This window comes from Symphodus melops (genome assembly GCF_947650265.1).
Source record: "Symphodus melops genome assembly, chromosome: 16".
In the NCBI taxonomy this organism is placed as follows: domain Eukaryota; kingdom Metazoa; phylum Chordata; class Actinopteri; order Labriformes; family Labridae; genus Symphodus; species Symphodus melops.
The window spans coordinates 9,208,516-9,452,930 of record NC_136706.1 but is presented as its reverse complement, the minus strand read 5'-3'; the positions used below and the strand labels follow the sequence as shown (position 1 = coordinate 9,452,930).

The 244,415-nt window shown below is 41.5% G+C and overlaps 15 protein-coding genes across 24 annotated transcripts; 8 read left to right on the top strand and 7 right to left on the bottom strand.

Annotated features, from left to right (window-relative positions):
- Positions 1 to 8,739: 8,739 nt before the first annotated feature.
- On the bottom strand, positions 8,740 to 16,780 carry ddx54 (DEAD (Asp-Glu-Ala-Asp) box polypeptide 54; the record flags this gene model as incomplete). Its single annotated transcript, XM_079364449.1, has 20 exons — positions 16,480 to 16,780; positions 15,089 to 15,215; positions 14,888 to 14,958; positions 14,618 to 14,806; positions 14,425 to 14,474; positions 14,274 to 14,315; positions 14,083 to 14,178; positions 13,872 to 13,993; positions 13,689 to 13,750; positions 12,876 to 13,007; positions 12,559 to 12,769; positions 12,300 to 12,428; positions 11,991 to 12,212; positions 11,168 to 11,241; positions 10,871 to 11,080; positions 10,225 to 10,373; positions 9,988 to 10,101; positions 9,779 to 9,889; positions 9,583 to 9,671; positions 8,740 to 9,041 (listed from the first exon to the last, which is right to left on the bottom strand). The coding sequence occupies exons 1-20, from the start codon at positions 16,579 to 16,581 to the stop codon at positions 8,740 to 8,742; spliced, it is 2,604 nt and encodes an 867-aa protein (XP_079220575.1). The 5' UTR covers positions 16,582 to 16,780.
- A 9,271-nt stretch (positions 16,781 to 26,051) lies between these two features.
- LOC306836666 (uncharacterized protein) lies at positions 26,052 to 32,787 on the top strand. The gene is made up of 3 exons (XM_079363862.1): positions 26,052 to 26,370; positions 30,254 to 30,394; positions 31,985 to 32,787. Exons 1-3 carry the CDS (start codon positions 26,301 to 26,303, stop codon positions 32,170 to 32,172), a joined length of 399 nt encoding a protein of 132 aa, XP_079219988.1. The 5' UTR covers positions 26,052 to 26,300; the 3' UTR covers positions 32,173 to 32,787.
- Positions 32,788 to 33,744: 957 nt separating this feature from the next.
- rab14l (RAB14, member RAS oncogene family, like) lies at positions 33,745 to 45,264 on the top strand. The gene is made up of 8 exons (XM_079363861.1): positions 33,745 to 33,920; positions 38,865 to 38,923; positions 40,023 to 40,076; positions 41,245 to 41,422; positions 41,631 to 41,697; positions 42,421 to 42,508; positions 42,671 to 42,701; positions 42,820 to 45,264. Exons 2-8 carry the CDS (start codon positions 38,872 to 38,874, stop codon positions 42,995 to 42,997), a joined length of 648 nt encoding a protein of 215 aa, XP_079219987.1. The 5' UTR covers positions 33,745 to 33,920; positions 38,865 to 38,871; the 3' UTR covers positions 42,998 to 45,264.
- A 919-nt stretch (positions 45,265 to 46,183) lies between these two features.
- Positions 46,184 to 74,552, bottom strand: abl1 (c-abl oncogene 1, non-receptor tyrosine kinase). 5 transcript variants are annotated; one of them, XM_079363852.1, is made up of 12 exons: positions 73,949 to 74,552; positions 72,824 to 73,213; positions 54,131 to 54,295; positions 53,096 to 53,391; positions 51,563 to 51,853; positions 51,291 to 51,375; positions 51,000 to 51,177; positions 50,306 to 50,490; positions 49,961 to 50,113; positions 49,777 to 49,866; positions 49,538 to 49,666; positions 46,184 to 48,641 (listed from the first exon to the last, which is right to left on the bottom strand). In XM_079363852.1, exons 2-12 carry the CDS (start codon positions 72,948 to 72,950, stop codon positions 46,957 to 46,959), a joined length of 3,384 nt encoding a protein of 1,127 aa, XP_079219978.1. In that variant the 5' UTR covers positions 72,951 to 73,213; positions 73,949 to 74,552; the 3' UTR covers positions 46,184 to 46,956. The 5 variants fall into 5 exon arrangements, with proteins under 5 accessions (XP_079219978.1, XP_079219979.1, XP_079219980.1 ...); XM_079363853.1 differs by having other exon boundaries at positions 74,077 to 74,552; XM_079363854.1 differs by having other exon boundaries at positions 51,563 to 51,835; positions 73,949 to 74,551.
- A 521-nt stretch (positions 74,553 to 75,073) lies between these two features.
- exosc2 (exosome component 2) lies at positions 75,074 to 78,304 on the bottom strand. The gene is made up of 9 exons (XM_079363857.1): positions 78,132 to 78,304; positions 77,696 to 77,797; positions 77,557 to 77,602; positions 77,362 to 77,451; positions 77,177 to 77,242; positions 77,022 to 77,090; positions 76,248 to 76,424; positions 75,903 to 76,031; positions 75,074 to 75,476 (listed from the first exon to the last, which is right to left on the bottom strand). Exons 1-9 carry the CDS (start codon positions 78,251 to 78,253, stop codon positions 75,396 to 75,398), a joined length of 882 nt encoding a protein of 293 aa, XP_079219983.1. The 5' UTR covers positions 78,254 to 78,304; the 3' UTR covers positions 75,074 to 75,395.
- Positions 78,305 to 79,495: 1,191 nt separating this feature from the next.
- On the top strand, positions 79,496 to 108,236 carry ric1 (RIC1 homolog, RAB6A GEF complex partner 1). Its single transcript, XM_079363992.1, has 27 exons — positions 79,496 to 80,167; positions 85,322 to 85,429; positions 94,107 to 94,186; positions 95,032 to 95,139; positions 97,169 to 97,314; positions 97,671 to 97,807; positions 98,466 to 98,557; positions 98,893 to 98,981; positions 100,064 to 100,208; positions 100,366 to 100,414; positions 100,940 to 101,113; positions 101,208 to 101,420; positions 101,909 to 101,947; positions 102,460 to 102,570; positions 102,671 to 102,760; positions 102,860 to 103,020; positions 103,571 to 103,709; positions 103,814 to 103,930; positions 104,096 to 104,503; positions 104,598 to 104,909; positions 105,023 to 105,181; positions 105,592 to 105,728; positions 105,855 to 106,135; positions 106,263 to 106,475; positions 106,610 to 106,787; positions 106,899 to 107,087; positions 107,481 to 108,236. Exons 1-27 carry the CDS (start codon positions 80,027 to 80,029, stop codon positions 107,797 to 107,799), a joined length of 4,335 nt encoding a protein of 1,444 aa, XP_079220118.1. The 5' UTR covers positions 79,496 to 80,026; the 3' UTR covers positions 107,800 to 108,236.
- Positions 108,237 to 110,647: 2,411 nt separating this feature from the next.
- Positions 110,648 to 130,768, bottom strand: ermp1 (endoplasmic reticulum metallopeptidase 1). The gene is made up of 15 exons (XM_079363850.1): positions 130,383 to 130,768; positions 127,766 to 128,070; positions 125,187 to 125,314; positions 124,943 to 125,048; positions 124,351 to 124,497; positions 124,105 to 124,197; positions 122,032 to 122,244; positions 121,286 to 121,506; positions 118,745 to 118,919; positions 118,120 to 118,310; positions 117,730 to 117,882; positions 117,362 to 117,564; positions 117,138 to 117,253; positions 116,790 to 116,953; positions 110,648 to 115,876 (listed from the first exon to the last, which is right to left on the bottom strand). Exons 1-15 carry the CDS (start codon positions 130,658 to 130,660, stop codon positions 115,700 to 115,702), a joined length of 2,670 nt encoding a protein of 889 aa, XP_079219976.1. The 5' UTR covers positions 130,661 to 130,768; the 3' UTR covers positions 110,648 to 115,699.
- A 2,865-nt stretch (positions 130,769 to 133,633) lies between these two features.
- oaz1b (ornithine decarboxylase antizyme 1b) lies at positions 133,634 to 137,682 on the top strand. The gene is given in 6 exon segments (XM_079363851.1): positions 133,634 to 133,867; positions 135,513 to 135,564; positions 135,566 to 135,652; positions 135,936 to 136,108; positions 136,468 to 136,553; positions 136,645 to 137,682. Coding segments are annotated over 6 exon segments (654 nt in total). The 5' UTR covers positions 133,634 to 133,742; the 3' UTR covers positions 136,776 to 137,682.
- A 1,508-nt stretch (positions 137,683 to 139,190) lies between these two features.
- On the bottom strand, positions 139,191 to 167,624 carry uhrf2 (ubiquitin like with PHD and ring finger domains 2). Its single transcript, XM_079364302.1, has 16 exons — positions 167,270 to 167,624; positions 159,672 to 160,064; positions 157,398 to 157,711; positions 148,122 to 148,340; positions 147,781 to 147,890; positions 147,443 to 147,629; positions 146,829 to 146,952; positions 145,892 to 145,999; positions 145,624 to 145,728; positions 145,364 to 145,470; positions 144,696 to 144,858; positions 144,133 to 144,270; positions 143,758 to 143,998; positions 143,360 to 143,508; positions 142,999 to 143,097; positions 139,191 to 142,900 (listed from the first exon to the last, which is right to left on the bottom strand). Exons 1-16 carry the CDS (start codon positions 167,420 to 167,422, stop codon positions 142,754 to 142,756), a joined length of 2,757 nt encoding a protein of 918 aa, XP_079220428.1. The 5' UTR covers positions 167,423 to 167,624; the 3' UTR covers positions 139,191 to 142,753.
- A 1,717-nt stretch (positions 167,625 to 169,341) lies between these two features.
- brd10 (bromodomain containing 10) lies at positions 169,342 to 180,183 on the top strand. 2 transcript variants are annotated; one of them, XM_079364364.1, is made up of 11 exons: positions 169,342 to 169,856; positions 170,309 to 170,960; positions 171,964 to 172,164; positions 172,296 to 173,893; positions 174,043 to 174,104; positions 174,286 to 174,375; positions 174,527 to 174,642; positions 174,856 to 175,064; positions 175,306 to 177,342; positions 177,500 to 178,239; positions 178,458 to 178,564. In XM_079364364.1, the coding sequence occupies exons 2-11, from the start codon at positions 170,368 to 170,370 to the stop codon at positions 178,479 to 178,481; spliced, it is 5,670 nt and encodes a 1,889-aa protein (XP_079220490.1). In that variant the 5' UTR covers positions 169,342 to 169,856; positions 170,309 to 170,367; the 3' UTR covers positions 178,482 to 178,564. The 2 variants fall into 2 exon arrangements, with proteins under 2 accessions (XP_079220490.1, XP_079220489.1); XM_079364363.1 differs by having other exon boundaries at positions 177,500 to 180,183.
- mlana (melan-A) lies at positions 180,058 to 186,382 on the bottom strand. 4 transcript variants are annotated; one of them, XM_079364368.1, is made up of 6 exons: positions 185,527 to 186,382; positions 185,204 to 185,378; positions 181,826 to 181,921; positions 181,563 to 181,659; positions 181,152 to 181,259; positions 180,058 to 180,521 (listed from the first exon to the last, which is right to left on the bottom strand). In XM_079364368.1, exons 3-6 carry the CDS (start codon positions 181,915 to 181,917, stop codon positions 180,453 to 180,455), a joined length of 366 nt encoding a protein of 121 aa, XP_079220494.1. In that variant the 5' UTR covers positions 181,918 to 181,921; positions 185,204 to 185,378; positions 185,527 to 186,382; the 3' UTR covers positions 180,058 to 180,452. The 4 variants fall into 4 exon arrangements, with proteins under 4 accessions (XP_079220494.1, XP_079220493.1, XP_079220496.1 ...); XM_079364367.1 differs by having other exon boundaries at positions 185,204 to 186,382; XM_079364370.1 differs by lacking the exons at positions 185,204 to 185,378; positions 185,527 to 186,382 and adding an exon at positions 184,642 to 184,729.
- On the top strand, positions 184,704 to 205,983 carry LOC306836957 (nipped-B-like protein B). Its single transcript, XM_079364362.1, has 47 exons — positions 184,704 to 185,151; positions 186,435 to 186,583; positions 187,281 to 187,446; positions 187,711 to 187,811; positions 188,653 to 188,761; positions 188,854 to 188,999; positions 189,521 to 189,651; positions 189,737 to 189,827; positions 189,955 to 190,452; positions 190,556 to 191,905; positions 192,080 to 192,193; positions 192,299 to 192,469; positions 193,705 to 193,773; positions 193,868 to 193,957; positions 194,054 to 194,154; positions 194,263 to 194,349; positions 194,456 to 194,687; positions 195,280 to 195,431; positions 195,525 to 195,605; positions 195,707 to 195,807; positions 195,900 to 196,026; positions 196,123 to 196,205; positions 196,818 to 196,950; positions 197,064 to 197,207; positions 197,301 to 197,387; positions 197,537 to 197,751; positions 197,852 to 197,954; positions 198,045 to 198,143; positions 198,753 to 198,899; positions 199,413 to 199,547; positions 199,626 to 199,724; positions 199,824 to 199,877; positions 199,983 to 200,091; positions 200,168 to 200,304; positions 200,545 to 200,685; positions 200,816 to 200,909; positions 201,090 to 201,244; positions 201,346 to 201,436; positions 201,578 to 201,751; positions 201,847 to 202,037; positions 202,137 to 202,244; positions 202,996 to 203,196; positions 203,305 to 203,451; positions 203,562 to 203,968; positions 204,059 to 204,233; positions 204,439 to 204,627; positions 204,987 to 205,983. Exons 2-47 carry the CDS (start codon positions 186,520 to 186,522, stop codon positions 205,344 to 205,346), a joined length of 7,959 nt encoding a protein of 2,652 aa, XP_079220488.1. The 5' UTR covers positions 184,704 to 185,151; positions 186,435 to 186,519; the 3' UTR covers positions 205,347 to 205,983.
- Positions 205,984 to 206,410: 427 nt separating this feature from the next.
- On the top strand, positions 206,411 to 218,689 carry nup155 (nucleoporin 155). Its single transcript, XM_079364371.1, has 34 exons — positions 206,411 to 206,585; positions 206,839 to 207,006; positions 207,608 to 207,745; positions 207,874 to 207,970; positions 208,062 to 208,132; positions 208,225 to 208,317; positions 208,836 to 209,099; positions 209,195 to 209,268; positions 209,373 to 209,464; positions 209,555 to 209,652; positions 209,754 to 209,921; positions 210,080 to 210,180; positions 210,303 to 210,473; positions 210,584 to 210,694; positions 210,784 to 210,878; positions 210,974 to 211,059; positions 211,193 to 211,334; positions 211,490 to 211,556; positions 211,644 to 211,759; positions 212,518 to 212,621; positions 212,806 to 212,939; positions 213,067 to 213,258; positions 213,454 to 213,592; positions 213,679 to 213,814; positions 213,911 to 214,064; positions 214,155 to 214,259; positions 214,635 to 214,789; positions 214,886 to 215,015; positions 215,114 to 215,227; positions 215,329 to 215,449; positions 215,637 to 215,747; positions 216,038 to 216,174; positions 216,294 to 216,400; positions 217,397 to 218,689. Exons 2-34 carry the CDS (start codon positions 206,865 to 206,867, stop codon positions 217,533 to 217,535), a joined length of 4,104 nt encoding a protein of 1,367 aa, XP_079220497.1. The 5' UTR covers positions 206,411 to 206,585; positions 206,839 to 206,864; the 3' UTR covers positions 217,536 to 218,689.
- An 863-nt stretch (positions 218,690 to 219,552) lies between these two features.
- On the bottom strand, positions 219,553 to 220,712 carry ora5 (olfactory receptor class A related 5; the record flags this gene model as incomplete). Its single annotated transcript, XM_079364715.1, has 1 exon — positions 219,553 to 220,712. The coding sequence occupies one exon, from the start codon at positions 220,710 to 220,712 to the stop codon at positions 219,594 to 219,596; it is 1,119 nt and encodes a 372-aa protein (XP_079220841.1). The 3' UTR covers positions 219,553 to 219,593.
- Positions 220,713 to 223,287: 2,575 nt separating this feature from the next.
- Positions 223,288 to 238,911, top strand: zdhhc8a (zDHHC palmitoyltransferase 8a). 2 transcript variants are annotated; one of them, XM_079364611.1, is made up of 10 exons: positions 223,290 to 223,684; positions 231,698 to 231,819; positions 232,056 to 232,213; positions 232,547 to 232,719; positions 232,825 to 232,927; positions 233,483 to 233,574; positions 233,651 to 233,780; positions 233,909 to 234,023; positions 236,965 to 237,077; positions 237,187 to 238,911. In XM_079364611.1, exons 1-10 carry the CDS (start codon positions 223,581 to 223,583, stop codon positions 238,471 to 238,473), a joined length of 2,397 nt encoding a protein of 798 aa, XP_079220737.1. In that variant the 5' UTR covers positions 223,290 to 223,580; the 3' UTR covers positions 238,474 to 238,911. The 2 variants fall into 2 exon arrangements, with proteins under 2 accessions (XP_079220736.1, XP_079220737.1); XM_079364610.1 differs by having other exon boundaries at positions 223,288 to 223,684; positions 232,547 to 232,927.
- The last annotated feature ends 5,504 nt before the right edge of the window (positions 238,912 to 244,415 follow it).

The following is a 244,415-nucleotide window of genomic DNA, read 5'->3' as shown; positions in this document are numbered from 1 at the left end:
GCCTCTCCAGCTCTCCCGTTTCTGATTTTCCTGCCCTCACGGATGCAAAAAAAAAGTCATCTTCATCAGACTGGCTGCTGTTTGTTTGGGCATCATCATCATTCAACTCCAAGTCAGTGTCCAGATGATTTCTGATGTAGTCAACGCCTGTGTAAAGATACATTGTTTGCCCTTAGTGCTTGTAATTCTTGCCAGCCTATAGTTTGACACAATAAAAACCTAAATGACAATAACATTACATAGGTTCATATACACTCACTGGCCACTTCATTAGGGATACCTGTTCAGTATAATGCAATACACTACAAAAAGTCTGACATGAATGCTACTTTAACAAAGCTCACAATTGTCCTGTTTTTGTTGACACTGCCAGAAAGGTAACAATTCTACTTTATGTTTATTATTGAAGTGGTAGTGGGTGGTGCTGTTGTACTAGAGTACTGTATATTGACTGGGGTTTCTAATATTCCGGCCCTCTCGGGTGGCCAAAATATTAGAAACATCTCAAATCAATACAGTCTGTTTCAACACTACTGTGCAACCTCAACAATAAACATGGTCAAATCAATCCTTCTCTGACAGTGTCAATCAAAAATGTACTTTTTTATTTTTGTAAAGATAGAAATCATGGCAGAGTTTTTGTAATGGATCAAATTAGATTGTACAAGTGGACCAAATGAAGTGGCAGGTAAGTGTATGTCAAGGTCTACAGATTCACATTTAAATTGATACATAAGTAAATTTACCAGCTTTTAAGACACACTCTTCAGAGATCCAGGATGTCCTGAATTTGGTACGAGTATAGCTGCAGCAATCAGTTCAGGTTCTTTCATGATGTCTCCAAAACATTTCTGGATCCCATCCTGCAGGGCGTCAATGAGAGGTCCACACACTTTGCAAGCCGACTCCAGCTTCTTCAACTTGTCCTGCAACTGGTGAAGTGTTGGCAGCAGGAAGCCCATATGCACAGATGATTCCTCTTGGAGGATGTTAAGGGCCATGGCAACAGGCTTCATTACTGCAGTGTACTCAGCCAAAAATCCCATTTCAGCTGGATTGAGCCTATAAAAGAAGTAAAGAGGAAAATTAGCTACTTATAGTACAAATATTTATTGCACATTATCTATGTTAAATAAACAAACTAAGTTAATAAACAATTTCATCCAAATCAACAACAATTATCGCACAACCATGTAAAGAAAACTAAATCATACTGCAATATATTAAACTTAAGACAGGTGGATTCACCCACCTTAATCAGCATTTCTGACATCTGTTTCATTACTCTTTAACAAACAATGTGAGTTCAGCCAACTTACATCTTTATCTTCAATGCTGTGCATACATTGTGGATTGCTTTTTCTCCTTGCTCCTTCTGAATGCACACAACCCTTTCTACAGCGAGGAACAGGGAGCTCCAACGGGTCTGATTGGGTCGCAGGAACTGCAATTTGCATTCACGTTCCACTGTTTCAAATGCTGTGCTTGACCTGCTTGTTTTATTCCACAGAGCATTGCATTTTGCAAAAGCTGAGCCTCTTGTATGTTTCACTGCCAGCTTCTGCAGCAGTGGTGTCAACTGTTGATACGAGATTGAGGAGATGGCATGCACACTTTTGGTGCTTGGGACGTTGGTACTCCAGGCCTGTGTTGTCATCCAAAATAGCAGACACCTTGATACTCCACCTCTAACTCACTTTCATCTTCTGACACATCATCATGAATGGAGTCTCTCTCCTCCTGTCCATCAGCGACTTCGTCCTCTCTCCTCCACATCATATATTCGAAAGGCCTTCAGGAAATTTGAGCCACTGTCTGTTGTTGTCCTGGTCACTATCTCCCTGATGTGGTATTCAGAATGGACTTCTTATGCTGCAGCAAGGACAAACATGTGCGAGCCGATGACACGTCTACAAGCCAACGTGGCGGCCATCTTGGGTCAGGCAGCTGGTCCCGCTCTGTACATTGATGTCAATGGTACATGTTCTATTTAAATAACCCAAACTTGCTCAATTTTCAAACGGATTGATTTGTTATAAACGTCAGACACATAGGTGTTCAATATCCCGTTTTGGCTGGGAAACACCCGTTCCTTAATATCCAAAACGTGACCGGTATGGCCAGAGATGCGTATTTCTGCATACTCAATGCATCATTTTAACCGTGATCTTTCATAAATATAAACAGATAGCTAAAGCAAATATTGTGATGCACTTAAAATCCGATTCCTTTCGATTAATTAATTAGAAAGCCCTGAGTTAAATAGTTACATTTTTTTAATCAAGTCCCACCTTTAATATTTTTCATATCAACTTTTTTTATGACAGTAATCTGTGCATTTTCTTTTGTCTTGCAGTTTTCACTCCTTATTCAATCTGGTGAATAAATCAAAGAACAACTAAATACCTGAATCACTATTGAATGGATTTTGGCTGAATGTCAAACTATGTATATTAAGCACGTAGGGAGGACTGTTACAATAGGCTTCACTTAATGACATTAGTTATATAAATTTATAATAATTCATCGCTCCAAGCTTAGGAAGTCTTTATCTCTTTAAGTCTTAATGTTTATACTGTAACTATTTAAGAATATTGTTAAAGCACAGACAGACAGACAGTCCTCTCACCATTTGGCTGTGTTCTTTTTAATCTAAATACAACTAAAACTGCCCAGAAGTAATATTTTTACACAATGTAAATCTAAGCCTCACTCATAAATTACTTGTTAAAATCAATACCCAGACAAGCTAAGGATACTGAGGATCTGTCTGAATCAAACATCCTGAAATAAGATATCAATAAGACTCTAATTTGTAGTTTTCAAATCCGATGCATGTTGATGAAGCAGGTCTTGTTGGTGTGTAGCACATGTCCTCCATATTGTGTTTCCTTCTCTGAAAACTGCAATTCAAATGATCTTCCAAAGATTCTCCATTCAGAAGTTGATGGCTTTTGGTATTTTAATAAAGAAAACTGAGAAAAATATGCAGTAGCATATTTTTAGAAACAAAAAACAAACAACCCGACATATCACTCTAGTGATCACGCTCCAAGTTCTCAAAGCAACACCCTATAAAATAAATACTGTAGTGTCCTGCAACCAAATGAAATTGTTGAGTTAAATTATTCGCACTTTCTTTGTCTTGTGACCAATTTTTTTAAAAATTCTCTTAATTTAGAATTACATAAACATAAAATCAACCAAAATAATACTATCTAGATACTATCTTAAACATTTTTGTTTGAAAGTTACCTCAATAATTGCCACAAAATCAATGACGCATTTATATTGAATACATTTGATCAGATATATTAAGTTAAATGTACATGACTACAGAATCATTTATTAGTGTACCGGGTCATATTGCTGTTGGTTATGTTTACCGTGATGTTTGAGTGCTGCATGAATACAGTATAGGATTATTAAAATATGCGTACTGGCTGATAATAACAATAATAATTGTGCCCCCCCCCCCCCCATGCATTTCATATGCCCCCCTAAGACTATGGTCTGGTCCTCCAGTTAATATGACCTAGCATTTAAATCCTCTGTTATAGAAGCAGCAGCGTTGCTCAGGCTCTTCAGCATATCTCAAGTGGATGCTGTGTCCGTCCTGGGAACTCTAAACAAAGATAAAGCTGCCGTTCCTAATGACTAGAGAGCTGCCGGGGCACTGAAGAGCACTGGGACAGGGAAAGGGACAATCAGAGAGAAGAGGAGGGGGTGAAAAGGTAAAGGCAGGCTGTAGCTCAGTATCTCTTCATGAGGATTAACTGATATCAATGTAACCTCCTTTACTCCAGTTTGTTCTGCTCCCATATATTTGCAGGACAGACCGTACGGACGTCCTATCTGGAAGCAATTCCCAGAAAATAACTTTTTCTAGCTGATTTAGGTATTCTTTTTGTGTGTGTCACCAGTTTCTTGATATAGAAGCCTTACAAACCCACAGATGCATAGAGCTGCAGATTATCCCTCTTCCTGCTGGAACAGTGGACATTAATGTTTTGATACACTTAAATGTTTTATTTACTTGTATGCTTGTTTTTTGTTTTGGCTTTTACAAGCTTCTTAGTCTATATATGGGGTGCTGATGGCTTAGAAGCCAGCTTTACGGCTCCATCGACTGTCCTGTCTCTTAAATAAAGGGGTAAAAAATGACAAAAGAAATGTGGACAAGGTGCCAAATTCAATATCTAGGCCACATGAATCTCTTTCAACCTTACAAAAAGTGGGATAATCATTCCCAAAAGAAATATAAATCAGCCTTATTTTAAGGTCAAGATGATAGATAGATAGATAGATAGATAGATAGATACTTTATTGATCCCGAGGGAAATTCAAGATGCCAAATGATCAATACTTTTAACACACCAACATTTAACCCATACATCTAATATATATAATATAGAATATTTTCTCTCCCAAAATAAATGTAAACAGTAAACAAACGTATAAACAGTCAGCTCATTTAAGCAAATAACACATCTAATACTAAACTATTTGAAACTATTTAAAACTATCTAAAAACAATTGTACTTCACTGTAAGCACTCACATGTCCTTCCAGTGTACTTGTGTATTTTTTAGGTTGGTTTATAGAATCATATTATTTAAAACACAGTTTTCATCATAATTTAAATTTTTCTTTTTCTCTATTTAACATTTTAATTATAATTCGTAATTAGTAGCAAACAGTTTTGCAAATATGACTTACACGTCAAAAAAAATCATAACTATAGATCAGATTTATTTTTTAGTTATTTAAATTAATATTTATTGATTAAAGTGATTTGTAATAACCTTCACAGCAAACTGAGACTGTACTTTATCCCTCAGACAGTGCTGTTTTAAAATGATGCTATTTGCCCATATCGACAAGAGTGCTCTGGTCTGTTTCCAGAGACTATCTCCATGGTGACTCCTCTTGTGTTTATACCAAATACAAACCCATGTACCACCTATATTTTCCTCCATCCTGAGCAGCGTTGACGCAGACAACTGAAAAGCACAAATCCTCACAGAGGAGCTTAAGTCCGCTTGTGACTCCAGGCACGAATAAACTACAATAACATGTGCATATATCATCAACAAACAGCTCACAGTGTAACTACATCCAGATGGACTGTCTCCCTTGCTTCCATTGGTGCATTGCTGCTCTCTCCTCCCGGGCTGCTGTGCATGTGGTCATGTTTTGCACCTTTCCAGCAGCTGAAGAAATGAGGGAGAGCTCTCTCACCAGATGATTGACTGTAGTATCTTCTGCAGGAAATAAATTACATGATCATTTGACATGTGGCCAGGAAAAAACAGTTGGAAGTGATACTCCTCAGATGTGAGGCGACCAGTCCACTACCAGTTTGGCTCCACCTGGTGGACAAAGTGTTACCTCTTATGTGTGCTGATAATGCCATGCACGACTAACCATTGTTTTATCACAAATAATCTTGCTCTTGTGTCTTCTAACAATGGAATGTGATTTTTACTGTAAATCTCTGCAACTGAAAATTAATTTTAAAAAGTCAGTTTCAGCATCATGCTGTAACTCATCAGCTGTTGACCTCATGTGACACTTTTTAACTGACAGCTGTCAAATCATCACATGAACTCAAGAAATAACTTTAACTAACTCCTTTCATTTATCTTCAAGTGATCACCAAAGTGGTGTTGGATAAACTGTGGAGTTGACATTTTGGAAACAAATCTGTTAGACTTGTAGTGCTAGTTCTCAACCAAAAGAATGCAGCCTTGCACCTTATGTATATGCTTTACTGTTCTAAACTAATATACACTCAACAAAAATATAAACGCAACACTTTTGTTTTTGCTCCCATTTGTCATGAGATGGACTCAAAGATCTAAAATTCATTCCAGATACACAATATTACCATTTCTCTCAAACATTGTTCATAAATCTGTCTAAATGTGTGATAGTGAGCACTTTTGCTTTGCTGAGACAATCCATCCCACCTCACAGGTGTGCCACATCAAGATGCTCATCAGACACCATGATTAGTGCACAGGTGTACCTTATACTGCCCACAATAAAAGGCCACTCTGAAATGTGCAGTTTTGTCTCACAGCAAAATGCCACAGATGGCGCAAGCATTGAGGGAGCGTGCAATTGGCATGCTGACAGCAGGAATGTCAACCAGATCTGTTGCTCGGGCATTGAATGTTCATTTCTCCACCATAAGCCGTCTCCAAAGGCGTTTCAGAGAATATGGCAGTACATCCAACCGGCCTCACAACCGCAGACCACGTGTAACCACACCAGCCCAGGACCTCCACATCCAGCAGGTTCACCTCCAAGATCGTCTGAGACCAGCTACTCAGACAGCTGCTGAAACAATTGGTTTGCATAACCAAAGAATTTCTGCACAAACTGTCAGAAACCGTCTCAGGGAAGCTCAACTGCATGCTCGTCGTCCTCATCGGGGTCTTAACCTGACTCCAGATCGTCGCCGTAACAGACTTGAGTGGGCAAATGCTCACATTCGATGGCGTCTGGCACGTTGGAGAGGTGTTCTCTTCACGGATGAATCTCGGTTTACATTGTTCAGGGCAGATGGCAGACAGCGTGTGTGGCGTCGTGTGGGTGAGCGCTTTGCTGATGTCAATGTTGTGGATCGAGTGGCCCATGGTGGTGGTGGGGTTATGGTATGGGCAGGCATCTGTTATGGACGAAGAACACAGGTGCATTTTATTGATGGCATTTTGAATGCACAGAGATACCGTGATGAGATCCTGAGGCCCATTGTTGTGCCATACATCCATGAACATCACCTCATGTTTCAGCAAGATAATGCATGGCCCCATGTTGCAAGGATCTGTACACAATTCTTGGAAGCTGAAAATGTCCCAGTTCTTGCATGGCCAGCATACTCACCGGACATGTCACCCATTGAGCATGTTTGGGATGTGCTTGACCGGCGTATACGACAGCGCGTACCAGTTCCCACTAATATCCAGCAACTTCGCACAGCCATTGAAGAGGAGTGGACCAACATTCCACAGGCCACAATTGACAATCTGATAAACTCTATGCGAAGAAGATGTGTTGCACTGCATGAGGCAAATGGTGGTCACACCAGATACTGACTGGTTCTGAGTCCCCAGACCCTCAATAAAGCAAAAACTGCACATTTCAGGGTGGCCTTTTATTGTGGACAGTCTAAGGTACACCTGTGCACTAATCATGGTGTCTGATGAGCATCTTGATGTGGCACACCTGTGAGGTGGGATGGATTATCTCAGCAAAGCAAAAGTGCTCACTATCACACATTTAGACAGATTTATGAACAATGTTTGGGAGAAATGGTAATATTGTGTATCTGGAATGAATTTTAGATCTTTGAGTCCATCTCATGACAAATGGGAGCAAAAACAAAAGTGTTGCGTTTATATTTTTGTTGAGTATAAGAAGAAAATGACAAACCTCACACAAACCATTTTATGTTTCACCTCACACATTGAAAACTGGGAATAATCTTGATTCTGCACTAGCAATACATATCAAGAGATCAGATATAAAACAAAACTGTTGCATCCAAACACTGCTGTCTGAAAGCTATACCACAACATGAAACTTAAATGCTGAAAAGAAAAAAATCCAGTTTATTGAGCAGTGGTCTGGTCATGTTCTAGGATTAAGACTCACATTTCTATCAAAACACCTGCATTACAAGGTGAGGAAGCCTAATGCATGCAAGTGTTTATTAGGAAGAGAAAACACTTTCGTTGAGTGGTGTCTTGTGGGGAAATGTAGGATATGCATTTTGATAGCTTGATCCATTATGGAAACTAAAATTAAGAAATGTCCTTTTCAAAAGCATCTTTAAATTTAAAACTATTTATATTCTTAATTTCATTGCTGCAGCGTCTATTGGAAGAGGGAGAAGACATGGATGTAGCATTGCAGTTCTCCTCACTTGTGTGATACATTCATTGAATCATTTGTGCCAAATACATATACATACCTTTTTTTTTTTTTTCTTTCTTCTTTTTATTAAATATGGAGATGCAAAAAGATTTCTCTGGCAATTTGACTCATCGTCAGCACTTCATGACTCCTCAGTGTGGGGCTTATGACATCATTATGAGGGTAACATGGATGGAAGTTGATTGTCCAAAGATGAAGTTGACAGTGGAATTAAAGACAGCCGGATGAAGAAACAAGAAACAACAATGACGAAACTGGAAACAATTTGCAGTGAATCGATGCATCAAACAAACCAGGTTAATCAGACATCATGTCGTCTCACTTTAAAATTCTTTATCACTGTCTGTATTATACATGTAAAATATCAAAAAATCCCTATCCCATCTTGGGCCACATACTGTATCTTGTGTTGAACTCTGAGCTATCCTGCGATTCCCACTCCTACTATTCCTGTTTAATTTGGTTTTAAACTGAAGTTGAAATGTACACGAGGTAACCAGCGCAAGAAATGTGTCAAATTTGTTGTTTTAAAATAATGAGAACACACAGCCGTGTTTAACTTTTCTCTGTATTTTGAAATAAGTTCAACATTTAACAGTCAGCACTTAAAGAAAGCAAAGATAAGTATACATCTCTTATCCAATGTAAGAGTCCCGTAGGTATTGATGCTCGAGGGGGAAAGTTCATCTTCAAAGCCTCTTTATGAAATCACCGTCTCTCGTCATCCACAATCATAAAAACTTAAGTTTATGTATTGGAGGAGTTTGAGGAAGCTCAGAACAGTCTTTATCCTCCTCAGAGCTTCTTCCTCATCTTACCCTTTTTTTGACCGCCCCGTCCAAACCCTGACTTCTTCACTTCTCCGAGCCATTGTCTGTTCTTGTTCCGGATATTCTTTAGTCCTCCGCTCTGCAGGAACTTGTGCTTCTGCTCTTTTTTGCGCTGCTTCAGGATCTGCTCGCGTGTCTTCAGCTCTGAGCGCACTCTGCGTCCTCCTGGCGTCTGCTGAGGCCCCGCAGCTCTCTGGAAGTTAGGATTCTGGGAGTATGAGCCCGGCCGACCACGACCACGACCCCGACCTCCACCTCGACCTCGACCTGGGAGATGGATATCACGTAGAATTACTTGTTTGACATTCGGAATAACAGACATGGTGCCTTATGGGAAATGTAGGCTATGCATTTTAAGAGCTTGACCCATCCGGTAAAAATGAAATTAGGAAATGTATTTTTCACAAGTCGATATTTTCAATATATTACTGCATGTGAAAAGCATAGAGATGTTTTCACTCATTGGTTTCAATAAAGACTGTGTTAGTAATGGTGCATTCATTTCACAGTTAATCTCTTCACCACAAAATATTTACTTAAATGTTAAACACTTTCTCAAAAAAAAAAAAAAAAAAAAAGCTCCTCTCTGCCCAAACTTTGTTTATTTCATCTGCCTGTATTAAACTGATTTACAAAAAGAGACTCTTATTGACAATTATGTGGTTATATCACTACTATATCAGACTATGTGGTAGTCTTCATTGCAGCAGTCGTGTGTTTGAATCTGACCTCGGCCCTTAGCCGCAACATTTCCTGTCTCTCGTCCGCTGTCCTATCTAAGAGGAAGAAGAAGAAGACGCTCTTTTACCTCCTCCTCGCCCCCTTCCTCCTCCTGTCTCTCCGTCTGAGCCCGATCCTCCGTCGTCCACCCTGTATCTTTTCTTCCACTCCTCATAGCTGAGACGTGAGTTAAGTGAGACAACAAGTGAATAGCACAATTTCACATCCGCGAGAACTGTTTGACTTAAAAAGTATAAAGAGATTTTTTTTTCCTGGAAGGATACAAGTTCTTTCTGTTCTTCTTGTTATAGATGACCTGACCACCATCTGTTCTGATCTTCTTCTTCTGGTCCGCTTTTCCTGTTTCTGTAACAAAGCGCTTCTTCTTACGGTCCCTTAAAACAGAAAAACAACAAAAGATTGCTTTATAGCAGCAGAATCAGAAACTTTATGTGTCAGATATCAGCCTTTTGAGTGGATGTCAATTATTCACCATTTCATTATTTTCTTGTGCTGGTTCATCTTCGATGCTTCGTCTCCCATGAGGTCCAGGACAGCAGAGGAGGCCTGCTGTTCGAACGCCGTCCCCTCCCCACCGAGACTCAACCTATCATCACACATGGAGCACGAGACAGAGGTGAGAAAAACGAGAAGATTACACACGTTTTTAAACTCTGATGTCGTTCTTCCTTTTCTACATTAGAAAACGAAGTCATGCTTCATGCCTCACCCTCTTTCGGAGTTGAAGTCTTTGGGTCTGTATGGGATGTAATACTCCTCGTCTTTGCCTGCCTGTTTGCTTCTCTTGTTCCTTGGACGCTCTTCGCCGTCTTCCTGCGGGCCTCTTTTTTTCCGACCTACAACTTCAGAGAACACCCCCTGGTGGAGACATGAAGAACTGCACGTCAAAAATCACTTCTATAGTACGATGGTGTGAAACCTGTTGTGTACAGAAGAAGGATGGCAGCCATATTTAAGATACTACACAAACAAGCATGTGCATTTGATTACATTATTTTATCTGATTAACAGAAAAATCAGTTTAACCGTTTGGATAAATGTTTCATTCTCCCCCAAATTCAAACCTTTGAATAAATTGAGTTTTTGAGAGCATTATCAGATGCAATAGTAATGTTGTAATGTCTTTTCACATAACGAATTATTAGATTCTCTTTGTGTTAAATTCAAGTTTTTGACAACACTTTTTCCCCTCAACAATTAACAGCTTTAAAGCCCTCTTGGTGGTTTAAAAAAAAAAAGCCTCTGTATCTGGTATGTTATTCTCCAGACTCTACATAGAAATCTCTGAGGGTAAAAACATGCATCTGATATTTAGTTTCCAATCATAAAACCACAGAAGCCTGGGAGTGTCTTGCCTGGAGAACGTCCTCTTCTTCGTCTGTTAACTGTGCGACATCATCATCGTCTGCGCTGGCCGGGTTGACTGGTCCCTTCAGTCTGCTTTCTTCTGCCTGCTCGTCTCTCCGTTTGCCGTATTTGACCACCAGCCGTGTGTCCCTGGAGCGTTTGGCTCGCATCACCTCACTAGCTTGCGTCTTACTGCTTGAGTTGATCTCAAAAATTGTCTACAAGATGACGAAAGAAAAGCGTTGTAGACACAAGAAACCACAACTCTTTCAAATACATACACTTTGTCATTTAGTTTTACTCACTGATTTGGATTTGTAGCCTTTGATGGCGTCAACTATTTGAAGGCGTTCCAGTTCCATCTTCTCCAAACCCAACCCTAAAACATAAATATTCAAACACTGTTAGCAAATACTAGGCCTGCAATTTACAGTTGCAGAATGCTGCATCATTTAAATAACAGTAATTGTTAACCCCAACAAAAGACATCTGCAGGGGAAAAACAAAACATCACTGTTAAAGGAAAAAAATAATAATAATAAAGTCTGCTGTAATCTGCAGATGTTTTTTTTCCTCTTGGTTTATTTGACAGGGACAGATGCAGTGCGCATGAAGAACTGAACATGCACTGCCACACAGCATTTATAGCTAATGCTAATTCTTTCATGCCTGTCCATGAAGTTGAACGTTTTGATCTCTTTGAGCAATTTGACAATGTCCAATAGCAAATAAACATCATTCATCATACTTTCTTTTTTCTTTTGGACTGAATGCAGAGCTGTTAGGCTAAGTCTACAGAGAAAAGCAGGCTGTGTGACAACGTTACTAACATGAAGCTATTGATTGCGTTCACACAGCTTGGATGATAAAAGCAGGCGCAGTGAGAAGGGAAAAGTCGAAGCACCGTTTGATACGAAACAATCATACACCCTGAATATCAACACTTTACGACCCCTACACTTCCGACACCCTGCACATGGACTTAGCTGCAGTACACTCAGTGTCCATCCTGTCAGATCACATGTGGTTCAAAGTGTCGGATGGATTCAAGCGAATTACGGCTCAACTCTTCTCTGTTGCACGATCAGATCCCTTTTCTCTTCATAGTTCGTCCTCCTTCAAACTGACCTAGTAATGGATGCACTGCCATGGTGGACAGATCTGTGGTTTTGACACGCCTGATGGACTCTGCTGAAGGGTTAGGACGAGACTTGAGGTACTGCTTGTAGGCGTTCTCAGACACCCGGTACAGGTTCTGCAAGTCCAGCGAGTTCTCGTGAGCCGTGATCAGATGGGAGCTTTCATCGTCCAGGATACTCTGAGGGACCCGACCAAACACGCCATCTGCATCTGGAGAAGAGGAGTGAAAAAAAACTATGACGACGAGCGAGGTCCAGGAGCGCAGATGTGTATACGCAGGGAAAGTGCAGAGCCTACCTTGTTGCCCAGGTGTGGCGAACTGCACAGGCCTTCCGAGGAAGAGGTGAAGGTCGTAGACTAAAGGCATCTCATCTTGACTTATCAAACTGAAGGTTGTTCCACTGCGCCCAGCACGTCCCACACGGCCTGATGGGAAAATACAGGGGAGGATCAACCACCAATAATTCTCATCATCACCACTTCTCCGGATTTAAACTTTTATCGGGGGCCAAACTGAGATTATTATAGATTATGATTCAGCCTTCAAGCCACTTACCGACTCTGTGCAAGAACAGCTTGGGTTTGGAGGGGAAGTTGTAGTTGATGACGTTGTCCAGCATGGGGATGTCGATACCACGAGCAGCGACGTCAGTCACAATCAGCACCATGGCTTTCCGATGTACGAACTTCCCGATGTTGATCTTCCTGGCGGTCTGATCGAGGGCGCTGTAGATGTAGGCGCACTCCAAGCCTTCTAAAGTCAGCAGCTGAAAAGTAAAAGAAAAGAAATAACATTTAAAAAAAACAAAAAAAACAAACATTAAACACAGCTACTGTGTTTAATCAAAAAAATGTATTACTCTGCCATCTCACCTCTTTGAGGTACTCCACGTGATGTTTTGTGGCTACAAAAACCACGGTTTGCTCCTGAGGTTTCACCACGTTCCTCAGCAGATGAAGCAGCAGAGCAGGTTTGTCATCAACACGCAAATGGAACAACGAGAGCTGAGGGAAGGCACCAGACAAATATATATTTTTTTAGCATTTCAACAGAAGAGATATAAGTGTTCAACTCAAGGACAAATGCAACACCCCTCTTTAATGACTTCTTTTTTTTTGGTGGGGGGGGAGGGTGATAGCTTGGGTGATATAACATCCCCTACAGGTATTTTGTGTTGGGGTGCTCTCACACTAGGCAGTGCGTCCTGTGCATAAGCAAATTGTACGCAAAAGTCCAGATTGCTTGACTAGTGAGAATGACTTGACGGTGTGAATGCAGGCGAGCGGGAGGACCCTGTGTGACCTAAAACAAAAAAAACGGGGAACGTCTCCATCCCTCTCTGGCAAGTTTCAAAAATAGTGAAGTCCAAATCCATAAACTTCAACTGTTTCTAGCACATTACTCAACCGCGTAGTCGTTTCAAAAACAAGTTTGTATGCATCTAGAATCAACAACATAGAAATGTCGACAGTCGTAGACTTTTTGTCAAATCTGTCCCTGAGACAACAAGTCAACAACCCTTCTTAATGGACTCTGGCTCGGCCAGATTTGATTAACACCACCTTTATGATCTTCACACAGAGTGTCTAAAGGTTCATGTGCTCTTCTTTAGAAACCTTGTTTCTTGGACCTTGACAGTATTAAAAACGTATTGTTGTGTTGAATAACATGTTTCATCTCTTCACCTTAATTTGGTCGCTGAGCTTCGAGTCCACATCCAAACGGATCAACACTGGTTCAGTCAACCCTGGACACACACAAAACTTAAGTAGTTAGGTAAAGTCTGAATCCACGGTGTATTATTATGCATATTGTTGAGATTAGTCATCCTGTATGGATGTAAAAATAGAAGTGATTATTCATCTTACCTGCTCTGGCAAACTCCACCAGCAGTTTGGGCAGAGTGGCAGAGAACAGAAGAGTCTGTCTGGTGTCCGGGAGCCTCCGGATGATCTCCTGAAGCTGCTCAGCGAACCCCATCTCAAACAACCTGAGAGGGAGGAGACGGCAGATACGTTCACACGTCCACTCGTCCGAGGGAATCAGAGCTGTGAAATGAAAATAGGACACCTCTCTCACCTGTCAGCCTCGTCAAACACCACGTACTCCACGCCGTGCAGCTTCAGGTTCATCTCTTGGATGACGTGCATGAGGCGACCGGGGGTACCGATGATTCTGAGGGAGAGGAGGAGGAGGAGGAGAGGAATCAAGGTTAGGACATGGTGAAAAGGAATGGAAAGACCAGTTTATACTAACACAGAAACACTTACATGTCTGGGTTTTCATGAAGCGCAGCAAACTGATCGTCCATTCTGGAAACAGCAGACACGTGACGTGACTTAAAGCATTAAAAGAACAAGTGGATGGACCACAGAGTACACGAGAACACAAACTAAATAGAAATAATATAAAGCCACACACCTGTCTCCACCGAGGATCAAGGCGGTCTTGAGGCCGGTGAATTTCCCCAACTATAAAGAGCGCAGTGAAAGCATTTTAATAATCACTTAAAGACTTTGAGTGGTGATAAACTTCATAATGAAGGAAAGTACAGAAACATTATTTCAGCTAACTGGAATGCCAAAACAACAGTAAAGACTTTGTCCATCTAAACCTCTTTCGTGAACTTCATGGTCTGCAGCGCCAGCTCCCTGGTGGGGGTCAGGATGAGGGCCCTTGCTCCTGATTGGGCTTGCGGGGCCTTCAGCTTCTCGAACATCGGCACCAGGAAGGCAGCCGTCTTACCACTGCCGGTCCTCGCCATGGCTACGATGTCTTTTCCATCCAGAATGACAGGGATGGTCTAAACGGGCGGAGAGAAAAGGTTTGAAAACAATCTGCTGTCATAGATGGAAAAAGGGCAGATTCAAGGCTTCCAACCTACCTTTCTTTGGATCGGGGTTGGGACTTTATATCCTTTCTTCATGACTCCTTTATAAACAGGGTAACTGAGACCTGAATGCAAACAAATTATATTTCAACAACATAGCCTCTAAGGATAATTGAAATTAAAGATAGTTTCTTCAGCTCAATCTACGAAGGAACAAACATTCAATCCCTGTGGATGCTACACATTAGATCTTACCCATGGACTGAAAGCCTCCAGACTTCTTCTTCTTCTTGTTTTGAGCCCTGACCAGCTGCCTGGTGTCCGGCTCCACATCTGACAGGCAGTCTGCAGAGGCCGGGAACCTGGGCAGCTTCCTCCCTGGCTGTGAGTCAAATTAGAAAACACAACAACAAGGTTGTTTAATACAGAACGAAAAAGAGAAATGATCCTCTAATCAATGCACAACAGTTAAACTTCTAATCTAATCTGATTAGATGATGTGTCAAAAGAAGTTGAGCAGTGCACCTTTTCCTCCTGATTATTGTAGCAGGCCGACAACATTTGAGCAAGTCGCTCGGAACAGCGACGAGTTTGCTCGCAGTGTACGTATGTATCAAAATGTTAAAGTCTCGCACTTCCTAGAAAAGATCTCCAAGCCTTCAACGTTTCAAACTGTAGAGATTAGAGAAGCACCTACTGTACAGTGCAGCTCAAACACCCAATGGAAGCCATCACAAGAAAAACACATGCTCCAGTTGAGAGGTGATGGGGTAGATGAAATTTATGAATTTGCAATATTTTGAGTCATTTTCAGACCGTCTACTTTTAAAACACAGGCAGTTTCAGCTCTAAAATATCCCAAGAGAGGAAAAAACTAGCTTCCCTAATTTCAACACAAATTTGATAAACGCACAGCAAAAGAAGATGACTTCAGATCCACTGTGCTTGTTCGCAGGCGAGACATCGTGTTTTGATTTATTTATTTTTTAAATGCAGTGGAAAGAGGCATGACAATCCAAAAACAGGAGAGGGTGTACATGGACATAAGTTATTTCAGCTTTCCAAATTTGATGAATAACTTTCATGTGTGTCAGAAGACAATACAATTGATCAAATGTTTTGGTTTACAGTTCAACATGTAGATTTGCTATGCTTTTATATTGTCTTTTTCAGGCTACCGCTTAGTGTACAAATGTCTTGTTTGGATACATATGTCTTTATTGTGAAATAAATAAGACACTTCTGGTCGAATGAGTACACAGTAACTTGACAACGGAGGGAAATAGTCAAAAATAATGATTATCATAACGACATGACAGGGGGTTTAACAACACATCAGAACGAGCAGGGTTTACGACTGTGTGACAACACGATGAGAGACAACAGTTGTCATTATAAAACTCATGACTTTCAGGAGTAAATATATTAGGGGGCATCCGGATTTGAACCGGAGACCTCTTGATCTGCAGTCAAATGCTCTACCACTGAGCTATACCCCCACATGCCCGCAAATAACCCAGAAAACCTGTAGTATAAGACCGCTGGTAAGACTACTTCCAGTAGAAGTGTTAACACTTTTTTTGTCAATAATTAATGTTTGAGGGTTGTTGTATTTTTTTTTTTTTTTTTAACACACTGTTACTTACAGAATCATCGTCTTTCACTTCAGCAGCCAGCTCAAAGTCTCCACCGTCAGAGCCAGCTGTGTATCTCTTCTTCTTCATCATTTTTTTCTTCCATTGTGCCATCCTGAAGCTTTTAGTCTGCGCACGGTGAACTTCACCGAACAGGTTTCCAAACAAAGCAGATGAAAACTAAAGCGTCTAAAACAGAAGATACTGCTTCAAAGTATAACAACACGGGAGGCAGACATGTCGGACACACGTGTGATCGTCTTCTTCTTCTTGGTTTTCATCTACTTCCTGTTCCGTTCATTGCTGGTGCTGTGTCATTTTAGCTCAATATCGCCACCTCCTGCCTGTAAAAATAATCCAGTCAATGTACGTCTGATATTTCACACTTTACTCTTCCTCCGCCTCCTTCATAGTTAATACTTTAAGTGATGATTTCTATTATCTTTAACGCCTTTCCACAAAGTTTCTGATGTAACAGTTTCTCATTTACTTACAAAGGATTTGACTAACTGCACTTCAAAGCCCATATTTCAGCCATTAAATCTAACCATTCAACATCATGTTCCGCTCATGCAGCCCCCACATAGCCCAAAATGCAAATATTAATTTAGCAGAGATGACTGATAATTGACTTGAAATCTATAAGCCAAGTAGAAAGAAGAGAACAGGCTCTTTAGTGGCATATCTGCACAAGAGATAGCCTGTAATAATTTGTTTTCTCAGCTCTGATAATAGTTTCCATTTTTACAGACGTGTGACGACATTCCTTTTTGTTATTCATAATTATGTTTTATAATAGAACAGAGGAAAAAGCAGAGACTGTACATCTTTCAAAACCTTTGTGTACGTGTGGATGTATGTCGATGTATAGTCCATTAAATCCCATTGAGTGCTTTATCTCTTTTCAAAACCCGTCTTATACACAATGGTTAGCTGATATTGTATAACTGAAGAAACAGGGAGTACAAGTCAAATGATCAAGAACAAAATGTTTTCAGTTGTTTGTCTAGTAAGTTAAAAAAAATTGAATGAAGTCATTAGTTTGACTTGGATAGTTTTCTTTATGAAACCCATTTATGCACATTTATTCATAATTTTATCTAAACGTGTAGCTTTTATGTCTGTCTTTGTGCATGATGTGACAAGCAGAGCTGGTATTATTGTTTGCCTTTCAGGTCAAATGCTGACACAGCCTTGCAAACACATTTTAAGGTCATTAGGTCATGCATTATGCTGAACAAATCTGTAATCTGTTTAAGCTTGACCTAAAGTCAGATATATCTTAGTCTCTGGAAACCTTCAAAACATATTTTAGGCATTTATGTCTAAAAATGAAAAGTATTAGTATTGTCCTCTAATGCCGTCATTATGATGAATATATTTATATAACTCTTAATTCACAGGCCAAAAGACGAGATAAGAGCTTTTCTTTTCATTGCATAACTTTTCATGAAGTGACTGCAAAGGACAGTTTGGCAGGCAAAGCTTACCCATCCATGCACAAACTGTCACACTATGGAAGCCTGGAATATGCTACCAGATTTCTCTTAAAACAGATTTCACGTCACTGCACACACAGAGGCTTACGAAAAGCTACATTTCATCAAGCACAGTGAAGATGTAAGTCTTGGGTCCATGAAAGCAATTTTTATTACAAATGTGCTAAAACATGGTGCTGGTGATGTAACAAAACAGTGACCCAACCACACACACACACACACACACACACACACACCTCTATTCATACATGTTGCCCTGTAAAAGCCCGCAATATCCCTATCTAGCATTTAAATTAATCTTACAAAACCAGTCGACTGTCTAAAAGATTAAAAAACGTTGTAGTATTTCAGTCTAGACTGTATTAATCAACGCTACAGCTTTAAAATTTTTAAATCTAAATGTCACTGACATCTTTAAGATGCGATGTTATGTCAGTGTGAGCCCAGATGCTGCCAAAGACAACAGAAGCTGAATACATGAAAACTGCTGTTGAAGTGCTTTTTCTTATTCATAAAGAACAAACATTATGAAAACGTACAATTATCTTGTTTTTTAAAAAAGCCTTTATTTTAAAATAAAAAAATATGTACTTGTTTTTATTGAGCGTAACGTGGGCGAAAACTGCTTTAATTTTTTTTGTGAAGAACAAATATTACATATTTTCCTATTGTCCGGTGGGACTCCAGCCTCCATGACTTTTTCCCCAATTGCCCCAAACTTTTTTGTTGTTCATAAACTGCCACAGTTTAATTTTTTTAATCACCCAGTGGAAATGTGTCCTTTGGATGATAACGCTGACATTAATATGGCAGCCAAAATTTGCTCGGCACTGTTTGAAGTCAGTGGGCTGATGTACAGTAAATAAGTCAACACCATGGCAACAGCCCCCCGAGCTATAATGCCATTCATATTCCCTCACAGAGCTGGGGCTGCTGCGGCGGCGGCCTGGAGCCAAATCAGGGAGCTCAGAAGGGATGCAAGGTTGACACGCATAGAAATAAAAGGTGCATCGAGCCACCTATAGGATTTTCTTCTTAAGGTGATTTAAGTGATAAACCCTACGGGGGATTACAATAATAAAACACAAAAAAACAGGGGATGCAAGGTTGTGCTGGTTTGGAGCTGGCAGTCAAATAAAGCAGCTGTTTGGCGTTATTTTGCTATCAGGTCAGCCTCTTAACTCCCTCTGCTTTGTGGAGCCCCAGTGTTGAAAACATGCCCCTGAATTACTGCTTCATTCACACATGATGTGCTTCATGTCTGCGTTGCTTATTATTCATACGGCAGGGCTTTTTATGCTTCTCTTGATGTGTATCATGAGAAATGACTGAAAATATCACAGCAGGCTTTCATTTTCCTATTGGGAGTCTATGGCGAGATTATGCTCTATCTCTTACAAATCCCCAAAGAGCCCCGTCGTTGATTTTACAAGATCTATAAATGTCAAACATACATAGATTTATGAGGACTTAATGTTGGACAGGGGACTTATAGCAAAGTATGTGATCATTTAGATATCTGTGGTATAAATAGAGTCAGTGATAACACCGTTTAGATACACAAATCTGCTGGTTGACGAAGCAGTCATCGACTTAATGGGCGCTGAATTAAAGTTATTAGTAAAACAGATGTCAACATGTCTCAGGTTGGATTTTTGTAAAGATCTTTTCCAGCAGACTGTGTGTGTGTGTTTGTGTGTGTGTGTGTGTGTGTGTGTGTGTGTGTGTGTGTGTGTTTAGCAGATGCTGCTTTATCTAAGCCTTGGAGATTGAGGAGAATGTTTAAATTAAGAGATTATTGAGCTGGTGGTTAGTAAAGCTAAGCCTTTAAATGGGGGTAGCAGTTAAATATTCTTCCACTCTATCTGTGTCGATTTAATTATTTATCAACTACTCTCTAAAAAAGGGCTGTCCATGGGTTCAGTGGACCTTTTAAAAATAGTCCAAACATCCAATTAGTATTGCGAGTCATGTGCCGCAGCAACATCGGGGCAGTCGTGTCCCTCCAAGCGAGCCTTCAGATGCTGGTTTGATTTTCCATGCCAGACGCTGTACATCCAAGGGGCAAATTAATCTCTGAGATCTGATAACAGCCCTTCTAAAAGTTTGAAACGGAACCATGAGAGGAAAAACTGCTTTGGAGTTGCAGCCCATATTCTCAAAAGCCAAAGAGATTTTGTCATACATTTCTCACAGTTCCCTGGCTGCTTTGCTTTTTTTGTTTCAGATCTTAATTGTGAAAGGCGAGATGTACGGGGAATTTTAAAAAATGCAACACAACATCCCAAAATATGCAAAACAATTTCTATATTTCCCCCCTTTTCCAATATTTTCCCTTCTTCATTTGGAGCGTCTTTCCCAGTCTTAAAATCGTGTTACTTAACAGCAACAGTGTGTGTGTGTGTGTGTGCGCGTGACAGATTTGGAGATTGGCATCACCTTGATTTAAGATAGTATAAGAAATGTAATATACTGTATTCTTACATGCTGTGTGTTGGTATAGTATGAATTACATCATATAAATTGAAATAAATAAAGAAGCCACCACAAAATGTATAAACAGAAGCTTCAGGACTGTGGGTCCTTGTTGTATCCTGACAAAATCTGTCAATCCTCCAGCTTCATATCCACTTCAAAACTTGTGTTTCTCAGAAACTAAAACCCACTTAAACACAGGGTGTCTATTTTCACTATTCCAACATTTATATAGAAACACACAACCGAGTAGTTACTGATCCACATGTATGGAGGCTGCTGCTTCAAGCGGTTGTCTCGGGTTCGAATCTGACCAGTCTCCTTTCCTGCACGTCATCCCCCTCTCATCTCTCTCTCTCTATCCACTATCCTATTTTTATGAGTCTTGAATACCTTACTTGAAGTTGAATGAATGCAATTCCAAAATACACTTTGTTCAGGATGCAGGAAACACGTAGACATGATTTGGCTGCATTGAGCCACAATGTCTCAAACAGGTTATAGAATTAAATTCCTGTAATTTTCCTGGTCGGTATAGTCTTTAAGTATCACATTTTATTTTGAAGGAGCATGTTCTCAATCAGCTTGAGGTGTGTCAATCGGAGAGGCATGGACTGCACTTGACGTGATTGACCACATCAGTAGCCACTTCAAAATATTAAGCTATTATTATCTATCAGCCCATTCAGCGCTAACCAGCTCATTGGAATTTGCTGCAACAGGCTGTGAGAGGCTTTGGTGGCATTTCAGTGACTCATTTTTAACAAGATCATTTTTGCTCAAGATAGAGTTAGGAACGTTTTCCTATAAAGTAAAGACTCATACAAAAGAAATGCAACTCGGTTTTAACTTAAAGAACGACGTACACGTGTTGTGATAACTGTCTGCAGAGATTTCATGTTTTATGGTTGGCAGCAGGTGTGTTTAACCCAGCCAATGACAGCGTTAAGGTGAGATAAGGAGTGGAAACAATTCAGTGATCGGACGCAATTCAAACCAGCATTATTTTTGAACATATGTATTTGTGCATGCATATCTCCGGGCACCCCTTCATAAGTCAATGCCCTGGTTTGGCCACCCTAGTCAAAAAAAAAAATCTCTCCACATCCCTGCAACCATGTACACATAATGAAGCTGTGAATAACCTGCAGAGGATGACAATCCGTCTCAGGTCAGCTGAAGAGAGGAGAGCCTGGTCTTGGCCTGAATGAGTTTGCATGGCACTGTGAACTTGATAGTGCCACCCCTAGTGACAGCACCAGATGGTGAGAAGGGCCACGGGCTTTACTCTGAGGGCCCCTGGGCAGGAACACAGAGCAGCCATGCTGAAAATACAAGGCCACTGATTGGACCGTGCCTCTTGAGATGCCACAGGCTAATAAGACGCTGTGAGGGGCAGCGCTTACATGCTTGAGAAGACGTATAATTCTGTTAACCCGGTAGTTTCTCTGGGCCCCTCCGCTCGCTCATCATGGCAGACATTGTGGCTTAATAGGTCAGTAAATGTGAGGGCTCATCAGGGCATTTGAAGGGATTGAAATCTTTAAAAAGAAATTGTGATGGGAAAAAATGAAATTATTTTTTATTCTGACAGAATATAATTCTCAAACAGAAAATGTGATTTGTGTTTTTTTTTTCTTTTGCAGTATTCTGGTAAATGAACTACAGGGCAATAAAGCAAAAAAAAAAAATCCAAAGTGCTTACATTTCCACTACTGGTGCTAAGCCTTTTACTGAGAAGTCTCCTTTGCTGCATAAGGAGAATCAGGCTTTGCCCTCCCTTTAGTGTAAAACTGCAGAGGCACATACATCCGGTCAAACTTTCAATTACTAATATTCTGAGTGCTAAAAGGCAGTTTCCTTCTAAGGCTTCAGCAGTTAATCTTACAGCTAGTGCCAGCATTAAGGCGATAATCATGGGACATGTGACAAAAGCACACAAAAAAAAACTTCCCGGAAAGGACAGCAAAACAGACCTCAGAGGATTTTAACAAGAAGCCAAATTGTCCCCATAAAGAGAAGTCATAACCTTGCAATCTAGTTTCGAGATTTTTGTTTTGATTCAGCTCCATACAGCCTGCAGGAGTCAATCCATGGTGTACAGTATTGTGGTCAAACACTGCTGGATTACTGCTCATTAACTGCAGAAAAAACCCGCTGGGCTGTGGTTAATACACGAGACTTAATGGCCATTTCCAGTTTCATCTCCTCTGAATTTTTACAGGAGGGTTATGTGTGATGACAGATGCCCAGAATTAAAGCCTACAGAGCAGAATTAACTTTTCATGCATTTCCTCCTCACATCCTTGTTGTTACTTTTTGGTCGTTGCTTGCACGGCCTCAGGCTCGCTTCTTCTTCTGGTGTCTTAATTGCAATTTCATCAAGAATTTAAAGCCTGTGAAGCCCTCCCTATTCTTGTCACTGTCGCTCCACAACTATAGCCACCGCAGGGTACTTCAAGGGTATTTAAAGCAGCTATTGTGTGTCAAAAGATAAGTCAGGAGCAGCTTGGGAAGACTCACTTTCATCACTGTAGGACTGCCGGACCTCCTTCTCCCTCTCCGAATCCATCCGTCTCTTACTGTCTCTTTCATGGCTTTATCACTCAAAGGCTCAGCAGCTCAGCAGAATATAAATGAATAAAAGCTGTAGGATGGGGGAACAGGGAAGAGGGCGAGACAAAAATTGCATGCACACATCAGCAAGGGCTTGGTTTTATATGCTTTGAACCACTCTGTTTGGTTGTTGTAGATGCAATATGAACATTTCACATTACAGATTCATCACATGTCCATGTCGAATGGGAAACTTGGAATGTTTGTGCATGTGTGAGTGAGTGAGTGAGTGAGTGAGTGAGTGGGCGTGTGTATTTGAGAGTGTGCATGCCGAATGTAATTTTACTTTTATAATCAGTATATCACTTTAGATAAGCGCTGTTTCATCGAGATTGGATGTAAATTCAAAAGTGTTGCATCAAGTAAAGGACGATTATTTTTCACTTACTGGCAGAAAGTCAGATGAGTATAGATTGCTGGCACTCCAATGTCTGTACAGGAAATATCACACACTGTTTAAATATTGGATGTAACTGGTTCAAGAAGCATTGTTTTTGCCATTAAGGTCGTCTGTGTGTTGGTTTTTTTGAGCCAGAAGTTATTCAACAGGAGGCTGGGTTTTGAGAAAAGCAAGCATTTAATTATTTTGAGTTCTCAAAGTCATACTAGTGTATGCTTACTGCTAAATCTTTTGCTGGTAAATTAAAAAGTTAACAACAGAGTTTTGAACAAAATGACACTGTACTTGACGTGGTAGCGGGCCGAGGTTATTTATACTTATCCAGGCAGGCAAACTTTCTAGCTTACGTCATAGGTGAGAGAGCAGGTTGATGGTAAAAAATGAAAGCGCCTGTTCATACCGCAGTGGAGAAAAGCAAACAACAACCTGACATCCATGAGCTGTTTGTCACCCAAAAATAAATGCATGTGAAACACTGAACAACCTAGATACCAGGGCAGACACAGATACATACTCATTAGCTCTAGAATAAACATAATAAAAAAACTAGCTTATGAATCACAGAAGGAATACACCCCAAGGAATACATCCCATATACTATAATACTAATAAGTCCATTATTAGCATGTAAATACTCAAAAAATGTACCAACAACAAACAGCAAGTGACTATTAGTAAAAGTGACACCTAGCGGATAACTAGCAGTAGATACGACACAAAGCAGTTAAACATTATTCATATCTTAAATCATGATATGAGTTAAAGCTGAGTATATAATATGATGCAATACCATTTTTGTACCAGGCTGTTAAAAAGGTTTAACTGCACTGTAAAGTTAAGCATTATAGCATTGAGCTAAATGGGGAATGTCCCACTTTTGGAGCAAGCTTCAAACAGCCACTTAAGGACCTACAGTTTTTCTTGGCTTTCTCACCCCCAGACATGAGATAAAATATCAGGCTATGGGCAGCAGCTGTTAGTGTTGGCGATGCACAACGACTGGAAACAACCAGGGCTAGCCCAGCTCTCTCCAAAGGCAACAATAATCCACATCTACCTGGCCCTTTTCCGTGCATTAACATGTTTCATTTAATTAGATTTTGAGGGGAAAAAAGTGAAAGCAATAATTACAGCTCACTTTAGTGTTACATGTTGAATTGCTTCTGTGCTCTTCATTTTTAGTTATTGACAGTTTGTGTTTGAACTTTCAGTATAATTCTTCCCCAACCCATTGTTTTTTAAAGAAACACTCAAATATGCTGAATCATACGTGGTGTCACATCACACACACACACAGACAAAATACCATGAATATTGATGAAAGCAAAAAAAAATAAAAAATTATTTTCCTCCCTCATATTTGTGCTCACACACACACACACACACACACACACACACACACACACACACACACACACACACACACACACACACACACACACACACACACACACACACACACACACACACACACACACAGATGCCCAATGATATACACGAACACATGTTCCTTTCTACAAAACATATGCTTCACTCAGACAGCACACATTCTTGGTATATCTCCCCTCTCATCCTGTTTTTCTTTAACACACTCACAAACACACAAACAATGACTCATGAATAAAACCTCTGAGTGGAGACAACTCGCACACAGCTGCACACACTTACAAATCCAAAGAGGCACGTGTGTGTGGCAGAATCAGAACAAAAAAGGGAAACTCTAGCTCATGATTAGGAATTGTTTGTTTTGTAAATGAATGCTAATGAAAGGATAGCTTTTCTGCTTTCCATTGTAACCAAAACATATGTGAAAAAATCTGTGCATGCCGCTGTAGATATGTGTTCATATGAATGACAGTGATCATTGGCAGCCATCTATCAGGCTGTACCATATGTTGCTTTGGGTGGGGAGGGAATGAGGGCTTACCGCAAAGCCTGCCTTATCCTCTGGCATTACAGTCTCTAAGAAAGGATTTATTCTTTAATTCTTGATTAGATAGAATTTGCTCCCCAGTGTGGGAGCACAGTGATACACTGAGCAGAGATAACCTGCCCCATTGGTCGAGAAAAGTGTGTGTGTCTGTTTTTGTTTGTTTGCTCCTTCCTCTTAACCCTCCCATGCACACATGAACACACTCTCGTACACAACAATCAACTGTCTTCCCCCCTGGTGTGCCATCCCATTTAGTGCCTGGGCTTTTAACACATTGTGATAGGGCTATTATTAGAAGCGATGGATTATCAATCAGGAATTAATCCTGATTGATGTGTTTGGCTCAACAAGAAAAGAACCATCCTCACTGCTTCAATGTTTGTCTTCATCTTTGTGATGACAAAAATGAGTTCTTTCATTTTCTTTCTCTCTCTCTCTCTACATGAAAGGACATGAAAGAAAAGAGGATTTTAAGCCCTCCTTTTTGTGATCAAACCACTAGATCCACCAGCTTCTTCTACCCATAAGGAGGTGAGGAGACCACTGAGGGAGACATTCATTTATTTAGTTCCTTCCACTCATTTATCTTCCTCCCCCTTGTCTCTATTTGCCTGACTGGCTGCTGAGCTGACTGCCTCAGCAGCCTGCCTGCCTGCCTGCCTGCCTGGATGGTTGGCTCCCTCTCTCTCACTGGACTCTCTCTGGCACTTCACTCACACACTGCGTGAGCTTCGCTGAGGCTGGAGTGGAGAGAGACAGTCAGGCTGCTCAGGCTTTTGGAAGTGGGAATCTCTGCCGGATTTGTCTCTCTGTCTTTTTTGTTTAATGGACTATTACATGAAAGCAGAGGAAATTTCCCACTCTCTCTCCTCCAGCACTGACCACTGACCATCACTACTGTGCTGCATCCATGACTTTACATACCTGGCTTGTGTACGGGCTTGGATTTATCTTGGTTTGGGCACTTTGCTTAACACAGGGTGAGTAGTTATATGGTCTATGCTCATGTACAAATTCATGGGAAATTTGCAGTCTATTGAGACAGATTAAAAAATGCGTGCGTGTGTATATAGTTTGGGTGTTGGGTGTGCGTGTATGTGCATGTGTCAGAGAAGACAAAGTGTGCTTGGGCATTAATGATACCACAGGTGTAATCTTGACTGAAACAGACTTTTAAAAGGAACGTTATGAGACATAATGTACCATACACTCATGATATATATATATATGATATTCAATGATATTGTTTTGCAATTCGCTGTGTTAAAACAATATGTTAAAGCAGTACAGTTTTTGTAAAACAAAGCTAAAAATGTGCAAAATGTTTTAAAAATGCATCAGTACAGAGTTTTCAAAAATAATCTGGTAAACGTTGCAGACAAAAACCCAACAGGCGAGAGTACGACCACATTAAGGAAGAATCCAATACACATGCTTTTGTTCTGCTTGTAATTGACAAAGGAGTTCAAAGTTCAGCTTTCCAACAATAGGTATTATCCATATGTGGCACACTAAATTTCCCCACAGAGCAATAACCATTGACCTGGCACGGCTCGGCTGCAACCTTTTTTTTTTTGTTGTGTTCACAAGAGACCAAACAAGGAGAAACGGGGGGTGACGCTGTGCACAGAGATGTTGCTTCCCTTGATTCATTTCTCTGTGTTTGGTCTGAGTCAGATCACCTCTGATCCTGGCTCCAGACCAGAGTGTGAAGTGAGCTCTTGGAACGATTAATGATGTGGTGTTCATAAATAGGGCAACGTCCATAAGAGGCGGCGGCTGACACAACAGAAAGCTGGACATGGATATTTATTACAACGTATTCAAAACAGAATCTTATTTCAGAATTGATACTTTTTATGCTTAGAATCCAACAGACATTCAATGAAGGTGACCGTAATTCAGATTTTATAATGATTATTGAACCAGATAACCGTAATATAGCACAAAATTAAGATGCTATTACAGAGTAGCCAGTAGATATTACATAACAATATATATAAGAACAGTCTTAATGAAATCATACTAATCATATAATTAGGATGCATTTAAGGTGATTTTATAATGAGGGGTTCACTTTATTAGGTTAAGAAAAGACTAATTCCTTCTTACTTCCTGTCTTAAAGCGTTCTATGTTCTTTTTATCTGCCAAGGCTTCTTTATTTATTTCAAATTGTTCTTCTCTTCATATGTTTTTTAAATAAAACATTTTTGTGCTTGTAATGGTTTCCCTGAAAATGAGTGTCTCATCGCTAAAATGCGAACTCGCTGTTCTAAACCGAGGTCACAGGACATTTTTAAATATTCAAAAGATAATTAACATTTTCTATGCAATCTGTGAGAGGATCTGGTTATAATAAACAGTACTGTGCCATGAAAAGCAGAATGTGTTTTTCAGTATGTCCTCGTTAAATGCACAAATGCTCAATGCCGGGCTGTGTTTTAATTTTTTATGAATGTGGGGTGCAATGAATTGATAAACCAGGTAGTTATAGCCAAATGTAAATGACCACTGCACTGCTTTTTATTTCCGCCACCATTACCCAGCTCTAATGAAATGCTCTAATATTAATGAGAGCACTCGTTGCACGGTGTATCACCAGCGGGGGGGAATATGACACATCCCCTGAAGGTTGGCATGTGTTCACTGTCCCATGTGGGGCTTTACATTGATTCCAGCAGATTTCTAAAGTGATTTTTGTAAGAGCATTTGCCTGGGATTAGTTTGCTCCTGAAAGCTCCATCAGAGCTTTTGGTGGGCTATTTAACCAAGCAGACGCGGCGAGAGGCTCATGTCCGCTCTCTGCCCTCATACAGTCCCAATGTTTGCACAGATAAAGAGGCAGGATTGGTTTCAAAGCCAAAGCTGATCTTCTATCTTGTGTGTGTGTGTGTGTGTGTGTGTGTGTATGTGTGTGTGTGTGTGTGTGGGTTGGTTGAGGGTTTTGAGGTCGGGCACAGGTGTGTGTGAGTGGTCCTTGTTCGTGGACAATCCATTTAAGCTCCAGCAGATTTGTTCTGTTCAGGTTTAGCCTTACTTTCTTGAGAGAGTTAGAAAGTGAGAAGTACAGATCAAAGAGGCCTTTAGTGCATCTCATTTCTGGAAAGATATGCTATACAATTCATATGACTGAGTGTGTAAAAGCTCCTCTTCCAGCAGCACAGCAGCCAAACCTTTTATTCCAAATGATTATGATAATGTAGTCTATCAATTCCAGGGGTCGGCTATAAGGAGAAAGGTAAAGAGCCTAAACAAGCTGCATGTTGATTTAGCCCCTCTACATTCCTCCCTGTGTGCTGTAGCTTGCAATACTTACATTGCTCGAGCTTTGAGATCACAGGCTGGGGGTAGGCAGGCAGACAGCTCAGGATGGTGTAGCTATACTCCAGAGGGTGAGTCACCCTTAAGCACAAGCTGTGGAAGAGAAGAGAAGAGAAGAGAAGAGAAGAGAAGAGAAGAGATCAATATGGAATAAATATCAAAATCTAAAGTAATGCTGCATGCTGGGACACACTCTTGGTATGCAAGAAAGTGCCTTCAGTTAAATGGAGGAGGATTGCTTTTAAATTAGCCAATTTGCACTGTTTATGTGATGCATAGCTTAAGGAAGAAGGACTTTGATGCAGCAACTTAAGTAAACGATTCTAGTTGTAATACAGGTCATTCCAATTTGAATTAGAGTCAATGCACGCGCTTGCGACGTCGATATATAGAGTCTATGTCAAGTGGCAGTTTGGGGACAACTTGGACAACATCAGCCACCAACATTGCTAAAGAGGTGGCTCTTTGTTAGCCAGATGTGTACCTTCATGAACAGACAAGGACACTAAAAGAATCTGGGCGACTCTCACCTTTTATATCAGTTTTCTAAGCTAAATAGCACAGTGTTGGACCAGAACAGCAAACTAGGCCAAACTATGTCATGCTAAATATGCCGATGCACAAACCAAGAAAAAGTGGGCCACGAGGAACTAATCAATTAAGTGTGCCATCAGGAAAATTCAAGTGAAATAGACTTGTAAATTATTGACACCAAATATAGTGATATGGACTGTGAAGAATGTGTAATAAACACAGACAGAGCAGGAGCAGCAGTCACTAATTGAATATGGGATATGATGACACAGATGATGCAAACTACATTATGGAAGCCTTAAGTGAGCATGCATTCATATATTCTATTTACTCCTTTTCCTGTAGTAACAAGTAATAACAAAGCTGGTTTTCCCACGGTGTAAGAGTCATATATCTCATTATGTTGAGATAACAAAGCCTCTTTTCTTATGATACTGGGTCATTTTCTGCCCATTTAGACAACAAAAAAAACAATGTGCTTGTCACTGTGACAGTCCAGACCATGGTATGTCATGTTGCCAATGCCCACAATGAATGATGTATGATAAGCCCATTTTCTATTTCAGGGTTAAGAGATAAGTAAATTAAGATCTTGAGGAGAAGGAAATTCACTAGAAAATTCTGTTATCCATATTTTCCTTTGTGTAATGTGAAAATATAATCATAATGTGTATCAATAAATAAATAACCCATTCCAACTATGGATATTATATAGAGCCAAATCATACAAATAGTAATCTTTGCCTGAAACTGTACTCTTCGTTATCAAAAGAGACCCAATATGAATCTACCAAGAGCAAGCACATGGCATCATTTGGAAACAGTGGCTTCAATCTGCAGAAACTTCGAGCAGAGCCAGACTAAGAACAGCCACCGGTCACTATCAGGAGAAAAGAGAAAAGGACCAAGTTTGTGGTTTAACACAAACAAGCTGGTCGATCATTTGAAGTTGCATCGTTCAAAGTTGTCATTATTATTACAGTATTGTTTTGTGTTTCTCCTTGTAGTCAAAGGGCTGCAGTGCTATGGCTGCAACATCATCCAGGGCCAGAGGTACGTGGACGTGGGCTGCTCCAACCCAGAGGTCATCACCTGCACCCACTCACACAAAGGCTTCAAACACCGCTTCTGCATCAAGACAGAAAGCAGTGAGTAAATCAAATTTCACCAACAATTTTGAAACACCAATAAATTAAAATATTCTTCATTATTCTACAATTTATTTCCCCTCTCAGCTGTGTATCTGTGTATGATTTCTATTTGTAGACTATTTAATGCTGCAGCAGGAGATTTTAAATTCACTGTGGCGTACCACTGGACATCGGCATAATCACTTTTAATCATACTTTCATGTTAATGTTCTTTGTCCACTGATGTGAATATCTTATTTCTCCTTGCACTGAGGGTAGTTACATAAGCCCACTTTGGTGTGCTTTGCTGAGTATATTACAAGTCACTCATTGTTTGATGTTGAGTCAAATGGAAGTTGTGGACGTGGCCATGACGGGGAGAGTGACGTTCAGATGAGTGGTTCTGCTGATATCCATGCAAGCATGGACAATCCAGCTGTTCCTTTGCTCGATGTCTAACTCAGTTCAGTCATGCTGAAAGGGCTGATGAGGCACCTTTTTACCTTTGCTCAAAGAAATGACATGCTAAGACAAGGACTGACACAAGCCCACCAGATACAGTATAATTGTCAGGATCTTGTGCCAGTGTCTTGGTTTAAATTGAGGCCGGTCAGACTATTAATCTGCAGGTGTCCCCGCCAAACTGAAATCTAACTGATACTAAAGAAGTTCAAACAGTTTTAGAGTTCTAGTAGCCTTTGTACTTTTTCAAACATCTGTCTTTTACTTTTTCAGTCAGTGCCCTCTACCTAATGTCCTGTCACTTATCTGCATCAGTTATCCAATAACTCTGATTAAAACATAAAAGGTGTAGATAAACTAGGTTAATAATCCTCATTAAATCTGTAGTGAAGTCAGGCTGACATTGTTAAGTTGGCCTCGCTCTACCTGATGTTTTTTCATTTCAGCTCCATGTGCTCACTGTGTCTAGAGAACTTCAACCCTGACTTTATTATTATCCTGAAAGACAAGTGACCTGCAGCATCAGGCGTCAAGACAACACCAGAAAGATAAAAAAGAGAAACAATCAGAAAATGTTCTTATCCAGAAACACATTAAAGACAACAAGTAACTAAGCCAGGTTTCTTTTTGTCTTTGGTAATAATTATAATCGAGACATTTCTTGATGCTCATCAAGTTCAAGGAAGGGATCAGTAATTAACAATGGAAAACAATTGTTTAAGTAAGAACTTAAAAAATGGTTCAAACTCCTGTTTTATATGCAACCATGCCAAATATTGCTGCTCCAAGATGTAAATAATGCACTTTTTTGTCACTGTGACTAAGTTTTACTGGCAGTGTTATACACAAACTGTTCTACATTATGGACTGATTTGCAGCCAAGACTTTATTAAATAATCCGAATCATCCAAATTTGATGTATCTTTAAGTTTGTACTGCAGAGTACAAAATGTACCATTGGTCAGAGGTATAGGTTTCCTGTGTGGGGAGGACATAGTCTGTGGTGTGTTCCTTTAAGATCTCTAAACGACTTCCTCATTACACACTTGCACTATCTGCTGCTTACTTGTGCTTTTTTCTTTGCTGAGCCAAACACCAGCTTGTCACTCTTCCTCTGACTGATTGTCTCCTCTTCTGTCCATCTAGCGGCCCTGGGTATTGTCCTGACCAGCGGTTGTGCCACATCCAGACACTGCCAGCAGCAGGAGCTGCCAGGGGTGCGCATCCACTGCTGTGACTCAGATCTATGCAATAGCGCCCCCACGTGGCATTCATGCACATTGCAATGCATAGGTGCACTGCTCAGCCTCCTGTTGCTGAGGATGTGGCTGTGATATGGAGGAAAAGTAACACAAATGGACAACGGAGAAAAAATAAGTTTTATATTAGTAACTCTCATCTCTCTTCTTAGATGATCACGTTTAGGGCTAAATGAGAGTTTTACTAAGGTGTTACTGGAAAGCACCTGGAAACCATAGCTTTTGTTTCATTGTAAGCTTGGACTTAAAATAGCCTTGTTTCATCAAAACAGAGATGAAGATGCAGAAGTCTTTTGTGATTTTATTGTGCACACATTAAATGAAGATTATATATGGTGTTTTGGGAATCTATGAAAGAAAGATCATAATATTATAATGTCACTCCATAAAATATACAGTTTAACTCAGAGTTTATAGAGGCTCATATTTACTTGCAACTTCCACATCAACCCATTGTCTCTGTAAAGAACAGCATATCTTTCTATAGATCACATCTTCATGAGCAGTATGTTTTTTTTAAGTCACAAGCTACTTACTTTGCCATATTAAAGATATTTTTTTAGTTGGCCATCTGGCTCCTTGGCTAAGCTTGGGACTGCACATTGCATGTTGTGTAGGATTGTACAGTGAAAGCATGTCATGTTGTGAATTACTGTATTAAAATGTTTCATATTTTTCAAAGGAAAAAAGTCTGGAACCTTTTTTTTTTCTCCACACAAACAACATGGATGTTACAGGCAATACATAATCAAAGAAATCAGAAAAAATATTAACTTACTTCATTAAAAAAAATGCCAGATTGTTTAAACGCTAATTGGAAAAAAGCATGCTGAAGTCATGGTCATAAGGCATATGGTACCATAGATAGATACTTTATTGACCCCGAGGGAAATTCAAACCATAGGCACATATACAATAACATTACTGCTGCCATGATCATACAGCGTTATTTGTCATGCAACAGTAGTGTAGGCCTACTGCATATCAACAATTTGTATTTAACTAAACTAGTTTGAAAAATCTGGATAAAACTGGGAGTCACAGAAAAGCCTTGCTTAAACAAAAGTTCTGTCTCATTTGAAACAGTATGGCTTTGCAAATCCAATTGCTTCTGCATTTTTTTTCAGATCTGCTATACCTCATGATAAATGTTTAACATGTGACAAATGCGATAGTGGACACTACATAAATCCATGAGAGATTTCCCCCCAACAAACATTCAATTAACATTCAGCAGATTCTGTGTCAAGGGAAAGTGGGTGAAACAAGTATGGCCAGAGAAGCTTTTTTATATATTAACCTGTTTTACAACTAAAATATTCAATGCATACTGAATATATAGCTGAATACATATTATATAGTGTCTTTAAAAAAAAAAAGACACTATATGCCTTGAGGCCTCAGGAAAAGTCGTTGTTAAAGGGAATCAACTAAATAAGGAATTAGCTTTTGAACATACATGTGTCTCACATATTTATACTCACGTATTTTCGTCAACATTACCCTGAAGTGCCTGAATTCACGTCAGGCCCGACTTCATCTCAAAACACAATTTAAAATCTGTTCAAATTATTGGTCAGGATTTCATAGTCTGATAAAGCACTTGAGAAGTACTGAGTGAAGTCACACCTGTACAGGTGCATTTGCTCTCGGTGAACACACGGCGTACACGCCGCATAAGATGCTCTTTGTCCCAGAAGCCCATTGTACACAGAGGAGGAAACCCTGTGCAGTGAGCAGCCATCTTGGATAGACAGATCATACTTGAGCCAGGATAACCTGCATTCCTCCTCTGATCTCAAAGCTCAAAGGTTTATCATCTGGTAAGGGAATAAAACGACAGCATGCGTGGACACACTCATACAAATGTGTATAATGTCTGGCAGGGCAAAAGAGCAGATATTTATATTAAAAAAGACAGTTGGAACAGTTAGGTTAGGGTTAGCCGAGAGTAAGCTAATTGCCAAGCTAACCCACTATAGCTAATAGATGTCTAATGCTAGGTAGGTGTTTATTTATCAGCATTCAAGAAGAGGAGAAGTTACCTTGTGACTGGTTAGAGAATACACATGTCAGCGATTAAAAGACTTCCTCGCCGATTAATAGATGTGTCTTGACAAGCTAAGTAAGCTTCGTATTCTGCTAACATAATCCAGCTAGCTGACAAACTAGCACGCTAAGGCTACCTTTAGCTGTCGTTAGTTTGTTGTGTGGTTGTTTTTCTGAAACAAAGAAGAGGAACAATAGCATTTTCTAGCCTCGACATGTTAATTACACAACATTTTTTTATTGTTCATGTGCTTGAAGAAGCAACCGACATACTGTACGTGGGTATGTGTGTTTTGTTTCCAAGATGCATCCATTGATGTCAGTAAGCAGGTAGCCAGCTAGCAGCTGTCCAAACAAGCTAATTATGCGCCGTGTTTGTTATCAAGCCGCTAAAAGAGCTACTTCACTTTCTCTGTTTTCTTCTTCTGCTCTGTAACGTTGCTTGTTTTGTTTGTTGCAAACGCAAGATGATTAAACAAACAGATGCTGCCACTGTGCCGGTTGTCAAGCTAAGCTAACCAGCTCATCGATCAAACATTACAACATGAGAGTATTAATGTAAAAAAAACCCCACCAACAACACTATTACGATTAGTAAGCAGCCAAGCTACTTTTAATAATGTGATACAGAGGACATCTGTATTGGTGACATTTAATAAGGAACCACAAATTCCTTAACCAACACTGTGTTAGCTCAATCTTAAGCTTTAGTTTCTCATACAACACTTGAGTTGAATTATAAAGTAAAACTTAGCTGGCAACAAAGGAAAACTATTCATACCTTCAGGTGTTGCAATTTTTTTTGATCGAGCTGCCTTAATCTAACCAAAAATCCGTCACTTGTACCAATACATCATCTGTTCAAACAATCTTATTATGAAACTCTTAAAGCTCTCTGAAAGCTTTTTTTCTTCTTCTATTGATTATATTTAATCATACGAACATTATGAATTGGGTGTCTGCTCTGTCTCTGCCTGTAAAACAGTATTGATGATCTCATGTTTCAGAGCTGATAAGGAGTCACATGATTTGAATCGTTGGCCTGAACATCATAAAGACACCACGACTACGATATATGCGTCATAATTTCCCGATTTTTAGCTTCCATAAGCATCCTCTTGTACGGGGAGTTGGTGGTTAAGAAGTGATAGACAGTCTGACAGTGTTTCATCAGAGAGAGGTTCTGCGTATACTGAGAGTGACTGAGAAGTGCTGAGGCTGCAGTCTGGTCACATGGTCTTCTTGACCGGCCTTCCCCTTGACGGATACCTCGAAGCTTATTTCTATGTAATGAGCAGATAAGCTGAAGGAGGTTGGTTATCACAACTGAATCATTTTTTATTTTTTTTTGGTCTGACTGGTAAATCTTCACTTACAGCCTTACCTTCCAGGGCACTGTAAACTACAGGGATTCAGGTGACAGTAGAGAGCTTGGAAAAGTCAATCAAATGTTACTGTGTGGTAAAGGTTTGCATTAATTTAATCAGCAATAAGTTCAAGATTTGAATTGATTTAGAAGTATATATTAAGGCTACAGTCCTCATACGGGTGGCCCGGCTTTACGTCTGGCCTGTGGCTCCTTTCCCACATGCTGTTCCCCACTCCCTGATTTCCGCCTCTGTCCACTGTCCTTCCTCTCTAATAAAGGCAAAAATGCCAAAAATAAATATCTTAAAAAAAAAAAAAAAAAGCTGTGCTCATTTTCAAAGCCAAATCGATTTTTACAAAGCAGCATGTTAGGTAGTTATCAGTCTCAGATGGTGTCTGATGATGATCACAGATCATGCTGACAGTTTTCCCATCTGTTAGTTAGTTTGTGTTATCAAATGTCAGGTCAAGTTGCAGAGTTTGAGGGAGTCTGGGAGTGAGCCAAGTCTTTTCCGATGCGCCCAACAAAAACAGTCGCAGTCTGCTCGTTTCTCTGAGTTTCTAACGGAGTGATGTGCAGATCATTCAGCACTTTCTAACCTCATTAAAAAAAGAAATGTTTCTGACAAGTAGATATCCGAGACTGAAAAATACTTGAAGTGTTTGTTTGCCATCAATACTGTTTACAGGCAAGACTGAGCAGATTACAGACGAGCATTGCACACACCCAATTTAAAATGCTTTCATATTGTGTATGTGATTGAATACAATCAATAGAAAAACGCTTTTAGGGCGACACATAATTGTCCATTTGTTTTCATGTTTTTGGATTAAGATTGTATTGCCCTCTCCTCATAGGAGTCAGTATATGTGATTATGTGTCAGTGTGAGGATACCCGTGACCCACAGAGGCAAATGTATGTGTAATGTCCTGACCTGAATTAACCTGAACATAGCCTTACATGCCCCCCGAATTTCCCCAACTTAAGCCGTATCTGAAGTCCTCTATGTTTCAGCCCCTTGTCTCATTCTCCCCTCGTTCATAAAGTCTGCTTCTTTACTCGCCTCTCGTCAGTTTCTAAAGTCTAGTAACGCTACTTCTCTGTTGTATTCTTGTTTCACATCCACATTTCTTTGTGGTTGTGTCAGCATTAATCTGACCCGTCAAACATCAGCACTGACCTGCAGAAGGAGAAGCGTGGTACCAGAACTGGCTTCTGGTGCAGCACAGTTCGGGACCGAACTGTTGGTCGGAGAAAAGCACGAGAAAAACACGGACACATCGGGCGGTTAAATGACTCGGCTCGTGATTGTTCAGCTTGAATAATAAGCTGCTGAACAGCAGCACCTAGTTACAGAATGATGAAGCAGCGCTCCTACTGACCATCTTGAAGTGAGGAGATTACATTGCATTGGCAAAATACATTTTACAGTGAAGGTGTTAATGGGCCAAAAATGAACAAATGTGCTGTTTAAAAAGAGCTCCTCTTGGTTTTTCAACCAGTGTAAACGTTTCTCTTAATGGAGTCGTTTTTGCTGATGTAAAGCATCTGGGTGTAGAAAGGCACTTTATAGATAAAGTTTGATGGAGTTGTTTTTAGAAGTATCGGGGATAAACATTGTAAATCTGAAGGATTCTCTCTGCATGTATTGTCTGTGAGTGGAGTGGGATCAATGCAGCATCTCTTGATATCGGTTCAGTGTCACAGCTATTTTTAGCCACGCTCTGAGCCCGTGATGCAGACGGCAGTTTTCTTGTGAACCTGTGAAGTGTCACTTTGTTTACAGTTCGTGTCCACTGAGTGCTAACCAAATGAGCCAGTGTCAGTGTGTTGCTCTGTCATTATGGGAGGAAACCAGTCCGTAGACTTCATAGAAATACTGAAGATCTCCTTCAGCTCGCTAAAGTTATCTCTCCCCGACCTGCCTGCTGAAGGTCACTGTTGCCATGAATACTACTTCTGTGTGAGTCTTTTAATTTATGTCATGTCTGCAAAATATATTTGGTCTTTTCAAATGTAATTTGCACACTAACATAAGTGATTTTTTATTTTTTTTAAACTTTAAAAAAAGTGTGATCGTCATCGACAGGAGGCCCAAAATAAAGTTTGAAATGTGAACGAGCTGTAAAAAAAAATATAATTGATTTTGAGAAACGATGCAGTATCCCATCACAATCATAATCCTGAGATACTCTTTTTGTACCTCGTTTTCTCCTCCACACCGAAGCTGTACGTTTACAGGCGCTACTGATTGGGTTCATGTAAAGTCTCGGGGGCGAGACCTTAAGGCAGCAGAGGGGTTCAAATCCACTCATGTACATCCTCGCTCTCCCTTTCCTCTCTCTTCCTAATTTGGCCGTTTCTACTTCAATGAATGCAACTTCAACTCTTCCTCAAATCCATTTGGAACGCGTGGATTTTGACTCCACGAGTTCATTATCACTCAAGTTAAAACAGTAGCATGAATGGAAGCATCCAGAGTGTTATGTAAGGTTAGGAGTCATTGTTCACCGTTTTCCTTCAATGATCAGTTTCTAGATTTTGCATGAACAGTTAAACGTGTATGTTTGCTGATAAGAGGTGAAACTGTGTGAGGATGAATTTCCGTTTCCTAGACCTCAACTCAAACAGTTTGTCACAGTCAGCAGACTGTAAGGTAAGCAGGCTGCAGTTGTTGTTGTTTTTTTGCCTACATTGGATGAAGTATGAAATACTGCGTGTTTAGTGTGTTCGCACCTCCTCGTTGACCATCCGCGTTTAGTTTCAGTTTTATTATTTCATCATACAGATGCAGCACGTTTGTTGGTCTCATACATTACTTGCTCACACTTAGTGGTTTTGATGGGCTCCAGACAAAGGTAACTTAAGAAGGGTAACATGACATGTGATTGTTGATCAAACGCTGTGACCGGACTGTTTACACCACGCGTCGCCTCTCATGTGTTGATTCACGTTCCCTCAGAACTATAATGTTATGACTGCACTGGTGTGCACTGATGAAGGATTTGGCCTTCATTGTGGACCTGTTGGTCTGATAGGATTATGGCTTTGTAGACTAACACTGGACTGTAGGTGAACAGTTGAAGTTTGAACAGTACTTCATTTGTTTTCCCCCGATCACTAACACACAAAAATATCTTTAACACAGCTATACTAACGGACTGTTTTTCTGAAACCTCCCCCCATAACTTTTTTTTTTTTTTTTTTTTAATGGAAGAGGGAAATACTGAAACGTATAAATACTCTTGAGTTGTTTCTTTTTCATGCATGACTCGAGGATGTGTGAGGAGAAGGGTCCTGATAGACAGTTTGGGTGCTTTTAACGTCTTCTCTGTTCTTCTTTTTCAGAGCCACAATGGCCACTGCACCGTACAACTACTCCTACATTTTCAAATACATCATTATCGGTAAGTGAGCGATGTTGAAGGAGATTCTGCAAGTCGTGTGAATGACCTTCACGCGTCTTTGAATGAAACTGCACAGACTCACTAGTTCCTGTTTTAATTTGTTTTTTAAAAGTCTGTCCTAAAAGTCAGATTTTTAAGAGACTTTGCATTTAACTGATGAACGACATCATTATTGGACAAAGAATTTGACATATGTTTATTAATATTAAGTTTTTCCTTTATTACAAATGATGTTCCAGTGCTGCTGATGTGTTTTTAACGTGTGAGCTCTCGGAGAACGGATCTTTGCTTTTACATACATAAACACACAGCCCCAAAGCTCAGGGCTATTTATCCTCCTCCTCTGTGGAACCTGAAACGCCTCGCCTCAAAGCCAACACTACGTCTGGATATTAAAGGGGGGGGGGGGGGGGAGCTCGCAGCTTGCAGCTTGCTGCTTAACGTTTTCTCTTTCTAAATTTTCTGTCAAGGAAAAAGTTTGTTTTTAAGAAGTGAAAATTCAAAGATGTTGTAATCTCACTCGTTGGGAGTTCCATACGGTTTCCAAAGCTGCGTCTTAGTGTTGTAGCGGACCGAATTTAGCAATGCTAATTTCAACCTGGGCAGTTGCTTGTTGAATCCATATTACAGATTTGTCCTGAAAGCAGCAGATTTCTCTCGTTCTCATTCACCCCAAACACATCTTGTATTTGGACTTCTGCTCGCCTGCAAACTGGGTTTCACTTATTCAGATGAGGCAAATAAGGGACTCTGGAGTCACCGATGATTACACAAACGACATCAAGCTGCAAAAGTAAATGTGCTATTAGTGTCAGAACGAATACAAAAAAAAACAAAAACAAGGGTTGTCAAACTCTGTAGGACGTTGAACTTTCTATTCTCCGAGTCTCTCTTACCACTCCACAGGAAAATGTGAGTATCATCTCTGACAGTCCCTGAGGCGCTGCTACATCATGCACGGGGGCAACACTGCAGGCTTGAATAGAGAATAGTTGTTTGTCTGTTTTTTTTCCCTTGGTTGACCTGAGTCTCTCTCTCTGTTTCTCTCTCTCTCTCCCTCTCCCTCTGTCTCTCTCTCTCTCTCTCTCTCTCTCCACAGGGGACATGGGGGTAGGGAAGTCATGTTTGCTTCACCAGTTCACAGAAAAGAAATGTAAGTGCCTGCTCCGATCTCTGCCTCCTTTTCATGGGAGCACGTGTCGCAGTGTATGAAAGGTTGCCAGGTTAGATTGGAGGGCCTTAATCTGTTCGAGATGTCTTTATACTCCGGCGGAAGTCAGCGGCACAGAAACGCTAAAGAGCTGCTCCGTGAGAGACTCTTCTTCTGTGTGCCAGTCAGCTGCAGCCCCCCGTCACCATTCAGCTCGCTCTTGTTTGGTGCTACTATTAACAAGCCAGATGCTGTGTTTGTCATTCACACGCCATAGTCGCATCCTGCACACACACACGCGCGCGCACGCACACACACGCACGCCTTATCCAGTGTGATTTTTAGAAAAAGGGTTTCAGTGTCAGTTGAAACAAATTTGCCGCCCTCTGCGTGTTGATACTCGTCGTCTTTATCCTTCATGCACCTGCTGATGACTTTCAATAAAGTGTGGGAATCCAACGTGTTTTTAAATATACAGCAACAGATGCAGCTTTAATTGACCAGAAGAATAAAGAAAATCTTCAAACGCTAACTGCAGGAACGCCTCTCACTAAAACAAAGCCACAGTCGGGCTGATGCTCAGCATACAAGATTAATCTACCTTCAAAGCATTTTCTAATAAGCTTCTTGACGTGGTCAAACTGGGATCAAATACTGGAGGTGGTTTAGAAAAATGGAGATTGTTTACAGCACGTTTACACGGATGAGGCGCCATTTAGTCGAGGACACACGGAGAAAAAGATGAAAGAACATCCTCACTGCTTATTTGGACGTCAAGTCAGCGTCCTCTAAGATCCCGGTCATTCTTTGTCAGCTTTCATGCTGATGCTCAAGGGCAAACATCTCCTGGGTCGATTAGTCGTACATTCTTCCTTTTTAAGAAGGCTGAAGTGTGTATGCGTGTGTGTGCGCATTCGAAGGACCATCATATATTTACCCTCACTGTTCCCTCCAATCACATCTACTGAAAACATGAAAGTAGGCCAATTAGAATGTCTGATGGTTTGAAGTTTATCGAGTTCATCCCTCCCTCACATCGTCACATAAACCTGGGGGAAGCATTGTTTATGTGATGATGAAGATGAAGAATTGACGTTTAACTTTCACATCAATAATAAAACTTCTACATGCCTAACTCGGCCTCACTCTCTCTCTCCCTCCCTCCCTCCAGTCATGGCCGACTGCCCCCATACGATCGGCGTCGAGTTCGGTACAAGGATAATTGAGGTGAGCGGCCAGAAGATCAAGCTGCAGATCTGGGACACCGCGGGACAAGAACGCTTCAGGGCCGTCACCCGCTCCTACTACCGTGGAGCAGCAGGGGCGCTCATGGTCTATGACATCACCAGGTACAGGGTGCTTAACGTGGCTCTGAGTGTGTGTGTGTGGGAGATGCAGTTCCTACACACACACTCAGCCCGACGCTTGTATGTGCATTTGACAAAAGATGATGCCGAGTGGTGATGATGTGGGAGAAACGGATGCAGACTCTTCTCTGACGCATCGTTAGCCTGTTGTCATAGTAACCCCCCTGTCCCTTCTTCTAATTTCATGAAGGAGAAGCACATACAACCACCTCAGCAGCTGGTTGACTGACGCCAGAAACCTCACCAATCCCAACACTGTGAGTACTCCTGTTTACATCCTCCCACTCGGCGAGCTCCTGTTTCCTGTTTTACTGTGTTCATCGGCCCTCTCCCTTCAGCCTGTCTGAGAGCACAGAGACCTTTCCATTTCTTCAATTGAATTTCTTGGTAAACTTGATCAGCTCTAAATCATCGTTTGTCCAGAGAAGTGTGTTTCTGCAGTATCTCTGAAACTGACACTTTTATTTAGCATCTGTAAGATGACAAAGAGCTTTGGAAACTTACCTTTACCAGGCATGAACTTCAAATAATGAACATTTAGACCCAACTCTGCTTTAATGTGAGGCTAGATCTTTTTTTTATTTTTATTATTATTTTTTTTTTCAAGCTTATGATGTTGACCTTTATTTGTACCAGCAAAAAGTTTAAAGCTCTCTGGCCCAGTCCGGTGACGTTTGTTGTAAAAATGAAATAAAACCCTGAGAAGAACGTTCATGCTGCAGTGCAGCACTGCTATGAGGAAGCACAGAGCAATACTGTCCTTCATTCATGGTAACAGTTACATCACAGTTGCAAGAGGCAAGCATCTCTTGTGCTAAAGCTGGGGGTGTGACTTCCTCTCTGTCTCTAAATCGATCTCTTGGACAACTCAGCGGTGCATCACCTCGCCTCAGAAATCTTCTTCCCGCTCTGCCTTCACTCTTCTGAGGTTTAGAAAGTCCACTTCTCACTGTCTCTCCTCCTGTCTCTGTGTCCCCCAGGTGATCATTCTCATAGGAAACAAAGCCGACCTGGAGGCCCAGAGGGACGTCACGTACGAGGAGGCAAAGCAGTTTGCTGAGGAGAACGGTGAGCAAGGCACAGAGCAGTGCATGCTGGGAGGAGGCCTGTTAGTTGCTCCCTTACAATGTTGTTTATATTTCTTCTTTAAAGACACAAACTGATCCCCCAAAGCTGTTTGTTCCTTCATTATTTGTAACAGTGTTTGACTGACTGCCATTATGTCTTCAGGTCTGTTGTTTCTGGAAGCGAGTGCAAAAACGTAAGTCTTCCTAACTTCTTTGACTCCTCACCGCGTGTCCTACGATCTCCCTCTGCTTACATCCCACGACTCCAACTCCAGTCTTTTCTCACTTTTGTCACAACCCTTCCTTCTTCAGGGGTGAAAACGTTGAGGATGCCTTCCTGGAAGCAGCAAAGAAGATCTACCAGAACATCCAAGATGGCAGCCTGGACCTGAACGCAGCCGAGTCAGGGGTCCAACACAAGCCCTCGGCCCCCCAGGGCGGCCGGCTAACCAGCGAACCACAGCCCCAGAGGGAAGGCTGCGGCTGCTAATGACCAAGCAAAACACCCCCCCCCCCCACCCCCTTCATCGTCCCCTATCCTCTCGCTCACTCTCTCTCTCGCCGTCTGTTCTGACCCGCCCTCCTTCAAACATCCAACCCTCCACCTCCATCCACACTCGTCCTTCACTGCACCAGGAGGCCATGGAGGGGAAGGGGTGGGGGGGCAGACATGGGCCAGACTGAGCTGGGCTGTGTGGACTACATCTCTCCCCTCCTCCTCTCTGCCCCTCTCACTCCTCCTCCTCCTTTAATCTGTTTTATCGCCCCATAACTTTCTCCCTCCCCCCCCTCCACTCTTACACCAGTCTGTGTATTCCCCTCTGTTAAACTATCATAAAGGCCACCACTCATCACATCGGGCTACTGACACTTGACATAGATGTAATGTTCATATGATAATGATAAACTGAGACTGTTTTTTTTTTTTTTTTTTTTTTTCACGTTTGGTTTTCTAGCTCTGTGTAAACTCTGCATTAATTCACCCACCTGTCATCTGTTTGTATCGGATCAGAACTATAATCTCAAACTCCTGAAGCCTAACCTGCAAGGTTTACCCATCCAGCATTTATTGAGATACGCGGCGGCTGTCCCATCTCACTCCGTGTTAATTTCTCGCGGGATAAGGCGGCGAAAGCCACTGCGTAGAGTATCATGGGGGCCACAAAGGTAGAGGCTCTAGTGAGTCACATGATGTTTTTTTCTGCAGGATTCGAACCTGCTTGTGGCTTTTTTTTTTTTTTAATTCATTTTCTGAAACGCTTGCCACAGTGGAGAGGGCGGGGGAGGGAGTACTTAGAGGAATTTACCTAAAATTCCTTGATCTCTCCAAAGAGATATCAGAGGAAGGAATATTGGGTGTTTTCCTGCTCGTGTGTGTGTATGTGTGAGTGTGTGATTTTGAGAGTTTGTGTGTGAAGAAGTTGGATGGAAGTCCTTTTGACTGATTTAAAACGGCACGTTCACGTTAAAACATTGCTTTGTCCTTTTTTCGGGGCGGACAGAGTCACTCACTCGGTCTCTTTGCGCCCGTTCTCCCTCTTTTCACACATCTGAACCCCAAAAACTCTCCACCAGGTCTTATCAACAGATTCTGTCTTTTTACCAGCATTTTCTTTGTCATTGTTTGTTGCCTTATTATACTTAATGTAATTACTCTTTATCTCTTCGCTGCACTTGCTCGTCACACTGCTGTTGGACTCAACCTGATTCAACAAATCAAGTATTTTAGAGTAATTATAGCAAATACAAGCGGCGGCTGTTAAAAATAAATCAATAAAAATAAAAAAATAAAAAACTTCAGCTGCATGGTTTCAAATCCACATTGTAACTTTTCAGATGTGAAAAAAAAAAAGTCAACACTCCCTTATCTGAAATGTTGCACTGAAGAACAGATCTGTGGTTGATTTGGGCGGTTGTTCCTCTGCTTTGTACATTCGAACACCAAGCAGCATGCCCCCAACCCTGAAACAGTGAAACTGTCAAAAACCAGTTATGCGTTTTTCCCCCCTTTTCAAGTACAAATTTTCTGTACCATAGAGTGATTCCCTGATTGGACAGCTGTAAATATTGCTTCTTAACTATTGGTGATGACCTTGCTACTTGGGATTTAGAAATGTATTTGCTGGCTCTGCCAAGATCTGTACAGTTGATGTGCTAGTGGGTTGCCTGTAATTCATGCTTGGGAAATTCTGTAACATAGTTTCTATTAATAAATGTATGTAAAGGACAGACACCTAGAACCCCCCCCCCCCCCCCCCCCCCCCCCCTCCCTCCCTTAAACCATCCCGTCTGCACACTACTGAACCTGTCAATTGGTTGAGGGGAGAGGAAGTGGATCGATGATGTGCTAGCTAGTATTTATGTCTGCAAACTCTCCTTCCTCTTATCAAGTTGAGAATGGGGCACTTTTATGTTAATCTGTTTTGTTTTTTTCCCCACCTCATTAACGCTTCTCCAAGTGGGAGGGGCTTGCATCACTGTCTTAACTTTTTGGAGAGTGGGGATTGGTTTGTTATTGTGGAAAGTCAGCGGGCTGGGGTCTTCCTTTTTCCTGTGTCCCACCTCTTGCAGTTTGAGTGACCACTTCCTGCTTTTGTCTGTCCACGAGTACAAAAAAAAAAGTACATATGTATAAATTTTTAAGGAGCTGTGCTAACATTTAAATGCGTTGAGTGTATATGATTTTAAAATGTTGACATTTTGATTTTAATGACAAAATACTCTAGACAGAAAAAAATAAATTATACATAACCTGTTGCTCCGTGTCTTTTCTGGCTTTGTTGCTGCTTATAAAAAAAAAAATCTTAATGAAGAGTGAGGCTTCGAAATGGGCCGGTGCAAAGATTTGCTCAAGTGCTTTTTTTTTTGAGTAAAATACCTCCAGTGGGGGGAAAAAAGCACAAGGGTCAGTTATGTATTTCAAGTAGCAGAACTGCTTCGTATTTTATTGCAACAAAAAATTGCACCAAGGCTAGAGGGAGAAACAAATATGTAAATCATATTTACAAGGAAGGCATAGTTTTACAAAATTGGTGAGGAGGCTAAGACACAAAAGTAGAGTAGTGGTATGGTTGTAAAAAGAGAAGGATTTTTTATATATATATAAAAAAAACGAAGCCAACACTGACAGTACCATGCTCGAGTCAAGCCAGCTTGTGGTTGACCTGTGTCCTCCGGCATCGCAGTCAGACGGGGCATTGGGGTGAAAGGACTACAGCACAAAGACTGAAAATGTCCATTTAGACGAGCATAAAGAAACTTCTGGCGTTACAGTGGAATATCATGGGTGTTCTGTTTAAAATTGTCAGCTTCTCATTCATACATTTTTCTGTAGTGACATCCACAAAACATTTCAGTCCAGTGTTTCCCCCAGGATATATTAATTTTTTTTCTGGGGTGGAAATACTTTTAAAACAGCATTTTAACCACAGGACAAATCCCCTTGAGTCAGAGTGGATTCTCTCAGGCCAGAAGGCAGTACTGTGGTCGGAGAAACGCTGTTTCTTTTTGTGATCCCACTTTACTGACAGCCTGCTACTGTTGGCTGGCTGGCTGCTACTGATGGCTTTTCTGACTGGCATGTAGAAAAAGTAGAAATAAAAACTTGTATTAATAAAAAAAAAAAAAAAAAAAAGTCCAGTCTTAGGACGACAAAAGAAGAGTCAGTCAGATCCACTGAGTTGCAGACCTCGCACCCTGGTCCCTCTCCAGTATAGGCTGGAGACATGTTTTTATTTTTTTGGTATGGCAATCCAACACAACTATTACTAACCACCTGGAATAATTCAGCCAATAGCGTTAAGGCACTACTAGTTACCGAAGTGTGCAGTGAAGCAAACAGGTAAAGGCTCATTCTGCCTCATTTGTTTGCTCCCATTATTACTTTATGGCACATGGTTGCAAATACTGCAAAAAGGCATTCATACAGACCAAACACTGTTTTCATCACTTTGCGTACAACCAATAGTATTGACGAAAGGATTGAGAAGTGATGGAAAATGTTGGCACGTGTTCTAAAGAGGCATCAGAACACTGAAATGAAATTTGTTGTGTTTTCAAGGCATCCTAGAACAAGATGAGGTTTAGTGTTATGTGTATGTCCATTGTCATTGGCATTAATGAAAGCTAATACAATAACAATACTGGAAACAAATGTAACAGGGCGTTCTTTTACTAGTGACGGGGATAAAGGAGAAAAACTAGAGTACAAAAAAAAAAAAAAAACACGACATTTTCAAAAATTGATTGGTGAAAAGTCATGTTGAAAAAGGATTGGCCCCGAGCCTCTCATTAAGGCTAAAAGACACCGTTCATTCATGGTTAAGGCTTTTTTTTTATATTGCAAACTGTCTCACAACGTCCACAGAGAGAAGTCTTTGATTCCATCCACAATAACCACAGGCTTAAATCTCCAATCATAATGTCTTGGTAATCGGAGTTTTTATTGCGCTACCTCTGAACAATGTCACTGATTTCTTTGACAGAGGACAGCAGCTTGCTGAAGTCCTGCTGTGCGTTGGCGCCCCCTGTGGCGGTGGGACAGATCTGCAGCTCCCGCAGGCTCGTCTCCAGCTTGTTGATGGCCTCGCGGAACGCAAACTTGTTCCTCATCTGCTGTATGGAGTCGACGTAGCTGATGCAGTACTTGGACAGGTTCTTCCCGGCCTCCAGCACGGCGCTGTGGCTACCCGTCTGCTCCGAGTTACGAGAAATTGCTGCGCGGAGCAGCTCGGTGCCTTCCAGCACCATCTCCCGCGTCACGGCCGAGTTTGGGGTGCGCTCCGCACCTTGGCGTGGCGCCGTCTTGCGGAGGGAGTGTCGGGTGTTGACGAGGCGGATGAAAGCGTTGGGTGAGCTCTGATCGCTGGGGGAGGTAAGGGAGGAAGAGAAGCTTCCGAGGCTCTGGCTGGAGAGGGAGGTGGTCACTGATGGAGAGGAGTTGGAGGTCTTTAACGGTTGAAGTTTAGACGAGCAGCCCAGGGGAAGCTTCTTGGAGCCTTCACTGAGGGGGGAGCGGGCTTGGTCATTCGCAGTGGTTGTGGGATGGGGCTCCGAGACAGAGGTGAGGCCCTTTGCTTTGATGTCTGAGGTGGCGGATGAGGAAGGGGAAGGTGGATCCACAGTGGGACTGCGCGAAATCTTGCCTGTTTTGGCATTAGTGGGTGGTGGAGGAGGAGCTGGTTTGGGTTTCTGAAGTTTCCCTCTTTCCCTGATGGATGAGGAGTCGCCAGAGTGCTTGTTTCTGCGGGCCCGGCACTCGTCCCCTGCCGCGCCTAAAGCAGGGAACACATTGGGCTTGAGGAGCTCAGCGTGGAGAGCACTGGTCTTGGAGTTCTCCAGCCCGGGCAGCCCTGGTCTTCTTACAACCTTGGGTGTCAACGCCTGGGGACTTGAACCTGGACTGGGATCAGAGTCTTTGCCCAAGAAAGCAGCGGACACATCTGATGAGGTGTTCAGACGTGGCGGTGGAGTCAAGGTGCCTGTTCGAGGTGCGTTCTCCCCTTTTTGCTCGCTTGTTCTCTTGCGTGGTAGAGCTGGTTTGCCCCCGAAGGTGCCTGAGTCAAAGTGTCTCTGGCCGAGGTCTCGCGGCAGAGTAACAGACTTCCATTCAGTGCCATCTGAGCCTGTGGGCATGCTGGAGGACCAGAGGAAGCGCTTCGAGTTAGACATCGATTCCTCCTCGCTGGGTGGTGTCGTCGCTGCTTTCCCTCCAGGACCAGGCATTGCAGGGGCTCCCTTCTTCCTGGGAAACAAGGGTCCAGGGTAGGTAGGAGCTCCGTTGGGGATTCCCCCTGCCCCATTATTGTTGATACTCAGGAACTTGGCACAGTCGAGGCCATGTGTGACATCATTAATGGCTGCGCCGTTGTTGAAGCTCTCACTGTCTCGAGGATCCGGAGTCATGCCCCTCCTGTCGGGATGGATGTCCATCTCTCTGAAGGAGGAGCTGCGTTTGGGCGGGGCCGGAGCATTCTTCTTCTTTTTCTTAATGAGGCTCAAAAAGCCACTGCCTCGTGTCTTGTCCTTGTCTTTGGGTAGAAGGCGGTCGTCCTCGTTCAGGTTGCTGTCAAGGAGGGGGCGCTCTTTTCTGGGGAGCATGGGCGACGAAACCGCTACTTCGAGATCCACAAGGTCTGAGGAAAAGCCAAAAGAAGCAGAGAATCATAAGTGATAGAAAATAATGACTTACTGATAATCAATCTTAAATTGCACAATTATATTTACATACTGAAAAATGAAATAAAAAAACTATGAAAAACAGAATTCAAGTGAAGGGATTGGTCCTAGATGTTGCCTAGGACACAGGGGCGTCTCATCTACCTAACCAGTCTGGACAAATGTGTGGCTGATGTAGTCTCTGATCAGCACGAAATCAGTCCTAGGCAAGGTATAAAACAAGGCCTTATCGCACACTCACACTAGGCAATCCATTCTTTATCATGCCGAAGCACATTTGAGCCTCTAGTGGTAGTGCTCTCTCCCGTGAGCGTGCTACACTTGTCACTAGCACAGTTCAAAGAGGTGTGTGCTTCTGCATGCTGACACGGTTGCTCATGCACGAGCACGAGCATGGGAGGGCAATGTGGTAATGGAGGTGTGATCAATCCCTGCCTTCCATAATCCAGGGGAATAACTGACCAAAAAAACAAAACACAATTGTGCTTCATGGTACGGGACAACTGGCCTTAGCATGAGTGCGTCCTTAGACCTCACTTGGTCTTAAAGCCTGTTAAATACAATATAAATATGCCTTCTTTCAAAGTGAAATGAACAAAAAAATTAGTTGTCAAACGGCAACTTTTGTGATGCGCCCCAGTGTCAATTAAATAAAAATTAAAAAAAATCTAAATTAATTCTCCAGATTTCTAATCAAATGCACCAATTGATTGTTTTTATTTTGTTTTAGTTATGTTGTTTCTCCAAAAATGCACTGCTTTCTGTTAGATGTTCCTGTGGTGTCATAGCAGCTGTAAAGGACTATTCTACAAGTTGAGGCATCAAAGGCAGGACAGGTTGTGCGGACTGTCACCTGGACTGTCTCCATCTCGGTTGTCCATGTTTTTGCGGAGTGTTCTGGTCTTGGTTGGCAGCTCTGGAGCCTGCTGGATGGGGCCTAAGGTCGCCTTCTTCCCTTTCTTTCCCAGTTCCTTTTCCACTTCTACAAACACAAGCAGACAAGATTTAAGATGATACAAATAAATAAATCTTAACGACAGCATTGTGTTCTATACAACAGGATATCTATGGATGAACAAAGGAGGCCCTGACCGTCAGAGATGCTGGACTCTTGGAACATGGTCTCGAAAGCTTGGTGTGTTTCAGCAAAAGATGGACGTTCTGAGGGGTTCCATCTCCAACCTGTGACAAAAAAAAAAAAAAGGAACAAATGAGTGTTTCACATAGAATTGGATGCCTTTATTCATATTTGGGATGAACAAGTTTTGCAACTCACAGGCCCTCATGAGCTCATAGACCTTCTCGGGGCAGCCCTCAGGCCGGTCCATGCGGTAGTCTTTCTCCAGCAGCTCGTACACCTGGGACAGGTCGATGCCGGGGTAGGGGGACATCCCGTAGGTGGCGATCTCCCACAGCAGCACGCCAAAAGCTAAAAAAGGAACGCGTGGGATTATTATCTTGACAAAACACGCAAACCCATAAATGTCAAGAACTCAATTACTGGGATGTTTAGTGATAGTGGGAAATTCTGTATTCTAACAGGTTAACATGTTTCCCAGTGTTAAACAGTGACTGAAGGAATACATGTTAATATCATCTGTTCATCTTGGATCAAACTTACCCCAAACATCAGACTTAATAGAAAATTTGTTGTAGGCCAGACTCTCTGGAGCGGTCCACTTTATGGGGAATTTAGCACCAGCATGAGCTGTGTAGGTGTCTCCAGTCATTAACCTGCTCAGGCCGAAATCTGCAACCTTCACCAGGTGATTCTCCCCGACCAGACAGTTTCGAGCAGCTAAGTCCCTGCAGGAGAGAGAAAGAGAGCGAGCGAGCGAATGATAACAGGTTGAGTTTAGATGTTTGTGAACAGAGATTGATCATAGCTGAGCTTAATGTTGATGATACAAAAAAAAAAAAAAAATCTCGTTACGACATCTAATAATGATGTGTTGGATTTCCACACGCGTTTTGCATAAAGCAGAGTCACAAGCTGGGTCTCGTCAGGTTTGGAAATTAAAATGCACTTTGGCATATACGAAAGACATAAATCATCTTATCTCTCCTCTAAAATACCGCGTTGAACGTGCCAGGACAAACACGCTGTGTTAGAACACAGACTTATCTGTGATAGGACGAGTGAGTGAGAGGAGAGCAGCTCGGGGGGGATGGGGGAGAAACGGGGGGAAACTACAAAACGTTATTTTTCACTCTGCCCCATTCTTCCAGTTCGGATTGTGACGTTGCACGTCGTTGCGCTGCATGATAAAAACCCGTAATGGCGGCAACTGAGGCGCGGAAATCTGTGCACCAACCTGTGGATGAAGTTTTTTTTCTCCAGGTACTCCATAGCAGAGGAGATCTGCGTGGCCATGTGGAGCAGCACCACTGCGTTGACCTCCTCTCTGTTGCACTCCCTCAGGTAGTCGAGGAGATTGCCGTGGGTCATAAACTCCGTGATTATGTAGAACGGAGGCTCCCGTGTGCACACGCCTGACGAGAGCAAAAAAGGCATCGGCCGTCACTGTTTGTAGCTCGCTTCTTTTATCAACTCTTTGTCCTGTTCAAGATGACAAATCAAGGGCTGGTCCGGATGGTGTGCTTACCTAACAGTTGGACTAGGTTGGGATGTTTGATCTCTTTCATGACAGCAGCTTCCTTGAGGAACTCCTCCACCTCCATGGTGTCCTCCTAAACCAAGCGACGACACAGGAGTGAGAAAAGCAAAGGTTGCAGTTGCCTTTAAGTAACAGCAGATGGTAGCATTTTTCAGGTAAAACAAAGACTTCATGTTAGCGGTGTTACATTTGAGATAGGAGTAGGTATCTAATGTTTGCCCTGAAGTACTAAGTCATCGTTGAACATCGCCTCTTTTCACCTTGAGTGTCTTGACAGCCACGGTGAGGTTGTACTTCTTCCACACTCCCTCGTACACCTCCCCGTACTGACCCCCTCCCAGCTTGTGCTTCATGGTGATGTCGGTGCGCTCCATCTCCCACTTGTCGTAGTTGGGAGAAACTCCGTAGATGGTGGGCTTGTTGCGTTTGGGTGCCGGGTAGTGCAGCGTGGTGATGAGGCCGTCGGCCACCGTGGAATGGTGGTGCACCAGTTCTGCCAGTGTGTTGAAGCGGCTTTCTGACGAGACGTACAACTGCAGGAGAAAGAGATTCTACATTTGAGTAGATGTGTATATGAGAGGTCAGTTGGTCTGAGGATAATCGACAGAATCTTAACAACTGAGAAAAACAATCGTTACTTTCTACAGCCTAAGTCTAATGAAATACTGAAATCAAGTTCTTGAATCCAAAACGCATACATGTGATAAAAAAAGAAATAAAATGATGGATGATGGTTAAGACATCATGACTAAAACATGTAAGCATCATTAGAGAAACAACTGCCAGTTAAAAATCATATAAATCTTCACATAAGACGCCTAAGCGTTATCTTTTTAAAGAGCGGCCCAAGCCCGTTGAAAACTTACAAAGCACTAGTCAGGAAACTGGCAGATGGAAGGATATTGGTCAGGGCTCAGTGGACACAGTCTTTTCCATTGTCCAAGTCTTACATAACCCAGAAATGATTTGCTCTACAATGTGTTCTGTGCATTTCATTACTCGTGAAATGACTCTTTGAGCCAGCAGAGGGCACGTGGAGGAAAAAAAAAAAAAAAAAAAAGAAAGAAACAACCTCGACTGCAGTGAAACCTAAAGAGGATTTAATGGTCACTTGGCCGCTCTCTTGATTTAAACCTTGACCATCTACTAAATCTTGGTGGGGGGGGAACAGTTTTAGAAGAGAAAAAAAGTAGTTGTCCAGAGTAGTGTTAATCACAGAGGTCAGATTTGCAGCTTCGAGTGCTGAGGTAATCGAAAATGATCGGAGGAGTCTATCATACCAAACTCTCGAGTTTTAGCTCAGTGGGGGCATGGAAAACAAAACAAGATGGGGAAGTGTGTGTGTGTGTGTGTGCATACTTGGCTGCATCTGTCTTTCCTAATGCATGTCTTAGTATGGGCGTCAGTGTCTGGCCGGCCGTCTGCTGGCCATTATGAGCAGCACAGCGGTGGTTAGAAGCATTCCTGTCATAACTGGAGTTCCTCATGCTCGCTCACCTCGCTGCATCACGATAGCAGGGTGACAGAGCCAAAATGGCAGGGGCTTCTCGACTGACATGTGTGTGGGGAATCCCACAGAAGGAAGTCAGCTGTGTGTGCATATGGTGAAATATTGTAGAGATGTATTTACGACTGACTGTGGGGATATAAGGATTCCTCATACATGATCTGGAGTGCACTCCCTTCTTTTACATTTTAGAATCTTTTTAACCACATCATGCAAAACCTCATAGCCGTTTAGAGAAACTATGTTTTCACTGGAAATCTCTGAATGTTAAAAATCGGATGCCCACCTTGCCGTCGGACGCAGTGTTAATCCTGTAATGGTAGACTCTCCCTTCGTACCGCAGAGAGATGGACCTCTGGCCGGGGCTGCTCTCGCTCTCGCGCACCAGAAAACTTCCGTTGATGCCCGAGCTGAGCAGGTACTCGGCGGCGTTGCGCGACACGGGCCCATGGTACCAGCTGTGCTTCTCGAGGCTGTTGACGGGGGTGATGTAGTTGGACGGCACCCAACCCTGGCCATTCTTGGTCTGAGCCTCGCACCATTCGCCGTTGTGGTTGTAACCCAGCACACGCAGCTTCTCCCCTTGAAAACAAACAAACAGCAAAAAAAAACGTTTCAACATAATACCACGCAAGCATCTCATCGGCTGCCCTTTGTTGATATCATCATGCAGCTCATTCATGAGCCTTAGTAAAGAAGGTTGTACTGTTGTCAATCAGCATGTTGTAAGACATTTCCTCACATCATCAATCTGTCGGGGACTCTCCAAAAAAAAAAAAAAAAAAAAAAATGCACGTCTCTTCTTTATTGGAAGGTATACAAAAAAAGAAAACTACAAACTACAAACTCCACATCAAAATCTTTACCAAATCTCAAACCAAATGTAGTACGGCTGTACAGAACCAAAGTGAAAATCGACTCCTTTTCTTTCTGCACCATGCCGCATATAAAGCCCTGGAAAGTCATGTCACACAGGACATGTTCTTGTTTATTCCGGTGCATATGTTCTTTTCTTCCTTCCTCTGTTTGTGTGATCCATCTGTGGTATTGTTTTACAGGTCGGTGCGTGGGACCGATGTCAGGAAGTGAGAGTCAGACATAAGGGGGGGGGGGCAAATATGCACCTTTCTGTGAGAGTGCATTAATGTGTTGATCGTCAGCTTAGCTACACACATGTGCCTTTGCATGTCAACTTTTCTTTTTTTTTTAATCCAAAAAACGTGAACTCTTATCATCACTAGTGCCGTGTTCACAGAAGCATACTGCACTTTTGAACCTGCTCTTTATAAAAAGGGACGGGTGTCGTCGCTCTCCTTCTTACCTTTAGTGATGCTCAGTGTGTTGTCACCGCTTGCGACAAAGTCATAGAGTGCGACGAACAGGTTGGGGTCATTCTCACTGGGTCCAGCCAACAGGTTCTCTTTGGAGTTCCAGCGAGCCGCTTCTGTCAGACCCTGAGTCTCAAAGTCTGGTCTCTGGAGAGCTTCTGAAGAGAACGAACGAAAAAAAAAAAAAAAAAAAAAAAAAAAAAGACAATCACATCATCAGAAAAAAAACATGCTCTTTACATCAATATGATATTTCAAACAACACATTTCTGAGAGGAAACCTGTGGAAATTATTTTTCCCCCCATACAGACATGCACACTAAGGATGATTCTGCAGCAGCGTCAACTCCTTCCTCTCTTGTTTGTCTTTCAAATTCTCCTTCATCTCTTTAAGGCAGCAGCCTCGCCCCAACAAGCAGGTCATCACAGCTGTGATTCCAAACGTGGGATTAGAGCCCTAAAACCTGATCATGTGACCTGCTGTCTGTAAGGCTTTTCATTTCCTGGATTATCTCTTCATATTTCTTGAATACCGAGACGACTGCCACCGTGAGAATTTGTCTCGGCACGAATCTTCACTGTGAAATGGATGGATGGATGGATGGATGGATGGATGCGCCTGCTCTCACAGGTAAAGAGAGTTCACAGTGTTTTAATGTGAAGTCATGCTAATAACAGAAAGCTTGGAAACACTAAAAAAAACTGTTCAGGGTTCCTACAGCCCTGAACGCCCCCAACACACCCTGAATCTGAGGCTTTAAATATCCATCTACCCCTGGGGACTGGATTGGGTTTTATTTAAGTTTGTTGTATTTTTTTTTAAAGATTTTATGTCTTTTTTTTAATTATATTTTTAACTTTTTTTCTGAAAAAATAAATAAATCTGATATTATTTGCACATATACATATTTTTCTCTCATAGATATATGTGCACATATATTTGACTACCTCCTTGCACTGTTTCCTTTTTTTTTTATCCGAGATGCTATTTTTAATTTTGTTGTGCTTCTGAAAAAGGAACAATGACAATAAAAGAATTCTGAAAGAATATGGGAAAATCATGATAATAATAGGATGATGAAAATCAGAAACAAGCAAAGTGAGACTTCAGGCCTGAACATGAGTCGGACTGTGTGGCTCGCTCAGCTGTTGTCACATATGTTTTAGAGACATCCCCCCCCATCCTTCCAACAGAGGCAGCAGACTGAGGCTGGAGTCAGCTCTCACTTTTCAGGGATCGTTTGACAAACAGCAGGGGAGATACGAGGATTCAATATTCTCAAACAACTCGTCTGCTTAATAACATCGGATGACTTCAACTAAAACAGGCCAAACTGCAGTGCTGCATGGAAACATGCCGATAGCCCACAATATTCCTCTCACTTCTTTGTTTGGACCAATTACACTTATTTGTGTGTTTAGATTTTAGGAAATAAGGCACAATTTAATGTAGTTTTAAGTCAGTTTGATGAAGCCAAGCAGACGGAGAAATAAGACGCAGAGACATCTGGTGACCACAGAGTCTGACGATTTGGCAACACAGGCAAGAAATATTGACTTTTAATACCATGCTTTAGTAATTTAACAATTATGCTCTTGTACAACTATAAAACTACCCAAAAGACATAAAAAAAAGCTAAAACGCAGTTCCCAAACTATAAATGTGCTTCATGCCAGAACTGTGTCATGCAAACAAAATATGACTTTTTCCATATTTTTCTAGACTTCCCTTTGGAAACCCTCACGGGGTGATACATTTTTGGCACCATCAAGGCTGTTTTATATGAAAGACAATATTTTTGCATTTGTTTGCTAAAGAAAGAAAGAAATAAAAAGTGGAGCAACACCAAGTCCCCACTGCTGCACAGCGTAGCAAATCCCAAATGACTCCCCACGTTCGTTGCATAATTGGATGTTAGCTGGAAAAGATTCCACAGATCTAAAGTGAGTTTCTGCAGAGGATAAGCAGTGAGCTCATCGAATCTTTCGCAGACATTAAGCCTGATGACAGACTGCGAAAGTCTGTCTGTTCTGGAGGAGACCGAGGTGGAAAAAAAAGAAGAAAAAAAACTGCAGCCAAGAATCCTGCAGAACCTTTTTTTTTTGTATTTAGTCACAATATAAGAAAAAGTGGCTTGACCTTGGGGAAAGAACCAAGTGAATGTAGCACATCAAGGCAGACTGTCGTCCATATTGAGCTGCAGTAACTTTTAAGATTTTTCACAATAAAAAAGGAAGCGCGTTAACATCAAGAATATCTAAAGTGCTTTTAACATAACACGGAAAATAAACGATGTAGGAAGTTGAAGTTATTAATAAACAAATCCAGACTCACTTAAACAAAATCAGAAATATTATATTCATCTAGGGGACTGTTACAGTTCAACACAGTATAGAAGTAGGACATATAGAAATAGAATATGAATGTGAAGAAAAACTAAAATGTGTAGCTGAGGGAACTTATGACCAGTATTTATATATTGAGCAGTGTAGAGGTTGCATGAAGTACTGCACATAAAACGCCGCTGCTAACAGTTGGATGTTGGTTGGTTGCATGTGGAGTTTACTGAAGGCTGAGTGGTTCTTAACGGTGCAGCAGATTAGACTCGTGTGTGTGTGTGTGTGTGTGTGTGTGTGTGTGTGTGTGTGTGTGTGTGTGTGTGTGTGTGTTAGGCCTGAACCAATCAGAGCCTCATAAACTAACTGCAGTCTTTTGAAATCCGTTCTGGGACAGACATGAACGCCGCACGTTCTACTCTGAGATCGTCTGTGGCCTTCAACTTCAGAAGGTGACCACTACCTTTATAACTCATCCATTGAGTCCAGATGTATTCATTTCAGTTTGATCTTTGATTAACTGGAGACAGTTTGGGCCCAACCAATCATTGAACTGCTGCAATGACTTGGGCTTAGATGACTGCTGTATAAATCTGTTTGTTGTCTGCTTCGGGGTTTTTTTCTTTCCGTTCTTTGAAAACGATCTTGGAGAGGAAACTCTGCCTAGAATTTCTTAGTTCGAACCCAACATGCTAAATCTCTGTATAAAAATGTCATGCGTACATTTAACTTTGAAGACACACATTACACTTTATGAGCGTCTGTGGTGGCACATTTACTGAAGTGGAGGCAATGACATCAATATGTCTGAGAAAATAAAGTGAATGGTACTCCACATTATTTCCAGATACGCCGTCGCTTCACTCATTACACTGAAGTCCGAGGGATCGACGTATTGGGAGTTATTATAGCACGTTTCAAATCATATAACATCAAGATTGTGCTGGAATGAAATGGATAAACCGTGACCATGTGGAAGGGTTTTGTTTGCAACATGATTGGCGATAGTGGGAATTAACGAAGACATCGACACCAAAGTGAAGAAGTAAAAAGTGCATTATCTAACTTTATTACTCAAAACAGACCGGGAGAGACGCCCGCTTTACACAAATGTTTTTGTGTTTAGTTTCCATGAAAGAGGAAGCAGCTTCGTAGTCATGGCTGGAAAAGATATTACTCGCTTGATCCTTGATGCAACAAGTAAACAAACAATATATAGCATGAATAAACAAGGAAGGTGGGGCCACCAGCCAATCACGTGACATTGTCGACATGTTAAATGCATCCGTGTATTGAGAGGCTGCTGAGAGACTTCCGCACAGCTTCTTCTGCCGAAGTTGGCTCATGAGCTCGGAGCTCATCGAGACAATCGAAGCCAAATGTGCTGCTAACAAACCTGCCACTAAAGATAAGATAAGAAAGAACTTGATCCCCAAATGGACAAATTCGGGCATTGCAGCAGCAATACAGAAAAAAAAAACAAAAAAAGTCAAAACCTGAACAAAATAGTAACATAAATACAGTTTGAAAAACAGTAGAAGAGGATATATAGAGAGGACTATACAGAATAGGGTGAATTGAACCTGACAATGAAGAAATGATGATCAGTGAATGGCAGGTTAAAGTGACCAGTGAGAAGAGAGGTGGCCAGAGAGGACGTTCAGCTGGTTCATCCAGAATAAGTGGTTCCCATCCTCAAAAGTGTTTTTCAAAGCAACAGGTTGGGGGGGGGAAGTATCTTTCTATAAGCATGCAGTGATGACTCAGTGAACTTGGTTCAGATGCATATGAACAATGTTTAAAAAGGTCTTGTGTCATCATGTTGATCTCTTTTAGCAGATTTATTTATATTGAAAAAACCCCATCAGGGATTAGAGTGTATGTTGTTTTTTTAATCAAAACAAAAATGTAAAACAATACTGAGATTCTCCTTTATTCCTGTGTGTGATATATATAAGCCGTTACAGATAACACTATCATTTAATCAATCCTGCAAATAGTGTTTGAGGCTGAAGTTGTGTGATTCAGAGCTCAGGAGTCTGACCTGGTCATAAAGTATGTGGGGCAGCACATCTGAGCAGCCCGTGCCACACATGTCCACTTTACGGGGCCACAAATACCACAGCTCTCTGTGAGAGGGTGACGGCACACTGACACATGGAGGGTGACAGCACCAGAGAGAGGGAGAGAGAGAGAGAGGGGGAGAGAGAGAGAGAGAGAGAGAGGGAGAGAGAGAGAGATGGAAATAAAAGATGTGATAAAAGGAAACTGAGAGGAGCGAGTGAAAGAAAGTAAGAAACAGAAAGAGTGAGAATTGGCTGCATGTCTGAGGTGACACTTCATCTAATGACTTTTAAAGCATTAAGCTGGTGGTTGAGTTTCATTTCTCACAGATTGGCTGGTTTAGAGTTTCAGTCATTGTTAATGAGCTCATCTCCAGACTCGGGTAAAAGTCTATTAACTGTGTGGTCCACAGCCATGATGTTGGCTCGGGTCCCCATACTTCTGAGGCACAGAAGAAGACATATTTGTCTTGCGTCGGCTGTCATCACTTGAGTAGGAAGTGAGACGGATGGTACGTTTGATACGTTTCCCCTGCTGTAAGACATGGAGGGAAGTCTCAGGATTCAAAGGGAGAGAGGAGGAAAAGTCAGACGATGAAACCACAACATGGAGTTTCTAATCTTTATATCAACGACACGGTATTCAAACCGCCTCCTCCTGTTTCTGACTTCCTTTTTGGGAGAAATGTACATCAGCCTAACAAAGCGTTCAGGTAGAAAGGAACATTTTCTTTGTCCGTTTGCTCTGCCTGAAATTAGAGACACTTTATCACCGTCATCCACTTCAGTGGGGAGCGTACCAGGACTATTAACTCTATTAAATCATTTGGTTATGTAATCTTTGGCGCACATAATCCTTCACTGACTCTTCCATCACAAATCAATTACTAATGTTGATCATGAGCAGCCTGGATTTCTTTGAATTCCCCATCACACAGCAAGGGTAAATAGATTAGATAGATTCAGAGTGATGAGCTCGATTATTGGAGAAGTAAACCATAGTCTACTTTAAAAAATTAAAAAAAAAAATTAAATGCATGGATCTTAATCTTGTAAGTTAATGAGTGAAGCACACAAACACTCAAAGTACGAGAACACGGCAGAGAAGTGAAAAGGAAAGCGCAAACGGACTGAGATTAGATCCCCTCTCCTAATAAACAAAAGTTAAGTGGGACACGACCAGGAGTCAGATTTCCTTGTATTCTCCTCTCAGTCTCTTTTTCCACTTCTTTCCTCTTCAGCTAGCCAGTGTGTCTGGCCTCCCTCGCCCTCCCCTGTGCTTACTCTCTCTCTGCTTTCCCCTCCCCATTCTTCTGTTTCCACAGAGTAGAAATCATTGTTTAGCCTTCACACGGCTATCCTGGGGTTTTTTTGTTTTTTTTTTAACCAAAACTCAACTTTCTGTCCTTCCTGACATCTCTTTTGGATTGGTTTGATTTCTTCTTCTTCTTAAAAAAAACCCAAAACACCATCCAAGCTTACGAGACAACACTTTGAGCAATCCCAACGTTTTCTTACCTTCCAAGTAACAGCTGGAGGAGGACGAGAGGCCTTTCTTAGATTTACAACCCACCAATTTCAGGCATATCTCCAACATTTTCATTTGCTTTCCTTTTGCGTCTTGCTGGAAAATGTTGTTTCTGGTTCAAATCAAAACGCCCGTTGAAACGCTCCCCCTCTACATGTGTCCAACAGTAGAAAAGTTCAATCATCGGATCAAAACCGACAAAAGAAGAAACACCGGGCCAAGGTGTTAAAATACACAGGAGATCTTCTCCTCTTTACTTTCAGTTACAGTAAATCCTTTTTTTTTGGTTGTTTTTTTTTTTTTATCCCAACTTCTTTCCGAAACAGAGAGAGCGGCGTCTGCTGTCCGGCAAAGTCTATCAATTTTCTCTTCTGAGCGGCTCCATGTTTTTTTCCCCCTCTTTTGCTCTTGGGCTTTTTTCTTCTCTCCAGTTTTGTAAAAAACAAAAACAAAAAAAAACAATCCAAAAGAGCTGGTTCTGTCCGAAGGCTTGCTAAAGCTGTAGATGTGTCAGTTGAGTGGGCAGCAGGGCCGTCTGGACGGTGCCATTCACATGTCCTGTCTCCCTGTGTGAGTGTATCTGAGGCACAGGGACTACTCGTGCTACAGCTGCCAACAAAGGGCCTCTTTCAGGCTCAGCCTGCTGCACTCAATGACATCAGCTGAGCCCTCCCACCTCCAGCAGCAAACACACAATGAGAGGGAGAGCGCCACCACACACACACGAGCACCCACCAAGAAAAATACAAACAACTGCAGACCATCACCCCAAAACTCCTGCCAAATATGGAAGATGAAAACTGCAGACGACTCCTTTAAAACACTCTGAGAAAAAGGTTTTTAACTATTCTACTTTCCTTCTGGTGAAGTTATGCGAGCTTTACAAGAAGCTCCTCCCCCAACTTTTACCCTCCGTCCCCCCTATTACTGTCCTCTGTCTCATCTTCTCTACTTTTCCCTCTCTGTATTCCCAGATGTTTACAGGTTGCGGAGTCAGTTCTGGACTGTTTAACTAAAAAAAAAAAAACGTGAGCTCTTAATAACAGGGAGGAAACAATGACCTTCGCACAGCACTCCGACTCGGCTCATTCGCCCCGGGACATTTTGACTGGGGATAAAGTAAGCTGTCTATTTGAAATATATCCACATGAGAGAGAATTATCTTTGGATCTTCAGGGGGAAACATGTCTTGCCGTGTGAGTTCAGACAGCACGAGTGGATTGGCCATGTAAGGAAGGAATATTCATTGGCAGCAGCTCAGCTGTCTTGCAACACACTTTAAAAAAAAAAAAAAAAAAAATCTTCCCAAACATTGTGATACAACAGTCCTTCAGAGATCTGTTGATATTCTTGAACTGAATGTGATGAAAGCAGACGGTGATTGTTCTCATGACTTTATTACGAGGAGTGTGAAAGATGCGATTAAGCCCAATAAATGGTTGCGCTTCCTTTTCTTTTCGTACAGGTTAACAGGATCGATTTGACTGTTGTTGTCCATCTACTGAGGACAGAGAATCTCTTTTCACACGTATACAAGCCAGATGAAACCCCTCAGACTATCTAGGAGGCTCGTCGGCGGTCATTTTTCACTTCAGATTCAAACCGCAGAGCAGAGGACACGACAGCAGCTGTAAAATCGTCTGACTGCGTCAGGCAAATACTTTTTTTTTTCCATTTTAAAAGACAAACATGGCCGCAGAGATAAGAGGTCCGGTGATTACACACTACTGGGAAACCGGCTTGATGACACCACAGCACAAAGCAGGAATGCCAAAGCAGTTGACTGGCTGAACGGGTCACTGGAATTCCCGACTTTCCAAGAAAAAAAAAAAAAAAAAAAAAAACACAATATAATTACAGTGTTTGTTTGAGGAAGGCGAGGACCTCGCTCAAAGAAATATAAGACATTAACATGAACGTGGGCTTTGGTACCTCCCCTGTACTGATGAAACGCTGATCTTTCTGTGTGCTCATCATGTCTGAGAACAAGAATACCAAGACACAGGGACAGTATCTTCCCGAGTGTCGGTACGTCCGATGGCTGCAGGAAAGCGCAAAGCTTCGCAAACCTATTCACAGCTGATAACACAAGATGTGATGGAGCGCAGGGGGGAAAAATAGGTTGACTGGTAGGAGGAGAGTGGAGACGGGAACAATAACCAGATGTTTCTAACAGGCAAAAAAACTGATTGATGTAAGAAATCTGAGAAGAGAAGAGGAGAATAGAAAATCCAAAGATAAGGTCATGGACGCCTGAGAGAAAGGCGAGACACTGTGCAGTGCAGTTTAATACGTTCACGGCGTGGCATGTTGATTTTAACAAAAGCTTCACCTCCTGTGTGCTTTAATGAAGGGTTCAGAAAGGGTTTAATAATTAAAAAAAAAACAACAGTCATTTTCTTGCATCGAAGCCTGCTATCGAATGATGTGCAAAGGTGACCTGAAACGTCTTCCTTTGTCACACAGCTGCTCCACTTCTGGATGACCTCACGGCTTGCAGGGCTCCTTGTACTTCCTGTATTTATTGCAGTTGCTTGTGTTGCTCGTCTCTTTCGCACGGCTCGTGACGCTCTCGTTAGAAATCTACTGGTGTTTCTTTCACCCGGCTCAGTCTCGGGTGGCTTTTTTTTTTTTTTTTGAAGTTATGCATCGTCTGAACATGAAGTCACATGGCAACTGAAACCTACATCATCGCTGCTGCAGCGCTGGTATGGCAAACATTTGCGCTCTTCTCTTGCACCACCCCAAAAAAACAATTAAGAAGAAATGCAGGCTTCCTCCAGCGCTAAGAAAGGCCCATTAACTCACCGCAGTCACAAAGTGTTGGAGGGATGAGAGAGGTCGAAGGGAAGAGGAGAGAGGCTATAAAAAAATTTTAAAAAAAAGGAAGGAGGAAAGAGGAAAAAAGGTTGCAGATGGAGAAACATGAAGCACATTGTTTGGAAGTGAGCTCATAGGAGAATCGCTCGCTTCGAGTTTTATAATCCGAGCCGTGTATGTTAACAGTTAGCTGACGTAAATCCGCCCACGGGATGGTTTTTGGCCCTTTTCCTCTCATGTACACCCCCCCCCCCTGTCCTGCTTCGCTCCTTCAAAGCTTTAACCTACATAGTCATACAAAAGTGTGCTACAATTCAAACCACACTCCTGTTTGAGCATTTGCATAACGTTGACAAGAATCCATGACCCCAATTCTGATATAGGCAAAAAACGTTCTTACTAAAAGTCTTAAAAGTCTTACTAAACTCTCATGATATTTAAAGACCGTGTGACTTTATCCCTGCCTATGCCATGGACATGGGAACACACACACACACACACACTGACACGTTTATTCACATAGTCAAGCAGCACTAGAAATGTGAGCTAGCCAACACTTGGCATAATTCCTGTTCTTTCTAAGTCATGGAACAAGAGTTATTATACTTTAAAACGGAGCGAGCTCTGTAATGAGAGAGGAAGACGAGGATGGGAGAGACGTGTGGGTCTGTTCGAGTAATTCTGTGCGGTTCATCACTTTATTATCGAACCCAAATTCCATACAGCCAAGTGTAGGTCAATAGAAAGAGCTAAGTTCAATGTATGTGTTTTATGTGTGTGTGTGTGTGTGTGTGTGTGTGTGTGTGTGTGTGTGTGTGTGTGTGTGTGTGTGTGTGTGTGTGTGTGTGTGTGTGTGTGTTGTTTACTCAGGGCTCTCTTGAGAATGCAGCCAGAGTGTCTGGGGGCGTGAAGACTAGTCGATGAGGTTGAGCGGTTTCGAGTTGCACATAATTCTGCACCAAGGATTGGTGACGGACGCTTAAGAACAAAACAGTAGCTGCTCTGGGTCAAGGTTAAGGGAGCGAGCAGCAGCCAGTACTGGTAATAAGTTACCAGTTTGATGCAACATTGTTCAGAGTTGCATTGTGAGCAAATACCAAGGGAACATTTTGCAGAGAGCTCGAGGCCGAAAAGGTTTGTATACCGTGATTCTCTCGGGGCTTCTGAGTGAAATGAAAAGCAGAGGTTATTCAACACGTTTGAAATAAAACACACTCTGCGTTTAAGGTGACCCACTCGCAATCCTGTCTGCTCAGCTGTACAAATGAGGCCGACATGATGTGAGTATACAAAGCTTTAACAGAGGGAGTTAATAGCATCGATTCAACATGAAAAGTTAATTTAACTTGCTGTTTTGAAAATTGGGAAGTGCCTTTTAACTTCAGCTTATGTTAAAAGAAGGTGGGATCTCCACTGGTTTCAAAGAACTCAGATTTTATAAAACCAGAGGACAATGACCCTCCGTGTCACTTGATATATATTACAGTTGTATCAATGGTTCTCATAGTTTAACTGCCTGAGCTGCACGTTTCCAGTCTTAATGCAGCATGATGTTCATTTAGCATATGATGGTACAGTATATATTCCAGAAGGATGAGAGGTCACTAATCACAGCTGCTAGTCTGTCAGGATAGAGAGGTAGCCATACGTATCCACCCTCTAGTCCAAATATATTATCACTTCTGGTTGAAAAAAAAACCCCAGCAGTACATAAACAAAACTTCAGTTACAATCCACTTCTTACAAACAGTCATTTGTTTAAACTGTTGTGAAAATAATTGTGATGAATCAATAAATTCAGTAGTTAGACTTGATTAGTTGGTTTTCTTTAATTGCTAGTTTGACATGCCATTATTTCGCACAGAAAAAAAAAACGTGTTAGGCTTTTATTTTGAATTTGTGTACTGTCATCTTAGAATACTTCCGACTAGAATTCAACCATGCTTTTATTTTGAAATAAAGTCAAGACCTTGTGGTAGGTCGAAGTTACGACATTCACTTAAGCACGGAAAATGTTTAAGTGCATGGTACACCTAAGTAACTTAGATTCATTAATTCATGAATCAATCAGGATTAAACCTTTTAACCATGACCAGTCGACTGACTTCAACTAAAACCCAAATGACTGAGCACAACCTCTGCTTATTTCTCCACGTGATAGGCTGTTGTGGAAGCAGGACAAAAATATGCAGCGCAAACCTTCCAAGAATTGAAAAGTATGCATTCGAGTCAACAGTTAAAGCATCAAACCCTGAGCGCACAGAGAGCCAAGGTCAAACACCATCACTTTACGGTATGAATGCGTTTTGTGTGTCCAAAAGGTGTGTTGAAATTAATAGGACGCAAAGGGGACGGGATAAATAAGCTCTACAAAGAAAGAGAGGGTGCAAGTCCAGTGCTTTTAACTGCTCGATCTGACCCAGAGCATGCGTGCAGAGTAGGAGAGTGTATAAAAAAAGCATAACAAAGGGGCATGTGAAATAGAAAGTAGAAGCTGCTATTACATTGGGACACAAAGAATCTTTGACAGGAACAAAAAGACACCCTGTATAAGGCAGAAAGTCAGTCGATGCTTTGACAGCCTTAAATGTGTTTGAGATGTTATCTGGATGTTTTTGGGGAAAGACCCCCCCCCCCCCCCATTTGTCCGCATGCCCATTGGGGCAAAAACAAAAAACAAGATACACAGAAGAGTGAGTGTGGCTGCGAGGCTCGCAGGCTGCAGCAGTGGAGCTGCTTGGGCTCTTCTTTGTGTCTAAGTGGATCCAGATGCAGCGAGCATAGCAGGCCCCCTCTTTTAGAGCGGTGAAGACGAGCTAAACACAACACAAAGGGACGGGACAGCAGAGCCGTATGGTGAGGGAGGAAAATAAACTAAGCAGACAAAGAAAATTAACCACACGATACCTAAGTAGAAAAGGATTTTGTTCGAATGTTTGATGGAATTCAAAGAAACTAAAAAAAAAATATGAGCAAAACAGTGACTTCAGGAGGATCTACCGTGTCTAAAGAAATCTAACTCCATTCCATCAAATCATGCTTACATGGACCTTTATCCAATAATCTACATGAGAACACATGCTCTCTGACCAGGAGGCCTCACAAAAACACAGAGCTGGCATCCAAGGTAGCAGGTTGTCTGCAGAGAAAACAACAGCTGCGTCTAGAGCGGCCTGCTCAGGCATGGAACAGGGGGTTGTTCTTTTTGTGTGTGTGTTGTGTGTGTGTGTGTTGTGTGTTGTGTGTGTGTGTGTGTGTGTGTGTGTGTGTGTGTGTGTGTGTGTGTGTGTGGTCGGCGACAAGCTCCCACGCTGCATTCCGAACACAACTTAAGAGGTTGCCTGTGTGCGTATGAGTGCTGTATGTACTGTGTGTTTATGCGTGTGCACAACAGAGGGATAACAAGCAAAGAAATGAAGACGAGTCGGACCTCATTGTTCTCAGAGGAGTTTAAGATTAAGATGCGAGAACACAAGTTGTATTCTGTGACTTGAAAGAACGTGAGCACGCATTATTGACGCTTCAAAGCGAGAGCGATTTCAAGCCATATACAGAACGAACTCGAAGAAAAGTGGGAAATTAAAAAGTTTGGATGAGTGAAGGTCATCTAATGACTAAATGTCAAAAGGAGGAAAACTGTGGTCTAACTTTTAGTTTGTATCTTTTTGATTTTACCCCACACTGCTGTCATTTAGGATTTGAGGGCTTCGAATGATCTCTGTTACAAAAGGAGAATATTTTTAATAACTTAGCACTCACATTTTTGTTTTTCCAGAGTGTAATTTATTGACTCCCATTTTAAAAGAGTCAACATTTTGCAGTTAAAGAGCAAAATACATTAAAAGCAGCATGATACTAGAGCTTAAAGAAACAGTGGCAGATAACCGCAAGTAAATGAAATCACCACATTAGCTCTGTTTGCTGTTGCATCATGGGTTTGTTTGCGGGCTGCATTATTGGTAGTTTCATTACTTTGGGCCTGTGCTTCCTATTATCTTTCGTGTCACACGTGTACTGAAATATTCTGTTGAAAAGGGGAAAAAAACGAATCAATCAAAGCTGAGAATGAGACAAAGACAGTGAAAGAATGACAGAAAGCAGGGAAAGACAAGAGGAGGAAAGAAAGGAGAGAGGGGGATTGCACCAGTTATTTGAGAGAGGAATGCACAAGAGGTCACATTCTTCGCTCCTCTGCTGTGGATTGCCCCGTGTTTCTCTCTCTCTCTCTAAAATAGAGGCAATATTACTCAACACTCCTCTGCCTCAATAGATCACATATACACACAAACATGCATGGTTGACTGGAACACAGAGTGGAGTGGATCAAGAGGCAGATGTTGGAGAGGTCCGAGGCCAGGAAGCTATTAATTAAACAGTCATACTGATCAGATGTTCATTATATAACAGTTACACAATAGGGGCTTTTTTTTTTTCTTTTTTCTTTTTAATAGATGACATTTTAACACGTCACAGAAGGAAAAGTGCAGGTGTAAAAATGAAAAATCAACAATGCCTTAGTTCTTTAAGAAACATCTGTTTTAAAGGAGGGGAGAGAGTCATTTTCCCGTAAAATACAGCAAGTACAAAAATCCCCGTGTTTGATTCTTGTTATTTGTGTTTAATCGCTATTTCACAACCGAATCCTGCCTCGGACAGCTGCACAAAAGGTTTCACAAAAATAACAAACTAAAGGCCAAAACCGACACTTTTTTTTTTTTTACATAAATCAATTCAATTGAAATGTTGTGATCGTGCTCAAATGTCGCCTGATTCTACCATCGACAATCCAGCACTCAGGTCTGAGGTGAGCCTGGAGCACAGAGCAACATTTAAAGCTCAAAGGCAGCAAGCAAGAGTAAAAAAAACATGATGTGTCCATGGGTTACCAAGTTTTAGGAGTCATCATTGAAGTTCATTTATCATGGCCTCATAAAGAAAGACGTTCCGATACGTCCAAACCAACAACGAATCGAAATTGTAGACCGAGTCCACATATTCAGGGTGGATGAGGTAGCATGCCTATAAAAGACTTTCCATGTCAATGACTGCTTGGGGATTTGGGCTGCGAGAGTAACAAGGAGACTTGTTAAGTGTGGACTTCCTTGACTACTTTGATTTATACACACAGCTGTTCTGACTTTTCACAATAAGGTGTAATAGTAGTAATAAGGTGGACTTTTTTCCAGGTGGTCAAGAGTTGATGAGAGGGGAAAACACTCGCTAACCAGTAATGCATCTTCTAGCAAGGGACAAATGTGCGTCTCACACACACACTCACACGCACAAACGCGCACACACAAAGTTCTGAGACAAGTCCAGCCAGTGCGAGGGGACACCCCACCAGGGACCGAACAGCTGGCGTGCGTGAGCATTGCTATGAGGCGCCTGCTGCATGGGTACATAAAAAGGGTATTCACACGCACCTCCCATCTCCAGGACTCACAGGGATCATGGAGGGAGATTTGGTGTGTAGACTGTAAAGATTCCTCGAGCTAAGAAACGGACAGCAAGAGGCTGCAGGAGAAACTGATACTCTTACAGCATAAACACAGAACTCAGCTGTTGTAAGAGACGCACAGACAGACACGCACACAAATCAAACTGTGTAAAAAAAAAGAAAAGAAAAAAAGTTTTGGGGAGGGGTCAGTCACAATCACTGAAAAAGTCACACTTGTAGATATGCACTAAGAATAATTAACAGGAATGAAGGAATGAGCAGCTTCAGAATAAAAGTCTTTCATTGTTTTACTGATGAAAACAGAAACGTGTAAGTTCAACTGAATTGAATCAGGTTTCAAATATCATGAGTATGTTGAATAAGATTCTAGGTAAATATTCTTAATAATTTGGCTATACTGAAAGAAAAAAAGAAAAGAAAAAAGAAAAGAAAAAGTCAACAGCTGTAATGTACCCAAATAACAGTAGCTGTGTTAATAAAAATAACCACCAGGGGGCAAATGTCCCTCTTTCTCTGAACTGTGGGAACAGCAAATAATGAGATACCTCCAAATCAGACAACACTGCTGTGCTCCTCTGAACCCTCCATCCTCTAAATCCTGCTCTCCTGCTTTTCCTCTTTCCTGTTTGCCCGTTTCAGAGAAAAGCAGGAAGATAAATGAAAGGCAGATCTTTGCTTCTTTGAATCATTATTCACAGCAATGCCTCTTCCTGCTGTCGTTTGGAAAACAATTTGACAGGGGCACGACTATGCACAGTCAAGACTTTTGATTCCTGTACTTGTTAAAAAAGGATTCGAAATAAATACATTTAAAAAAAAATGTCTGTGGAAATTGTACAGATAATATTCAAAAGAATGAGTTACATATTTATATCACATCCACACAGCATTGTTGCTCATCAGTGCCGGAGAAGAAATGGCTTCGAGGCTAAAGTGTGTTGTTTAATTGTTTAATTTGTCAAACCCATGAATGAGAAACTGAGTTATTGCTTTATACTTCACTGTACTTTAGGTATAAAGTGACAATTTAGCTTTGCAATAAGTAAGCACATAACCAGCTTTAATTAGTGGCCATTCTTCTATTTATTCAACTTCACGGTGCAAGCAATAGGATTACACTGGGGTTTCATATTTGTAACAACACGTGTGTACATCATTATGTCCCTAACAAAACTCCATTCTATTTGACGGGTCATTCTGTAGCTGAAGAGGGAACATCTTTTCATTTCTTTAAATAAAACGGTTCCACTCTGAGCCTTGTCCTTAGTGAACAGTGCCAGAGGCTCAGTCTGAGCTTTTACCAACAACAGAGCACGCACCGCTATGTGACACTTGTGATGTGTCCTACCTACGCATTTTGTTCTGCGATTCATAAAACCTACACAAAAAAAAAACCTTCTAAATATTACATTGATATGAGATAATTCATTTGACAGGCGCTTCAAAATCTAAAGCGGAGCTGACAAGATTAAGAGCTTCTGCAAGAAAAGCAGCAGCGCTGCACAAGTGTCCTTTGTTAATAAATATAATGGTGTAAACAGGTTGTGTGAAATAAACGTATTAGCTTGATTGGTTGGACATGAGTGATGACCACAGCCCGTCGATGTTATACGTTTAGAATCTACAAGTGTGTCTTTTTTACAGAAGACGACGGGAAAGAACTGCTTAAAAATGCTCTTGTGCTCTGCTCAGACTTGTTTCTATACAGGTCTGGTAACCTACTGTAGCTTGTAATCTCATCCAGGATCCACTGAGGTCTCCAGTCAGATTGAAAGGATTCTCGGATATCTTAACCACACACGCTGAGAAAAGCAGCTGGAAACGCAGTGTGTGAGCTACAGTTCCCAAATATTCACAGCCCTGCGCAATCTTTATAATCGTACTTGCTATGCAGTGAGATCATACCTCCCCACTTGTACAGTGTACAAAGATGCCAAGAGGAGAGGCAGGTCTTTGCTTGCCCTTGACTGCCTCCGTCTCTCTCCCAGGCAGCTGCATGCAGAGGTCTGAACGTGCCTGCTGAGAAGCAGCACGGGGCTGGCGAGCTGAGGGTTTACTAGATGGGGCTCACCAGGAAGAGAGAAAACAGGAGACGTTAAAACCGTGTGTTGTTATTGCCCTCCTCTTGCACTGTGACTCACATCCCCTTTCAGAGTCTGACCTGCTCATCTCAGGAGAAAAAAAAAAGGGGGCAGAAAGGGAAAAACAAGCGCAACCTATGCCGCTGACCCGTTGCCGAATTCGATCCATTTACCGGCATTTCTGTTTTTCTGGCCTTCCCTGCCCTGTCCCCCCTCTGTGTTATGCAAGACTCCGACTCTGTGGAAAGTATTCCTGCCAAGTCAATCACAGCCCGACGGACACATTTGGTAAACTTATCAGTTTAGTTCGATGCATGGTATGCATCCTGTTCAATGAAAAGGGGATTATTTTGAAGAGCTGCAAGAAAGCAAAGCACTTACATTTCAACTGAAGCAATGCTTTTTTTTTTTTTTTTTTTAAGATGGTAGAATTTTTGTTTCATTATTTTTTGTTTTATTACTTAAACATATATTTTAACTCACAAAAATGTCCCAGTGTGAACTGAATAAAGAAGTGATATGATCTACTACTAGTTTTTGGATGTTTATTGGTGTTATCATTAATTCAAATGATCTTCAGAAGAACAGTTTAAGTAACTGATTTCAACCCAAATGCGTTCTTTATGGTTATGATGACAGACTGCTTTTGGTGCCCTGTCATTTTCAAAAAAAGAGAAAACTGACTGGGGATTTAAAAAAAAAAAAATTCATCTAACTTAAAGTAGTAACCAGGAAACAGACGGATTGCGCCGTCTGTTAAACAAACAGAAACATCCCCAGGTAAGAAGACACATCTCTTGGGTGATAGCTTTGCACAGCAGTGTGACTCTCTGTTCCAGCAGCTGGAAAGCCTCCTCATGAGCAGTCCTGTGAAAATGCTTGGAACATGCATTAGAGTGATTCGCTTATTCAGAGCCGTGTTTTTAAGATATCTGTTGCTTCAATGACTGCCTTAACTTGATCTATTGTTCTATCGGGCAGTTATCCAAAATGCCTGGCCTCCATATTTGCAAACTGCATGACGGTGATAAGCTCTAGTTCAATTCAATTTGGATCAATTGTGAGGTAGAGTTATGAATACTGTTTGATGCTAAATCTGCATTTAAGAAATTCGTTATTCAAAATCATTTTTTTTTAAAAGGAGTAAAACCTTTCCTGTGTGCAGCTTCCTGTGTGATATAATTTGCTCCTCTTCAGTTTTAAACATGATAGTAAACAGGATATTTCTCCTTTCAGACAGCTGAGTAACTAAAATCAAAAAGTAAAAAACCTGAATATGGAAGCTTCTGGGCGCTTGCAATGCTTGAGCAGTTTTCTCTGTTGTCTTATATTTTATAGACAAGAGGATCAATCACTGTAATCAGAAATAATCTGTTGATTTAAGGACACGGCAAATCATCATCTATCTTTAAAACTGACCTGTGTAGCACCACACATAATCCTGTACTAACACAGGAGGAGGCACTGTTCAGCTCAACTGCACTACGGGCTGCAAGGATGGAGGTGGATACGATTTCCTGTTGAGCTTTTTCAGTGAGGAGAAACTACAGGAGCAAGTGTTCTGGATTTTCAGTGAGTTCAAAGCATTCAAACAAAATCACAGTCTATGCAAAAATATAGACCCCCCCGCCCCCAATACAAGTCAGTATTAACCTCACGCCTTCACCTCATTGAGATTAACTCACTTGTTTAAGTTCATTCCATATTCTCCATGCTCGGTAAGATGGTTAGAGCGGTTTTAAGTGTCTTACAGCATGCTTTAAAGTAATCAACACTTTCTCTTATTCTGGCAGTGCAAGCAAAATCTGTTAATCAGCTTGCTTGCAGCAATCTCGAAGATGCAACCACAACGGTGCTTAAGCTATCTATACACTCTAATGATTTCCATTCATGCGTCAACACACATTCATAATGAGTGCGGCCCATGTGCGGCGGCTGTGGTCCTCTGGGCGGGCGGCCTTGGATTGGAATCCGACCTGAGGCCCCTTTCCCTCATGTCGTTACCCAATCTCTATCCTGACTCTAGCCACCATCCTACTCCTATCCAGGAATCAAAGGCATAAAAAGCCAAACGAAATAAACCTTCAAAATAAAACATTTATAACATAGGCAGCATCCTGTATTCTTTAAAACCATCCATTTTTTTGTGTGCGCAATGGTATGTCCAGACTACTGATTTTGATTATAGAGTTTGCTTTTAAAAAAAGTAAACTGATGGCTCACTATTTTATCCTTGGTCAGTGGAAGTCCATGCTGAGTATGAGGTTGAAAAGATAATCCCTGATGCAGTTAACAAAAAACCTATAGAACTAAGCCCACTGATGACAGCGTCACAATCATATCTGCGGTCTTGCTAAATGCTAAAAAACAGGGGTCCTACCAGTAATATTTGCTCTTACCATGCACGGCAAAAACGTTACAGGGCTGGGTCCCATGGCGTGACGACTCTCTCTTTCCACCCTTGATGAAGGCTGGTAGACTGGGTCTCCTCTGGTCCCCTACAAACTTCCCCGGCTGCTGCCCCATAAGGGCAGGGTGCCAGGCCGCAGCCGGGACTCTCCAAGCTGGACCCAGTCACTCACAGTTCAACAAATGTCCAGCAGGTCAGGTAAGGGGTCAGGAGAAGACAGGTACCCGTTTCCCCCAGCTCCGTCCGCCCTCTCCTGGAGTGTGGGTAATGCCCTTCACCTATGCAGACTTTTTTTTTTATACTCCAGTATGACTGTTGTTATCATGCATTAATTGAGATTGAACGCCTCACAGGTCAAAGTTCGGCATTGCAAAGTAATCTGGAAAAACAAACAACAAAAAAACAATCAATGTTGATTTCATTAAGTGCCATAAGCTGCTTTTAACATGTATAATAAGCATACAAAACGTAAAAACCATATTCACACACTGGAAATGTATTTTATATGAATGATCCATGCTTAAAACCTCACAATGACAGAGGTGAATCAAGCATGCACATCATCAAACGGATTGAATAAATAGCACCTCCAATGCAAGAATGGTTGTCTGAAAGGATTGTGCCACAACATGTCAACAAATATTACATTTACTCAAAACATACTGTTTGTAAACTACCTTACTTTGCCTTCATTTTAAAGACACACAAATCGAATAAGACTGCTTGTGTACAACCCAATTCCCTCTTTTCAAATGTTTGTTGATCCTGTAAAATGACAGTTTTAAATGTTAGTCAAGTTCATTAAATACGAAGCTAATGTTGCTGAACAACAGTCAACTACAACGACTGACCGTTCAGAACAAAAACAAAGTGAACGATACGTTCATAATTTAACATTGGGCAAACAAAATTGCATAACATAAAGCTATCTAAAGTCTTCCAAGACATGTTGTGTTATTTTCCCTAACTCTATTGTGTCTTGGCAATCTTTTTTAAATACCAAAGCTATGTCACAAACATCAAATCACCCACAATAAGCACTGAAGAACAAATACCAAACTTGCACTGTTGTTACAAATGACTGCAGTTAAAACAAGAGTAAAAGTTCACTTACATAGAAACATTTACATTCTTGGTTAGCAGGAGACCTCAGGCTAATATTTAAGTTAGCCATGGATGCTAACCAACGTTAGCTGGTGGTGTGCAGCGCGAGACCCCTGCACATCGAGCTCGAGCTCTTACCGAGTCGCGGTTCACACGCTGGAAATAATCGTCGGACAAGTGCACGGAAGTGTCTCCAAAATAAGTTTGCGGTTGCCACAATGTAGTCATGTGTCAGTAGTCTTTGCAAAGCAGAAGTTTTCGGTCTGTTTTCAAACTTCCGTGTCCGAGCGTCCCGTCCTGCAGAGTTTCTTCCCCTGTGGTACCCGGACTAAAGGCACTTCAATCAAGGAGGTGAAGACCGGCCACAGACCGACGACTCTTTCTGCAAGCCCTTTCCTCTGTTTACAGCCGCAGAGCTCTTCCTTGCCGACCCCTCTGTTCGCGTACTTATTCATTGTTTTCAAGTGAAAACCTGTTCAATAAACTTTGGCCGAGTACTAGTTGTGTCGCTCGTGCCGCCATACTTCCATGCGCAAGGTGGTTTACAGAAGTATGTGGGTGGGGCGACGTGTGACGTTGCATGCGTGCGTGGGCTAGTACATGGTACCAGAGCAAAACTGTTATTAGACCTGCTCAACTGAGAAGCACATTTCATGAGATGAGGATAGGAAACCTACCTAAATCTTATCCCTATCCTCTACATTTATTATATAAAGCCCTCTGCATATAGAGACCCACCATATATGTTTAAAGGTATGAAGATGTGTTGATGAAACAAACGCTTCATATTAACATTTGCTCCAATACTTCTAATTAAGCACTTTGTAAACAACCTGCTTTTTTTTTTTCCAAAACAAAAAAGGATGCATATGTGATACTGTTAGGCTAATTTTCCCTTCAAAAGGTAATCCAAGTGTAAAAAAAACAAAGTGTTCTAAGTTACCTTATTACACTCACTAGGGGCCATAATCAGTATGCACACTCTTGTTTCTCAAAAGCAAACATTTTGAAAGGATTCATGTATTGCAGTTAATTCTTTTGCAAAATAAACAATTCTAACCTTCAAACCTTTTTAAAATTCATTTTCTAACATGATTATGTTCTTTTATTACTGAAAAACAACAACAGTAAGAAGTCTAGATATTATAGGACATTTATTGTATAAAACAGTTTTCTTTTCTAGAACGTCACACATCATCCAAAGTGTTCCACTTAACCTCTGTAAAATGTAAGTTTAGCTGCTCTAGTGATTTTTAAATCATGTAGAGTTTTAAAGCCCCTATCAAACAGAATCACCAGTCTAATAACATATAATTCAACGTTTAATTACACAACTGACTGACACAATAGTGACGGTCATTGACGAGGCAAGTTCAGTCCTTGCATTGGTGGTCCCTTTGAAGCTATTTGATGAAATCTTGGTTTTATTACAAGGTCACAGTTAGGATGTATGCTCTTTAACCTTCCTGCTCCAACAGCTTTTGTTGAGTCAACATTACAATCTCCTCCATCACTTCTGGCTTCAAGATGTCTTTGACCTACAGAGTTGGAACAAAGCATGTAATTACAGAAATGTTACACTTGGGTTAAATATTAACAAACAAGCAAAGTCAAGCAAGATGTGCATTTATTTTGTCATTTGTGAAAGCAGCAAATATATAAAGGACTGAAGCATAAACATATTAATGCTTTTATATTCAGAAAAATACTATTAACATAGTTTCATAAGTTATTAAGTAATCTGTTCTCAACCCAAAGTATGGATTCATCCATGTAGACTTAAGTTTTACACAAGCAGGGTCAAAGTTGAGGAATGTTGTTGTTGTTGCTGTAGTTTTCCAATTTCACCACCAGATGGCATTAAAAATCTCCCCAAATGAAACTTCATTTTCATCTTCAACAGTTTTTTTTCATTGCCATTGCTTCAAATTTGTAACAAAGAGAGTTGTGATGCTTCTTTTTACCTGGTGTTGAACTGAAGATTCATAGCAATAGAGAACACTGGTGTCATACAAAAGGACCTTGTGTGCAGCCAGAGCCAGTAGGCAGTTCCTTAACCGTGAAATCACTTCTCGATCTGATAGGTTGACAGGCTAAAAGGACAGAAACAAAAAGCACAAAAATGCAGAAATATTATGGGAAAGCAGATTCTGTTCAGAGTATGGATATACTGATGCATTAAGTTTGATATCTCAAAGTTATGGATATCTTTAATTAACACTGATTTATTGGGTTAAATCCAAGTGTTTAAATCAATATACTGGCTAATGACACTCTGGAAAACTGCCCTTTCTTGCGAGCCTTTATACCTCTAAGTTGGTGTAAAAGCCTCCAGCTTCCTCCTCCTGAAGCTCTGGAGTGGGATACAACCACACAAAGCCATTATTCCCCAGGATGATGGATGCACCGCACGGCAGGTTGTGGAAATGTGTTTTCTGTCTCTTGATCAGAGAGGGAGAAAGCTGTAACAGCACTCCTTGGCCCAACTTGTTGACAGTAAGTAGAAACAGAAAACATTGTTAAATTAGGGCAGAAAATAATGTTGTTCTCACTTATTTTTCACTAACAAAAAATAAAATTACTTTCTATGATGCCAGGATGTAATAGTAAATATAAAAGAGCTGAATCCCTTTTTTGAATACTCTGCGGTTGACTGTATTGGATTGGGCAATTTTACTTCTATAGGCCATTTTTTAATGTAGAGGTCCTAATGTTTCTAATATTCCCTTGATTCATCTGTTCTGCCATAATTATTTAGCGATTGCATTTATCCACAAACTATGAAGCCATTTCTTACCATTTTAGAGTGCAACTAACTCTTGAGTTAATCTATAACTGTTTTAGTACTTTGATTTTTTTTTTTATTATTATTTTTTTTTTACAAGTTTTCATTTTTGTATAAGCTCCTAAATGAATGGCATTCTGAAAAAAAGACAGATACACTGTCTTGACTTCATCCAAAACTTTTTTTTGTATATATATATATATATATATATATATATATAAGTAATTCTAGTCAAGTATATCATTTTCATTTCATGCTTTAGTCAGCAGTTGTCATTGTATACACCAGCATAACACACCTTTCCATACTTTAAACTACGGGTGTGAAGTGATAGGGCTCCATCTGAGTATACAGACTGCACCTCAGCCTAGAAAAAGAGAAACACAAAGATTAGAGTTGGCAATAACAAGATGACACAGCCAATGAAAGATTGTACCAAAAAAAGTGAGTTACACTGATAAGATCGCCCTCTTGAAGGTATTCCCTCATGGTGAGCTCATCTTCTGCTGATCGTCTCCTCTATAAGATAAAATGAAAAAACAAACTTCATATTACAAGTCTATTAATATATTAACACGCAGATAACAGTGTAATGCACCCAATTTTTTTCAAGTGAATCAAATAGTTTAGCTTCTCACCAGCTCTCCTCCTGGCAGATTGACAGAAGACAACAAGAGGACGGAGTCCAACCTGGAGTTGGTCTCCAACTTCCATCTTTTTTGTTGTACCTACATAAAAAAACACACTTATTGCTAAATAGGTTCGAAGACTACTTTTTTTTAAAAAGATGTAAGACATCACATACAGGGGGAGATGGGGGTAAAGTGCCTTACCTCTGTGATTCTGCCAATCACCACATCTCCAACCTCTCCATTAAACCTGCAAACAAACCATGCAACAAAATGATTCTTCTGCTATAGTTTGCCTTTTTCCCCCACATAAGATGTTAAGAGCATTAATGTACTCTCTTACCTGGTCTTAAGTGGTCTTACACAGATCAGCTTATCCACTCTCTGCACCTCTCCAGCAACTGATGCTGTCAGCTTGTCGTCATCTACATAGGTACCATGACCTCTGAGGAGAAAGATTTCATATCAGCACTTCTGAGTAATATCGCCAGAATTGTATTCCATCCCAAAAATGTATAACTATAATATTTAACAACAAACCACACAGGTTAGCACGAAAACCAAATCAAAATAAAAAAAGCTAAACAAAAGTTTTTGGACGAAGATAACTACTAACATGCATGCATGACTGTCAGTCATTAAAACTGGGCACAATTTTAAAGCGGGAATGAAATACAGATCATTAGTTATGTTATATGAACATGTTTTTCTTGGTGACAACATGTTGAGGAAGCACAGCATGCAGCCGATCAAAACATGAAGAATCAACCTTTACCTACCTCATGAAACCTGTGTCTGAAGTGATAACATCACCGGGGACCACAAGATCTTTTCTTTCAAAAGCAGAATCTAATAAAGATACCGCTTTTCGAATAGTTGGTAATCTCATGTCAACAGCCATGCTTCTACTTTTTGCTTCGTTTTCTTCTTCTTCTTTCCCCTCTGGTAGCTAACAAACAACTATCCGTGTTATAGCGCCACCTATCGAAGTGTGAGTCTGGACGTTTTTGTCTTAGAGATAAATGTTGCTGATGGTTCCAAGTGCAGAGGTCAAGAAACGTTTAAGGTTTGAGAAGTAAAGATAGCTGATGCCTCACCGCTGGTTTGCAAAAAAAAGTCGTCTTTATCTGATTCTTGTTTTCCTTTATTTGTTTCGTCCTCTACCACCATAGGAGGCTCATTACCATAGATATATAAAAACACTATGTTCTATATCTGTGCTCATTACTGCCTGCTGCTGAACGCTTACATCTTGTGTAATAACTCCTTATACCTAGGTATATGTATCGTACATATTATTGAATAGAGTGGATGATAGCATAATAAACATAGTGTTCATTTTCAATTACTTTGTGTATAAGGAACCCTAGATTACACAACGAGTTACACTGCATGTCAGGATGAGGTCCCCTTATTGGGAGAAATTGTGGCCAAGACTGTTGTGTAAGAAAAATGTAATGCCTTACTTGCCATATATATCTAATTCAAAATGGATCAGAAACCATGCCAGAACCTGCAGAATACAGAACAAAATCAGCTTTATTGGTCAGGCATGTGTAACAGACAAGGAATTTAACTTTGGTAGACTGTGCTCTCTCTGTAGAATGTAAACATTAAATATGATCAACGTGATCAATTAACTAAACATTTAAACAAGTAATTACAGACTAATGTTAATTAGTCACATTAACATTAATGTGTACAAGACTAAATAAGATGATAGTGCAGTGGTGAGTAGTGCAAAAGGAAACATGAGGTAGTTATCTTTTTCAGTATTTACATAATAGAGTGTGCGTAGGTGATCATTTAAATTAAATCATATATGTACATCTTTTTTATCATTTAGAGTATAAATGACAAAGACACACTAAAGATGAGAAAGAATGGGTCAACTATAAAAACTCCATGAGACAAAACTGTTATTTTACAGATAGTTCTGCCACTTTATGAAACCCACATAGTATAAGTACAGTTAACTATAATGTGACAACAAAACAGACGTCCGACATGCTGCTCGTATTCTGTGTTTTTTTTTTAATCTTACCACCAGATGTCAGCGTCGAGCCGCGTAGAGTTTAACGCATGCTCATTTCACACGAGTTTCACATAACGGAGAGATGACGTCAGATGTCAACACGCGCAAAAAACGTCTCTGCTTCACCCAATCAGCTTCGAGTCAGCGACACTCTTGTAAAGATGGCGACCGTGAGGAGGAACAGAAGAGTGAAAACTGGACGCTTTACCACTATTAAACATCGTAGGTCCAGACATCGTAAACACTGACGCTGGAGCGAAAGTTAGTCGACCCATTTGTTCGCCACAGTCCACTGTTCGATGCTGTATTGTGTCGTCGGACCTGGCTCTAGTTCTTTTTACTGTCGATGCATTGGATCGCTCGTTAGCTTCAAGTTGGAAAGCCAACGCTAGCCGAGAGCTAGCTGTGTAGCTCCATCGGCTGCTGAGATCTCACTGTACGGCATTCATGGATCACTTGTGCCAGTGTTAACGCTGAGCTCCATGAACCTATTTCCAGTTCTATCAAGAATATAAGCGACCTAATGACTCACTTGGAGTAAAATACTTTTTTTTTTTTTCTTGAGGAGTAAAAGGGGCACCCTCGACCCTTGGCACTGCGACACTGTTTTGAGTGTCAGGTCGGAGTGAGTTTACCGTCATGTATTTTCTAACCGGCTGGCCCCGGAGGCTGCTCTGTCCGCTGCGGAGTGAAGAGGAACCCTTCCACATCCAGCCGACTTCACACAGGTTTTACTTCGCCGTGCTTTCAGAGACACAGATCAGCATCTGGTTTAGCCGGGTAAGTAAAGTCCACATTAGTCTTTAGTCACTTGTTTATATATATATATTTTTAGCCAATTGTTATTGATTGTTTATTTTTGTTCAAAGAGAGAGCACACTCCACAGAAGTTAAATGCCCTGTGTGTTAAATATACCTCCCCGATAAAGCTGATTCTGATGTTGTTGTACTCAGCCGGACAAAAACAAAGCTTCATTAAAGCCACCATGAGCACATTATTATCGCTGCATCGCCCAATAAAAGCTACTATCATCTTTGAAAAATCCAAATCTGCATTTATTTATCATCATAACAACTTGGCGACTTAACGTACTTGAAAGTTAAAGTAAACAGTGAGTGCGTTTACATGGACTCGAGTATCCCGTTTCTAATTTGGGTTTTAAGCATCATTTTTTGTATTTGTGCATGTAAACATCATACCCCGAATATGATCAAAATCGGGGTACGGCTCGTATCCGGGTTACTCAGGTCCCATGCAAACGCACTCAGGGATGAGCACCTGAGATGTTAGGGTGCTGACGTCACGCCTGTTACAGAGATGACAGGTGAGACGCTCATCTTCCAAAGTTGATATCCGTATACGTGTGCGTCTTACGGAGGCTTTATGGTACAACATGTCAGTCAGTTGCACAGCGTGGTTCCTCCCATTCACCGCCTCGACTGCAAAGGCTTGGTTGCTTTTCATCATCACAGCCAAATGGATTTAAGTCCAGCTGATTAGTACTTCACAGCAGTGGTTGTCGAAGTGGGGTCCGCGGAATAATTTACAAAAAAATTGTAACAGTGTGCTGTATCTTTGAAAAAGCATATTTAAAAACTGAGACGTCCTGCACCAATATAATCATCTATTTTTTCCATTGGAAAAAAAGCATTGTATTGTAAGTATTGATACTCCCACACACTTTAGTTTTGGGCCAATAGATCAACTCTGATATGATTTTAATGTCTGTAACTTCATAGTCACAAAGAAATAAAAACCACTTCGGAGCCAACTTTTTCTCAATGTTTATGAAATGAATTACTTGTAAAGTATAGCTGGAGCCTAATTCTGTCTAGAAAAGTACTCCATAGTAAATGAATACATTGTACTGATATATCACCATAATGAGGGGGTCTCACCTGAAAGGGGTCCATGATCATGAAGCCCTGCTTTACAGTATATCAGACAGAGGAAAGTTTACACTAGTTGAACTTCTTGGAGCAACAGAACTCTTGGTCCTGCGTTCTGTTAAATTCCCCCTGAAACGGCTCAATTATTGAAGTCATTTCCAGTGTGAGGCTTCAAATGATTTTCATTACAAACTGTCACTGACCACATGTTGATGACGTAAGGTCTGTCAGGCAGAGGCTCAGTGTTATCTCTTTGAGCGGTCAGAGTGAAATTAAGGATGTAAACAGCCATGTCAGCATATTATTGGACATGTCCACTTTGATTTTTCATGGTGACTATAAAATGATGTCTCTTTATGTTGCCTCTAACTTTGTGTATTTAAAAGGGTTTCTTGCTTTTAATGTAGTTAGTTTAATGTTGTAGTTCAGTCATTATAAGAGTCTTCTCATCAAGAGGACCACCACAAATAACACTTTTTGTACTTAATAATGACGCATTGAAGCGCTTTTTGTGTCCAAAGCAGTCTGTAAACCTGTTGATACGCGCTGCCCAGAATCAGTCAGAAATCTCAAATCCTGTTAATCAGAGGTTTTTCAAAGAGGTGAAGGTTTTACAGAGAATGAATAATAATCATATTTATTCCATTAAAAGCAGTATTTGGTGGGAGTAGATTTTAATAATAGTCTTTTTAAAAATGTCCTACATTTGTGCTGAATATTCAAGTACAGTACGTAACATTACTTTGATGGCTTTTTAGTGCTCGGCTATAGACTGTAAACCGAACCTGGGTGCTGAAGTGATTTGCAAGACCTCGGCAGCTTCCTTTTTTTTTTGTCTATATTAATTGTGTGCCCACCATTTATTTCCCCCGATACAGAAAATCTGTTGTGAATAATGTTTGCAGAATGGCTTGTGAAATGTTGCAAGCACCGTTTCCACTGCCAGCTCCAGCAGCTGTAGTAGAAAAGCCCTATGCAATTCCAATGTAGCCCTGCGCTTTGAGAATTGTGTACTGCTGCATACCGTTGTCCTCATTTGTTTGCATACTTCAGATTTAGCCACCCTGATAAGGAGAGAAGCCACTTGAGTTGCTGTCCAGCGGTCGAGGAGATTTGTTTATGGCGGTCGGTGTTACACATAGTTTTGTATATTATTGAGCTGCAACAACAATGGATCAGAGTCACTGCTGATTTCCTGAGGCCCCAACAGGATGTGGCGGTGTTTCCCTTCCCTTCCTTTAAGAACTTTGCCCGTCTGGAAGTATCAATGAGGGGCGGTTCAGGAAGAACATGGTGTCAGGAATGTTGATCAGAGCAGCTTCTTGACATGCACCTTCAACATCTGTCGACTCCATCATGTAATTCTCCTCACTATCTACCCAAATTGTACAGAGTGTTTAGTTTACACACTTTTCAGAAGTACTGTTTATAGATGCATTAGAGTGTGTTTCCTAAAGCAGACAGACTGCAGACTGTTTCATCACCAGTTAAAAATCCTCATATTTGCTTTCATGTAATGTGCCTTCAAACATGCACAAAACTGCTGAAACCCTGAGACCCCCCCAATCTGCTGCTGTGTGTTTCTCTTCCTGAACAGTTCAGCCTGCATCTTTAATAAATAACAGTGACGGTGTATCTGTCAATTCCCCCTCTCAGTTTTCTTTCCTTTTTTTTTTTTTTTTTGTTCTCAGACAGCATGATGCCACCAAGTCTATTCCCTTTTTAATCCCATCACTCCTCGACCTCAGCCCGTACAGCCTGAGCGTAACCAGTTTGTCCCAGGTGCTATCACCTAATCCCGTGTCTCACCGCAGTTTACAGCCGTGTCGTCTTTCTGTTCTGTCGCCTTGCCACAGCTGCACGGGGGCATGTTGTGGGCTCTGATCAAGGAGTCCAGGAATTGAGGGACGGAAATTTGTTCTTGTGGCTCGTGGAGTTATCACGGAGCTGTAGTTATCTCTTTGGGTGACTCAGACAACTAGCTGTGTTTGTATGTGAACGTGTGGTTGCCTGTATCTGTCTGTAATCCTTTACATCCCCTGGGATTCCTTTTAGCTACCGAGCACATGAGCATGACTCTGCTGTTTCAGTTTCTGCTCTTATGTCAATGTTTGTATGCAGACTCAGGTCTTTTAGAGTCATCTTTTTCAGTTTGCCTAAACTGCACCATGTTATACATGCATTGTGTAGTGTAATGACTCCTCTTCACCTGGATTACATCCTATAAAGGTTAAAGTTCTTGATCAGTGATTGACAGAATCCACATTATTAAGTCCACATATTTATTTCGCTCTATAGAGATTAAGTGTGACGTATTTGTGGCTGATTCCAACGTGTGGGAAATGTGTTTGTGTGAGTGTTTCTTATCAACGACTGAGACAAACTTTGTTTCAGGAAACTGAGGCTGCAGCCACACAGAAACGAATGGACGCTCTTATAGTCCTCAAAAAAACGACATTTCAAAACGAGCTTTGACCTGAGAACCTGTTTGAGAATATTTACAAGATTTGACTTGATCGGCTTTATTACTTTTTTGTTTTCAAACCTTAAGACAGCGCCCGATGTTCAATTATACTGTCTTTTTTTTTTTTTTTTTTTTCATGTTACTGGTTTTTGTTTTTTTCTGAATTTTATAACACAAACACACTTATATTAGCCATCGTAATGTGATCAAACAAGTAGAAACCAGATGAACAGACCCACACAGGAGGTTACATCAGGCTGTCGGATGTTTCAGATAGGTCTTAGGTTGCTTTTCAGACTCGGGAGACTCCCAAGTGTCAGTTCAATAAGAAAGCTAGCTCTCTCTCTCAATTCCCAGGTTGAGTAAAACAGGCTATTTCTGTTGATGTTATTATTCTTCACTGAACATAGAGAGACTTCAAAGTGTTACTCCACACTCTGATCTGATGTTATTAAAACTCTGAGCCTTATGAAAGCTTTCGTTTTCATTTTCACGCCGAGCATTGAATGCTCTGCTGACGTAGGCAGGCTCAGCCGGAAAAAAGAGTTTTTGTTTTTTTTTAAACCTCAATGGGACTTTTCCTGGCTAAATAAAGGTTAAATAAATAAATAAATTTTCATTGCCTTTTATTAAGATTTGATGCTGAGAAAGAGACGCAGACAAGCGGAACTGCGTCTCTCGTTACTGTGACTGAGAACAAAGTCTGATGTTGCACAGATGGAATTACAGGCCACATGTTCTCCGCTCTTTAATACCTGCCGATCCCCTGTCAGGTTTTCTTCCACTGCAAAGATAGTCAATGAGATAGTCTTTACTTTAATCGACACTGAGCCGTTGTGTGTCTTTTAAGGAGGATGAAGTAAAGCAGTAAGAAGCTTCATTTAAGCCCATCATATCGCTCCGATGAGCCGTCTGCCGTTTGACGCAGTATCAAATATTCGTCTGTTTATCACTGTGATCAAGTTTTCATGAAGCAGCTTTAGGACGTGAATGACACGGATTGTGTGGAGGGGCTTTCCTGTTGCTGTTGAAAGAAATAGGTTTTGCCAGGTGTTGTGGTTTTCTTCCTGCGTTACCTCTGCTCCTCTCCGACAGCTGTTTGACCACCTGCTAACATCGCTCAACCACTCTCATTTCACCGTACATCAACCTGTATAATGGAGTGTAATGAAGAGGTGGTGATGATTGCTCTGTGATCAGGACATATATCTCCCTTGTGATTTAGGCGTGGAGGGAAATTGTCTGTCTGTCTGCACTGTGTGGTGTAAACATTCGACTGAACATACTTTTGATTCCTGCGCTGAAAGACGTTTATTTTTTTTCAGATTCGACGAGCCCCAGAGAGTGGGTAAAAAATAAAAAACAAATACAGCAGTTCTGCAAATGTGAAGTATTACAGCGATCCCTATGTTTCTCATTAGAGTTGTATCTGTACTGTGTCATTACTGAATGAATGTTTGTTTTTTTCAGATACATACATTTTATGTGTGTTTTGCTTCATGTAGCCCTCAGATGTCTGTAACTATGACGATGTTGAAAGAGCTCATTTTCTCTCCCGTATCCCTTCTCTGTGCCCACAGCCCAGTGTTTTGATTGTCAGCTATATCGAGTCTGCAAAGGCGGCAGCCCAGTTTGGCTTCTACCAGAAGGCGGAATGGAAACCAGACGACTCCATGATCGCTGTGGCAGTAAGTTCATCGCTCCTTCATCTGATTTCAGTTTAAAAAAAAACCACACATGGCAACAAGAGAAGAGACAAAAAAATACTTGGTGTTACTGATACAGTCACTGATGTGTGACCCTCTCCCGGTTACTTTGGTATTTTTATCAGACGTGCAAATTATTACGGAGTAAACGTTTGATTCGGCTTTCTTTCTTCTGGATTTAACATGAACTCCTCCTCGTATTTAATCATTATCGATTTGAAATGATTGCATGTAGAGATTCCTTTTAAAGGTGTGAAAATGTTTCAGGCCCCCCCTGACTGGGGGGATTTTTTTTTTTATCTGGATTTTCTTGTTAAGAGAAAAGCTTCCTCTGCACCGTGGAGCCTCACAGTAAAGCGAGCGCGACAAATGTTAGGAGGAGACAAATGAAAGTGTCGCTGCGTTTTCTCTGAACAGCACAATTTGTCCTCTCTGAGCTGCTGCTGTGCAGAGCTCAGGGTACGAGGCAATGAGAGCGGAACTAAAATACACTCCCCGAGCTCTCTGCATCATGGTACAACATCACTTTAAATCTCACACACACACACACACACACACACATCACACAGAGATCAAAGGTGTAGTCAAGTGTTGAAGTTTTTAGGTTTTTTTGCTGTGTGTATTGCTCATCCCACATGGTTGTTTTGACCTGCTGCACGTTGCAGAGGAGTAAGAAAAAAGCAAAAAAAAAAAGAAGCTACCTAAGGCTACAAACTCTCCACCTCGGACGGTCACCTCTTCATGGTTTTGGTCTCATGGAAAGGTGCATGTAGCTGCAGGTTTTAACGCCGCTGGAATGCGTCGCATGTGTTGCTTTAGGCAAACACTGCATGATCCGAAGGTGTAATTCTGTTGAAGAAAAACACCAACAATGAGCTCCTGAAGGCATCGGAAAACTAGCAGCTCTAAAAAAAAAAAAAAAGACCCGGCAGTGAACTTCTTCCAAACAATACACATGCTTATAAATACCCACTGGACTTCTGGGAGGCTGCCAACGACAGGAAGTGATGAAAGGCGTTCTTATCTCATTGAGTTCCACAGAAGACAAAGAGAAAAGGATTACGGTATATAAAAAGGGTTTTCTTGAATACTTGAAATGTAAACTTGCACTTTGATCTCAATCTAAAGTGTTGTCTTGTGTTCTTATGTGCTGATCACTGCTCTTTCACACTGCGAGATCATTAACAGATGTTACCTTTTAACGGTTGTAGCAAATGAAGCCCGAGAATTTGTTTTGGGTTACAAATTGGTTAACATACTTGAATCACGTTCGCCCCTTGATTTCTCTCAGTTCAGGATTGCTGATGAACTCGACACTTGGAGGAGATTGTTTAGGGGGTAGGAATCTCTCTGATTGGCTGTCCAGCTAAGCGAAACAGGAGAGCCAGTTCATGAGAAGAAAAGCAGAAACGCCTCTTCTTCCGTTCTTCGTCCACTAATAAAAGACCAGGAGCTGACAACGCCAGTGCCATTTTCAACTTTTTTGTAATAAATATTTTTAAGATTTATTTCTGGCCTTTCGCCTTTATTATGATAGAGAGAGGAAGGTGGATAGATGCGGAAATCAGGGAGAGACATGCGGGAAAGGAGCCACAGGCCGCCCGCGAACCCGTGCCGCCCGAGCGAGGACCGTAGCCTCGCTACATGGGACGCTGCGCCACCAGCACCCCCGTTTTCAACTTTTTTATCTGCCATTATTTTTCGTTTATATTGTTTCTGTCGAGAGTCAGCTGTGCAACACTTGTCTTCTTGTATCCTAAGGGATCCAGGTTTCACCTTTTTTTTTTTTTTTTTGGAATGACGATTTACAGACTGACGCCACCTGCTGGCATTGAGAGTTATTGCGTCTCCCGCATGCGCAGAACGTACGCGTTGGTTGGTAGTCTTTGCTGCATGTTCTCGTGCAACTTTTTGGGAGACAAAAAGGCGACGCCACAGGCGGCCATTGTTCTTTGCCATCTTTTTGCTGCGTCAGTTCCTTTTAGAGGATGTGAAAAGGCGAGTTTTTGTGTCTTGTTGCAAATCAGTACAGATTAAACGCACAATCATGATGGTGATGTGGGGAAGGTACACAGCCAAACATCTTCTGTTTAAATAATCACAAACTTCTGTGTTTTGCCCCCTTAGGACCTTCCTTGCTGTCTTTTGGTTAATTCTCGAGAACAACCCACCAAGCAAAGAATTATGCAAATGATCGGCCCACAGAGCTTAAAAAGACTTGGTTTTTAAAATCCTGCTCATTACCATGAGGATGTGAAACCAGCATTTTCTTAAAAAAGCCCACACAGGCTGAGTGATTATAAAATGTAGGCAGTCATGTTGTCCCTTCTCTTTTTAATTCAGGCTCCACTAAACTTAAGTATAATTTCCTATCATATAGAACAAACAGGAACCTTGTCAGGAGGCTTTAAAAAAAACAAGAGGAGCAATTTTGTTTCAGCAGCACAATGTGTCACGTCTGAGTTTATTGACTTCTTCTTTATGTTGAGGATGTAAATCTCCGGTGTAATCCGCAGTGATGAGCATCGCTGTAGTGAATCAGTGTCTTCATACATACTGTGTATGTATCTTTGGGAAAGGATCAGACAGACGCTGCATCTGCTGTGTGTCCAAGTCGTGGAAAAATAAAGAAGCCTGAGCCGTAGGAGTTGAATCACACTGTTAAATTCATGTAAATAGAAACGGGATGAGAGCGTGATGGAGGTTTTAGATTGAGCTGGGCCGTGATGCTTCCAATCTGACTCCTTTTGTTTAAATGATTTAGGTAAGGCCCATCGACGTGTTAAAGTGGACAGAGGAATCTTAGAGACAGCACTTTATAAAATGAGAGCTGATGAGAAGCACAATAATCCACCTTTTCATCTTTGATTGTTGTCGCTTGTTGGCGGTTAGCTGGCCTCCTCATGTTTGATCTGACGTTTCAAAGGAAGCGTCTGATTTTGAGTAATCTCGCACGAGGCGAGTGCCCGAGTCAGCAGATGACTCAATCGACCTCCAAAAGTTATGTGACCAGCAACACGTGGGACGACCGCCAAGACCACGAGCGAGAGCAGGCAGCATCAAAACAAACCACACGCGTGCATGCGCGCGCGCACACAGATTTGACAAATTAGAACCATTAGCTCCCACTGTGCTCTATAAGCCTTGTGTTTGTGTGTGTGCTAACTCAGAAAAATTAGAGGAAATACCTTGGAACCCTGTGTTAGAAATAGCCTCAAAAATGTAACAAACAAAAAAAATAGTCAATGAAAATACAGTTTTAATTGTCAGTTTGTGCAATTCAATATAGAGAAACCCGTGGCATAACTTGTTATCAAATTAAAGGACAATAAATCCTCAGCTCCTTGCGTTCAGCCTTTGCCCTTTCGCTCTGAGTATTCCCCCGTCGTCCCTGCCTCGCAGTGCAGCCAAAGTACACATGAATGAATGCCGTGAATGTGTCTGGGAAAACAGTTAAGTCGGGCTCTTTCCCCAGCCGGACCCACCCAGCCAAACACAACAGGGAGCAGGTGGAGGAGTTTAAAAATACCAGGGCGCGCACACACACTCGCTCTCTCAGCTTCCTCTCTCAGCTCCACACAGATCCTGAGGTGTGGCTCGCGAGTTTGCAATGAAATTGAATGTGTGGCTTTACCCCTGTGTGTGTGAGTGAGTGAAATGTGTTCTTTTTTTTCTTTTTCTTTTTTATGTGGCAAAGATGGGATTTACTGTAGCGAGCACAACTGGAAGTCATTTGCAACACAAATCCCTCTTAAAAACCTTTTCTGCTTTTTTGCTCTCATGCTCACTTAGTCTGTGGCGATTACCTCCACTCATTGTTTCAGGAAAAACTGAAAAGCCCTCTACCGGGAAGTTTTAGTTTCATGTATTTACACGCTTTTTCTTTTTCTTCAGCTTTCTTCTTTTTACCGTTTGCACTTCACGTCCATTAGGGAACGCTATGATTAATCTCCTCTTTAGATGTTTAGATGTTTTTACGCTAACGTGTGTGAATGGGATGTTTTATTCATCTATATTAGGTTAATTGTGATGTGTTAACGGACTGAGCAATCGGGGACAATAAGACAGTCAAAGCCACATTGCCCAAGCATGCTTGAACGACCAGCTGTTTCCCAGATGTTTGGCTGCTCACACGATCGGCAGACCTTGAGGCTAATGTAATCACCCTCCAAAACCATGGCTAGGACTATCTTTAGCCGAGTGTGTGTGTGTGTGTAAGAGGCAGAGAGTGTGTTAGCCTCAGCTCAAGCTAACGACCAAGCAGAAGGCTTGTATATGTCTGTGTGGCACTTTTGTATGTGTGGCAGTAGTCGAGAGAGAATGAAGTTCCAGAAACAGGAAAAAACGTTTTAGTTTTTGTGTGTGTGTGTGTGTGTGTGTGTGCGCGTGTGCTTTGGGATCCGTCCGAGGCCAAACTGTTCCCTCTCTCTGTTTCTGGCTCTCACGAGCAGAGCTCAGGAAAGTGTTTCCACCGAAGACATTTTTCGGTGACAAAACTATTCGGAGCAGCTTTTTCTACAAAAACAGACAAAATAGATGCGTACAAGTGGACGTGATTGACGTATGAAAGGAGAGTCACAGGAAGTGCTCCACACTTGGTTTAATTGTGTTTTAAAAATAAGAAGCACACACGCCAATAAACTGCACAGTCAGCAGACTCTGTTTCTTAAATCTTATCTCGGATACGCACACTTTCAGGATGTGTACATCCACTCAGTGTTGAATAAGCTCATCGTGAAGGTGTTTACATTCACCTTCGACTCTGTTCTGTCCACACTGGATTAGGTGTTCCTTTGACTGGGTGCATTTGATAAAGTAGATCGAGTTAATCTGGGACAATAAGGTTTTACGTGACATGGTTACGGAGCTTTACCAAAGCATTTATTGGTCTCATATCTGCAGTTATTAGGGATGTAAAGATTAAACACGAGGCAGTTAAATATGAATTCAAAGGTGTCATGGTTAACATCGGGAGCCTCAGAAGCTGTTTAACCGAGGTGGTTGGTTGGAACAAGCAGGCGTCACCATGGCAGCTGCGGAGGCCAAACCGAACTACCAAGCGGGTTAGCAATCCCGCTCGCTCCAACGAGAGCAAGAGCCAAAGACGAGTTTTCACGAAACAAATTAAAGGAATCGTTTTTTTAAGCCGTCTCATTATTTTTTCTTTCGTCTCATTTTGTAAAGTAAATCGTGAGAGAATCGTAGCGTGAGTTGAGTGAATCCTTACTTCTCTAGCAGCTGCACACGGTCGTATCCTTGTCTGTGATTCATGTTGATAACTTCTTTTCCAGAGTAGAGCGCATCAGTCCAATGCTCAGTTTCAGCTCTTTAACAGATTGTTTCATGTATGTGTATGATGTTAGTGGTGATGGGGTTTTTTTTCTTTCAGGGAAGCACTGCAGACACTCACAAGTTCCTGTTTGAACAAACCTACGCAGCGTGTTTAGACGTGCAGCCGAGAGGCCTCAGTGCACTATAACATGCTGCACAGATTTCTGCTGACTCGTCACTTTCTTTGCAACAAAAAAAAAAACGCAGTCTTTGAATCTAAAGGCAAGCCTGGACTAGTTTAGTTCCCAGTCAGCATTTTTTTTTTTTTTTTTGAACTTTCATGTTTTTAGAGAAGGACAAAGGCAGCGACGTTCCCTTTTCTTAATGCAGCATGAAGCTGGAAGCTGTTTGTGCAAACAGTGTTCAAGTGTGAACCGAAGAGAGGAAGTGTTAAAAGCCCTGTACGGATTCCTACCATTCAATTACAGTCAAACCTTTACTGTGCCTCCTGTGTCTGTAGATATTTAGAGAAATAGGTTAAGGCAAAACATTCTAAAACCACATTCTCATCTTTTCTAAAACATTATTATACCTCCTTTTTTTTTTCTTTTTTTTTTGCATTGCTCTTCTGACCTGGTCCTGCCTCACTCAGTTGTGGATGCGGTCATTTTTCCAGGGTCATGGAAGTCTGTTGAGAATAACTCTTGCACACACAAAATCAGTATTTCTTTTTTGCTCAGAGGGGAAGAGGGGAAAAAAGGTTTTAAAGTTCCCCCACACTGAGCCACGAGTGCATTTTTTCATGGTGTGGAGGAGGGGGGGGGGTTGTATTTAGATGACAATGGCCATCGTCCTGACTCTTCTTGTATCATTATGTCTGCATGTGTGAATGTCCCCGGAGCACCAAGAACCCTGGAGACGTCTCCATTGTCTCCCTTTTAACCACAGCTTTTTCACGCTTCTGACAAGATGAGTAGAGGGGGGAAAAAACGTGCCTGACGTCCAGTGTAAGGATGAACGACTGTGTGAAAGCCTTCAAGTATCTGCTGTGATCAAACAGCTCCTCCGACCCTCCCCCGTCTCTCTTTTTTTTTTCTTCTTTTTTTTTTTTTTTTTTTGATACCTCGCTGAGATTCCCTGCCTCTTGTAAGTGATGAGCTTTTGAAGTACAGTAGCTGCTCGTCACACTCGCGCTCCTTTGTTCGCCCACATGGAATCCCTCTCGGAAGGAAGTCTGAGTTGCTGAATAATTGGGATCATTTAGAGGCTCTTTTAGATTTTTTTATCACATGATTAGGAATTCGCCAAGTACACTATTTTCTTCTCGAAATGTGACGTGTAAGGGAAGTTTTAAGGCCTCTCTTTAGAATCCGAGAAAACACACGAGATTAAACCAGCTGATTGCCGACTCACCTCCGATTGTGGGGTTGGAAACCTTTGAGTTATAAACACTTCCCTCATGTAAAATGTCATAAAAAAACATAAAAAATGTACAAAGGGGTGTATGAAAGAGAATAGATTTTAACACAAGTGGGAGTTAATGTAACGCATAAAAGAGTTTCAGCCTTCACATTACTGTGATGTTTTCTGACTGTGGGGCTGATGAGAGTCTGCGTTATGTTGCACGCCTCAGGGTCCTGGAGGTGTACGGGTCGTTGGAGAGATGGTAGATTGCAGCAGTTCACCTTCTCTGCAGAGCGAATGACACGCTGCAGCCTGCACTTGTCCTTTGCTGTACCTGACTGCGATGGAGGAGGAGAGGACGGACTCCATGATGGCAGTGTGGAAGTGCACCATCATGGTCTTTGGCAGGTTGAACTTCTTCAGCTGCCGCAGGAAGTACATCCTCCGCTGTCCTCTCTTGATGAGGGAGGCGACGTTCAGCTCCCACTTGAGGTCCTGCTTGACGCCGGAAAGACTCCACAGTAGACACTGGATGGGGATGGTGATGGGGCTCGGGGGAAGCTGCGAAGTCCACAACCATCTCCACTGTCTAAAGAGCGTTAAGCTTGCTGTCGCAGCACCAGGTCACTAGATAGTCAGCCTCCTGCCTGTAAGGCACAATGACAGGTTTCCCATCTTTGAAAAATGTGCACATTTTGAGACAGCGCTGTGGTTTAAAGTTTGTCTGTTGTTGGGGCCCCCATACTGGCCTGGGGCCCCCAAGCGGTTGCCTGCCTCTCTGTTGACAAGCAGCGCCTCTGTGCATGCAGCGAGCTAACCCAGCAGCACCCCCCCAAGCTTTTGAATTATTGATAAGATTCAGCATAACCGTGTGGTGGTGCTGTGAAGCAGTTTGAGTCTTTGTAGTCTTGTCTGCAGCTTTGCTGGAGCTCTGTGGAGACTGTTGATGGGTTTAACGGGCCCCGCTGAATCTGGCTCTTCCTCGAGACTCCAGCTTCACGTTGCAGCTGGCTTCAACCTGTCTCTGCCCCTTCACCATAACTCTCCACAGTGGAAAAAGTCAATACACTGCCATCAAACTGTGTGCACACCGTCCCCAATGCAGCTTCACAAAGTAATGGTTTGACAAGTAGAAGCGCGGTTTGCGAGGGTTCTGCGGCGTCACAGAGTTTTTGCGTGCGTTGGCCGTCACGCTACGGCAGATGTCAGGTCGGGTTTTGGGTCATGTTTCAGGTTACAGGCTCAGTTTGTGTGTGTGTGTGTGTGTGTGTGTGTGTGTGTGTGTGTGTGTGTGTGTGTGTGTGTGTGTGTGTGTGTGTGTGTGTGTGTGTGTGTGTGTGTGTGTGTGTGTGTGTGTGTGTGTGTGTGTGTGTGTGTGTGTGTGTGTGTGTGTGTGTGTGTGTGTGTGTGTGTGTGTGTGTGTGTGTGTGTGTGTGTGTGTGTGTGTGTGTGTGTGTGTGTGTGTGTGTGTGTGTGTGTGTGTGTGTGTGTGTGTGTGTGTGTGTGTGTGTGTGTGTGTGTGTCACAGCATGGCACCTGGACTGTTTCATAAAGTGTCAATATCAGGACCAGCAGAAGTTCAGACCTGCATACATTCTGACTGTGCTGATGCCAGCACACAGTAACAGACTGAACTGACTTATGTAAATTCTGTTATTTGAGCTCATTTATATTCAGTTTTCAAAATGATCGACCCTGCAGCTCAGTCTGTTCAGGGAAAACGACAAGCCTTGTGCCAACCAAACTAACAGCATCAATATATTAAACCATCAATTACAGCACACATGAATCAGGCCACTTTGACTAAACATACTTTAAAGAAGATATAAAGGTAAACCTCGTCTCCCCTTGACTTCCGTCTTTAAAGGAATCGAGTGACTTTGAATGTTTACCACGCTTATCCACGTCTCCTCTCTCTCTCTGTCCGTCTCAGTGTGATAACAGAGAAAGTTTTAACCACATTTTCCCGTCCCTCTGTTTTCAGACAGCCAACGGCTACATCCTCTTGTTCGACGTGTTGGGCGCCGGCGATGACAAGTATCTCTATGAGCCCGTGTATCCAAAGTGAGTGCATCACACAAACACTCAGACGCACAAAAGTCATTCAACCGTCCTCGTTATTGTGCTCTTCAGTCTCATTCCCTGGATCTGCCCTTCAGGTCACCACGTCTCGAGTTCAGCGCTGTTTATACAGAACACAGCAACGCTGTTTATGTGCACCTAAAACGGTGGTTAGCTTAGCTCGCTCGCTTTTGTTATGACTAAAAATCCATACGACTTTTGTTGTTATTACAAGCTCATGCATGCATTTATTTAATCATGTTACATTCACTGATTAAAAAAAAATAAAAAAAATCTATATATATATATATATATTTAAACGTTTTATCATGTGCTGCTAGCTTAATCCTGTTAGCGATTAGCAATGCGTCTGTCAGAGAGAGTGGCATACAACGCTAACAGGAACACAACAGCATTACAGCTAAATCCTGTTACGTAATCTCATGTTGGCTCATGACCTCATGTGTATTTGCTGTGGTGATATTGTTGACACAAGCAGGTAGTGAAATGCAGCCAGCAAACGCTGTTATAAGAAAGCTCTGTTAAAAAAAAAGTATGCACATGGTGGCGCCTGCATGCTCTTCTCTCTTCATGTATCCTCCCATCCCATCTCTGAGATGGAAGGATTGTAAAAGAAGTGCTCTTGTGTCTTTGTGTGTACAGTGAATGTGGATGTGTGTGTGGTTCACATTCCTCAGCAGCATGCCGACAGAGGTCGGACAAGTCGGAGCGTATTCCACGTCTGTTCAGCTCCTTCCACCCTCTCAACACTTTCTCTCCTCCATCAGTCGTCGCAGCCAATGTTTGTATTTGTGTTAATAAGTGAATGTGTTTTTCTGTTCACCCAGAGGAAGTCCTCGCGTGAAGGTGACCCCGGGTTATAAGGAGGAGCAATGTGCGCCCGCTCTGTCTTTAGAGATGAAGAAGCCCGTGGATCTGGAAGCCCCCATCACCAGGTAGAGCGAAGGCTCTGAGCTCCTGTGATGTCATTCTCTCCCTCTCTGCGTTTTCTTCTGTGTGGTGTCTGCCTCTCCCCCGTCATACAGAGCCGTGCTCTACATCGCACATGCAAAAACCTTTGCTCCAACTGTTTTCAGTCATCGTACAAAACATAGACTTACTGTAACTGAATAAACAACATTTTTTCAGGTTTTGTAAATGAAGCATAATCCAGAATGTTGTAGTTGAAATTTAATTGTACATTCTTCGTGCGAACACACACACACACACACACACACACACAGACGTAGCTGTGTTCATATCTCACATCCTACAGTGACATAATTATATACCGTTTCTGCTTGGTTGGTTCACCGCAACATTTTTAAAGGAATTCCACAGATTTATTTGCTGCACTTCACTTACTCTTTTTCCATCTATAAATGCCATTTGGCTCAGAGTATAGAGTCTCTTCTTCCCCAAGTTGAAAGTCAGCAGTGATGGTGAGGGAGGGTCGACTCACTCAGCTTTAAGCACAGAGACCTGCCGAGAGAAATAGTTCCTTCTACAGAGATATCCTACTATGGTCATTGCAGCTGTTTTGTACTTGTGAGCGTGATGTATGGGGGGATATTTTTTTAATCATCTTTAAATTTGCTTGAACTGATCAGATTGGTACTGGTGGTATTTTCAGTGTAAAGGGATAAAGGTTAGTGGGATCCTCAGGCTGTTCTATTCTTAAAGAACATTCATTCTGAAGGAAAGGTGTGAAGGATATACTACATGTGGTTTCAGTGAAATAGTCAGAGTCAGACAGAACAACACCATCTGCTTTTGACAAGTTAGCTACACAGTTTTTTTTTTTTTTTGCAATTCTTCTCATGCACCTGTTTATTCTGCTGACCTAAGAAACGTCTGCTGAGAATCACATTATGCAGAGAAACAGCACGACGAAGGTGGGTGTGTGCTCTCGAATATTACAGTTAAGAGGAGAACCTTCGTCTGCTGTCGTCCCGTTCTTTAGGATCATGTATGCAGGGGATTGCATGCTCATTACGCGAGAAGTGAATCTTCAAATTTCCTACACAGCCTTTAAAAAAAAAAAAACAGATTCTGGGAAAAAAAAAAAAAAAAAAAAAAAGATCCCTTTTGTGCATTATAATCGTCTGAGCTTGTTGTGGTTTGACTGAGGATTTTTTTTTCAACCACATCATCAGATTACATAAAAATGTTTGATGATTAACACAAAAAAAAAAGCAAAGCAGCGCTGTCTGTTTGAAGAGCCAGCGTCCTCCTTGCTCACTCCTTTGTGCTATGCTTTCCACTTTTCGTTCTTCCTTCCACTTTCACCCCCCCTCCTCTTATTTTTCAGCCTCACATCCACCAGGTTGACGTCTTATTACGTCTTCTGAGCGATAAGAGCCGTCACTCCGCTCCAGCTCTCTACTCGGCTTTTCTTCATCGTGCGCTAGTTTTCCTTATCTCGCTTTTGCCTCTTTTGTTTGTTTCGGCTGTCACGTGTCCTCCACATCTCCTCTGCACTTGACAGAGATTATAGGGTAGTCATCTTGAATGAGAGCACTCTGCTGGCATTTCACAGGCACAGATTGATAGTGCAGCAGATGAGTGGGTGTCTCCTGCTGGGGAAACTAAGCTCAAAGCTGTTGGCCTCCTCCTCAGAGAGAGTCCAGTCTCCTCCTGCTTTCTTTCCTCCAGGTCGTCCCTCGGTGCTCTCTTCAGTTTTCGAACCTGTTGTACATTTTAGAAGACAATGACTGTTTCACGCAGACACACAAACACTCTGTTGTTTGTTCCTTTTGTGTGTACGAAGACACTGGGACTTTACATTGGCGGCAATGTGGCCTCACCACAGCTGGATGATGACTATTCCACTGTTTTCTAACACTCTGCAGTTTGTTATCTTGTTGTGACTATTCCCTTACGCTCTTTTTTCCCTCGTACTCACCCCTCCACAGTTTGACCCGTCCTTTAAATCCTGATGCTAATTTGTTTTCCCCCCCGTGTTTCGCTCTTCTCTCCCACCAGCCTGCAGTCCCTACAGGAGGACTTGCTGGTGTGCACGGCAGACGGATACCTCCACGTGCTGCACTGGGACGGGATGGGCAGCAACGGACGTAAGGCTATCTGCCTCACCACGATCCCCTTCTCGCTAGACCTGCAGTCTGCTCGAGGTTAGAGAAGAAGAAGACCCCCACTCACAGACAAAACACAGCCGAAGACAGGGGGACATGATTCCACATGACAGAATAAACAAACGATCACTTCAATGTTTTTAGAATTCAGTGTACTGAAGTGTGTGTGTGTGTGTGTGTGTGTGTGTGTGTGTGTGTGTGTGTGTGTGTGTGTGTGTGTGTGTGTGTGTGTGTGTGTGTGTGTGTGTGTGTGTGTGTGTGTGTGTGTGTGTGTGTGTGTGTGTGTGTGTGTGTGTGTGTGTGTGTGTGTGTGTGTGTGTGTGTGTGTGTGTGTGTGTGTGTGTGTGTGTGTGTGTGTGTGTGTGTGTGTGTGTGTGTGTGTGTGTGTGTTTAAGGTGGTCCCTCTCTGGACCTGGAGGGAGCATACATCCATTGTATGGAGTATTGTGTGACCCTGGACGGCTTCGCTGTGGTACTGAGTGACGGTCGCCTGGGCTTTATTACACCGCTCGGCAACACCATCACAGCAGATGTAAGAGCACACACACACAGATGCACACTGCTGATGTGTAAACTCTTTACTTGAGGGGATCGTGCAGATAGCTGGCAGCTCAACAAGATATGACATCATCTGAGCAAATAACAAGGGATCCATCACAGACTCGTTCAAACCAGGAAATAACGACATTATAAACTGAAGTAAAGTAACAGACATAAAGGCTCATGGTATATGTAGGCGATCAATAGAGGCAAAGTGCAAAAGCTTTGTCCTATTTGAGTGTTTACCAAGTTTGAGATAAGTTTCAAAGCTTCTTTTTTTTTGTAAACAAAGGACATGAGCAGCAGTAATCTAAGTTTTCTTAGAAGAGCAGAAAGACACGAGTCGTTACTGAGAACAGGAGTTCCAGATAGATGATGCAACACGGCCGGTCAGGTCAACACATTTGTCTGATTAAAAAAGGGCTGCACAATAGTGTTTAACAGAGAGCATGGAAGTGATGTTCTTAAAAATCATCTGCTCAAGTTTGGGATTGAAGATAGAAATAAGTCCAGATAGAAATGGTGAATTTAATTCATGACCATATTTGGTCATTTTCTTGAGTAGAGTTTTCATCATAAACAATTCATGCAAGTCATTTCTAAACGTTCCACATGGAGTCCCTTCTTACATTTGTTGTGTGTGCGTGCAGCAGCTGCAGGGTGTCTGGGCTGCAGACGTCACTGATGGCACCTGTGTGGCTGTCAACAACAAGTACAGACTGATGGCCTTTGGCTGCGCCAGGTACGTGTCTCCGTCTGCATCTTTACGGTACAGTGTCGGAAAGGATCCTCGGCCGCGTGTTTGTTTGCATCCAGGCGTTACAGAGATTGATTGTTGTCGGTGCGGTGTGTGTCCAGGGTGAGAATCTGTCAGTTTGTGTTTGCAGAGGTCGACCTTGTGTGTGCTTGTCTAACCTGCCAGGTTTGCTGGAATTTCCTTTCCACTTTGCATCACACTTTCCGTCCTCATCGTATTTTTTTTTTTCTTACAACTTTTTACTCTGTGTAGCAGCCTTCTCTAGTAACCAAAAGAATGAAATAGATAGATAAAACGATGATTGTCTGCTTTCTTTACAGCGGCTCAGTGCTGGTTTACATGATTGACACCACCACAGGGTCCATGCAGCTCTCCCACAAACTGGAGCTCACTCCCAAACACTACCCAGGTACCTCTACAAGGCTCCCCATATCTCCTCTCTCTTCTCGTTTCTCTCTCTTTGTCAAGCTGCTACACACATTCCTCTTTCAGATAACTTGCATTCCTACAGTTGTCCCTCTCTTGGGTTCCACATGTCTGTGCTTCCCTTTAGTTCTCATCTGTTTCAATCAGACTCCTGTGATGACATAGCTCCCTCTAGTGGTAGAACTGACACATTGGCTCATCATTCTTTTTTTTAACAATCGTTCCTTCTGTTTCCAAAGTATCTTCAAGTCCTAAAAAGTCTCAAAAAGCAACCAAAAATGTGACTGCAACTTATTGGAGGATGGTTTGAACAGGTTGTGAGCCTGCAAAGTTGTTCAGCAAGAAAAGAAACTCAAAAGAAATGGTTTAGAAATTGAGTTTGAATGGATATTCCATTGATCGATTTCTGCAGTAAACTTGGTCAAGGTTGCTATGAAATAATTTAACATGAATTATTGTAGCACCGAAAGATTATATGTCATTGTAAAGTAATTGTGAGCTCTACCATCACTGCAACCTACCATCAAGTTCACAACTTCACTATCATGCTCTGGCCAGGAAGTTTGTGGTTATTTGTTGAATTCTGTTTGGTATTTAGCAACTCTGCCATCTTCACCCTTAACACGTTGACACCCACCGCAGTCTTTCTTCACATAATGTTTATCTTCAGTTTGCAGTGTCTGTGGGGTATTCCAAATGAGATCATCTCAATCAATGATGTAGTCATTCCTTATCTCAAAAACAAAAACCAGTTTGAATGAAGCTGCGATAGAGAGAGAGAGAGAGAGAGAGAGAGAGAGAGAGAGTTAATCATGTAGTTAGGATCAGATTTTGCTCTTCATTAAATAAAAATTAAAGTAAAAAAATCTCCTCGTCGCTAGCTGAGTTTAGTGGAAGAAAATGCGCCTTCACTATTTTTTCAGGCTTTCTTGTGATGAAGATGATTATAGCGCGTACTGATTTACAGCAACAGTGTGAGAACATGCATAAATACACATGTAGTGGTAAAAACACAACCATAAACTCTGAGCCCTCCTCACCTCTCTGCATACTTTACCTGTTCAGACATCTACAACAAAACAGGCCCCGTCAAGCTCATCCGCTGGTCACCTGACTTCAGCGTTGCCATGGTTACATGGGAGTGTGGCGGCCTATCGCTGTGGAGCGTCTTCGGAGCTCACCTCATCTGCACTCTGGGCGAGGACTTTGCGTAAGCAAGCGCACACACACACACACACACACACACACACACACACACCACACACACACCACACACACACCACACACACCACACACACACACACACACACACACACACAAAATCCAGATTTGGGTTGTAACCATTTTTTGTGCATCCTCCCCTCAAGGTATCGTTCTGATGGTACCAAGAAGGATCCAATTAAAATCAGCTCTATGGTGAGTGACTGTTATTATTATAACTGCTCATCAGAGCATGAAAAACTGAATTTTGCAAGACTTGATTTGTGGAAAAAGATTTTTACGTGTAAGGTTACAGAATGAAACAGGCCCAACAAAAACAATGGAAACTGTTGGTCACTGTGAGCAAAGCATGGCAAAATAATGTGAGAGGACTTCCAAGCTCCAGTATGAGTATGTGTAAGTGTAAGGCTGAAAACGAATCTACTCCAGATGTTTCATATTGCATTATAACTTTTACTCTCTTTCAGAGTGCTTTGGTCGTTCTTTCAGTTTGTTGTCAAACACTGAACTTTTTTCAGCCAATTCTAAAAATGTTGGAATTTGTTGGCAAAGATTGGAACTGACGGTTTAATTTATGTCTATGTGTGATCAGGGTGCAGGACAGGGGGCGGGGCTTGATCATGGTGGACGTCACTGACATTAGTTCCATATCTTAGACTACAGAGGGCAGTCGATGGTATTTATTATCATTCTGTTTACTGACTACATTTTTCTTCCCAGAGCTGGGGAGCAGAGGGTTACCACCTGTGGGTGCTCCCTCACATCCATGAAAGGAAAAGGCAGACTGAGGAGGAGAAGGAGGAGGAGATGGACTCACCTCCTCAGCCCTCTCATCAGGCAGGCATCCTTCAGTTTCACTTCATCAAGTCTGCCCTCACGGTGAACCCCTGCACGGTGAGAGGAAGCACATCATCAGCTCAGTGAATTACACGCATCTTAAACGACCCAAAAGAAGTGAAACACCCCCTGCTTTTCTTTTGCTGTGCAGAGTAACCAGGAGCAGGTGTTGCTCCATGGCGAAGACCGCCTCTACCTGACCTGCGGTGACCCCACACAGGTCAACAGCACCTCTGACACTCACCCGCACACACATCTGCACCCACGCGAGGGCAGCCCCATGCACCACCCGCCCAACCCGGACTCCTCTCTCTCTCAGGGACTCAGCACTTTACTAGGACACAAGCATTGGCACGTGGTCCAGGTAAGTTCAGCTGAGATGTCGTCAGCAGATTCAGAAATCTTTGTTTGTCCGAGTCAAACATGCACTTTCACCCTTGTACATGAAGCAACGGAGGCTTTTAGGCCTGCAAATAAGACTTTGTCTTCATCACTGGTTAATGTACTACAGCATACAGGGACATTAAAAAATTCCAAATTACAGTCCAAAGCCTAAAAAAAAATCAACCTTGTACCAAATCATCAAAGGCTTAAAATTACATATTATATGAATCATTGACAGATGTCACAGTGTCTTTTTGCATTGCATCACTCTAGATTGAAACGACATCACTTTGGAGAAGAGAGACTCCCTCATGTTCTTTGTGCTATTTTCTGCATCATTAAAGACTATAATAAATACAGAGTGAATCACAGTGATGCCCATAGCTGTCATGTGCTTCGTTCTGGCCTGTATCTGTAGAGTGTTACGGATATCAAGCGTACTTCACTGTCTTTGTATTTCTCTTTTAGATCCACAGCACATACCTAGAGAGCAACTGGCCTATACGGGTAAGTGTGGGGAATGTGGGAAACGTCTCCCTTCGCCAACATATCTCAATGTCTCTCACAGAAACCTGACTTGAACATCTTTTCAAGATCTCACGTAGCGGACTGTCTTGTCATGTGCGGGACATTCAGCTGGCACCTGTTCCTTGAACGCGTCATAACAGACGTTATCATCTCAAGGCGCCATGTCGTGTTTGCTCAGACTCAGGCCGAGATATCGCCGAGTTAAAGAGCGACGGTGTTTACAAAGCAAACGGATTATGCTGCGTTCACAAGTGTGTGTAAACCAGCAGAAATATTGACCTAGGCGGTAGAACTCAGAGAAATAAAACGACACCGCATTAATAATCTATAATTAAAGCCCATCTGTCGCCTTAAAATGGCACAACAGACGCACTTGTTGATTGATTTGCTTGACCGATAGTCGATGTAAATGTCTGTAAAGCTGTGTTTTTCTTTCTATTTACTGTAAATACTTGATGTCTTGTCTCATGCATGTGTGTGTTTGTGTGCAGTTTGCAGCTATAGACTCAGCAGGCCAGTGCATGGCTGTAGCAGGGAGGCGGGGCTTGGCACACTACTCCTTATTCACAAGGAAATGGAAGCTGTTTGGAAATATTACACAGGTATGTAAGATTGAAAACAGTTTGGCTCATGATAGTTATCTACACTCACACCTACTAATGTTTCTCCCTCTCTTTAAACTCTCTCTCTTTCTCGCTGTAGGAGCAGAACATGACCGTCACTGGAGGCCTGGCTTGGTGGAAAGACTTTGTGGTGGTGGCTTGTTACAATTTCACAGACCAGCAAGAGCAGGTGACCCTAAAGCAACGCTCACTCTGAGCCCGAGCATGTTTCTGCTACACGTCTGCTTATCCTTAAAATGTCCCCCTGTCCTTTCTCTGTTGACACCAGCTGAGGCTCTATCAACGCTCAACCAACCTGGACAACGCCTTCGCATCCGTCACAAAGCTGCACTCAGACACTCTGCTGCTCAACGTCTTCAGAGACATGGTCATCCTGTTCCGAGCCGACTGCTCCATCTGCCTGTACAGCCTCGAGAGGAGGAACGACAGGTATCCAAGCCTTAACATCAGAACAGCTGACAGTAATCCCTTCCAAAGGATAATCTCCCTGTTTTTATTTACTAGATACATCTTCACTTGCATGTTTTTTTATTTCATGCTTTTCCAATCTAAATCTTAATCCAAGTTCGGATTCCAAACATCACAAATCCAAATTCGGAGAGCTCCTAATAAATTCTTTAAGTCAGAGATTAGTGCAAGTCTAGATTGGACTCAGTTCTTCAGGGTCAGCACTTTTTTTTTTTTTTTTTTTCACACACTCTTGTAGGAGGGAATTCCTTGGTCCCAGTAGTCATAATCGTTTTAGATCATATTGTTAGTGAGCCACTTTTCTCTGGGGAAAGAGGCTTTAAAAACCTGTCACATGATGACTCGAGGCCTCAGCTTTACTTCTGGCTGCATGCCAGCATTTTCTCAAGGAATGACAGGACTGCCTTTAAATCCCCAAACTAGTTCAGATTGGAAACATTTTTAATTTGATTTTTTTTTTTTTTTTTTTTTGTATGCACCGAATTTCAACTTTTTCCCTTTGATGTTTCAGTCCCCATCCAACGGCCAGCGTGGAGTTGTTGCAGGAGGTCTCAATGTCTCGCTACATCCCTCACCCCGGCCTTGTGGTGTCCGTCACTCTCACCTCTGTACGCACAGAGACGGGGATCACATTGAAAGCACCGCAGCAGGTAACAAAGAAGCACCCGAACCGACACACTTTGAACTGTTCTCTCTCTCTCTTTGGGAGCATTCACATTCATCTTTTATGTTACTCTCTGTGTCCTCCGCTCAGGCCTGCATGGCAGAGAGCATCATGTTGAACCTGGCTGGCCAGTTGATCATGCTGCAGAGGGATCGTTCAGGACCGCAGGTACGAGACAAGGAGACGCCCGCCAACAACAAGAAGCTGGTGAGCCCAAACAAAATCCTCAGATTTGAAGTAATTACATTTTTAAACTGCTGACGCTTGTGTAACGAATGTGTCGGGCAGCTGTAATGTTCCAAGTAAACTCACACTTTGACAACTGTGCAGGAATGTGATGCTCACCTATCACACTGTTCCTTTCTTCCTCAGCTACCCTTCAGTCCTCCTGTAGTACTTGCCCAGTGTGTGGAGAATGTGTGGACCACCTGCCGCTCCAACAGGAAGAAGCGCCACCTGCTGGAGGCCCTTTGGTTGTCATGCGGCGAGGCAGGCATGAAAGTCTGGCTGCCGCTTTTTCCCAGAGACCATCGCAAGCCTCACACCTTCCTCTCGCGGCGCATCATGCTGCCTTTCCACATCAACATCTACCCTCTGGCCGTGCTGTTCGAGGACGCCCTGGTTCTCGGGGCGACTAATGAGACTGTGCTCTATGACGGGCTGCAGGGATCCTCCGAGCCACTGGAGGCGCTGTTCCCTTTCTGCACTGTAGAGAGGACCTCTCAGATCTACCTCCATCACATCCTGAGGCAGCTACTGGTTCGCAACCTCGGTGAACAGGTACGTGGAGCCCCCGCAGTCCTTTTTATAAGCTTCAATCGAGAAGTGCTGGTGGTACTGGAGGAGAAAACGAGAGATGTACTCTTTCCTGCAGGCTTTGATGCTGGCTCAGTCGTGTGCCTCCCTCCCCTACTTCCCCCATGTCATGGAGCTCATGGTTCACGTCGTGCTGGAAGAAGAGGCGACATCACGGGAGCCCATCCCTGACCCTCTGCTGCCCACCGTGGCGAAGTTCATCACAGAATTCCCCCTCTTCCTCCGGACCATCGTCCACTGTGCCAGGAAGACGGAGTACGCCCTGTGGAACTATCTGTTCGCTGCTGTGGGGAACCCTAAAGATCTGTTTGAGGAGTGTCTCATGGCTCAAGACCTTGACACAGCCGCCTCCTATCTCATCATACTGCAGGTAGCCTCTTCGGTTAGCAATCTAAGGAAAACAAACGCGCAGAGAAGTTCTCAGAAAAACTCTGTGGCTTTATTTTTATTCCAATCTTGTCTCTTCCCTTCGTCCCCGTGAAGAACATGGAGGTTCCAGCAGTGAGCAGACAGCACGCCACTCTGCTCTTCAACACGGCGCTCGAGCAGGGCAAGTGGGACCTCTGCCGACACATGATCCGATTCCTCAAAGCCATTGGCTCCGGGGAGATGGAGACTCCGCCCCCAACACCCACCACTCAGGTAAAAGACGTGAAATAATCTCTTTAGTTCGACTCCATCTAAGGACATCAGCCAATGAAATTCTGTTATGTCACCCGTGTGGCTGTTCTGATAATGAATGATGCAGTTTGAGTCATTTTCTTCTTTATTCATCCACGCTTGAATGCAATAACTGCTGCTTACGATCAGTAAGCTTTAACATGAAAATTCCTGCTCTATGACACTTCCATGTCTATTCATTCAAAATGTGAACATCATATTATTGCTTTGAAGCACAACAGGATCATTTCTAGAGGATGTTTAGAGGTTGCCGTCTTCTCCGTGTTAGCTGTTGTTGTTCATGCTAATCTGAGGCGCCATCTTTTCTCTAACATCAACATTATTTTAATTCTTAAAAAGTTAAAGGTGTGTTTTGGTTTTTTTATCTGCAGGAACCAAGTTCAACCGGAGGATTTGAGTTCTTCAGAAATCGCAGCATCAGTTTGTCACAGTCGGCAGACTCTATCACGACCGGCAAGTTCAACCTGCAGAAGACTTTCAGTATGCCGTCTGGACCCTCTGTTAAAGGGTATGTGTACATCGACTCGACCTTACACACTCGCACATACATAACAGCGAGTTTCCAGATTATAAAATACTCCCTCACTCCCCTGCTCCCCCCCCTCTCCTTCTATACCTCTTATTTTCTTTTCAGTCGGGATGTGGAGTGTGCAGAGAACATGTACATCGACATGATGCTCTGGCGTCATGCCCGCCACCTCCTCGAGCAGGTGCGCCTTCGCGACCTGGGATGCTTCTCCGCGCAGCTCGGTTTCGAACTCATCGGCTGGCTGTGTCGGGAACGGAACCGCGTGGCCCGCGTCGACGACTTTGTTTCTGCATTGAAGAGACTCCATAAAGACTTCCTCTGGCCCTTCCCTGTCATCCCGGTGGGAAGCCTCAGCTCGCCCCTGAAGAACGGACGTTGTCGCACAGGTGAGTGGATCAAGATTAAGACTACCGGTACACAGAAGCAGTTTTTTTTTTTTTTTAACCCGCTTTTCATTTTGGTTCCGTTGTAAGCCGTTTGAATTTTTTTGAATTTGAATTTCTGTCTTTGAAGTTCTGAGCACGCGGCTGTTGAAGTCACAGTCAGCTGACAGCCTGCTGAACAGCGACATGGACACGGTTCCCTCCCAGGCAGCTCCAACCAATCACACATGGCTGGACGGACTCGGACAGAGACCCAAAGACATGGACACGGCCTCGTCCGCTCACTCCAACCAACACTCACCACAGACGCACGATGCATTCCTCTCCCTGCTCACCAACAAAGGTAATCAGACTGGACGGATTTATCCATGTCCAGCTATAAATACATCTAAAGAAAGGTCTGTTTTTCCTCTCTATAACCCTCCTCATAATATGTTCTAGATTGACTTATTCCACCTCCCTTCTCTCCCCCTCTAGTGGAGGAGTACAGCGTCGGCTCGGCCACAGACCTGACAGAGACCAGCTCGGTGGTGGATGGTGATTGGACGATGGTTGACGAGAACTCCTCCGCTCTGAGCCTGAGTCAGGCCGAGCTCGAGCACATCTCCATGGAGCTGGCAAACAAAGGTCCTCACAAGTCACAGGTGCAGCTCAGGTGAGAACACGAAAACCTCGCTCCCATGATTTCACTCCAGTCCTGCTCCACGACCTTTTTCAGGTTCAAAGTGAAACTAAAGCCGTCGTCTCTATAACCTGTGTCCTTCAGGTATCTTCTTCATGTGTTTATGGAGGCGGGCTGTTTGGAGTGGTGCGTTGTGATTGGTTTGATCCTGCGTGACGCAAACGTCATAAAGCAGGTGATCGGATTCCTTGACAGCCCCGAGGTTCCCCAAGAAACTGTACAGAGCGTTCGAAACGGCTTATTGGCTGTGGACTCGTGGGCCTCCACTGACTGGTGAGAATATCATTGAGCTGGACGATTCCTCGTGTATTTCTTTCTGCTGCTTTTCTTTCAGTTGACTCGCCCAGCCAATGACGGCGTGCAGGTGAAATTAGGAGTGGCAACGGTTCAGGAATTGGACGTGGCCCAGTGTGAATGTTGTTTACAAGCTCTAACAAACACTGCTACTGACTCTAATTGAATTGTTTAAAGTATTTTTTTGTCTTGTATATTTTTGGTGGCCAAATGTTGTTTTTTTTGTCTTTCTTTGTGTGAATAACTTTGAGTTCAGATTTAACATAATGGGTTAATAGTTGGATAGAGAGATATGTTTTTTTGGGTGATTAAAGGACCTGATTTTGTTACATTCCAGATGTATGAGTATGTGTATCTTGTTTCTTTTTCCAGCCTGGGCTACAAACCGTTCCTGAACCTGATCCAGCCACAGCTGCAGGAGCTGATGGACTCAGCAGCAGGCGAGCCGGTGATTCCCGAGGCCTTCCAGCCGAGCAGCCAGAGCTCCAAGCTCGGCTGCTCTGAAGTTCCGGGAGGTTCTTCAGCGCCGCGGGCGGAGGACAGCAGAAGTGCAGCGTCTCAGCTTGGCTTGGCTCTGCCCTCCCTCGAACCTGCGGGTGCTTTTTCTCGCCCCCCCTCGGAGGACTGTCCTCCTGAGCAGACAGAGGAGCAGGGAGAGGATGAGGGAGCCTACGACTGCACCTTGTCCTGAAGCCAGGAGCCTCCTTTGGACTCTGACCTGTGAACTTTTAGAGCCTCAGGAGCAAAGAAGAAACATAGACTTTATTTTGTGTGTGCGCACAGAAAGTACCTCTACTGCGGGTTCGACTTCAGTCAGTATTATCCACTCAACAAATTTGCCCTTTGTGTCGACTAAAACTCCTGTGGATACTACAAGCAGACACAACCCTCCTCGCAAAAAGACATCATGCAGCCTGATGGTTCCTTTCCAACAGTCAGAAGTATGCCATTTCTTTGGTACACATTTCAAGTGCAACTGGATACTATGACCCGACAAAAAGATTTATTTTCCTTTTGTTGTGGTGCAAAAAATGCAAAAATCAGTTCAGAGGCTTTGTGTGTGTGTGTGTGTGTGTGTGTGTGTGTGTGTGTGTGTGTGTGTGTGTGTGTGTGTGTGTGTGTGTGTGTGTGTGTGTGTGTGTGTGTGTGTGTGTGTGTGTGTGTGTGTGTGTGTGTGTGTGTGTGTGTGTGTGTGTGTGTGTGTGTGTGTGTGTGTGTGTGTGTGTGTGTGTGTGTGTGTGTGTGTGTGTGTGTGTGTGTGTGTGTGTGTGTGTGTGTGTGTGTGTGTGTGTGTGTGTGTGTGTGTGTGTGTGTGTGTGTGTGTGTGTGTGTGTGTGTGTGTGTGACATCATAGCCATCATGCTACATCCCGAAAACAAAACTCTCTAGTCATGAAGTAAACAGTGTGTCCGAGATAAGTGTGCTGTGTGTAGAGAGGGGGTTTCATACTTTCATACCTCATATGATTTTACAATATTTTGTGATAACTTTTTCAAAGAATTGCAACATTGTACAAGAAAAGCTTATTTTTCTACAGATGCCACCTTGTCCCTAGAGAAAAAAAAAAAAAAAAAGTCATGGTATGAATTCTGTGTAATTCTCATGAAGCTATAAACTGAAGATTTCTAAGAAAAACCATCTCTGCTGAACAAATCCACTGATGTGAGTGCAGACTCGTTTCTTTACCACTGATTATTTGGCTCTCTGTAGGGGTCTCCTTCATGCAGACACCCTCCACCTTCGCTACGTTCCAGCCCCCCCGCTGCAGAGCAGATTCATGCTCAGGATACCTGAGGTGAGCATGGTGCAGGGAAGGGCTCAAAAAGAAAAAAGAAAATCATGTGACACTTTATCCGGCTTTCAAACGCACATTTGGGTCACAGTCTGCACGTTGGAGATTTAAAAAAAAAAAAAAAAAAAGTTTTGTAAAATCAGCCTGGCAGATGGTGTGATTCAATCCATCCTGCTATGTAGGTTGATCTTTTATTGTGTGTCACATCATTCAACCTTTTATGGGAAGTGATCAGCATCACTTCCCCCTCCTGATAAACCTTAACTCGAGTCGCCCTCTCACAGCGGTGTGATTCTAAAAGATGGCTGACATTTTGCTGGCTTTGACAAACATTGCATAGCTGTTAATGTGTCGGTTCGTCTCCAGGCAATTCTCGGCTGTGTCAAGAGGTTGATGCAGAAACTGGTACCACCTGAACTCGTCAGGACTTGTAAGGTCACATGTCAGTACCTTCAAACGTTTATCTCGTCTTGGTTGTGTCATGTGTATTTCTGCTTTCGTCCAGATCAACAAACATATCACATCCCTGTACGGCTTGAGACGACTGTCGCTGTTTTGGCCACATGACTTTGTGCTTGTGTGTGGATTTGTGTGTGTAGCACATTGTGTTGACATGCAGTTTGTTTTTAATGGTATTAGTCCTCATATTTACCATTATTTATTGGCATTATAGCTGAGTGGTAATTAATGAGTTCATGCTTAGTTTGTTGTTTGTTTATATGATTGATAACTCTCTCCCCCCCATTGAGTTAATCAATGTCGTGTATTGGCTCTGTACCACAAGCACTAAACGGTTAATCACAGACAGTATTATAATGTGCAATGTATTCAAATGTTACTCAGCTTTATTTTTTTTTTTTATGTGCTTCACTTCCTGTCATTTTTCTTTCTTCCTGAGTTTTCTGCTTCTTCTTTTCATGATCGACCAAATCAGATTTTCGAGGTGAGGTTTGAGAGGACTTACGTTGGTGTGTGGTTTCCGTTCAGTTTCAATTCTTCAGAGCTTTTTTTTTTTTTTTTTTTTTTTTTTTTTTCCCTTCAATTTTTATTGAACACTTTATTCCTCAAAAGGGCAAAATGACTACGAAGCACACGCTTGTTGCTCATGTAAACATGAATTCCCCTTTTTGAACAAGCCTACAGCGCCACATGGTTGCTGCACTGTGAGCTTTACTTGAAAACAGTAACACGATGAACCAAAGACTTTACGTCCAGAGGCCTTCTGTTTGAACTTCTTGACTCATTATGCATGGGGGTAAAAAAAACCCAAACACAAATCCTCCCTGTCATTTAAAACAAACAATACTCTAAACTAATGCTGACAGCATACAAGACAGTTTCCTAAGGAAATGAATATTACAGATGGATTTCCCTGAAAAGAGCAGGCGGGTGGGTGTGTCTGGTGGTACTCGGGTGTCACGTTCACTCAGAGGTTGGACGGCGCTCCCTCCCCTCCTCCTGTGTACAGTGTGGAAGTATTTCCTGTTTCCTGACTCAGAGTGAAGTTTCATTTCTGGGCCGAGAGCAGCAAACAGCCTCAATGCAATGTAAAGATGCTCTCTTGTACATTTGCCTTTTCTATTCAGTTTGGTTTTCTACTTCATTTTTTCCCCCTGTACATACAGACCAATAAATTATTTTTTAAAATGGTTGACCTCATAAAGTACAGCTGAGTTGTTTCTCATCTCAATCTTACCTGTTTTTTTATGCGATAAAATGACGATGAACAGAGGACAGTACAACCAACTAAATCAAAGTAATAAGCATTTTAATTTCTGTACAAGTGCACATTATTAATTCAAGCCTTTTTGCATAATGGAAAATAACCCTGTCCATGAAATCGATGGATACCCTGTAATCAGATCAACTCCAATCTCACATCGACATCACTTCATCCCAATGGACAGATTATGCATTTTAAAAAGAGCAAATTCAGCAGTTAAAAAAAAGAGAAATTGAACTGTTACAGGTATAAAGTCAAAACAATCACAACGGGAACAAAATGATCAGTCATGTAAAAAATAAAAAAAAAGGACAAAAAATAAACTAAAACTTTCATCTAAAACAAACAGCAGGGCTTAAGACGTTTGGATAAAGTGAAAGATGAAGCTACGTCAAAGTGAGTTTACGCTAAAAAAAAAGAAAGAAGACAAAGCTGTGCAGCCTCTCAGTCTTAGCTGAGCGACATTAATACCATAGATTCTATTGCAGAGTGTCACCATGTAAGACTTTTCTTTATATGTTAAATAGCTCTATAGCAGCACTGGTTGTGTGCTGTAGTCTTAACAGTAGGAGAACCAGAGGGGACAGATAAGCAGTTTCACAGCGTTTCCAAAAATCTCCCAAGTTAATCTCACATTGACGGCAGTCTCCTCTTCTAAAAAAAAAAACTCTTGCTCTTTGTATAATCAAGTTTTTGTTACCCCATTAAATGATATAAAGAACCTAATCAAAAATATTGACTTAACCAAGTTTGTCATTTCATGCTTTTATTCAGCCTCTTGACAAAAAAAAGAAAATCGTTGCTTCGCTGCAGATTTTTTAGGAAAACATTAATTCACATCAATAAAGCTTTTTCTCCTAAAGACACTGTTCACACTGAAAGTTTTTTGTTTGTCTGGCTGTTCATGCTGCATTTTAAAAGTAGTTCTCAAACTCCTGTGGGAATCCCTCCACTGATTTAAAAGTGGCATGGATCAGATTTAACTTTGTAGAGCAGATTTAAAATCACTGAAAGCAACTTGAAATTCTCTTGACCACCCAATCACATGTTAAAGGACCGCAACTCAAAAGGCATTTCAGACACCCTGCTCACTAAATGTTTTGGGGGTTTTTTTGTGACAAGATGAGCACATTCATGGTTCTGAATTCAAGCACATCCGAGACAGAAAAAAAAAAAATCAGTTCAAGCTATAAAAAAAATAAAAAATAAAAAACCTTTTACCCTTTGATGCGCAACATTAAATAAAAGGAGCTAAACAAGAAACGGTGTGATCAGTTAGTGTTTCTGTATCGGCTGTGGTTCATGTCAACCCATTAGTAACAGCAGCAGCATTTTATTACAGGACCATACTGGTGTTTTTCTCTCATGTTACAGCACATTTCCATTTTTTCCCATCAGGCACTTGTCCACAGTGAACAGCATGCCTGCTTGTTCTATTGTTAAAGCTACGGGAGGGTTACATGATGTTAACAGCTACACACAGGCATGGTCCGTCAATGTGAATGAACAAAAAAAATAATCCATATCTTGATGAGTAATACAAACCCCCTGTGTTCTTTATCATCACTTTCCTCTCCTGATTTCACTGATATATTCCTCGACTTTTCATAGTGTGATCTGACACAGCAGAGATCTGAGACTGAGAGATGAGTTTAGCCAAAGAAATCTAACCATGAAGCTAATCTGCACTCTCAACTGCATTACACCAACAGCTTCATTAAATGGAGGGGGAGAACAGTTTTAGAAAAAAAAAAGACTTAATATCGATCTTTGGGACAAATGAAGTGGGACTGTATTAGGTCTGTATAGTGGATCTATCAAGTTAATATAGGGGATTTATCAATTCACCAGTCGGCATAAATTAAGTCAATATAATAGAGACCAGATCACGTCAACCAGATTTTTTATCTTGGACTCCTCACTCTTCTTTCACCTTACAGCTGTTTTTCATCCGACTGCTTGCTGGTGTTAATACAGTGAAAATACATAAGTCAAGTATCCAGGACTCCATCTGATTGGTTCAATCTTGGCATGCTGGGTATCAATGGATGGTTCTTATAAATGAAACTGCTCACACTTGTGATGTGTTGTTTAACACGGTCTAGAAACGCAACCTTGATATGCTTGGCTCAGTCTCGGGGTCCTCCCACCTGATAAGGCCTATAGTGAGAATGGTATTCAGACCTAACCATACAAACAACTTCCTTACTCAATATTTCGATGGCGTGATTATCAGATTGTTGTAGACTTGGAGGATATATTGATGGGGGATAAGGCTTTAAGAAGTGCTTTATGACGACTCATAAAAAGCTACTTGTATATGCTAGTTACCGCCTGGTTACTTGTGAATGTGTAGACCTTTGTATCCAGTGTTGCAGGGTTTATTAGCCTAGCTGAGTTCCTTTATTTTAGCTGTGATTTTCTCCGTTTTGTCGCACTGCATCAATCAAAGAAGGGCCAAGTGGAGAAATCCGTTTTAAATTGAGAAGGTGCTGTTTGCAGGCTGGGGATGGACAACAGATAATTCACACAGATTAAAAACTGTACAGTGTAGCACCTGTTAGCTTTAAGACCACTGAGACATTTGTGACTGTCCACTACAGTAAACATTTTGTGCGTCTTTGGAAGCTGAACATTAAGGCCTCCTTCATGTCAGCGTTTCTTCATCCGTGTGACTGGAGCCGAACAGGACAACAAGCGTCATCGCCAGAGCGACGCATCAACACGTGCACACAAAGTAGACGGTGCTCAGTAATCTCACGAAGTGCAAGCTATCTCCCAAGTTTGAAAAACCTGATTTAACTTGTGATTAGATAAAGAGCGGAATCTACCACAAACGAGCAACAAGGTAACATTTGATTTAGAGATTTTAGGGGACTCAACGTGGATGACAAAGCCGTGTGATTTATTTATCAAAACACGACAAAGCCCTTCCTCTGCAGATAAATCTACGAGCCTCCGCTTTGCTAGCAGGAAACGGAGACGAGCCAAAGACAGAGAAGATGATGCTCCACGACTTGTCAAAAAAAATTTCTTCAACATGAATGAGCTTTTAATCTTTCTAACGATGAGACAGTGGTATCTGTTTGGTGTCTGGGCACTTAGTTTTGACCGTTGAGGAGGTAGTGGTGAAACAAAGATAATAAAAACCCATGATGATTCTTTCATGGCATTCTCTTGAGGTGTTCTTTGTGAGGTGGAAACATTAAACCGGTCTTATTAACATCGTTGTGGTTGTGATAATCAGGCTCAAGACAATAACAACAACAAATTAAGAAAGATGCAGCAACACACGAGACACAAGCGTCGTACAGGAAACTGTTGCAACAACAACGCCCCAAAAATGAAATGTGACGAACCAACAGTTCACACAGATGTTTCTGCAGCAGCACCAATTTAGAATAAGCAGAGTGTGGAAAAGGAGCAAGATGAACTACGAAAACTTTAAACATCTGTATGTGATTTATTTTAACACTCTATATCCAAATCACTTTCGGCGGTTCCCTCCTACTTCTCTCATTTTCCTTCTTTCTCCGTCGACAACAACTCAAAAACGTATCTGATCATCAGGGTGCATGTGGTTTTCAGTTGGACTAAAATGCAGCTATTACAATATGGAGTTGGCTTTAGTGTGGTTGAATCAGTTGACTGATTGGAGATTTTTATCGAGACGTAAAGTTTGTCCCTTCAGACCGACAGTCCTCAGAGAAACGTTGCTGTCATTCCAACGTAAAAGATGCAAACCATCAGATCTGAGCTTCCTTTCATAACACAGTCCCTGATGCTGCTGGAGATAACGTGTAGCGTTAAGCTGGAGTCAAGTTCCAAAAGTAGAACAAGTGCGGTGACAGTGAGACTAAATGTGAATCCTCTCACATGAGACAGAACACGCTGGCTGATGATGATGCTCATGTTGAATGTGGAGCTGTATTCTCCAGTTCTCTACAGCAGCAGAGAGATTTTTTTTTTTCCCTGTGTTTTTTTTTTTTATCTCACCCTCCTCAAGCCCAAAAAAATCTAAACTATACGTTTCCTTGAATATCTGAAAAAACCTCCAAATCTCCTATCAGGAACATTACTGTAAATCAAAGGACACAATGACGTATTCAATGTGTTGCTTTCCATTTAACAGGCAAAGATTTCTGCATCTGTTTGCCAGATTCCCTGACATTAAAAGCAGATTGTTGGCATTCCTCCTTGACACACAGGGTTATGACTCGATGCAAATCAGCAGTGTCAGTAAGGAATGATAACTCTATTTCACGGTTAACTGATTAGTTATTACAAAGCGCTGTGTGTGTGTGTGTGTGTGTGTGTGTGTGTGTGTGTGTGTGTGTGTGTGTGTGTGTGTGTGTGTGTGTGTGTGTGTGTGTGTGTGTGTGTGTGTGTGTGTGTGTGTGTGTGTGTGTGTGTGTGTGTGTGTGTGTGTGTGTGTGTGTGTGTGTGTGTGTGTGTGTGTGTGTGTGTGTGTGTGTGTGAATGAAAAGTGACTTTAAGAGTGGAAAATTTTCCAGTTAAAGCCTGAAAAGGCAGAAAAGAAAAGCAGGGATTTTTCTCTTTTACACAACAGACAAACACGTATGTGACAGATAATGACACAGGGACTCTTGAGAACTAGTGCTGAAACATAGTTAGCGTGAGAGGTAACCATGTGACTTCAGGAAGAGAGAGAGAGAGAGAGAGGAGGAAGAGAGCAAAGGACGGGAGTGAGAAAAGCAAAGGCACAGCAGATTTTGTTAAAAAAAAAAACCTTAACTCCTTCATTTCACTAACCCAGGATTGAGCACGAGGCTTGTGGCGCCCAGAGCATCGGGCGGAGACTTTATCAGTCAGTGCTCCGTGTGATCAGCTTTCCTCCGGCATGTCCTTCCTGCTTTGTTAGCCACTAAGCCTACTGACACAGTGATGGGGGGTCTCTCAGGCTGGCTGGGTGGGAGCGTGAGTGAGTGTGAGAGAGTGCGTTTTGTGTCAGAGTGAAAAGGCAGCAGGGTTTGTCCTTCTTGTAACTTGTCTTCCTCGGGGCTCCCCTGCAAGCCCCTCTTCATTTAGTCCTGGTCGTCCTCCCCGGTGACGCCCTCAGTATCTGTACATGTCGTAGGTACTGGCCCAAGACGAAGGGAAAGTCCACGTGGGAAACCTGCGGAGGATGTCGTCAAGTTGAGCAGTCCTCTGGTCTTGTCCAAAGAAATAGTGGGAGGAAATGGCAACAGAGATCATCCCCTCTGGACCTGTTGGGTCAGGGTCCCTGGGAGGCTGGTGGAGAAAGAAAATTCATGAGCATTAGCAAAGGTAACCATGATACACTAAGTTTTTCAGGCTCTAAGAAAACTCCCCTGGTCCTTAGCTTGATTATGGAGCATACTGTATGTTAAGCTCATGCAGGACATTTTGAACAAGTCTTTAAAAAGGTCGTAGAGTTTGTCTCGGCGCATAATTTCTCAAAGCAATTCAAACAGTTCTAATCTCCTCAACTGGAGTTTAAAGGTTTTCACATGACGGGGACACGGTCCAATAGAGTCCTGACTTTAGCTAATCTCCTGCAGACATCCCAGACTGAGGCCCAGGGCAGAAGTTTGGCACAAATCTCAAAATGTAAGGAATGAAAGGAATGATTAAAAAAAAAAAAAAAAAAAAGATCTGAATACAGGGATTGATTTCAGACTGTAGCAGAAGACTCATAATAACATGTGGGCAAGGAAATACATTCTTACAAGAATTATTGGCTGTGTTTGGAAATATGCCTATTCACCTTGTGGCCAAGATAAATACCCCTCAATTCTAAAGCTGAAGGAGGAGTATGGAAATGGCCTGGCTGTGTAAAAAAAGGAAAGAATTCAAACTCCCATCTTCTCTGCTCAGTATATTAATATTAATGAGCACCACATTTAATGTGAACTACAGTATATATATATATATATATACAGATGTATACATGATATATATATATATATATACATCATGAAGCAGTGATTTTTAAGTGATGCTTATACACAAAAAAGGAGTTTAAAACATTTGCAATGAAACACTTTTTTTCCATTACACCATCTCACCCAAAACAGAAGGTACCTTTAATAATTCACACAAAAACACACAAACAAGACCAAAGTTATAAAATCTTTATATGTTCATGAAGTACAGAATAGCTCTTTAGCTGAAAGGACAGTACCTGTATTTCAAACCAGAAGCTCCATGCAGGAGCGTCGAGGCCGTGAGAATAGAAAACAAAATACTCTCCGCTCAGGTCGAACTGAGGAGTCCCGTCTCCGAAGGACCAGGTGGAGAGGCTGGCTCCTCGGTGAGGCATCAGGTACAGAGACATGTGGCTGGGGCCTGCATGACAACAGTGGAAGACACAAGTGTGTGAGTTAAAATGCACACACAAAAACACAACACTATTATGATGATAATTATGATATGGCATTGGTTTTATTGATAGTTTTATCAATGATCAGGGTTATACAGAAAGAGGATTTTGTTCTTTCTGAAGTTCGTCCTGTAAATTTGAGCTCCTGACCTTTCGCGCTGAAGGTCATCTTGACCGTCCCCCAGCTGGTCTCTTCTCTGGACAGCAGGCTGAACTCAATGGGAGAGCTGGGGGAAACTTCTGGAGCAGGAAGGTACCAGTTTTTTCTGCAAATAAACCAAAATCCGTCAAGTCTCATGTTGAAATAAATCAAAGAATGACATGAACAAAGCGCTTAAAAACACAGATGTAAGCTACACAGACGTGTTACTGACTTGCTGAGGAACTTGACGGGCAGAAACCAGGGGTAACCACAGAAGGGCCGGTCCTCTTGGCAGTGGGTGCGAACGCTGTCGTTGATCTCGGGGATGTGAGGTGTGATGTGCTGCATGGCTGTGTAGTCAAAACTGTTGATCCACAGACCTGAGTCCCGGCTCTCCTCCTGGCCCTGAAGATTGTGGAAGGTCCGTGTTGTATGCTGCATTTGGGGCGAATAAAACAAACAAGTAAGATATCTTCTACATCCAAAGCAGACTGGAAACGTGTCATTTTTACTTTTAGGATGGGTAACTTAAATATATGGACAAAAAGAGGAGTCCCGATGAATGCATGATTCTGCTGTTTGTGTGCTGTGACTTTGAACCTGCAGGAAGACTCGTTTGGGCCGGGGGCTGTCTGGACTGCCTGAGTAAGGAAAAAGGAGGCCACAGGACACCAACAGAAACATGATGCTGAATACTGATGCCAGACCCGCCAGGATCCACTTAGTGCTCCGTGCCAGATAGATGAAATGAAGCTGAAAGAGACACAAAATATGACATGTAAGAGGAGTGGAAGAACGGTCGACAACTGCAGTCTTTATGGAGATCACAAAGACATGATGCGTGCTTATTTTTGATGACAAGGGAAATGAACACTGTCAATAAAATAGCTTGAAGCTGTTCAAAAAGAATCTCTGCCAGCAACTTGATCAAAGAATGAATCTGGTCATGTTTTATTCTGTCCCACACACACATCATAATGAAATACTCACAAAAAAGGAGGAGAGGAAAATGGTTGCGAGGGTGACCAAAGTGGCCAGAACCAGCTCAGGAGGTATCTCTGTGCCACTGCGACCCATGATGGGTGTGAAAATCTCAAAGACCACCCAGATGAGGAACATGAAGTGAACATACGGCAGAGTCAGACCAAACAGATAGAGCACACTGTACTTTACTGATGCTCCTGCAGAAAGAGAGAGGGAGAGAGGAAACGCTTTCTTAAAACTTAACCAGCAGAGGATCTAAGAGTCAGGCTGCCCCTCAGATATCACCCCCCCCCCCAAAACAAACCAAAAACTAAATCAAACCTTTTCAGAGCCCAGTGAAGGGCTGAATGTACTTAAAATAAACGACTAAGAAAGTGATTTCCCAAAGTTCTTTAAAAAACTGAGACACCCTGTTAAATAAAATCATCAAACACATACCTTATCTCTTATTCTTAACATTAAGTGTTGATAATCAACAGTCCACAAGTATAAAAGTATAAAACCAGAGTGTTTACTGTCAACAGCTTTCTACTTTCAATCTGGTGAAAACTATGTCCCTACTTTCCCTTTTTATATTTTTGCCAAATAAAAACATATTTCCTGTAAATCAAGTCTCGCTGGAGTGTGTTACCTCTGTGTTTAAATTCTTTGGCCAGCAGCAGTCTGGTGGCCAGTGGGAAGGCCACCATTAGCATTGGCACGTAGGCTGAACACAGGCCTTGCTGGGTCAGCCACACCAGGCTGCAGCACCACAGTAGTAAGCTCACGTCGAAGAAAAGATCGCCAAGCTCCACCAAACGGACTCCCTGCAAACAAAAAAAACAACAATGTTTCAAAAGGAGATAGAGACTGATCTTTATTTGCATTAGCAGGTTACTTACTAAACTAACGTGAGGTTGGTAACCATTCTGCTCGCCAGATTAAAAAAAGAATCTCCAAACTGCTAAAGTAATTACCGTTTCAAGAAACATTTCCTTGTGTCACATTTTGAAATAAAACAAGACAATTCAGATGAAAATACTAAAAGAAATCTTGAGAGTAATACATTCTACATGATAAACAAGCTGCTGATCATACATTTATTCAGTGACAGTCATGTGTCACATTTCTTAAAAGAACTCCTGAATATTTGTACTTGTAGAATTTAGTTCACTATACATCATCATATATTATCATTATATATTCAACTCATCAATTTCATTACATACAATAAAATCCAGTCGTTTTCTTTCTTAGCTTTTATAATCACAATTAAGAATTACTACTGATTGGTATTAGCTCAAAAAACGTCGGCACAATGTGGAGTAATCAAGCCCTTTCTTCCTTCCTCTTTGCTCTAAGTTTTTCCCACAACGAGATGTGTTGACATTCAGGAATGCTTTGCAGGAAATGTGTGGTGGCTCCTAACGCTCCCCATCACCCCTGAAAAGAATCATCTTCTAGAAGAACAGTAGAGGATGCTTCATTGGCCACTCTTCCTTCATTAATCAATCAATTCCTGCCAATAAGACCGTTACTAACTTACGAGGGATTTACTGGAGGAAAATGTCACAAAATATCTTATGTGATATCAGAGAATTTATAGGTAAAGGATATATCCGTATTTAGCTTTCATTTAACATTCATTTAATATTACAAGAGTGATGTGTAAGATAGGAAGGCTTGTGTATCTGTGTTTTGAGTTTGACGTATATCTTGTCATCACAATATGTCAGTTGGGGCGCAGATGGCCTAGCGGTTGGGTCGCGCACCATGTCAAAGGTCAACATTTGGCGACCCAGGTTCAAGTCCGACCCGGGGCTTCTTTCCCACATGTCACTCCCCACTCTACTCTATTTCCTACTCTATACACTGTCATTTCTATATAAAGGCAACCCGGGGGGGCTCGTATCAATGACCTGATATGTTGATTTGCTAAATGACAAATAATTCAAGCTACCTTCATTTTTCAAATACCATTTCAAGACAGAGGCTAATGAGATGTGCAAGTTAGACAGTCTGTTTCATTCGGGATGAAAGCCTGAGGTTGTCTCAGAGAGATTAGTCCTATCAGGATTCAAGATTCAATTCATAAAAGTGGTTAGCTCCTGATGAAAAAAACTTTTTCTAAATAGTGTGCATTTACTTTATGTCAGACATACAATATGTCAGCTGAAGTGTTGCCAACTGCTTCTTAAATACACAAAGTGTAGAGTTAATGAAAAAGCCTCGTGCAGCACAGGCTGAGATGTTAACATTTGATAGCTGTAAAAAGCATGAGATGCTTCTTTTTGGCTGACTTTCCACATCACATTGAGAGAAGCTCGATTGGCCTTAAGCTTTGGTAAAGGAGAGAAAGGAGACTGCTGGTGTGACAACTTTAAACTGCTGTGAAGAGTGGAACTGTCAAGCTTTTAAGTCACTGCCCTTTAGTCTAATGAAACCCAGCTAAAGTAAATAAACACAGTGCTGAAGTTGAGTCTACGCGGTGTTTATTAGAAAGATGAAGAACGACTACCTGCTAAACAAGAAGCTATTCATAGTTTAACTGTTTTATTCTTCAACAGAAAATGTCCCCTCTCATCTTCAGCCAGTATTTTCTCATTCAGCTTTGAGCTCTATTTTAGGAGGAAGTCACATCCTTCAAAGTAAAGCATATCATGGATTGTATAGAAGGTTTAAACGAGGCTGACCAAAGTTTACATTTTCTAGAATGTACCTACGGTAAAAATAAAACATTTTCTATTTGACTTTTTATTGAGTATATATATGAAAGCGTTTATTTGGAGACATGCTGTTCACACTCACAGGCCTAATATAAACACGCACAAACAGGACCCATCGACATGCACAGAGGAAGGGGGCTGCACACAGGGGGGCACACTTGAGCTATTCAGGGTTGCTCGAGGACACCTTGGCAGGACTCAGGAAGTAACCTGGCACTCTCGCTACCAGCACAATTTCTGTACTTTGGTAAGTCCTTGGACTTGAACCGGCAACTCTCAAGTTTCAAACCCAAGTCTCTATGAACTGAGCTACTGTCACCCCTTCTTGGTAATGAGTTACATGAGGCTTTTCTTTTTTTGCAGCATTAAATTGGGGGGCAACGTCATCTTTATATGTTGAAAAAGAAAGGGACAATTTGTAGGGCGAGACAAGGCAAGGCAAAATGTAAACTGATAACTCCACTTACTCCAAAGTACAAGTTCTTAGCCAGCGTATGAACGAGGACCATCTTGCCTGTGGCAGCAGACCCGTACAAGCAGATGGAAGCGTAGAAGTGGGTGTACCAAAACATAGAGCGGCCCAACAGTGTGATGAGTAGAGCAACAATCAGCACGGAGAGCAGGGTGACAAGCCAGCTCAGGACAGTTACACCTGTGGCACAGGCCAAGTCTCGGACATAGCGACCACCTGAGCGAGATTGAGACCAAAGGTTAGTGAAGCAACCAAAACAACACAAATGAATGAACACAAATGAAAAACACAAGAAACAATCTCAGGCCTATCATTGACCCCTGAGGAACTCCACAGTTAATATCCATGCAGACTTCTCTTTAAAAAATGTTATTTCTAAAATATCTTCTCAACCAGGTCAGCACAGCCTTACCATACTTTCTAATTCATATGGTCAACCATTATGATGGAAAATACCTTGATATTTCTTTTGGTCCTTGATATTTTTATTATTATTTTTATTTTTAACTCGTTTTTTTTTTTTTTTTTTTTTACTTTTTTTGACTTTTGACTTCTTGTTTTGATTCTGCACTACTGCTGCTGTAACGCCTGAATTTCCCCATTGGGGATCAATAACGTAACATCCTATCCTATCCTACTTAATAACCCTTCTTAATGTTAGTTTTTTTTTTAAACAATGGCATATGTCACAAAAAGAAAAGCAAACAATGCATACATCCAAGAAAGGAAATTAAAGCCTACCCCGATTGCCTGGAAGGGAGGCTTTCCTGGCCAGATAGAGGAAGGTGGCCATGGCTACCATGTAGTTCAGGATGGTGCCAACACGGGCCGGGTAAGCCACAACGATTACCCCTAACAGGTCAAAAAACACCATGTTGCCGTGGCGATATTCCGAGGAATCGGCCAACTTCTCTGACATTACCAGATATCTCAGGACGGCCAGGATGTTGTCACCTACAAAGAGAAAAGGAGTCTTGAAGTGAACAGGGGAGTGACAGTCTGTGGTACATTGTTTGCAGAGAGGTTCATTTAAACATGGACTTAAAGAGAGACCCAATGGATTCCTGTCTACTGTGGTTCAGTATTTGACTGAATGTGAGAGTGATGACATCACTCTTAAAAGTGAAAAGGGATCATCCTTTGAGGAGCTGACACACCACATGCAGTAGGCAGATTTTATTGATGACTCAGGATAACCCTCTGAACAGAAGGCTGCCCTGATGAAGCGGCTTTTGTCATTTCTGTCATGCCAGGCAGACTGTATTTTTTCAGGAACAAAACCCGAGCACATGAGGAGCATATTAATAATGAACAATGCATACGAGTAAATTAAGGTCCAGTTACTCTGAATGAAGCCTTACAACTGCTGCAGTTAGATAACGGTTTATTTTGAAAGGAAATTGAATTGGATTTTAATGTTAAAAACAATTTATGAACAGTTCTAAACAAACTATTGGATGACGATTCCATCAGAGGAAATATCATTCACATGCCAGGTCCTAATGTGCATGAAAGAGTGTAGTGTGTGTGTGTGTGTGTGTGTGTGTGTGTGTTATGGCCCCTTTGGTATCTTGTGGTTGTGGAAACAGCTGAATGAGGACTGAATGGCAGTAAATGTAGATGAGAATAAAGCTATGTGAGCGTTCAGGAAGTGTTTGTTAGTTGCTGCTGCCTGAGGAAGAGTTTATCTGTGCTGCCTGCATGTCTACACACAGTTAACAACACACACACACACACACACACACACACACACACACACACACACACACACACACACACACACACACACACACACACACACACACACACACACACACACACACACACACACACACACACACACACACACACACACACACACACACACACACACACACACACACACACACACACACACACAGAGATAAGACAAAGCTCCATTGTTCCTCCGCCTGGTGGGCTCTTCGTGGCCTCAAAGTGTAAACAAGTGAGTGTACAACATCTACTTGTTCTTGTCGGGGCTGCATTGTGATTAACCCACCCCTTTCATTTTTTGCATTTCACTTTGTCTATAGACAAATTGTCCGTTTAAATCATAAAAATTACTACTGTGTAAATGTATTTGTTACATTACCATGCATCATTTTTACAGTTAGATTTTCATGATCCAGGCTAAAATTGATTTGACAAAAGCACATCAACTTCAGAGCCATGCCAGCCTTCAGCCTACTCTAATTTGTCCAACAGAAGAGCTGTGTTGCAGGAGCTTTGAAAAGATGTGGGTTAAGCTATAAAAGCTGCTATGTTCATCAAAAGCACCAACAGAGAACAGCCACTGATGTATCTTCCTCTTCAACTGCCCCTCTGCTATATCCACTCACAACCGTACACAACTTTTCATCTCTACAGACTGAAAATACCTCCGAGCCCTTGCTATAATCTCACTCCCTCTCTCTAATAATTTATGCCTTTCACTCTGAGTTACTGTACACAGATGAAGAGGAGGGAGATTTCCAGAAGCTGCTGAGGGAGGGAAGAAAGATGCCAAATGTCAAAGGTTTTTTTTTTTTTTTTTTTTACTGCTGACTGCCTGGATTCTCTGCTATGTAAAGCAAAATAATTCAGCAACACAGATGCACGAGGAAAATGAGAGCCAGCGCAAGAGTAAGCAGCAAGCGTCTGTCTGTAGAAAACATGTGCTGAGAGGGTTTTTCATTGGCCACTCTTTTTAAGAGACCGATGCACACACCTGCTAAAAAGCACTGGATATATACAATTTCTTTGAGTGTTGCAGAAATGTAAAAAAAAAAAAAGAAAGAAAAAACACGTTCGCACCAGCTCTTTGTATTGAGTCTGTCAGGATCCTGTCAGCAGTGTCGTACTTGGTATGGTAGATGAAACCGTTTTCAATGAAAGCCAGATCAATCCCTGTAACGAAAACAATAAGGTAAGGTCAAAACGGGAAAACATTAAATTGTTAAAAAAAAGGATGTACAATAAACCATCTGTACTGTGCCCTTTTGTCAACTCTGCTTCATCCATCATACCATTTAATACTCCTTTAATTCTGTGAAGTGTTACCTGGGATGTTACCAAAGTCTCTGTAGATGCGGAAGTCAGTGTCAGAGGGGATGATGCCACTCTGGAAGACCTCCTGACCAACCACAGAGGCGAAGGGATGTTTGGCTGCTTGAACGTAGGCCTGAACCAGCCACGGGTTCTCCGGACCTTCAGGAGCAACACGATGGTTATTCTACATGTTGGAAGAGTCTCTCAATTTCCAAGGCTATCTTTACCACTGGGTGTGTGTTTTGTTTTGAAGTCATTTTATTTAATGGATAGCATATAGCATTTGTGCAGGGTAAGAGCACAAGATGAGGTCTGCCATATAAATGCATTGTTACAAGCACCTCAGGAGCCATAATCAGGGTTTGTAATCCATATAGATAAAGAACAGTGGCAGCGGGCCAGAGGGCAACAAGGGCATTTACTGTTAATGTAAAACTAGTATTAGACTCTACTCGTCTCTAACAGCAAAGACAGCATTGTGTTTATTTACATGCTTTCCGTATAACAGGAGAAAGAGCTACTATAAGCATGGCTGCACACACAAATAAGAAAAAGCGCTAACATGCAAATAGGACCCATCTGTCAAACAGAAATGTTAAAGTACCTGTCTGGAAAACAACCTCCTTGCCACCGACACCTGCAGCCTCCAAGTTAATAAAAGCCCGCACCTGCTTGGCCCAGGGATGTTGTGTAATAAAACCGTGACTGGCCTGAGATGAAGATTTTAAGATTAGGGGGAAAAAAAGAAAAATAATCAGGAAGGAAGGAGGCTTTTTTAAATTCAGTAGCAATCCAAAGTGGTGAAGACAGGTGATACGTCCAAAGTGTCCTTGTCACTTTCATTTTACCTGTAGGATGTTTTCCTCTGCCCCATTGAAGAGGAAGATAACTCCGTGACGAAGAGGAGTAGACTGGTTTGCCAGAGAGTGGAGGACTTCCAGCATCACTGCACAGCTCACTGCATCGTCACTGGCACCTAAAACAAGGACACCAGCATATGTGTGTCAAAACCACTAAAAAGCCAGCGTGACTAAAGTGCACTTCTTCTTTTACAATCATATCAAGTGAAGGGAGCTTGGATTGGTCAACTCATGCTGATCCAGTCTCTCCAGTCCATCTCACTTTAGAAGACTAGATTTCTTTATAATAACACAAACAAACCAAGAGGGAGCAGAGTTGTATGTATGAGTAAACAGGCAAGCAATGTGACGAGCTGGTAAAAAAAAAAGAAAAGAAAAGAAAAGAAAAACTGTTCCCACCAGTTGTATGAGGGTGAGAACAAAAAGAGAAGGGTGACAGGGAGAAGCACAGGAGGGACCATGTGACAGGAGCATGTGATGAAGAGAGATTACAGAAACTTAAGTGGTGAGGAACATGATTTACAGAGAGAAAGGGAGAAAAATGCTAAAAAGATCTGAGGGCCAAAGAGAGACATCATGTGATGCAGCTTTCTGGATTGAATGAATTGGTGAAGTGGGTGTTGGTGGCCTGTTCTCTGTCTGTCAGGGTACCATTCAGGCTTCTGTTGCTCCACTTGTGTGACCATCATTGTCTCAAAACACAGTGTGAGTGTTAGGAAGATGGCAAAATGTGGGCTCAATTGTCGCCCTGTGCTTTACTTAGTTTTAAACAAACAAATTTCCATTTCTTTCTGCATGGGTCTGTTTTTTTTTATTTTCTACTTCCTCTCCTAAAATCAATGACTTGGCAAGCAGTGGTGGACAGAGAAATGTATGTGTATCTTCCTAGTCCTCACCTCTTTGATCAGTGTTCACACGCATGTGCTGTTTAAAGTAAGGCTGTCAACTACTAGGTATATTTTTAATTGTGCCTCATCGCTAAATTTGCAATTTATGGCATTGCTAATGGCATTTTTGAAAGTCCATTATTTTGCATTTCAAAACTGTTTTTATCACCCTTTATTTTGAATGTGTGTACTGTTTTAAACTAATGGCACTTTACTTCCTGTTTGGATACAAACCCACACAATTAAGAACTTCAGATAGATCTCATCTCACGACATTAACTCAACAATGGAAAAGGAAACTTTTTGAGGATGATAATGGTAATGAAAACAGCCTAAAGGGAAGGTTTGATATTACAAGGTGATTGCTGATTTTCTAATTGAGAAGAGCCATTCAGAGGCACAGCGGGTCGTTCTCTTCCATCACTGTAAACACATGGAGAGGCTATGGTGGCTTACGTAAGGTGTGCCTAAAGGGACAAAATAGAATGCAGTTGAAAAAAATGAATGCATTGATTTTGTACCCTATTCGCATTTTCATTAACGCTGTCAGAGCTGGTTAAAAGTCAAAACATAAGTTTTTCCAACAAGCTCTAGGATGTGGAATAAAACTCAAATTCCTGCTTTGAACAGAAGACAAAAGACAGAAACACTCTGAGCACAATGGCTCCTTATCATAAACAAACAGCCTTATTACTGTGTGGTCCAGATATGAGCCACTGCTCAAAGCAGCTTCCTGTTAAAACCACCAAATGGTTATTTGCAATCATTTACAAGACCCAGTTCAGCTCTAAATCGTCTGTATTGGCTTTCCATAGCGGTCTTATCTGCCTGCCATGTGATACACATGACTACATTGAGGGTTTTTTTTTAAAATAAAACTCCAGAGGCTGTTGCTCGGTGCTGATCAGTCCCCACATTCACACGGTAGCCATTCGTCTCTCGCACATGAAGGAAAAGGCTCAAAGGATGTTATGATGTCACGCTGTTGTGCTACAGGTTTGTAAATTGCATAAATGTAGGCAATCTTGTTATTTCTTCAAAAAGCAAATAAAAACACAACGTATTATTTAAAGTTGAATGTATTTCAAGTATAAATGAATACAATGCAATAAAAGTAATGGTTTGTATTTTGAGAGGTTTAATTAGAACATTTGCTCTTTATTTGCAGTGATTAAAAAGATTGTAAACGAAGATGACCAAATGTGTGGCGCTGTGTGTTAAGCAAGAAAAGATTTATCTTATATTATCTTTAGAAGCTATTTGGGTTGTGTTTTTTTTTTTGTTAGACTCACCTTGTTTGTCAATATTGATTTTAACAAGATAAACCCTTAGGACAGTCAACTCGTTCAACTTGAAAGCAAAGCAAACCTCAAATTGACCAGAAGTTTCCATTACAAACCCAGATATTAAGGTTTGTATTATTTTGTCAACACTGTTGTGTCAAAGAGGGAAATTGAGCGACTACATCTTTAGTAACAATTCAAATAAAATGATACAATGAATGGATAACAAACAATAGTTTTGCTTGATAGACAATGATTAAAGCATATTAGATGTGGATTCTTTTCACTTTTAAATGAAGTTTGCTAAAGGTGTGAATGTTTTCTATATACCTGATCTAAACCTCAGGCCATTAGCATTGGCTAAGGTTCTTCAAGACATAAAGAAACTTTTTCGAACCTGGACTGTTGGCCACTGAGTCGAAGTGGCAGTTGGCTAGCATGAGATGCTGCGCCCCGCCCTTCGGCTCCAGTCTGACCGCGATGTTTGTGACACGGTCATAGAAACTGGTGAAGCCGCCGAGGAAGTCGATGGAGAAAGAGCCTGTGGGGCGCTGCACCTCCACCATGAGCTGATGGGGACCCGCTGCCGTCTCCGCGCGGATGTTATTGATCTGCTCCAACAGATAGTTGACCGTCAGGACTTCATTCTCCGGGCTGCCCACAGGTCGAGGGCCGACACTGGTGATCTGCTCCAAGTGCCGTCTGGATTGTGAAGCAAAAAGTAAGAGACAACAGTGAGGCTGCATGAGTAATTCATTTACAACAACCCAATATGACCCTGTGTGATAGTAGAGCAAACCAGGTTCAAGCTTAGATAAAACAACAGACTGAGTTTGTCAAAAGAGCGTTCACCAGAAGAGATAGTATCCTTTTTATTCTTTCAGAAATGTGACAGATTGGACAGATTTGCACTTGTGTTGGATGATAACTGAATGGAGTGGTGAGTGACTAGAATACATATTTGTATGTCTTTTCACCCAGACCCATCGTTTGAATGAGATTTAGAAGAGACTGTGGACAAGACAATTCACGGTCTCATGTAAAGGTTCGAAGCATCTCTCCCACTTCATATAATGAGGAGTCATTTCTGTTTTTAATGGACCAGGAGGAGCTGAATCGATTTACCCGATGCTCCAACAATGACTACAAAATCAATTCATTTATATTCAGTTAATCGATTGGTTGGTGAGTTATTTTCTTTTTTTTTCCTCTTTAAAAGGGCAGAGTTGGTAATGCTCAAAAAATAGCATGATTTCAAAAGTAGCATCCCCGCTGTGCTTCCTCAAAAGCCCCGCCCCTCATTTGTATGCAACAAGTGCCATTGGTCCAGAAGCGGACCTCAGCTCGTGCTTTGAGTGTGGGCTCGTGCATGCACGGGGAAGAGAAAGAGGAAAGGAGACGGGGAGGCGTGATTGGCTCATCAGATTGGTACCTCGTCTTAAAATCTTAAAAAGTGTATCTGGAGAAAATCAACAACCCTGCCTTTAATAGAAGGATGACCTGGGATGGGAATTGCTTTCCAATGACGGCCCAACAAAAGAAGAGACTAGATATAAACGTTGTTTTGTTTTTTCATCATTCTCCAGAACATGTTTGTCTTGTCTGCCGAGTCCTGAGTTTGGTCTACAGCCTTGACTTACTTGGTCAGGTCGTGTACTTTTGCTCTGACCTTGTACTCCCTCGTTGCTGCACAGATAAAACTCCTCTCAAAGATGGAAACAGGAAATGAAGCAAAGCAACCAATATGGGAGGAAAAAAATGCAAACAGATGCTCTCCCTCCTCTTTCCTTTAAAGGAGCAACTGCTAATGGCTCTTTACCGCAGTTATCCAACAATCACCAGCGTTACCTCCAGTGCCAGCATCTCTGAGCTTCAAGCTCATAAATCAGATCTGTGCTGGCAGGACAAGCATCCATGAAAGCCATGATTGTGACCAAAGAAGCTCAAAGCCTTAATCAGTACAAATGTACTATGATGGACTCTCTTATAGAGAAACCAGCCAAATGATGGCAAATCCCATCGGCCGAGCACATTCAAGAGCTCAACCGCTGCTGTGCAGATCATAATCCGAATCTCTCTTTTACCCAGAAATTGAACATCTGATCAAAGCTGTTGCACTGTGAGCTCAGTCAGATCACTTCATCTGAACATGCTGCAGCTTCTGTGTATGATCAGTGAATATGGATTCCTGTGGTCAAAATGAGTGTGTCCAATGTTCACTATTTTTAAAAATGTACATTCCCTTTAATGTTATAAATAAGGCAAACAGATTGAAATCACTATCTAAAAAGCAACAAAATGGTCTTTAATATTTTAGAGCTTTGAATGTTACACATCAGCCGATCTTCAAACTGTTTTATTAAATTGAGTTTTTCATCAAATGAAACAAGGTACAAATGGATGCTTGGACCAAACAGATGTGTAATGAGAGAATCATTAAGACTATCAAGTGTTAAAAACTAAGTTAGTAAAGTTCTGACCCATTTCTTGGATCATCTCTTCCTTGGATTATTGTGCACCGATCTTGTCTAAATAAATGAACTGGACTCTTTCTTTAGTCCTGCAGTCTGACATTTGGCTCTATTATCTGATTCAGTGTGAGAATTAAAATATGATCATGCACCAGCTCTGCCTAAATTTAATCTTTATTACAGCTTAACAATTCCATAATATATTCTTAGAAATTGTCTACATGCACGTGTACTGCCTTAATTCTTCGTTTATTTCAGTTTAAATCTGCTTTTAGCACGTTTAGTTGATGCTTTTGAGCAGGCTATGTCCTGTTTAATTGTTCCAGCATCATGGAGGTCCAAAATATGACAGGTAAACGTCTCAGAAGTTGAAACACCTGTCTCTACCTAACAGGTAAAAAGGTGCTGCTGGAGGTGGAGGTGAGCTCACACCCGGTAGTGGTTTCTAGGCGGGTCTGTTTCCAAACTAGAGGAAAGGTTAGCTCCAGCACAGCTCACCGTCTGAAGACAAAAAAATGGTGAAGGTAACAGCAACAAACTCACCTGGCTCTCAGGGCGTTGAACTCGCCACTCGGCTTTCCAATGACGAGCTGCTGTAAAGAAAATTGAACGAGTCCCCACAGCACCAAAATAAACACAGCGACCAGGGAAGCTGCCAGTCCTTCCCGCAGGAGGTAAATGTTCACTTCGGGCTTCCTCTTCGGGTCGCCGTTATTGTAGCCGTTATTCCCGCAACGGTCACGGGAACCGTCGTTATCTTGCGCCACGTAATTTTGTGTCCCGAAGGGTTTTATTCTCCGGAAAGTGGTATCGCTCTCCATTTTTGAGCCAGCGGTACATCAGCTGCAAGCGTCGCTCTCAGGCGTCGCTTTTTTTTCCTTTTTTTTCTTCTGGTGAACCTACGGACGGATCGTGTTGAAGGACAAACTTCAGTGATGCGAGGGCGTTTGGCAAAAGCGTTTGAATAATCTAAAGCAGTGAAATAGAGGAGAAGAGTATAGCACACACATTGTTTCAAATAAATTCAACGGCACAAATGATTAGTAGCAACAAACAAATGTTGTTGATAATGTACAGAAATATGGCATACATGCTCTTAAATCCCAAGAGTTACATTTGTGAACTTTAAGGATCCTATATAATATTTACAGTCTCTGCTCTCGTGTCTGTGAATAATATACATATGTATTGTAGCATCTATCTTGGCCACACTTAGAAGTGACACTCTTCCCATTTAACCCTTTAAAATAAAGCCAGTGACTTTATTGAACAAATTACCGACCTAGTCCTTTAACATGAACTCAACGACCCTCGAAGAAATCCAGCACAAAGGTCCTTAATCCTTGATTTCGGAGATTTAACACAAATGCATAACATTCTCACTGACTTAAAGGTCACGATGTCCTTGAGATATACATCTATTACAAGTGTCTACATCCATACATCTACTGAAGTGGACATTTAAATATTTCAAATATCTAAAAAAAAAAGAAAGAAAGATATTCAGGGAATATTAAACCTTATGCCGCGTTAAACCAAACCAACAGCCATTGTTTGCTTTACAGAGTAGGCTATCATACACAAAGCATGATTTTTGGAGCTTGTTAGAGCCATTATACTTACTATAATGTTGTTGAAAAGGTCATTTTAAATCCTTGCAATTTAAAAGTTATTTGGATTTTTCTTTTCGCCCAACTAGGATATTTGTATGAAAAAGGAGCAGAAAGAAGAACTATGCTTCAGTACTTCAGAACTAAATTAGTCATTATTATATATTGTTGTTGTTGTTATTATTATTATTATTATTAATAATAATAATGTATTCATGGGTGATCAGTGATTAATGTTACTCAACCATGGACTTAATAAATAAGATTTCACACGAGTTGCGACGATGCTTTTCTGGTGCTTTGACGCCCCCGTGAGGACTAAATGGGAATAGCAGGTTAATATTTGACTGATATCACTTATATATATATATATATATTATATCACTTGATATTATTTTTACAGTCTATGATATCACCTCGTTAATGTCAAAATTTATTTGCATAATGACTAAATTAAACGTGTCACCATTCTACTAACTTTTCCCACGATTGATTGTAAATTTTGCTGACAGAATGACTTGGATTTGGTGCATTTGTTGTATAGGCCATAAGTAAATTGTTTTTATGAATAGTCTACATTTTAATGAGGTTTATCAACGTAAGCAAATTTTAAAAGTGGTATAGCTGTGAAACTGCACAGTATAGCAGCTTTTCTTATCTTCTCCATCATCTTTCAGCCAAGTAATAAAAATGTTTACAGCTTTCTTACTTAGTATCGTGAAATTATTATTGTATAGAAATCAGAGCCATATAGAGAGATCTCTCAATATGGCTCTGATAGAAATGTAACAGTTGAGTGTAAACGGATAAGCTGCTTCCTATGTATTAAATAAATGACACTAGGTCCCTTTCTCACCTGCGTACCCAAACACAACATCCGACCTACACCAAATTAACAAACTTCTGCCTTACTTTTCAACTAACAATGTGCCCAATGAAGATGGTTTCTCACCGCTTTTGTATTTAAACAATCCTTTATAAATATTTAACTTGGGTGTATTTGTCAAACAATTATCAGTCCTTGGTATTTTTCCATTACACACCCCATGTAAACACATAACATCGACCTGCTGCTAGCTAGTGGAAAGAAGCAGGAAGGACACGCAGTTATATTTGACGTTGACTTGCAATGTTCACAAACACAGCATACATCAGTTTCTGCACTTAATAATTGATGTTTATTTTGCTGCTGCTTTAATTACAGTTGCAGGTCAGCGACAGGTAATATTCCTAATTAAATATCAGTCATGATCTTTACTCTCATGTTTAGCAGCGTTAGCTTGTTAGCAGAGCGTGAAGTTAGAAACAGTCTAATCTGAAAGAAAGCTGCAACCAAGTCGTTCTCCTTCACAATAAAAGTATTTCTATTTAAGCGGTTTAATTGGAACGTGGTCTTTGAGTTTTTTTTATGATGATTTGCAGTGACCTTGTTTGCCAATATTGATTTTAACAAGCTAAACCTTTAGAACAATCACATTTTTAAACGTGAAAGTAGGGTATGCTTCAAATGCATTTTGAAAGTTGCAAAAATCAGATTAAAATTTATTTTTGCATATATGAAGGAAACGTTAAAAAAAATGGTTTGGCTCACTATTTTTGTTTTTCTTTTGACCTCATCTTTCTTCTCCACTGCAATTCAGTCACAGATGATGCCTTAGAAAAACAGTGAGTTATATAATCTTAATTTGTTACTACTCTGTTTTTTGTTATTTCAAATAGGGGAATTGAGCAAACACTCCCTCTTTGACTAATAAAGTTATACCATTGATAACAACAAACATTTGTTTTGTGCCGTGTACTTTAGGGCATTGCAAGATGTGTTATACCTTCTACAATTAAAACAGAATACTTCTTCATTTTGTCACCAAGATTTTGTGAGGTTTTTCCACATTTTACTGAGGCAGTTCAAGAATATCATTAGGATTCTGTATTACCAAACCAAATGTGTGAAGAAAGAGCTAACAAGAAGTGTTGATCTTATTGTGGTAAACAAACAAAAGAAATGGGTTACAATTGAAATCACCACAAATCAACCAAAAAATGAATTGAATAAGATCTATTTGGGGGGGGGAGCTATATTAGACAAAAGGGATTTAACAGGCTATTTTCATTTTTTGTTCCATGTAATCTTTACTTACTGAAGAGTAATGAAAAGCACAGCGGAAGTAAGAGGGATTTAGTTTTGGGTGACTTGACTCTCGTCTTTACTTCGCAGCTCCAGAGTCTCTGACCGACCACAACCCAGCAGAGTGCCGCAGAGAGCAGTCAGCCCGTCGTCTCTATCCGAGGCCGGATGGTAAAATCCAACCTCCAGCGGATCCTAAACAGTCATTGCTTTGCTCGCGAGAAAGAAGGAAAACAGCTGTCTTTTACTAACATGGCGGACCTGAATATTGGTATCTGTGACATGATTGGGAAGTAAGTAAAATATGAAAAATACCTAGCTAACCGCTAACCTGCTGTGAGTGGGGGAAGGGTGGCTAAGCTAATTTTCCTCGCAGCTAAAGCCACAGTAAAGCGGAAGTAGAAACAGTTTTAAATGTCCTTGTTTACGTCTAATACGCTGGATCACCAACGCCACAGTTAGGGCTATACCATATATAAACCATTTATTGAAGTTTATTATTAAAATAATGTTACACTTTTAATAAATAATACAGTTGTGACAACGATTTTGGTCGGACAAGTTTTTGGTTTTAACGTTTCGCTTTGAACGTCATCTGACGTCAGTGCATGTAGCTGCGCGAGCACACGTTTTAACCTCCGCTCGTTAAATTAGTCGTTTTGTTCAGAATAAGTTGGCATTTGTTATGGGTAATCGAGGCTTAAAAACCACTGATGGGTTGTACAAGAATTTGGTCAGTATTTCTTGTCATATAAGCCGATTAAAAAAAACAGCAATATTAGAAAAAAAGCCAACGGGACGGGTAGTCACGTCATGGCCTATGAAATCTCGTTTTTTCTCGTCGAAACACTCGAATACCAGTCAACTAGTAATGAGAAAACTATCTTATGACTACCGAAAACGACTCCCGATCAAACGTGACGATGAAACTCGTGTATATATCTATGATGAGACTCGTCAGGTAAGCACACGTTTCCGGCCACGTTGGTCTCGTGAGCTGACGGCGGAGTCGTGTTGATTATTGCGTAACTGACTGTGAAAGATAACAATGCAGCAGCTCTGTGACTGCAGGACGAGGTTAGTGTATAACACTACGATGTTTTGTGAAGCTGGAGTCTTTAAAAATGCGTTTGATGAAATCAAGCTTTATCTGGACTCAGAAGTTTCCCCTTTACCTGGCTGTTATAACACACTGGTGTTCTTGTGTACATCACAGATAAGACTATTTGCCCATTTACCATCAAAAGAAATATCAACACTAATTGATCTTTCAGGATATTTAATTTCTTTACATTGTATATTAAACACAATGTAAGCCGATAGGAGTAAAATGGATATTTTCACACTTTTTGACCTTTCATTCTGAATTATATTTTTTGATTATAATCTGATTTGAGATATTTTAGCCTTCTTAGTTGGTCTTTGTAAGGTGTTTACTCAAAACCACATTTTTATTGTCTAAATTAGTCTTAGCATCTGTGATTAGGTGCTTGCTGTTTTCTTGTCTTAAAGTGGAGTAAACATTTTGCACTCACATCCTCAGAGTTTTCTGGAAGCTGACCTGGGTATTTTACCCAGCTGTGTCATTTCATATAGCTACTGAATTATAAACGCATAGAGAACACAAACTGTTGTAGACATGCTCGTGTTCACTGTGAATCCAACATTTAGGATCTGAAACTTTATAGCTGAAACCTGAAAATGTTGAATTGAGAAGAACTAAATGGACGAATAAAAATGTGCTGCTTTTTGAAATGTGTGACAGGTCAAAAGATCTCGTATGTTACACAACAGCTTGGTCAACAAAATCCAATCATAGGTTTGTGTCTTGGCACATTTGGTTAATACATTAACATTAAAAATTACAGAAACATTTCAGTGTTTGGGGAGGTTTTTGTTCCAGGGTTATAATTCTGCCTTCTCTTTCCCCTCCTCCAGTTTGTCCCTGCACTGTAGTAGTACCCGCAGCCCGGGGCCTCTGTGGTGCTCCTGATGCCCCTCTCCCACCCCTGAAGATCCCAGGTGGGCGAGGGAATGGCACGCGGGATCACACTCCTTTATCTCAGCAACTCTACTCAGTAAGTGAGCGAATGTTGTTCCGCTGCCTTAAGGCTCAAATGGATTCAGAGGAGTTAACGTTTATCGTTCGCCAATAAGAGAGCCGCTCTTTGCTCAATCCATGTCCTGTCACATGACCTTGTGTCAATTCGTTTACACAGTACACTGTGTTTTCTCTTGATTTAGTCATTTATTGAGTTATTTGGCTCATGTTTTTGGCTGTTATTGGGATTACTTTTCTATATAAAAGGAAATCCTATCTAGTGTGGTTTTCAGTTATGTAACAAGGATTTGTGTTTCCAGGACCGAAAGTTGACTGTAACAGAGGAGCCAGCGGGGAACGGTCGCCCTGGGATACTCCACTTCCAAAGTTGTCCTACCGTTACCAAGACGATACAGTGGGATGCTGTCCTGAGCAGCAGCTCACTTTACGTGGAGATACCTCTTGACCCCCTTCCTGAAGGCAGCAAGGAGAGGTGAGGCCACATTGTTAGGAAAGATTTCAAGTGGAGAGAAAAAAAAAAGGGTTAGGTGTTTGAAATTGGCAGAGCTGATTGGGGTCAGTGTTAAAAGGTATTTATAAGTTAAATATAACAAGTAACTATTGTGTAAACGTTGGCATGAAGAATGTTATGTCAGCAGAAAAGGTGATTGATGGAGTCTGGCAACCTATTGACACAGAGGCCTCGTTGACCGTTTAACCTTAAAAATCCAAATCTGCTGATTCTGAAACATCTGAGGGGGACAAATAACCTGCAACAAACCTCACATGAGATTAAGAGTGTAGTTTTTGTCTCCGTGTGTTTACCTAATCCGCCTCCTGTTCTCCTTCCAGTTTTGCAGCTCTCTTGGAGTATGCTGAAGAACATCTGAAAGTCTCGAGCGTGTTTGTCTGCTTTTACAAGAACAGAGATGATCGTGGTACGTGCGCACACGGCTCCTGTTAGTGGCACTTACTCTGATTACATAAAGATGTAAGCTAAGTGTACTGACTCTTTCTTTTTCCTTCTAGCTAAACTGGTGCGTACATTCAGTTTCCTTGGCTTTGAGATTGTGAAACCGGGCCATACCCTCGTCCCACCTCGACCCGACGTTTTCTTCATGGCCTACACTTTTGACAGGGACTCTTCGGACGAGGAGTAGCCCTCTGGATACCCCCACCCACCATCCCCTTCCCATTTTGTTCGCTGATCCCGTCCCAGTTAACAAATACACACCTCTCTTTGTGATCCACTTTTTCCCTCTGTGTGCAGATATTTATTTCCTCATGCATTTTGAAGGGAATATGTAAGTTGTGCGTTTCCACCACCTATATTTGTGCTTATCTAACTGTTTTCATGGAAGATTCAATCATGCTGTCATCTACAAAGGAGGGAACGATTTTGTTCTTTAAAAATTCCAATCATTTTGCAGTTGTCACGGTTTTAAGTTATCATTTGCATTATAGAGTGCGTTTGAATGACATTTCCTTTCATGATTGATTTAAGGTTGAGGATATTTTATTTCTTGAATGTACAACAAAAAGGTCATCAGGTATACACTCGGGTACTCCAGCTTTCTCTTCATTGGCAAAGTAATGACTTTCAATTCGTCCCATGTTTTCTTTCTCTCTGAATGAAATAATAAACGCATTTCAGTGGGACCAGCTTTATTTTGTAGCACTAATAATCTCTTTAAAGTATTAGGAATTTTTAAGGTTACTCTTGAGCGACAACCCCAATATTTGGTACTTCATAGCTGAATAGTGAATCCATTTAGAGTAGACGCGTCAGTCTCCGTTGAAGATCCTATGACGATCAAATCGGTACAAAGCAAAAGGAAAGTTATTTCATCCAAAGTGCTTTTTTTTTCCTGCCACGTATTTTGGATAATCTTGTCTGATTTTGATTTGGAAGTTGATTGAAAAAAATGCTGTGATTGGATTTGTTTGTTCAGTTTTTATTTGTTTGGATTAGCATTCCTTTGAACTTTGAGGGTAGTATTACATTTGTTGTTCACCTGCATAGTGGTACATGTTGTGCTTCTGTGATAATAAAACAAATAAAACTTTTGTATTTGTTTTATTCATTGAATTGTTAAAACTTAAACATATTTTTGTCTTATTAGAAGAATGTGCTAACTTTTGCTTTTAACATTATTTTTACATGAATTTTCAAAAAAATATGAAATTAAGACTTAAAGGCTTGTTTTCAACTGTCAAAAATCATTTGCGGCTCATTAGAAGTTTCCTCTATATTCATATTTTCTGTCTTCAATCCCATTGACTGTGGTTCTAACCCATGAGACTGTTGCAGTATGACAGCAGTCCCTCTACAGGTAACTACGTGAAGCTCATTTCAGACACTAAATAAACTCAGGTCATCTACCAAAGTGCAGTCAGGTGAACGTCCAGAGGATGTCTTGTCATCCTACCACCTACCACTAGGAGGCTCTACTAAACAATACATGACCATTCAACAGCTTTGAAGTTTCAGCTCTCTAATTGAGAGTTGATTAGATGCAGAAAGGAGTGAGAGCCAAATCTTGTAATTTTAATCATGTTTTATAGTCTGGTGCTTCAATCTTTCTCTTCATCTGGGTAGTTGGGGACCTCATGTTATAAACACCTCCACAGATGTGCTGGGCCTTTATGGAATACAGAAAAAGCAGCTGGTTTTCTTGATTAAGTATCAGTTTTAATGTTGCACTTTTGACTAATCACAACAGGAAGAACAGGCGATTGATGATTGCCAATACTAAAGCCTCTGATCGCAGTTAGTAATAACTGTAAAAAGAAAAGAGGTTAAACACAATTCAGACAGTGCCAATTTGACTTTTTTTTTTTTACTCCTGGGCTCTAATAACTTACCTTCCCATCACTTGCAAATATTGTTCTCTCGGATATTTAACACAGTAAATATAAACAAGATGTGATTCAATTAGCTCCAGGTGAAATAGTTTTTCCTATGGAGCCCATTGAGTCCTAAAAAGTGAATACAAAAAAGTGTGCCTAAAATATTATGCACATTGTGCGCACAATTTTTTTTTAACTTTTTGGGACTTCAGGGGCGCCGTAGTTTTTGCCAGACATTAGGAATTCAAAATGATTGAACTTTGACCTTTTTTGCACTTTATTGTCATTTGTTCATTAACTTTTGTATACTAGTAAGTAAAGGCTTAACTGTTCTTTGATAGGTCATGGTGACCTTTGACCAACAAAATCCAATCAGTCAAACCTTTTTAAGACACTTTTCTCGAGGCCCCAAAATGCTGACTCAAGAAAATAACTGAGAAATGACTAAGACTAAAATTGAAGGACGACTTACCACAATGCCTCCGGCTAGGCCACCATAAAAATATTAACCATTGCTAGTATATAAACAACATAAATATGGAAAAGTATCAGATTGCTGGGACCTGTTTGGTGAGGAAAACTATGTAGATGGTATCATATGAAAAAGTAAGTTTGACCAGTGACCACTCAAAATATAATTTCATGGTGCATGAATTAGTGTAACTCCCTTTAATAAGGCAAATGTTTGTCACTAATTCAAACACAGGACAAAGAGAGAAGCAGTGTTTGTTCTTGAATCCAAATATTTAATAGGTACATATCAAGTATTATTATGACATGTATAAAATTTCAGATCACAATATGAAGCAATGACGCTCCTCAGACTGGCATATGCTGCAAATGTTTGAGGGTGCCACATAAAAATGACTAATGATTAAAATAGAAGAGAAGCAACTAAAATGGTAGAAAAATGGTGTATGAACATAGATAGTAGTAAGCATACTAGGAAAATTAAATGCGACTTTTCAAACTTTTTTCTTCAATAGAGTGCAATAAAAGTAAAAAACAAAAACAAAACAACAACATAGCACTGAAGCCAAGCGTCCACAAGACGTCTAAAAAGGTGTTAGTACTGTAGGATCACGGAGGGCGGGAGACAGCGCAGAGAGAGAGAGGAGAGAGTCACAGCAGAGAAAGAAACCAGAGCTATTAGCTTGCCAGTCAATGCAGGCAGAAAGTAACCTTTGAAAAAGACTGAGCAACAGTGGAAGGAATGCACATCACAGTTAGCTTTAAAGACCATAGTAGCATTTGTACTTGCATGTTGTAAAGTGAATAATAACAAAAAAAAAACCTGAATGATTGAGCAGAAACAAGGACATCACCACAAACAAACATACAGCCAGCCAATGAGAGGGGAGGAAGTGTCTGTATCACTGTATGTCAACTGAGCAGTAAGAAAGTGATGTGTACTGCAGCGTATTACCTCAGATCAGTTTTAAACTAAACATGGCGACACCTCTAAGACTGATGCAGGTGAACGCTTTAACGCCAATGAACGAGAGGGGGGCACTTCATTTCCCCACAAACCACCTCCAGAGTTCAAACTATTTTAGAGAGGAACCATCCAAACTTCAGCAATCCCAGGTCCAGGTGTTCAAAAATCATCGAAAAAGGATTAAAGCTATCAGACAGGATCAAATCTTGAGAATGGGTTAAATAAGGGGTGAAAAAGGGGACTACAAAATCTAATTAGATTATGTAACCCAATCTATTTTTTTTCTTTTTAATCAGATAAAAACTCCACCTTGGATAGAACCCCTAGTTTGTGCAGTTCAAAACTTTTAAGCAGAATTGGGATACATTTGATCCCAAAAATCAGGATTATTCTGATCTCAGCAAAGGGCTGCATTACAGGAAGTGAGGTAAACCTTTATATGTGATAAAACAATACAGCCTTTTGTAAAGTAGACATTCATGTTTAAAAAATAAAGGATTTCATCTCCATAAAATAATTCACAGAAAGGTTTTCATATCAAACATAGAAAACTTCATTTAAAGCACGCAACGTTTAGTTTGTGTGGATTTTGGCGCCCCCTGTGGACAAACTATGTAGTATGAAGTCCCATTTAGACAACTGGTAATCCCATCCCAACGCTTAAAAAGTCAACAGCTTCTGCATGAAAATAATCCAATCCAGTGTTTTCTTTAAAAAACATTAAAGTTTGGTTTCCTGAAAGGGGGCTTTCCAAATCCAGATGAAACCTTTTAAACACCAGGACAGAAGTGATCAGTGAGTTTGTGTTCCTATTATACCTGCCAACCCTGCACATGTTAAAGTACCATATCAGTGCTATAATGATGATGATCTGTGTCCTGTATTCAAGAAAAGAAAAAGGAAAAAAAGAGGAGGAAAACCGACGTGGCTTTGGATGTATATTGGACATTGGATGTATGGTATGACGGTATGTCATAAGTAAAGATGCACCAACGGGAGAAAACCAAACATTTCTTGTTCTTGTTTTGTATTCAAACAACATGTTTCAGTTGAGTTTTCAGAATTCATATTAAATCCTCAGGCTTGTTGTCTCAAACCGAGCAAGTGATAAATGACATTTGAAACCTATCCTCTTTTTCGAATTAGAAGTTTCCTTTAAACTTAGCTCCTTTCCTTTATTCATTTGAATGAACTACGCTGGGCATCCGATCCAAAATAAATGATCTTGTGTTCTTCCATTTCCCTCCTCAAATGTCTACAGTGCTGTGTTTAAGAGCTGACTGTGGGGTGCACATTTTCTTGAAAAAACTCTAACTACATTGAAAAGCTTAGAAGTGGCAACATAACTGATTTTCAATCAACCAAACTTTAAGCTTTAAGTACTTCTAACAAAACTTTCTCCTCCATTTTGAAGATTTTCTTAAATGACAAATCGTCAAAAAAACCAAAACAGTAAGAGTATTTTGATATCAACTTTCTGATGAAAAAGGAAAAACAACTTTAGCTACCTCAGTAGCATTTGAAGCAAACTCATTACTTGAACATTGTTGGGCTGCCTGTTGAACAAGACACTCCACAGCTCTTTGTCTTGTTCTATGGATCTTAACTAGTGACATCAGAATTTATGACAGTATCAGACTGCTCACAGTGCATTTTTATCTCACTTATGCTCCGTATAAAGAGGAACACTGCACTCCTTGAGATTTCTTTAAGCTCTTATCGTTGTGATAAACCAATTAACAAAAAATACATAATTGAAAAAAGTTCAGTCAGAAAACAGAAATGAGGCTCAACCATGATAAACTGAGACAGATGTGTCTGTTTTCTGTTTCACATCCTCCCCGGGCAATGCAGTCACTCACCTAACTACTTCTCCTAAAACGACAGACACAGATTGTGCTGCTCTTCAGTAAACATTGTACTAAATCAACCTGAAAGAAAAACAGCAGAGGAATATCTGCTGAGCACAACAGATGCAAACCATCTTTGTGTGAAGTCCTACTTTGAATGCGGTTGCTTGGAAACACCAGGGACAGCCACTGTGTGCGCCTTTTATGCAGATATTGCACCTCACTTTCCAACCTTTTTCGAGCGCTGCATTCAAAATCTGCTGCTTCTTACCAATAAAGTGCTTAAAGGATGAAAAGTTGTTGTGCTTCTTTTCATTTCATTTCTTTTCCAAACTGAGTTTGTCAAAATACCTGCATGGGCACATCTTAGTCACATGTCCAACTAGTTTGAATATTGAATGTAAGACATGCAGCGTTGCCTCCTTGGTGTGTCTTTAGTCATCTTTGTGTAATTGCCTTTCCTGCTGTGCTTAAATCACCTACTCAAACTAGCTCTGTGATTTGCCTGCTAGATGAAATACTGAAAAAAAGCAGTTCAGTGTGAATGGTACACGTGTTCAGGCTGGCAGGAGTCTAACGACTAATCGTGAAGTCAATTCCTAACCACTGAACTACACAGTGGAAGAAACGACAACAACATTAAAAAAAGAGCTTAAATCTGGAGGTGGCGAGTGGGTCATAATGTGGGCACCTTGTGAGCAGCTGTGTGTCAGGAGAAGGGAGGTTAAAAAGTGTTCTTTGTAAATTTCAGGCTGGTGATGCTAATGGAGACAGTCCAAGTTCAACAAGATGAGGTCAGTCCCTACTGAGGTGGTTTGTGTATGAATGATTGTATACATAGAAATGGCTGTATATGCAATATACATTTTCCCGTGGGTAAGTACAGTATGTGTGCGCAATGCGTTTTAAAGTGGAGCTCTAGGTACTTGCCGGTATATGTGGATGCACAAAGTGGATGTGCGTGTCTGTACGTTTTCTACTTGTAAATGTGTTTTGGTCCTCATCGGCCCTTGCTGTATCCGGGAAAAAACTGGTCGAGCAACATCTGAAGCGTCACGTTTTGGATCATGATGTAGTCTTTGCCCAGGTCATGACGGCACGCCGGGCAGGTGTACACCTGGGCTCGGAAGGACCGCTGGAGACAACTCTGAGGAGAGAGGAGGGCAGAAGGAGGAGTGGTTCTATGCACAAAGGGTTATGAGTTCAGAGCAGTCACGGTAGTTAGATAATGCATCCTCATGGTACCTTGCAAACATTGTGTGAGCAGGCCGTGGTGATGGGTTGGAAGGCCAGCTCTTGGCAGCACACGCACATGAAGATCTGCTCCATCTTGCTCAGGAAATTCTTCATGTGATTGTGACAAGGAAACATATTAAAAGGAATAATTTCAGGGAGAAGATGAAGAAGGATTGAAGAAACAAATAAATGTCACAACATCTTGTAGCAATACTACTATTTGAAATTTCCTAAGATTACATGACAAAGCAAACTGAACAATGAAAATGTCATGTCAGCAGTTTTTGCAGGTGTGTGGTAAGTTTAACAACAAGAGGCTGTGCTTTCCCCTCATGCTGTTCGGGAGTGTGATATGTTCGACTGTGCGTACCGGTCCCTCTTTAATGTTTCCCATGGCTTCGTCCCAGAGTTTCTTGTTGGCTGTGTCCTCGTGGATCAACTGCTTCTGCTGCTCTGACAGCTGGAATGTCTCTTCTATCTTCACCCGCTTGGATGGAGGTTCTGCTGCTGGTGACGGATCTGTTAAAGACATCAAAATAAAACAACAAAAAAAGCAGCTCAAGTTGGAGAATTAAAAGACAACCGAGAATGATCTAAAATAAGCTTTTCTCATTTATAGTCCTGCATGCTGAAAGAAAAGATGCTGGGGGAGTTTATAGGAAACCCATGTTCAATATTTTGAAGCTATGTTTGGAGAAGTTTCGTGCTCAGTCCGTCCTCTTCTCGCAACTCTGGCCTGCTCTGAGCTCCATCTGCAAAAGCACCCACCGCTATCCCTGCTTGTCTTCTGCTCTCCATTACTCTGCGGCTCTTCGTCATCTATGGGAGCCATTGGCAGGTCATCGTCCTCCTCCTCCTCCTCGTCATTCTCCTCCTTCTCTTTGATCTTGCGCTGTCTCCGTTGCCTCCCTCTCCCCAGATGGTGCTTACTCCGACCTCCACGACCCGGTCTGGCACAGGCCTCCTTTTTGGTCTTGTTGGCCATGGCCTCCACGTAACCTGGTGGGTACTGTTGGAACAAGGGGACAGACATGAGCAATAAGTGGACCGTTTAAAGATTCTGTCTTTTTTTACTATCTACTGTACGTTTGTTTATCAGCTGATATTTGTTCATCTATCAAGTGAAAAAATACATGTTCTGACCTGAACAGAAAGACCCAGTTTGTTGATCCTCTCCAGTCCCTCGGGTGTCCATGGTGCTGGTTCCAAATCGTCCCGTCTAAGCAGGTACCGCCACACAAGGTAACCACACTTCCCAATCTCTGGCCAGTACTTTACGACCTAAAATGCACGAAAAAACCCAACAATAATAGTACATGCATGGAATGGAATGAGGGCAACTCAAAGTCAGTTTCCAAAGGGTTGGAAATACTTCTGTCAAGTCCGAGAGGTGAAGAGGAGAGTTGTACATTTTTTTTATATATATTCTGACAGGCATGTACCCTGAAGGTGGAAACTTGTTTTCTTACCAGCAGGTCTCCACAACACATCCATAAACAAGGATGAAGTACTTTGCTAAAGCGGCACTAATGCTGTCATAAGGTCTTTGGTGCTGGTTGTTTATTCTCATTCTCTCATAATCACGATGCTTTTCGACATTTCTGCAGGTCAACATAAAACCGAACTGGTTGATATTTTTCGTTATATTCTAAGCAGCTACACATCAAGACAGTCGCCTTGTTTATTACAGCGTAACGCGTCTGTACCTTGTAAATACCATCGTAGCGGTTTCCCTCCTCAGGAGCGTATTTGCTTATGCGCCGACCTTTGGAACTGCGCACCACTCTGACCGGCTTTCCTGCCCGCCAGTTCCTCGACTCTGCGCCGTCTTTGTCATTCAGAGGTGCATCACAGTTTAAGGCCAATGCCCTGTAAGGAGTTAGGATCAAGAGTTATAAACCACAGAGAATGGTTGTTGTGATTCATAATGACTAATTATGATGATATCAGGTGATCAGTGATTGGTTGTTGTTGTTGTTTTTTTTTTAAAGGTTGGTTACCAGCTGTCTCAATTTAAAAACTGTAAAACATTTTTATGAACTTTCTTAAAAAAAAATCTATATTTACAGGTGCATCCATTTTTATTCCTGGCCGTTGGATATAATGGTTAAACTAATAAACAGAAACATCAAATCAGTATTGTTCTTTTCACCCTGACCTATAACAACCCCATACATCCATTGGGTACACTTGTTGTACTTAAGTGGTCATTTATGTTCCCTGCAAAGAAACAAACAGCTGCACAAAAAAACATCAACTATGGGGTGATGGATAGCCTCGCCGTTAAGTCGTGTTCAACCCTCTAGAAAAAAGGGACGAATGCCCCAAATGTCTCTTTAAAAAGCGTCAGCAGGGTCGTCTTTACGTCACATACCTGTTCATGTGTGTGAGCGTCTGGTCAAAAGAGTGCTCTCCAATGCGTTTGTTTCCTGAGAGGTCACGACCCCCGCTGCCTGTGTATGTGAACTCATCTCCCCGGTCCTACAGGCAAGTCATGACAAGTATGAAGACGTGATTAACATGCTCAAACCAAAACACAACAACAACAACAACACCAACAACAACAACACATTATCCATTTTATCCAAAAAGATTAATCAGGAAGTACTGACAAAAAAAGGACAAACAACCTACCACCTCATCCTCGAAGCCCCCAGCCAACACCAACGAGTAGGAGCCATCGTTACTGCGGCCGTGGATACCGCCAACGTGCGGCCTGTGAACACCTGCCTCGCTCACCTGAAGTGTGGAAAAAATGAGCGGAGGCAAAGCATGGATGATACACAAAGTTAGATTTTAGATTCTGTGCTACAGAAAGATGAAGCAATGTAAACCATGATGAAATAACATTTAGGATATGTAAAGTATAAGGTGAGACAGTGGACCCTTTGATTCAGCTAACCTGAACTCTGAATTTCCAGGTGGTCCCAACAGGGACACCAGGTATGGGTCCATAGTGATTTGAGGGAACAATCGTGCACTCCTTTGTGCGCCCCACACAGGCCATACCCTGCAATCACAACAAGACAAATACCATTCAGTCTCTATATGAGTTCCAAGATCTCATCCGAGGTGCTAAAGTTTATGATAAATATATTCGAGAGAATCGGCTTTCCATTCAGGAGCTACATGCCATCTCAAAACATAGAAGACGAACAAAGTTTTTTATTTTAAGTAATTTTAGATCATTTAAAAGGAGAGAATAAATCCTGTGTGACTCATAGCACTTAAAAAAATATTGCCTGAAAAACACACAAGCAAGACTGTTTTCAATTAGTCCACAGAGAAAGGGAGCATTCTGGTAAAGAAACGAGTTATTTTCCATTGGCAGTTCCAGGAAAGTGGCTAAGTCATGCTTAATGGCATTGTTCACATTACACCATGGAGCAGAGCAACAGACAGGCAGCCAGGCGGGGATGGAAATGAGCCACACACTATCTCAAAGTGTTGCCACGAGAAGACTGAGGAAAAGATTTAACCGTATGCTTCAAACAGATGCTATTAGGACAAACACATTTTTAAAATGGATGTGCGGGTTTCTTGTTTTGTTCCTCAGCAGTGAGCACGAGATGCTTTTCACTTTTTGCCAAGTAAAAGAATCTGACCGAGCGGGGAAAAAGTGATGTTGTGATTTTTGAAGAAGAGCAACATGAAGGCGATTTGAATTATTGTTGACTGGATCGAAAAGACTTTTGGAAAACAACCTAGAAAATGTGTACGGCAGATTGAGTCTTCGTTTTGCTCCTTCTAGGTAATTTAAGAAGATTCTCCATCAGGTAAACTCAAATGTTCGTATAGTCTTTTGTTTTTGTGTGCACCCGCGGGTGGCCTCGACTCACCTTTCCCCAGTCCCTTTGACTCTCAGTTGTTGCTGAAGGCATCTTTGCTTTCTTCTTACTGGCTTTGAGCTTCTCTCCAGCCTTTACCACCTCACTGGTGTCGTTCTTACAGGTGGGGCAGTACCTGGCAGGAGGTTTTTGTGGATGTGAGAGTTACTCAAGAGCAGCAACGAGGTTCAACGTAAAAGAAAAGATGTACTGGCCATGAAAACACGAGTCAAAAAGTAAACATTAAGACAATATTGACACTTTAAAGTAAACCAGTCACAGCCTTCAAAGTTTGTCTGGCGAGTCATGACGGGAAAAATTTAACCCACATTTATTTTCCTGTTTAAATGTAATCAAGCAATCCATGCGCAACACAATCCCTCTTTATGAGAAGAAAAATCACACTTTTTATTTCTTCTTTTAACAGAGATATTCAATGTTCCAGCATCAGATAACCTGACGCCTATGACTGTTTTTCTTTAAATCACTGATTTTAACCTAAATCAACACTTCATTACTTCTTTAAATACACTGACAACCATTCATCGACCATGTACAATTTCATGTGAAGCGCAGGAGGATGTTGCTGATGTTGCGCCCGATTGATTAGCTACACTCTGCCTCACCAGTCCTCGTCATCTGGGATGGTGGACAGCGGCGGGTTGAGGCAGTAGATGTGGAACGCCATGTTGCACTCGTCACACAGCAGCTGCATGTGAGCGTCCTGCTTCCCTCCGCACACACAGCAGGAGCAGAAGCGGCACTCTGCGTCGGGGTCGGCCTTGCAGTGCTTACACTCGGGCCCACTCTTCCCTGGAAGCAAGAGCAAGAAGAAAACACTGGTACACGTGGACATGGACTGTAAGGCGATTTTATGGCATGGGTGCATGGAGATAAATCTTTCAAAGAAAAAACAGGTTTGGCTAGTCGTAGTTTTAATGATTGTATAAGAGCGTTTGCCTACGTTTAAATTGTCCATCTGCAGCTGAGAGTGCACAAGCTCCTGGCATCTCCACCTTGTAGATTTCATCCAGAAACTGGACTTTACAATCCCCGATTACATCACCTGGACCCCTGGAGGGAAGATGTGAGAAGAGATTGGAAAAAGATAAAGAGAGAGAAAGATGAAAGTGCAAGAACACCTGACATGAACTCAGTAGATGTGTGATTATGCACACAACAGAGACACAGAAGAAAAAAAAAATCACACAGATTCAATTCTATTTGCATCTTGGTAAGCAAAAAAAACCCCAAAAGGTTGGCTTGGAAAATATCCAAACTGCACACAGGAAGAATGATCATCACCCCAAAAGGATCTTGACTCGTAGCTCCTTGTTGGTGCGGGACGTTTGGTTGATGATCTGAACCTCTGCGTCGAACCAGAACCCCCTCTCGTCCGGTGTTTCCATGTTGTAGTTTACCATCACTTGCATGCCCACCTGGAGCTGGTCAAATCGCAGAAGGGTTCTGGCACGTGGCCGCACGTGCATCGGTCGCATCTCCACCACGCCGTTCTCTGGGTAACTGGGGAAAGAAGGGCAGAGAAGGGAACAGAGGTTAAGTTGCGTGATTTATTCATCGCTGCTGTCTTGACACTGTTGTCAAAGCAGTACTCTGGAATTTATTGAATAAGCTAAAGAGATCAATGCATTAACCTGGAGTGCTAAATGTATAAGCAATATAAGCTTCTCTGCACAGAGGCGGGAAACACAGAAAGCCATCACCATAACAAACCAAAGTTTGACACAACTAACTCAAACTAGACTTACACTTAGACTTAAAGTAATGCCACTCAGTCATCACGTATGGGCCTTTGTTCATGTGTGGTGTTGACTGTGTCTGCCGAGACAATTCTGGGAGGGGAGCTGGTGTGTTTCCCCCAGCCAATGACAGCGCACAGGTGAGTGAATATACCACAGCAATGAAACACCAAGCGGATAAATCTCGTGTAAGCTTTCACCTGCAGACGCCGAGCAGGCCTGCTTTTCTGTCGGACAGGCAGGTGCCAAATGCTGGTGGTTAGCTCGTGCTAGCATGCTATGGCTTGAGTAAGAAAGACCTTTAGACAGAAAGGGATTATTTCCAGCCATAATATTGAATTTGTTGTTTCACTCACAGAGTGTTGAAGAACATCTCTGTATATTCAGTCTTGTCTGATTAAGGAGGTTTGATTTACAACAGCATCATTTCTGGAAACGGCGGCTCCCTCTGACTCAGCCAACTCAACAGAGAGAGGAACGTTTAAGAAACTGAAGGTGATTAACAGCCAAGATAAACCATTGTGTAGTGGTTGAAAGATTAGGCTTGGGCAGCTGAAGCTGAACAGCTTAGTTTGACATGCACATAGCTTTAGTTTTCTGCAACTTAATGTTAGCTCAAACTTAACTGACAGTACACACTTTATCCCTGTAAGACTACAACATGTCTGTCCATCTCTCTCTTTCTGCACCTCCCTCTATCCATCTTTCCGAGCCCGACACAGACGGCTGCTCAACATGTTTGTGGTTCTGCTCGAGGTCTCTGCCTGTTAAAAGGCCATTTTTGGTGGATTGATCTCGGGTCTTTGTAAATAATAAAAGAAAAGATTCAGGTCTGGACCTGCTCCTTTGTGTCTCCAGATAACATTTGTTATGAATTAGTGGTTGACTGATTGCCACAGTACAAGTTGGTGGTGAAGGTTGGCAGATATTTATTTACTTTTTAGATGTGGAGGAGGTTAAGAAAGAGTTATTTTCCCCTGGATTGAGTTCTGTAAAGCTAAGCTAAGCTGCAGGTCATAGCGTCATGTTTACATCATGAAAATGGTTTCAACTTTGTCATGTTACTCCAAGCAAAAAGAGAGAAAAAGTATATTTTCACCAAAACAATAAATGAGTCTTCGTCCTTTTCTGGCTTTTCCAGTTTCCAGAAGGACAACCAGCAGCAAACTCTGTAGTGTTTAAAATCTTACACTTTTGAAAAAAAAAGTCTAAATAGTGTTGAATGCTTTCTTTTCAAGCAAACTTGGAGTGGAGATGCTGAGGTTATCTGCACAGGTTTCCTGCCTGCCAATCTTTATTAACTGAAGGATCAGGCCTGACTCAGAGGTAAATTGACAGCTTGCCTGCCTGTCTGCCTGCCAATAGATGGAATTATGCTTACAGACGAACAATGAGTTAGCACTGAAGTTTAACTGCACAACAGCCTGCACACTGAGGTTTGCTCACACGGTGGGAGCTGTGTGTGTGTGTGTGTGTGTGTGTGTGTGTGTGTGTGTGTGTGTGTGTGTGTGTGTGTGTGTGTGTGTGTGTGTGTGTGTGTGTGTGTGCATGAGCGAGCAGTGTTTGTAAGACAACGCTGAGCCTTAGCATGGAAATTTGTCAGAAAACTAAGACTAAGTGTTTGAGAATTTGATCCAGTCAGAATTACGACTAATTAAGCTTTATAAACTTTAAGAAGACCCAGCTGCATATTTAAACCCTTAAAAAAAGGGACTGGAGAGGCCTACTGTCGTGGTAGACTGGGAGAGTTGTGGCACACAGCTAGCCTACTCCCAGGAAGAGGAGGCTGAGGCACAGAGCAGGGATTTCCTCTTTTAAGGCCCAAGGGATTAAAGCGGTTTTGGGTAGGGTTTTTTTTTTTTGGGGAGGGGGAGAGAGAGAGAGACACATGCACACACACTCACACGAGAGGAATATCAACTTTGGAGCACAATGAGACTCAGCATGAACAGAAGTGGAACATGGAGCAACACAAAGGCAGCACAAGTACCCGAGTTTAAGACCACACAGGCTCTGTGCTGGTGTACACTGGCCTTACAATCCACTCAGCACTCATCTATAGATATTTTAATGCTAAATGATCATTCAAGTGCAAGCTGAAATAACTCACAGGCCTGATGGGATAGAAATATGAGAACATTTTAACAAGACCGTGGGGACGTCTAGGGACTGTGAATTAATGAATGCTACTTTAGAAATGTCTTTCCTTCCTTTCATACACTCAAAAGGCAATAAAATCCTCTTAATGGAGAAACACGACTCAATATACCTTGTATTAATAAAACTAAGGCTCCCAGCCTTGTAATGTGTTAAATTCATTGTAAGACCTTGCTACTTTTCTCTCAGTTACAAAATGATGTTGTATTATTAGATGTAATAGATGTAATGTGTCCATACCGATCTCAAACGATGGCTGAAGTGTCCACACCAATATTAAGGGTGAAGGGGGGAAAAAAAGGCGCCTCATGTGGCACACAAACGGTTAAATCCCTTCAACGTCGGCACCGCCTCCCAAATAATTCTTTGAGACCGCTCGGTTTTTTTGATTGGCTTAGCTCCCTGTAGGCTGTCGACGTTGTTTCGCTTGCAGGCTTTGCCAGTGTCGAGTGTTGACGAGAGGGAGGTCAATACTGTTGCCGTGCGACACGTGTCCCAAGGATGTCGAGCGAGAAAAGAAAGGTGGAAGGCATTGGAAAGATATTTCATACTCCAACCTGTAAGTCACTTGAGGAAAAAAAAAAGTTCCCCTTCATAGGTGCTAATGAATGCAAAACACCGTTTGTAGCCATTTTTCTCACTCTTAATGGTGATTGATTTGTTACTTTGTCAGGTGACAGCGGTGGAGTGGCAGGGTCACAGCAGCAGCACTGAACTTGAATAAGGACATGGTCGCTAGTTGTAATATCAAAAGTAGGCCAAGGCAATACTACTTATCTTCTAGATTTGAGTCGTGCTGTGTCACTGCTCAGAGGAACCCCGGCCAGGTTGTAGCTCATCTAGTGAATATTCAGAGCCACAGGTAAACTTGACATGGTGCTCTACTAAAATGTCTTGCTGCAAGTTTGCTGGCTTAATGTCCAGCAGGTAAATGCATCGTCTCATCTGGTGCACCAGCACTAAACCAAAACAGTTTGTTTTGACCACACCTCTGCTATTCCGAAGCCTCCGCTCTCCTCCTGCAGACCACTTCCAACCCCCCCCCAAGTCTCATGTACACACAAGAAGGAGTTATCAATAAGAACGCACCATAATTAAAATACAAAACTTCTTCTTCTAAAAAAGGTTTGTCTTCATTTTCTCTGAAAATGTTTGCCGTGTCTTCGCCAATAAACACAAAACCAATATAATTAGAAAGTGTTGCTTTCACTTTCACTGAAATCTTAATCTGAATGAAGACTTAACTTGGCACCTGCATACTTTCAGACTGCGGAGGAAAATGACGAGACAAGCAAGGAAATAGGGAAAAAGAAGGGCCCGACCAATATGAGATTTTTGGGGCCGATAACGAATCGCCATATCTTTCTTTGATGTTGAGAGATCATAACAACAACTTTATTTGTGTTGCGCTTTGTAAAAACAAGTGCTTCGACATGTGCGGATAGATAGATACAGATGTATAACTTAAATGCAGTTGTGCAAAACTTGTGGAAAAGACAAGTACAATATAACGAGGACAAGATGGTCACTCGAATGGAACAGAACGCCGCGCGTAAGTGCGTCACCACTCGATGCTCTGGAGCGCGATCATGCTTGTTGTAATCCATTCAACACACACAAACAACCACTTGTGTAATACACTGAAGCTGGTGAATAAATCTAGTAAAATCAGCGCATATTAGCCAATAACGTCATTCCATATGTTAATATTGATCTATATTGTCGGTCGGGTAAAAAAATAACTATCCTCGATGTTCTAGGGGCTTTAAGGATGTAGGCAACAAACTTAAACCATGTCAACACTCTTAGAAATGAAAAGAGTACCTAGACAGAAAACGTAGAAATACATTTCATCAGTTGACACATAAGAGAACGGACTTATCAAGAGAAGGGCTCTTGACAAGACTCCTCTGTCATGAAACCATCATTAGCTCTTTGTCTGCTTAGCTGAAGTCCCAGTAAAGAAGAAGAAAAAAAAAAAACACAAAAAAAGAAAATGAGAAATCCTCAATTTGCTGATAAGCAGCCTAGTTGTTGGAACATGTGACACAGGACAAGCAGAATATAATTGCCTCACAGTAGTGAGAGAGAAAAAAAAAAGTGATTGCAGCCTCGCTTAACCTCGGCTTTGTTGGTAATTGAGGTCAAATGTTGAAGCAGAAACTTTCCGAAACGTTGTATCTAAAAGGACTTTAATCTAAAGATGAGACATTTTCAAGTTTTAGTGACAGAACCTCGAAGACAACTTCAGGTATTCGAAAGGACGCTCTCACTGAATCCCGTTATTGTGACAACAGAAGCGTCTCACGTGGTCAATGCATGTAAACTAACAACTCGAACATTTCCATAAATGTGTTGACAAGAGCCATTATGTGTCAAACATTTTTTAAATCCTTATTTGGCATTAAAAAAACAACAACCCTGTGATAGTGTGACCTGGAGATTAATCAACACAGAGAGAACTCATTTCAAATACATTTATAAATCCGATACTCTCGTTATTATCCAGGAAAAAAAAAAATCAGATAAAAAGAAAGTCGGTGTTGATGTGATGCCCTTCATTGATGCAGCATGCGCCGCCTGAGGCCTTGTAGCTCCAGTCATCTCCCTCTGCCCCTCCTCGCCGGATTCATTCACTGAGGCTTCATTTCAGTCAATCTGCCACAATGTCAAATAAAACTGTCGCTGTAAGGGGCCGTGTTCAATTCATCCACTTAAAAAAAAAAAAAAAAACCTCGATGTCGTGGCCCTCGTCTCCCTGCTCACAGGCCAAGTGCTGCAAACCGGCGCCGTAGCCGTCTCGCAGTTAAAGCTTCGCGTCTGGCAGGTGGATTTCTGTAAAACCCCCTGCTAGCTAACTATACATTAGAATCAACCTGAGGACCTTTAGTTTGTAACGGTATGCGTTCATTTCCTCCACTTAAAAAAAACACAGTCCAGTTTAAACTTTGTCTTTATCACTCAGGGAAGCTGATTGTACTCTGTTCAGGAAGATGTTAGCCAACACCATGCACAATATCAGGACCCTGAAACTGGAGCGGCAAACATTTATCTGAATAATCACAAGCTCTTCTCCAACTGTGACAGGTCATAATGTCGTGCTGTACGAAACCTTGTCAAAGACTCCAGTCACTGAACAGAAGACCCTTAATTGTGTAACACAAGACTGGAAAATCTTAAATGTGTAAAAAGTCATTTTTGAGTTTAGATTCCATTCATCAGTCAAACAATGGCTGCTCTCTGAAAAGGAGATAAGAGCAGGCTGGTGAGAAACCTAATGGACATCGGAATGGAAATTAGACTTTCTCTGGCGCTCGTTTCATCGTCGCTCACTAAATTAGTGATTGCAGAGTTAAAGTCTCTCAGGTAGCAGTCGTGCACAGATAGCAAACCTACTGCTCGCATAGCTTGAGATACTCCTTAGAAGTCTTTAACTGCCTATTATGATGATCCTCCTAATTAGAAGACAGAGCCTATCTTTGAAGCATTAATGACTCTATTTAAAGCAAAACATTCTCATAACACCCATTATGCACTTACATATCAAAGTGATAACAATCAGGAGTTATCAAATGAGGTGAAGAGTTATTCTGAGGAAGGAGAAAGTCTTTATGGACGGAAACCTTCTGACTTAACAGCACTGTTATTATTAATTACATTAACAACGGCTCCAAGTGTCCCAGTAAAACCGAACAGTGAGACAGTGTTCACAGTATCAGGACCCTGAAACTGAAGCAGCTACTTTAAAAGGATCCAATATGTAAGATACTGAATACTGAACAAATCTGAACACGACCGTACTATGTGATCAGACGTCAAGGGAAACATGTGATGTTGAAGTGCTGGCCTCTCTGACAACAACGCAGCGGCCGGTGTGTTCTTCGAAGTTTCAATGCTGGAACAGTTTGTGTATTGTTTTGACCAGAGAAGGGAGGTGGTTTGAAAGCAGCCCCTTGGTTTGCCAGGTAAGAGGCAGAAGAAGCAGGAGACAGATGCAGAGCTGGGTAGCTACAGACGCTTCTGTGTCCGTGACACGGTAACCTGTGTGGACCTCGAGTCGAGGAAGGAGGAGGCAATCCAATGTTTTAAATTTAGAATGCAAAGCCCATTTTAAAGTGTCAGAGTGACATATTGCTCCTTTAGATATATATTTTTTTTTTTAAGATTTATTTTTGGGCCTTTTTAGCCTTTATTATAGAGGGAGGACAGTGGATGGGGTCTGAGACGAGGGGGGGGGATGCGAGAGGGGGCGACAGGTCGGACGCGCGAGGATTATAGCCTCAGTACATGGGGGGCGAGCGCACTGCGCCACCAGATATTATGTTTTTAAACTACCACCTGTGCTTTAGCATATTATGACATGTGACCAGGGGGGGGGCGACAAGGCTTCCTAAAAGTGCGTGTACAGTCACAAGTTTGTTTTGTTCGTATGTATGTATTTGGGACTGTAAGTATGAATGTGTTCCTTTTGTGTCATGGTTGCAAACAGTTTGATATAAAGCATCACAGTCCTGTTGGCTAAACATTTAACTATTCCACATTTGATAAAGCAAAACATTTATAGGAGAAAATCGACAGAAAAGACAGAGTGAGCTTTTTATAATTATGGCCAAAATACACCATAAAAAAATAAATAACTTTTTTTACCCAGACACTTCATTTTGTAGTTTTTGATGCTTCATCCTCTTGTGTAAATGAATTAGATTTGAGGTGTTTAAAATTACAACATAATGAGGCTTCATAAAATACGATGCCAGTCCCTATTTTATTTGCATTTAAAGCTCCAACAACATTATATTTGCTGATTTCTTTTTGTATCCGTTTCTTTCTCCACAGAGAATCTTCACCATACGCTGAGCTCAGCTGAGATTTTACCACGAATACATAGATCTGAGTCGCTTGTTATGTACATACACAGGCATACAATCATCAAACATGACCCATCAGGTCCCTGCGAGCAACAGAGAGGAGATACAGATCATGTTTTCTTTGGATTTGGTGGCTCATTACATTCGGTAGAAACGCTGCACTGCCAGCTTCATGCAGGCACTTCATTTGGGAGGGTTTTCTTCTCAGACTATGCAGGCAGGTGTTAAACAGGGGGGTGTATGTGTGTGTGTGTGTGTGTGTGTGTGTGTGTGTCTGTGTGTGTGTGTGTAGGAAGATAGTTCTTTCTAATTTGCTCCTGCAAACAAAGTGATGGCAGAAACCTAGGACGGCACTCAGCATAGAAAGTGATATTATGCATACCGGTGTGTTAGATGGCAGGAGAGTAGATCAGCATTGGTCTCTGAAAACAGATTGATGCGTCGTCGTGACTCAGCTGGTAAAGACCAAAGTCATATATTACAGTTAAGTTGTGTCAAGACACCTCTCCCACATATCAAATGTGTAAAAAGGGGAAAACAATAATCTGATAATACATAATAAATAATTAGTTCCATTCCATTGAAATACAAAAGGAGGATACAAAGAGAGTGTATTTTTGGATTGTGCCCGCAGGAACACTCGTTACCCCGCTGAAAATGATGAAACCTGAATTTGAAACTTGACTGTCAAATGGGAGTGATGTCTGCCTAAAAAAAAAAAAAATCACCTTTAGTGCTCAGAATCCTCCGCTGCAATTTTCAGCAGCATAACATCCCCTGATGGAAACATGCAATGGCACACACGCTATGATAGATAGAGCGAGGAGAAGCCGTGTCTCACCGGTGGCATGTTCACAGCAATTACAGACAAAGCTGAGGGAGGAAAGCGAAGAAGTAATGCTCCTGAGAACTCATGAGTTGCCATGGAAACTTGGGCTTTTGAATGAATTTGCTGGAAAAGGAGAGCGCGAGAGAGATAGACTCCAAATTGTAGCATCAACTACAACACCCCCCCCCCCATCCCCAATCCGCATCCCATGGACTGCCAGGAGAAAGAGGAGGCTGCAATTCTCTATGCACCGAAACGCTGTTCCTCATGTTTGCAGCGGCTAACTGCACAAACACTCTACATCACATTGTATGTTTTTAAACAGCCACACAACAGTAGTATGAACAAACAGCATGAACAACAAGGACGAAACACTGCTCTGCTGTGCCCGTGACACAGCAAACGCTAAAGAGGAAGGCACACACACTCGCTATTCTAATAGAGATGCAGCACTGTGAATTCGAACTGTGCCTGCATGGCGGGATAAATATCCAATAACATTATTAAATATTTTGTTAATGACATGATGTGCAGTAAATGAACACGCATTACTATGTTTCTATGTCTACCTGCTGTTTTTCACATTTTCAAAAATATCTGTTTGCAACATGACCGAAATAAATCCACATGCATTTTCTCTAGCACCAAACAATCTGAATGACGCAAATAGATACTTTGAGCTTCATCTGACTGCAGCAAAATTCTGTGCATGCAGAGCGAGAAAGAATTTCTTGTTTAGATAAAACTATTTTTTTTTTTACCAATTGCGATACATGAAGACTTTGGGATGCTCTCACTGCAAATGCTTGTATCACAAAAATAATGATTGCTATTATTTGGGCAACTCTAATTTTGACGAGACGCATTTTTTGTTCACCAGACAAATTCAACATTTCTGACATCTAATGACCGATAATAATGCATTATTGTCATGCGTTATCCCTATTACCAATATGAGTTCACTTACTCGTCATATTTAATGTGGTAAATGACGTCATCTTCTCTGTCCTTGGTCTCTGGAGTTGAGTCTGTCTGAGAAGTGGAGGCTCCATTACTCTCTGAGTTTATAACAACGTTATTCCTGTTACTGTCTGTGGTTTGGCCCTGGCCGGGGGCCTGTCCCAACTCGGCCTCCAGCTTTCCGTTAGTCCTTTTTGGGGGCCGGCCCACCTTGCCCTTGGGGGGAGTTATCTGTCCTTTGGGTGCTCGTGTCACATTTTCGATGCAGGCCTCAAACCAAGCGCCGATGCTGACGTCTCTGCAGTCCACCAACTCGTTAATCTGAGAAGACAGAGAGTCAGAATTACAGCCTGATAGTGTTGTAAGTCATCAGATACTGTATGCCTTTAAAGATTTCAGAGGGGGGGGGGATCTTTTGAACCAACTGTCTGTTGTGTAAAGGAACGTGACATGTTTGAATGCACTTGCTAAACTTTCAAACTTTAAATGAAAACTATTGACTTTAACAATGTATATTTCTCTTGGCTCTTAAAGCAGTCACTGCCTTAAGACGAGTGTGCAGGTTCATACTGTAGCGTTTCACAATGAGCACTGTAACAGTCAAGGACAGAGTGTACTACCAGTACCACGCTATTTACACGTCTCTACAAAAGGGCTCTACTATATATCGTTTTTAAATTAAATTGCATTGTGCGCACGCAGTCCAGGACGAGAACTTGAGTCTGAGTTGAGCCCTGATTTTTTAGGACTCCTGACTCCACTCAGACTCGTGCACTGATGACTCGGACTAGGACTCGAGCATGTAAATGATTTGGACTCTTAAGATAGAGAGGAGGACTCTGACTTATTTACTGATCATGACTGGTTTAATATTGTTGTTGGTTTTTGTTCTTTTTTTTAAAATAAAACCCTGAAGATTGATTCAGTTTGAAGAACAAGCATGCTGGTGTATTCACGTGCCGTTCTTTTTCCAGCCAGAATGAAATGTAGTTTGTATGGAACACAGAAATAGCTTGGAATTAAACAGTACGCCTCCAAAAGCTCCCAAACAGTCAGTCCAGGTTCATACAGTGATACAGAAGTCCTTCCATTTCATTTTAGATTCCAATTGACCGATTACACCTTTCCTACTTTATAGTCTAAAACGATCAAACTGTGATGTTATTAGATTCTCAATGTAGATGTTGTCTTACACAAGCTAATAAGGTATCAAATATGTTGATAATATTAGTTAAAACTGTTATTGTCATTTAAGTTTCTTAACATTTAAGAAGCAGGAAATCACTGATTTGCAAGGTTCCCACAATCAGACGAAAAATGGCTGCATCACCTGCTTACATGCTCTTTTGCGAAAAACCACATAATATCTTCTCTGAGTGAATAATTAAAGCATGTAACCTTAGTATCCAGCAGGGTTTCACTATTAAGAACTCCTCTGCTTGGTTACAGATTTGATCTTCCTGCATGCCGGACTTAGAAAAGTCAAGTCAATCCCACACATTTCATCCTCAGACATGTAAGTCAGCCAGTCCAGCCAGCCGTGCTCAGTGGAACACAGGAGTGCAGTGTTGACTCAGCAACATGTGGGCTGTAGTCTATTACTAATCTTGAGAGGATTGTAAATGTCAATATCCATGTCAAATCTAGTCTGCAAAAGCATGACAACTTCTTCATTGAAGTTAGCTAAATGCACATTTCATTTTGTCTACTTCTTCTTCTCGTTCATATCAACGAGGCGCTTTGGAACATTTTACAGCAGGGGAACACAAGAATGCAAACAAAGAGAGTGTCCTTCTCGGAAATCTGTGGCAGTACTATTTATTTTATTTTTTATTTTTTTAACAAAACCCTATTCAGACTGTCGAATCAAGCCGAAAAGATACACACCCCTGCAACATTTATCCTTCGATAAATGTTAACGGAACGGGGAGGACGAAGTCATCCCATCTCTGTTCCTACTTCGGTACAGTAACAGAGGCGTTACAGAGGCGAGATGCTTTCAGCTGAGTCAGGGGGCGAGTGTAGTGCTGTGTGTGTGTGTGTGTGTGTGTGTGTGTGTGTGTGTGTGTGTGTGTGTGTGTGTGTGTGTGTGTGTGTGTGCATATCTGACTGTGTGTCTATGTGGAGCTCCTGCTGTGCCTTGCTTCCACAGACTGCTACACTAATGTTATGCCGTTGCAGATTCGAAACGAATGTTACGCCACTTCTGTCTGACAGGGGGAACAGTTGCAATCATGCAAATCTCCTTAATAGGTTCAAATATTGACACTGTCATCCTCACCTTGTACACACCAATTCCTGGGTCAGCTAGTGTGTTTTTGCTGGATGTCTGTGGCTGGATGTCCCGTGCCGGACTGGGGGACTTGATCCCATTTTTGGTACTGGTTGAGTGACTGGTAGTGCTGGTGTCTGGCTTGCTTTCATTAACAGTGCTGGTATTGACGCTGCTCTTGTCATTGTCTTTACTGGTGGTTTCCATAGCAGCCGGGGATGCAGGTGCTGGAGAGTTGTGGGTTTCCGACATGGAGTCAGGGGGATTAGCTGAAAGACAGGAAACACCAGAGGAGTCCTTGGGGGCGGGGCTGTCAGGAGCATCAGTCTGTGAGCGAATCAGCAGCTGGACGATGTCATTGAGACCCACGTTGTAGTCAAACAGTGTCTGGCCATCTTCCATCTGAAAATATTACAAGTACAAATGAAAAAACAACGACATCTGTAATTATCGCTTCAAAACCCCATTGTTGTCTCAATAAGTGCTTACAACAATATTTTTATCATATTAAGAAGGAATATATTTGTCCAGAGAAGAAGCATTTGGAATCCTTAATAGTCCAAAATATCTTTCCTAAAACAACAACAACATGATATCTATTGCAAATGACTCAGCCTCAGGGCACAAGTTGGTACGGTTTGGTTCGGTCCTGTTTGTGTTTCCACAGCCAGCTGTGCCCTAGTTGGTTGGTACGTTTATGAATTCAACAAAGGAGAAAAACGCGATACAGTAAACAAAGACCAACATCCTGCAAATCGTCTACTTTGTCAGTGCTGTGTTTCCCCTGCATAGTATGCATTTAGTAGCGGTGGTGTGCCGCTCCTGAAATATGACCACCGCTGTTAATTTTTTTTTTTTTTTATAAGAGGAAAAAGGTAAATGAAAGTAGAGGGAGAAGAGGAAAAGAAAAGACAGAGTTCCAGCTCATCTCTTTAGAAACTAACATTATATTATTTGAGCTAAGGGCTCAAATGTGAGCACCACTGCAGACATTTTTTTTCATCTAAGAGAGAGGAACGGGAAATAAAAGGACAAGAGGAATAACTTCCCCTTATTTTGCGCTATGGACGCTTGATATCAGGACAATAAACACACTTCTGATTGAGAAACTGTGCATTGGCATGTGGCTCTTTGTTACAAAACGCAATCAAGCTTTGTTTCAGAGAAGGCCATGAGGAGAAATACAGCAGAATAAACAGTCGACTGGGTGTTTAAACAGGGCGGGTTTTTGTTTGTCTTTTAATGCCGATGTCGTACGGGACCAGTCAACAGACTGCAGTGTTTAGCTCCACCTTTTAGGGTTGGATCGATATACTTGGCACCCCAACAGAAGGGTACCAAAACATAGGAATGTACGGTTCGGTAATTTGGTGATCTTTCCCGGCTTTAGTTTATGGAAATGCCACAAAATGCGTGTCGTACTGAACTGAACCACTTGGTGGAAACGGGGCTCGAGACAAACACACTGAACTGCCTCTGAAGGACAAACGAACAGGGATAAGACAGAATGAAACACTGAGCACAGTGAGAGGAAGCACTGTGCTCAATGTGTCGACATCTACAGCATTCAAATAATTCAAAATTTAAAAAAAAGCATTTGAGTAAATCTACCTCCATTTTACTACACCAGTGGCATTGTAGGATCTTGCTAAGAAGTCCATAACAACAAATGTAATCTTAAATGAGCCAATGTTTAGCTTAGTAGTCATGAAGCATTAAAATTACAGTGTTTTGATAAAGATATTTTATTCTTTTTTTAAAATCAGGAAAAAAATACATTTGGACGAGCTGGCAAATAAATGTGTAACTTTAATCATCTGCTGTATTCGTATTTCTCTACATTTCTGATCCACTCACACACACACACTGGTTTTCTTCAAGAAATAAAAAGAGTTACAACAAAATGAAAGAAATGGATGAATGCATGAATTACAGTGATAGGCGATGTAGCTGGGGGGAAAGAGGAAATGACTGGGTTGCTATGACAACCAAAAGAGAGCCCCCCCCCACCCCCCCGTTTTTCCAGCCCACTCCCATGAACCTGAGACATGTACACAATCTCTGTCGACACAAACCCACCACCGCCGCCGCCGCCGTCATCACCATCATATGTGCAGGAGAAAAATAATACCCTCATCAACAGCTCTGAAACACAACGAGGGCCCGTCTGAACCCCCCGTACGTACTCCACGTTTGAGCTACTGTTAGGTAAACAGTGGAGCAGCTACTGCCTTAGGAAGAGAGCTTACTGTGTAGCAGACACGCTAACTCATTTCAGACTATTCATTTTAAGCTCTCAACCCCACGAGCCCATTGTAGTGGAGAGACAAGCATGGCTGCTGCTCTGGCTTGCGCTGCCCTTCTCGTCTTCGTTCTTTGACAGCGAGGAGGAGAGCCTTCAGAGGCGTAGCAGGAGAGTGGTGTAGGGAGCAAGCGCAATTTCCCCATCCCTCCCCGTGTGTGTGTGTGTGTGTGTGTGTGTTGTTTTTTTTTTTTTTAATAGTCTCATGAAATTTAGATCAGAGGAGCAGCGGTGCAAACACAGCCATACAGTGGTGGTAATACTCATCTGTCTGTATGTCTGTCTGTCTGTCTGTCTGTCTGTCTGTTGTAGTCTATCGCAGCATTTCTTTGTCTGTTTCCCTGCCTCAACGCAGTCGTAGATTTAGTAACAGTAATTGCCTTTCCTCCTCCGCCTCGTGCTACTTGATACTGCGTGAAGAAACAAACACAGGAACGGAAAAACAGACAATAAAGATCGCTGGGAGGACCTGCAGCAAACACTCTCTCCAGTGTAAAATACAAATGGACACAGAATTAAGCGCACGGTCGTCAGTGTATTTTCAAACCAACATCTAGTATCATTATCAAATGACGTCGACCCTGTACCCGTTTCAACGCTTTGGACTCTCACTGCAAGGTTTTGCAGCCCTGACAACAGTAACAACCAGCTGAATAATCACAGAGCAAAAAAAAAAAAAAACAGAGACTAAAACGTACAATGATACAAATACTCTCATATTCAAAGAGGTCACGATCTCTTTACAGAAATATCACAATTTGACCGTGCCGAACATGAAGGACTGATAACATCATCAACGATGTGACGTCTTCTCCTTCAGCATCAATAACGCAGGCAAAAAAAAAAAAAAAAAACAGGCATCCCTTCTGGTTTCTTCACGACGTGACATCAGAGTGATACGTTGTTCAGTGCACCAAAAGGGGGACTTCATTACCCAGCACCCATCACAACAAAGCTTTAGACAAAACCAGAGGCACTTGACTTGATGATTTGTCAAAAGGCTCAGAACACGTCAGTGTCAAAATCCTTGACTTAGCATGGGTGTGTGTGCGTGTGTTTGTGTGTGTGTTTGACTGGAATAAAATTAACACCTTTCCATTGGACTAACTCCTCTATTTCCTATTCACAGATACTCTTTCAGATTCTTATTTCTTATGAGGTATGAGTCAGAAATATTCTAACAGTTTCCTGTTGTTGGATTTCAAAGGTTCTCAATGCAAAATTTAACAAACTACAGCACCATCCTCTTGTAACCATGTCTGCATGACAAGCACATAATACTTTAAACCATTTGATAAGGTGCTCAGAAATCATTTGGTCCATCAAATATCAAAAAAAAAAAAAGATGAATTTTTAAAAGGCCTTCTTTCTTCTACGTAGGTAGTCCAAACCCCCCTTACTCATACCCAGTGTCTTCTTCGCTCGTGCCCCCGCCCACAGGACATGTAGGCAAAATGGGTCACATTTCCAAAAACAATCACAAGGAGTGTCTGTGTGTCTGCCATCTACGAAGCCTCCATCTTGGGATTTTTTTTAATCCCTCACTCTGCCAACACTTATTCATTGTCCCCCGAAAACCATCGCACTGTCAATGAATGAACTGTGAATTGACAGTGACTGTCCTTTTAAAAAAAAGGTTTGTTTCACAGCTGACTTAGCAGTCGGGATGCGAGCCAGTCATTTCAACCGGCCGTCTTATATCGAAATTAGAGATTGTGCTTTTGATATTCAAACGGCACCACACAAGTGCTTTTATCGACGCAAGACAAACTCAACAAGAGAAATTTAAGACAATTAGCAGAATAATAATCTTGGTAGTCCTTTAGTAATCCGAGCTGAACAAACAGCCCTGCTCAGGTGTAACATCTGACGCTTAACAGGTAGTTGAATTGACCAATGAGCAAGCGAAGGCTCTGAAGCGTCGATACAAAGGAGGAGTAAAACTATCAAAAGGTGAGAGTGTTGGGAGAGCCTGCAGTTGGAGTTTAGGTTTCGGGCCTCTTTTGTCTTCACTCTTTGTCGAAGCAATCCGTCGAAGAAGGGTGTGACTGCGTACCGCATGGCTGCAGCCACCTCTCGTTCCCCCCCCGCCCCCGCCTCCCCCCCCTCATATAGAAGGCTTGGCTTATCAATCGAGGTGCCACAACATCCGCGCATGTATAATCAAATTGTAGTGCTATCTAGGTCACAGCAACAGTCTGCATGAGCGAGGGCAAGCCAATAAAGCTTTCCTACAGGCCAACAATGGAACATGTTAGTTGCCTCTGCAGAAAAAAATAAAAAAACACACACACACAAGTGAAGAAAAGCCATATTTTTAAGGCACACAGACGCGATACAAGCAAAGCTTTTAACCACTTACGGGACAGGATGAATGTTTTTTAATTAGCACAGAGAGTCTTACAACAAAGTGAGCGTGGGTGTTGGGCTTATAGGCTGCACTGACAATGAAAGGTGTGTGTCGAAGTCTGCTCGTGATTAAGGCGAGATGTTAAAAGTGAAATGGAGACACAATGAGTGAGTGCAAGGGCATATTGCAAAACCCTTGAAAAAAAAAAAAAAAAGGACAGTGAGGGAAAGTTGAGTGGCTGGCTGCTCCAGACCCTTCCGACTGAAGGGCAAGCATGACTTTGAACTGGTGAGGCAGCGTGCACGCACTGTGAGCTGGAGGGAAAAACAAGACGCCATTTTGGAGGGGAATTAGACTGGAGTTATTCTGCTACAAGTCCAAAATCTTAACAGTGCGCAGGCACCCCTCCAAGCATGTTAAGGCACACGCTAGTGCGCGTTGTGTGTCACTGGCTCATTCCTTGCATTACTTGACACGTGGAAATCCCCTAATCAACCTTCCCTGCTTATTTTCCAGAGAAATGAAGGCAGCACAGGATTCACTTGGCGCGGCAGAGTCTCTGCCACAAACAGCTCTGACACACGGCTCTATGACAACACCAACAAACGACTGATGAAGAGTTCATAAAGCACAACGTAGATTACACGTTTTTTTTAATCTCCTACTGTTAATGAACTTCTTCTTTAGTCTGCTTCCTGTTGACTTAAGGAAGCTGTTTGGAGCAAAGGAATTAGCCAACTAGTTGGGGAATGATAAATGCCTCTACTTGCAGTGGTGCTTACTTTGTAACATCTGCCGTGTCTTTTCAAGGTTATCTAAGAAAACCTTTGTTTTAGCCGAAACTACTCTCTCTCTCTCTCTGTCTCTCTCTCTCTCCTGCATTCAATACAGAACATGAAGCAAATCGACCCATTGTGGCCTGTTAGATTTATATCTGAATGTCTCCGTTATTATTTAATTACACAACAGGAAGAAGAACAGCCAAAATTGAGAAGGCAGAACACTATTTCTAAAGGAATTTCTGGGGCCTACAACAGCCAAACACATATTCAGCAACGTGCTGTGACTAAGTGTAACTAAATGTAAACAGTCTGAGATCGACACAACATACAGTATATGCTGTTGCTTCCTGCCAGCTCATCTGCTTGCTTGAGTCATACTGTGTTAATATTAGCTTTGTAATGGTACACTGAACGACAAAATAAATCATGACACCGGTGTTCTGTCATTATGGACAACACCAGGGCTTGTAGGGTTTCACAAACATTTTACACACAATAAGAAAGGTTAAACGACCGAAAAAAACAAATTCACACAACCATCCGCTACGGCGCTCACAAACACACGTCCACATGACGACAACAGCTTGTACTTGCCAAAGCGTTCTCTTTCATGACGGCTGGCATTTAATCACGTTAAACTTTTACGTGTTTTTATCGGTTAACACTAAACAATTCATAGTGGGTGAATTTCCACCCCACCGGGACAGTGACATTTACTGAAGCCTCATATGTTACAGCCTTTCAGACCAAAGAGATATTTGAGTCCGTTCTTATGAACAAACATTTTGTTTCCTCTCAAAGAAAATGACATCTGAGCACATGGGATATTTTCACAGACCCCTCTTGCAGTTTTGTGTTGTGAATTGTCAGTTATATTGTAGATCGTAAAATCATACAAAGTTAAAATTACAAAGACTCATAACAATTTAAAAAAATCATATAAAGCATGTACAATCCAATTGTAATAATATAATGACTTTATATTTATTGGTAAAATAATCCAATACATGGAAGTTTGTTGATAGCAACAAGGAGCAGTGTGGTGCAGCTTAATAATCATGGAGTAACAACGTAACTTGTTTCTTAGCATGTTAGGGATACAATTCCTGCTAATGCCATTATATACTTTAGAATTATGTTTACTTTTAAAATTAACCTGTAAAAGAATGTGTTCTTTGATTTCAGTCTATTTACGCCTAGACAGAAATGTATAACTTACAACAATTAAGTCATAATTTTGTCATTTACTTTTAACATGTAAGTGTCCAGGGCTAAACCTTTGACCTTTCTTACTCTCTGCATTAATGTTGTGATCACATGTAGAGAGTAGTTTACCAAAACTGCACGTCTCAAAATAATGATGATAAATAAGAACAGTAACTAAAAAAAACTGTCTAGAAAAGGTTTTTTTTTTACAGTATTGAAATAGATTTAAACATTTCACTAGAAAGGTTACATTTTAACCTCTGAAGAAGACCTTTCAATGAACGGATCTCTCTTAATCTGTCTAGTACAGCCCTGTGCATCTTCACTGTGCATACCGTTGTAACATTATGTAAACACAAGTACACTAAGATGTCAAGGCACGTGGAGCCAGGAGTCCCCTCCTCCTTCAAATTATCATTAACATTATCATAACACCACATGCACGAGCCCGATGGCTGCTGCCACATGTTACAGAAAGGAAACATTAAGGCATGAATGGATGGATCTTTAATGCACACGTGCTGTTACAGCTTAATGTTGATATGGTTAATGGAGAGCGGATCGGTGAGTGATGATGGAGGATGTTTGTTTTTGCACCGCTTTGGTCTACATGTGGAAACAGAGGGCGATGTTCTCTTTTCTCTCTCTCGCGGCGATGTAAACAAACATGTCTACGGCGGTGAGACATTTGTTGCATGCAGGTTTCTCTTCAGAGCAACCCTAAGCGATGTAACATGGTTTTATAACAGCGGCTAACTTCCATGTAACATCACCATTATTCTCAGGGGCTGGCACACCGCGTACCCCGGGCTCTTGCGCAAGAACTATTGGCGAATTCCTATCAAAACAGGAAGCTCGCATGGGTCCGAAACACCAGAGGACCACTCCAGCACCAGCACCAAACCCTGCCAAAAGAGCATTAAATAACGAGGGCTGCAAAGCAAGACGACATGCAAATAGTGTTTACCTGCTTTCCTCTGTAGAATAGGCGCTGCTGCTGTGGGCTTACATTGAAGATGTCTTGTATTTTCAGGCGTAAAGACTCAATTTTTGTCAATCTAGAAAGGTCCTCAACGGTTCGCGTCTCCTTCCCGTCTATAGTACGAACCTGGATCCACATCGTTGTACCGCCCTGTTACGCCACAAAACAGCGGAAAAAGCAATGTTTCGTTGTTAGTATTGTTTCGAAGTAGGAACAGAAAAAACGTTCAGGGCTCCATTGCGTTTTTCTTCTGCAGAGGTAACGTCGGACTGGCTCGCGCAGGAGGTGTCTCACATGAGGTCGCGGCGCCAAGCAAATCTCGCGAAATAACGTTTAAGCGAACACAGTTTGCACTTAAAGGCGCAGCAGCTCTCTATAATGTCAAAATAACGAGCTATTTCTAACATTAACGGTAAACTACTAAATACAGTACATTCGTTTTTTTGCATTTATCCAAAGTGTTTTTTAAAGGATAGTTTAATGCAAGACTTGACCCGAGATGAAAAACACATTTAGATTTATGTTCTAACATAAACTTTTTTTATTCGTCCGTAGGGGATTTGGGATTGGGAACTAGAGGGTCGCTGATGTAAAGCTCAGAGACGGGCCAAGTTTTGAATGATCAAATTGGTCGCTGGAGAAGGGTGTCCTTGGGCCAGCTACCGATTCCCCAAATTGTTCGGGCGCAAATCACTGTGCAGCATTGCCATCACTCCATGTATGCATGCTTTCATTAATGCATGGCCGCTGAAACTTGTTAGTACACGTGTGTATTTTCCGTAGGTAGGTGTGTAGTTTATTCATGATCAATAACACAGTGACACAATTAAATTTCCCTTCGGTTGTTAAGAGATAGAAAGAAAGAACCAATCAAAAACACAATAAAGAAGTTTTTGTTAAAACAATTGTTCTTTTCTGAAATGTTGAATCCATCCCTATACATAATTAGCTGAGCTGATCTGTTTAAAAAGGCTGCAAGATCAGCAACACAAAATAATAATAAAAAAAGGGGGAAAAACGAGGATACAGAGTAATGTTCTTCATGTTCTTGTGCAAAGAGAATTCAAGCAAGTTATTGCCTTGTCTGACAGTAAATCACATGCGTCTCCTGGTATAATACCTTAATTAGACTGACTATGTGCCAGATCTGGACTAAACGTGCCACTGGCACATAAGAGAATCACACATTGAGTATACATGCTGTTGTCCAATTGACATAAGAAACACGACAGCTTTGTAACACAACTTAAGCTGAAAATATACTTAATTCATTCAGGGACATTTTTCCACGAACAAATGTGGTGAAAAACAACGATGTATTTCCTCTCATCCTACAATAGTACTATACTTTAGCTTGTTATTGTTTTTATGTTTTATTTGCACACTGTGAAGCAATTTCTTACCTGTATTGTAAAGTGTTATACGAATAAAGTAGTACAATAATATTCATTATTACTTACAACAACCTAAAACAAATGTTGTGTAGGCTGTTTCTTACCCTGAAAAAAAACTATTTTAAAGCAGTCAGTTATCTCAAGCAGCACACAGATACTTCCTTTGGATTAACAAAATTTCCCAAACAGAGCTTTATTCACATTAAGCACGGGTTGGAGCTTTCTTGGAGAGTAAACTGTAAATAACCCTCGCCACACGTAGAAATGGTCGCTTACAATTGCTCTGGTGACTGGCGACATCTAGTGGCGAAATCAAACACTGCCCACGTTTGGGGCCTGTATCAGTTGGGACCTATATTACATAGCTTCTGTAACTTATTCAGACACTTCAGTGCACAAGTTATGAATGGGAATTTACGTTGTTTCAGCCATTAGTTCTTCTTTCTGTAGGCTTCGGAATGGTATCACGGTTTCTCTTATTTTAATGGTAGCTTTCACAAGTTGTGCTTCTTTCTGTGAAAATGGAAGACACGACCACAACAGGGTAAATAGAAGGCGGCAACGTTAATGCATCAGCATATTTGTGATAAATATTGCGCCGACAAAATAATACCAGTTTGGTGTGGCACACGACCCGTTAAGTGCGTAAAAAAGGCTGCGCACGTTTGCATCTGGCGCGCGCGCAGGGTGGAAGTGAAGTGGACGATGGGAAGAAGTCTTCAGTCGAGCTAGACGGAATACTCTGAAAACACTCCTTATCCTTAGCAAATACTTACAGGGTTCAAACGAAGTGTAAGAGACGGCGCACATGTTCCTCTTATGTTAACTTTATTCTGTTTCGTGTGTCCTAAAGTAGCTGTCAACTTGCAAACCTAGCTGCTTAGCTGGATGGCTAGTGATAATGAACTGTTTGCATTGATCGGACAATCAGCTAGTGTTACTCTGGTAATGCTACTCTAGCCGTCTTGCTGTCACTGACGTGACTCCGTACGCTGACGACATGAGATGTCTGGATAACTTTTTAGCAGCTGAATATTTATTTTCCTCAAAAACATTGCAATGGGCAGCGAACGCAGCAATTGCAGGCCCCTGAATGGAGACAATAGCAAGCTAACCTAGCTAGCAAACAGTCGTGGCTGCTAAGCTGCATGGTACAAGTCTGGAGCTCCACTGACAAGGTACGTCTTTTTTTGTACACCAAGCTCTGCCTCTGGTCAGTTTGTTTTGGTTTTATGTTTCACGTGATCATGAGACGCTACGTGAGGAGAGAGTTCACTGTAGAGCTCCCAATGCGAAAGGAAAACTAACTTTGTTTACTTATTGTTGATTCAAATACTGCTAGCGTGCTTGCTAATAGCTGACTATAAGCTGGTTAGCCATTGATCTCAGGAAATAAAAAGTTTGCAAAGATCAGAAAGATATAGAAAAAGTGCTTGTATATTAAAACATTTAATTTTCAGCAGTTGCATTAATGTTATAAAACTAATATTTCAAGTAAATTATGTCAGCAGACTTAGCCAAGGGATCTTAACTAAATTATGTATGAACATCTAATGTGCTTTCTCTCGATTCTTGTTGTACAAATGCGCAGTAAGCACTGTTTTTATCTCTCGTTTTCTGCAACATGTAGCATACCATGGCCGACACCAAACTGTGATAGACAAGACCCAGCAGCCCAGCTCTGACATCATGTCTTCACAATCCAAATGGTTGAACGACAATGAAACTGATCTTGTCATAACTGAGGACGCTCTCAGTAATGGTACATGTGAAGTTGAGACTATGGTAGCATTACACTGTCATGGTGACAGTGGAGATGTTACTGTTGAGGTTGACCCTGCACTGAGTAATGATGGCATGTCAGAGTTTTCTAACAGTGACCTCTCTCTGCCGGAGGTCTGCATTTCTACCAACAGTAATAGTTTTGAGGATGATATGAACTATGAAGTCCAGCAAGCTTACAGGATATTCACTGGCTTTCTCTTGGACAAACACAAAGGCATCACAAGCCCATTCCTCCATCCTACTGATCACCAGGAGACCCAGCATGGTATTGGGGGAGTCACGGGCAAGGGCCAGTCACAGCTCAAGCAGTCAATGTGCTTGTGGAGGATGGAAGAGAAGTTTGTCAACCAGGAGTATGAAACCATAACAGAGTTTGTCGCAGACTTCAGGCTGATGCTGGAAAACTGTTATCGCTACCATGGGGTGGATCATTGGCTTTCCAAACAGGCTCAGAAGCTGGAAATCATGCTTGAGCAAAAGCTCACGTTGCTGTCCAGGTAATTATCATACAATTACATAGATGTAATGCTCAGCAAACAATTAAACAGCTTTGGGCCTGGGCAGAAAATGCTGCTGGGCAACTAATGTTTTTTTGTTTTGTTTTTTTGTTTGGTAACTTAATTTAGTATTTAATAGCATAACTATTTACCTGTCTGAAATTCAGTACAGCCCCATTAACACATGATTGTAACTGTAACATGTTTTTTTTAAATAGTTTTTATATGAATATTCATATAATTGGCAAGGCAGATTTATTGATATAGCGCGGTTCAGACACAAAGGCAATTGACAGTGCTTTACAGACATGAAAACAGAAATACATGAAAACAAAGCTGAAGGAAAGAATGCAACAGAGATGAATAAAACAGAGCAAAAGAAAGACTGTACATCTTTAAAAGACAGAAAATAATGTAAAAGTACTCGATGAAGTAACAACTAATAAAAAAAATAAAGAAAGGAAGAATGTGTTGCACTAAGGCAGTAGTATAAAGCCTGAGTGAATATGAAGTTTTAACGCCGGATTTAAAGGAGCCAAGTGTGCCAGCACTTTTCAGGTTTTCAGGAAGTTTGTTTTTACAGGTGAGGAGCGTAGTAACTAAAAACTGCTTCACCTAGTTTGCTTCTGACTCTGGGAACACTGAGTAAACCTCTTCCTGAGGACCTGAGCGGTCTGGATGTTTTATATTGTCCAATTATATCTGACATGTATTCAGGTACAAGGCCATTCAATGCTTTATTGACCAGTAGTAAGATTTTGAAGTCGATCCTCTGACACACGAACAGCCAGTACAGTGATTGAAGCATTATCTCACAACTATCACATTATATATCAAAATACACTGACTTGTTAGAATAGTCCTTTTTGTGAGAATTTGAAAAATTGCACAGTAGTTTTATGACATCAGTAACATTGTTTACTTAAAACTAAACTAATGAGTATCATCAAGTAAATTCTTATTCAATACAAAGCATAATTTATTTTTCTGTTTTTCAAATTAGGGCTCTGAGAGAGAAGACGACCTTGGCAGTGACTTCTAAAGGACGGTTTGGTGTAGAGGAAGAAAGAGGTTCAGGGGGCACTTCCACAAGGCGGAGACTGGCACCTCGTAGCCTGGCGACCATCACTGTGGGTGGGCATGAGTCTGTCATGGTTCAGACCCTAAGGCTAGAAGAGCAACAGAGGGTCAAGGAGGAGAAGAGGTGATTGAAAAAGAGCGAGAAGATTACAATTTGCTGTAGTAAATAGTTTTTTTAAATACATTTTTATATCTTTCAAATTTGGTGAAAGAGTAATCTTGCCATGAATTAAGATATGTTTTCTAACTCTTCAGGCAACGTGAGCTTGAGAAGAAAGAAGCAGAGGAAATGTCAGCTAAAGAGGTGGATGAGTGGGAGCAGACTTTACTGGCACAAGCGTCTCTCCAAACTGTGGACACACTTTGGGAACTCCCTGCTATAGGGCACTTCCTCTGCCTTGCTCAGACTGCCCTTAACCTCCCAGAGATTGTATTTTTTGAGCTGGAGCGTTGTTTACTGATGCCTCGCTGCAGCCTTCTCCTGTCCAAAATCATGTCTTCCCTGCTGTCACCATATCAGCGGAGGGCAACCCTACACCGTCGGCCTGCCCTGCCTTACCGCCGTTGGGAATCAGAGCTCAGGCAGAAGGTCATGGGCTGGTATCAAGCTGTAGGTGCCTCCCATGATCAGTCAGCTCGGGCTGAGCAACTCGGTCTCTGCCGCCAGTTTTTTAGTGCACTTGGAGAGGTGAGTCCTTTGACAGAGAAACCCTTTCACTTGCTGCCCTTCTACCAGCGAGTTTGGCTTCTAAAGGGGCTGTGTGATCACGTTTATGAGACACAGAAAGACGTGCAGGATGCTTTGCTCTCCCAGCCCATTCATGAATGTAGGGAGTCTATTTTGGGCTATGACAGTAGAGAGAATGCCTATATACATTTTCCACATTTCTGTGGGGCAGACCTGAGGATCTACTGCCAAAGCCCCAGCACACCCCCAACTTTCCCTTTCCCCCCTTTATGGGTCAAAAGAGTTGGAAAAGAGACAGAGGGTGAAGAATCAGATGGAATGAAGGATGACGGGGTTAGAAGTAACACAGGGTGTTACGGAGACACAATGGCCATAGGAGAGTGTGGTGATTTGGGAAATGGGAAAGGAGAGCTTCTTGGGCATTTCAAAGGGGAAAATGGAGAAGAAGAGGAAGTTAAAAAAAGGTTTAAATCTTGGTCATCAAGGGAGGAGGGTTCTGAATCGGTTTCATCTGATGGAGACTCCTGTGAAGATCCAAAATTGGACTTAAACACTAACTTCTTATTCCTGTCACACACAAGTCCTATTGGAGGAAGTGATATGAAAAAGAATATAAAGGAAGAGACTGTAGGGTTGGAGCATCAATCCAAGAGACTTCCATTTCTGGAGCAGGGCTTCACTTTGGACTCAGCGCGAACCATTAAAGCAGAGACAAAAGAGCCTTGTCTGAGTGTCGGGGAGCACAGTTATACAGGCAGGTCACCTGCTCGATCAGTGAATGTGGCCTTCACAAACAAACCAGTGGAGGGAGAAAGTCTCACTCGGGGACACCAAAGATCGTCCTGTTGGGAAATTTTCAAAAGCAAAACAAGTAATCTCCAATCTGAGGATGAATGTGGGGGGACATCAAGGCAAGCAACACAGTTGTCATCTGAAAGTGCCCAAAACTCAAGTGAAGAGAGGGTGAATGACAAAATCTGGACAAAAAAAAAAAAGCGGAAGAAAAAGCGAGGGAGGGAACAGCTGCCAAGGGTAAAAGGCGAGCATAAGCAGCTGCAGAATGTGGACAGGATGAGGCTGTCCCCAGCTGAGACTGCCAAGTCTTCACTGCAGCAAGTTGCCACAACGATCAAAAGAAAGGAGAAGAAGAAAAAACATAAAACAGGTGTGAAAAAGACTATTGATGGAAATTTAGCAATTTTCTTTTGGTATTGCATTAAGCTCATTTATAAGTATGCATTCCAAACCAAAAATCTGTGTTTTTAACTTTTTCTTTGCTTTGTTTAATGACTGTAACTCTTATGCTGTTGAAAGGAAAAGAGGTTGATCCTTCAAAGATAGTTAAAGATGAACCTTCAGTTGAACCATCATTCAAGGTAATCCAACTAACACTTTGATATGATATATACCCATGTAGGATTTAATTTGTACTTCTGTACTGTGTTAACCTTACTTTTATGATTGCAAAACTTTTGGTTAAGCTTTACCCTTTTTCTGGCTCTCTTGTTCTCTTCATTGAAATGTTTTCATTCAATCTTTTATTTTTTCCCCCTGTAGTTGGTATGCACAAGTCTTGAAGAGTTGCGAGAGTTAATCAGTAGGACAGAAGATGAGCTTGATGACCTGGAGAGCACCAAAAAGAGATTGGTAGGGGACAATCATAGTTCTGTTATGAGAATGACCCCAAGTCTAAATGCCAAGTGTATAAGTTGGTGTTGAAAACGATGAGCTCACATATTTTTATTCATTTTGATGTTGGTGACTTGACTTGGTCTCCCTTGTATGTTTGAACTGACAGGGTCGGTGGTATTATCGTAGAGAAGCAGTGAAAGACCTCCACAGCACTCTAATCCGACTACTCAATGAGCTTTCTCCTTGGGAACCCAAACTTGTCAAGGCCTACCAAAGGAATCGGTACATCTTGTAGTTATGATTTGATCAATTACTGGAATATTGTTTCGTTTTTTGTAATCAAAGCTTTGATGTGCTAATTGTTGGTCTTGTGCTGCTAACAGAAACAAAGTGTAATGTTCATCATTGTATATAGTTTATTTCTTGTAAACGCAATATTTGCTGGATCAAAGACAAATCCTTGCTCTTCTATTTCTGTGTTTGCTTCTACATAAGGCTTCGTTTAAAGAAAGAGTTTGATGAATTCAAGAACCACCCGGAGTACAATAACTTTGTGCGTGAGGAGTGTATTTCTTCATCATCATCATCATCAGACGATGATGACGAGAAAGATTTTGGGAAGGAGTTGGGTTCGCTCTCAGAGCAGAATAGAAGATCGGAAGACGAAGACCTGGAACATGTTCCCAGAGGTCTTTGGAGTGGAGGTAATACGAGATTTAACATTTAAACTTTAAAAAGTATTATCTGATGAAGGTATACATGTGTTTTCCCTGGTCATAAAGGCTACAGTGCACTTAAATCAAATAACTCTCTGGTCATCCTATTTATCAGAGGAATTGAAGTAATGATGTAAAAAAATGCATACCCAGCTATCAAATCTGTAAATATCTGTTAAAAGTACCGGTACATTTTTAATAAAAACTTTTTTTTTTTTAATGTTCCCAGCAAGCACCAGAGAGTTTTTGGCTGAGTCATCTGGAGAAAGAACAGTCTTAAACCACCTAAAACAGCCTCTGGACTCCACTGGGAAAGGCATCAGCTTGGTGCCAATGGTTCATACAGGCATCAGTAATATTACATCCACTCCTGACTCTTGTCAACTATCAAGATCTAACCAATCAGGGGATTCAAACTCAGCATCGGCAGCCAGGCTTCCTGCCCAGACTTCACTGTCACCCAAACCCCCCATCCTTAACCCCACCACTGGACTACCTAGGGGATATACGCCCATCCCCACCCTGTTGGCTAAGAGTGTGGGAAACAAAGTGACCTTAATGAAACACCCTACTGATTGCCCAGGGGCCACCAATTTAGACAGACAGAAAAAAGAGTCAATGGTTTGCCCACCTACCTCTACAGTGACAACAACAACAAAACTTTTAAAAGCACAAAGTTATCCGTCCAGTGTCAAGAAAAAGTCCCATCCAACACAGGCACAAGGAGCCCAGCAGACCACAGTAGTAAAACACACAGGAATGGCCATAGTGACGGCAGCTCTTCCTAAATCTTCACAGGCCAACACAACACAGACTGCACCAAAAAGTCCAGTCCAATTAATTTACAAAGTACCCGAGAGGCTGGGTCAACTTGTACAGAAAGAAGGTTGCAGCAGCCCAGTCAAGATCTCTGTTCATCCTGTCATGGACCAGAACAGTGGAGAGAAAATCATGCAGCAAGTCGTGATTCTACCTTCAAACCTCCTCATTAAAAACACTGAAGATAAGGCTCCTTCTTTTGCTCATCAACAGTGTAAGGGCATTCAGGTCCCCGTTTCTAAGATTGCTGGCCCCTTATGTATGTCCACTAATGTGCCTGGGTTTACTATTCCTGAACACAGAATCCCTGTTCAGCAAGTAGCTCCCCTTAAAGATGCTAAGACAGTGAGGACCCCTTCTCCCTCTGTTTCCACTAATCTGCAGCAGGTAGCCCCAAATACAACAGGATTTAAACGAGCACAAGTCTGCAATGTTCCCGCTAGCACAACTCATATTATCCCACCAAAGCCCTCAACCAACAAAACCCCTTCAAGTGCAGGTTCCCCTGAACCTATGAAATCTACAGCCCCCAAACAGGAGCTTAGAACTGTGTGTATCCGAGACTCTCAGTCCATCCTGGTAACAACTAGAGGAGGCAACACAGGCATTGTCAAAGTCCAAGCATCCCCAAACAAAAATGCACCTGATTATTTGCCCTCCTCTCCAGTCATCACCATCTCACCTCAGTTCAAAGCATTTCTTGTTTCCAAGACATCACAGACTCCTTTTTCCGCCCCATCTCAGACTTCATCTTGCACTGTCCCAGCACAGACAAGTGTGTCTTGGGGGCAACCTCAGATGCAAGCTCCTTCTGTATTAAAGTCCCCTTCCTCTGTCACACCTCCCATGTTCACTGCAGTTACAGACGGCCTTCCTGTCATGGGTTCAGGAAGCCAGTCTGCAGGCACTACTATTGCTCCAGTTCAAGGCTCCAACACCACAGTTGGTTCAGCAGTTACAACACACATGAGTCAGCAATTGCTAGTGGCTGCTGCTGGTTCTTATATTCCAGCTTCATCAGTCAAAAACACTGTTATTTCATCGCTGAGCAGTTCTTTGGTCCCCCAAGGTTTCACTCAGGGCGAGTTCACCAGCAAGACTGGTGTGAAAAGGCCATGTACAGATGAGAGATCCCAATTAACGAAATTCATCTTAGTAACTCCCCCAACTTCAGCTGCATCAAATGTGGCCTTATCTACAGGTACACTCTCTTCCACAAAGCCCATTCCTACTTCAAGAGTCATGTTCATCAATCAACCTGCTGTAGCCACAACACCATCCGTCACATCCGTGGGAAGCATTCAAAAGCAGTCGACAGCAACAGGTGCTACTGGACAGCCGAGGACCACTTCTTTATCAAATCACAAAATTGGTTTAAGTCCTGGAAAGCCTGTTGGTGGGGTCAGCTCCGAAGCGTCGAAAGTAAAAAACATCACTCTGCCTTCAGGTAGGTTTCTTGGTGTGGTGGCTGGTTCTCTTGTGTTTGCTGTATCTTGTATTGAATTACTCTGGGAAGCAATTTAGCATGAACCAGAGATTATTTTTTCATTTGTGCAATGAACGACATGTTTTACCATTAACTATTTTGCTATGGCTCTCCACAGGTTTTCAAATTCAGTTAACAGGGAAGACAACAGCCCTTGGACAGACGATAGGCGCCAAATCAAGTACTCCCTCAAAAAACATACCTGGTTCTGTGTCATTTCCAAGCTGTCCAACGGCAAGCACCACCGGACTGGACCCTATCACAAGCTTGGACACCATCACAAGCTCTTCTGCCCTGCTTGCATCTTACACTTCCTCTTCTACCAGCACAAAGCTCCAAGTTTTACCATCATTCCCTATTATTTCCCAGTCGAGCTCTTCCACATCCACTTTTAGTGCTGCCACACTGCCTGCAAGAAACATGATCAACAAAGACCTTGGTATGTTTCAAAATATAATGTCCAGCAACTCTCCTGCTCAGGTAACCACTCCTGTGCAGAGTAGCCCAGCCCAAACCTCCAGTGTCATCCATCAGCCTTCAATGCCTACAATTGGTAAAGAATCTCTCTCATCTTCCCCTGACTTTGCTCCCCATAAAACCCAAGCATCTCTCCCCCTGGCAACGACAACCAATATCCCAATCACCACCTCTACTACAGACACGATCCAGAGGATAGTCATCAAAACATCTACGCCCCTCGCTGCAGGAACGCAGATCCTCCTCAACAATGCACGTTTTGTAGTCCCTCCCCAAGGATTGGGTCCAGGCAGCCATGTCCTTGTCATCTCTAGCTCTTCACCTCAACAAGTGCCTACTGCCAGTGCTACCAGCTTTGCAGCATCAGTACCTCCACAAGGGGTGAGCCATGTCCCTCTCGCTCCTCAAGCACCTGTTTTACTACAATCCCCTGCTAGGCTACCTGGTGTGCCAGCTTTAAGTTCTCCTTTTGTAGCATGCACACCTGCTGTTGGTCTGTCATTGCCAGCAACAACTTCCAACATCATCCCTGTCCAACTTAAAAGTCAAGGATTAACGTTGTTACAAAGTAAAACAAATGTAGTGTCTGCTCTTCCTAGGTTGCCAGCTATGCAGACTGGTAGCTTCGCATCGCCTCCAGTGGGTACACCCACTATGGTCTCTTCCCCACCAAGGTTAGTCAGTGTACCAGCCCTAGTTTCCCCAGTGGTGACCAGTGCCTCTGTTCTTGGCTCTGCACTGGGTACTATCAGGTTATCTGCTGGAACACCAGTGAGAGCAGATTGTTCATCCAGCAGTGCACATACTGTAGCACCCACCTTTTCCAGTTTGTCAGCACCTCTATCATCCTTCTCTCTTTTACCCGGCTCAACAGCTGCTCCCCTGACCAGCCCGGTCATAACAGTGCCCACAACACACTCATCCGCTGCAGGCACACCAGCTTTGCATTCTGCTATACCTGCCCAAAAGATTATTATAATGCCATCTCCAGACCTAGGCATACAGCCCCAGCACACAAGTGGAATTGCAACATCCTCCACTGCTCAAACACAGGCTTTGGCTTATACAGGGCTGGGAAACGCATCAGTCAAAAAGATGGTTCCTGCAGGAATGCAACCGTTGCATGCTGGCATTTGTACACAGGTTTTGCCAACAGTGGCTGTCCCACCAATAGTTAGTGCAGTGTCTAGGATGCAGACACTGCCTGTTGCTACTGTTCCACCAATTGGAAGCACTGTCAGCACTTATGAAACACTGCCTGGTGTGAATGCACCTTCATCAAGCACCAATGTAATAATCTGTCCAACTCAAACAATCTCTTCACTGAAGACAAACAAGGACGCCCACTCGCCTGCCATTCTGACCAATCAAGCCCTTGTAAAGCACTCATCATTGGATATGCATACTAGTGTATCATCAAAGCTACTGATTAGTCCTGATGGGGCTGTTTTGAATACAGTTCAGGGCCAGGTCAATACAGCAGAGCTGACCACCTGCCCCAAACCACTGGATGCACTAGTAGTTTCCCCCAACAGTTCCACTGGAGCACTCCATGCACATGATTCCTCTTTACAGCCCTCTCAGGCTGACAGAAAGTGCACCAATTAACTAAGACTGTGCCAGGTATGTGAGAAATCACACATACCACTTTCCACTGTCTAGTTTTGGCAGAGCTCATAATAACCATTGCTTATAGTACTCAAAGTATTTAAAGAGCTGCCTTCCTGCTGTAGTATGATTCACAGAATACTGGAGATCATACCCTGATTAGAGCATCTCATAGGTGAACTGTATGCTCATGCAGACATTCTGGAAATGTTTCAAGGGAAAACTGTTGGGGTTACTCTCTGATGAATGTTATAGATCCTTGACTTTCCTTTTTTTTACTTGATGGCCAGTAAAGACAACTGTTAAAAAAATCTGTAGAACAGGAGTATAGATGAATGCAATTTGAAGCTTTTAAATAATTGTCAATACAACTACAAGTAGATAATACTTCAAGGAGTAAGACTTTGGATACTATTCATTGGCACAACTTGCTCTCTTTTATCCGTCAGTCTGAACAATATAACTGTCCATTTTCAGATTCTGTCACATGGTCCTTTGTTAAACCAGTAACCGCTTGAAAAGTTCATTTGAGTTTTTTTGAAGTATAAAGTAATAGATGGATTTTTACTACATGTTCAGACTCATGTAAAATGTTTTGAAGTCACATTTATTTATTTTTACCATATAGATTTTTCAAAAGTATTTACTAGGTACATTTTCAGTGAACAAATGTGGACATCACTGCATGGAAATAAAAATGCGACTGTCCCCAACAAATTGAGTTTGCTCTACTTCCTTGTACAGAGACTCCAGTGAAATCATGTTTTATTGCTTACTGTATATACATTGTGCTCATTCATTTGAATAATTTTACAAAGTGAGGGATACAATACTTTCTCTTATTGGTATATTTAGCTACAAAGCATATGAAACCATAATGAAAGGGGCATCAGATTATATACCATCAGACAATAGATGAAATGTAAGAGTTTGTTCTCCAGTATTTTTTCATCTTCAGACATTTTTTAGTCTTCAGCAGACATCCTTCAGGGGGTGTAGGGTGGAGGCAGCGGTACTGAAGAAACCTTTTCATAGGCTGGAGGAGCATTAGGAATCTGAGGAAAAGTGAACAAGAACGACGAAATGAACAACCAGTATGTTTTGTGGAAATGTCTGCATAACCTCTTTTCTGTTTGAAGTTAATAGGATTTTTGTACAGTAAGTTGCCTTTTCAGTTAATTGCCTGACCCTGGGTATTAACTGTCTCACAGTTCAGGTCTTGAAGTTCTTGCAGTACAGTTTAAATGATTTCATCTGTTTTGGAACTCAGGTGACATGAAATGAAAAGAATGGAAATAGTTCAAGCGTTCTGCTACTGCAACTTCCTCTCATATGAGAGGGTGCTAATCTGTTCATCTCCCTTGACTTTTCTGCAGTCTTGGATACAAATACCTCCCTGAGGAATGAAACATTTTAATACCCTTTCCTAGTCTGGTGACACAATAATCTCTTCTTCAAGCATCCATTACATCAGCTTCACGTGCTTCACAATGTGTTCAGAGTTTTGAGACTCTAGACTAAGTACCTACATACCCCCCTGTTATGAATTTTAGGTTGTACAGCCTCTGGCCTATAGGTAGCTTTTGGGGGTGCATGAAATATGAGTATTGAAATGGGTATATCAGAACAACTACTTTGACTTAAGGAGAAGTTGATTTAATGGAAGGCAACCATGGATTCCTCACCTGAGGTTGGAAGCTGCCAAAGTTTGTAAGAGCCATCTTATTTTCCGCAGAAGGTCCAGCCTCTGAGAATTGACCTCCTGTGAATCCTGGCGACCCTGATCTAGGGGTCTTCAGAGGAGAGAAGAACAATAAGTTGTGAAATAGTTTTTTTTTTCTTCTGTTTTTTTAATTAAAGTACAGGGTGATGTATAGGTGTGAGAAAAAAAACATTAGTAAAATGGTAGAAAACTGAAATAGAGGGTGTCTGAAGATTTGGGAGTTTGAAGTATGTGAATTGCTTTTCACAATGTAAAAGAATGTTAAAACATTTGTATTTAAATTGATAGTTTAAAAACAAATCACGGAAAGGTAACACTTCATTAAAAATATATATATTTTTAATGAAGTGTTACATATATGTGATTTTCTCACCCTGATTATTTTGTATCCACTTCTCTTCTTAAAGTACCAACAGCCCAGGATGAGGAGAGCTGCAATGATGACCACCAGCAGAACAATGCCCACCGCCCTGGTTTGAACAGTACAATTTAAAAAATGGCATTAGGATTTAGATAATGGCTTTATTATAACAATGTTTTATTGTTCTATTGATGGAAGATCACAGTTCAAAACTAATCTAAAAAGGTATACAAAAAGAGGTTTCTCTAGTGTGTTGATCCTCGAGATACACGTACTCTTCAGCTCTGACATGTTCTCCTCGTCTGCTGCTGGCAAAATAAATGTTGAAGTCTCCACGAGGCATCCCGTGTGTATGATTACACCGCATGAAGCTGAAAGTCAACAGAAAATCACTTAATCACTTAATCACACTTAACTTAGTACACTGTTGTAACACAATGAATTTCTAAAACTGTTCCAAATTTTTCCTGAGCCTTTTCATAATGTCACTGAATTTAGAAATACCTTAAATATTAATTAATCCATAATGTGTATCACCAGTCTGCTATTTGGATGTTGGACCTATCAGTCAAGACAGTAGACACTAAACTAGCATGAATCTTTTCATTGTTAAGTTAATTTGTTGTCCTTTACAGTCCATTTTCATCCATATTTTTTGTCCAGATTTATGCTTAGACTTGAGTGTATTAAAGTTCCATATGTAATTTGCCTAAATAGTTGCATCCACTCAACACGTCACAGCAATAGGGATGTAGAGCATTGCACATGCAGATAAAGTATGTAAATGTCTGGTTACTTTTAAATCCAAAACAAAATTGCACTGCCAAATTCAGTTATCAACACCCTGGTGGTTTCCCAATAGCTTATCTTGATGTTGACAGATGCTCGAGAATAGGCTCTTAGCTGGATGAAAAATTAAAAAATATCAACATGTTCTTAAAAAAAAAAAAGGAAAAATAGTGCTTCACATGTCTGAACTCATCTTGTTTGTGTTTGTTTGTTTTGTTCTCTCTCAAAGTTGCAGAGCAGATGCATCATACCGTAAGTGTGAGAACAAAGAATTAGTTTTTAATCAGATAGATTAAAAACTAGTGGAGCATAATCCAATCGCTTGTTGATCTCTTCTTCATAACAATGCCAGCGCTGGAAGGTTTAAGCATCACCTGTTGCAAAGTATTCTTTGATGGCAGTATAGGACTGCAGCATCTTCTCTTGATCCGGTAAAAAACATGCTGTGTCTAACTCATTTTACAGTAATTTTTAAAGTTAAAGTATAGGCTCAATAGTTTGCACAATACAAATTATTCTAGAATAGAAGTGCGCTTCAAATGGGCCACACATAAATTAGTATGAGGAACAGAGCATCATCTTACCAAATTGGATAATTAGATTGAAGAATACAATTCCTCTGCTTGGGATGCCTTCTCACATAGACTGGGTCCTTAGAGCTCTGTGTTACTTCAATCCTCAAATACCTTTCCCCAGTTTGCCAGTGAACAGAGAGGGGCAGAAAATCCTCATGACCGTCACGGGTTAGAGGCTCATGGTTAAACCCATTGAAGCAGAGTAATTACCGTGAAAGCCCGCGGTCCTGAACGCAACATTATGAGCCACTCGTGAACATACAGACGTCAGCTGCTGTGTGCTTGTGTGTGAGCATGTCTGTGTGTTTGGTATTGTATTCACAAATACCCTAATCGTATGCTAATCTAACAGCTACACTTAACTATAGTTTAAAGCTCTACTTACGACGGAAACTGTTATAAAAATGAAATCTCATACTCAGGCCTATATGCTGTGAACATGTTATTGTCCTAACATGAGAAATAGAAAAACAATGTGCATTAGACTCGTATATAGCCATATAAACTTTTGTTAATACAAAAACAAAATGAAAAAGATTCAAGAATTTTATTTGGATGGATGGATTCATTATCCAGACTTTTTTTGTCTCTGCATCTTCACTTTTGTTTAAAGCTCATTTGAGAAAACCTAGATATCATTGGAGAGGAAAAACTTGGAATATATATATGTGTATGCACTTTCTTCCAGTTGAGAGAGAGAATCCCAGATTAATTGAAAAGCTATAGTGCCATGTGAGCGTGAACGTGACACTAAGCGATGCCTTCAGGACCCCTTCTGTACTCAGATAATATATACTGTATATATATTTTTACGTATCTCTTCCTGAACAGTGAAGTGCATCATCTGACTCATTGACAAATATCCCACTGTAAGGCTACGTCCTTATAGTCTTTATTTAAACATTAGGTTTGTTTGCTCTGGATCATCATGCATCCAAGTTTATGAGTATCTGGTGGAAGATGTAGCCTATCTAATGTTTTTGATATTCTCCTCAGAATCAAGACGACTAAACCACGCTTCTGAATAGGCTTAAAAGAACAAGCAGGCAGCCAGACTTCACAGGGGGAAAAAAACACTTTGCTTTTGTCTGCGAAATACAGAATTTGTCCACAAGAGGGAGACTAACTCCTGTGTTTGAGTCTTCTCTCATGTGGAGGCAATTCGGCGTTTCATTTCATTCATATCAATGATAGCATTAAGTAGTTGTTTATATATCAGTATATACGTGTTTCGGCATGCCTGCACTTTTAAATAGTTAGGGGCAAGTGAGAAAAGATAAAGCAGATAATGTATGTGGCTTTACGTGGTAAAATAGAAGCAGTCATTTTGTTATTTTTACAGTCTATGGTTTGTCCTGGTAAGTGCACGAAGACTTCATCACCTAGTTGAATAAACGACATTGATAATAAAAAGTGTATGGCCTCTAATCAGGCAAATAAATGTAAATTCGATTATTTTAAGGAATAATAACGCACTATGCCCTGTTCCTGTCATGTTTGTGCAGCATTAGTTGTGGAAAGAAAATACTTTAACTTGTGTAAAAGCACCATTAAGGACGGTTCCCACGCTACACACTCTTTTATCATTACGCCTCTTATTAGTGACAATGCGAAAATGTATTAATAATATAACTGGGGGGGGGGGGGGGGGGGGGGGGGGGACTATATGAGGAAGCAACAATACCTAATTAAATGAAAGTTTCAGTTTTCACTCAGCAGATGTTTACCTCTCTGTCAGTTATTACGAGACGTTCACGGACATAACGTTAGCCTGGCTCCCCGCCGGTTGAGGGAGTTATTGCTTTTATCGGTTCTTCCGGTCGGCATTTTGAAAGCGAGAGAGACGGGCAGAGGGGAAGATTTATTGTGGACCCTCTTTTTCTCTGATTTTTTTGTTTTGTTTTTTAACCCTGTTATACACGTAAATGTAACATCCAGCGTCTGAAAAAGATCGTCGCCTGATAAGGTCGGTGTGTTTTTCAGGGGATGCTCCTCTTCTTCCCCCTCCCAGCAGCCGATATGCTAGCCGTGAGAAAGAAGAAAATCCCCCGAAGAAGGGAATCACTGCCGTTGTGTTAGCTGATCACTCTGAGGAGCTGTTTGAACAGCGGGACGGAGAGGGAGCTAGAGACTCTTCTCCAGCTCCAGCTGCCATCCTACTCCTGCCCCTGCTCCTCCCCCTCCTCCTCCTCCTCTTCCTTCACCAGAACCACTTCTCTTTCTCATCACATCCAGAGGTAAATAAGCCAGATTCAACAATAACAACCTATTTCCAGATACATCATTTACCTCTCCGGGTGTTTCCGCAGTGTCAGGCAGACCAGGGAGCCGCTGGGGACCGCTAACGGGATTAGCCAAGGGGATAATTTTGATTTGTGATGGGGTCTTTGCTTTGTACCCCAGCCTCCCTGGCGTCGGGTCGGGGTTACGCTTCCTTAGGCAAGTCCGAGGTCCACTTTGCGAGCTAAAGATGCGTCGAAGAAGGCCATAGCAAGTGTGAGTTGAAAAAAAAAACATACACGACCTGTTCGATGAGAATAGCGCCCGGAGTAGGAAGCTAACTGTGTTATAAGCACTCCCGGTGATGCTAGCTAGGCAAGTTACACATATACCTTGTAAGTTAGCATACGTTAGCTAACATCTCCAGTTGTTGCTAGCCGGCTAAGCCTGAGTTGAATTTAGTCACTTTTAAAGACGATGTTATGGTGTTCTTACGCTTAACTGTACCTATTACTTCCTAAATGTAATAACCGGGCAACAATACAGTCATATCTGTTGTTAAGAAGGGCTAATGTTGCTGTTGTAGTATAGGTCAGCCCCGGAAACCCTTTAAAGACTGTAACGTTAACAAAAGAAAGAACTGGAGATGCAACTAGCTTTCATTATTTTCCTTAATGTCTTCGGGTTTGGTTTCGTCGGTTTCCAGAGGCGGAAATGTATGTTATTAAAGTGGAATTAGTCGAAACACAAGGTTAGAGATAAACTGAGTCGCAAAAAGAAACAATAATGGTCGTAACTTTATATCACGATTTATATCCGATAGCTGTTTCTGCCACCTGAGTCTGTTTACAGTGCTGGACATGGCCAACTCCACTTGTACCAGAGCTACATTGGCAGATTTTATTTTATGATTCAGCACCAAATTGTATGTTAGACTTAAGCAGGTTGAATAATGTGAACCTTTAAATATATAAACAATGAAGGTCTTTGTTTACAGAGTCAAAGAGAGGACCAGTGGATGACATGGTTTGGGCACCAGAAGCTGTTTCAAATCAATAACTTATAGAGACATGCCCAGGCTTGATACAGGGCCAGTATTGGCTGTCTACGTCAAAATTGCATTATGTATGCACAGTGTAATAATGCACACTTATGTGTAGACATAGGGTTGAAGCCCTATCTCAGAAGCAGTATTTTGCAGTGATAACGTGGAAAACACTTGGTTATTTAATAATACCTTGTTAACAGTGGACATTCTTTAAGAGTGTATGTTGCCACTTATTGTTTTGTGTCTCTGCAGCATGTCGGAGATGTGAGGAATAGGAAGAGATTGGTGATATTGAGCAGCTTGTGCATTGACACGACCTCTTCACCTCATCTTCAGCATGAATGGTGATATGCCTCATGTTCCCATCACTACTCTTGCTGGAATTGCTAGCCTGACAGATTGTAAGTGAAACAGCATGTCTCTTCATAGTCTAAACACTAACATTTAAATCAAGAAAGTTCAGGTTTGTGTTATTTGCCTCACTTTGGCAATTTCAGGCCAATCCTTGCTGAAGTGGCATAAGACTGGCATTTGTAGGCTCAGATTCACCAAATACAGTGTAAACTTTATATTTACCATAGGCTACTCTTAATATCCACACAATATTGTACCCAACGAAGTGGTAACTTTGTGGATCTGTCATCACTCAGATACTGACATATTTAAGGCCTTTTGACAGAAAGATAAACAAAGATAAATCATGTGTTTTTGGTAGTAGTTTAACATGATTTCTGTTCCCTTTTGAAATCTATTATTATTATTGTCATTATTATTATTATCATTATTATTATTAGTGTAGTTAAATGATGTTGTATTAAATACATGTATCTTAATTTTTGAGACATTTATTCAATTTGACCTGGAATAAAATGAAAATATACTTCAGTTGAAAGAAAATGTGTTTAAAAAACATAGTGTTATTGAGAATTAGCATTTACACCAAGTAGGACACCAGTTTCTTTATTCAAATGATAAATTCTTACATATATATCCAGCTACTAACCTTTTTTTTCTAGAACAGTTTGTTCAAAAAAAGAAATTGGCCCCACTTCTTTTCATTCTGCACCCAACATGTCTTGTCTTTCAAACATCCTTCAGTGTTGAACCAGCTGCCCTTGCCTTCTCCTCTCCCTGCCACCACTGCTAAGAGCCTGCTCTACAATGGAAGGATCTCCGATGAGGTCAGCAGCCTCCTGGTGTGTCGGGACGAGAATCTAGTGACTCAGCTGGCACAAAGCCTCAACCAGGTCTCCACTGAACACATGTAAGTACAACTTAGCAGTCGCACCTAACTGAGAGTTCTTTGAAGAACTACAATTCAAGGACAGAAAACTTGTCAGTGGCCAACATAGTAGGCTTGTTCTAACGCTAAGATTTGATTGGGAAATAGATCATGTAGAAGATGGTAAATTGTCAGTAATATATGTGGAAATGCATTACGATGTGTTACATGATTTGTCCTCAAAGCTGCATTTAGGTCAAACATAGTCTCCAAGTTGACTGGACTATTTTTTTGTTTGCCTTTCAGAGAGTTGAAGGACAACTTGGGAAATGATGAACCTGAGGGTGAAATGCCAATGCTTCTACAAACATTGCTGTCAAGGAACCCCAAAATCTTCAGGGATAAAAGTATGCAAACACACTGCCATGTTTGGTGTAGTAAGGGCAAGACAAGAAGAATGTGACGTTTAAACTTCTGCTAGACCTCACCGATTGAACTCTTTGTCTCTTCTGTAACGTACCATTTAGCTGAGCACTTTTTCTGTTATATTTACTTTTAGTGCCCAGTTTTCACTACATTAGTTTTCCCAAGTACTTCTCATTGGAAATGAGCTGACCTTATCTGAAGGGGAGCCATGAGATAAACATTTAGGTTTTTTACTCTCTTGCCTGGTGATTATTTTGGCTCTTCTTATCTGTGAATGGAGCAGGCTGTAACGTACTGTGTTGAAAAAAAAACCGAGTCTGTTTAAAGGGTAGCTTCAAAAACAGTGGATTGGCCCAAACCTTTGAATTTCTTGAGCCTTGAACATTTGCATAATGAAGAACGTAGCTGACTTGACTGGCAGGTGGACACATTGAAGCCGTTTGTCAAGAGAAGCTGAGGGCCTGTACATCGGCCTGTTTCTATACTGTTATGTGATAATAGCATTTCCAACATGGCGACCACCATTGTTGGGCTTGAAAGTGCTTCATCAGAAACAAATGGTGATGTCACCGAGTGTACTTCCATGTTTCATATACTGGTACTCTGTTGAAAGTAGTCTGTACTGGCCATCGTCATTTAAGGTAGTTGTTTTTATTACTGGTAGCTCTTTTTTTTGGTCAACAAGTGTGTCCAGTGACGGTGATATCTTAAACCCTGTGTCTTTATATCTGAAGTGTCAGGTGTATGCTTTGCCGATATATCTGGTGATGTCGCTGTATATTATAACCTGAGCAATAGATTGATTTTGTCCTTTTATCTTAGGTGTACTGCAGCAGCCATTGATACAACAATATAAGGTGTCTCAGACCCAGGTACATGGGAGTCCAGGATCTAACTACCAGCACACCACTGTCCCTCAAAGTCCCTCTGGGTAAGTCAGAACCAGCATTGCGTCAATTATGAACAAACAAACAAATAAAAGTGTTTCCACATCTGTTAAGACAACTTCATCCTCTCTCACAGATGCTTCACATCCCAACAGTCTGGATCAGGCACTCGGTTTGCACAACAGAGCAGCCCGATACCCAGTCCTTATACCCCTCAGAGTCCTGCAGACTACATGCAGTACAACCCACCCAGCTATTCTCAACACCAACAAACTCATCAAGGTGAGTAGACTTTTAAGTCGGGAAAAATGTGCTGTTTAAAGTGAGCTGCCCGTTTAACCTCGAGTAGGACTAGCAATCTGTAAATGTTGAGTATTAAGAAATAAAAGAAGAAGAATTAGGCGTTTCACGTCTGTGTTTTGGGGGAGTTGCTGGTTTAAATCAAATCAAGTTGGACTTTCAAAAGAAAAGCCCTTTCTACTGAACGCTTTTGTTGTTGATTCTTTATTTTAACAGACACGTTACTGAACTATTTATTGTTCCTTGCTGAACATCAGTTACACTCTAACCTTGAAATATTTAAATATCTTCAAATTCCTCCAACTTTTTTTTCTCCTCTCAGTAAAACAATAATCCTTTCTGTGATGACACCGACTGAATGGTTTTATGTAAATGTAGCTGCTCGCGAGAACTTTGTTAACAGTGCTCTGACCTTTCGACACATTTCTATGAGGATCTGTCGGATAATTAAAAAGACGGAACATGCGTAAACTGACTAATTGTGTTTTTGCTCTCTGTTTTAGTTGCTAGCGTTGTGAGAAATATCCATCACAACAAGGTCTCTGGACAGCTGTCAAGTAATTCATCGCACCATAATGCTGGATTGGGCTCAGATGAAGACTACATGAACATGGCTCACAGACTGGGACATGAGGTAATACCAAGAAGGAAGATATCCTGAAGCAGACTTACAGATAACAACTTCTCAGAGTGCTAATAAATGTCTTCTGCACCTACAGGAGAATGACCCCTCCATGAGGGCCTCCAAGTTTCCGGTTAAATCCCCACAGTCTGTGTGTTCCCCAGCTGGGAGTGAGGAGGCTGTGAAAAGTATGCTGCCTTTGCGAAAACTCAGTTTTTATTATTTTGTGCTTTCGGAATATTCGCAGCATTCATTCTTCGCTAAGACTTATTATTTTGTGTGACATTGCCCTTTATTTCCTTTGTGTTGAAATAGGGTCCAGGCGTACCCTCATCATGCAATCACCCCAACCTGATACGCCACCAGGTGCAGCTCCTGACCTGCTCCTCACCTCTTCTGAACGCAAAAGAAAGCAGAAAGAAAAGATTAAAGAAGAAAACAAGCAGATTGATAATAATGCTTCGTATGGCATTGTCAGCTCTCCAATAAAAGACTCAGCGAAGTTGACTCTAAAACTGACACGAGTGAAGAGTCCGAACACGGATCAGTCACATATCAACTTTCACGAAACGGATTCCATGAATAACAATAGCCAGTTGTCAAGAACCGCCCAGGATTTGACGCAAAAGTTAGGTGCCGAGGAGCAGGAGAACTGTCAGCAGGTTCATGTCCAGCAGAATTCCAAGGAGATCGGAGTCATCGGCGGAGATGTGTTTGATGATTCTGAGATTGACACACTTGTAGAAATTGACAGAATAGAACGCGAGTCTGCAAGTGAGAGGGAAAGGTGGTCTAAAGAAGTCCAGGATAAAGGTAAAAAAAAATTGTTTGTTTTTACCTTTGCCACCATGTGTATTTTTACGGACTGGGTCAGTTTATGCTCATAGAAGGTCTAAGGGATATTTTTTTCTTGCAGATAAACCACTTAAGAAAAGGAAGCAAGACTCATATCCTTTGGAATCTGGAGCCGAGCCAACTGACGGGCAAACTGTAACAGGGGACAACACTGACAGCAAGCTGACACCCAAGAAGACAAATGCTGCAAGTAATGGTTCCAGTCGGCCTGCTTTGATGGTAAGCATCGATCTGCAACAAGCTGGAAGATTGATAAGACAGCCTGTAGTGGTCCTGGAACCCCAGCAGCTGTGTGAGGACCACCTAAAACGAATAAAGTCGAAGAGTGATGGAAAGGTGGATACAGTTGTTGAAAACAGACCTGAGATCATCAAACAGCATTCTGACAAGCCGAGGAAAACTGGCTTAGAAGGGCAACCAGAAACCCCGAAACACAAGCAGGACGGCCGCCGTGAATCCAAACACAGACACGACGGCAAAACTGACAGCAGCAAAGGACTCTCAGATGACAGACGGCCAGATACACCACGGCAGAGACATGAGAAGCATTCAGACTCAGGCCACAAAGAAGAAAAGAATCACATCAGTCACAGATCCAGTGTCAGCCAAACCAAGACTCCAAAAACTCCAAAAGAGGTGGAGCGTAACTCCAGACAGGAGGAAGACAGAGCAAGAGATAAAGATAGAGATAGAGAAATGGTTACAGATAGAGATATGGATAAGAATAGAGAAAAGGAAAAGGATAGAGATAGAGTGAAAGAAAGGACTAAGGATAGAGATAGAGACAGAGATAAAGATAGAGAAAGAAAAAGGGACAAAGACAGGGACAGAGACAGAGACAAAAGCAGAGACAAAGAAAGGGACAGGGATAAAGACAGGGAAAGAAAAAACAAGACATTCTCAAGTGAGAATTGCAAAAAACCCTCCCCTGACCAGGATAATAAACCTGACAGCGCTAGAATAAAGCAAGATGGAAGCAGAAAATCCAATGACCTCAACGGTCGACAGAGGACAGACGGTCCTAGCCTTCAAAATGCCCACCATAAGGATGAGACGAAGAGTGGTGAAGGCCAAGTAAGCTGCCAAGCGTCAAGCAAGCCGCAGTCTGTGGAGACAAAAGCTAGTGAGTTCCCCTCATACCTGCTGGGTGAAAAGAAAGGAAGTCTGAAGAACTTTGTCATTCCTAAATTGAACCGGGAAGGAAAGGATTCTCAACAGCCGAGCAAAGCGAAAGACGTCTTTGTTGAGCCCCGAGTCCGGCTGGAGAGAGTGTCACTGTTAAAGAACTTAAGCAAAGCATCGAAGCCTGTTGTCGTGGTTAAGAAACTCAGTATCGACGAGGTCAAAAGCATCATTAAGGAAAGCAGGGGTGCTCACAGATCCAAGAACTCATTTGACAAATCAGGGAGAGGTATGAAACACTTTGTTTATTGAACATGTACACTGAATGGTTGGGGGAACCAGCATCTAAACAATTATTATCCAATCAGCCCTTTATCCAAATGTAAAGTAGATAATGAAGTGTTTCTTATTAGTTCTGTCCATCACTCCCTGCTGAAATTCCACTCACTTCTTGTGCTTGCAGAGATGTCGCTACACGAGAAGACACACAAAAGAATGCACAGCATGATCAGCAAGAAATCCAAGTACGCTGAGGTGGACTCCGATGAAGATGGTGAAGGAGACTCTGACGATGAGTGTCAGTTTTTGAAGCTAAAATATCAAAATGTTTACACACAAACACATACCAGCACTATAACGTCTATCATATTGTTTACATTCAAAGTCTCTGTTACTGTTACAGCTGCAAGGAAGAGGCACAAGAAACATCACGACAAGACTTGGAAGTCCGATGAGAAGAGAGGTACAGGAGATCATCGTACCCACAATGCTCGGCGGGGGTCAGGCGGCCGTCACCGTGAATTGAGCTCGGATCATTCGGATGGCGGCTCTCCTCCTCCGAGCCTGAGTGATGGTGAGGCTTTACTCAGCTTTCCAGTGGACATAGGCGTAATAGCAGAGAAGACATCTTGCTGACAGTGCTCATAGTCCTTTTATATCTATCAATCAATCAATCAATCTTTATTTGTATAGCGTCAATTCATAACAGGCGTTATCTCGAGACACTTTACAAAAGCAGGTAAAGGACCTTACTGTTTGTCTGTTAACATTAACGAAAGAGCAGGTAACAAGACCATGCTCATTGTTTTGTTTACAAAAAGCAGGTAAAGGACCTTACTTATGGCTATATTACAAGAGCCCAGCTTAATCCGTCATAGCGTGGCAAGAAAAAACTTCCTTTTAACAGGCAGAAATCTTCAGCAGACCCGGGCTCATGACGGAACAGCCATCTGTTAAACTGTGCTGGGCTTGAAAATGGGATGGGGGAGATGGGACAAGATGCAGAAAGAAGAATAGGATAGGATATTTATTTAGTGTATATTTAGAGATCTAAATTAATCAATAACCTGATTCCTCCTGGGAACATGATGTCCATTGTTGTTTGTATAGGTCATTCCAGATGTGTTTGTTCACCACCTTATTTGCTTTTATGAAGGTTTATTCTCTGATGGGCCCACTGCCCAACAGAACTGTAGTATTGCTTAATATCTAAATTATGTAATCTGAAACTGTTTTTTTTATATTGTATTATATTGATATTGTTTTTCTTGCTGCTGGTGTTGTTTAACCGTCTGCCATTTGAACCAGAGATCAGTCACGCCAATTCCCTCTCGATTAAAATTCAGTGATTAAGCTTAAAGCAAGAATGTGCCACCTTTTGATCCAGTAGATGTCGCCCTTGAGCACCAGCGCGAACATCTCCAGCTGCATTGCTGTGCTAGCAAGCTAATGGTAGCTCCCTTTAGTTAGCTCGTAGCTTCACATTCAGAAAACCCTTGTGTGACATTTAAATAAGCAGTCAGTGCAGCATGTTATTCTTCTTTTCTTTACGCCCTCGCTTAAACAACTTTCATACACAAGGGCAAGTGCAGCCGGCCGTCTCGTCCATTTGAACACAATGTAGAAATGACACACTCAGACAACTCAGCGACCAGGGTGTCACACTCCTTGTAGACAGTCATGACTCAGAGAGTTATGTTCATAGGATTTACTGGATTTTTGCTAGATCTATGTGCAAAATGTTGCATATTCAGCCTTTAAGTTGCTGCTTTCTTTGACTAATGTCATCATGTTTGTCTCTCTGTCCAGTTGCCAAAAAACTGAAGAAACAGAAACAGAAAAACAAAAAGTCCTACGACTCCAAGCTGACACACGAAGGTATTGTTTTGCCACGTTTTGAAAAGTTTTCAAAGATTTTAATGAATTTGACATGTGATCACATTTGACATTTATGTTGACGTTCATTTCACAGAGATAATGGACTCCTCCACATTTAAGAGATTCGCTGCCAGTGTGGACAACATTCTTGAGAACCTTGAAGATGTGGACCTCACTAATGCAGGTAAACGTTGAGTGGTGCACAAATTCAGATATTATTCGTTTTTTGTTGCCTGCTTTTTTTAGCAAAGGTAAATACACAACCTATGCTCCTAAACAGATGACGATGAGATACCTGAAGAGCTCTTACTTGGAAAGCACCAACTGAGTGAGTTAGGCAGCGATTCTGCTAAGATGAAAGCTATGGGCGCCTTTAACAAGGTAAGAAGAACATGTTAGCACAGGGTAATGAATAATATTTGGTTGTTTCAAACCTGTAGAACACAGCAGAATCATTATGAAACTTACTGCCCATTCTGTCATCCACAGTTCCCCTCTGAGAAACTGGTGAAAATCCTGAATATCCTGGAGAAAAACATTCAGGACAGTGTCAAACTTTCCACATTAATGAATCATGTAAGTGGTCAGGCCGATATTATGCTTTTACCAAAGAGATTATGATTTTTTTTCTGCAGGTTTAGTTGTAATAAGAGTTTTTTGTTTTTTTTCTCCACATTTGTAGGGTAATGATTCAATGGATGAGGAGCGTCTATGGCGGGACCTTATCATGGAGAGGGTGACCAAATCTGCTGATGCCTGCCTTACTGTCCTCAACATCATGACATCTCCAAAAATGCCAAAGGCTGTCTATTTGGAGGACGTGATCGAGAGGGTGTTGCAGTACACCAAGTACCATCTGCAAAACTCTTTGTACCCGCAGTATGACCCGGTCTACAGAGTGGGTCCCCATGGAGGTTTGTTGTTTTTTTATTTCTTCAGAAAAAAATCTAGATCATCTACAGCTACTATATTTGTATGTGTTTAAATTTCATCTATTAGCAAGCTGCTTCGAACATCAACTAAAACTGAAAGCAAATGTGACACCTTTAGAGATTTCTGAAGACAACAGATTAGTATCAACCATACATTCCTAAAGCCAACTCCTGTTTGACCCAAGTGGCAACCTGGGGTCTTGAAAAATGAAGCCAATGCGGAAGTGCAAAATCCTGCAGTTTGTCGACTTTACGCTTGAGGCTGGCTCCATGAGCCCAGAAGACACATAAACACCTCAGCCAAATAGTCTGTTTTAACAGCAGAAATGTGCATGTATACAGTCTGATACAGTTTATGAACGATGACTGTTATTCATAGTTGGGCGTGTTAGGGTAAGGCAGCGTTTCCAGCATGGCGTCTGCAGGCGATGAGCCTCTGGAACCCTCCCGTCCGTTACAGATTGTCCACTAATATTTTCAGTCTATTGTTTGACCTGCAAGCCTTGGTGGTTTAGTTATAGCGGTTACGTTTAAATATGTTATGGTGGTTATTTTTCATTCTATTCTCTCTTAGGTGGCTTGCATACTTCAAAGTCCAAGAGAGCAAAAACCTCCACCCACAAACAGAAGGTGGTCGTCATGCTCTACAACAAAGTGTGTGATATTGTCAGCAACATGGCGGAGCTCCTGGAGATCCAGCTGCTGACAGACACCACTATTCTCCAGGTAAGACTGGCCTGACGTCAACTTCTAAACACAGCTTACTTTTGACTGGTTCTAACTCACTACACTGCCCCTGTGTCTATTTTGTTTTTTTAGGTGTCCACTCTGGGTATCACACCATTTTTTGTGGAAAATGTCAGTGAACTGCAGTTATGTGCCATCACACTAGTAACAGCTGTAAGTCTGCTGCGGCATGCAGTTTTTATTTTAGTCCAGGAGAAGTATTTCAGTGCTTTATTTCATGCATGCATCGACTCTCCAATTCAACTCTTGCACAGGTGTTCTCACGATACGAGAAGCACAGGCAGCTCATCCTTGAAGAGATCTTCACCTCCCTGGCTAGACTGCCTACAAGTAAACGCAGCCTCAGGAACTTCAGGTAACCTAAACAAGAGTGAATAAGAGAAGTTCATTCATTCACTCGGCAATTTTCAGTAAAACTAAGGAACTTTGCGTCTCCTATTTCCACAGGCTGAACAGCAATGATTCCGATGGAGAGCCCTTGTATATCCAGATGGTGACAGCTCTGGTTTTTCAGCTCATCCAGTGTGTGATAAACTTCCCGGAGAGGGACTCAGAGGATGAGCATAGTAAGAAGGTAACAAACCACTTACTGTATATTTAAACATGTTTCTCTTTGGTGTTTTTGATTGATACTTGTTTTACATTTTTGATTTTCTTTTTTCTTCCAAAGGTGGATAGAGACATTTTTATCACAAACTCTTATGAAACAGCCATGAGGACGGCTCAGAACTTCCTATCAGTGTTTCTTAAGAAGTAAGTTTAGGTTCCAATTCACATTACACAACATATTTGCTTGGTCTCACTTGTTCCTCTTCTGGGTCAAACCATAATCTATAGATTGGTTAGCTTTTATCTGTAGACTGTGACCCGGGCCTTTTTTTTTTTTTTTTTTTTTTACACTTTTTGTTGTCCTGATGAATAACAGGTACAACAAGTTTTGTAACTACTTCAATAGATACATTTAGCCCGCAGCAACACGACACCCTGTATATACCGTATATGAGAGTTTCTGGGCCACTCTGGCTCAATCGATGATGTTGTTTGTGTTATTTTGTGACTTTGTGTCTTAAATTGTTTGCCCAAGTGCAACACAATATTCATGCAAAACACAATCAAATAAAGGCATCAATAGACTAGCAGCCTCGGTGTTCTGTCAGATTTAAAAAAACTGTTTTTATCAATATAGTCTGGTGGTCTCTGAGAGCGATTTAACAGCTGTTTGTAGATAAACAAATACAAAGCATGTTGCTCTTAAACACTATCGCTGTAGGAACCTTCTATAACATCTGTAACAGATTGTGTGCTTTAAAATCATGATATTTCGTGATAAAATGTGTTTTTAAAGACTCTTTTCTTGTTTGTAAGGTGTGGCAGTAAGCAGGGAGAGGAAGACTACAGGCCACTGTTTGAAAACTTTGTTCATGACCTGCTGTCTACAGTCAACAAGCCTGAATGGCCTGCAGCAGAACTGCTGCTCAGTTTGCTGGGCCGCCTGTTGGTGAGTCGCATCATTCCTTCAAAAAAATAAATAAATAAATATACGTATCCCTCAGCATCTGTCCTATAGACACAGCGGCTGATTTTTCTCTCTCCCCACTTCCTGTGCTCCAGGTGCACCAGTTCAGTAACAAGCAGACAGAGATGGCACTCAGGGTGGCATCGCTTGACTACCTCGGCACCGTCGCTTCCCGCCTGCGTAAAGATGCTGTCACAAGCAAGATGGACCAAAAGGCTATTGACCGCATCCTCAGAGAGGTAGACCACATAATTAAGAAGTTGTAAATTATGATCATCAACCATGGCATTGAACTGCTTTTGAGATGCTCCTGCGTATCGATCTCCTCACAGACTCCAGGCGATGATGAGATTCAACAGCTCCAGAAGGCTTTGCTAGACTATCTAGATGAGAACATTGAAACAGATCCAGCTCTAGTGGTGAGTGTTTTATAAGAATACACTAAGCTGTGTATTCACAAAAGTTCACGTTATTACTTTTTAAATGGTTAGACACAGAACATTAGACAGGGCCTGCCTTTAAATGTTCTACAATTTTCCTCACATATGTATATCTTTGTTTCATTTAGTTTGCCAGGAGGTTTTATATTGCCCAGTGGTACCGGGACACTACAAGTGAGGCAGAGAAAGCCATGAAGTCACAAAACGAGGATGACGATGTAAGAGGTCGGCATCACTCCCATGATGTGGACTCGACTGCAGAGATCATGCAGAAGGCCGAGACACGAAAGAAATTCCTGCGCAAGATCATCAAGACACACCCATCCCAGTTCAGATCTCTGAAGTATGAACTGCTTTGTTGTGAAGCGCTGTACTTTAAGCTGTTTCACTTTTTGACCTATCCTGATGAAATGAAATGAGCTTCTTTTTTTTTTTTCTTCCAGATTAAACTCGGACACGGTGGACTATGAGGACTCCTGTCTGATTGTCAGATACCTGGCCTCCATGAGGCCGTTTGCACAGAGCTTTGATATTTATTTATCACAGGTAAGAAGATTCGTTCACAGTAAATGCCAGTTAGACATTATATTTTGTTGGCTGTCACTATTTATAACTCATATTGTCTCCCTTGCATAGATTCTGAGAGTGCTGGGTGAGAGTGCCATTGCAGTCAGAACTAAAGCCATGAAGTGTCTGTCTGAAGTAGTAGCTGTCGATCCAAGTATTTTGGCACGGGTATGTCATCCAGTATTGGCTGCTACACATCTCGAACACTTTAAAGATTTTAAAGATGAAACTTTAAATCGAACACTATTTTCCCACTAATGTTTTTTTTCTTTTTTTTTAACTTTAGAAAAATGTCTTTGAAAATGTAAATTTGAACAAGAGATTCAGTTTTATGATGTTGGTTGTTATGACATATTTGGGCAGCAGTAGCTCAGTCTGTAGGGACTTGGATTGGGAACGGGTGGGTCGCGGGTTCAAGTCCCGATGCGGAACAAAAATATGGAAGTTTGTCTGGTTACTGGAGAGGTGCCAGACCACTTCTCGAGCACTGCTGAGGTGCCCTTGAGCAAGCCACCGCACCCCCACCAGCTCAGGGGGCAGGCACCGCACTCTGACATCTCTCCATTAATGCATGTTCGCAGGTCCCGCTTGTGCATGTGTGTGATTCAGGCCTGTGTGTGTGAGAAGCATGTCTCTAAAATAACAGAGTATGAACCACAATGTCCCCCTCTGGGATTAATAAAATAATAATTTTATAATAAAATATATGAAATAAATAAAAAAACAGTTTATCACAGCAAAACCAACAATAACTTGTATCCCCTTCCTTTTTCCCAGTTGGACATGCAGCGTGGGGTTCACTGTCGCCTCATGGACAACTCCACCAGTGTGCGAGAGGCTGCTGTGGAGCTCCTTGGTCGTTTTGTGCTGAGTCGTCCTGAGCTCATCGAGCAGTATTATGACATGCTCATAGAAAGAATACTGGTAAGTGTTTATGGTTCCCTTTTAAACATTTTAGTGTCCCATTTTCAGGATTACATAGATTTTTGCTCATCCACTGTCCTTCTCTCTTGAGTTCGTACAAAGTAATTGGCCAAGTGGAACTATGTCATGAACTTGGGCAAACTCTGACCTAAGAGTTCATTTAAAGTGCTAAAGGTCAGCTGAGGTAAAATTAGGATTTCCCCACACTGCCACCTAAAGACCACATTTTAAACTGCAACCAGTTTGAATTTTGAATTTGAAATTGTGTTCCAAATTCCCTCACTATTAAGAAGCATTTTTTAAACATTATTTGTTGAATTCTGTTGACAAATAAAACAACAAATAGATAAAATGACAGTGAAAGAAAAGAAAAAAAAATTACTTATTAAGCCAGTCTATTTTCCTTATGTCATGTTGAATGATACTTGAAAGTGTTTGGATTTTTTAAATAATGATTAAAATGTATTTATTTTATTTAAATCATCTGTGTGTCATTTTTTTTTATTCAAACAGGACACAGGTATTAGTGTAAGAAAGAGGGTCATTAAAATCTTAAGGGATATTTGCCTGGAGCAGCCAGACTTCCACAAGATCACCGAGATGTGTGTCAGGATGATCCGAAGGGTCAATGATGAAGAGGGGATCAAGGTTTGTTTGATTTGATTCATGAATGGCATTTGTAGTTGTGTGCACACTTTGGATCCATAACTACATTTCTATTTGCAGAAACTAGTGAATGAAACATTCCAAAAACTCTGGTTCACCCCTACACCGAGTCACGACAAAGATGCCATGACCCGAAAAATCCTAAACATCACAGACGTGGTAAGTAACATTTTCAGCAATATACTGTATGTTACCGAAAATATTATAAAATGAAATGTGTTCATAATCTGACCCATGCTATTCTGCATTTTATTCCAGGTGTCAGCATGTAAGGATTCAGGTTACGACTGGTTTGAGCAGCTTCTCACAAATGTGAGTTGTCGTTTGTAAATATCTCAGGAGCAGCTCCTATCTTTACAAAAGCTGCTGTAGGAACAAGCTTCTAATCTGACTTCTGCATGTTTGTGTACTTTTCAGCTGCTGAAATCAGAGGAGCAAGCTTCATACAAACCTGCTAAGAAGGCCTGTGTTCAGCTGGTGGACAATTTAGTGGAACACATACTGAAACACGAGGAGTCGCTTGCAGGTAATTCAAGAAAGACTGTATCATGTTTAACTGTGTGCTGTGACAGATGTAACTTCTTTTTTTTTTTGTATTTCAGACTGCGAAGACAAAGGGGTGAACTCAGGTCGTCTGGTGTCATGCATCACCACGCTCTTCTTGTTCAGCAAGATCAGAGCACAGTTAATGGTCAAACATGCCATGACTATGCAGCCCTACCTGACCACCAAGTGCAATGTAGGTCCAGCATTCCGATCAGTACAAGCCTGCTTCAGATGATAAGAAAACCAGTATTTGAGGCTAGTGCCTACAGGATATACAATGAGCTACACAAAACAGAAAGTTGTGTTGTAGGGCCATCTAGTGGCAGCTAAATGAAAACACATGTTCAGCACAGAGATTATCACATCTTGGAGCCGAGATAAAGGTTACAGTCATTGAGGGATTGCTATTTTATTTTTTTTGTCAACATTTCAGACTCAGAATGACTTCATGGTGATATGTAACGTGGCAAAGATTCTGGAGCTTGTTGTGCCTCTGATGGACCACCCAAGCGAGACTTTCCTTACCACCATAGAAGAAGACCTGATGAAGCTCATCATCAAATACGGCATGACGGTAGGGTCATATAAAGCCCACAGCTGTACATATGGATCTAAAAATAATATAAACTCAAACAGATGTGTAACTACAGGACTAAAGATGCATATTTGATGTAATCGTGTTATCTTGTGTGTCCTGTCGTCAGGTTGTCCAACACTGTGTTAGCTGTCTCGGTGCAGTTGTGAATAAGGTCACACACAACTACAAGTTTGTCTGGGCTTGTTTCAACCGGTACTACGGTAAGTCTTCTCCACTGTAACATAGATTTTCCCAATTATCCTAATAAACCATAAAGTGCAACACTTGGTACATTTGTTTTAGCATGCTTGTAATGGACAGCCTGTTCGTTCTCCTTTAAATGTAAGGCCACATGTTAAGCATACACTCATTTCTTCTTCTTCTCACGTCCCTTTCTTTAGGAGCTCTGGCAAAACTGAAAACACAGCACCAAGAGGACCCCAACAGCTCCACTCTGGCTACTAACAAACCCACTCTCCTGCGCTCACTGTTCACTGTGGGGGCTCTCTGTCGACACTTTGATTTTGACCAGGAGGAGTTTAAGGGGGCCAACAAGGTAAACACCAACTATCTGCTCAAGCTAGCTGTGACTGTGCGGACCAACTTTCCAAACCTGCTTTGACATGCTGTCTCCTCATGTGTTTTGGTTTTTTTTAGATTGTCATCAAGGACAAGGTTTTGGAGCTTCTGTTGTACTTCACCACTCATGAAGATGAGGAGGTCCAGATCAAGGCCATCATAGGTCTAGGTACAGTGCACCCCTTGTAAAAGCTGTGTTTAAACTATTATTTAAAGGGTGACGCTCACTTATTCTTCACATTGTCCTGTCTTTGACACACGTTTCCTCAGCAGCAACTTATTTCATTTAAATCTTTTCCATTATCTCAAGGCTTCCAGTTCATCATGCACCCAGAGCTCATGTTTGTGCAGGATGTGAAGGTTCTCTATAATGGCAACTTGTCAGATGAGAACAGTTCAGTCAATCTGAAGATCCAGGTGTTAAAAAACCTGCAGACGTACTTGCAAGAGGAGGACTCTCGAATGCAGGAGGCTGATCGTGAATGTAAGTTCATCTGAGATACATGCGAATACACCTGTTTGTCAGTTATCACCATTGACCAGGATTGAGCTGATGTCTTCTTTGTTTTGTTTTAACAGGGAAGAAGCAAGCGAAGCAGGAGGATCTCAAAGAATTGGGGGATGTTGCATCAGGAATGAGCAGCTCCATAATGCAGATTTACCTGAAGCAGGTGTTGGAGTCTTTCTTTCACTCACAGTCCACTGTGCGACACTTTGCATTAAGTGTGATTACTCTGACTCTCAGCCAAGGTCTCATCCACCCAGTTCAGGTGTGTTAACAGTCTCACGTACTTATTAAGTCTCAAAATTACAGCACCTCTTACCAGCATTATTCTCTTGTGATTCAACAATTGTTTATTTCTGTTTAGTGTGTGCCCTACTTGATTGCCATGGGGACAGATCCCGAACCAACCATGAAGAATAAGGCCGATCAGCAACTGGTGGAGATTGACAAGAAGTATTCAGGCTTCATTCACGTGAGTGTTTCACTAAACCCAACACTGAAAGCTCCATGGAAGGAACACACACACACACACACACACACACACAGAAAACAGTTCTTTACTATTATTACATAAATGATGTCCTTGTTTACATGTATTCTTCAGTGAAGACTATTGGAACACTTTGAGAACTGTAAAAACAAACAAGACAATTTACAAGTTAAGCTGAGGTTTAACTTGACGTGCCCTGCTGTACAGTCACATGACTTGCTTCAAAATGTACTGACCAGGACAATGTAACAAGACTTTGACCTATAGAATACCTAAATAACAGAACAACAGATGTTTAAGGATTTCTCATGAAAAACAGTTTAGCAATTATCATAGGAAAAAGCCTTAGTCAGGGCTTAACAACTGACTGTGTTGTCATGTCAACAGATCCAGTCCTAAATAGTGAAAGACCGTAATATTTACTCAGCACAGTCTCTTATGAAAATAGCTTTGATTCATGTATTAAAAAGTGCTGTATTATAACAAGTGAACAAAAAGAATTAAAAACAACTTGACAAAATAATTTGTCACATAATCAGGTTTTTGAAATGACTGAGTGAGTAGTAAGAAGCGATTGATGCACAGGTGACTTTTTCGAAATCAGCAGGAGATTTTAGTCAGTTGTCTTATTTGAGCAAAGCAGGACTGAATCGCTTCGGTCACCTGGCAATCAGAAGGAGTGTTGTCAGTGTTCTGTGTACTAGCTGAGTTGTTTGTCTCTGTGTGTTCACAGATGAAGGCTGTAGCTGGACTGAAGATGTCCTACCAGGTGCAACAGGCCATAAATGGATCCAAAGGCAAAGTTGTTCGAGGTTTTCGCCCCGAAGACTCAGACTCTGCACTTTGCTCTCATCTCTACTCTATGGTCCGTGGGAACCGACAACACAGACGGGCATTCCTCATCTCCCTGCTCAACTTGTTTGACGACAGCTCTGTAAGTGCAACTCTCCCCTGATAACTTCTCATTGTTTATGTTTAAACATCTAAATCACTGCTTATAAATGGTTCCTGTAAGTAATGAGGCTCTATTTTCTCTTTGCAGAAAACAGATGTAAACATGCTGCTGTTCATAGCAGACAACCTGGCCTGCTTCCCGTTCCAGACCCAGGAGGAGCCTCTTTTCATCATGCACCATGTAGATATTACTCTGTCCGTCTCTGGTAGCAACCTGCTGCAGTCTTTCAAGGAGGTGAGAAGCTTTGTTAGTGTATAACTTAGGTTCTTCTGTATCATGAGATTGGGTTTTACATCCATTGTATATCTGGTCCGTGCTTACGTTTATTTATTTTATCCGTTTAGTCTTTAAGGAAAGGACCTGTGCAGCAGGAAAAGAAAATGAAGACAAAGAAGAAGATAAAAAACAAGAAGAAGAAGAAGAAGAAGAAGAAGAAACAGTCTCATAGGAGGAAACACAGCTCTGATGAGGAGGAGGACGAAGAGAGCAGTAGCAGCTCCAGCTCCAGCAGCAGCAGCAGCAGTAGCAGTAGCAGCAGTAGTAGCAGCAGTGAGGAGGATGAGGTGATGGAAAAGAAAAAGAAATCTGGGGCTGCAGATTCGGACTCTGACCTGGATGACGAGGAAGCAGTGATGCTCCGTCTACCTGAAAACCCGGTCCCACTGCTGGACTTTGCCAGTGCTTCGCAGGGAATTCTGCTGCTGCTGATGCTCAAACAGCATCTGAAGAATCTGTACGGCTTCTCAGACAGGTAGGCCAAGACGAGTACGAGAGTTTTGACACCTTTCGTTAGTCGTGCAGTAGTTTGCATGGAACTGATCTTTATCTTGTTTGTTCACAGCAAAATCCAGAAATACTCACCGACCGAGTCTGCTAAAGTGTATGACAAAGCAGTGAACAGGAAGTCTAAGGTGCACTTCAATCCACGTCAGACACTGGAGTACCTGAAGAGCGATTTATCTAACATGGATCTCAGTCGCGATACCAAGAGGAATATTGTCAAACAGTATTTGGACGTAAGCACTCAGGGCTTCTGCTTTACTTCATTCATGTGTTATTTCTGTCCCTGAAATTAAAATAAAGACATTGTACACAGTCTAAAAGCCATTTTCTAAATAAAATGTTTTGTTACTTTGCAGAGAAATATCTCAATATTGGCTGGGAATATTCACATAAAAAAAGAACTCTTTAACTGAAGCACCTCCTGTTATTATCACTTAGTTCAAGGTTCTGATGGAGCACTTGGACCGTGAAGAAGAAGACGAGCAGGGTGAAGCAAGTGCCAATGCCAGAAACAAAGCCATTACTTCACTGCTGAAGGGCCCCAAGTCCTTGAACCACAACCACAATAATCACACGGCTCCAGTGGAGACTGATGAGGAGGAGAGTGAGGACGAAGAGCCCCATGCGGTAAGAATCTAAAACTATTTCTGCAGTTGCAATCCCTAAAGGTTTCAGTGTTAACCTAAGAAAAGAAAAAAAGAACTGGTTACACTTTGTATTATTGAGGTTTCTTTTAGATATCCCAATAGTAATCAAATGAAAATGTTTGTAATGCATCACAAATAAATGTTGAATGATTTTTTTAACATTATGGGTTCATGAAGACACACTTCCTACTTGCCAAGGGTTGTTGAAAAACATTTAGAATATATGTAGTGTATAATATGCTTCCATCAATTGGGTACACAACATTTGCAATCATTTGTATCATAGTTTGGATGATTCCTGTGTTCATGACGGAGGCGCTCTGCTTCTTCTTTCTGCAGCGAAAACCAAAAAAGGCTGGGGATTCTGCCGAAGATTCAGGTCACATGAACGAGAAAGTGGAGGCCATGGACGTCATTGCCATCTGCCGTCCTAAATATAAAGACCGACCACAGATTGCCAGGGTCATCCAGAAGACCAAAAATGGCTACAGTATACACTGGATGACTGGAACTTACTCTGGGCCCTGGGCTGTGGCAAAGAAACGGGACGGTCGCAAAAAGGTGCCTTGGGTTGACACTATCAAGGAGTCGGACATTATTTACAAGAAAATCTCCTTGACGAGTGGAAACAAGCTGACGAACAAAGTGGCACAGACGTTACGGGCTCTTTATGCTGCTAAAGAGGGGAACAAGAGTTAAACGACTGAAGTATCTCAGACGGAAACCCCAGCCCAAATCTATGGCGATTTGATATGTTACAGAGAGAGAAAATGAAGCCTGTTTAGATTTGAGAAGTATTGTGAACACTGGTTTGTTTGATTACAGACACGTTTAACTTTAACACAAGAAAAAAAGAAGGAAATGTTTTGGGGGGGGGACATTGTGTGGGAATTCCTTCGCTGTTGTGCAGCAACTTTGTTGTTTGATTTTTACTCCCACTGTATCATAGTTTAACTACACACATGTTTATATCTGAACATAATTCTGTAAAAAGTAAACTGAATGTTGGAAATTAGTGTATGATGTTCTTAATAAAGTGTTTTCGGAGTTTAAACTAGCACCAGCTGGTTGTATTCACTTGACCTGAGCTCCAACAACTATTAATCTTCTTTCCTTTTCTTGTTCAATACATTTTGTTGTTCACCAACACTGTGTAACGGAGTATCTTTGATATAATTTATTTATGTTAAGAGCAGTGCAGTATCTGTGCCTATATGCAGGGGAAGTTGTTTTTAATATAGATTTTGATGTTATAGAACACAGAACAAGAAAAAAAGTGATTCACCGCTCTTCTGTTTCAACAAATACTGCAATAAATTTTCCTATGTCTTTGTTACTTGTTTGTGCTTTTTTTCGTCCTCAATCAAAATGTGTTGTTTCGTCTTCATTTTTTCGCTTGTTCTGTGCCATCTTTAACAAATAGGAGACTGGAATCTATAGAAAGTGGTGCAAAGTTTAACTTACTTTTCATCATGTGAGATGATTTTTAAAATTAAGAGTCATAGTTTTAATATTTGGAAAATATTTAAAGGGACCTCAGGGTTTGCAAAGTTGCACTTACATTTCATATATATATCACGTTCGTATATAAGGCACTAACATTTTTCATAAACATATCAAGTAACATTCATAATTTATTTTTTTTAAAGGTGAAAAGGAGAATATTATAAAGGTAGAAGCTTTTTCATTATTAGTTATTTTCTCCACATCTTCCTTTCTGTGTGTGACCGATGGGTGGCAACAAAACAGTTCAATGCGGAAATTAGGGGCCGCGAAGAAGAAGAAATAACCGGAAGCAAATGTTTAACCTCTGCCGCTGTGCATGAGGTTGGCGGGCTGCTAGTTTTGTATTTGTTCAAAATCTTCTGCGGAACTGGACTACAAAACTTTTTTTTGGCGAAACAGCTCAACTATCAAGTAGAACCCCTTTTCAGTCGGGTAAAACAACGTGTTGATCCATGAACACTTTATATGACCAACGTTTCTGCTTTAGTTAGCTTGTAAAAAAATAATGAGGTTTCAATGCTAGCAGACAGCTAACTAACCCGGTATTAACCAGTTAAAATTAGTTAGCTGCATGTTACAGAGGCGTTTAAAGTTATTGTAAAGCTAGCAGTGCATCTTGTCCTTGTTATTGTTTGACATTTTATCTTACTTGGCTGACTCTGCTGTTGCTGGACTTTTGTTGTAGTTGAAGATAAGTGGTCGGTGGTAGCCATGCCGTCCAGTGCTGGACCCAGCAGTCCCTCCTCTGTTCTCGCTGAAGCTCTGGAGAACTCTTCCCGGCTCATTGACAGACACCTGCAGGATGACCGCCTCTTCCCTGACCTGTCGGAGTTGCTCGGCGTCCCCGCTCACAGTAAGAAGACATACGTTCAACTCAAGTGCTCCTATTTACATGAGCCTCTGCTTCAGAGAACATAAAGTAGATGGATGGACAACTTTAGGAGTAAATATACAACTAAAAGTTTAGAGTAATTAAAGGTAGCAACCATCGTAGCGTTCAGCTTGTTGTTTACACACACACACACACATATATATATATATATATATATATATATATCCTCAGCTGAAAGAACTGGGATGCACAAAGTAAAACTTCAAAACATCTCACATCAAAAAACACTTATCAAGATTTCTACTAGTTTGTGAATGAAGAAGGACCAAACGTATACCACCATTTATTTACAGAATATTTCCTTCTGGATCTATAAAATATCTACGTATGAGTCTATTTTTAATTGCACAGGTTACATTTGCAATTTGTTTATTCTGAATCATATGAGGGGGGGGGCTTCTTTTATCTATCTCAAAATGTTTGGAAACTTGTTGACATGTTACAAATAACATAATTTCTTTATTTCTTAGTGTGTACATAATATTGTGTATGGTGACATGGCATCTGGATGCATTGTTTTGTTATACGTTCTTGTCAAACCTGTTGATTATTGTGTTTATAGATATGCCGTCCCTCTCTGGAGTGTCAGACATGGACTACCCCCTACAGGGACCAGGTTTGATCAGTGTGCCGAATCTCCCAGAGCTCAGCGCGGTCCGCCGAGTCCCCCTGCCACCTGAGCTGGTGGAGCAGTTCAGCCGTATCCTTCGATCGTTCAGGAAAATCAAAAGGAGCGCTTGCAGAAGGACTGAGAGTTTGCCCCGAGACTAAATGCATCTGTGATTAGCTTTGATTTTTGAGTTTCAACTTAACCGTTTTGCCGCACAGATATGCAGTGTAACTGCATGATGGGAGTGTTTCCTGAGATTTGTCGCGCCTGGCTGACTATTGATAACGACATCTTCATGTGGAATTATGAAGACGGGTAAGTACGTTAAGCGCGCGTGATGTTGCTAGGTGACAACGTTTAATAGACGTAATTAATTATTTCATACTTTGGGCTTTCATCTTTGCAGTGGGGATGTTGCCTACTTTGATGGCCTTATTGAAACCATATTGGCAGTGGGCCTTGTAAAACCAAAACAAGGTATGTGTGAAGCCTTAAAGTCAACATGGGTTGTTGTAAAACCACTCATTATTTATCATTTCATGTTGTTTGTTTGTGTTTTTTCTTCTCAGGGATTTTACAGCCACACATTCACTACCTCTTGGTACTGGCCACTTCTGTGGACGTAGTCATCCTCGGATTGAGCTTCCCCAAGAGTCAGGCGGGTGAGTCGCTCCTACAGCTCGATCACAGTGACTCTGCGTTTGAGTTTCTTTTCCTGTGGAAGTTATCACTGATACCACAAAGAAATGTTATCCTGATGCTTCTCTGTTTACAAATGAAACTGAAACGTAAAGTCATTGCTGCAGAAACTCTGTGAGATGTTGTATTTCGATAAGAATATCATCCTGCACTTTATTAAAATGAGTTTTAAAGCTGAAAGAGGTGTAAAAGTTGGCAGCCTGCAGCTAAATATGTCGCTGCTTGTGCATAGATGTAGTAAGGTATGCATTACTTATGTAAGTGCTCAAGCTTAGAGCAGTCACTTTACCAGTGCAATGGGAAGTTGTAAAGTCTGTGTTTCATTATAGACGTACCTGTTGTTAAAAGTTAGTACTGAGTGCTGTTTATAACTGATATAGTGTATAGATATTTGTGGTGTTACCCCATGTTTAGTCTGCATGACTGTTATTAAAATCCCTTTGTGGGTTTGTCTGCCTCGTCTGTTTTCCTCTTGTTTTAGGCTTGAACGACAGCATGTCAGGGGGGATGCAGCTCCTTCCAGACCCCCTCTTCTCAATCCCCACAGACAACACCTACATCCTGTCCATTACCTCCACTGACCTCGGGCGGATCTTCATGGCGGGAAAAGATGGCTGCCTCTATGAGATCGCTTACCAGGCCGAGGCAGGATGGCTGAGCCAGCGCTGCAGAAAGATCAACCACTCCAAAAGCTCTCTGTCCTTCCTCGTCCCCTCCGTGCTCCAGTTCTCCTTCTCTGAAGACGGTGAGGAGAGAGACACATTTCCACCTGGAGTAGGATGAAACGTCCTTGATTTGGTTGAACTGACCTCTAATTCGACTCGTATTTGTTCTCCACAGACCCCATCGTGCAGATTGCTATTGACAACTCACGCAACACACTTTTCACGCGCTCTGAGAAAGATGTCCTGCAGGTATGTTATTACACATTTTTCCATGATTGTTTGCGGGGTTTTTTTGAGTAATCTGTAGAGATTGATACTGCGGTAAACTATTTGACATTGTCTGATATTGTCAGGTGTACGACCTGGGGGCTGATGGACAGGGTATGAGTCGTGTTGCAACCATGTCTCAGAGCACCATCGTTGCTGCTGCTGGAAACATAGCCAGGTCTGTTTTAGTTTGTGGAAACTTAAATATGTGCCTCCCGTCAATCATACTAATAGAAGAGTCATGTTTTTTCTGTCCCTTCCTCTGCAGGACAATTGATCGTTCTGTCTTCAAACCCATCGTCCAGATCTCTGTGATTGACAGATCGGAGTCCTCAGACTGTCACTTGCTCGCTGTAACTCATGCAGGTAAATACATTTAGAAATATGTGAAGTGGAGTGAAAGCAGGGAAATCGTCAGGCAGCTGTTTGTCCTTTTATGTGTGCCTCAACATTCTCTGTCTCTGTAGGCGTGCGTCTCTACTTCAGCACCACACCTTTCGCCCTCCCTCACCAGAAGAATGTGGCAGTTCGGCCCTGCTTGCTAGCTCTGGTCCATGTGCGTTTGCCACCTGGTTTTTCTGCATCCTCTACCCTGCAGAAACCGGCAAAGGTCCATAAGGCTCTACATAGCAAAGGTTAGCACTGGAATTGTTATCTTTTACAAGCATTATCCAAAAAAAAGAATTAAATTATATGCATGCTTCCAGTGTGATTTTTTTTTTTTTAAATCATCTCACTGGATTTTGTAGATTTCCTTTTAATACCTTTTTTTTTTTTTTTTTTTATCTTGCAGGTGTTCTGTTGATGGCTGCTTCTGAGATGGAGGATAGCGACGTGCTGTGGTGCATCAACCATGACTCCTTCCCCTTTAAAAAGCCTTTGATGGAAACTCAGGTTGGCAAATATAAACAGTAACAAACACTTCAGGTGGATTCTTGCCATTCGCTTTCATCACAGCAAAGCTTGTTTACTCATATCCAAACACGCAAAAGAACACGTCTCATGTTTATTCGCAGATGATGTCTAATGCAGACGGACACACTTGGGCGATTTGTGCCTTGAACGAGGAGAGGCCGAGCAAGATTTTAACTCCTCTGAACAAAGACCAGATCCCCATCACAGATTCACCTGTGGTGGTGCAGCAGCACAACATCCCTCCGCAGAAGTTTGTCCTTCTCTCTGCAAAGGTGTTGACCGCTGTCACCATTCTTCGAACATAGAGTACAGTATTGATTTAGTGTGACCCAACAATGACTTAGCTGTGGATACTCATTTAAGACTCCTTGCTGTCCTTTAGGGGAGCCATATCTTCCAAAAACTGCGGCCAGTCGACCAGCTGCGCCACCTGCTGGTGAGCTGTGCAGGAGGGGAGAGTGAAGACGTCGAGCGCTTTTTCAAGCTGCACAGGGTACGAGACATGCAAATCACTGCTGAGTGTCGTATCATTGCATCAACAGTAGACACAGTACATTGAAGTTGTTTCTTCATTCTAAACAGGAGGAGCAGGCCGGTGCAACAGCACTGATCCTGGCCTGTTCCAGCGCTGCATGTGACAGAGAGGTCTCACAGTGGGCTACAAGAGCCTTCTTCAGGTCAGATCACTTTTACCAATATGCGCGCAGGTTTAAACAGACTCGTTTTCTCTCCACAAAACTCAAATCCCTCTCTGCGTTATTGTCATGATTAGATATGGAGGAGAAGCACAGATGAGATTCCCCGCAGCCATGACATCTCCCAGTACAGTCGGACCTGTGATGAGCTCTCCTGCACCAGGTAGATAATTGAGCATCGTCCAAGTTGACTAATCACGTAACATGGAAGGGTTTTGTAAACGCTTTTCAAACATTGCCTTTGATAACACCGGCATTAATCTTTTATCTTTGTTGTCTTGGTTACTCTACCTAAGGCATTGTCCCCCCGGCTTTTGCCACACCGTTTGCTCCCATGCACACTGGTTCTGTCCCCATCACACCCATGTCCGCCGGCCCAGAGGTGATTTTCTCAGGGAAACACAACGGCATCTGTGTTTACTTTGCCCGCATACTTGGGTGAGTAAATCCTGCAATGTTTTGTCACAGTAACACAATATTCTTTGAGGGCCCTCAAAATGTCTCACTTTTGTCTTGTTCATTTGAAGTGTGATGGTGTTGTCCTTACTTAACACGTCTTCCTCTCTTGTTCTCTGCTGACTGCGCGCTTACAGAAATATTTGGGATGGCAGCCTTGCTGTTGAGAAAACGATAAGCAAAGGAAACCAAACGGTCAACATTGTGAGTATCACATATATACACACCAAGCGTTTATTCAAAAGTTTGCAGCTGTAAGTTGACAATCACTCTCATCTGTTGTCCTCGCAGTTGGAAAGCAGCGTCGGTTTGTTTGATCTCGAGTCGGTGCTCCATGAGCTCTGCGGTCTGCGAGAGTTTCTCGATAAAAACTCTCAATTCAGTCCATCCTCTCTTGGTGTTGCAAGGTAAGAGCTCTTCTGCTCGTTAAGTCAGCAGGCTTCTTTATCAAAAAAAAACAAACAATGGCTACAAATTAAAGTGTTAATTAAGAATCATCAGTTAACTTGACGACAAAGTACCTGCCGTGACTCAAGTGTTTTACCTGTGATGACTTCATGTGTAGCTTCGACTGTACAGCTCTGTAGGGGCGATCCAGCTGCTAACTGCATGATGATAAGAGACGCGTCGAGATGAACTGAAAAAAAGTGACCAAGCATAATGAAATAGCAACACATTACAACCTAAGGTTTCTGTGTGAAAGGCCGCGAAAAAACTTGCCTACAAATATATTTTAAAAAGGCGGAATTGACTCCCTGTTTGAACAGTGACTGATGTGCAGATCAAGTGCGAAGCCCAAACAGTTATGGTGTAGGATGCGTGTTGTTAAGGTAGAGTAGTTAAAAAAGAAAGCCAAGGCTTAAAGGTGGTCCGATTCAGGACTGGTCTTGGATCATCGAGAAGATTATTCCAGGTCTGAGCTGCATGATGAAGTGCTGCTTCAGTGTTTTTCACAGTGAGGATGAATTCAAGGCAGCATCTGCAGTCATTGATTGTCTTCATTCAGTAATTGGATTTTTAATTATGCCGAAATCCTAATATAGCTTCTAATTTAATATTAGTTTTATTTTGCCTGTTTTTGAGTAATGATGCGTGGAAGCTTCCGGGTGTTACCCAGTCACGTCTCCCAGCCCTCATGACTAACATCTGTTTTTCTCCCTCTTAGTTTTAGCTCTCCTGCCAACTTGCAGCAAAGGCTGCTGGGATTTATGCGCCCTGATGGAGCCAACTCACAGCAGGTCCAACAGGAGCTCCAGAGGAAATATCACAGTGAGTGATGAGGGCAGGTTTTCAGATAATACTGGTCATGACAAATGACTACTTCGGATATTGGTGATAAAATGTCTCCTATTTAAGAAAATAAAAGTGGATTTCTTATGTAGCCAAATATTCATCAATTCTTCATTGTTAGTCCTGTAACTCTTTTGTCTTTGTGTTTGTGTCTCTTATCCAGCCAACGCTCAGGTGTATGAGAAAGTGTCCCTGCAGGGCATCCAGCAGTTGGTGCATCGCTCCTACCAGACGCTGGCCCTCTGGAAGCTTCTCTGCGATCATCAGTTCAGCCTCATTATGTCTGAGCTGCCAAAGGTACATGTGGGCACAGACATTTCTGCTGCAATGCTGTGAATAAATCGCCTTTTTGTTTACAGCCAAATTACCATGCCTGCGATATCACGTCTCATTGATCGCCCCTGCACATTGTATTCGTTTGTAGGAGTTTCAAGAGCAGATGAAAGGAGCCAGTTTTAAGGATGTAGTGATCCGAGGTAAAGAGCTGTCTGGAGCCCTCATCACAGCACTCATCAACGTCTACATCAAAGACAACGCCTCTGTGGACGCCATCAGCAATCACCTTCGAGACGTCTGTCCCCTGCTGTACAGCAGCGATGATAACGTTTGCTCCAAGGTACACACATGTAGCCTTTTGGGTGTATGCTGAGCATTGAAAGTATTCAAATGCCAGGATGTTTACAATTGTAGATGAAGTCAAATGTGTCCGTCTATAATAGCTTCAAGGGTTTGCTATCTGAGCTTCATGTTTCTAGCAGTCCTCAGGATCATTAAAGCTCATTGATTTATGTGGCTTTTACCTCACACTTAGGCGAATGAGCTGCTGCAGAGCTCAAAGCAGATTCAGAATAAAGCAGATAAAGAGAGGAAACTGAGGGAGTCTCTACAGCTCTATCAGCAGATCAGCCAACACACAGACCTGCCGCTGGTCTGCTCCCAGTACAGGCAAGGTAAGGACGCACAAGACCTCTCTCTCCAGTTTGTATTTGCATAGTGATTAAAAAAAAAGTATATTAATGCTTTCAAACTGCCTCAGTGCGTTTCTACGAGGGAGTCCTCGAGCTGTGCCTCACAGCAGCAGACAAGAAGGATCCACAGAGACTGGGACCCCATTTCTACAAGAACGGAGAGCCTGAGGACGACAGAGTGGGGCAGCAGGCCTTCCAGGAGAGGTAACACAAACCCAGCAGGACACAAATCGGTGTCATTGATAGCTATTGAAGTCCATTGTCCCTAACATTTGTTTTCCCCTTCTCTCTGCACGCCAGACTTTCTTGTTATAAGTGCATCACAGACACCATGCAGGAGCTGGTAAACCAGAGCAAAGCAGCCCCTCAGTCCCCAAGCGTCCCTAAGCAGCCTGGGCCTCCTGTCATGACCTCTGACCCCAACATGCTCAGCAACGAGGAAGCCACAGCCCATGTAAGAAAGGAGGGGACAGCTGGTGCTCGTTTTGTGACAGCAGTGTGCATGATCTGCATTATTAATGAAAATATGTCGCTCTCTTTGTAGTTTGAGCAGATCCTCGGCTTGGCCCAGAGGTCTCAGGACGAGCTGTTCCACATCGCTCTGTACAACTGGCTGATTCAGGCCGACCTGACTGACAAGCTGCTGGAGGTAGTGTGTCTTGATTTATGCTTTCTTTTCTTCTTCTTTTTTTTAAAACCTACATATTTCCTAAATGAGTACATCCTTTTCAATTGATTATAATCCAGATTTGACTACCACAACTCACTCCCAAGTTGTAGTGTTTTTGATGAGTTTCTTTATGGCTGTTCATAAGAAAAGTAAAGAAGTCGAAGAAAAAAATCCCATCAATTTACTCAAAATAGAACAAAAGTGCACATTTTATGATGCATTAAGCTTGGATTATTTAAAATGTAAAAAAAAAAAAATCAGCATATTCCTTTTAGTTCTGTTTAGTAGGTGTGCTGTATCTGCCCTGTTAGTGAGATGACGTCTATCTGTGCTGTTTTTGCCTGTGTTCTCCAGGTGAATTCTCCGTACTTGGAGGAACACCTGATGCATATGATCAAGCAGGACCAGAGTAAAGTCCACAACAACGACCTGCTGTGGCGCTACTACGAGAAGAACCGTAACTTCGGCAAGGCGGCTCATGTGCTGGCCCGTCTCGCTGACATGCACAGGTTCGGACAATATGTTGGTAACCTGGTTACCAAATATGCATGTTTCCTTGAAAGATATGCAACAACAATTGTTTGTTTGTTTTTACAACCATGCAGCACTGAGATCTCATTGAAGCAGCGTTTGGAGTACATCGCTCGAGCCATCCTCTCCGCAAAGAGTTCCTCCTGCATCTCAGCTCAGGCGTCTGATGGAGAGTTTCTTCACGAGTTGGAAGAAAAGATGGAGGTGCGTATTCACGGTCATCACAGAGAAACATATCCTGGCCTGATGCATGAAAAAAAGTTATTTAACCTTTTTGTTTTTGTATTTTTCCCTCCTGTTAGCTGGTGCGCATCCAAGTACAGATTCAGGAGACCCTGATAAGACAGTACTCCCATCATCCCTCAGTGAAAAATGTCATCTCTCAGTTGGACTCGGAGCTCATGGACATCACAAAGGTAACACAAGCAGAAGTGACCGACCCAGGAGTTTAAATGTTCAAGTGATTTTCTTTTCAGTGACTCTTTATACAAGCTGAATCATGTCCTCCTGTGTATAGCTCTATGGGGAATTTGCTGACCATTTCAAACTGTCTGAGTGCAAGCTGGCCATCATTCACTGCGCAGGACACTCTGACCCCATCCTGGTGCACTCACTGTGGCAGGAGATCATGGAGAAAGGCAAGTAAATGTCGCACATGATGTGAGTGCGTGTTCAGCTATGACCAAAACTTTTTTTTTCTTCTTCTTCTTTTTTTTTTTTTTTTTTTTTTTTTTTAACGGTTCCCTTTCCTCGCCACATGTGATGTTGGTTTCAGTGATGATTTTTTATTTTATTTTATTTATTTTATTTTTTTGTCTCTCCTAGAGCTCGGTGACTCAGTGGCCATGAGTCCGATAGACAGGATGAGGTCCCTCAGTTTGAAATTGGTCTCGCTGGGAAAGATTTACGCTGGAACACCAAGATATTTCCCTCTAGGTGAGCATTTACACCTTCCTGTAATTATTGAGTGTTCCTCTGGTTAGAAGTTTCCACCTCGCTGTTTTCTACTTTAATAACAGTTATACAATTAGACCTCCTCATCATGTGTGTGCATGACTCTGGGGTGCAGGTCTGCTGGGGGGTGCTTGATTATCCTCCCATTAACACCAGCCTGTTCAAACTTGTGCTTTGTACGGAAAACGATTTTTAAATTTTTTTTTATCAGCAATGAACAAACAGATGAGTTATGCAACTCAAACAATTGATGTTGTGTCTTGCAATTGTAGAGTTCCTTGTAAAGTTTCTGGAACAGGAAGGGTGCCGACTGAACTGGGATGTGGGCTTCGTCACCTCCACCATGCAGGAGATCGGAGTACAGCTGCCCCGTCTTCTGGAAGTCTATGACCAACTCTTCAAAACCAGGGTAAATGTGGAAAAAATCAGTCAGTTTTTTATTTGAAGGACTTAAAATAACCTTTTGGATTGAACGTTATATTCTCTATTAAAAATATAAATTTAGTTTATCAACCTGTCAACCTTTAGGATCCGTGTTGGCAGCGACTGAAAAAGCCTTTGCATCTGGTGGAGTGTATCCACGTGCTTCTGTCAGGATACGTGGATGATCCCAGCAGAGTACCAACCTATGACAGGTAAGCACTGTGTAGCCGCTTTCACATATTGAACATTTCTGAACATATCTGAACATTTCTAGATAATTTTAAAAGATGCCGTAAACAGAAAAATGTGGAATTGGCAACAGACTCTGCTGAGCAACACTATAAAGAGAATGCTTTCATTTCAATCAATGCTATGAGTAATTAATTCTAAATTAAACAAAATCACAACATCGTCAAAAGAGCCGGTCATGCTGGAAAGGAGAAAACGTTGTGCAGCATTTTTGTTACATGCACGCTGATCATGTTGCTCACTATCAGGTTGGCAGACGAAAGTTTGAGTTCACACATGCCAACTGACCCAGAACACTTCTGGAGTTTTGTGTGTGAAAGCACTGCATCAATTGCTGCTTATTTCCTGGCCTGTAGTGGGCGCTCTCATGTTCACAGAGCATATGAGCTACAATTTATATCCCTCAGGAACAAAATGTTGCAGGACTAGAACATCGTCTGATGCACATTTTCTTGTAAGCTGCCTTAGATTGAAGTCCTTAGCGGGGGTACTAAGCAGCGTTGTTGGCTGAAATCTTCCAATCCTGGTTATTTTGATGAAAGAGAACATTTTGAATCACCATATTTCCTGTGAGAATAGCAGAGTTCATTTCATTGAGATTAAGCTCTGAGATTTCTTGGTAATGCATCATGTTTGCCAATCACTGCAGCTACATTCAGGCTGTAAAACACACAGAAGGGCAGACAAATAATACACAATATCCGTCTGAACTGGATTCTAAATGTTCCCGTCCCCGCTGTGCATTATTACTGCTTCTTATGAGGGGTTCTTATTTATGGGACAGTTTGAAAGACATTCAGGTTATTATGAAGCCATTGCTCAATTCTTCCTTGTATTTTAAAGGTTTATTGGCAGCTTTAGTTGTTCTGCATTCCTCAAGCTGGATAAGTTAAAGTATTTAAGCAGCTCTCGTCACATCAAAAACAATTCAGTCAATTTTTGATTTCCTTTCTTTTCAGACGTCGATTCACTAACGTTTGTCTTGACAACATCTGTGGATACCTGGTGGAGCTGCAGTCTCTGAGCCCGAACTCGGCCCTTCAACAAACAATCGGAAACTTCAAGTCTCTGCAGGCGAAGCTGGAAAAACTCCACTGACACTACTAATGACGTTGTTCACAGGACAAGGGACAGGTGACCTCTGGATGTTGCACTGTTTGCCTTAATTTAACCGCTGATCCATGTGTCTGATCACATGATGAGCATGCACAACATGATGTCGGTATTCCTCTGTAGACTTTGCCACCTTTTATCTTCAGTCTGAAGTGTTGTGGCTTTGCGTGCTCAAGCAGGAAAGAGGAAAGTCTTCTGACAAAGACGAGACCGAAGACACAAATTTTATAACTTATTTAATAGTTTTTGTTATCGGTCTACACAAAATATTAAATTACAGCTTTTGAAATAATTGTTTTTTTTCTCTGCAGTGTTTGCAAATAACCTGTCTGAAGTCAAAAGATTAGAAGCTAGCCGGTCATCCGTGTTCGTGAAGCACGAAATACCTAAATAAGAGTTTGCAGGTCTGTTTTCATACGTCGAAAATGCACTTACTGCTGATTGATTTAGGATATTTTCATATGAATCCACTTGATTTAAAAGCTTTTCCATCAGAGGGGAATCATTTTGATTGGTCTCCATTTGCCTCCAAACAAACATTCAGTGTTGGATGTTGTAATTATGTATATAACTTGGCCATAATGTTGTATCTTTTGCCAAAGGTGAAAGAACTCCACTTTTTCTCTCGTGTATTATTTACTTCTTTTTTTTTTGTTGTTTACTTGGCTGATAATTGTAACCGTGCCCTGGTGATTGAATGCTTTGTGTCTTTGGAACAATTTTAACACTCAAAGCCCATCACTGAAAACTGTGGTATGTGATGTGTGGAGTCATAAAACATTTTTAGAAAGAAACTTTGTATCACTTTTGTGTTTGTATCAGCAGATGTGTCACCTGTGTACAAAGCTGTCCATAGGTACAGAATTGTGCTCAAGTTTACAAATAATAACAAACAGAAGGCTCAAACGTGATGTGGGTTTATTACTGTGGTGCAAAAAGATGTCCAATAATTTGCTTGTTGCCTTCACTGTTTGTGTTTACATAATTATCTTTAATTAAAAACGGTACTCAGGGTTTTCTACAGTCATCAAAGCCAGGGCAGTAATTGGTAAGGGATTTCTTTCTGCAATTAACTGTGCACCAAAAAACACAAGCACATATAATCTTTAGCTTATTAAAAATAAAATGTTTGTACTTGACACTGAGTTAATGTCTTTCTTAATGACTCAGTGACACATACATTTTAAAATAACTACAGATACAAACATCACTTCATAAAATCAGACGTGCTAAAACTCTCATCCCAGTTTTACTGGTAGTACATTTCATATTATAATAGTCACTTCAAATGTTAACTCACCCTCACAGAGTCTGTGCAACTTAGCTAGAAAAAAAACATGACTTTAAACACAAATACAGCAATATTCATTTAATTGCAGCTGTTCAAAGCAAGGCTACAAATGACAAAGCTTTGGAATAGGAAATACAAAATAACTTTTATAACAGAGGATGAATCATCTTAAAGATAAGTGCCTCTATGAACAACACAATCGTGAAAAGATGAAAAAAAAAAAGTTGCATCAACATCAGATAGTCCCGAAGACCCCGGACTGCAACAAATGCTCAGTGAGAACCTGAACATCTGTAAACTTTGGGTTTAGAGAATCAGTCTACAGTAATGCCATCTAATTTATCCTCGACATTCATATATTTAAAGTTAAACTAAAAACCACCCCTTAAGACAAAAGATAGAAATATTTGATACTTTTGCTGGAGAAACAACTTTTTTTTTTTTTTTACCAAAGCAGTTGCTAACTGATCAATCAACTCGTGTATTCATCTGCTGATTGTTTCGGTTCTCAACAAAATAAGAGATTAATGGATATGGAGTTTGGGGCTGGTCCTATATGTGTTCATCCAAATCTATCCTGCTTATCTTCTAATTAGCAATGAATCTTTCCATTTATACCGGGGCCATTTTTGACTATTTGACTATTAAAAAGGATACGGACGGACACTCTGTAAGTGGAGGATCAGAGACAGAAGTTCTTCTAAAACTGGATATTCAGTGTAAGTGTAAAATCAGATTTGCTTTACATAATTCTACCGTTTGCATGAGCAAGAAAGCTTTTTCACTCCGTGCAGGAATATATAAGGAATAATGCAGGTGTAGGAGGCTGCAACATAACTGGCCACCTCCACCACTATTGATGAGGTGTGGATGGTGTTGGTGATACGCAGAAGCAGATGAGTCAGCCAGCAGACCAGGAACACACTAGCTACCGCCACCACACTCTTGGCTGCCCTCACTTGAGGGCCCGAGCTTGGACTTGGCTTAGCTGGCATCTGGCTTTGCCTGGAATGAGTTGGTGGAGCTCCAACTTTGCTGCCTGTGTTTGCTTCCTTAGTGTGGTTTGAGCTGTTAGAGCTTTGCCCTGACTGGTTTTCATTTGGACAAGACGAAGCAGCCACGCCTGTATAGATGTTGTTTAGTGATGCAGGACATTTGGTATCTGTTGAAGTGCTTGGACCAGCAGCAGTTGTGACCGACGGAGCTTCCTTAGCCTTCTCGTCGGTAGCGTCAGAGTTGTGACTCTGAATGCGTCGCTGGTTTCGAAGAAGAGTTATAACAATCTGGATGCTGACAAACACAATCCCAGCAACAGGAAGAGCGTTTGCCAGGGTTAGATAAAATATTTCATAGGTTTGTCTTGCAATTGCACTAGGAAACAAGTCTACACAATCCTCATGACTGTCATTTGCCACATCCACTGTAACAAAGAAAAAATGTGGGATACTAAAGACCACAGCCACTGTCCAGCTCCCAGCCAAAAGACATACAACCAAGCACAGACTGTCCATCTGCACTGAGGCGCCACCTCGTTTTAGAGAACCGACGAGCTTCTGATGCCAGAAAGCACTGATGAATAAAGTTGTAAAGATGCTGCTGGTTTCAGAGAGGTCGGCACAGAAACGAAACACGCCGCAGAAGGTTTCCCCAAGGAACCAACGTCCGGCGAAATCTGCAATGGTGTCGGGAAGGTCCACCAGGTAGTTGGTGATGAGGTTGGAGACGGCCAGGTTGATGAAGAGGACCTCGTTTGTGCGGATGCCAGATTTCTTCCCGGGTAGGGAGCGTATTGCCAGCCAGTTGTTTCCAAGTATCCCTGCCAGGAACATGAGTCCTCTGATGATAGATTCAATCAACTCTTCTGCATCCATCCTAAGAGACAGTCTTCCAGGCTTGTGATCTTGGATGCTTTGATTTTTGAATGTTTATATGGGGAGGGAAAGAAGCCAGACCCAATCACACTGTAGTATTCAAACAACTTACCATTTCATTTTCCTTCAAGGAACCTTCATTATGTATCCCTCTGAGATGAAGGTGCATTATAATGATGGGTCCTCCCTGGCAGCCTTCCCTTACTAAATGTAGATTGAAAAAAGAACAAAAGGTAGAACATCAAAATAACACACCAACTCATCGGTCATACTGCATACTTTGAAGAGGAATGCAAACCCTTTGATCATTTCACAGTTTTCTTGTTCATTTTTTTGTTTTCATTCCTGCATTATTTTTCAAATAAAATATTTCTTTATTTTTTACTCAAAATAAAAGGTGTCCCTGTAGAAATAATCAATTTTCAATCAAACTAAGCTTGATCAGTGAATCTACCTAAATTTTCTAAAAATCAGTGTTGACTGTCTCCAGACCAGTCAACACAGTTCCTGCGACCCAATCAGACCAATTGGAGCTCCCTGTTCCTCGCTGTAGAAAGGGTTGTGCGCAATCAGAAGGAGCAAGGAGAAAAAGCAATCCACAATGTATGCACAGCATTGAAGATAAATATGTAAGTTGGCTGAACTCACATTGTTTGTTAAAGAGTAATGAAAAAGATGTCAGCAATGCTGATTAAGGTGGGTGAATCCACCTGTCTTAAGTTTAATATATTGCAGTATGATTTAGTTTTCTTTACATGGTTGTGCGATAATTGTTGATTTGGATGAAATAGTTTATTAATTTATTTTGTATTTCTTTGTTTATTTAACATGGATAATGTGCAATAAATATATGTACTAGAACTAGCTAATTTTCCTCTTTACTTCTTTTATAGGCTCAATCCAGCTGAAATGGGATTTTTGGCTGAGTACACTGCAGTAATGAAGCCTGTTGCCATGGCCCTTAACATCCTCCAAGAGGAATCATCTGTGCATATGGGCTTCCTGCTGCCAACACTTCACCAGTTGCAGGACAAGTTGAAGAAGCTGGAGTCGGCTTGCAAAGTGTGTGGACCTCTCATTGACGCCCTGCAGGATGGGATCCAGAAATGTTTTGGAGACATCATGAAAGAACCTGAACTGATTGCTGCAGCTATACTCGTACCAAATTCAGGACATCCTGGATCTCTGAAGAGAATGTCTTAAAAGTTGGTAAATTTACTTATGTATCAATTTAAATGTGAATCTGTAGACCTTGACATACACTTACCTGCCACTTCATTTGGTCCACTTGTACAATCTAATTTGATCCATTACAAAAACTCTGCCATGATTTCTATCTTTACAAAAATAAAAAAGTACATTTTTGATTGACACTGTCAGAGAAGGATTGATTTGACCATGTTTATTGTTGAGGTTGCACAGTAGTGTTGAAACAGACTGTATTGATTTGAGATGTTTCTAATATTTTGGCCACCCGAGAGGGCTGGAATATTAGAAACCCCAGTCAATATACAGTACTCTAGTACAACAGCACCACCCACTACCACTTCAATAATAAACATAAAGTAGAATTGTTACCTTTCTGGCAGTGTCAACAAAAACAGGACAATTGTGAGCTTTGTTAAAGTAGCATTCATGTCAGACTTTTTGTAGTGTATTGCATTATACTGAACAGGTATCCCTAATGAAGTGGCCAGTGAGTGTATATGAACCTATGTAATGTTATTGTCATTTATGTTTTTATTGTGTGAAACCATAGGCTGGCAAGAATTACAAGCACTAAGGGCAGGCTATACAGTAAAGGGTGTGCACCTAATTCTTTTGAAAACAATGTATCTTTACACAGGCTTTGACTACATCAGAAATCATCTGGACACTGACTTGGAGTTGAATGATGATGATGCCCAAACAAACAGCAGCCAGTCTGATGAAGATGACTTTTTTTTTGCATCCGTGAGGGCAGGAAAATCAGAAACGGGAGAGCTGGAGAGGCACCTTTCATGTCTGTCCAACGGAGGTATGGATGTCTTCCACTCCTTTCCTCAAATCAAGAAACTGTCACTCAAAGTCAACACGAGTCTTCCAGCATCTGCAGCCTGTGAGAGACTCTTTAGTCATGCAGGTCTCCTGTTCACTGCTGAAAGATCACAGCTTCACTGCAAGAACCTTGAGAGCCAACTACTGTTGAAGTTTAACAGTCACTTCACTGACTGATTCAGTTGTAAATGTTCAAATCTTTTTTGATTGAAAGAAAAAAAAAAAAGGTTGTGGTCTTAATTATCTGAACACTATTTGCAAAAAATAAAGTGGTTCAAGCTGGAAACAACATTAAATAAGTAAGTTTCAAAAAAAAAAAAAAAGAGTCACGACAAAAGGAATACATTCTGTAGCCTACCTGCAGTAATATGACAACATTATACTTTTAAGAAGATATAGGCCTACCATTAATGTTATTACAAGCCTAATGTTTCTTTTATTGAGCATGTTTGCTTTAAATTGAATGGTCTTTTTTTTAAGAGACCATCCAGCTGTTGGTCAGATAACAGCTGGAGTCTCACTGGTGTGTAGTAGCCTACAGGTTCACGTCATTCATGGAGTAAAGCTCCTCCTTTGAGGGATAAACCGGAGGCGGCATCTGTGCGCCGCTGCCTGCCGGCACAGTCAGGACGGGATGCAGAAGCTGCCATAGCCGCTGCAGATTGTAGCATTTAAAAAAAAAAAAAATCCTTTTCGACAATGACTTTTCCTGCGCTCCTATGTTGAAGACGGGACTTTGTCCGCAAAGAAACGGGTACTAGTTGCACGGTGGTGCGTTTGCTGTCGCTTCCGTTTGTAGGATGAGACTCTGATGTGTGCGGAGAGGACAGGATGCCCGCCAGCGGCTCCGACTCGCTGAAACCGAGCGCCTTCATCCCGGTGTGCACGGCCGCCTGCCTCCTGGTTGGCTCTACCACCCTCTTCTTTGTCTTCACGTAAGTAAAGTTGATGACATGCAATGTTTGTTTGCTCCTCAGAAAAATCCGTCCAGACATGTTTAGCTCTTTAATCGCTATGACCCTCAAAATGTATTTTGTAATTTATTTTTTAAAATGTGGAGTGTCTACACCCAAACATTAAGAATGTCACCCAGTCACTCTATTCAATATCATTAAGTGACAGAATATAGATCTATTATACCCTCGAACTCTCAAATTATACATAAAAACTGCTCTAAAATCAAATCAAAGGGCACCATTTCTTCCTCATCCTCTCTAACTTCACTCTGCTGGCAGTCCCACCAAGGGCAGCTAACATCTGACCTGTTTGGCTCACAGTGTGGGCAGGTCTGGGTGCCTGCCCAGTGCACCCTCAGGACTCACAGTAAGCACAGTTCAGGGGGATAAGCCACCCACAATCAAGATCAGTGTAGGAATGTTTTTATGGGCCAGATATATAATAAATTGAGCTGCTGGAAATCAAACGCACACTGCTGAAGTTTAAAGACAATTGGAAGTATTTCTGTAAAGCTCAAACGTGATAAGACTGACTGAAATGTAAGTTTTTGATACAACCTTTGGCGTTGGAATAGTTAATTTTAGCCTCCTGGTTTTGACCTATTTGTGAGGTAAGGCAGAGCTGGTGGGAGGTTGAAAAGACTCAGCTCAAGCCAATGCTGCTACTGCAGAGAAATACTCAATACAATATCCTGTAATACCCTCCGATCCAATTTATCTAAGAACTATAGGATAGTCAGATTTATCCTATATATTTCAAATCCTTATGTGACTATAGAAACAACGAACAACAAAAACAAGCAGACTAGTGTCAGATAATGAAGTACTTTGTATTTGTAACCCCCCCTGATATCCAGACATAGTGAGGGAACACTCACACCTCATCTGCTCCATGCCACTCAACTGACCTTTGACTTCCGTAGCTACATCTGTCCTAGATTCTCCAGCCGTTCAACATTTTCACAGGAATCTGACACCAGATTGGGAGTACGGGATTAGGATCCTACCGCCAATACCATATGATCCCCCATCTGGGAAAAATGCAGTCAATAGATCTTTTAATTTGCTATCAGTCAATGGATGCTGCAATATCTTTGGAATGACTGAATGCACTGAAATAAATTCACATAGTACCGGTAGTTTAGTTAGTTTGGCCTGAGCTTGAGGCTGTAAATATTTACTGTATGTAATAATACATCGAACCAACAACCTCTGGTATTGAAAATGAAGCCAATGTAAAACTGCAGTTCATTGGGTGTCCACTTGAGGATGACAGTCTCGTACAAAAAAGTGTTTTCTTTGGCTAATTTCTTTGTTGGAAAAAAAACTGTCTGCGGGAAGTTTTTACAGACTCATTCATTTTGATGAGAAAACCACTTAGAGTTATACATACATCAGCATAATGAGTGGTGTGGTTGAGCTGACCGACAATTGGGCACCTTGTAGCTTATAACGGCCCTCCTGAATGCCACCTTTTTATATAGATCAAACAATGGACTGTACATAGACATGGACATAGTCTCAGTGACACCCATTGGTTTCTGGAGCACACTTTTGAAGCCCTATGATTGGAAATGCTGTCTTAAACTAACTAAGTCACAGGCACAGATCTGATGCAGGCCCTCTAGCCTCTTGGCTACAATGTTCAAATCTGTCATTCAAAAGAGCCACATCCCTTATAGATGATGACTTTTAGTCTTAATATCACCAAAACAGATGAGACATAGTTAGAAAAAAATGTGTACAATGTGCCATAAAAGAAATTAGCTATTGAGACCAAACGTGTTTCTTTAAACCAGGCTGTTTACACCGGAGGTTCGCTTGGCTCAAACTGTGGGTTCAGATAGAATTTTCCATTATAGCTCCCGCCATCATCTTTCTTTGTAGCGCCTCTTCAGAAATCACCAGGTTATGTCATTAAGATGACATCAATGTTTTCATGAATTTGTAAGTCTTTCCTGCCTATAGTGATACCAACGCTTTATACAGCAGAAGAATGATGAAACTGTATTTGTTGGTGTACTTAATGAATATAGCAACCATATGAGGAAGAATATTAGTCATTACATACATGTCCAACTAGATGTAGAGCTCTGGCTTTCGGAGTAGTTAGTGTGTACCCACCATGTGCAGAAGGAAGTGGTCCTCCAAGCGGGCGGCCCAGGTTCAAATTCGACCTGTGGCTCCATTCCTCCACGTCTTTCCCCACTCTCCTTGATTTCACTATATCCACTGTCCTATCGTTGCCCTTTTAAATATTAATGTTATGTCAATGAATATTTATTATCATTCTATTGTAATTCTATCTTAACAAGTCACCGCACATTTCAGACTGAGAGAAAGATGTACAGGACAGAGAGGGTATAAAAAAGCCCTGATTAACTACGTCTACGTTGTAAAAGATATGTTGAAATAAATCAATGGACTGCTGGCAAGAGAGATTGAAAAGAGACTTCTTCATTGGGACTGCATTGCAAATCCAGCAAAACCAGGAGACTGCAAGTGATTGAAAGAACAAATGCTGAATCTGCCTCTAATGGGGCCAGTGTTGCAATTGAACTGAAATGACCTCATAACCTAAAATTCTTTCAAATTACGCAACCCGGTAGATTAAAGTTTGTCATTTTCTAAGTCACAGCTTAAAATGATCCCATATAACGTCCCTATACCTTTACATAAGCTGAAAAATGCAAGAGTCTTAACAACCTTCTAGTTTTGTTTGCTTTTCAAATACAAGGTACATACTTGAAGGCTATTAAGATAAGGGCTCGTCAGAAAGTTAGGCACGTTTTTTTTTTCTTCCGGAAAATTGGCAGAAAGTCAGTGTCCTGTTCGCTGCCTGTGAGGCTCACACTTTTCTGATATGAGCCATAACTGGTCTAATATCCTGTGTTTCTGCCAAGTCAGCAGCTGCAGCTGGAGTGACTCACTTCCTCCAAAAGTGGAGATAGACAGGTGCCAGGCTCTATTCAGCCCTGCATTGCTTACACTGATTCAAAGGGACATCTCTTGTCATCTGCCATAGCATCACCCTGCCCTTTACCCTTCTATCTGTGATTCATAGGAACATCTCTTCCATCCGGTCAGGCCTTTTGTACTTTTGTTTTTTTAGTTTTCATATCAAGATGAAAGAGTTTATCACTGATTTTAATTCTTAACCCTCCGGCCATTTTACATTTAGAGTTGCAATCCTTTCATCTGGTAATACTCATGCAATTATAATGTGTGTGTGTGCATTATTAGTGGAAGCACTGTTTCCATTGCTTAGTTTAGTGGAGCTCATTAAATGGTGGAGGCTCTTTTGTCTTCCTTTGCCTGATAAAATTCATCAGTTGCCGGTTTCCTGTTTTTGTTCCTCTGACCGTGAACTTTTGTTTGGGTTGGTACTCAAGGTTTTGTTCATTGTTGAACTTAGGCAGGTCGCCTACGCCCAGCAGATGCCACAGGTCTCAGAAAGACCAAGAAAGATGTCCTTTGTAAATACATTTTTACTTTACCCAGAGTCAGATAAACCATTATTATCAACTGATTTTGTAGAAAATATTCTAAATCTAGAAATGCAACATTATCTGAAAAAAGGTGTGCTCATCGAGGCTGTCAAGTGCCAAGTGTAGACAAAGTAAACTGTAACAAAATGAGGATGGGACAAAATATTTTTATGGCAATATATTGTCATTCTGACACATTTTATATAATTATGAAATCACAGGCACATTTATCCTCTGAACAGATTACCTTAAAAAATTTAAGATAGAATTTAGAAGATAGATCTATTATTTATGTATGTATGTATGTATGTATGTATGTATGTATGTATGTATGTATGTATGTATGTATGTATGTATGTATGTATGTATGTTTGTAATCCATAATGTATTGGTCTGGAAGCTGGTAATTAACTTCAGAGGTGCCCTTATATACATACTGTATATGGTAAGATAGCCTACAATACAGTATAATCAGAATCAGAATTCTTTTATTTTTATTGTTCCCCTATTAGAGCACAATGAAATTAAAAATAGCAGCTCTCCTAAAAAAAGGGAAACAGTGCAAGACAGTACAGAGAGGTAGTCAAATAATGTTCAAATATGTGTATGACAGAAATATGTGTGCAAATAATAGCAGGTCAGAAAAACAGTAAAATAAACAAAAAAAAAAACAAGACAGAAATCTTTAAAAGAAAACTTTTTAAAAGACTTATTTATTTATTTATTTATTTTTAATAACTATACAGTCCCCATGAGTAGGTAAGTTCAGGGCAACCACAGCTCTTGTAGGCTATACATACTTTGTACATGAGTTAAAACTTACAAAAGTAGAGTATAGTCAATCTCAGGTTGCATTTACTAAGTGTAGGTAATTAAACATTACTGCATTCTAACATGAGCTTGGATTTGCAATCTACATGTAGGCTACTTCATGCAGACCTGGGTTGCGGTATCTCAGCCTTAATGTATAAAATTAAGCACATTTGACTTTAAAATTTTCCGAATTAAACTTTGAGCCATGAATACATTTTCTTCTTCTAAAATGGCATAGTCTGTTTGTTCATAAATGTGAGTCTTCTTAGCAGCAACGTTTGCATTAAACTGAGTTGAGCAAACCATGTTAAGAACAGGCCAAGTAAAATGTTACTTTAAATATGTTATATACTCTTGCTATTTCTCTCATTTAAAAGTCAAACTTTTTAACTTGAAAGCAGAAAAAGAAATAGACTAACAGTCAAAATCATGAGTTATAAAGGTTTCACACAAAATAAATCTTTACTTCACATGTAATGGGTGGTGCACAATGAGAAGAAAATGATGAAATGTCAATGACACCATGTTGCAGATCATGTGAAACTAGCACACAATGACCACATGCTTTTTGGAGATTCAGTGGCCAGTATATGGAAATCTGTTTATTTCAGGAGTTTTCTGTGCTCGTGATCGCGTCTACAAATCTGACAGATTACATTGTGGTGATGTCATTTATCTAACTGTGATAATATTTCACTGGAGGACTCCGGTGGTCTGCCAGCAGTATTGAACTTACAGCTCAAACCAACTTTGTTGCAAGCGTCTGGTGTGCCACTGACCCACTGTGGGGATGAGGGCAGCATGCAGATTGCAGAGCAGCTTACCGATCTGTGTGATTTAATACAGCTCTGACCGAGCTCTTTCATTAGGTGGGGCTTGTCTTTGCCACACTGCGGTGTAATGAACTGCCTCTTCCTGCGGTCCAGATGGCCTCAGGCCGATGATGATGGAAGCTTGCTGGCCATGCAGAGGCGTCCACATTGTAATCTGTTTTAAAAGAAATCACTCAGATAAACTCTTGCAGGTTTTAGAGTTTCATATGTAGATGTGGAGCACGCTGTATTTCACAAGAAAATCAATTCATTTTTATTAACACAGCACCAAATCAGAACAAAAGTAATTTCATGGCACTTTACATTTCAGCAGGTCTAGTGTACACTCATTTTAATATTATGTACAAAGACTCAATTAAATCCACCATGAGTAAGCACTTGGCAACTTTGACAAGGAAAAAACTTCTTTAAAAAAAATTAAGGGAGGTAAAGGCAAAGGTATCTGCCCCAACCAGTGGTGAATGCAATGGAATATACCAAGGATTGACCGATCTGAAGGAGAAAAGGGGAATAACATTGCATTTGACCATAATAATTTAAGTTTACCAGTATATGAATAAAAATATATATTTATTTAAATATGTAGTATTTATTAAATATATATTTGAATATGTATTTAATTGAATTTAGCCCTGTTTTAATACTCTTAACTAACCAGCTCAAGTTACACCGCTTATTGTAAGTGATCAGCTGTGACAGTTTAAGCACATGTAAAACATGACCATATTTAACTGGAGGAACTTGGATACAAATCCAGAATAGCAGCCTAAAGGGGGGAGGGAGGGATCATATTATACACTTTAATCTTTTTGTCACCTATTCACTGCTTCTTAAGGTTTTCATAATTAATTATGCTAAAATTATTCAAATCCAAAAATATATTTTTTGTCTAATTTGCATTTTTTTATTCATCGTGGGCTGTAAAGCAAATAGCATTTGAGTTTATCTCCCAGTATATAGTGGATAGTAGCGTGCTGTTTGGTACCTAACGTGCATTGATGGCATGCACGCTCTGTATCGAATATAGGAAATACACAATGCACTGGACTGGCAGGAATGGTCTGTAATCCAGAGTTCATAATCCAGGGATTACTGGGTTTGCAGCTGGCATGGCATCAGCAAGCATTCCTCTTGGGGGCAAAAGAACCCCTCCCCCATAGCCTAAAACCAGTTGAGGTGGGGGTGTGGGGATTGGAGCTGCTGCTGGGATGAAAATACACGTTTTCACTTTTACAAGATTTTTGTTTTAACCTTTCATATGTTGAAATTTCTGGAAAAAAAGATCTATAGAAACGTATCCAGCTCCAGCTTTACTTTTTGTGGGTCAATCACCAAGCACTAAAGTTAAATGTTTATATTTACCATGACCTGGAAGACTGACAACCTGCACAAGCATCTTACAGGTTCATAATTTCTCTTCACCTTTGCAAAACCAAAACGAAAAATTTGGCTTTGAAATTACTCCAAGATAAAAATTCCCATGCACTTAAATACTACAGTAAATGTAGGTTAACCATGTGATGTTCAATCAAACATTGTAAATATAATCCAGTGAATCGTTTCCTCTATGTCTATCATTGTAACCTGATTACACTGCCCCTCCCTCTAATCTCACACAGCCGAGATATATTCATACTCCCATTCAGTAAGATTCAGCATGAAGACAAACACACGCACACACTCACACACACACACACACACACACACACACACACACACACACACACTGAGCCTTTATAGGGCTCTCGAAGATTTTTGGTGACATTCATACACAGATAGATGGTGGTTCAAATCCTGGCAGAAAACTCAGTTCAATACTTTCATACAAAATTAATTGTCTAAATTTTTCACAAAAGGAACTATTTTTTATATGATGTCATTAAAAAACACAACATTATGTTGAATCATTAGACTGATTTTTTGATATGACATGTCATTTTGCTTCAGTTTTTTTAAATGTGCTTTAAATTGAGCAGTTATCTTAACTATTTAAACATTTAATGATCAATTTAATGACCATTTGTACAAAAAGCAGACTATTTTATTAAAAAGTATTTTTCTTTTCAGTATGGACACATCGCAGGCAACTCAATTTCTTAGAGTTGCCCATCCCAGTTTATCAGATTTCAGGATGACGTCATTAAAATGCATTGTTTTGTCCGACCATTCAGCATGAACTCCGAAAAAAATCAGTTTATGATGTTATAAAACAGGAAAGCAGCAAATCCTTCCAGCTTTTAAATCCTTGAATCTCAAATCAAAAACCCCAAGGCCCCAACAGTCTCTATGGACTCTTTTGACATTTTTTTTTAAAAATAAAGGGGTTTTAGTAAGGAACTGTTTTTTAAGTAAAAGAATAAGATTAATAAGTGATTTGTATAAGTGATAGTTTATTAGATAAAAAAAGTATTTCACAATGCAGGATCATGAAAATCCTGAAGATGGGTTAATCATTAAATAAACGGACAAAATAATTAGGAAAGATAAAAAAAAGTCACAACCATGATCGTTCCCCGCATCCCTTTTGGTGTCTTGTCTTATTTTATCGTGTTACACAGAGACAGGAAGTGTCTTGCCTTTCCTGCAGGGTGCCCCTCTATTTAATCCCTTGTTGCAGGCCTTGGTGAACATGCACTAATACATGCTTATCTCTAACTGTAAACAATTCATTTTGGATCTTCTTCTCCCCTCGGAATAAATGGGATAAAGATTATCTCTGAAAATCTTTGTTGTGGTCCATATTTGTGTTAACCTCAACCTCTAAGGGAGGTGTACAGTTTAAAAAGACCCTGAAAACTTTTTACATGAATTCTGCTTTGAATGAACTTTGTTTTCTCCTTCTGTGTTTGTATATCCAGGTGCCCATGGCTGGCTGTGACCATCTGCCCAGCTGTGCCACCATGTTGTGCCATCCTCTTTCTTTTCGTGCTGGCCAACTTCACCATGGCAACCTTCATGGATGCAGGTGTGCTCCCAATGGGTGAGTAGTCAAACGGCTGTTCTGCTCACAGAAGAAGATATATCTATCTTATGTGTGTGTGTGTGTGTGTGTGTGTGTGTGCGTGCGTGTGTGTGTGTATTTTTTTGCATATATATATAGATATGCAAAAAAAAAGTTTGAATGAAAGAAAAACTGGACTTTTGAAGTAAATTTCTATAAACATACTGTATATATATCGAAGCATTACTTCACCAATTATCACATTTGTTTTCCAGCAAACGAGGACGAGGACAAGGATGATGAGTTTCGTGCTCCGCTGTACAAGAATGTGGACGTGAAGGGTGTCCAAGTGCGGATGAAGTGGTGCGCGTCGTGTCATTTTTACAGACCCCCACGCTGCTCCCACTGCAGCGTTTGTGATCACTGTGTGGAGGTGAGTGCATGTGTAATAAAGAAGAAACATGAGAGATTGCAGAAGTGAAAACTGCATACATAAGAGGGGAAGCCCGGATGCACAGATCAGAGGAGTACATACCAGCAGTTTTTGTAGGTAGAGTCAAAACAGGAGATTCTGATGGACAGAATGTGGTGGAGGAAGAGAATCTCATTAATCAGGTTAATCCTTTTTCTCAGATCCCTTGTAGTCTCAGTAGAAATGCAATTCGAAAAAGGGTTCAGTGGGCTGGTATTAAAGTGTATTAGGAAAGCACAGTAGACATAAGTTTTAAATGAATGCTTTGTTGTTTTTTCCCCACTTTCCCCTCAGGACTTCGACCATCACTGTCCCTGGGTTAACAACTGCATCGGGAGGCGAAATTACCGCTACTTCTTCCTGTTTCTGCTTTCTCTGACAGTCCACATGATCTGCGTGTTCAGCTTTGGTCTCATATACGTCCTGAACCACATGGACGACCTGTGGAAACTGCACTGCACTGTCACGTATCCTAATGAGCATGTACAACTGTGCTTCTCTTTGTGTACAATGTATGACACCTTTGTCCAAACAAGACTTAATGAAGCAGTCTTCCTTGACAATAAACACAGTTTGGTTGTGATCAGTATATCAGGATTGTTTCTTATCCCGGTCCTGGGTTTGGCTGGATTCCACCTGTACCTGGTCTCCAGAGGACGCACCACTAATGAACAAGTCGGTTTGCATTTCCGGTTATTAAACTTATGTCAAGACCAGTGGAAATGTCATAAAAAAATAATGAAATGAAAACACTAGGTCTTTTGAACTTAAATGTTGATGTATAATGTTTGGAATCTACTTCCACACTAATTAATATAATTATAGCGCTAACTCAAATAAAGATGATTACTGCTAAACCAGATAGATTAGTGCAGAGCATAGATCCTAAATGCCATACACATACCAGGTGTTTTGTATTAGCAGGGTTGAAACAAGATCATCTCCATCCAATTAGGATTATATAAAAACATCACTGTGGAACAGCAGGGAAATGTATTTGCTGAACAGGTAGAAAAGAAGGGGGACCATATTGCATAGGATTAGTTTAGAGACCCCGTTTGAGTGTGTTACATTTTCTATATCTTTACAGGAACCACTCTCTGTTTACAGGCACTAATCAGACTTATTGGTGGACAATATTCTACCAGAATGAGCTGGTTCTCGAACCAACATTTATATTAATGTAATAAAATGTCAAACGTGCATACTTATCTATTTGTGATTCTCAAGGTCACTGGGAAGTTTCAAGGAGGAGTGAATCCCTTCACTCGAGGTTGTTGCAACAATCTGGAATATCTGGTCTGCAGTCCCATCTCTCCAAAGTAAGAGTCATTTCCTCGACTTAGTCTCTTTTTATGATGTCTTCTAAAACTCACAATGTGATTGATGTGACTAAAGGTACACAGCACGGCCCTATAAGAAAACAGTGATCCATATCCAGCCTCCCTTCCTGAGACCAGACATTGACAGGCAGATGTCAATGAAAGTTCGTGACAACGGGATACAGACTCAGGATCTTCAAACTAAAGTATGCATCAACAAATTACATCCCAAATTCAAAATGTTCTCGGGCATCATCTAAGGATTGTAACCTCAGCTGTCAAGGGATTAGGTCTCTCATGTTTTTCTGGGTTTTGTTTTTTTTTCTCCTGCCAGCGAACGTCAGCAGGAGCTGTCGAGCTGTCAGACATCAAACAGATGAAAAATGCACCACCACTGCCACCCAAACCAGAGCACGGCCTGCTAAAGAGCCACTCAACAGCCACAGATGGTACAGTAGCATGACACTAATACACGTTAATAATCAGGCAAGGAATTGCGGCAGTATTTCAACAGCTTAAACACTTATGTAGTGACAAAATACCAAAAATGAAAGAAGCATCCAATCCCAACTGCAGGGTCAAAGACACTGATTCAACTAAACAAGTGTTGTCTGTGTAGCCTAAATCCATTTTAGTGTTTTTCTCTTTGACATAGAACCCCAATGTTCTAATTAAAACTCTAAACTGTTATGAGTCAGATGGCCTTGGCAAGATTTTTCTTTTCTTGTATCGTGAGCTTAAGTTTATTCTGAGTCCATCCCACATACAGCCTCCTGATTGCATAGTTACGTACAGTCTCTGACAGTTCAAGCTCAAGCTCTTTACTTCTGTGTACAAAACTGTTAAAGTGAAGACACATTGGTAATGATCTCCTTAGGTCTCATTCTCTCTCCAGCAATGTTTAGAAAAATATGCATGCAAGAAAAAGAGAAGATGACAGGTTGTGCAGTAATGTAACATGGATATTGAAAACAGTTAGTGTGTATTATTAAAGCATTTTGTGGAACTGACACTGCTTTGTTGTTGTAAACTAAAATGTGTTACATTTGCAGTAGAAAGTAATCCCCAACAAACATCAAAGTAATATCTATACAATTTACAAGTTTGCTAAACATTTCAACTATTCAGCCTTCTTTGAAATGATAAATATCAGGGAAACATAAACAATGATTTCCTCCATTTCATGGCCAGTGCAGATAAGATCACCCCACTGTATTTAAATGGAAGAACAAAACTGCAGTTTATGCACACAGGAGGGTAAGAGGGCAATCTTTATGCATATTTAACACTTTTTATGTAGAAAAAGATACATGCATAGATAACTTTGATGGGCTAACATATGTTGTTACATGTGACCTGAGATATACACTCATTGTCCACTTTAGCATTTGCCTAGTACCTGGCTAGACGTTCAGAACTCATATATTCCACATGGTGCTGGAAACGTTTCTTTAGAGATTTTGTTCTATATTGATGTGACATCATCACACATATGCTGCAGATTTGTCGGCTGCACATCCACGAGATGAATCCCTCTGGTCTCTCACTGAGTGTGGGAGTGTGTGTGCGTGACTGATTGGCCTTGATTTGGACCAGGTGTGTTAAACTTATATATTCCCTCGAGTTAGCGCACTCTGCGCTGATTCTGTGTCTCACCGTCAGAGACAGTGAGTGCTTCTCTCTGTGTCTCTTGTGTCTATAAGAAGTGTGTGATTCTTCATAAGCACCACTTGTCTGGCTTGATATTTCCTGCAGCTCTAGAAGTACAGTTTGTTGGAACTGTGAATTTTGACCCAGCCCTTTTGGTTTATTTATTTTTAAAAAAGTAGCGGTAGTTTCACCTTACCTCAGGGCTAATTTGAGAGGGAATCCTAGTTATTTGGATTGTAAATATTGTTGGTTATTTTTCTCCCCTCCTCTTCAAACACTTGCGATTTTAGTGGTTATCCCTGTGGAATAAGTTAAAGATACCCGGGGTCCGTAATTGCATCCCTCTCCCCCGCATCATTACAGACATTACAGGCCATTACAGTGCATGTTCAAGAAACCAGCTTGATATAATATGAGCTTTATGGCATGGTGCGTTATCCCATCAGAAGATGGGTACACTGATCATAAAGGGTTAGACATGATCAGGAACAATGCTCAGGTTGGCTGTGTCGTTTAAATGATTCTCAATTATTACACAGAAACCTTGGTTGTTAAGAGTTGTTATTTGAGTGACTGTTGCCATCAGCTCGAACTAGTCTAATTCTCCTCTGACCTCTGGCATCAACAAGGCATTTTTGCCCAGAGAACTCCGGATGGTGGATAAGGTAGAAAGGTGGGGAGAGACATCCGGGAAAGACCACCGCGGGCCGGACATGAGCTCGGGCCGCCCGCACGAGGACTGTGCCTCAATACATGGGGACGCGCGCAGTGCCACTGTGCCACCGACGACACTATTTTCTCTTTTTCTAAGCATTCTCTGTAAACCCCTGAGACGGTTGTGCATTAGATCCTAGTAGATTGACAGTTGTTGAAATACTCAGACCAGCCCATCTGGCACAAACAACCATGCCACGTTAAAAGACATGTAAATCTTTTTTACCCCATTCTGGTGCTCGGTTTGAACTTCAGCAGATTATCTTGACCATGTCTTAATGCAGTGAGTTACTGCCATGTGATAGACATGTTAGACATTTGCAATAACAAGCAGTTGAACAGCTGTACCGAATAAAGTGGTCGGTGAGTGTATGTATTGAATATGTTTTGACGCACTCACAAAAGGGTTTGTTCAAATCAAGAAAATCACACTTTCAGCCGTATGCCATAAAAATCTCCATGGTGTCAGTACTGGGCTATTCTTTGGATATCCACACTCTAAATGTAATGTACTTAGGGTCTTGGCCCTAAGTACATGTCAGATCTACTTGTAGAATATAAAACATCCAGACCGCTCAGGTCCTCAGGAGGAGGTTTACTCAGTGTTCCCAGAGTCAGAACCAAACAAGGTGAAGCAGCGTTTAGTCACTACGCTCCTCAACTGTGGAACAAACTCCCTGAACAACTGAGGACTGCTGCCACACTCAACTCCTTTAAATCAGGCCTTAAAACTTTGTTATTTGCTCAGGCTTTCAATTAGAAATATACTGTCTGCCTTACTGCAACACATTCTTCCTTTTTTAATAGTTTTAACAGTTGTTCCTGTATCGAGTATTTTCACCTGCATCCCCGTCTTTTAATGATGTATTTTGCATTCTTTCCTTAAACTCTGTTTTTATGTTTTTATGTTTTTATGTCTGTAAAGCACTGTGAATTGCCTTGTGTCTGAACAGTGCTATATAAATAAACTTGCCTTGCCTTGCCTAAAATAATTTTTTTTGTTGTTGTTGGGGTTTTTTTTGACAGAAATGGGACACCATACAAAAACCATCATTCCGGTGTCCATCCCCACTGTGCCACAGTTACGACCAGTCCTGGAGGCCATATCCAGAGGATCCTCACCCATTCCTCCAGACCAGGTTTTTTACAGTCTAATGATACTTTTAGTTTTTTTTTATACAAGTGTGATCCTTCCCTGACAAACTGTATTTTTTGTTTGATTGTTTTTTTATTTCTGGTGTTGTTTAGTTTTTGAAGACATCCGAGCAGCAGGGGAATAACAAGAGTCCTGACCTCCGCTCTGATTCTAAAGAAAGCCCTCTGAGAGGCAGCCAGCAAGCTGGCCTCCCCGTCCACACCAACAGCATCTCTGCCTCGCTGCAGCTCAACTCTCTGACCCTAAATTCTCGCTCACTCACCCTCAAACACAGCAATCGCCATGGCAACAAACCCCAGCTTCACACCATGCACAGTGACAGTTTAGGATCCAATCCTGCACCGGGTATTATTACCTCATCCGGTCTGCTGGCCAATCACAGCAGCAGCAGCAGCCTCTCCTACGATAATCTCATGAACCCTGCAGACTCTCAGTTCTTGCCTCAAAGAGGGGCTCCTCCCGTCGCCTACCACCCTCACTTTATGTCTCTGGGTGCAGATGGGACTGTGGTGCAGCGGCCCCTTCCTCACGCCTACAGCCCTGTGTTTATGGGCGTCACCAGACAGTCTCCTCAGCCCAGAGACACCTCACCCTCCCTTCAGGGCCTCACGTCAAGGGACCCCTCTCCTTCCTTCCAAGGTTTCATTCAAAGAGACCCTTCCCCATCTTTCCAAGGCCTTATGCAGAGAGACCCCACATCCCAAAGCGTAACAACACGAGACCTTCCCCCTCCAAGTTTGGCATCGCAATGTCTCAGAGACAGCCTCAGGGATCTCGGTCCGCAGGGTTTGACACAACCGAAATCTGCTGCTGCTCGTTATGATAACTTCTCAAAGACCTTCATGGCATCGATTCACGAGAGACGGGAGTTGGAGGAGAGGGAGAGGATGTTGCGTCTCCAAGCCAGATCCCAAGCCCTCTATGGTCCTGATGTTGGGATTTATGACATTCCTAGCAGACGAAGTCTACCACCAGACAACATCCACCGGCCTCCTGGCTCCCGTGGGCCGACTCCTCCTGCTTACGGCTCCAGGGAGTTTCTGATGAGCACAGGCATCTTAGGTTACGGCTTGAGGACGTCACCGCTCTCCAGCTCCTCTACATCATCGCTGACTCGAGGCCCCAAAACGTCCAGCTCTCCTCTGCAGAGCAGCAGCAGCAGCAGCCTGCAGAGCAAAGGCAGGTCTTCCTCTCCCGCTTACTGCCCTCCTGATAGACAGACTCAACCCCTCCCTTCCTCTACATCCACTCTGCCCCGTTTACCCTCCTCCTCTACCTCCTCTGCCCCTTCATACGCCTCCTACGCCACTGCAAAGCGTTCCTCGCTCACATACTCCACCGAGGGGAAGGACTCGGTCACCCTGGGAGCCCTTAAATAAGGTTTGAAAAAAGAAAACATACTCCATGTTTCTGGTGGTGTGAATGAATCATCTATGCAGTGTTAGTCTCAGTCTTCAAAGCTCTGAAATACTTTGTAAATAAGAGGCCATTTGGGACTTTTCCTATGGGCGAGAGGGCGTGAGAAACAAACACACAGCGCAGGATAAACTTGGAAAATGTTCTTCCAAAAGTCTCGTCCAAATCTTTCAAAATCTGGGAATCTCAGGATAGTTGTTCCTCCTCTAACAAACAGAGCGACTCCCAAAAACTCAAGCTGGAAGCAGAAGGGCTATGTGAGGAGTACAGACGAACTTTCTACCTGCTTGTATGTGTTTTGATATTGCTTTTGTGAAACAATGTAATACCACTTTTGTCTCCTGCTGCAAATTACCCAGTTTAATAACATTTTGTAGTTGTTTATATGAATAAACTTATTTTGTAATTTTCACTTCTTTATCTCCATTATTTACTCCTGTCAGTACCTATTAACCGGTGTGAATGTTTATATATTGAAAGCACCATGTTCCACTCTTATTTAGAAAAGAAAAACATCATTCCACTGTTAGCCTTTTTGCTTCAAAGATATTGTACTTGAGCTTGTTCTTCCAAATCACATAATCTTTTGGCTCATAATGAACAGCATAATTGATTTTAAGGCTGGTACAATAAATGATGTACTTCACAGCACAGATAACCTGCTTAATATTGATATTATTTGGTCGGGATTTCAATGCATCACACTGGGGATGGAGTAATTCACGAGCTCGCCAAAGCTCAGTGTATGCATTGAATTTGTGATTGGCGCCCTCTCGTGGACAGTTTCAGAATGTTGCGTGATGTAGGTTTAGCCTTCAGATCCAGCAGATGATGCTATTGTGTGTAAAATGCTACAAAACATCAGTAATGGAAAGGCCAGAGGAGGCTCCAAAGTGTGACCTGTATTCTTAAAGGTCCTTAATTTATTCAGCATGTTGTATCATCAGAGGTACCACACATCACATAACATGTGGACACATTTTTTATTACATTTTTATTTATTTATTTATTATTTATCAAATACATTTATCAAGATTTTTGGTTTAATTGACAGCATCTTTAACATGTTCATGTTTAAAGGGAACAAGCAGGAAGGTCAAACCTCTTATTTTATTGCATCAGTCAGTTTTCAAAGCTCTGGCCTTCAGTCTCTAGACAGTCTTATAAAACATTCAGAGCCCCTGTGACAGAAAAGACAAAACAAAATGAACTTTTTATTACCTGGAACCTGTGATCCACGATCACACATTTGTGTCGAGGCAACAAATGACAAGACTTTACTCTTTGAGGCTGTTGCTTTTCATGTGAGTTACTGTTGTGCTTGACCTTACAGCAGGTGGGAGTGTGCACATGACAGCTTGATCAGCCCAGACTGATTTAAACTGTTGGCAGGAATTTACAAGACAGGAAAATAACTGACAGATCTTTCACCATAAACTCACTGTAAATTCAATGAGGCTTAGTTAAAAACCTGACAAAAACAAAAGAATTGGAGTATGAGCAAAAAGAAGAAAGAAAATCTCTCGGTTTTGGAGCCAGAGAGCAACAAGTGAAGTGTAAACAGCCTTGTTCAGTTGTAATTGGAGGAGATGTTCTTGCCAAAGAATTCTAACAAGATTGCAGATTGTGTTACACAGTCTTTACACTCAAGTGAGTGTGAAAACAACAGAAATGAAATCAGAGGAGGGAGATGAAGACATGAGCAGGGCCTTTAAACAAAGAGTAAAGTTTTTTTGTAAAGTGTTGCAAGGTAATATTTGTCATGTATTGACGCAATACAAATAGAGGTTAACTGATTGATGGATTGATTTTAGCATCATTAGAGACCAAGATGAATGAAAACAACAAACAAATACTTACTATCTTCACATATCTGGATCAACAGCTTAATAAACATAACAATGTTTTATTTTGAAGTCCTACAGACATAAATGGTTTTCCACTCTTTGAAAAGGAGTTTCTCCAAAATAGTCTCCAAAGGGATGAATCATAAAGCACTTTTGGAAAAATTGCATCTTTTAATTTTTATTTATTTGTCTTTGTTTTTATAGACTTTATTAATCCCTGAGTGGGAAATTGTGGTATGCACTGTTATTTTAGACACATGCTTCTTACACACACAGGCCTGAATCACATACATGCACAAGTGGGACCTGTGAACATGCATTGATGGAGAGATGTCAGAGGTGCCCTCTGAGCTGGTGGGGATTTGGTATCTTGCTCAAGGGCACATCAGCAGTGCTAGAGAGGTGGTCTGGCACCTCTCAAGCTACCAGACCAACTTCCATATTTTGGTCAGCATCGGGACTTGAACTGACAACCCACCAGTTCCCAATCCAAGTCTCTAGGACTGAGCTACTGCTTTGGCCTAGTGTTAAACAGCTTTAATTAATTCAGCAAGTTGTTTTTGTGCAGAAAAGAATAACATTGGATTTTGCAAGGTTTGTGTGTGTGTGTGTGTGTGTGTGTGTGTGTGTGTGTGTGTGTGTGTGTGTGTGTGTGTGTGTGTGTGTGTGTGTGTGTGTGTGTGTGTGTGTGTGTGTGTGTGTGTGTGCGCAACATAGAAACACAACTGTGCTAACAAATTGGCTGCACAAAGCATTTTATGATGTCCGAGGCTTCAAAGACTTCAGTCCAACAAGGAAATAACACACAAAAAAATCACTGTCATAATTTTTCTGAATCCAGTTTAATAAAGTTCAGGTGAGCTTTCTTTTGGTCAAAATTTACACCAAAAACAAAATTATTTACACCACATTACACCAGAAAATAACTGTTCCACATTAGTTCTCTTTTGTTTGCTTCCTCTCTCTCCCCACCAGTAAGCCAGGCCTAAAATGATAAGGGCGCTAATGACAAGGCTGCTGTGTAAAAAGGGATTTCAAGTCATTGACTGAGAGGAGAGGATCAAAAGTGCTTTGAGAAGACTGTGCTGGTGTCTGAAAAGCCCACCGTCTTACATCATGCTACTTTTGCTATGCATGTCCATAACAAACAAGTCTTCAACAGCCGTGTCCTCGCACTGACACTTTATTCATCCAAAATATTTCTTCTGCTGCAAGAAAACTATACTTAAGCACAGTAATGTTTGAGTATAGTATAAAAACAACAATTCCCACTGTTGCATCCTACAAAGTGCTCTGTGGATGGAAAGTATGGGAGCAACTTGAGTTACAAGAACATATAATCGACTGAGGTGACAGAGCACACAATGTATGAGTTTCCCTTGATATATACAGTAGTATAGTTGTACTTTGTTGGTATTGTGTGCTGATAGTGTTAGTGTATTGTGTTATATCATATCATAGTATTTTATTCTTTACTATCATAAATGTATTTTGTCTTTTTGGAACAAACTGTATTATAACCCACCGTAACCTAAAATCATAGAGTATCATGTAGTTTTGAAATTTATTGCCTCACAACATATTTTTCATCTGTATTTTTTAATTCAGGTATCACATCTTATCTTGAAGGGTCTTATCTAATCTTATCTTATCTAGAATGAATTTAAGGACAGCAGAGGATGTACTCCCTGTGGCAGCTGAAGAAGTTCAACCTGCCAAAGACCATGATGGTGCACTTCCACACTGCCATCAGTGCAGGCTGCAGCGTGTCATTCGCTCTGCAGAGAAGGTGAAAGGCTGCAATCTACCATCTCTCCAACGAGCCGTACGCCTCCAGGACCCTGAGGCGTGCAGGTATGATGGTGGCCGACCCCTCTCACCCTGCACATGGACTGTTTGAGACTCTCCCCTCTGGTAAGAGGCTGCGCTCCATCAGGACCAAAACCTCTCACCACAAGAACAGTTTCTTCCCCTCAGCTGTCAGCCTCATGAAAAATGTCCCTTCCCTCCCCCCACATAACACAGAGTCTCATCAGCCCCACAGTCAGAAAACATCACAGTAATATGAAGGCTGAAACTCTTTTTGTATGTGTTACATTAACTCCCACTGGACTTTAAATGTATTGTCTTTCATACACCCCTCTGTACATTTTATGTTTTTTTTACATTTTGTGTTTTTTATCATTCTTTATTTGAGATTTTTTCAATTCTATGTTCTATATTGGTAATTGCTTCTCATATTTCATTTTATTGAAGTACTTTCTTTCACACCAATACACCAAGATAAATTCCTCGTATATGTAAATGTACTTGGCGCTAAAAACCAATTATGATTCTGATAACCGTATCGTATCTTATTGTATCGTATCCCATCGCATCACATCGCATTGCATCATATTGTACTGAAAAAGATCACGTACTACTGTATTGCATGAACTACATATGGACTCTGGATAGACAGCTCATACCCAGGGCCAGCAAAATCAAAACTATATGGCTAGACAATACTAAGTTGTATTTTTAAAAACTAGACTGACCTTATAGTTCTTCTGTCATGTATAACCAAATTGAATATAAAAATACGTCGCATTTTCTGGTTATATGATCTCATTTTAACCTCTTGACATGAGTAAATTCAAATCACATCAATCTCCCAAATCTTTTCTGATACTGAGAGATGCTGCAGACTGACCTACATTTGTGCTGCCTCGCTCTGTGGCAGCAGGTCTCTCTCTCTCTCTCTCTCTCTCTCTCTCTCTCTCTCTCTCTCTCTCTGTCTCCTTCTATCTCTCTCGGTCTCTTTCTCTGAGCTCATTGATATGCCTGATCATCAGAGGCATCGCTGAACTGGCTGATTGTCATTTTCAGCTGCAGTGGCACTGATGCATTTCATTTCCTCTCCAGGCTTTTTTGCTGTGATTAAGCACTCACTGCAGTGACAAAGAGGAGTTAGATTGCTAGCACCCCCCCCCCCCCCCCCCCCCCACCACCCCCCCAATACACACACAATTTTACAATACTCACTATGTTTATCAAATCATCAGAATAGAATACATCGAAGAGTTGGTTTTCTATATAGGTGATCCTGACTGACAGGTTTGCCTTTCCTGTAGCTCCTAAGGGAGATGCAACAGTAAGTCTGAGTGACAGTCAGGACGTCAGGTGTTGCTTTGTCATTTATAGTCTGAGGGCAAACTCCCAATCTGACTTGATCCTTTCAAAAAGCATCAGAATTTGCATAGATTTCACGCTCACTTTTTTTGCAAATAAAATAACTTTCTTGGGTTATTGTGCAGAAAAACAGTAACACTATGATCCTCTGTCTACATCGCAAAATGAAAAAAATACGTTGACCTTTCAACTCTGATGCCAAGTCAGCGACCTTTTTTTGATATTTCCCGTGATATGTATTCTGTGTGACGATGCATCTGACATACAGGCAGCATTCAACTGGCTGCTGGCACTGAGTTCTTATTTTCTGTAGAGTCTTCATAGATGTTTTGTTGCTGTATTACATTGAATTCACCCTGGCTGCCCATGCCAGGCTGAACAGAGGAGAGGTGGGCAGAGCAGGGGTTTAATTAGGACAAAAATCTGCACTGACTGTGGCTCTGTGTGGCTAAGCACATAGGAAAAAGGATGTGAAATGCCCCACTGAGCAGCAAAGGCTGTGTGGTCATTTCTTTGCAATTAATCAGCACCATACGCACTGAAATGTACTATGTCCCTGTTTATGTGGGTGTTTGTCCACAGATCCTGCTTGCACTGTAGTCCCCCCTCTGTGTGCTTATAATAGGCAGCAATAATTACGTTCGTCTCTTTCACACATACAGGCAATTTACTATCCAGTAACTGTGGCGATGACAAAGACTTTCATCATATGCTCAGGTGCAACAAATCAGCATTTACACAAACAGCTAATATGTGTGTTTGTAGAGATGCTTGCCACATTCAAATTTGTACTTAACAGCTGAAAGGAACGGGATTAATTCTTGTTGTTTACATGCAGAGAATTGGTTCCTGTGTGTGCGCAGAATAAATCAGAGATTGCATTTAGA

Coding starts and splice junctions, on each gene's coding strand:
- zdhhc8a (XM_079364610.1), top strand. CDS start 223,581: ATGCCCGCCAGCGGCTCCGACTCGCTGAAACCGAGCGCCTTCATCCCG. Junction 232,928..233,482: donor GACGCACCACTAATGAACAA/GTCGGTTTGCAT, acceptor GTGATTCTCAAG/GTCACTGGGAAGTTTCAAGG. Junction 233,781..233,908: donor CTCAGGATCTTCAAACTAAA/GTATGCATCAAC, acceptor TTCTCCTGCCAG/CGAACGTCAGCAGGAGCTGT.
- LOC306836957 (XM_079364362.1), top strand. CDS start 186,520: ATGAATGGTGATATGCCTCATGTTCCCATCACTACTCTTGCTGGAATT. Junction 192,194..192,298: donor AGGAGACTCTGACGATGAGT/GTCAGTTTTTGA, acceptor TTACTGTTACAG/CTGCAAGGAAGAGGCACAAG. Junction 196,951..197,063: donor GTTTGCTGGGCCGCCTGTTG/GTGAGTCGCATC, acceptor CCTGTGCTCCAG/GTGCACCAGTTCAGTAACAA.
- abl1 (XM_079363852.1), bottom strand. CDS start 72,950: ATGGGGCAGCAGCCGGGGAAGTTTGTAGGGGACCAGAGGAGACCCAGT. Junction 54,296..72,823: donor TAACGTTTTTGCCGTGCATG/GTAAGAGCAAAT, acceptor CGTTCTCTTCAG/AAGCTCTCCAGAGACCAGAC. Junction 51,854..53,095: donor ACACTGCGTCCGACGGCAAG/GTGGGCATCCGA, acceptor ACTCAAATGTAG/AATCTCTTTCTCCTGCAGTT.
- mlana (XM_079364367.1), bottom strand. CDS start 181,917: ATGCGGTGTAATCATACACACGGGATGCCTCGTGGAGACTTCAACATT. Junction 181,660..181,825: donor GAACATGTCAGAGCTGAAGA/GTACGTGTATCT, acceptor TGTTCAAACCAG/GGCGGTGGGCATTGTTCTGC. Junction 181,260..181,562: donor GTGGATACAAAATAATCAGG/GTGAGAAAATCA, acceptor TCTCCTCTGAAG/ACCCCTAGATCAGGGTCGCC.
- ermp1 (XM_079363850.1), bottom strand. CDS start 130,660: ATGGAGAGCGATACCACTTTCCGGAGAATAAAACCCTTCGGGACACAA. Junction 124,498..124,942: donor GGAGGTTGTTTTCCAGACAG/GTACTTTAACAT, acceptor TTGCTCCTGAAG/GTCCGGAGAACCCGTGGCTG. Junction 122,245..124,104: donor AGACTCAATACAAAGAGCTG/GTGCGAACGTGT, acceptor TTCTCTTTGTAG/GTGACAACATCCTGGCCGTC.
- nup155 (XM_079364371.1), top strand. CDS start 206,865: ATGCCGTCCAGTGCTGGACCCAGCAGTCCCTCCTCTGTTCTCGCTGAA. Junction 208,318..208,835: donor CTTCCCCAAGAGTCAGGCGG/GTGAGTCGCTCC, acceptor CTCTTGTTTTAG/GCTTGAACGACAGCATGTCA. Junction 214,065..214,154: donor ACGAGGAAGCCACAGCCCAT/GTAAGAAAGGAG, acceptor CTCTCTTTGTAG/TTTGAGCAGATCCTCGGCTT.
- exosc2 (XM_079363857.1), bottom strand. CDS start 78,253: ATGGCTGTTGACATGAGATTACCAACTATTCGAAAAGCGGTATCTTTA. Junction 77,603..77,695: donor GTAAGACCACTTAAGACCAG/GTAAGAGAGTAC, acceptor GTTTGTTTGCAG/GTTTAATGGAGAGGTTGGAG. Junction 75,477..75,902: donor AATCTTCAGTTCAACACCAG/GTAAAAAGAAGC, acceptor CCAACTCTGTAG/GTCAAAGACATCTTGAAGCC.
- rab14l (XM_079363861.1), top strand. CDS start 38,872: ATGGCCACTGCACCGTACAACTACTCCTACATTTTCAAATACATCATT. Junction 41,698..42,420: donor ACCTCACCAATCCCAACACT/GTGAGTACTCCT, acceptor TGTGTCCCCCAG/GTGATCATTCTCATAGGAAA. Junction 42,509..42,670: donor GCAGTTTGCTGAGGAGAACG/GTGAGCAAGGCA, acceptor TTATGTCTTCAG/GTCTGTTGTTTCTGGAAGCG.
- uhrf2 (XM_079364302.1), bottom strand. CDS start 167,422: ATGTGGATCCAGGTTCGTACTATAGACGGGAAGGAGACGCGAACCGTT. Junction 160,065..167,269: donor TATTCTACAGAGGAAAGCAG/GTAAACACTATT, acceptor TAATATTTTCAG/ATGGAAGATGGCCAGACACT. Junction 147,630..147,780: donor TGCAGATGGACAATTTAAAC/GTAGGCAAACGC, acceptor TCTTGCTTCCAG/GGAAGAGTGGGCCCGAGTGT.
- brd10 (XM_079364363.1), top strand. CDS start 170,368: ATGTCTTCACAATCCAAATGGTTGAACGACAATGAAACTGATCTTGTC. Junction 174,105..174,285: donor CAGTTGAACCATCATTCAAG/GTAATCCAACTA, acceptor TTCCCCCTGTAG/TTGGTATGCACAAGTCTTGA. Junction 175,065..175,305: donor CAGAGGTCTTTGGAGTGGAG/GTAATACGAGAT, acceptor TAATGTTCCCAG/CAAGCACCAGAGAGTTTTTG.
- ric1 (XM_079363992.1), top strand. CDS start 80,027: ATGTATTTTCTAACCGGCTGGCCCCGGAGGCTGCTCTGTCCGCTGCGG. Junction 97,808..98,465: donor GCAACACCATCACAGCAGAT/GTAAGAGCACAC, acceptor GTGTGCGTGCAG/CAGCTGCAGGGTGTCTGGGC. Junction 103,931..104,095: donor CCGCCAACAACAAGAAGCTG/GTGAGCCCAAAC, acceptor TTTCTTCCTCAG/CTACCCTTCAGTCCTCCTGT.
- LOC306836666 (XM_079363862.1), top strand. CDS start 26,301: ATGACTTTACATACCTGGCTTGTGTACGGGCTTGGATTTATCTTGGTT. Junction 26,371..30,253: donor GGCACTTTGCTTAACACAGG/GTGAGTAGTTAT, acceptor TTCTCCTTGTAG/TCAAAGGGCTGCAGTGCTAT. Junction 30,395..31,984: donor CTGCATCAAGACAGAAAGCA/GTGAGTAAATCA, acceptor CTGTCCATCTAG/CGGCCCTGGGTATTGTCCTG.